We start from the raw sequence: 273,609 nt of genomic DNA on the forward strand, positions 1-273,609 counted from the left end.
CCTTCGACGAACAGTCATGTCAGTTGGGGAGTACATAGGAGCAGATGGCAAAATAGACTGCTTTGTGCGCCTGCCATTGAGGAGCTGAAAGAGTGAAGTACCAGTTGCAGCATGTGGAGTGGCACAGTACACCTGCAAGAAGTTAGCACAGGTTTCCACAGCTGATGTTGCTGGATGGCCATTTGGACAGTGTGTTTGAGCACATGGTTAACCTCTCTACAGCACCATTAGCTGCCAGGTAATAGAGAGAGGAACAATGGTGACGAATATTCCTTCCTTCCACACAAAAACTGAACACCGTTATCAGTAACAATCAAAGAATTCCATGCCAGCTGAAGACTGATGACAGAAACGAAACCACAGAATCCATAGTGACAGTGTGAGTAAAGGAGACCTCAGGGCATTTGCTGTAATAATCAGTTAATGTTATAGCAAACCTGCAGTTAGATGCAGCAGTGTCAACCGACTGTATCCACAGGCACTTTCTGCCATGGTCCATCTGGCAGCGGCACCAGCTGGAGAGGAGAAGGGTTGTAACCTGACAGTTTTGTCATTGAGCTGACACGCGTAGCAGAAATCATCATGAACCTGAGCATCCATCTCTGGCCACCAATAGAGATCATGAAGGTGTTTTTTGGTTCTCACCTCTCCCTGATGTCCTTTGTGCACTATGGAGAGTGAAACCAGCACAGATCGAGGAGCAGCAGGTGCAATCAGCTGTGAGCTTGGAAAATTAAATGGTCCAAAACAGACAGTTCCAGACGCACATATAACTCGAAAACAACTCCACATCCAGTCCCTCGAGTGAAGGTGTCACGGATACACCCTTGTCAGCACCAGACATCCTCACTCCGACCACTCTTTCACAATCCCCTGAGTTCTGATTGTCGGAACCTGCCTTCACCACCTGTTTGCACTCTGCACTCATCATCTCACCACTACTTATGTTCAGCACCTCCATCAGTTCACTGTCTGGTCTCGTCTATACTACACAGACTTACCCGACTCTCTACCCGCTACCTAAACCGAACTCTACCAGCCTGTCTACTTACCTGTCCTTCATCTAATCCTCATCCAGTCTCTCCGGTTCCCCGTCTCGTCTGGTCATCATCCCGTCTGGTTATCACGCTGTCTCTTCGGTCCATCATTCATTCCTGTGTTCAGATAAGAGACTCTGTCAGACTTCCCACTACATACAGTATTCAACTTATCTACAATTCTGCTATTTACCTGTCATTGTCGATCCAGTGCTCTTAAATAAACCTCTGTATATACTCTACCTGTCTGTGTCCTGCCGTTCCATGACAGAAGGAGGCCAACTATTGGAAATCTGTGTACGAAGTTTGTTTAAAGCAGGACAAGAAGCACACGCCAGAGTGGGCAGACAGAGAATTACAGGCAGCAAATAGAAAAGCAGCAGAATCATCAACAGGAGCTGGAGCAACAGGAATATCTGCAGGAGAAGCAGGTATGGGCAAACGTGACAGATAATTAGCTGGGGCATTTTGAATCGCCTGTACGTGATTCATCAGGAAGAAGGCCTTCACGCAGGCCAAGGCCGTCACGCTGAAACAGTATGACCTAAGAACAGCAGGCTGGTTTGCCGGAAAGTACACTAGTCTTTATTTAACAGCAAGCCAGCAGCTTCTAGTCGTTGTAAGACCACTTGAAGTGCTTAGTCATGCATACATGTCACGTCCGTGGACGATAATGTCATCCAGGTAATTTTCAACCTCTGATAAGCCAGTGGTCATCATCTTCTGAAATTCTGCAGTCGCTGAAGCCAATTTCTAAGCAACACGACAAACATGGAACAGTCCGTAGTGAGTAATAAAGGCTGTGAGGTCATGACTGTCCTCATGGAGTGAAACTTGGTAGTAAGCATTAGTCAGGTCAAAAAAACATAGAAAACAGTAGAACCATGTGTGGCAATGGAAAAGAGTCCACAATCACTGCTTTATTTGGCTCTCTGAGGTCAACGCACATCCTAAGACCAACTAGTGTCAACCACCAAATCCATCGCACAAGAAATAGATAGTCAGATATATATATATATATATATCAGAAATAGACATAGTCACTGTGCTTGTAATGCTTGGAGTACGAGCTAAATAACGTAAGATCAGTTGAGATCACTCTCTCACGTATACATTCTCTACAAACTGATTTGAAATCACGGATTTTAAAAAAACGAAGGTATGGTTCACAAATCTGAGCGCAGATTTTAAATTTGTGTGTACAGTTTATTAATCCGTGGTCACGATTTAAAAAAACTGAAAGACCAATTTTAGAATCTGTGACTCAGGACTGAGGTGACGAATTGCAAAACTGTTGCCACAGATTTTCGGGTCTTGGATTTTTTTTCTCCTACATGTGACTTCACAGGCTCCATAGTATGTGCCTAGCCTACCTTAAAACAGCAAGTTTAAACATTTTAGAAAACATTGCCATCTGCTGAGAAATAACTGAAGTACAAGTCCAAATCTGCAAACAGAGCAATTCCAATAGGGTCCTCACACCATCCATGCTTGGGCCCTAAATATTGGTCAGCTGAAGGAGAACACTATTATAAGATCTGTGAACACACATATCGTTAGCCACATAGCATAATTGCCTAAGTCATACTACCACTAAACACAACCCTCACAGAAAACTTCCTGCATTTTTACATTTTCAAAAAACATTATTTAGTATGATTTATAATCTGTTTTCCTAATGGGGACCACAAAAATGACATTTTTTTCCCCACAATGTAAGAACCTGAACCACACACGCACTTGGCCTTGAACAAACAACATCTACCGGTATGTCATTGTAAAAATTGTCCCTGATTTTCATTTGACCTCAAAGTCAGATCAAAGTCCATGTGGGACATAACTGAACAGGAAATATCATAGAAGTTAAGTCACCGTTATGTTGAAGACTACAAAGATTAGAAGTAGGCCTATTTCCTCTAATTAAGCATGATATTAGACTGGTTACTCACCGTTTCTTCACGAGCATGAAGGTGCACGCGGGAAAGAAAAAATGACTTCATCATTGCGCGAGCCCTCATTCCGCGTGGCGATGTGTATTTTGTCTTTTTTTTTCTTATTTTATTTTCTTATTTTTGTGTGTGTAACAATTGCGTGGGGTTCCGCTTTCGAAGATGCGCGGAGCAGAGCGAAGTTCATCAATGGAAGTTGAGCTTCACACTCGCGCGGTGAATTGTGCAAGGGCATGTATTTGAAATGCGTATTTAATTACGTTTGAGTATTTTGTCATTTGTATTTTCCTTAACAAAAATAAATGAAATGTAATTTGTAATTAAATACTTTGAGAGACTGTAATTTGTATTTAAAATAGGCTACTTAAAATACTTATTTAAATATATCATTTTATTTAGCATATATTAACTTTCATCACCAGGCTTAATAGGACCATAGACATAAAATACGAACAGGACTACCAAATTGCCTATCACAGTCTTTAGCTAGATGCAAGGGTTTTTCAGAAGTGGAAGGCGTCATAGTTGGGCAAACGTCTATAGCAGTGAATGAGAGACTTCATTAAATATATTTTTTTGTGTGTTCCCATTTGCTCAAGTGGCAAAAGAAAAGCGGCCCAACAGCGTTTTCACAACTTTCAAAAAGAGTAAAAAAAATAGAGAGAAACTGATAAAGGCAGTCGGCAGAGAGAAAGATGTCAACTTTGTCACATTAGAAACACCCTCACAGCAGCGTTAACTCATTTTAGTGTAATATAATACAAATATAGTGTAATATAATGATATTTTATTATGACAGTTTGTGGCAACATGTACGTTAAAAACGCATCTTCTGTCTGCACTAAACGATGAAATTACGATATTCTATACTCTTAGCCAACATGTATCTAAACCCACAGTTACTCTCACACTTCAAAAGACTGTAATTATTTTTTGTATTTTTGTATTTTCAAATAACAAATTACTTGTATTTTAATTAAATACTTTTTTCACAGCAGTATTTGGTATTTTATTTAAATACATTTGATGAGTAAGTATTTGTAATTTGTAATTAAATACTATTTGATGTATTTGTGCCCATCTCTGAATGTAGATAGGTGAAAGACTGCTCTGCAGAATCAGATCAACACCTAGGCCACTTCATCATATTTACAACGTTGGCGTGCATCATACAGTTAACACTGGCGTGTTAGTGAGATGAGAGTAGAGAAGTGCAATACAGGATCACTGGACTAAAAATAACATTAACTTCCAAAAGATCCTAATGTTTGGAAAGTGGTTATTTATTTTCAGCAATGTGAATGTTTCACTTGAGCATTATTTATTTGTATTCGGTACATTTCACTGTGGATCCTTTGGTAAATCAGTCACAATTTCGGCACAGGCTTTGCAAACTGACTTTTGCAACATGGACTCAACAGTAATGCGGTGGTGGTGGTGGCGCAATGGATAAGACACATGCCTTTGGTGTGAGAGACCCGGGTTCGAATCCACTGTGCGACACCAATGTGTCCCTGAGCAAGACACTTAACCCCTAGTTGCTCCAGAGGCGTGCGACCTCTGACATATATAGCAATTGTAAGTCGCTTTGGATAAAAGCGTCAGCTAAATGAATAAATGTAAATGTAAATGTAATGCGATAACATGCAAGTAGCTGTGTTAATTGTAATGCCTGATCTGTGACCAGTGATTTCTTATACGAAATGATTCATGGACAGTCAGATGTTCTTAATCTATGTGTCAGTAACCAGTGACTTAATGGTCAACTTCACTTTGTTTCTCTTAGTAGGAAGAAAATAATATGTTATTTTAAATGAGATTCAATTATATTTATGGAAAGCGATCGAAGAACTGTCCCTTTACAATGGCTGGAGGTGTCAATCACACAGCGCAAGTTTATCAGTGACTGATTTCTGGACTCCCGTTATAATCAACAGATCTCTTATTTACATTGTGTTTTCACCATGGTTTGCACTGTTAGTTATGATGAAAGCATTTGTTGGTGTGCAGAAATTGTGTTGCAATGATGAGATCACTGCATTCATGCGCTCAACATGTCTTGTTGTTGGCTAAATGGCACTGCATTGCAACCTTTCATGCCACGAGCTAAATATAATGCTATATATCTAAATGGAATGCTATAATCACTTTTCACTTTTTAACCTTGAGAGCTGTAATAGTTCAAACATGCTAAAAGTTTTCGAGCGAGTTCCATATAATACTTAGCTATTTCATATTCACAGATGTTAGCCAATCACAGCAGTGGGCATTTACACTAAAGTCTCACAGCAGACACGCCCCTTCAAACAGAGTGTTCAAATCAGAGGATGAAATAAGGGTAAGAAAAATGTCTTTTGGCTGGGTTTACAAAGTTTTTGACATAATATCTTTACTTAGGGCATTCGGGAACAAGATTTGTTTCTGATTGCTCTAAGTAAAGATATGATGTCAATTTTATAAACTTGAATTAGCCTAATAACCCAGTATTTTCCCCAGGATTGTATTCAAGTAAAGCAATTAAAAAAAATTAATCAGGTCAATTTTGATTATATATGGAGAAGTTCATTACCTACATTAAACGAGCAGAGATGACCAGAATATAAAGATGGAGGTCTAAAAGCCATTGATTTTGATTTAATAAATGGTACCCTGAAAATTAACTGGTTAAAATCTTTTCTAAACAACATTTTGGTTACATATTCCAAGAGAAATGTTTAAAACATGGGAGGAATAGACTTTTTTATATGGAATTTCACTCCCTAACGTCTCCCAAATTTTAAATGATGTATATTCATCCAGTGTATTCGTACGACAGAGATTTGGAATTGAAACTATACTATTCATTTATTTTTCCATTGTATTTACATGCTTTATGGTTTGATATTCATTACTGGCTTTACCCAAAAGTCTTCTCTCAAAAGGACATTATCTATGGACTTGTTGTGAACAGCAACAAAGATGATTTTCTGGTTAATGTCCTTATTCCTGGAATATTACACAAATCTAAATATTTGAAAGTGAAACCGAGGTTTTGTGTCTTGTGAATTGACACAGTGAATTTCTTTCTTATACAAATGCCCTTAAAATGATGAAAATTAAAAATGCAAATAAATGTTTGCTACTGTCTATGCTTTTTGCAATATAATATGATTTACTAAATGAACCATAGCCCTTTAATTTATAATATATCATATAATTAAATGACTTTTTCTTATTTTCTTGTAAATTACTTTAAATTACTCCCATTCATTTCCAATGTGGCCATTTTGACCGCGAACAATAGAAGTGTGACTATTTTTTTCAGGCTGATTTAACCTTTATACAGTTTGGACAGCATTAAAACCATTATGTCCAGGAGAGTGACCTTTACCAAGTTTCGTACCATTTCAATTTAGAAGCCTAAACAATTCTAAAAAAAAATGAAAAGTATGTTATGCTTGATATTGCACACAATCATATTATTTTAATTTCATTATCATAATCATAAACACACTGGTTTGCAGCACAAATATAGGCATGTTAGGCCTACCGTTAACTGCATTTTAGTTATTTATCTATATACCTTCTAATTAATCGGAAGTCTCCCACATTCAAAGAAAATGGGTTTATTATGCATTGCAAAATAAGGTGGATATCAGGCTCTTGCTCCATAATTCTCTTCTCCATTGGCCCAGTTGTTCAAAAGCTTATCTGAGCCAGTGCTCAAGTTAGGCCTATTTATTTTATTATAGTTAAGTGCTTATTTTAAATAGATATTTTGTTTTAAAATAAATTTGTATATCAGGGTCTGATTCCGCCTAGGGCACCAAATTGGCTAAGCCAGAACCGATACTGGCTATATCAGCTTCAGAGTTCAGAGAGCTGGATGTGCTTGTTGCTAATATAGTTCAATAATTCAAATGTGAGCTTTGTTTTCATTACACTGACTATTTTAACGCCTTTTTTAACGTCTTTTTTTCAATCTTCATGCCGCTGCATGGTGACACTAGATGGTGCTACTGTACAACAGAAGAGCTTGAATCAACCATCACAACACTGAAGCAGTGCAAGACAATGAGTTTCATCTGAAAAGGTCCTGAAAATTTTTGTTTCTGTGTGAAATATTCTGTAAGTTCTGGAAATGCGTGTACATGTTTGTGTTTTGTGTGCTATATGACCTATTATGATTTTAATCAGCTGTCATTTACATTCTACAAACAAGACATGATATTTATATATATTTATTTATTTATCCTTATATATTGAGTTCAGTTTAGTCTTTTGAGTAATAGTTTTGTAATCAGCTGCTCACTAGTGGAAAACACTTAAGGAAATGCTAAAGAATCATCAGTGTTTTCACTGCGTCATCAGGGCCAGAAGGAAAATTCAGAATCAGTCTTTAATAAATCCATGCATAGGAAACACAGGAGAAAAGGCAAACACATCCACTGACGAGACAGGACAAAGAACTGAACCAAACAGGGATGAGGAGCTAATGAGCTAATTAACGAAAAACCAGTGAACTGAATGAAACTGACACAGACTAGAAATAGGACACGCAGGCAAGCAGGTATAAACACAATGTCTAACATGTTACAATTATATTAAATTATCTTACGTCACTGTCAGATGAAAAACATGTATCTGTAAAAATTGTTCAAGAGCATAAAAACTGTTACACATGTTAGTGAGATATTCTGAATATTGTCGTATAGTTGGAAATGTTTCATTGGACAGTGGTTATATTATATTATATTATGTTATTATGTTATACTATTTTGTCATATAAAATGTTCTTTTTTAAATTTATTATATAAAATAATGACAGTCTGATCCTATTCGATTAATTATTTTATGGTTACAACTTTAGTTTTGGCTGCATTGACATTTTCACTCAGGTTTAAAAAGTTCATCTAAACTGATAGCTGTATAATATGATTAATACCCTCATAAAAAAGATTACACACCCCAACGGCTTTATCATGCTATTTGTCCAATTGAATAACTGCTAGAATTTTGTTAGAGGCAGTGTGTGGAGAAAACTCAGCAGTTTTTTTTTTTTTGCTTGCACAATCACAACGGAAATCTTCAGAGAGTTTGTGCTTTGTAAGGATGAAACTACATCCTATTAATTCTTTCAAGAGGACAATAAACACCTCTGTTCCAGAGGTCACTGTTAAACAACACATTTAAAAAATGAAAAATGAAGAAAGAAAAATTTGCTGGAAAAGATGAATGTGCACAGTTCTGAAAAAAAAAAAAAAAAAAGAAAGAAACTGTACGGTTGTTTTTCAGGCCAATTATAACAATGAATTGACCCATACTGTGATGTAAAGTATACATTACATGTGTAATACGTAATAACATTATCTTGAGGCATTGAAATAAAACCAAGTAGGAAGCAGAAAAGGTCAAAAGTAAATTTGCTCATCCTTAACAGTGAATTACATCAGTGATTCAGCTTTTAAAAGATCACATCAGTGGTTTTAATAAACTTTCACAACCCGACCGCTTCAGAATGGAGTGAATAGAGCTCTTTGTTCCCTGGTCCCGGTCTGTAATATTTTGGCTGGAAGCACCGGGTCCCGATGTGGTTCATCAGCTCGGCAGACTGCAGTGTACCTGGAAGAGTCTTTCACTGCCTCAGGAAACACTTGCACTCAATAGGAGCCACCCCAGCCCCAGCTGGCCCGTCTAATTCCCCGCCACTGGTGACACTCGTCCTCTGAACCGTGAAGATTTGGAGGGCTAGACTTCCCAAATACTTCTTTATTTTGCTGCCTCATTAGATGAACAGGGCTCCGGGGATGAACTCGCTCTCGGTAAGGAGTGAGTTTAGTGGTGGATCATTTAGTAAATGTCACTCAGGTGATGGTTTTCCCACAATGCTCTAAAGTGTTTTCTAGAAATCACTTTTCAGGAAATAAAAAGGCCAGTTTTAAACTGAAGTGACGAAGAGTGATGGTTCAACCTCAATACTTCAAATCTTAAAAGTAGATTTAAAAACTGTACTTGCAGAATGCTGATGATATAAAATTACTGAAATAAAAGGCCACTGAAGTGATTATAAGGAGTGTACATTTCCATGACAGTTTCTTAACAAACTTATGATAAGTGCACTTTAAAATAATGTCAAATTAAATCATCGTGTTTTAATAATCGAGTTTTAATAAGCACATGCAAAGTACTTGATTATAATTTTAACTGTAATGTGCAATGTGATATTACAATCAAGGTTAATTTCATTTCAATGTACTAAATTCCAACATCATTACAAATGTGTAATTACAAATATATTTAAATACATTACACAAGTTTCAATAGAAATGCCATTAACGTGTATTTTTATTTACTATAAATGTTTGTCTTTCGGCATCACACTTTAACCATATTTCAAAGACAATAGAAATAATTATATGCCATTAATTACATCAAGTCCTACCTTATTGGGTCAAAAAGTGCTTTAAAGTTCAGAAAATATAATTTGCTATAAATTAAACTACAATACATTTGAATTTAAATTGGAATTAACATTCAGTGAAGTGTCCAAAAACATTATATTCAGTTCACACTTAAGTATATTTATTTTAAGTATATTATCTGTCTCTGTTATAAGTAATCTGTTTAAAAGTATGCTAAAGTGTACTTCTTTTTCCACAAGGGTAGAGTGACAGTTATAGCACCTAAAATATTCACTTCTCATTAAATATATATATTTTTCTTATGTAAGTTTTAACATAATATCTTGATGGTGATAAAAAAAAAAACCCGTATGTGTTAACACAACCCTTATAATTTAGAATTCTCTGAATAAGAAAAACTCAATTTCCATAGAAATTGCTCCACTTGCGTATTAGGGAGGATAAAAATTCAGAGAGTGAGAGATGAGAGAGATCCGTAACACATTACCTTCACTGTGAGCTTAATATGATGGCACCAAAAAATGAGAGTGAAAAATGATAATCTGGAAATTGATTCAACTCTAAACCTTATGGTGAACACATTTTATTTACAATGCATCATTTACGAGTTAATGAGATTTCAAATAATCCAAAATGAATAGCATTTAAACCGTTATTTGGTCTGGAAGTGAACTTTGCTGGAACTGGAGATACAGGAAGGTGACAGCTATCCATTATGGCATGAAATGCCTTCAGTGGATACTGGATAGCAGGAGTTTTGGGAAAACAATCAGGAGAAATGTTGTGGTGAAGTGAACATCAGACATTTGGTCGCCAGGAGAAGAGGCTTTCATGAATTTGAAGGTTTGTGATTGGTGGTAGGGAGCGTGGCTTCAGTGGGGTTTGCTCAGTGAGACCTTAGATCTCTGACATACTGACAAACTGGGGAGACAGTGGAAATCTTGAACTGACGGTACAATTTGACAACTCTCTTAGGTGTAGGAGAGCATCAGGAATTTTAATGAGCAGCCAGCAGATTTTGATAGGACTGTCAAAGCTCAAGGGACGTTTGTCATGTCACACCAAGACCTTAGAGGTTTGCACTGCTGAAAAAACCCAAAACTTTCTAAATATCCTTGTATAGATAAGGATAAGGACTGTATAGTTTTCATCTGTTTAATTACAGCTGAAAAATGCGTTGGGTACTTTAGTACTGTGTACTAATTATTAGTCATTACCTGAAGTGCACTTACACAAAAATAAGCCATTTTAAACATCTGCTTTGTTTTGCAAGCTTATATTTTATTTCAATAGTTCACTTTATTAGGTACACCTGTTCAACTGTTCAATTGAATCACATGGCAGCAAACTCAATGCATTTAGTCATGTATACACAGCCAAGATGATCTACTGAAGTTCAAACTGAGCATCAGAATGGGGAAGAAAGGTGATTTAAGTGACTTTGAACGTGGCATGGTTGTTGGTGCCAGACAAACTGGTCTGATATTTCAAAAACTGCTGATCTACTGGGATTTTCACACACAACCATCTATGGGTTACAGGAAAGGAATGGTCCGAAAAAGAGAAAGTATCCAGTGATCTGCATAGTTCTGTGGTCAGAGGAGAATGGCCAGACCGGTTTGAGCTGATAGAAAGACAATAGTAACTCAAATAAGCACTCGTTACAACTGAGGTCTGCAGAAGAGCATCTCTGAACACACAACATGTCAAACCATGAAGCAGAAGAGCTCCAGCAGCAGAAGACACTCAAGTGATGATTCTGTCAGCTAAGAACAGGAAACTGAGGCTACAATTCACACGGGCTCACAAAAATTGGACAAAAAATCTGGCAAACCGTTGCCTGGTCTGATGAGTCTTGATTTCTGCTGCAACATTCAGATGGTAGGGTCAGAATGTGACGTAAACAACATGAAAGCATGGATCAATCCTGCCTTGTATCAACAGTTTAGGCTGGTGGTGGTGGTGGTGGTATTTTCTTGGCACACTTTGGGCCTCTTAGTACCAATTGAGCATCATTTAAATGCCCCAGCCGACCTGAGTATTGTTGCTGATCATGTCCATCCACAGTGTGACCACAGTGTATCATCTTCTGATGGATACTTCCAGCAGGATAACACACGTCACAAAGCTCAAATCATCTCAAACGGGTTTCTTGAACATGGCAATGAGTTCACTATACTGAAACTGACTCCACAGTCACCAGATCTCAATCCAATAGAGCATCTTTGGGATGTGGTGAAACGGGAGATTCAAATCTGCAGCAACTGTGTGATGCGATCATGTCAAAATGGACCAAAATCTCTGAGGAATGTTTCCAGCACCTTGTTGAATCTATGCCACAAAGTACATTTTGCCACATGTGACATTTTGTTTCAGAAGAGTCAGGTTTGACAACATTCATGTTTGACATATAAATTAGAAAAAAATGCTATTTGACAGGGAAAGTCATTATATTGTTGACTCTTGAATGGTAATTGGAACTCATAACATTGATCACAGGGAGAGCCTGTCAATTCATAATATCCCATATCCCACAAAACAGTTCTTTAGCATTTACAGACATTCTTTGTCTGTTCAAATTTAGATTTAGAAAAATGTCTATTCTAAATGCATCTGAAGGGCCAACCTTTAATCCGCTTTCCTGGAAACAGATGAAAAAATAATCCATTCGCTGAGAATGCAAGAGAATGCCTTGTTATCTGCGCTATAACAGGTCTAACGCACATGGATATTACTCTCACTCTACCCCTTGCTGTTCTTAGACCTGTTCCTTTACTCACACTGCAGGACATCTCAACACCTGCCCCGAAAACTCAGGATCTGCTAAAGTGCCACATCTCTTTTCCCAAGCTGCCCCAGTCCTATGGCAGTCCGAGGCACTCGGGTGCTGTTCTGTCAGTCCTGGTTTGGGAGAGAGATGGATCCTGGCGTCCAAAGTGAAAGCGATACTCGTGAATTCCAAGGTGCCGGCTGAAGAGGACCGTGGCTGTGACATTTTGATGTCACAGCTGCCACAGTTGTACTTCTTGAATTTCTTATTTGAGTAACACTCATAAATATTGCCAGACACTTTAACATACCAACAGCTGTTTTTCTATATCAGCCACATTCTTCCCCAAATGATTTTAAAGTTTGTATACAGACAGCTTTCATGTACAGATATTTACAGCGAAGAAGTTAAAGATTAAAAAAAAAAAAAAAACACTTTCAAAGAACATTTTAACAAAGGGATGTCCTCAGTATATTTAACATGCTTAATATATATTGTTTTAACATATTATTAACATATTGTTTATTTTCATATTTGAATTCTGAGTTTCATATGATCAAAGCACAGATTCCAAATTATTAAATCTGTCGGGTTCATATATCATTCCAATATTACAAGGACAATAAGAAAAGATATTATCTTAAATATAATTAAATCTATTTTAGGATTATTTTGCATCGTGACATAAATTCTAGATAATTAAACACCCCCTCCTCTAAATTCCCAAATGTTAAAATCTCATTACTGTAATGTGGAAAAATAATTATTCAAATATGTATTTATACAGCATGTAGTACTGCCTCTCATTTTTGCTTATAAAAATGAAAATAAAAAATCCTGGGTTACACTTTATTTTAAGGTGTCATTGTTACAGTGTAAATATATATTTAAGTGCTGAGTAATATTAAGCAACTAATTACTATATGGTTAGGGTAGATTTTGGTTGAGGGTTAACTGCATAATTATGCATAATTACTACATGTAACATATGTAACAAGGATACTGTGTTACCAAAATCCCTCTACATTATTCTTCAAATGTACATACAATATTGTATAAAATAATCATATTATTATAATATGAATGTAGTGAGATTCAACACTGAGAGAAATGGAAATAATAATAAAAAGGTTAAACATACATAAAAATGATAGTAATGGTATTAAAAAGTATTAGAACTATTATAGAAGAACGGTTTGACCGTTCAGATTAGAAAGAAAAGAAAAAGGAGTCAATGAATGGTGATATATTTCTTTGTCATATTGAATTACACTTAAGGATACTGCTTGAATTTCACACAGTGCATTTCCACAATTTATCATAAAATACATCTTAGACTAGATCCACATTATGACTATCCTGAGGGCCATAACTGCTAAACATATTTACACTGATGAGTTTAGCCTAGTTTTATGCAAAGAATTGTGCTTATATATATATAATTCTGCTAAGAGTGTATTGCTGCTATAAAATGAAAAACATATAAATATACATATAGATAAATCTAAACACAGAAGATGTTGCAGAGAAGATTAGATAGATAAAGACAGCAGTAAGGGTGAAGGTGTGTGTGTGTGTGTGTGTGGGGGGGTGTCTTTATGGTCTTACAGTGTGGGACGAATTCTTCGGGGTTGGGGAGATCTGAAGAAGTAAAGACACAAAAATAAAAGCCAGAGAAGGATGTGGAGAGCATTTGGTGTCTAATGTGAAGGCCGTGTTTTGGTCTGGTCTGATCCTGAAGTCCTGAAGAATCTGACGGACATCTTTTACGCTGACCACCCTCACTGACATCTGTTTGCCCACAGCGTCCACCCGAACATCGATCTGCCACCGGCATGTGTCCAAATATTATACAATGTTGTGTATCAAACTTGAATCATTCTAACTCAACGCAATTACTTATTTATGGCCCTATAAATTATTCTCCCTGATATGAGCCTCAGTCACGTAAAGCTAATTTAGAGTTTGTGCTGTTTGGTCTGGCAGTGCGTGGCTGCTTCGCACAAACTTCTGGCTTTTCTCCACTCTTAATGGCTAAATGCACAAGGGAATGTTTTACTGTTAATTTAGGTCACAATAGAGATGACTGCGCTCTTCATGGAGTGTGGTCACATTCAGTCTGCGTTTGTGTTTTAACTGGTTCCCATGCTTATTAGCTGTCTGAAATAGTACCAGGGCTTTGAAAATTTACTCACGCTGCCTTTTTGAGTTTATTTTAGGGTTGATTTTATTTTGGGGGTTAAGTAAACAGCTCATTGGAATAAAAATCAAAAGAAAACATATGTTTTACTTTATCTACAGTACTACTGCTTGACTCAGATGAAGGATATCTTCCCACATAGCATTAAAATAGCTGTCAAACGTGTTTAGTTACTGAAATTCATATTCATAGTCAGAAAAAAAAGCAATTTATCCAAAACTGTTTAATATGTTCTGCAATACAAGCTTATGCAATAAGCCAGCAAATTCTACCATGTGAACTGGTGGAGGTGAAGCTTGTATACCCATAATAATATTTTTTAAAACTGTACTTGCAGTTCATATAATGATAATGAAATAGAAGGACACTTATGTATTTAAAGAGAGTTCACTTGCGTGACTGTTTAACACACTCAAAGTGCACTTTGTAATAATGTGCCCATTTTCGGAGTGTCTATTTACACTAAGTGCACATAGCCCGCCTTGTTGGCAGAGGCTATTTACACTAACTCCCACTGATGTCTGGTTGGTAAAGACTCAATTATGGAAGATGCTGGCTTGTCGACAGTAAATAGCAATAGTGTGGGGGTAAGGTGTGTGGCAGGAAATTTTGACGCAAAACGATTCGTGTGCGAATCCGCCTTTTGCTCTTCTCCCTTTTTCCATCACATATCAGATCAGAAAGGTATGGAAGCTTGTCTCCATCACTGAATAAAAAAAGGATAATAATAATTGCGACTTTTTATCTACAATTCTGATTTTTTTTTTTCTCAGAATTTAAAGATATAAAGTCAGAATTGCGTGAAAAAAAGTCAGAATTGTGAGATAAAAAGTTGAAATTATTATAATTATTTTTATTATTCAGTGGCGGAAACAAGCTTCCATAGATGTTCATTAAAAATGAAGAAAATATTCTCAAAGTGGAAATAAAGTGTCTAACGTGTGTTTAATAATAAAGTGTTTGTCAGTTAGGTTTTGGGGTAGGTGTAGGGAGGGCTTTATTGTCCCAATAAGGAGGCATATATTTAATAATTGTAATAAATACAATCATTTACATTCTATGTTATTATTGGATACTGTTTAATGTACAACAACACTGAGGTGCAAATAATATCTGCCACTATTTATAAGTTTAATAAGCATGCTATTTACACTTAGTGCTAAGAAAATACTGCTCTTTTTACACAGTGTATATAGAATCTATTGCTATTTTCACTTGGTATAACAGCATATCGCAAAGAAAATGCTGCTATTTTCACTTAGTGTAAATATCATCTATCACTATTAAAACTTAAATAGTGTAAATAGCCACTGCCATTAGTTATACTTTAAAGTTAGTCACGTCAGTTCATTCAGCGGTATATCAAAGACAATAGAAGTAATTACATATAACGATGCACTCTAAGGTTCAGTAATTGCATGCAATATAATTGCATGCATTTAATTGCAAATATTTGGAAATTTACACCATTGGTTGGGGCAATGCTAGGCTAGAATGTTTTTTTCTTTTCTTTTACATTTTGAACATGGCTCATCAGAATTTAAAGCAACTCATTTTGTTTTTTAGTTTAAATAAGAGCAACAAGATCACATTATGCTTCCACCTATGTGAATGTATGTGTTTAACTGTTGACAACTAACTATCATATACTCCTGGTCTTCTTGCAAGTTTTTAATGTGTGAAATATCCTTGTGTTTATTTACTGTGACAGGAGAATGAGGAGTTACAAGTGAATAAAAGCATCCATAAAATCTTTAACATCCAGCGAGGCCTTTTAAAGCCTCTCTCATTTCTCTCAGAATGTCTCTGGGACGGCGGCTCTCCTGAACTGTGAAAACTCACTCACACACAAAGTTAAAATCCTTCCTCATTAAGATAATGATGAGAAAATCCTTGGACCTTGTTAAAAGGTTGAATTCACTCTAAAATTGCAGCATAACAAAGTTTGATATTATGGTCTTGTTTGATTTGATTTTACACTGCATTTATGCAGAACCATTATTTTTTCCATCAAGCAAAACTCACTGAAGCTGATTTCAGGCAGGTTTCTTAGTTGCAATATTTTGGAAAGCACACTGAGAAAGGTTTTAGTTTTAAATCTTTCATCACAAAGGTTGTACAACACATTTACTGCTATCCTGTGCCTTTTTTCAATCCAGTTACTGCATTACATTAAACCCTCTGACAACGCTAACCTGGAAATCCATTTCATCCGGCTTCAAATTATAATATCATCTACATTTTTGGCAGGGGGTGATAAGCAATCATCTCCCAGATAACATAGACTTTCCAAACCCTCATTGTATTAGGAAATGGCTGCACATTTCATTACAGTTTCATGCATTTCATCAGCATTAGTGATGTCATGTCAGCTTAAAATGTGAGTCTGTTTAATGTACGTATTACAGCCGACAAAATTAGTGGCGCATTTGTTTGAGATATGGCTGTTTCTTCAGCTATGGGCTCTTTTGACCCTGTGGACTTTTTAAAAATAAACTCAAAAACTTTGTCAGCTACAATGCCCAACTGTGATGTTAATTTTAATTTTTTTCTAAATGTGATAAACATTTCCACAATGATGGCATTTCCAGCACCGGCATATCTCAAATTATGTATTGTGTTTAATAGCATTCTGTGATGGAGATTTATTATTATTATTATTTTTATTATTGGAACATACTCCTTTTGTCTTGCTAGGATTGATTTCATAACTAGGATACATAACTTTACGTGTCCTAATATGAATTAATGCTGTCACTATTTTTTGCATAATTTAGCTAAATTACAGCTTGGTTACAAATTATAAACAATAATTATATTATGTTCACAGGTTTCTTTCACACGTTATATGTCTTATATATAAAAGCAGCATTTGAAAATTAGCAAAAATGAATGATGAAGGCATTGTAAAATGTTTGCAAGGCAGTCTTAAATGTGGTCTTTACAAAAAGAAAAAAAAAAAGAAAACATTCTGTTAGTGTTAATGAAAATCAACCCATTTGAAATAAAAGCATCTAAAGTGCGCTCCAAATAAACCATTTTTCATCTTGTCATTACTTTTTTAATGTGGCAAAAGAGACGAGATGGCACAATGCGGTCTGCATTACCTTATATAGATATTTTGAGCAATATAAACCGACTGGATGGGCATCAAGCAGGCTGGATTTGAATTGAGACTTTAGAAAACTATTTAAACTGTGGCTCTGAATCATGACTGAGTCATTCTCTTGTCTAATGCAGGCCCACCGGGCTGACTGGAGTGCTTTCATGTAGACTGTGATTGGGATCATGCTGGGTGACCAGTGGAATCACTCAAACAGTGAGGAAAACGCATAAGCAAACCATTTCTCAAAGCCACGACTGTCATCATAAGAAAAGGGAGAGCTGAAAGAAAACCAACATTTTCAAAATTTCCAGGCTTTACAGCTAAATGTTTGTGTTCCTGTGGATATTCTGGACTTGGTTATGACCTCATTATGTCATATGAATGATGCATGTCTCACAACAACTCTTCTATTAACAGGAGAGGAACTACGGAGATTTCATGTGGAGCCGTTTTGCGCCAATCATTTTTTTCCAGCGGTGTAAAAAGTATAACTCAGCATGCTCACTTCCTTGGTATGAGTGACTAAGCCAAACGGTGCAAACGTGGTAACAGATGCTGAACTAAATTCATGTTCTCAACAGTAACGCATTGATTACCAATAACACATCAGATCTCATAGAGAACGTGTCACATGAATCATGTATATAAATCATGTGAATTTTGATAGCTTAAAAACATATTCCTATGATGACTGTTTGATTATAAGTATTTTTCCGACGATCTGACAGTGATATATAAGGGAGGTCAAATATGACCTACAACCCGTAAAAATTTACCACCAAACTCTGTCATTTAGTCTAAATATAAAATGAATTCAATTATCATTCCATAAGCTCATTACTATAGCAGGGCTCATGGTGTGAGCAGAAAACCACATCTATGCTGAGGGTGGAAAACTCAGAGTACTAGTAAAACTAAATGGGTAAAAACATAATGCCTTTCTTCTTAAATAATATGTGGCCTGATGTTTTTTAAAGAAAGACTATATTATTTTGAGTGTCCCTTTTCACTAGAAATTACAGTTCTGATAGAAAACTACACATATTCTCAAATATTTCTGGTGTTGTGTTGTGCCAAAATGAAACCAATTTAAACTATGCGTAACATAAAAGATAAGGTTCTATAACATTCACAGAACAGTATTTCAATCATGACAACTATTGAAATAGATTTTAACAGCTTTTATTGATAAGAATGGACCGTTGGTAAGTTTAATCTTGGCAAACTAGATTTACAGGGATTTGGATGCATGCAGCTGCTGCAAGGTAATGTAGAAAAAACAACAGCAGATCTAGACAGGTGGTGCTGGGGAGGGGGAGGGCTAAGGGAAATTGTCGCATAGTACTGAGCTGGACCAGGTTGTGTAGATAGGAAAGAGAGATCGATTGGCTGCGCTGGAATCAGCTACTCTGTAGAGAGTTTCATGACAGAACTGTGCAATATTGTGAGACTTCCAAGCTAATTTCTTTGTGAGAATGGCACAAGGAAGCCATAATCTGAGTGTTTGAATGTAAATGGGTCATTGAGGAAGAAGTGCCGGTGTGTGCCACTGAAGAATTATGAATTGTGTACTTTAGACCTTCAGTCAACAGCTGAGAATGTAATGAGATGGCCTGGACCAAAGGCTGGCCCACTTTATCATGCCACAACATGAAAATGACACTGAAGGCCCATATATCACCAGTCTATCCAAATAATGCCCTCACACATAAAGTGAGGCAGTCTAATAGCAGGGGTCACGGAGGCTGGGCAAGAACTCTTTTGCAGTTTAAAATCCCATTACGGCTGTTTACAAACCCACCTTACCATATTTATCATGCTTCAGTGTAACTTGTTTACTGACAGATGGTTTGCCACACAACTCTATTCTTTCCAATACCTGTGAACCGATCACTCTCCGGCCTTGGGCAACATATTGGACATCTGAGGTCGATTCCTTTTATTTATCAGCCTGACAGTCAACATAAAGCAGAGAAATCAGCTGGATTCGAAGCTGTGCTCTAGAAATAGCAGTAAAAATGCACAGAAACAATAAAAAAGTGTGTTTGACAGGAAGCATGCATAAAGTGTCATGTTTTTGGCTTAAGGATCTTTTTGACATTTCCAAATTCTTTATTGATGGATGACCCACAAACGGGACCCATGACTTTCGAACACAATGTTTGAGCGCCTTTGTATGTCATAAATTAAGCATGGATAGATGTATTGAATGGCATGTTCCTCTCCTCATATTGCAACCAGATGTCACTGCATTTCAATTAAATTCAAAGACAGAACTACGTGTTTCATAAAAGTCGAGTTTCCCGAGCAGGTGCAGGATGATCAGAGTGTTGAACAATGCACTGGGGATATGTGATCTGTGTAGATCACTGGTGACTTCAGACACAGTCCTCTCTGACTCAACATCTCTAGTGCAGAGATACAGACATTCTCCACTTTTTGTCTCAAACTTCTCTGGCATTTGATTTATTTGTGTTTTGAATCACTGTTACTCTGTGTAACCTCATGGTATCCAATATTGGCCATCTATCCAGGGTGTTTCCCTGCCTTGGGACAAAAATGATGGGTAGGCTCCAGCATCCCGGTGACCTTACATACTGTATAGGAGAATGGATGGATCAATGTGGTCAGGCAAGGATATGAGTGGTGGTTCCAAATGCATCAGAAAGTGATTTTATTTAACAACAAAGGCAGAACGAACCTTTGCAAACGTAAAGACATATGACATGGAAGTGAGGAAAACTGAGGGCTTAAAAACACAGTATAACAAAGCAGACTAGAAACAGGTGTGCAAATAAATCAGCAATCATGGTAACAAATAAAGAGCTGGAAAGTGGGGAACAAAAGAAAACAAGGTGATACAAACTAAAAGTCCATTAAAATGAAAATTTGGTGCTGCTAATAAGTATACCTTTGTGAAAAGTGTGCTTATTTGTATTGAATATGCACTTGTAATAAATTAATAATATTTTGTTATGCTTTAAAGAAGTACACTTATATTATTTATGTGGTGACTACTGTAACATACTAAAACACAGGAAAACTTGACTAATTTTAACTGTAGTGTGATATTCGATATTACATTTGAAGTTAATATATTTTAAATATTATAAATTGCAACTTATTCATTAAAAATGTGTAATTACAAATATATTTAAATAAATGACTTACAATAAATTATATTTTAGTTTACCAAATGCTTGTCAGTATATCCAAAAGCAGTCCATATCCAAAAACAATGGTGATTATGATAGGTGATTATGAAATTACATTGAATTTAAAATAAATTTAAATGATCAATAATACATTTTCGTTTAATTGAAACAAACTTGAAAATGATTCGTTGAAATTATTTTTTTTTTTTATCGTAAGTGGTTGCATTCAATTGATTTTATCTACATTTAAACAAATGCATTAAGTTGAACAATCAATTTTAGTTCAACTTAATGCATTTGTTTAAATGTAGATAAAATCAATTGAATGCAACCACTTACAATACATTTTTTTATTAATTTCAACAAATAATTGTTTTCAGTGAACTAAGTGAAAATATTCAATTTGATGTACAATTAAGTGTATTCTTTTAAAGTATATTATTTCCATATTAGGCACTCTTTTTAAAAGTATTCTAAAGTCAACTTTTTCACAAGGGTAAGTAATTTTTTTTTTAGATGTGGACCGTTTTAAATATTTTATTTGTTTGCAGCCATGTCCAAGTTGTCAGCATCTGTGCTTCTGTCTGTCTCGCCATCAGACCTTTATCTGTAGCTTGTTAGTGACTTTGTCCCATGACCCTTTTCTTCATGACAGATCATACCTGGAATAAATCAAGTCAATGAAAATTCCATTATGCTCTCACACCAGTGCCCTATAACTCAATAAGCAAATGTGAGATGTGCCCTTGCTGTTCTGGGGGGAAGGCACGTGGGCGCAGCTTGTTGCAAGTGATGTACACTCGCACATGGACGCATACAAATGGGTAATTGCGAGAGTGCTGTAGGCAATGTCATCAAGGACTCTCGGCTGGCCACCTCCTTGCTGAAAATATTACACAAAAAATTCATAAACGAGGGGGGAAAAACAGGCAGTTATTTAAATCCCACACTCTTTCACACACGCACAAAACCTCCCACTGGTGAAGTGGATATAAAGTGCACTTGTGTAACAAAAGGAAAACACAATAAATTACTGGCATTATTTCAGAGTGAAGCTTTGACTTGCTCATACATAATAAGGGATTACCATTTCCAATCCATATATCATTCCAGTGGAATCATTCGAGGAGCAAGACCCATCCAATTATGCAGGCATCCCTGCCAAAATCGGTAGATTAAAATCTGCAACTGAGAATCCGTTCAAGAGAACTTCAGTAGAAGTGCCACTGTATATTGATTGTTTGTGCATACATGATGTCATACCAGCCCTATATTTTAGAAACACATGCAGCTGTACAAATCAAAAAACAAATTAAATTGATTGGAATTTTTATGCATTGTACATCAGCAAGTGCTTTTTCTTTTGCCACCTCACTTTGACCTCGAGCCCATTGTTGTCTTTGATCAGTGGTCTTAAAGTACTAGGCTTAGGGAAGTCTTATAAGGATGTAATTATCAGGGTTGCGTAGGAGACTTCCCTTGATCTCAAATCTCATTCACTTCCTTACATTCAAATCAGCCACACTGACAAAACATGCAATAACCAATGAAATTCGTGTGAGTTTTCTTCTTCGCCAGGTGCGAGAGCCGGGAACACCGTCCGTTCTGTTGCCTGGTCTCCAAATAATTGTTTGAGGAACTGGAAAAGATTTTTTCCCAAAGTCTCCTGTAACCACTGGTCCTGCCCAGCTCCAAGTCTCCTTCGTCATTGTTGGTCCCACCCAGCCTCCCTCTCCTGCCTCCTCTGCCTAAACTTTTCAGTCCATCGGTCTCAACTTCGCAGGCTCCCTTTAGGTCCCTCGGCTTCTCCTTTGGTGGCTCTGCTCTGCTGCTCGAAACAACCTTGTGCCTTTCAGTCTTCAGCTCTGCCTTGTTGCGTGGATCCCCTGGCTCCACCTCGGGCCACCAAGCCTGTTACTCCACCTTGGCCAATCGACCAGTTGGCTTAACTTTGGCTCCTCTCCCCCTCGGCTCCACCTGGGACTGCCGTCCTTACGCCTCCACCAGACTTCCTAATCCCTCAGGCTCTGCCTTGGTCAGCCATTGCTCTGCCTGCACCATGGACTTCCGGGCCTTCGGCTATGCCTCCTTACATCCCTTCGGCTCTGTTGGGCTCCACCCTGACACCTCCCACCATTGGTTCGGCTGTAAGCCTTTGTCCTGGTTGTGCTCTGGGTTTTCAGCTGCCTCCTTCCTCCATCACCTCCTCCCTCCATCATCTCTGCCATGATGTTTCCATCTGGCAGCTTCTCCCAGTTTCCTTCTGTCTCCAGCTTTGCACCCACCTCCAGAGCCCCCACCCTTCCTCTATTGGACTTTGTTTCTTATTATGCCATGAGGTGTTCCCAGTGTTCCCAGATGGATTCCTGTGTGTTCCCAGTTGGTTTTATGATTAAGGACTATGATTAAATATTAGAGTTTTTGTTTAATTCTCCATCATCATGAGATTACTACAGTCGCGTCATGACAAAAAAAGGCCTACTGAAAAGATTGTTTTTCAGACAATAGTTTAACTTTTCATTATTTAACAAAACAGGAAAAGTTTTGTTAAGAAAAAAACATATGAAAGAACATATGCAGTCTTTCTGTTGTCAATGGAGTGCATGAAAAACAAAAAACAAAACAAAAAGCAAAACAGAACAAAATTGATAACCACCATTTTTGAGGAAGCAAGAAGTTTTGTCAACCTCATCAAAGAAAGTGTCAGGCGAAAGCAAAGGCAGATGACCTTCTACTTAATGGATGAGTGCAATCTGTGATTAGCAGCATGAGATCAATGTTATTATGTCAGATTAATTGCGGGGGGTTATGCTGCACCCAGAACACGCATCATTCTTAGCTCTCCTCCAGCCACCTGCTCCCCACGGTTCAGCTCACACCTCATGAGTCCAGTGCAGCCATGAGTGTTCCAGCAAGGTCAGCCAGATACATCTGCCCCAAAGCTGAACGTCAAATTGCAAATAGGTAGGGTCCAGGTTGAAAAATGGAAAGTGGGAAAACAATCATTTTCTTCTCATGCAATAGGACAATGAGGTAAATGTCTGGCTTTCGAGTGTGGAAAACAAGAGCAGAATCAAACCTATTTCATTATGTTTAAGCTGTAAGGAAGATCTTTTCCATGATGAAACCTGTTAAATTGGCAAGTATTGCTGCATGCTTTAAAGGTCTCCACAGTTCTTATGATTAAAAGATCAAATGGCTCATTTAAGCTTCCAGGTTCAACATTTGGCATCATACTTATTTGTTCAAACTATTAGTTCATTTATATCTTGCAAGCAATGAAATATGATGGATATCTATGATGGATATGTTTTACATATCTGAAATAGAGAAAGAACAATGTGCACCAAGTTTTGCATAGCCATTTTGTTTATATAATATATGGTATAATATTCTGGCATACAATATATATATATATATATATATTTAATTTTTTTTTTTTTTTTTTTTTTTGTCTAATGGGGAAGAAAAATAAAATGACATTTCAAAAATAAACATTGTATAAGAAAATTAATAAAAGCATAATATTTGTAAAAATAATGGTAACAATTTACAATAAGGTTTCAGTTCTTAACATTAGTTAAGCACATAAGTTAACATGAACTAACAATAAACAATATTCTACAGCATTTAAAAAATATATATTAGTCTAGTCAAGTCAAGTCAAGTCATCTTCATTTATATAGCGCTTTTAACAATGTAGATTGTTCCAAAGCGGCTTTACAGAGATACAAGGATAGTTTAAAGTAACAGAGATTGTTTTGGCTTTATAGCAGTTCTTGAATAAAGTTAGATTGATTCACTTCCGTCGCAACGATCATTAGTTAATTTCAAGTCAAGTCAAGTCAATGTTAATTTCAACATTTAGCTACAAATAATTTTTTTAAATCAAAAGTTGTATTTGTTAACATTAGTTAAAGTCCCCGTGAACCGGAAGTTGCAAACGACTTTTCTCCAGTGTTATGACGTATTTCCAAGTGAAACGGAATATTGAACAGAGGGCAGGGTTTTACTCTAGCGCTCCTCCTCTCAATCTCTCGCTCATAGCAGACTATCGGTTTGAGGGGAGTTAAGCGTTTTCAAACCAAGCCGTCAAACCTACGTCATCAGAAAAAGACGCCATTCCAGACCGGAAGTAACTTTTCAGATTTTGATTAAAGATTACCATGGTAAATTTATATATATATATATATATATATATATATATATATATATATATATATATATATATATATATATATATATATATATATATATACTTGTACGGATTAATTGTTCACCACAAGACTAGTAATATGCGCTAACAAAGTAAATAGGGTCAATTTTGATTTCATGGGGACTTTAATGCGCTGTGAACTAATCTAAACAAACAATGAACAATTTTTACTAACATTAACAAAGATTAATAAATGCTGTAAAAATGTCTTGTTCATTATAGTTCATGTTAAAGCATTTACTAATGTGTTACCAACATGCCTTTACCAATTTTGTTTGATTTTTTTTTTTAATTAATGATTGTTATGCACACCTACATGCATTCAAGGAATAAATTAAACCAGCATGAATAAAGAGATTGCATTTCATCTCTAACTTGGCACATAACTCTGATTACATATTTTGAGATTAATTATATACGTTTAGATTAACACTGCATTTCATGTTGTGACTTTTACAATATTCCCAATGTCCCAATAATAATGTTGCAAAGCTGGGGGAAAGTCAGTGTGTTTGTCACATTGTCAGAACATCGGAGGATGTGGCAGTGCAAGGTCAGCGTCCCCTGGTATCGCATGTGCAATGAACATGCACCAGTTTCCCCATGCAGGGGCCAGAACTGGGGGCCTCCAGAGGCAGGCCTGAGCGCAGATGCTTTAGCTGATGTCACTGTTGGCCATGCATGAGTGGATGCAAGGTTAGGAGGTGGGGCTTTGCCTTTCCCATTGCTGGGAAAGAAAGATGCAGGAGAGACAAAGCTGCTGACAGTGATGGTACAGCAAATGGAGGAGTGAGCCAGGAGACAGACTGACGCTGTACTTACCAGAAAACAAAAAGAAAGCCCTACCCTGCTCATTTTAGTATGTATGTGTCCTTTTATAAAGTTTTAGGAGAGTATCTGAAGTATTGCAGATAAATGCCCAGACAAATAAATGCCCGCAAGGCTATTAGCTCAGACAATATTACCAATTGTTTGACAATCCTTTCCAATCCAATAATTTGAGGACAATTCAGTGAATAAGAAAAACATCCATTGTCAAATATGTCCTGAAAGTATTTATTTGGATTGCATTTTATTCAATCAAGTTGAAGGAGATGTTTCAAAAACAAAACACTTCTCAAACATGCAACCAAAATCCACAAGACAAAAAATTGTGAGGTCACATTTAAGTGTCTTTAACTACTATGTACTAACATTTAATTAATTATATAATTATAATTAAAACTATAATTATAGTTTTGGCCCTTCCCTTACACCTTAATCCACCCTTAAACCGAACCATCCCACCAAACCTGTCCTAACTTTACCTCAATAGCAGAAACGTGTTTGCAATACAACATGAACACCAAAACTACACTGTACCTAAGATTTTTTAAAGCACTTATATAGTTGTTAAAGACACTTAATATAAAGTGTGACCAAATGGGAAACACAGCGTCATTAATATGGAATATAATGTTGTCAGAATTAGTGTTTCTTTTAGAAAATGTGTTTAGGATTTAAAATGGATTTAAATAAGATTCCTGAGAATGCTGAAAACTCTAAAAGAGAATGTGCAGTCACTGCTGTTTTACAACAGCTTGTAAGGGGGCTCTTCCAAACAGAACAATGAACTATCTGTTTTATACAAAACACTGTAATGTGGGTTAAGGTGGTAAAACTGACCAAATATAACTCAATAAATATAACTGATAAAACAGTTTGTTCAAGCCCCCTTGCAGAGAATATCTGTGCTGACACTCCCTGTTGATGAAAAAAAAAAAAAACACATTTGCATGATTAATCTTTATTTTCATTTCTTGTATTTTAGAGCTCTATAGGAGACCAAATGGACACAAAGTTTCTGCACTTGGCCAATAGAGGGTGGTCTAATAGCATGAGAGTAACCGAAGAGGTTGGATCTGTCATTCAGAACGGTCACATCAAAATAAAAAAGCAGATCAAGAGTGAGAGCAGCTATTAAGCTTGATTGAGTTTTATTCATTTTAGATCAGACATAAACTATGGTATAGTAAATGTTTTCATTGAATTCACATTTACAATCTTTAGACATTGCTATTAGAACCTTCATGGCAGCTGGTTTAATGTTTTCCGTTTTGTGTGAAGGAAAATTGTTTTTGAAATTCCATGGTAATTACTACCTTGACATCGTATCTCATTTATGCCCTCATTCTGTACTCTTGAATTGGGCCATATTTTTTTGCTGAAAGGTCTGCATGTGAAATTAATAGTCTTGGGCAAGAGAGAATAAGAATGATATGCGTTTTTTTTCAATGAAATCGCCTTGAGCCTTGAGCTCACACCATATCTATTCATTACTGCATCAAAGAGACCTCTCCTCCACCAGCAAAGGTAAATAGTTGACTGTCTCGCCCCTTTGAAAAGAAGAATTGAATAATTTCTCCACTCATCTCTTTGATTTTATTTTTCTCTTTTGCCAGCACTAGAACCTCTTACCCTGGTTTTCTCTACCAGTAATAGTGTCATTTTGCTTTTCTGAAATAGAATTCAGCAGGGGTCATATGTCTAGACTGGATTTTGATGAGGAAATTAATAAGACTCAGGGAATGCATTTGGTGGTCACCGACCGTTCTGATTTTGTCAAATAGCCCCTCATTTTCTTTATGGAGATATAATTTTAGATTACCACTTTGAGTGAGGCTACATTAACAGGCCTGAATTATTCGAATCCACTGGATAAAATATAGGTTGGATACTTTTGTTACAGGAAATACATCGCCGTCTGTAACTTAACTTATTGTGTGAACCCACCTGAATTCATGCTTTGGACAGATATCCATTCTCATGAATGCTTTCATATTTTAGAATGGCTCACTTTATTTTTCTTTTCTTTATTTTTATTTTTTTTTTAAAGTTTGAGCACAGAGTACCTGTCAAAATAGGCTAATTTTATTTTTTTGTACAGTGATATTTAATCATATACATTTTTCATTCCCAAACACTAAAACTAGAGTAGCACTAGTCAATGACTATTTTTTTGCAAAAATGTGCAAATGTTGTGCTTTTATAAGCAATGATATTGCATGAACAGTAAGGTCAACATGCATATGAGGCCGAAAAAAGGGAACATGTTGTTTGAACTCTGTAACTGTTGTCTGACTGTTAACTAGGTCATCACTGGCTGAGTATATAGAAACTCTCTGGGACGAGAGGATACCTTACCAAAACTGTTTATCTCTCTGTGCACAACAGACAAAATGAGCTGAAGTCAGCTGATCACAGTGCTGTCTGCAACCAATCCATCCATCCATCCATCCATCCATCCATCCATCCATCCATCCATCCATCCATTCATCCTCTGATATATGAAAAAACTGAGTTTAAGTACATTTAAGTATCAAATTGGTCTCAGATATCCATAAGAAAAATAGAATGGCCACAATTGAGATACTTGATGAGAATATACACCACTGTTCAAAAGTTTGGGGTCAGTAAATTTTCCATTTTTAAAAGTTTCTTTCCCCAGCAATTAAAAGTAACAATAATATAAAAACAAACGAAAATACATTTCTATTTCAAATAAAGACTGTTCATCTGAACATTCTATTCATCAAAGAATCCTGAGAAAATGTATTACGGTTTCCCCAAAAATAAAGCAGCACAACTGTTTTCAACATTGATAATACAAATAAAATGAGCATGAAATCATCATATTAGAATGATTTATGAAGGATCATGTGGAAGACTGGAGTAATGATGCTGAAAATTCAGCTTTGCATCACAGGAATTACAGTACATTATTCCTGTGATGTGATTTACATTTTAAAATATATTTAAAAAGAAAACAATTGTTTTACATTTAAATAATATTTTACAATATTACTGTTTTACTGTATTTTTAATCAAATCAATGCCACCTTAATTGGAGAGCAAAAGGTTTCTTTCAGAAAAACATTAAATAATTTAAAATTGTACTGTCCCCAAAATTTTTAATGCTATTGTATGGTTATAAAATTAATGTGCATGGTATAGCCTAGCTAATTTTGCTTCAGAAGAATGTGATACATTTAACTTAATGAAATCTTGGCAAATCTGAGAATGGTTGGGATGGCGACTTGCTCTTCTGAAACTTTAGAGTAGACGTGTTTAACAAAAGTCTCCATTGGATTGCCACTGAATCACATAACTGTCAAGGAGAAGAAAAAAATGTAAGATTTCTCTAAGGGTCAGTGTACATAAATTTGCTATACTGGTTCTATTTGTAGTGTCTAAAATAATCAAACACGTTTAAAGAGAAAAAACATGAAAAAGAAGAAAAAGAAGAAGAAATAAATGACACGTTTGATCCGTGAATTGTAAGAAAATGTGAGTCACAATAAAAATCGTTATCTGTGGAATTACAGCAAGCTTTATTATCAATGTACTGTGTGCAACCGTTGTCCTTTATCACATTGTGATAACTACAAACAGCAGTGTGTCATTCATGTGGGATTTACAGCTCAGGTATCTCATATTTAAAGTGTAGCCCGAACTCTCTGAAGGGGAATAGCTGTGACTTGTCTTGTACAATCTTAAGAAAGGTAAGCCTGCGTGACTTCCATTACTGGCCCCCGATTAAAACTCTGCTCACATCGGATGGAAGATTAGCCCTCAATCTGGATCCTGTGTGATGTCAAATAATAGACGAATGCGAATGTCAGGATTAAGCTGAATCAGAGGTGAGGAAAAAAGAAGAGAAAGGAAAAGAAAGTGGGAGGAAGAAACACTGTGCATCTGTTCCTCAGGTACTGTGTTTTCATGAGTGTAGAGAAGAGCCTTGCAAAACCAAGAGAACCACGAGTTCTGGGTCCAAAAGTATCAATGGCACAAACAAAGATCTATTTTAAATTCAAAGTATTGAGGGTGCAATAAACATAAGGGCAATAACCTGTTCAGTAGACCTTTTATTATAAAAGTGTCAATACTGAAATGTTCAATTCCACCCTCTAAAATCTCATGAAATGTTGCTCTTATTGGACCCACCTGACTGTCATTGTAGTTGCCTATATAGTGAGTGTAACATATGGCAACTATTCAATCTGTTAAGTTTCTTCTTATTCTTCCATTTCCTCTGGCTTGATGTATAATGCCTAGAGGCACAGGGAAAATATTTTAACTCAAATTTAGTACTCCAGTCCGTCTCCATCCCTCTAGTGCCACCAACGGATCAAATTTGCACTAGTGTTTCTGTGTTTTCTTTTATAACTTTTGAATTGATTTCTAACATTTAAAAAAAAAGAAAAAAAAAAAGTAACTCGTCAGTTTTGATTATCAAATTATTTTCTTGAAGTGTATTAACAAATTTGATGGCTAAGAGGCCTAACAGGAAATGAGACTTTGGCATATTGAAATGATACTTAATGTTATTGTCACCAAACCCTGAGGAGTCGGACAGATGGGTGTTTGGGGGTAGTGCCACCTACAGATGAAAAAAAAAAAATGCTTCTAACATTTTCAAACTGAACCTTCCCAGACAGCAACATAGTGTCGGCTCAGATCCGGGTCACATCTGATACATGTGGATTCCACGTGTACCAGATGTTTGCCGGATCTGGGCGACACAATGTTGCTGTCTGGGTTGGGACTATATGTCATGTTGTTCAAATAATGTTTACATACTGCATGCTTATATTTTCAGCAGATTATCCTGAAATCTAATGTCTGATTCTTTAGATTGTGCTCAGGTTAAAACATGTCTGCTGTTGGTGCAGCAATACCAATGTGAAAAAGAAGTGTGCTTAATTGTACTGAATGTGCATTTGTAGTGTACAGTACTTAATTTAAACTAATACATATTAGAATGAAAACTTAAATATTTTTTAAAATAATGAATTGAATAGCTTCTTAAGTATATTTGGTACACTTTTATGACTGTTTGGTTACACTTTATTTAAAGGTGTCATTGTTACTGTCACAGGTCTGGTTGCAGCAGAGATTAAACAGGATCTTTGTTCACACATGAACCGAATCGAAACACATGAACATGTGACAGTTACAGTGTAATTATATATTTAAGTGCTGAGTAATATTAATTAACAACATGTACTTACTGTATGGTTAGGGTAGGATTAGGGTTTGGTTGAGGGTTAGTTGCAAGTAATTATGCATAAATTACTGTTATTACTATGGCAATTATATCTAACGTGTAACAAGGATACTGTAAAATAAAGTGTTGCTTAACATACACTTTAATTTTTTTTTAAATCATTATGTTTTAATCTTTTGTCATGCTTTAATGTGTCAGCTAGGTGTAGGCAGACAATGAAGAAGCAGAAGATGATGATTCAAAACACAGAGCTTAATAAAAATCCAAATAGAAACCAACAGACGGCTTTGAACATACACAACTAAAACATAAACGTAGACCGGACAAACACTAAGTGAAGGTGAGGAACTAATACACACATGGTAATTAACATGCAATTAAGTGTCCAATTATGTTCAGTTCACTTAAGTATATTCTTTTGATGCATATTATATTTTTGTAATAAATCCTCTTTTTAAAAATAAGCTGAAGTGTTCTTCTTTTTCCACAAGGGTTTGCCTTTTTCTTTAAGCAAAAACAAGAATAATGTCATTAGCAAGGTGTTGTAACCAAATAAGTCTGACCATGATTCCAGTAAATTACCCCAGCACTGTGGTATTTCTCTCACAAATGCTCTCTTCACCTCTTGTATTGTTTCCTGCAGCTGAGAGAGGAACATCTCTATGCCAAGCGTGATTATATCCCCTCGCAGCTGCCTGTGTTCACAACAAATTTAATGGCCTCCTTCCCTGACTAATGAGCATAGCTGTCTTATGAGCATGGACATTAAGATGTTGTAATTTTGGAGATAATTAGTTTGCTTGTCAGTTTTATGTCCTGTACTTCTGTGGCATCTGAACATGGCCTCAGAGGTGTTCTTTGTTGTTAAGCACGGGGGAATTTAGACTTTAATTTAATTAACAAAATCCATTCTTTTAGTGTGACCAGTACTCAGTCTGTGAGCGTTAATTCTTTGGCAAATTCTTTCCAAGTTAAGTTCGATACAGAAGGAAAAAAGTTATTTACGTTCTAAGTTAGACATGACCATAATTCATGTTTACTGGCTATACAGCAACCATTACCAAGTGCAGCAAAAGTCCTTCGGACATATTTGATCGAAAATAAAAGTGAGCAAAAACTAACAAAAAGATTAATTTATGTTATATATCAGGAATATTAAAAATACTGCACTGCATAGAATACCATGCTTACTGTCATAGCATGTGATCTGTAAATGTTTTTTTCCCCACAAAATTCACACATTATGGTCTGTATATTCATTTATTTTTTAATAAATAGTGACAAATTGACTTTTTAAGAGAAGAACAGAAAATGCTCTGAAAAATACCTGGATGTTTGTGCTTTTGAAAACAGAGCAGCTTACAACTTAAAGGTATAGTGGAGGATCTTTCCGAATTTTAGATAAGACCCGCCCTCTCCACTTTTTGAAAAGTTTGGTTGATTCACCAGAATGATTGACAATTAGGAGGACCAATAGTATAGGTGATCCACCCGGAAGTAAAAAATCCTCCGCTATACCTTTAAAGATACATTAATAAATTCTATACTGATCATTTACTAATGGTTCGTTCATAATTTGTTCATGGTTAACCATTGTTTATTGAGATTATGATACTAAAACTAATTTGGCATAAATACTTCAATTATTTATAAATGTAAAGAAATGTATCAACTAATAACTTATCAACCATCTACCAATGATCTGTTAAATTTATTTCATGATTTACAATGTTTTAAGATAACTTACAACACATTTGTAAATCGTTAGCATACCACTTTATTAAACATTTATGAACATATAGTCATGTTTTGTAAATGATTAGACCATCATTAACTAATAATTTATAAATGACTTTATTGAACGTTAAGTGAACGTTATTATAAAGTGTTACCGTAAATTCCTATTGGGAATTCCTCGACTACTCCAATAGGACTTCACAGTGCATATACCAGTCATAGCATAAGAGACACATGGATTGTCACGGGGACTGCATAATCTAACCCAACATGTCTCTTGCTGTGTTCCCTACCACAGCCATCTGTCACAGTGGCATGCAGTCTGCAAGTTTTAGTTTGCTTAGGTCTTGCTGGTTAAAATATGGTAAGCATTGTGAGAAAGAGTGCTGTTCCTTAACAAATATCAGAACTTCCAATATTATAAAATAGTTCAATAAACAAGAAGTTAATATTATCTGATGAACAGTTTAGATAAAATATTGTATGTTTTTGCTCTATTTCGGTAACAAAAACAAAACCACAGCAGAACCATCGCTCCAGGCAACACACAGTTTGGTTCCTGAATGAAACTGTGTTTTGAACGAATCGGTTAAACAAATGATTCAGTGACCCATTCATGAAGTCAGTCACTTGCTTTGGTCCTGAATGGATGTGGTTATCAAATTAGTTTAATGAATTAATCTCATAACATTTATTCAATTGTAACTTCAACTGTCATTAGAAGTTCTGGTAGCTATAGAGGGTATGCGCGTGACGTCACCGTCGACTGAGTGGCAAAAAGGCTGAGCGGCAGCATTGGTTTTCAGAGTGAATGACACGAAACACATCTAAAACTGGAATGAGCTTTGCGATTGACTGTATTAAAAGATTTGACAAGAAATCAGAGGTATATTTTTACAGACTGACAAAAGCTATAGAACAGATAAGCAGATGGATCGCAGCAATTCATAGAAACAACTGGACCCAAGCAGCGAAAGGTGGATTTGCAGTTATCGTTTTGTCAATATGCTGAATTGTGGGGTAAAATCATACCATATATATTGTATTGACAACTCATCAATTAAATATTTACCATTGTATATTCTGCATAATTGGATGTTTTAAAAAAAGACACCGACAAAAACAACTAACAAATTTTAGGGCTGGACGATATGACGATACATATAACACTGAAATAAGTGATCACCCGGATTTAGTGTATTTATATAAAGCGTTCACAGGCAAATTTGCTTTATGTTTTTCCCCGGCGTCGAAATCAGGCACGTATAAATGTCAGGAAACATGATTCCTGGCTGCATGTCAATATCCATGAATCACTGGATCTTTGGTAAGTTGTAAGGAACACTACTATATCGAGTCCAACCTTTAGTTTAAAATAAACTTTTGTTTTACTCACGTATTTGCAGTTTCCCCTATTAAATTCAGCCACAGTCCGGCTGAGTTCTGGCGGGAAAGTGACGTAAATGCATTCCCTCTATAGAAACAGTTATATACAGCTCTTAACAGACTTTTTAAACGCTATTTGTGCATAAAGCCCATTTTATACTTCTGCATCATCTCACACTGTAGCTACGTCGTAGGCTGTGTATAGCACGCGTACCCTTCGGCGTACCCTGACGGGCACCTCTCCAAAAATTTAACAACGCGTCAGTTCTATGCGGACCGCAAGCGCTGTGATTGGTCTGCTAGAACCCCTGCCTCGGGTTTCACATGCTCCCTCTGCGTGTGTAATTGCGCATCAATGCGAACAATGACACAGAAGTATAAATGAAAACCAACGCGTAGCCTACAGCGTAGGTCCGACGCAGAAGTATAAATCAGCCTTAAGAAACAACATTTATGAGACAGTTGTTGTCAGATTTTACTTGTGATTTCAAATATAAAATGTAGCCTAATCGTAAGCTTTGTGAAAAGCTTTGGAGAATTAGATTTTTCCCCATTCAAACAGATAGGAGCTGTACTTCCAAGACTGAAATAGCTGCCTGAGAGGCATTTCAAAGATGGCCGCTGAGTGAAATGACTTGCCTTGAAGGGACTTTGCTTTAGATGCAGCCTCTCTGCAACCTCAGTATTGTAAAGATGAACTTTCTGTTACTGTAATGCAGGCATGTTTGCATTATTACCTGATGTGCATAATTTATTTAGTGCATTAGGTGCTAAAACAACAGAGAAAGCGCATGCAAGTAAATGACAACACTGTCATTAAGAGCAATTCATTCTTATTAATTCTCCTACTGAGTTTTCTCTCTGTGAGAAAAAAACATCAACAGTTAATCTATTATTCCTCAATGCCAGTGTGGCCTGTGAATTTCTTAAACACTGTTTACTGGCACTAATCCATTAACAAGTTAAAGCTGCTGTTATTCATTATGTTATAAAAGAAAACAAAGCTAATTGAATTAGCCTTGATATGCACAGAGGAATTAAAAAGGATAGAAATTGAGGTCTAACCAGAACATTGATCCACTCTCATTTCAAAACCTAAATGCAGTCCAAACAGAGGATGCATTCCTGTTTATTTAAACTGCATGCTAGATGATGAAAACCCCCTCCTTTTTTTAAAAGAGCAAGTAATACATTAAAATTGAATGCAACTTCAAAATTCAAAAAAATTAAGTTAAATACAATTAAGCATACTTATTTTCACAAGGTGTGATCCAGACTTGTGTTTTGACTGCAAAGTACTTGTTCATTTGCAGTAGAAAAGGATAGATTTGCTTGTCGAGGAGCAGTGTATTAGCACACAAATCAACATTTCAAATCTCTTCTCTCCAAAAGGAAAGGCTCGCTGTTGTAAGCAGGAAAAAAGCTGTAAGAAAATACTGAAATGTCAAAATTAAATTTTGTGAATCCTTTATTTGACCTTAATGACTGGTCAGGAGAGTAAATGTCGAAGATCTATTGGGGATCTTGAAAATGGAGATCTATTAGTGTTTAATGTTCTGTTGGGATTTTAAGGGTTTCTGTCTTGTCTGTTTTGTGGATCACCATTGTGCTGAAGAGTAGAGCCTGTGCTTCAGTCCAGGATGAGCTGAGAAACACTGAAGTTATTCTGCATTTTGCTTTATTTAAAGGCAGTAACTGTGTAGTTGCTGATGCAGTGATGATCTTTTTGTTAAATTTTTCAATTCATGCATATGTGCTATTGTTAACTAGCAATTATCTGCTAGAGGAGTGAGTGAAATTGATGTTTAGTTAACTCTTTTAAGTTAATTTGATTTCAAGAAGCATTCTTTTTTAGTGGACTCAAATTAAATGAAATCACATATAAATATGAAATGGCAATTGATTAATTTAAGATTTTTTCTCAAATGAATAGAAAGAAATTTTAATTTCCTCAAATGAAATTAGTTACTGTAAAGATTACTGTAAATAACTGTAAATTCACAGCTGCTGTTGTTTTGCTGCTTTTACAAGTGTGCTGTTTTTTCTTTTAATTACAGTATAATTGTAAAACCAACATTTTTTTTTTTTTTTTTTTTTACAGTGTATGTTTTTACGGAGATGCTCTGCCCTTTGCTAGCATTTCCAGCAAATTGCCAAAAATAGTTTTCTTGGTCATTTTTCAACATAATGTATAGCTTCTGGGGTATATATAAATCATTTTAATTCACAGTTCATATGAACCTATAGGAAACAAGTACAGTAAATACATGTTTTTTTAACATAAATAATAATAATAAATATTTTACATAAAGGATAGATAGATAGATAGATAGATAGATAGATAGATAGATAGATAGATAGATAGATAGATAGATAGATAGATAGATAGATAGATAGATAGATAGATGTGACAATAAAACAAAATGAAACCATTTGAGTTGGTATGGTGTAAAGTTAAACAATGGTTGCTTATGTTAACTTTCACCGCACTGAACCAACTACTGTACCCACAAACTGAGCCCAAGGGGTTTCTTTGTCCCAACCAGCCAAGGTCTCACTGACCTGTTTTGAGCCAAGGAAACCACACTGATTATGGTGCTCACCTTTCTGCAAACCCTCTGTCCTTTACAACATATGGCAAACCTTGGAGTTCAAGGACATCCCAGTTTCACAGATAATGGCTGATTCATTACCAGCACTGACATCAATCTCTCAACATCACCCGTCATCACCCCCACCAGAGGCAGAGGGGACCTCCTCTCCTTGATAATCCACTCTTGCATTTTACTACCTGTGTGGAAAGTGTTTCAGTATGCTGAACGATGGTGCTCCAATTATTCCTACAAATGTAGTCAGTTTTTTTTTTTTCTTGCAGGGAGCTTTAAACATACAGATGTGTATTTTAACTGGCTTAAGATATTTAAGATAATTTTTTGAAAGGATGTCTGGGATATGGTAAAAATGTTTTGCTTTAAGAACAGTCCTCCCTCCCTCTTTATCTTTTTTAACTGTCCTGTTTCCAGACCACCCCAGTAGACCAAGCGAGACAAAGATACAGTTAGTAAGTGCGAATGATAAGTATGACATCCATTTATCTAGCAACTGCGGTAGTGTTTTATTACAACATCTCTAACTGTGATAAACCTGCTACAAATTCTTTCTTTGAACTTTTCAAAATTTCTTTCTAAATCTACTAATGCTACCTAATGTGTATGAGTGTAAAATACAAAGAGGTTGATCGTAACACGGCATCAGTTTGCAGTCGAGTTCATGATTTTATCCTCACTGTTAAAAAATATTTTTCAAAGTTGGAAATAACATTATTGGATTATTGGAATACATTTTATAAGAAAATACTTTCAGTCTTGTGGACTTTTGTTTTTTTAACTTTCCCTTTCATTGTAACTAATTGTGAAATTTACTATTGATGTCTGAGTGAAAACTGTTTCTACACCAAATTCTTTTCAGTGTGATAATCAAAATGTATTAAGCCTGTGTGGCTGATTCAAACTATATTTAAAATGATTGTAAATTTAATCTGATTTTATAATCATATAATTTGTAAAATCCTAAAATCCCAATCCTTAAATTTGATTGGACAAACACAAATAAGACTGATGTTAGGTTCAAAAGCAAAAGGACTTGTTTCTATCTGTATACCTCTGATTGTATGTGTTTGCATATTTCCAGTCAGTGCATTGGATAAGATTTTTCCATGACTTGTTCTGCAGGTTGCATAATTACGGTAGTAGTTAGATAACATATGTCAATCTTTTATAAGTCAATGGATAATTCACTCAACCAGTTTGTTAAAATGCACTGATTTAATTTAGGAATGCTGTATAACTTCACTATGTTTGAAGATGCTCATTCTGCTTTGTTTTCGAGAGCAAAATGGATTTCTTTTTATATAATTTATTATATTTACAGAGTTATGCAACTTCTGTCACCTCAGGAGAGTGGTGGTCGTGATTAAATCTCTGCAGCTCGTTTCTACATATAATTGATTAAACTGATGTCATTAAGGCCAATTCACACAGCACCGACAGATGCTGACCAATACGATCAATCACCAGATTACAGTATTTCACTTTTCAGACATTCCACGACCTGTCAAAACATGATCAATTAGCAAAATCAAGTGCTAACCAATGCCAACAGTTGCCAACAGGGCTAGCATAAGAAGTGTCTGTTGCCGTGTGATTGGCCTTTAGAATTTATTCTGTTACTCCAACATACATCTGGAGTAAGACAGAAACCGCATAAGGGCTGGTTGCTTCGGGATTTGGGTCACTGCATTCTAGTGCTGATTATGAACTGCTACTGAGAGGGCTTCAAATTTACGGGTTCTTTTTAGACATTATGATATTCTATACTCATGCTTTCCCAAAAACGACCTTCTCCCTTGAGAAACATAATTAACCTATGTCTATTTGTTTGCCTCAAGACATAACAGACATGCAGCGAGGGAGATGGTGGTGATTTGGGGGAGGGGGGGGGGATCTACACCATAATACCAAACTCCGGAGGAATTTGCTTATTTTGAAAACAGTCTGTTCGCTCCAGGCAGCTAACACAACCTTAATAAGAGTGGTCAACCGATGGAGGTCATCAAACAATCAGCTGAGAGCCTTTCTTTCTTGTCCCACACACTATGAGGTGAATGAAACATTTAACCTCATCAAATTTCATGCTATTTATGTAATATCACTCTATAATGCAGTGATTGTGATGGTTATGGGATGTTGTTAAATGGTCCTGTAGGTTTTTACTGAATGTGGCCGGATAAGTGATTTGGCCTGCCGATTGGCCCTTGTTGAGTGGGGCTTTGGTACTCCAATAAGGGGAAAGCGGTCGTAGTATTTAAGGACCCTTATTTTGACGGGTTTACAGGTCCTCGTAGGTCTGGGTTTTTCACTTCCTGGCATTCTGTTTCGGTTCTCGGTCCCCTTAAGGTATGTTTACACTCTCTTTCGGCAGTGCAAATACACGGATTACTTTAGTAATGTGCTTCATTTATAGTTTATTAATAGCGGGGCTGGTGGCGATGGCATTGTAATCGGTTTCTGGCGGAGTTGCTTTCAGGTACGTTGATATATACATCTCGAGCTCTATCGCTGTGTTTGGGATAATTATTATGTCATATGTAGCAGTAAGGACGCGTTGGCAGACGCGGGTGAACGCTGGCCAGTAAACAGCTGCACCTCCGGTTGTGAGTAACCTTACAACGCTGCGTCGTTTGTGATTCTGCCTAAACTGTAAGTAACCTCTCCCTTGTTTACATTCGGGGTTCGGGACATTTAGGTTGATTTGTCTCATTGTTGAAGGTGAATGGAGAATGGATCATTACGGTCTCTAATCCATGTGGAGAACGCTGCACGCGACGCCGCTGCTGTTTTGCTTCCCTGCAACGTTTTCTCAGTTTAATTCGTTACAGTGTATGCACTGTTGGACTAACGCCTGGTGATTACATGGCCGATATGGTGGAAGGCTAATTCTCTAGCCTACCTAACTGCCTACCAGGGTTATTTAGTTTTGTTTAGTTTATTTAGTTTTTTTTTTGTTTGTTTGTTTGTTTCGCCAGGTTGTTTTCTACATTTGTTTATTTTGAATTTTGGTTTTGTCTAACAGTGTGTTTACTTTGTGGTAAAGTCCGTTTGGTGTGATTACTTGTGGACATTTCCCCTGTTTATTATAATATAAGTTTGTGTTTGTTTTTCTTTCATCCCCTGTCCTGTTATTTTTGGGCCACTAACCGCCGGTTTTCAGCTGGAGCGGCGGAAGGCACCGTTAGTGGGCTGGAGTGTCATATCTGCCATATTTGGTGGCTTTCTTTTATTTCCTCTTCATTATTTGGTGTATTTTATTTTTGATTGTTACTACGAGTCCTTTTTTCTCTCTCCAGGAGCCAGCGAGGATTCGGCGTGGAACGGGGGAGGCTAGCCGCTTCATTCGAGTGGTGTGCTACACCGTGTGCTACCCCGGGTGCTGTGTGTGCTGACATAACGTCCTTAGGGTGTGAGTGTGTTGGGTTGATTTGCGGTGATGTGAGGTGGGTTTGGACAACCTCTTGGATTGCAGCCGGCCTGCCCTGTTCCCGCCAAGCTTGGCTCGGAGGAAGTATTTGTTATGTGTAATTGTTTATGTCCTGAGAGCGAGTTGTTATTGGTGCTGATCATTTTATAATAAAGTATTTTTGTATTGTCCCTCACGTCTCCTGTCCTCTGCCTGTCCAAATGGTAACACTTACCTGTGTGTCCTTCTTTGGAGTTATTTCCCTGGTGCCCCCAGGGTGGCGTAGTCGGATTAAAATTAGAGGTTAATTGTTCCTTCAACTTGAGTGTTCGTCACATCTTGGCGTAGTCGGCAGGGTTTACCGGGTCCGGCAGAGATTTAAGTGAGACGAGAGGGTAATTTGGTGTTTAATGTGATCTTGGTTGTTGTGTTTTTCTTTTTTTTTTCTTTTCAGAAGCAAAGCAGCAGCGTGTGTCCCGACCCTTTGGGCAAGAGGTATTTCTTTATCGGTGGCCCCGTTTCTATCTTTGGAGTGAGTGTAGCTATGACCAGTATGGAGGATGAGATGCAGGAGTTGCGAGAAATAGTGGCACAGTTGAGAGCAGATAATGACCGTTTGCGTCGTGAGAGGGAGCAGGGGCTAGGTGAGTTACCTGGTCCTAGTACCGTTCCCGTGGTTGCCCCTGCAGTAGGGCCTGACCCTCCTCTGCCAGTCGAAACTAATTTTGTCGTGCCGGACCGGTTTGTTTGTGTGCCCAGGGACAGACGATGCCCGAAATTTAGTGGCAAATCTGGCACCGGTGTTGACGAGTGGGTGGAGGAGGCTGAGGCATGCATGCGGATTCGTTATTTGTCTAAAACAGATAAAGCGTTTTTTCTCTTTGACCACTTGGAGGGTGAAGCACGGGAGGAGATTAGGCATCGTCCCAGTGAAGAACGGGGAGACCCGGATAGGGTTATTACGATTTTGCGTGAGTTGTATGGTTGCTCCCAATCCTATGTAGCACTTCAAGAAGCCTTTTTCTCCAGGAGGCAGCAAGACGGAGAATCTCTGTTAGAGTTCTCCCTGGGCTTGATGACTCTCCTGGAGAGGGTTAAACAACAATCACCCAATGCCATCCCTAACGCTGAAATTGTGTTGCGCGATCAGTTTGTAGAGTACGTTGCCGATAGCGCCCTCCGCCGGGAACTGAAGCAGTTTGTTCGCCGCCAGCCCGACTCCAGCCTTTTGGTAGTGCGTGGGGAAGCAATTAGGTGGGAGCGGGAGGGAATGCCAGGAGGTGCAAGGGGTAGGAGTCAGTCTGTTCCAATGGCCTACGGTATCCAGTATGGAGTACAAGGGCACTCTCAATCGGAGTTGAGTGAGCTGCGGGAGATGTTAAAATCACAGCAGAAACAGTTAGATCAACTCACTCAGAGTGTTGCAGGCATGAGGGTTCCCCCGAGTGTTCGTCGACCTTCCCGGACCGAGGCGTTGCTCTGTCGTCGGTGTCAACAACCAGGCCATTTTGCCCGCGAATGTGATGGAGAACGTGTTCCCCCTCCTCCTTTAGCTCGGCGAGAGTCGCCTCCTAGGACGAGGGCTGGTCAGACTTTTTCCCGACCGACGGAAAACTAGGTCCCGCCGAACTGCAGAGTCACAGTTCGGTAGGGAAAGATCAAGACTCCATGACCTTGGGCCCCCTTCCTCGTTTAATGGCGTCGTGTCCGCATCTCGTTGTTCGTATAGGGGGGGTGCGGGTGCCCTGTTTGATTGATACTGGCTCCATGGTGTCTACTATTACGGAAAGTTGTTTTCTAGAGCAGTTTGCACCATGGGGCCAGGATCATCTCAGGGCATGTCAGTGGTTGCAGCTCCAAGCGGCCAATGGGTCGTTGATACCGTATGTAGGTTATCTTGAGTTGGACGTGGAGCTGTGTGGTCAGGTAATTCCAGGGTGTGGCGTGCTAGTTGTCAGAGATCCTCCTGGTGGCACCGGGGCCCAAGTCCCTGGTATTTTGGGGATGAATGTGTTGAGCCGGTGCTATCAGGAACTGTTTGGACAACACGGCCCGGCCCTTTTTGATGCACCATCAGTGTCTGAGGCCTCCAGGCCAGTGTTTCAAGCATTGCAATACTGTCGCCAGGTGAGGGCTACCCCGCAAGATGGCCAGATAGGTAAGGTCCGTTTGCGGGGTCGTAGGGCATGTCGTATTCCGGGTGGCACCATGAAAGTCGTGGCCGCCACTTGTTCCGGACACTTTGCTGGGGACTCAGTGCTTTTTGAACCTCCAGAAATGGGTTTGCCTGCGGGTCTTTTGGCGTCATCTGCATTAATGCGGGTAACCCGAGGCACGGTGTATGTACCAGTCGTCAATGTAGGTAAAACTGATATAATGCTTTTTCGTAACTCCGTGTTGGGCACTTTGCACCGAGTATTTATTGTGAGCCTGCCCCAGGGTGTCTCGGAAGTTAAATCTGTTTCGGCGTCAGTGAATCTTCAGATTCCCACAGTTCTTACTTCAGTGCAGGAACAAATCAAGCATTTTGATTTGTCTGTGTTGACAGTGACTGAACAAGAACAGGTGAGGTCTCTGCTGTTAAAGTTTCATACGGTTTTCTCTGCGTACGACGGCGAGTTGGGATGTACCCAACTCCTCTCTCATGACATCCCCTTGACCGATTCGGTTCCGGTCCGACAACGGTACCGGCGGATACCTCCGTCGGAGTACGATGTGGTAAAAACGCATATAAACCAGTTGCTGGATACAAGCATTATTAGAGAGAGTTGCAGTCCTTACGCCTCCCCCATTGTGTTGGCCAAAAAGAAGGATGGTACGTTACGTATGTGCGTAGACTATCGCCAGCTGAACACAAAAACCCGAAAAGATGCTTTTCCTCTGCCGCGAATAGAGGAAGCCTTGGACTCACTGACGGGGGCCCGGTGGTTTTCCACTATGGACCTCACCAGTGGGTATAACCAGGTTCCGGTCACAGAGGGTGATAAACACAAGACCGCCTTTTGTACCCCTTTCGGTCTTTTCGAATGGAACCGTATGCCATTCGGGCTCTGCAACGCCCCAAGCACCTTCCAGAGGTTGATGGAAAGGTTGTTTGGGGACCAGCAGTGTCAGTCCCTTCTTTTGTACTTGGACGATATAGTGGTGTTTTCATCCTCGGTGGAACAACATCTAGAGCGGTTAGAGTTGGTTTTGAGTCGGTTAGAGCGAGAGGGGTTGAAGGCTAAATTATCTAAATGTACGTTCTTCCAACAGGAGGTAAGTTATCTGGGACACGTAATTTCGGCCAAAGGAGTATCGACAGACCCAAGCAAGATAGAGGCAGTGAAGCAATGGCCGTGCCCTAAAGGGGTGTCCGAGCTCCGTTCGTTCCTGGGTTTCGCCAGTTATTATAGGCGGTTTGTGGACGGTTTCGCCAAGTTGGCGGCTCCTCTACACCGGCTGGTAGCGGAGTTTGCTGGTCGTAAGCCCAGGGCCCGAGCGGAGTTAAGTTTTGGTGCGGCATGGATAGAGCAGTGTCAGGTGAGCTTTGAGGAATTGAAGAGTAGGCTCACCTCTGCCCCGGTATTGGCCTATGCTGACTTCTCCCTTCCCTTTATCTTGGAAGTAGATGCTAGCCATGGAGGTTTGGGAGCGGTGCTGTCCCAGGAACAGGGAGGGAAGGTGCGGCCCATAGCTTATGCTAGCCGCAGTCTTAGGCCCACGGAGAGAAATATGTCAAACTACAGCTCCATGAAGTTGGAATTTTTGGCACTTAAGTGGGCCATGACTGAGAAGTTCAGAGAATACCTGCTGGGGCAGAGGTGTGTCGTATTCACTGATAACAACCCCCTCAGCCACCTGACTACCGCCAAGCTCGGGGCCACGGAGCAGCGGTGGGCTGCGCAATTAGCGGCCTTTGATTTCGAACTAAGGTATCGCTCTGGAAGGAGCAACCGGAACGCGGATGCTCTCTCCCGGCAGGGTCCCTCCCTTCAGAGTGAATTGGAGGGGTTACTTCCCGGTACAGCTCTTCCAGCCATCGTAAGGCAGGCGGAGAAGACCGAGGTTGGTTCTCAAGCAGCCGTTACGGCTCTTCCCGGTTTGGCCGTGGACATGCAGTCATTGCAGGAGGAGGACCCCATTATAAGTGAGGTAGTGAGGTTTTGGAGGCGTGGGGTTCCTCCGAGTGCAGAGGAGCGTCAACGGCTGCCTAAAGCTGTGGTGAACCTGTTGCGCCAGTGGAGTCGGTTGTGTGAGCAGGACGGAGTACTGCATCGCCGAATTTTCCGCTCTGATGGGGGAGAAGAGTCCCTGCAGGTGGTGTTACCAGCCCTATTGCATCACGAAGTGCTGATGCTGTTACATCAGGAGCATGGGCACCAGGGGAGGGAACGCACCACTGAGCTGGTGCGGCAGCGCTGCTATTGGCCGGGCCTGGCAGCTGATGTAGCACAATGGTGTCAAGAGTGTGAACGGTGCCAGGCCGCTAAAGACACTCAACTCCATCCTAGTAGCTTCATGGGCCATCTTTTGGCTTTTAGACCTAATGAAATAGTGGCCATAGACTTCACTGTGTTAGAGCCGTCTCGGTCAGGGCTGGAGAACGTGTTGGTTATGACAGACGTCTTCACGAAGTACACCTGGGCTGTCCCTACACGAGATCAACGGGCGGAAACAGTGGCCCAAGTCCTGGTGGCGGAATGGTTTTATCGATTCGGTGTCCCCAGTCGAATACACTCGGACCAGGGCCGAAATTTTGAGTCCTCCCTAGTACAGCAGCTGTGCGTATTATATGGGGTGGAAAAGTCCCGTACTACCCCTTATCACCCGGCGGGGAATGGGCAGTGCGAGCGCTTTAATAGGACCTTGCACAATCTTCTCCGTGCTCTGCCTTTGTCCAGGAAAACTGACTGGGCTTTATGCCTCCCACAAGTGCTGTTCTGTTACAACACTACCCCTCATCAGGCGACGGGTGAATCCCCATACCTTTTAATGTTTGGGCAAGAACCAAGGCTCCCCGTGGACTTCCTCTTGGGTAGAGTACAGGAGGTTGGGGTGGGTAGCGTGCACGAGTGGATGAGGGAACATCAGGTTAGGCTTCAGGTGGCTTTTGAGGGGGCACGGGGAAGACTGGAAGCTGCCGCTGGTCGCCGTAAGGCGCGACATGATGCCCATGTCCGTGATGCACCCCTGGGGGAGGGCCAGTTAGTATACCTGCGTGAGTATGGCGCTAGAGGTCGTCATAAAATTCAGGACCTGTGGAGCCCGGTGGTGTATCAGGTCGTGAGGGCACCTACGAAGGGTGGGGCGGTATATACTATTGCACCAGCGGGAGACTTGGGTAAGGTTAAATGCGTTCATCGCTCAGCCTTGAAGGCCCGGATCCGGAGGGATGGTCCGGTCCCAGTTTCCCTAGATCCCCCAGTGATGGAGGAAGAGGAGCTTCCCCTAGAGGGGTCCTCTGAAGATGTTGATCTGGTGATGTGGGTGTCAGAGACTCCTCCGGTAAGTCAGGGCCTGGTGCCTCAGGTTTTGGCGTCACTGGCGCCCTCTACATCACAGGGTAGACCAGTAGATGCTGAGGAAGGGGCACCGGTGTTGGGGGGCTCTGGGGCTCCTAATTTGGCGTTCGGGGTAATACCAGTACCTGATAGTCCGCTGGAGAGTCTTCCGTGCACCGAGAATGTCACATTGCGGAGAACTGGTCGTGCTACTGCAGGTCACCACTCAAACCCGCACCGTTTACCACGTGCCATCGAGGAGGGGGGTTTGAGTGCTGCTGCAATACCAGCTCTTACGTCTAATAGGATCTCTGTTTTGTTTAGGCCGTGGGACATGGACCAAGAATAGGGTATTAGTATGCCACGGCAGAGGTGGGGGTCTTTGGGTCTTCGTCGGGGCGCCGAAAAAAAGAAAATGGGGGTAGAATGTGGCCGGATAAGTGATTTGGCCTGCCGATTGGCCCTTGTTGAGTGGGGCTTTGGTACTCCAATAAGGGGAAAGCGGTCGTAGTATTTAAGGACCCTTATTTTGACGGGTTTACAGGTCCTCGTAGGTCTGGGTTTTTCACTTCCTGGCATTCTGTTTCGGTTCTCGGTCCCCTTAAGGTATGTTTACACTCTCTTTCGGCAGTGCAAATACACGGATTACTTTAGTAATGTGCTTCATTTATAGTTTATTAATAGCGGGGCTGGTGGCGATGGCATTGTAATCGGTTTCTGGCGGAGTTGCTTTCAGGTACGTTGATATATACATCTCGAGCTCTATCGCTGTGTTTGGGATAATTATTATGTCATATGTAGCAGTAAGGACGCGTTGGCAGACGCGGGTGAACGCTGGCCAGTAAACAGCTGCACCTCCGGTTGTGAGTAACCTTACAACGCTGCGTCGTTTGTGATTCTGCCTAAACTGTAAGTAACCTCTCCCTTGTTTACATTCGGGGTTCGGGACATTTAGGTTGATTTGTCTCATTGTTGAAGGTGAATGGAGAATGGATCATTACGGTCTCTAATCCATGTGGAGAACGCTGCACGCGACGCCGCTGCTGTTTTGCTTCCCTGCAACGTTTTCTCAGTTTAATTCGTTACAGTGTATGCACTGTTGGACTAACGCCTGGTGATTACATGGCCGATATGGTGGAAGGCTAATTCTCTAGCCTACCTAACTGCCTACCAGGGTTATTTAGTTTTGTTTAGTTTATTTAGTTTTTTTTTTGTTTGTTTGTTTGTTTCGCCAGGTTGTTTTCTACATTTGTTTATTTTGAATTTTGGTTTTGTCTAACAGTGTGTTTACTTTGTGGTAAAGTCCGTTTGGTGTGATTACTTGTGGACATTTCCCCTGTTTATTATAATATAAGTTTGTGTTTGTTTTTCTTTCATCCCCTGTCCTGTTATTTTTGGGCCACTAACCGCCGGTTTTCAGCTGGAGCGGCGGAAGGCACCGTTAGTGGGCTGGAGTGTCATATCTGCCATATTTGGTGGCTTTCTTTTATTTCCTCTTCATTATTTGGTGTATTTTATTTTTGATTGTTACTACGAGTCCTTTTTTCTCTCTCCAGGAGCCAGCGAGGATTCGGCGTGGAACGGGGGAGGCTAGCCGCTTCATTCGAGTGGTGTGCTACACCGTGTGCTACCCCGGGTGCTGTGTGTGCTGACATAACGTCCTTAGGGTGTGAGTGTGTTGGGTTGATTTGCGGTGATGTGAGGTGGGTTTGGACAACCTCTTGGATTGCAGCCGGCCTGCCCTGTTCCCGCCAAGCTTGGCTCGGAGGAAGTATTTGTTATGTGTAATTGTTTATGTCCTGAGAGCGAGTTGTTATTGGTGCTGATCATTTTATAATAAAGTATTTTTGTATTGTCCCTCACGTCTCCTGTCCTCTGCCTGTCCAAATGGTAACACTTACCTGTGTGTCCTTCTTTGGAGTTATTTCCCTGGTGCCCCCAGGGTGGCGTAGTCGGATTAAAATTAGAGGTTAATTGTTCCTTCAACTTGAGTGTTCGTCACATCTATCTTAGTCAAACAAATTAGTGCGCTGGGACGTAGAAGCCTTTTTGTATTCCGTTATTTGTCAAAGGACACTGTGTCCCCAGTCTAGGATGTTTGTAGAAGAAGATACTCTCACCTTATCAGCATGTCATTTACATGAAGGATCATGTGAACTGGCGGACTATCTGTTTAGTAGAATAATACATTCAAAGTAATGTCAACAATGGGCCTATGAGTGATGAGCTGTACATGGATGGCTGAAAGGTGAATGGGATGTCACATTCTTATTTTTTTCTTACTTTCTCTCTCTCTCTCTCTCTCTCTCTCTCTCTCTCTCTCTCTCTCTCTCTCTCTCTCTCTCTCTCTCTCTCTCTCTCTCTCTCTCTCTCTCTCTCTCTCTCTCTCTCTCTCTCTCTCTCTCTCTCTCTCAGCTCTGTCTTTGTCTTCTTCACACTCTGTCTGCTCACTCAAGGTGAAAATAAACTACAGCCTGCTCTGTCAGGATACTTGTACCACCAAGGCCGCTACCTCCAATATAAAACAGAAAAAAAACAGTAGAATGAATTAATGGAGTGTTTAATCATGACAAACAAAAGAGAAAAAAATAATAATTTCTATAATCTGAAATTATGCTATTATGCAATAGTTTAGTAGTTAATTATTAATATACAGTGGCCACCCAAATGTTTTTGGACTGTCACACTTAAAAATCTATGAATTTCATTGTATTAGAATATTAAAACAATTGTGGAATCTGCAAACAAATGAATTGAGACATTTTCTTAGAACTAACTTAATTTGTTTGGCATTATATACATTTGTAACTAAGTGTCAATACATTTGTTTTATTAGTGTATGAGTCATTGTCCTATTGGCCTTTTCTTTTGAATTTGGCAGAGATGTGACCAATGAACCAGAGAAAAGCATGAAGAATCTCGTATTTTCTCCAAAACACACAAATATTCACACGCACACACAGAGTAGGACAGGCATCCTCCCGCAGAGGTGTAAATAGGCTGTATGTGTTGTTTCTCAGATGGATGATGAGAAAATGGCTTATTTTGTCTTGGGGGCACCATCTGTTTTTTTCTTTTTTAATTTTTATCTAAACACAATGGGCTAGACACAACAAGCTCAAACAAGTGCAAGTGACAATTTGGTGGTAAAAAAATGTAAAAGACGCATAAGACTCTTTGAGACCCATCTAAGCAAGCACCTGGGTCCGGTTGCATAAACATAGCCATTATGTTAAGACAGTGTCTTAAGGTCTAGTGTGACCCACTAGCAGTTAGTCAGGAGCAGTCAGCCTTACTTTACGGCAGGGTTCACCAATCTCGGTCCTGGAGGGCCGGTGTCCTGCAGAGTTTAGCTCCAACCCCAATTAAACACACCTGAACCAGCTAATCAAGGTCTCACTAGGCATACTAGAAACTTTCAAACAGGTGTGTTGGAGCTGGTTGGAGCTAAACTCTGCAGGACAGCGGCCCTCCAGGACCGAGATTGGTGAACCCTGCTTTACGGTATCAAATAAGGCAAATTTACATTTTTATGAAACTGATTTAAAAAACCTATGAACAGTCTTAAAGAAAAAAAAATTGATGTCTAACTTGAAAGTCTAGTCTTAGGGCCTGTTTACACCTGGTCACTTCATGCGTTTTTACTGATCAGATAGCTTTCTGATTTATCAAAACGATTCCATTTACACCTGGTAACATAAATGTGCTACAAAAATCCGATCTTCCCGCGCTATATGCAGATTTAATGGAGTTCACGTCACCGGAAGCAACAGATATGAGCTGCATTTTATTGATCATCAGCTAATTTCAAAATCAAAGACCGTAATAGGAGAGAGCAGCAACAGCCCTGGTAAGATCATTTTGTTTCTTTACTTTTAATGAAGATGATTTGGTGTTAAGCGTCTGCGACTTACTTTCACTGTTTTGCAATAGTTTGCAAGTTGGCTTGATGAATAGATCGCTCAGCTGTGGTGATGCATGCTGTAGTAGCGCCGTCATATCTGGCTATAACATGACATCTAGCCTAAAACACGCTCTCACACGTTTATTTTTTAGCATTGCTGGGAGGAGTACAATTTGCATATGGGGTTTCAACAACCAGATGCATTTAGACTTGTCCAGTTTTGTCTGGAATGCGGCCCAGAACACCTCCTGAAGTGGTTTGAGTGATCGGATTTAAATCCATCACGAAAACGTCTCAGAGGGAATTTACAACTGGTCTTTTCACGATCGGATAGCTTTCCGATCACAGAAAACGCATGAATTGGCCAAGTGTAAACAGCCCCTTAGTTTATTCAACCGGCCTATCCATATGCACTGACTTACATCTCATACTGTTTTATCTGGTTTGCTCTTTGCCATTTTCTGCAGAAATTTCTGTGATTATTGAACAGGAGACTGGATACAAAGACTTACATTGCAAATCGAGCCAAAATTTATAGTAAAAATAAATAAATGAATAGCAGCTCCAGTTCCAGAAATAACAATAACAAAAGATAATCAAATTTAATTTGATTTCTAGGAACATCCCTTTTGCTGTTTTCAATACAAATTAGTTTTTTTGCAATCCAATTACCAATGGGTGAGCAGTTGAGGCCAGGTAACCTTGTAATCAGCCTTTTAGGCAAATCCACACCGCACAGACAAACAAGTTGGCCGATGGATTTAGAATTTTATGAAAAACAACTGTCATGCCCACACTGCCCCAACAGACACCGATAATCATTGATTGAACGTTTAGTCGGGTGAAAACAAACCCCGACCAATGCCAACAGACGCATCCGACAAAATCCAACAAATGTGTTTGTTGCCGTTTGTCTGTGCGGTGTGAACTGGCCTTTCAATGGGGTGGTCAGAGGGGCACAGTAAAAATCATAGGGTGGCACACTAATACATACACTGGAAAAAGGTAGTAACCTGCGATTAGAAATACTGTAGATCTTTGAAATTACACTTTTTCTAGCCCACAAAAATGACTTCTGCTGAGATAATTTGACAGGTTGATTTAGTCAGATTAAATTAAATTGACTTGCATGAAACCAGTTAATTTAGATGTCACATTAAGCACATTTAGGTTAACAAAAAAAAAAAAAAAAAGTTTTGCTATAAAAACTGTAGGCACGCATGAAGAGATAAATCATATTTGTAGCCAATGTCAGTGACGTCACACTGACAAGCATCTACATATTTGTGACATCACATAAAGAGGAATTCACTCTTGAGCCCAGAGATGACAACCCACGATGGAGTCGAAGGAGGGAGGAGCCAAGGTGGCGTGGAGCCTGACGTCAACTGGGAGACGACCGACGGAGGAGAAGCTGATGGATCCCAGGGCGCAGATGAGCGATATCGCTGGCACAGGAGGCCTAGGCATTGTTGCGGCGAGGACCGTCTGAGGTGGAGCCAGATTACCTGAGGACTGTGGCGACGCCAGTGTGATGGAGGACCCAGGCGTACCCGAAGGGAAGGAGGAGCCCACTGCAGCTGTAGGGGATGGAGGAACAGAGATCCGCAAGTCCGTGGCGGAGGTGGTGTGATGACTGACCAAGGGGGAGCTGGTGGGATGAGGGAACCCGGTGGAGTCAAAAGGCCGAGGGTGTCTGGTGGAGCTGAAGGAGGAAGGAGCCAAGGTGGAGCCAACAGGTCGACAGGCTGAGACGGTGCGAGGTGATCAGAGGCCGGAGGCAGAGCCACTGGATCTGTCCCCTTAGGCACTGATGGTGGTTGTAGGACCTGAGGCTTGACGTGAGTGCTGGAGGACTCGATGAGAAGGGCAGTGATGGAGGTAGATGGAGATTTTAAAGGGTCGAAGGTAACAATCCACTGTTCATGCAGGTGTCTGTGCTGTCTAGAAACAGAGATGAAGATTCCGATAAAACAGATAAACAGTCCATAGTGCCGTCCAGAAACAACAAGGAAAAACCAAAAATGCAATGGTATAGGGTGGGAAATGATACCACAACGCAGAAGTCAATCAGCCAGTCTCAAAATCCACCAAAATACCCTCAGCCACTGATGTCATGGGCTCACACCCCTGGTCATACTCACTGGGGGGCTTCTCTTCTTGGGTGAGGGTCCGCACTGGCCTCTTATCCTTGGGCGCTGACTGACGCATCGCAGCGGGTGGCAGCTCTCCATCTGCGGGGGACTAACACGATTCCTCCGTGGTCGCATGTGGTGAAATAGGCTCTGGGTCCAGCTGTGTTGTGGACCAGGGGTAGACACTCTCCAGACACCGGATGACGGCGTCCCTCCAGTCTAATCCAGAGGTGTCTGGGAGGTCTATGGGATGGTGGTAGTTCACCCTGATCCAGAACAAAGACTTCTGGGTCTCAACGGCGAAGGGGCTGGTGACAGCAAGACGACAGAATTGTTCAGTGAACATAAAAAAAACGTGGCTCTCCTGAGCCACAGCAATAACCATTAGTGATGTGACATTTGAACTGAGGCGTCAGAGCTCGTGTCGAGCATAAATGTTTGTCTGTGCGGTGTGACAAATGTTTTTTTTCTTGCAGTTTTACTGCCAGATGAAGCTGCGATTCAAGGCTTGTGTTGTTAAAGTAGAAATCACATGACCATTGACAAACAAAGCCTCGCTTGCGTGGTGGTGGCAGCTTCGCCTGAGGAAGATTCTTTCACAGGGTTTTGGCTGCTTTATTTTTTGCCAAACAGCGCATGAATCTGTTTTCAACACTCTCGAAGCTTTAAATCTATTCCTGAAACAATGAGGGGAAAGCCTCAGTGAGACTTAATTTGCCCATCCTTAGTAATGGCTGCATATTCCATTATTGGTCGGTTGTTCTGTCTCAAGGATGAAGATAAAGTCAAAGGAGAGTTCAAAAAGGTTTCTGTAAACAAACTGGTTCTTTAATGAAAACAAACTCAGGTAAGCCACAAAGACAAAGCGAAAGTAACAGCATGTGTAACATGCACAAACAACAACCAACAAACACAGACTGAAGGTGAGGAACTTAAATACACAGTGATAATGAGGAGATGATGAACAGGTGTGATGATCTAAGTGTCCATGACAACTGATGAGTGGCAGGAAAATCAAACAAAGGAACACGTGATGAATGAAAACAAACTGAAAGTCCATGAAAGTGAAACTAAAGATGAATAAGTCCAGATAACTGTGACAATAAGACACTTTTTACAGAAAATAGTTTATTGTTATGGCCTGTAACAACTTGTGATCCATGACAGTAAGCAACAAATTATTAAAATAAGTAAAAATATAACCATTAAAAATAATAGTAATAATAATGACTTTGGACACCAAATGTACCTGCAATTATAGAATAACCTATATGGTTTTTGAGCGCACACATCTGACGCTTAAACTGTCACAGGTTATATCAAAAGCACACAAAATTCACATAAACACAGTCATTTATGTCTGTGAATGTAAACAACAAGTAAAGACATCGCATGTGTATATTAGATATGTGTATTAAAGTGAAATCAGCGTCATATACAGTACCTTTTGCTGTATATACCGTTAATATGAATCAAACAACAAAAGAAAAACAAAAAATCACTCACTGCTCTTGATTAAATAACTTTAGTAGCTTTAATACGAATACATTTCATGAATTGAAATGTACATGACATGAATTTTGCTATTAAAACCCTCATCCTCATTTTGACCCAAAACTCATTTACATTTTTTTTTTTTTTTTAAATCAAGTGTTCATAGGAGTGGTCCAAGACCGTAGGAATTTTAGAATACACACACACACACAAAATTGACTGGATTCATATGACTTTGTGTGGTTGTAATGACAATAGTAACAAGAAGAGATGATGAAGCTGTCCCCTTTTGTATGGTAATGAAATTAAAAGACTAACACTTGTGTAGGTGTTCAGCTACTTCTAATTGCTTTGATAGTGTTTGATTTTTTAGATTCAGAATATATTTCAATATGGTACTACTGAGTTTTGAAATAAATTACCTAAGCAATTACACTGAACTCAGATGGCTTCTCTACTAAGTCAACCCATATCAACAAGCTCCCCATGCAGAGAAAACATGGGATAGATATTAGAAGTGTCTGACAGATGTTCCCTGAGAGAAACAATCAGTATTACAATCCATTACTGTCAACCATCTATAGAAGTTTATTATCGCTGTGCAGTCATTGTAGACATGAACAACATTCAGGCAACATGATAGGTGTTTTTGAAGAGACTCTACAAATGTTTTCAAAGTTCTACTCTGTTGTGGACACACATACACACACACACATACACACACACACACACACACACACATACACACACACACACACACACACACACACACACTGATTGTAAAAATCAAGGTTGTATTTGTCAGAGCCCACACAGTTAAGTGTTTTATTAGTCACTGCATGCCTGGTAAAATGTCACTGAAATGTTTGCCTGGAATACACATAAATGTACTGCTCAATGTGGAGTAAACAGGCTATCTTGGCAGTCTATCCATCAAGTCAATAAAAAAAGTTCAAATTCTGATATTACCTGTTAATATTAATTCTGTTATTCTGTTAATTTATTACACTGGAAATACAGGGTCAGATCAAGTGCATTGCACTGTGGGATACAGTACTCGGTGTACCATTCCTTGTGAACAAGATGCTTAATTGTATTGAATGCACATTTGTTATGTACTTCAAATCTTATAAGTATATTAAAAAAAAAGTTCTTCATGTCCCTCAGTCTTTGTAATAATGTAAAATTAAAAGTTTTAAGTTTTACGTTAAAGGTAGGGTAGGTAGGAATTGTCTAAAAAACTTATTTTCCAAATTTGTTTAAACTTTATTTATATATCAATACATAATTAAAATGTAAGTACTCTGAAAAAGAAAGTATAAAAATCGAGTGTCTGTAGACCTCTCACGACTGTTTTAAAGACAGCTCATTATTTCCATTCACTCCACCCCCTCCCTTCTGGGCTCCTTCCAAAGCCACGGCCCCAAAACACATGAACGCGCGACTCCGACCGCTGAGCTGGAGGACGCATTATTTACCTGAGACGAGTGGAGAGGAAGGAGCACAGTGCATGTAGTGACATCAGTCAGAATCACATGTAATAAAAAAATCTAACTTTATCATTATGAATATAAACAAATAAGATGTATTTTAGTACTCACTATCAAGCTAGCATATTGATAGTGGTAAAGTTTAAAAAAAATTTTTTTTGATTCGCTAACGAGCTAGTTATAGGCCTATCTATACGGCAAAGCTAAAAACAGGTTGCATTGATACACGTTTTTCCATTACCATCAGTTACACTGTGATGAAGATGAATTTCGTGTAAGATTCATAACATATATGGTGTTCTGCATGTAACAGTTTCCATGATGAAAACATTGTTGACTCTGATGAGGACTACACTCCAGAGACAAGTACCGCTTCGTCAGCTCGAGGACAAGGTCCGGGGTCGAGGGCGAAGCAGAGGAAGTCGTGCAAGAGGCCGTGCAACTTGGGTCTGAGGATATTGACACGCGTTTTATTTCTTTGTTTATCCAAAGACTTTTTGTTCATTACCTTTTCTAGTACTGTCTTCCTTTTTTGCCTTGTTTGCCTTCGCTAACTGCATATGCCGGTAATGTGAATTTTGATTGCTCTTTCTCTGCCATTGTTTTGCTATTCCTAGGTTCCGTGCCTGTTGAATTCGTCAAATCAAACGGGTTCGCGCAAGTGGGCAGATCCTGTGTGGCAAAAGGGTGGTTGCCATGGTTGCGAGAGAGTGACAGTCGCCTAAGCCAATCCTTTGTTTCGTCCCGAATGGAAATAATGAGCTGTGTTTAATGTCTAGAGTCACTCGATTTTTATACTTTTTTTTTCAGAGTACTTACATTTTAATTATGTATTGATATGCATAGAAAGTTTAAACAAATTTGGAAAAAAGTTTTTTTATAAAATTCCTACCTACCCTACCTTTAAATCATTATGTTGTAATAATATTTTGTGGTGATTTAAAAAAGTATACTTATTTTGACTAAAATACCAAAGCACATAAGTACTTTATTATAATTTTAACTATTGTATTCAAAGTATGGTATTTCTGTAATAAGTGCTCTAATTCTCAGCCTTCCGTAAGTACGACATATTGCAGTGTTAGTATGAATATCATGGTAGTATGCTCTTCTAAATATAGCTTTTATTAGCTTAGCTTCACATTTCAAATCAGCCCATGTTGCTAACGAGCAACACAAGTCCGAGCAGGACACATTAGCAATCAATGTTGTTCAAACAGCACTGTAACTCTGTCCTTGTGCTCTTCTGAGGAGAATAACCCTACTCAGTAGCCTTTCACATGCAATTAAGCTGTTTGTTTTACATGCATTTGTGGGTCCTGGAGGTCTGACAGACACAGGGCAGACCCTGCTCCCTATTGAGAACCATCTGCCGTACAGCCAATTAATATTCAGTAGGCCTTCTGGTAGAGCTTATATTCACATAACCTGCTCTGAGAGCAGCTGATGAAGGGGAGATGCCTCTGAGAATCACAGGTTTATTGTGTGGACAGACTGTGACAATGTCAGTGCATCTTACATGTGAGATGTGTCAAACTGCAAAAGAGCAAACAGGTTTTTTTCTTGCAGGTTCATGCGGTTCCAATTTTAGCCTGGTGGATTGTCTTTGATATTTACTTAGCTGTTCACATGAGTTAAGCAATAATGTTATGATCACCAACGGTTGCTGGAAATACAAGGAAGATGAAGATCAGGTATAATCTCTTTAATAATCCACTCAGAAGGTAATACAAAAGAAGACAAGCAAACAAAACCAACTGCTATGCAGGAACATGTCCGGACAATGGGTGATACAAACACAGCAAATTAAAAAGCAGGGTAATTAATGACACACAGCTGAGCAGAAAACTTATCATATCTGTTACCATGACAACTGAAGAGTGGCGGGAAAACTGGACAAAGGAGAACATGTGACTGAGAAAAACAAACTAAAAGTCCATGAAAATGAAACCAACTGAACAGAACTGTCTGTGACAGTAATGGCAACATACAGTAGTTTAGTAAAACCATGGGGTCAAGGTTGGGCTGGTTAGCATGGTCCAGTTAGCCTCTGCTAGAAGAGACTGTAACTACCATTTTCATCCAAAAACCATCTTCTCCATTGACGACCAATTAAAAGTTACAAGCAACATATATAGGACTATTGCTGTTTAAAATTTGGGGGTCATTAAGACATTTTTGGAAAGAAATTAATACATTTATTCAGTATAAGAACACTTAAAATTGATCAAAAGTGACAGTGAAGACATTTTTAAAGTCTTATGTTTTTATTCATCATGAAAAAAGGTATCACAGTTTCCACAAAAATATTACAGTAAGCACCATAAAAATGTCAACATTGATAATTGTGCATTGAACAGTAAATCAGCATATTAGAATAATTTCTGAAGGATCATTTGACATAAAGGCTGGAGTAATGGCTGCTGAAAATTCAGCTTTGACATAAATATTAAAATAGAAAACAGTTAAAAAAATGATAATATTTGACTGTATTTTATCAAATAAATGCAGCCTAGAGAGCGCAAAACTGTAAGAGGCCTCTTTCAAAAACATTCAAATCTTACTGCCCTTACTGATGTTTTAACGGTAGAAAAAATGAATTACAATCAATGTTTTTGCCAGTGCCTGTTTTTTAGAAGGGCCCTTAAATGCATGAAATGGACCATTCTTGCTGCTTTAGACGTTTCCATGAGCATGGCAGATCTCCTTGTGGAAATATATAGATCTCCTTGTGGAAAACAGGCTTTCAAATACATTCAAATGAATAATCTGTTATCTCATATTAAATAGATATGAATGCCAGGAATTATACACAGACCGTGATTCATTCCAAAACTATTATGAAGAAATTAATTTATGACATGCTCCCTCTGTTTTTATCAATCCTACTTTATTTCTATAATATCTAACATTAAACACTTGGTATTAAGCAAATTAAAGTATAACATATTTAATCAATCATTTTAAGTATCCAATATGTCTTAATAATCCATGCCTTTTCAAGTAGATATAGATACTGTAATGAAAAATAGGAGCCATATTCTTTGTGCTTTGAAAAGAGCGAGTTAAAATACAAAAAGACAAGCATTACACAGGCCCCTAAGCTTCTTCTCGCTTGACCGACCTTGAATGAAGCCTCTGATGAGAAGAAAAGCTATTTTCACTTACCTCACCATGCAGACGTGGTCCTGGAGGCCTGTGATCTTCACAGCTCAGCTGGCCTGTTTTCACCTGCCTCTATTTTCCTGTGGATCTGTAACCAGGAAACACCGTTCAATTAATACAGTCCCTTCACATTCACACCCAGGGCTTGTGTTGTATTAGAGAACATATTATAGCAGGCATGGTAGTACTTAGCAGCAACGGTGTGAGAAAAAAAAAAGGTGTATGAATGGAGCATTTACTGTAGCAATGGAGTTGGATTTTCACAATGCAGTGACGCTCAGGTCTGCTGATGTTGAAATTGTGAACTGGTCATTATTGCAAAATGCAGACTTGATGCAAAGTGGAGAAATTTGGTATAACCTTGAAGGGGTTTATTTTGGGTAACACTTTACAATAATAGTACATGAATAATCATGTACTAATACCTGAATTAATAATTACTTTACTATGAACTAATGATGAGTTAAGACATGTATTAATGAGGTACTAACCTTAATTACGACATGAGTATCATGAATTCCTACATGAATATACCATCTTAACTACGCGTTAGTACATGCTTGTTAATTAATGTATTAATTAACATTTCGAGGTAAAGTAAATCAAACATGCTCTAGATCAGAAGAAAGATGTACTAAAAGGGCACAATGTTAAATTGTTCATAAATTTAACACCATCAATTGTCACATACATCAGTGAATGACACAAGATGTCTTGAAATATTTATATTAAACCTACTCATTGAACACACATTCCGTTTTAAGTGATTCCACTGCTGCCTTCAAGTGTAAAATACCTACTACACTAGCATATTCATTAAACAGATGCAATTTTCAAAATTAAAATCAGTGTTAGCACAGATGATGGTTATTTCCTGGATTTGTTTACTGTCTTTATATCATAATGCAGTCGGATGTTAGTCTTGTTTGCTGGCTCTTCTTTGGGGCCACTATTGCCCCTTCAAAATTTGTCCACTTTTTTCCTACCGTTCAGTTCCTTCTCCATCTAAATTCAGGCACAGCACCTCTGCTCTTCCACTTCTTTACAAACCACCGACAAGCACCAAATGATATCTGATTTAGAAGAGCTGAATATGTATAAAACATGTGTAATTGATACATTTTTGAAGATTTACTCTTGGAGGGCCAAGACAAGAAATTACATGATACATTAACAAATCATGAATTCATGTTACTTTCCAAGTAATTAATGATGAGTTAGTAATGATGTGCCCCCCCAAGTAAAGTCATGACATTATGATACATTAACAAGTCATGAATTCATGTTACTTTTACTTCATGGCGGGGCACATTATTACTAACTCATCATTAATTACTTGGAAAGTAACATGAATTCATGACTTGTTAATGTATCATAATGTCATGACTTTACTTGGGGGGGCACATCATTACTAACTCATCATTAATTACTTGGAAAATCCAAGAGTAAATCTTCAAAAATGTATCAATTACACATGTTTTATACATATTCAGCTCTTCTAAATCAGATATCATTTGGTGCTTGTCGGTGGTTTGTAAAGAAGTGGAAGAGCAGAGGTGCTGTGCCTGAATTTAGATGGAGAAGGAACTGAACGGTAGGAAAAAAGTGGACAAATTTTGAAGGGGCAATAGTGGCCCCAAAGAAGAGCCAGCAAACAAGACTAACATCCGACTGCATTATGATATAAAGACAGTAAACAAATCCAGAAAATAACCATCATCTGTGCTAACACTGATTTTAATTTTGAAAATTGCATCTGTTTAATGAATATGCTAGTGTAGTAGGTATTTTACACTTGAAGGCAGCAGTGGAATCACTTAAAACGGAATGTGTGTTCAATGAGTAGGTTTAATATAAATATTTCAAGACATCTTGTGTCATTCACTGATGTATGTGACAATTGATGGTGTTAAATTTATGAACAATTTAACATTGTGCCCTTTTAGTACATCTTTCTTCTGATCTAGAGCATGTTTGATTTACTTTACCTCGAAATGTTAATTAATACATTAATTAACAAGCATGTACTAACGCGTAGTTAAGATGGTATATTCATGTAGGAATTCATGATACTCATGTCGTAATTAAGGTTAGTACCTCATTAATACATGTCTTAACTCATCATTAGTTCATAGTAAAGTAATTATTAATTCAGGAATTAGTACATGATTATTCATGTACTATTATTGTAAAGTGTTACCTTATTTTGTGATAATGACTGGCTGACTACACATATTTTCTGGATTATTACACGGCTAGCTGCAAAATACATGGATGGCAAATATTGATTTAATGACAGAGACTGATAAAGTGACACAAGCAAAATTAAACTAATACAGCCAAAGGCAACATCTATGTGTTTTGCTGGCATTTCCAACAGAAATGAACACTAATGACATGAGGGTGTAAAACACCAACAACTTGTATTCCTTTTCACACAAATTGTGATTAGGGGCAGATTATTGATTAATAAAGACTTAATATATTTTCGTACTTCCAATTCCTTGCACAATACTATTATTATGTTATGACCTCAAAACACTTTTACCACAATTAATGAATTGTAAATTAATACATTTTGACATTTGCATCACCTAACCAGCTCCACATGTATGCCTTTTCTGATGTATTAAAGTCACAATGAAATCAAAATTGACAATTCTTATTTTTTTTATGGAATATTTCAGTATATGTTTTTTATTCATGTGCACTCATAATATTTAAAGGGGTGGTATAATACCCTTTTCACAAGATGTAAAATAAGTCTTTGATGTCCCCAGAGTGTGTATGTGAAGTTTTAGCTTAAAATACCCCACAGATATGTTTATGTTCAAATTGTCACTTTTTGAGGATGAGCAAAAAAAGCACCGTTTTTGTGTCTGGCTCTTTAAATGCAAATGAGCTGCTGCTCCCAGCACAGGGGGTGGAGCTTCAACAGCCTGTGTCCTTTTTCCTCACACAGACATGCACTGAGAATGTTTATGTTCAATCCGGAGTCAGACAATAATGGGGAGACTGAAGAAGTTACAACATGTAGAATGCAACAGGACATTTAGTTGATGAATGTATGTATCTGATGTGTAGTTATCTTCTAGTCATTGATTAGCATATTCTGTCTTGATAATCTATAAATCGTGTTCAGGGGGCGGGTTTATGTAAATTCTAGGGTTGGTGATGTCACTAACCCTGGAGGAATGTTATGTAGTCCCTACCAGCTATTTGTTGTAGTCCTTAAAAAGCGATTTCTTTAAAAGCAAATATCTCCCTTTGCTTTGAACTTTGAGCTTCGTAACTTTGCAGATGTTGTTTATGCTCAAACAGCAACATTACACACTAACTAAAGTTAAAAAAGTTAAATCATAATCAACCACCCCTTTAATCAAAATAACTTCCCCTCCCTCTTGCAGCAACATCTTTTCTCTTCTAATGACATGTTTTTCGGTGAAGGTCAGGACAAATGAGACTACAGCAAAAGCAAACAACAATTATCCTGATGGACAAAATCAAGTCCTGCCCTTTCCTTGTTCAAGAAGCCGTTTCACTCGGATATATGTCACACCAGGGAAGAAAAGACAATTGCAACATCCGTTTCATTCTGACTTAAAACTCTCTCGGTACAAGTCCCGTGAAACACAAGTCACAATAAAAGATGAAAGACTAAAATGTGTTTGCTTTTGTTAACATTATCGGTTAGTTTTAGGGTTTAGGGTTTAGTGGCATTCCCAGGATATTTCATTTCCAAACTGCCACTATACATGCAACAACAAACATAATAAAACATTGGCAGATTCACATTCATCTGTTTCAGAGAAACTAGAGAAACTTTCAACAAGCAACATATCATTATTTTGCAGACATGTCGCTATAGGCGCATTTTTCCACTGAGCCTGTTTTCAGAAAATGTCTGGGATAACAGTCAATTATACAGTTTTGCATCATTAAACAACAATATTTTATTGTAGAAAGCTTCAACTGATCTCATAATTTCTAAAAAAACTGAACATGCATTCACTGTGTACACATTAGCTGCTGTAACATTTTGTATTACAATTTTTTTTTTCCCTAATGTTCTAATAGACTTTTCAATCTAAAAAAAAAACATTGCCAAGGAAATCAAACACAGATGATTTGACTTGCATCTGTTTTCAAAAATAAGAATGACTATCAGATATAGACTTTTCCATTGATGAGAAAAAGGTGAAGCATAAACATCTTTTTGGGTAAGCTTGACTTGTCTCTTGCAAATATGTTTAAAATGTGTAGACTCACAGCTATAAAATGGACTGTGAAGAGAGAAAGTTGTAAAACAGCGCAATGGGTCGTGTTTCAGAGAGGATGTTGATGTACAAAGTATACCTCCCAGTCCTCCGGCTATTTACAACCTTGCGGCCAGATCTATCACATCATTTGTGCAGAATCTCGGGGCCTTCATCCCTGCAGGCCCAACCTTTGAACCTCTGGGTCCCTCCTTCCCTTTTCCGACCGCCCCATTGTTGGTGTCTTGGAAAACCATCAGCTGACAGATTTACTGGTGTGAGCATTAGCTGAACTCAGGAGAGGGTACAACCTCATAGAGTTACGCTCCAAGATGGCTCACCTCCTCTTTGGAGGCTCAATAATTTACTGTACGGGCATCTCTGTGAACGCAGCAGTAAATGTACTGTTACTGTTAAAGGAGATATGAATCGGACAGCTGCTCTGAGCAGATTCATTGCAGCACAGTGACCTTAATGACTCTGTTTGATGATATATGACAAAGACAGATTGAACTGCTGTTTTTAAAGACATCCTGAGAACTTGATTTTCTCTCTTGCCCTAATCATGATGTGTCTGTGAAAACCATCTTGTTCTATATCTCTGTTTTCTTTGATTTCCAGACATTGTATTTTATACATTGACTAGGAATGCAGGATTAGATTTATCTAATATTTCTGGAGTAAGATTGTCACAGTCCACTAATACAGTAATAGGTTGAGCCTCATATTAATGTTCTGGGCATTTAAATGATCTGTCAGTAATTTACTGTTTTATCGTCTAAATCTTTGCTCGGCTTTTTTTTATTATTTTTTTTTTATTAGATTTGCCATCCACCATTAAATTGAGGCTGAATTAAAATACTGATCAAAGGTTTGGGGTCAGTGAGATTTTGTAAAATAAATTATTACTTTTATTCAGCAAGAAAGCATTAAACTGATCAAAAAAGATTTAAAATGTTATAAAAGATTTTATAAAAGCTTTCAATATATTAAAGAATCCTTAAAATTGTTTCTGTCGCCATCATGTTCAGTTTTATTCAGTTCAAGGACTTTTAGTTTGTCAATTCCTGCCTTCCTTTGTTTGATTTCCCGCCACTCTTTAGTGACCATGTTCATGTCATTATTAGTTCATTTGTTTCAACTGTGTTCTATTAATTAACCTGTTTAGTTCACTATATAGTTGAACCCCTGTCTTCATTCTTTGTCTGGCCCTAAAGTCATTTTTCTGGATCGTTGCAAACTATTATCATCCAGTCAAAAACGACTAAAACACTGTATTCTGCTGCCAGGCCATTAAATGGTGATGAAACACTATAGATTGAACATGTATGTGCATGACGTCATCATCTTCAAAGATTCATGTTTTTGTTGTTTACATGGAGACTGATTTAAAAAATGTGCACTTTGAATCCTGTTTTCAAAAGTTTGCGTTTTCAGGGACCCAAAACGTCGTTGTCGTGTTAATGAACGGCCAAAATGCATAAAAAGTTTTACGTTTTTAGTTAAAACTGGTGTCGTGTAAACAGCTCCTTAGTTTGCATTTCTTCAATTCATGCCTTCATTTGTTTGGTTTCCCGCCACTCTTTAGTTACCATGGTCATGTCATTATTAGTTCATTTGTTCCAGCTGTGTTCTATTACCTTGTTTAGTTCACTATATAGTTGTACCCGTCTTCACTCTTTGTCTGGTCATGTTCACATTTAGTTGTCTTTGCTTCGCCTGTTTTTGAGTATAGTGCTAGCACGCAAGTGCTGAATTACTGATCATACAGGTCACTTTATCTGACAAATAAAAAATTGTGGGGTAACGCAGCGCTGTTTTACTTGGTCAAAACAATCATACTAAAAATAAATCTAATTGTGTTGAAAGTTATGTTACTCTGTATATATATACTCTGTGCCTTAGATCAGTGGCTGGTATGATGCACATTGGAGTAAGCTAGATCGATGTTAGAATATCATATTAATAAAATCTGGAGGACTTGTGTTGCAAAATGGCATGCAGTTACTTTAAATATATATTGTATGGTGGAGAAAATGCTTTATTACTGTTACTACAAATAAAGCTCTTTCTGATTATGCTATATTAGCCACTTGACAAAAGGGTAGTGCGGATATGACTTAAATGACAGGATACACAATGACACGGGCCGTTACACTGGTTAAAATAGCTGATTTCTCTGGATTTAAACATTGTTGGAAACATATGGGATAATGTAAGTACACAAGTCAACAAAATATACAACATTGTTTTAGTGGTTTCTGGATATCTTAATTCAAAAATCTTACATATTGTGCCTTTAAGCCTCTAAAAAAAATGTTTTCATTCAGTCAGCATTACGCAAAGGCCTGGATTACAGCATTGAGAGCTTTGATTAAAATTCATAGGAGTTTGATTTGCCAATTCAGTCTTTGAGAGAATAATGGAAAATTAATGTTTAATCCTATTAAGATAAGGATGCGTTCTTGGACGTGTCTCTTTCTGCATCTCCACAGCGACCATCCACCATAAATTGAATTCCTTCTATGACTGCAGAAGTCTCTGGCTTCCCTCAAGTCATTACCAAACCCATGACCAGCTCAAAACATACAATATTGTTATGATAGTGTGCTTATCTGATTTTCAAATGGAAATCATGTGTGAACTGTCTGAATAACAGCTCTTATGGTATTAAAGGGATTTTGCCTGACACTGATAAGTAAAAGCAGAAATATGATCAGATGACATGACTGCCCTTGTGATATCATCAACATTACATCAAAACAGCTTCTATAATTCTGAAAAGGGATTTTTGTTCACTTAAGTTTGTATGTGGTTGAACTGAGAGAAGTTGTTTTGTCAGTCCTTTGGCCTCAGAAGTTGAAAAACAGTCAACAAAAATGTAGAACTGAATTCTGAAGAGCGTTAAACACGTTAAAACACATTCCATTCAAATGACGTTAAATAAATATGGCAGATTTACATGGGTTAGCTGTGTGGATGGAAAAGTTATGGAAAAGTAGTTATGTCACATTTCTGAGCTTGATCTCAATATTAAATCATAGTAGGGTTTACTAGTACCCGATTTTCTGGTGGTTCCCAACACATTTAGTCGCATGGCATTTACGGGTTAAGTGATGTGCTCAAAAAACAAATGTGTATAGAACTGAGCATCCATGAGTAAAGACAGCAAAATTTAAATTACGTATAGTACATCCAGCTGAGCAACTGTCATTGAGATGAATAACAACAACACATATAACATACCTATGAAGAAAATGCATAAAAATTTCACTTCACTGCCAATGGCACATTTCTGCATGTGTTTTGTGACAGCGATATGCAATGGCAGCAATCAATGGACAGAAAACCATCATCATTCCATAGAGGCTTTTATCTCTTCTCACACTGCTTCCAACTCTCATTGTTTAACCTTTAGCCTAATCCATCAAGCTCATGGCTTGGATCCGCTCTCTCTATCTGAAAACTTCTGCAATACGGTCCATAAAACTCAACAACAGTTATTACCATCTCACAATAGCATGGCTGAAGATGTGGGATCTATAATTAAATAGTGAACTGGGACATTTTTTAGCCCCTTTAGACACAGTAGCTTACATACATAATGAAGCATATCCCAAAACTTAAGTAAAGGACTATCTGGAATGTTGAGAATTATGAAAAATGTGCTGTAACTGTGGAATAATAGGGTGATTAATTAACTGCAGTAGATGTAATGCATTCTCATAGACAAACTAGGACATGTACTTGTAAGTTATCCTGTTTATATAAAAATTATTTGCACATACAGTGTGCATGTAATGCATGTAAGAAAGAAGTATGTTGGTGAGTCTTGATTACGGAATGGACAGGTATCTTATAAATAGATAGCACATTGTCTGTATTGTCTTTTGTAGTGTAAATGAAGTGGCCTTATTTGCATGTTACACAACTCATGCTATACAACTGCAGTGGATGATTACAAAGCCTGAATAATAACCCCCTTTAAAGGATTGGCTAAAAACATCCATATCTAAGAAACCTAGTACACAAAATACCTTTTTTGAGACCTTAACTTTAGAAGAATCACTAAGAACCAAAAAGGTGATAGCTATGAAAGCTTGTTTCCACCACAGAATAAAAAATAAAAAAGGTAATTGCGACTTTTATCTCACAGTTCTGACTTTATTTTTCTCACAATTGCGAGTTTACATCTTCAGAATTGCATGAAATAAAGTCACAATTGCATGTTATAATTCTGCAATTCTGACTTAATGACACGCAATTGGGAGATATAAAGTCAGAATTGCATGATACAAAGTCACAATTGCATGCTATTAAGTCAGAATGGTGAGATATAAACTCGCAATTCTGAGGAAAAAAGTTGGTCTTTTTTCCTTAGAATTGCACTTTATAACTCGAAATTCTTTAATATATTAATAAAAGTGCAATGTTTTATTCAAGCTTTTAACATGTGTCATGTCCATAACATCAGTAAACTGTAAACAGTTACATGTCAAAAGCAAATCAACTTAGAAGAGTAGGCCCATACAGTATAGAAAACGCTACATCACACTTTAGTACCTTAAAAAAAATGTTTACTTGACATTTTCGTGACCTACTGGTAAGTTCCTTACTGTACGCTGAATTATTATTAAAAATAGAACTGAAGTGCATATCAAAATATTTTCTGTGGTAATTGACAGCATATCACAGATGATGTCAAAAGAGCAAATCTTGTATTGAACCCAGAACATTCCTTGATCATTTTCACACACTACACCAGCTCTCCTCCTGTTTCAACACTTCCTATGGCCCAGACTGAAGGTCAGTCTTCTTGAACTATCTCACCTGTCACACTTTGTCACCAAATAAATTTGAGCATAGCAAGGGAAGGAACTAACCTCACTATATGGAATACATTAACAACTAGAACGACTCTGCTAAATGCCACTGGGGCCAAAAATCCACATCGGCTTGGCGTGACTTATTGAAACGTAGTCCAGCATGAAATACCACCCACCATGCATTTCCCTTCAGTGTGGGCCATGTTCGTAGCTACTGTAACTGTGATGGCCAGTGGCCTATGACTGCTCTCTGAAGTCATTTAGACCAACACAAAATGGAGAAGAATGCACAATCATAGGCACAATAAAAAGTCCCATCATGTGTGTTTCATTTATATGCTTGATTAGCTTATTGTTTACACTTTTCATCCCAGAGTTTTGCCACATACTCATGAATTAAGTACATCCCATTGTGTTGAATGTGCATTTGTAGTGTAATTTAAATCTTAAAATATATTTCTCAAAAACTGCACTTGCGGATGATATAATATTACACTTGCTTGGCTGTTTGCGCTTTTATTTTACTGTACATGCACTTTTGATGTACTTACAGTGTAAAACCCCCAGAACTGATTAGTGTAAGGTAACTACATGGGTTAAATTAAGGTTTAGGGGTAGGTTCAGGGTTAGTACTGTACCTATTTAGTGTCATTACTACAACAAATAGTGTTTTTTTTTTTTTTAAAGTATGCTAAAGTGTACTTGCAGTTGCAACTAAATAAATAATGTTATTTCTGAATGGGATATGCAAACATATGAGTATCTATAACAGAAGTGATAGACGCTGAGTTAATGCAGAGATGCAGAAGATTTGGATTTCTGTCAGGATGAATAGGTTAAGGAATCCATCAGATGACATGCAGCTTTTCAGGTCTTGCTATATGTGGGGGAAAGTGTCAGAACCCAGTTGACCTCCCCAGTGGTAGTCCCCTCTTTTGTTTACCCACAACATCCCACCCTCCACAAACCCACAAACCCACAATCCCGCAGTGCTGAGCTGACCCTCTACCACCACTTGACTTCTACCCAATTAAACCAATTTGTGTCAGGGAACCGGGGTGATCTGTCAACATCCTGAATCAAAGTGTTGTGTGAGAACGCCATCCAGAAGAGAGTGCCCTGGAGCGTGTGAATGCCTTGGGATCATGCCGTATGAATGTTAGTGTTCGGACTAACTGAAGTGGTTACAGTGGCCTCAGAGCAACAGTCCATACGGAACATTCCCATAATACACGGCACACTGTCAGAACCCTGTGACTGATTTTGGAGTCGTTTTACAGAATGGATTTCTGATTTGCTATGAAATAATAACAAACTATTCTTTTATTGAGTCAACCAATTCCAGGTAGTCATCCAGAGGAATGCCTGTTTTTCATTATTTTTTTCTTCTTTCTTCTTTTGAGAACACATTTAATTAGTTAGTTTTTAGGGTGCGGCTTCATCTGAGCCAAACAACACAGTAACATGAATTATCCTGTCATCTTCATTGGGGTGTTCCCTATTTGCTGTCATCACTTACGTAAAATCTCAGCATTCTACCTTAAAAACTGACATATCAATCCCATCATTCCAGTGTGTTGCTGACCCACCGTGAACTGTTGAGTTGAACCGTGAGGCCAATTCCAGAGCCTTTTATTATGCAGCCAGTTGTTTGTGGAAAACATCCATGAAAAGCACTGCATAATCCCTAGTAGTTTTTATCTTAAGGGAAACAATCATTTACAGTAGTACAGCAGTGCTTTGTCTTTGTGATGAATCACTCAGGCGCTGTGTAAATGCCGGGCTTTAAAATGGCCCCTGCTGACTGATGAGAGGGCCCACAACTGTATTTTAAAAGGCTGGGACTGATCCTTGGCCACTAATGGAGGGAATACTTAGTCATCTCAGCGGATGTGTTGCTCAGGTTGGTGCGTTGTGAATGGGTATCATGGCTGCATACTGCCAGGTGAAAAAGAGAGTGTAGCATAGTCATTTTTCATTAAGAGTTGTGGCTTAAAATTAAGAAACAGGCTAGATTACAGTGAAAAATGAATGGGCCAGGCTCGATCTGTATCTAAAGAGTGGAATTCAACCTTGTCCTGAATCCTTCAGATGATTCCAAATGAAAATAATACTTAATGTGTTTGGATCGTGTCCTTTGAAATGAATGGTTTCCAAAAATCTGGAATATTTTCAAAGCGAAATTTAGGAGTTGTAACTTTGCATTTCCTCTACAGGTGCAGTTAAAACTAGTTTTTATAAGACTGATAACTCTAACTATAAACTTTGTTTGGATTACCTGAGTTCAAGGGCATACAATGCTGATAAATGCACACCTGTGACCGTACAGTCTATATTAATGAGCCCAGTTGCAAGGTTACTTGGCAGCTGCAAACAGTCAGTTATTATTGGAATATATTGGACTTAAATGACTTGAATAAGAATTTCTTATTCAGAAAATTATACTTCATTTAATTTTAAAAAGATGTTGCAGTATAGTTCACATATACCCCTGGTTACACAGACAAGACTTAAGCCCATAGCCCAGACTAAGATGCATGTTTAAGCTGTTTTAACTGAAAGCAACTTACATTGGCATATCTTAAAATATGCCAGTGCCATTGTTTTGTCTCAAGATGCACACCAGTAATGTTTTTTTTTTTTTTTTAGGCATGTTTAATAAAGCTACTTAAATGTCCCAATTGAACTATGGCCTAATCCTGGCTTAATCTAAGCTCTGTCTGTGGCCAGTTGCATAAACTTAGCCACTAAGTTAAGACTGTCTTAAAAACTAGTCTGAACAACTAACAGTTAGTTAGGGATAATCAGTCTTACTTTTCAGATTCAAATTAGACAAATCTACTTTTTTTTTATGTAACTGACTTAAGTTATGACCAAACCTGAAGAAAAAAAAAATAGATTACTAAATTGTAAGACTAGTGTTAGCATTTTATGCAACCAGCCACTGGTCTTAGTCTTTTATCGTATTGCCATTGCCACAGTTTTATAAAAGCAAAAAGTCTGGTGGAGCATTACTTCTGGTGAAGACTCACCACAGCTCTTGGGAAAATTGAGTTTGAGTCCTAGTGTCAGCATACAGAAGGAGACAACACAGGGAACTCTGGTAACAGTAGTTTATCACAGGTAGCAGAGAGCAAGTGAGTGAGTGTTCAGCATATAGATCGTTTGGTAGACTTAACTTGAATGATAACAGTCTGTGTGTTTCTTGCAGGTGCTGTGGATCTGGTGACAAGGAAAACGAAGGATGATGAAGAGAAGGGATCATAGCAGGTCATACGGTTGGTAACAACAAGACCAGACAATTAGTGGAGTGAAAGGTGACTGCTTAAATATGTTGGGCCCTATTTTAACGATCTGAAATGCAAGTATCAAACGCGAAACGCAAGTAACTTTGTGGGAGGATCTCGCCCATCTAAAATGGGTTGGTCTGAAGTAGCTACATTAATCATAGGTGTGGTTTGGGCGTAACGTGCAATTGTTTTCTGGAACTGGAAAATAGCACCAGGGAACATTTGCGCCGGAACATGCCTCCTCTTTTCGCTGAACCGCCCCCGAGAGCGCAAGTTCATTTCCTAATTTACCGACGTGCGTCTGCCGAGGGAAAAGTCTGCTGTGCGTCGGGTGCAAAATAGGCTAGGAATGAAACAACAATGAACGGGTGTACAAAGTCAATTGCGCTAGGTGCAAGATAGGGCTCTGTGTGTGTGCAGGTGCGCTGGATTAATACTCTAGTGAAGCTGATCGAGTGTGTGGAGCTGAAGGGTCTTGTGTTGATGAGGGTGTTGCATCCGTGACACCTAGCTTGAGGTCCTTTCCTGGTTCTGTTCCAATCTGCTCATATCCTGTCTATAAGACCAAAAAAGGCCCAAAAAAATGCAACATAAAAAAGCCTCTCTAAGATGTGCATTATAATGATTTTAAAGGGTGTACCATATGGCGTATACAGTAAGAACATCCCTTACCTGTGGTAAAATTATTGCCTCTTTGTGTTTATTCTTTTATACTCTGGTGAAAAAAAAGTTGAATTGCTTAATTGCATTGAATGTGCTCATTTGTATTTATTTGTATTGAATGTGCACTTGTAGTGAACTTTAAATCTTAAAACTGTTTTTACAAAAATTGCAGATAACATTTATTTCCTTAAGGAAATAAAATGGCACTTCACTTTGCAAGAGAGTGCACTTTCATGACTGTTTCTTGACACACTAAAATACACTTTTGAGAAGTGCACATATCAATTGTCAAATTAAAGGTTTTACTTTAAATCACATTTTAAAGCATTATGTTGTAATTATCTTTTGTCATGCTTTAAAGAAGTACTCTTATTCTGATGTACTGTCGAACATACAAAGCCCATGTAAAGTACTTACAGTTTTTCTCAATTGTTTACACACAAATACTGGTACTTGAGACACAATGACCACAACATGTAACTCATTCACCAACCCCCTGAACCAATTCTGCTAAACTACAAGCACAATTCCTGCTTTACACTCAAATTGCAGTTCTAAAACACTTTTTTCAAAACACTACACACAATTCTCTGCTTTTGGCACAATTTTCATGCAGAAAATCTCTTGTTTTCACAAGGAACACACTGCCATTCAAATATGCACACTGACTCATCACATGGGCAAACACCCGTCACACAGTTTTACAATTAGCAATCAGAGCTTTAGCATAAAAGGGCAACAGGTGAGCTCTTCAATGGAGCAATGGGTGCCAACATTGGATTTTTTTTACAGTATATTTTTTTATACAGTAAATTCTTCTTGACTGGGAACGAGTGTTGCGTAAGTTTAGCTTACTCTACGGGAAAACTCCTTTTCTCGAGAATACTGAAGCAAGAAAATTATCCTTAATTTTCCAGAATGTAAAACGCATTTGTTGCAGCAGGCAGACATAGGCGACGCAGCTCGCGCGCCTATTGGCTGCTCTACAGCAACTGCTACAACCTATCAGTGCGTCTTGGCATGACTCCAGCGCCAATGGGAAGCCTTCCCGCGCTACGTCATGACCCATCAAAATGGGTGTGGCCTTGAGCCCATAAATACCCAGCGCGCGGGTTGCACAATGATTTCAGTCGACTGTAAGCGAAACCATGATGCAGCACAAGCACGGCAGCGTACGCAACACTCGTTCCCTCTCTAGAGAGAACCGAGGTTACGTTAGTAACTGAGTGTCGTTCTCTTATGAGAGTACTCTCATGTTGCGTAAGTTTAGCTTACACTACGGGAACCCCATGTAAAACGCCGTGCGTGCGGAATTTTCAACACTAATGTCCCAAGGGCAGTGTGCCCGGGGCTCATATCAGTGGAATACACACAGAGTGGTAGACGGGGAGGGACGACTCGGTAAAGTGAGATAGGTGCGCGCACATATATACAGTCAAGGCAGTACTTCAACCTTGAAGTGCATAAGCCCACAGGACGTTGCAGCATATCAACAGTCTAATCTAACTGAGGTAGACAGTGTTAATATGGTATAATCAGACTGAGAACAGCCTGGACTGTAAGGCAGGCACTTCTAGGTTATAAAACCTTATAAATGTAGACAGCAAGGCCCAGCCTGCTGCCATACAAATATCATGAACTGATACCCCACTTGTCCATGCCCACGACGAGGCCATACCTCTAGTCGAGTGGGCCCTAACCCCCAAGGGACAATCCAGGCCCTTGGAAGCATAGGCTGACGCGATAGCATCCACTATCCATCTGGACGGGGTCTGTTTCGAGATGGCCAGCCCTTTGACGCGGCCACCAAACAAAACGAAGAGCTGCTCTGTTTGCCTATAGGCAGCAGAGCGCTGCACATAAATCCTTAAAGCCCTCACTGGGCAAAGGAGATTAACCCCAGCCTCCCTGTCGGACACAGGGACTGCCGAAAGGGAAATAACTTGCGCTCTGAACGGAGTCGCAAGCACCTTCGGGACGTAACCATGCCTTGGTTTGAGGAAAACTTTAGAGTCATTAGGCCCAAATTTCAAGCATGTAGCGCTTACTGAGAGCGCGTGCAGGTCACCCACCCGCTTTACTGAGGCTAATGCCAGCAGAAAAGCGGTTTTGAAGGACAGGTACTTTAGTTCCACCGCATGTAATGGTTCAAATGGTCTACCTTTTATGACCTCAAGGACCGTGGAAAGGTCCCACGCTGGAACAGAGGGTGGTCGAGGAGGGTTCAGTCTCCTAGCACCCCTGAGGAAACGGATTATGAGGTCGTTCTTTCCCAGTGACTGGCCATTCGTGGGCTTCGCGAAAGCCGTTATAGCCGCCACATACACCTTGAGCGTGGATGGGGTTCTCCCGCTGTCCAGCAGCTCTTGCAGGAAAGAAAGCACCACCGTTACCTCACCACTTAGCGGGTTAAAGTCATGAGCTGAACACCATTCAGCAAACACTGACCATTTAGACGCATAGAGCCGTCTAGTAGATTGAGCTCTAGCCTGTGTGATCGTGTTCAGCACTCCCTCTGGGAGGTGAAATGGTGATGGTTGATCGCCCACACATGTAGGGCCCACAGCTCGGGGTACGGGTGCCAAATTGCACCCTGGGCCTGGGACAGCAGGTCCTTCCTCAGCGGAATTGGCCATGGAGCTGTGTTCCCCAGTTCCATTAGTTCTGGGAACCACACTTGATTCTCCCATAAGGGGGTTATCAGGAGTATCGAGCATTTGGTCTCCCTGACTCGCTTGATTACCTGTGGTAACAAGGCGACTAGGGGAAACGCATAGAGAGGGTGCATGGGCCAGTTTTGGGCCAGCCCTTTCTTTTGAAAAGAATGTTGGGCAGTGAGCATTGGTCTGCCCTTCTTACGGCGCGGCCCAACAGAAGGCATGGGAGAAGCGGACTTAACGTGAAACAAGGCCTGTCGAGCCCGCAGGGTCGAAAGAGGCAGAGATTCGCATTCCTGGCAGCCGCCATCAGTGAGCGTGTGGTCCGCGTGATCCTTTCCCAGGCAGGAAGCGCACAGCACGTGGTGGTCCCCGTCGCTGAGAACGGCTCTGCACGAGCCGCAGGACATGGTTGGCATTTAAAAATGCCTTTGCTCTTTTAGGAAAACGCGTGTGTCGCAGCGGCAAACACACACGGAGCAGTGAAAGGATATGGGCGGCAATCCGGCCGACGTCCTCGAATCTCAAGCTCGTCCCGCTGAAGGCTTTTCGACAGCGCAGCTTTCCCGTAGTGTAAGCTAAACTTACGCAACACGAGAGTACTCTCGTAAGAGAACACATTTTGCACTGTGATGCACTTAGGTTTCAAAATGCTAAACACAGGCAGACAAAAGTTAAACACAACTACAACACAGTTGTCATCGTTTACACACAACGACTCAAAATTGTTCACACTTATTTCTAATGATGTGACCAAACCAACTGTACACAATACAAGTCAGTTCAGAGTCCCAAATTTACTCAAAATGTTGCACTGAATGTTGATACCAACAATGGATGGAAACAATATAAGAGGAGGAAGAGTATGAGGAAGAGGAGGTGAACAAGCAGGAAGAGGAGGAGGATGAGAAAGAGCAAGGTGTGGAGAATGCTGTCAAGGCTGGATCTGGCTTTAGGGTTTTTCCCTTTGCCTGCACAGATGACATTTTCTGTGATGTGGACAAAGTCCTCCGGCCATACCCAACATGAAGACATGATCCTGAAGCAGAATAAAATCTCTCTCACTGACCTTGATTTTGAAGTTGCACAACTCTTCTGAGTGACTGTAACATACTTTTCATTTAGAGTTTTTTACTGTAACCTTTTTGGCTTTTCTAGTTGGGTCACTGTATTTTCACAGTAAGCAAGTGGTGAATATACAGACATTCGGTAGGCCTACTATACAGTATTCAGTACAGTATTATACAGTACTTGCAGTGCATACAGTATATAATTTATTCACCAGAAAAACTGTAATGCAGTAAATTCAACGTCAGACATAAATGTGCAATAATTTACTTGTATTTCATTGTTTTGTCTAACAGTTTTTTCCAACTGCTTACACAAAATCTTTTCATGTCACACGATTTTTGAAACCTCTCACTCAAAGTGCAAAACTACACACCAAATCTCCAAAACCATAAGCTATTTCTCAGCCTTTGACTCAGTTTTCAATTGCATAAAACACTTTTTTCAAAACACTACACACAATTCTTTACCTAAAACACAAAAATCTAACAGGAAGTGACTTGCTTTCCTTTTCCAAACACAACCAATCAAAATGCTACACTTATTCACCAGGGGCACGTTCAAGTTCAAAACGGTGCGCAACGTTTTGCTACGGTTTCCGGGTTGAACGTCATGTTTCCTGGAAACGGCGTGCACCGGTGTGCAACGGGGTTTGAGATACGCTTTCTCTTGTTTGGTGGGTGTGTCAGAACTGCAGTCCAATCAGCAGCAACATGTATATAAAGCACGCGGTATTAAAGTGAACTCGCACAATGGGTTCAAGGAAAGTAATTTACAAATGTGTTCAATGCAGCTCAGTATACGCAACAACTGAGGATATTAGAAGACATGATTGTTGTAAGTTTTATTGTAAAAATATAGGATATCAACATAATGATGTAGTTGTTTATACTTTTAGCTTCATTGCAAGTGTATGACATTTGGTATAGAAATAAACAATGGTAATTACAGTTTTTTACAATTGCTTTGACAGTTTTTTCAATACATTTAACAAGTTTCCTAAACTCTTAACGCACCAACACACCTAAAACACACAATTAGCAAAACGGTTAATTTCATGCTCAAAATCACACATTGTAAATTAAACTCCAAAACTAATTTTCAAAATACAATAATACACTAACACAATACACTATGTCTACCAAAACACTGCAAACATATTTCAAAATCAAATAATTATTCAAAACACTAACACATGTTCTCTTCCAACAGGAACATTTAGTCAATCATAACACAATGACAAAAAAAACACTATCATCAGCTGAAATTACAGAAACTGCATTATTTTATATGTGTCAGGTCTGCCCTTATACAATAGACATTATATTGTATTGATCATAGATTGTGTTTTGCACTGCATTTTTTTTTTTTTTTTGAAGTCTCTCTACATTTTTGTTTTGTTTGTAATGTAAATGCATGCTTTTTTTTTTTTTTTTTTTTTTTTTTGCAGCAGCAGCAGCAGAAGTTCAATACAACTAAATAAATGACCCTTCTTAGCTTTATAGAATGTATGGTTTATGAAAAAAAGAAGACAGAGACAGACTTGCTGCAGTAACGGCTATATTTGCAACAGGACATTTCTGCAAGATAACAAAAATATGCATATAGCTGCCATTTACAGTATTACTGTATGTGAAAATACAAAATATACAAACAGAAAAAGCCATCTTCTAATCTGCCCGGTCTTCTGCATTTGTCCACGTTCTCATCCACATCACACCTGATATCTTCCCTGGCAAGGCATCTTGGGAAGAATCTTTTGGCTTGCCTTACTGTATCCTGGCAGTGTTCAGCTGTGATGTCTTGGTATGCAGCATCTTTTGCATACAGGAGGGACATTTGGTCCTGTGGACTATGGTCAAAAACCTTTCATCTCCAGGATGAGAATACTCCTCAATGGGGTTGAGGAAAGGGAAGTAAGGGGCAAGGAAAATGGACATCATCCTCTGATGGGCATCAAACCAGGCTGTGACTGCACAGGAATGGTGGAATGCCACACTGTCCCATATTTGCATAACTTCAATCAGCTGTTTCTCACTAGCAATGGAATAATGTGAAAATACAAAATATACAAACAGAAAAAGCACCAGAAGAATAAAAAAAGAAATTAAAAAAAAGAGTCATCTTCTAATTATTTGCATAATTCAATCAGCTGTTTCTCAGTAAGAATAAAATAAAATACAGGGGATATATTTGTGTTTCAGTTCACAATATAAGCAGCTGTTTACCTTGACTTTAGCCTGTAAGGTTAGGTTTAGAACATGGTGTTATCTGTTCTGACATACAGTGTTAAAGCATTGGTAAATTTGGCAGTAAAAATCCATTGTTTTGGTCTTGTTTGAGCTTGTGTGTAAAAGAAGTTCAAGCATTTTAAATTTGTGTTAATTGTATGCATTTTGTGTTAAAGCAACAAGAAATGTGTTAATAGTATAGCTTACACAGACGGATGTAGTGCTAACTGTGTTAAGAGTTTTGGAAAATTGTTAAATGTATTGAAAAATCTGTCATAGCAATCGTAAAAAACTGTAAGTGTTTTTCCTAAAAATGAGAAAGAAAATACAGGGTATTAAAACAGTATGAACTACAAATAAAGTCAATATGTGAGGCTAAATAGATGTGTTTTAGTCTGAATTAGGTAAGATGTGTGCTTCCATTTCAGTTTCCACAAATCCCTTCACTCGATTGGGATTTTCTCTTTTGTTCTGGGCGGCAAGTGCAGTAACTGTAACATCGGGCATATTTTGTAGTATTAAACACATATTTATACCGACTTCATCAGGCTCAGAAAATTCTTCACAAAGAACACAAAGAATGGCCTTCTCAGCTGCCATAGTTGCAACTCTTGCATCATCAGAACAGTGTGTTCATCGCATCACCGTTTCTGTTTAAAAAACGTTGTGCAACGTTTTGTTGGGGCTGAACGCAGCCCTGGACACACACACACTCCTCACATGTGCAAACACTAATTGCTTAACTGATCACTAACCAATCACTGCTTTACTGTAGTATAGGCCTATACATATGCCAAAGGTCAGATTACCTGTTTTGAACAATGGATGCCAACAATGGACAGAGAGCAAGAGGAGTAGGAGGGAGAGGCAGGGGACAACAACAAGGACAAATTCAAAGACAAAGAGTTGGAAGAGGAAGAGGAAGAGGAAGAAGAGGACGAGGGCAAAGAAGAGAAGGAAGGAGAGCCATCTCTGATGAGATAGGGCAACACTTGTTGATCATGTGATCAACCACGGTTTGACCATGTGAGAGGCTGGACAGAGAGTCCAGCCCAACTTGAGTCGATTTACAGTGGTGTCCATAATTCGAACCTTCAGAAATGAGAACAGGTATGCAACTATCTAATGACTATTTTAGCATTACAGTAATGTACTGTAAAATACATATGACTGCATAGTAGTTCGTAAACATTTGTAACTCTAAGCCATCCATTTACTCCACTGCATTGAATGAATGAGGTTGGTCATCATGCTGTACTACATTTCTTTGTAAATGGTTTACAGTTCCTATGATGAACACATACTATGTTTGAATTCTATACAGAGTGGAAAGGCAAAGACATCATGGAGGATGAAGACGCTTGTTTGCAGATGTACAAGAGACTGCAATTCTAAATATGGTTTTAGCCAACAATGCAATTAGGATTTGAGAGATAAGAGAGCATATCTTGAATAATGACACGATATTTAACAACATCCGTAAGCCTGTCGACCATACAACGCATCCTCCAACGGCACCAAGTGACGACGAAACAACTTTACAAGGTGCCATTTGAGAGAAACTCAAGTCAAGAATCTGCGACATGACTTTGTAGAGGTATGTATTCAACACTACTTCCAGTACTTCAGACATACCATATTTACTAATCTGTGTATCTTTTTGTCTGTTACAAAGAATATTGGAGATGGATGCCCATGTAATTCGCTATGAATTTATTTATGTGGATGAGGTTTGCTTCAACCTCACCAAAAGCAGGCGCCGCGGAAGAAATGTAATAGGACAGAGGGCAATTACCAATGTCCCTGGACAGCGTGGGGGTAATATAACTATGTGTGCTGCCATCACTCAAAACGGGGTCCTCCATCACAATGCCACACTGGGTCCGTACAACACCGGCCATATGCTCACTTTTCTGGATGCAATTTACACAATGCTTGTCCCTGATCCAGATCAGGAGCCTGCTAGATTTGTGGTAATATGGGACAATGTTTGTTTTCACCGGGCTGTTCTGGTCCAAAACTGGTTTGCCACCCATCCACAATTTGTGTACCTACCCCCATATTCACCTTTTCTAAATCCCATAGAGGAATTCCCCACACACAATTCTGTTCTTTACTGTATTCTAAAGAATATACTTTTGGTTTACATATGGTTTTGTTGTATGCTACTGTATACAACCGTAATGTTTGGCCTAATAAATGTTTTCTGTTACTACATTGCATTGGTGTTTACAGTGTACTTGTTACTCCTCTCAGCAGATTACTTTCACTGTAGAACATTGTATTTTAAATGTAGATATAAGCCTATGAAAGACCAAAAGAGCTTTAGATTTAGAACAACAGTGTTTACATGGTATATCCAAAAATGTACCATTATGAAAAGTGTTTGCCATTTGATGCAAATGCTTCATTCTGACACGCATTTATGGCATTTTGACTGCAGTGTTACATTTTGAAGGAGATGTGAGTCATTTTGCATTTTGCATTTTGTGTGTGCAGTTTTGTGAATTGTGTGTAGAGTTTTGAAAAAAGGTGACCGTTTTGAAAACGTGTGAAAGCAGTTGGAAAAAACTGTAATCAACACTTCAAACAAATATGTGCAATAGTTTTCTTGGCACTGTTTTATAGGGTCTTATATAATATATATATATATTTAAATAAAGCTGCTTTTATAAAATTTTTACTTTTGGGTTAAATTTGTTTGACATGTATATAGTATGTGTTTTTCATTTTTTTTTACAAGGTTTATATTATAGTCTGTTCCTGTTTTTATTGTTATATTTGCAAACTGAGTATACTGTCTTCTTGTATTGCTGCTACCCCAGTTCAATTTCCCACATGGGATCAATAAAGTACCTACCAATCTACCTACCTATAGACAGAAACTCATTCAGAAGAAAGATGTAGTAAGCCGCTGCTGGCGACAGTCCAGCAATGCTGTTCTTGTTTAACTGGCTGAATTACATTATTTTGCTGTCATATTGCTGCTCAACTAAATCCACTGATGTTATTAGCTAAATGACGGTGGCTAATACTGGTTGTCTTATGAGGAACAGATTGCAGGGATGCAGTGCATCACTCTAATATAAACCATTGATACTTCTTTTGATGTCAGTACTCTTTCTAAAGCCATTAGATTGGGCAGCGGATTTGTCTGTTCATGAAAGTGTTCATCCACAAACAAAGCCAATCCATCTCAGTGTAACAGAAACACCTGTTCCTATTGATGTTGGTGAATGAAAGCTCTGTTCAAGATCTCTCATGAGTTCAGGTGCAGCTCCGCTCCATTGTTCTGAATGACATGAAGGTCAATCCAACACAAGTAGCAGCTGGATAAGAGTTCACTCTGTTTTTAAGGGAGGAAGATATCAAAGTCATATTGCATGCATTAGGGTTGACCAGTGAGTGTTGAAACATATTTTGCCTGTAACTGTTTTTTTGGAGCAAGTCAAATTTACTTTTTTACTTCTAATGTTCCTTCGTGTGTGGTGGTCATACTGTATAACTCTTGTGAAAAAGAAATACACTTTACCATACTTTTAAAAAGAACACTTATTATGTAAATAATGGACTTTAGAAGAATATACAGTACCTGTGCAAACTGAATGTAATATTTGCATTTTAATTGCAAATAAATGAAAATGTAGTATAGTTTAAATGTATAGTAAATGCAGTTAGCTGAACTTTAGAGTGCTTTATTGACTCACTGATGTACATCTGTATATGTAATTACATTGTAATTTCATAATTACTTATATTGTCTTTGAAATAAGGTAAAAAAAACTGCTGAATGTACTGACAAGCATTCATCTTAAACTAACATACTTTAATGTAATTTCTATTGAAACAATGCATTTGTAATGATGAAGTTGCAACTTAAAATGTTATGAGCTGTAATGACTCTCCCAGCCACTAGGGGGCCCCAGCTTCCGAAAAATTCATTGTTGCCACTCATTAGTATTTGACTTCTCCCACCTGTGGGGTTCATTAGCTTGTTTGTGTTGGCCTATTTAAGCATGCCTCTTTCTTTCAGTTTTGTTCAGTCTTGAGTCTATATGCTTGTATTTTCGTTGCCAAGAAAGCTAAGTCTGTTGTATTTTTGGATTTGCCTTTTGTTTCTTGGATTTTTTCTCTGGAAGCTCGGCTTCCTTTTTGTTGTACTTTTAAACTTGGACTCTTCAGTAAAAACACCTTTTGTTCAATCGTCTAAGTCTGCAAGTTATTCTTCTGCCCTTGGGTCCATCTTCTGTTTGTCATCCACAGTAGCTCAGTGGCAAAGAAGCTGTTCAGTTGACTTGAAGATCAGAGATCAATCCCAGCCTCAGACACCCATCACACATATACTCCCTTTAAGTACATTTAAGTTGCTTTTTTTACATTAATATTATATTATCTGCAATTAAAGTTAAATATACTTTTAGGATCTGAAGTGCACTACAAGTGCTCATTCAATACAATTAAGCACACTTCTTTTTCAAGGGTGAAATATAGTGATTTCACTCCTGTAGCTCAATGACTTGGTTCTCCTCTACACCGCTACATAATGCTTTTTTTCTGAAAGAAAATGCTTCTAACAGATGCATAAAGATTTGTGGACATCTGATGAATGACCAAAAACACAAATCTTAGTGAAAAATTTAGTGGCAAACATTCTAAAGCATTTGAAGTGAGGCATAACCTTGTAGGCGCATAATGTTTCTTTTCGCTTTCAGCAAGGCAATCATTCCGCACACATGTTGCCCTTTGCGCGTGGCATTATGGTTACAGTCTGCAATCCCCCAAGATTCAGTCCTGTACTTTATTCCACTAATTTATCTCTGATCGTAAGCCATACCCACCCACATGACAGATATTGTTTACACAAGCCTTTCGCCTTTATTTCTGCAATCTTTCCATATCCTGTAGAATTGGGGCTAATTATTGTCATTCCGGCTTACATGTGATTTTCATTCCAGAGCACACATGCTCAAAGAAACAGGAACAGATTTATCATTTGTCCAAATGTATTTTGATGTCACTGACATTTAAAGTTTGATAAATTATCATTTTGGATATTACTGCTCTAAATTGAAGTGTAAGTTGGTTGTTAGACAATCTCAAGGGACGTCTGTTTTCAAACTTGGTAGGAAAACATAATTTAAGGAGAGAGTTGGAACTGTTCTGTTTCCTTAGGTGTGACCAAAGAAAACAGACCTCGGCCTAATTTGTAGAAAATATTTTCCCAGGTTACAAATAAGCCTCATGCATTATTTCAGTGTCTTTGATTAATTTTATGCAAGTTCACGTCCTGAAGCATTCTATGAACCATTTAGAAACATATGCACCAATGAAAGCCTTCATTGACTTGACCAGAGTTTCTTTTTCCAAGCAAAGTGACTTACCACTCTGCAATCAGTCTTTCAGCTGAACGTAAACTGCAAGTTCCGAAGGTAAAACTGTGCCCTACATCAAAGTCAGCTCAGTCTAGATTGAAAAGGCATATGCAGGCTGATGGCTTAAAAATAGAAAACATCTGCATAGGGAACAGAACCAAACTTGCATTATATGTTCAGCAATTTAGCTATAAGCCCATATCTAAAAGTGATTAGAGAATATAATGATGATGATTGTTTTAAACTGATTATTTGAAAGTAGGCTGTGGGCCACATTATGACACTTTATTCTGAAGTGCAGTAATTCTTTGAAGAATCTCTCTGTTGATTTGGTTGGGAGCTTGGGAGCAGCCAGATATCTTTTCTCATCTCTCATCCTACACTCTGAAATAAATTAGCGCTTCAGGCTCTCAGGTGCATGAGATTGGCATTTACATTTGTGAGTGCCTTCCGTCACTGGCCTTCTGTCACAAGTGTGATCCACAACACTTCTTACACTAAGTGGTGTGACTACACCTCCGGTAAGATTGCAGACCCTCATTCAATGCAACAGATGGGTTCAGGAAGTAACAACTCCATTCATTTTCTCCATAAGGAAATTGATTTTGAACGATAACTTATAAACCTTTAAATATATAAACCAACTGTGAGCTACAATGTTGTTAATCCATGGTATTTGCTTCTGCCGAATAATCATGTTTGACAGTGGAATTGCTGGTGAAAAACTACATTATACCCATGATACTGTACAGAAAATTACACCAATCAGAGTAAAAAAAAAAAAAGCAACATGCTCTAAAATAGCTCTTTTGCCCTGCCCCCTGCCAGAAGAACTGTGAATGGTAATCAAGTCGATCTTCCTACACTCTCGTAATACTGACATGTTTATATATATATTCCCATATTTGCAACAAACTTAAAATATATTGTTTTTATAGACATAATCAATGTTTGTTAAAGATAAGTTTTATATTTCTACATCTTTTTAATTCGATTATGCTGTTCGCAATGCTTCATGGGATTGAAGTTATTTCACAGTCTTAGACCTTTGGCTTTGTGACCGATTTTAAAAAACTTTTTTACTTCAAATCAAAGTTTGTAGTCTTGTGAAACACATCATAGCTGATTCACTTGGTCCATGGGTTATACAAAGTCTTCAACAAAGACTATATTTTAAAACCACAAGGGGAAACATTTATAAAAAGAACATACCGGAACCAATCTTGCTGAAAAAGGGGGCGGGCACTAATAGAAGAAATGAAAGCTGCTGCTCTCCGTATATTTTTTCATCGTCTCCGGTCACGTTCATATGTAAAATGCACAAGCTTATTTTATCCATTAGGTGGAAAGATCTGAAAACACCCATACAATTACCAGCCCATAGATCCTCCCCTCGATGAAATCAGGACAGAAGTGGTCTTAAGTGGACTAAAGAGACGGATTAAAACACCAGGCGTAAACGGGAATGTGTCTCCCTCGTCTGCTTGTGATCAAAATGCAAAATGCATCTCAATACCTGGTGTAAACAGGGCCTCTGAGTCCAGACCTTAAATTCATTGAAAGTCTTTGGGATGTGCTGCAGACTTTACAGAGTGCTGGACTCTTGCATTGTCAATACTAGATCTTGACCAACAATGGATTCATTTCCTGATGGAAATAAATGTTGCGATATTATTTCCATCAAGAGGTGCATACATTTTTGTTTCAGTTCGCACTCAAGTTGATCCTTTTAGGGTAATATTCTTGTCCATGATATGCATGTAGGCCTAGTCTTTTTAAAAGTATGCTAAAGTGGAGGCTATTTCTTTTCACAAGGGCACTACTTGATCTCTAATAAGACCAAGCACAATTAAAAGACTATCCAGACATTATTACAGGGTAACACTATTTCAAACATATTGGACCAATCTAAACATCCCATCATATTAAGCTAAGCTTCCCGACATGTGCAGAATGCTTTTCAAACCACTGTAAACAAAAGGATTCCGTAGAGTACTTTCAACTGTTATAGCAAGTTTTCCGATTGGTTGCATTCTAATCGGAACTGACAAACCAAGGCTATGATTATGGTGTCAATACCTGCTGTGCAGACCATTTGACTTGTTTACATCTTGCATGAGTGAGGCCTCAAAAACGCTGGTTGCACTGCAGACTTCAATAAGGATTCAGTATTATCAGCTAGCTCAGATGTATTTGAACCACACATTGGACTCATAATATTTTGCAAATGAAAGCCACTTCCAGATGAGATTGGATAATAACAAACCAGCTTGCTTTTTGTCCAAATACAACTTCTATGATGAGGAACATGTACAAACTTTGACTAATAGGAGAATTAAGTAGAATTCTACTTCATATCTTGAGTTCAAATACTCAAATATCTTCATATGTTCCAGCTAGAGATTTTTTTCTGATAATTATAATGCTGTTTGAAGGCATTATTATTATTAAAATGTTGCACTGAATGTTGATACCAACAATGGATGGAAACAATATAAGAGGGAGAGGAGGGAAAGTATGAGTAAGAGGAGGTGGACAAGGAGGAAGAGGAGGAGGACGAGAAAGAGCAAGGTGTGGAGAATGCTGTCAAGGCTGGATCTGGCTTTAGGGTTTTTCCCTTTGCCTGCACAGATGATATTGTCTGTGATGTGGACAAAGTTATCCGCCTGGACCCAACATGAAGACATGATCCTGAAGCAGAATAAAATCTCTCTCACTGACCTTGATTTTGAAGTTGCACAACTCTTCTGAGTGACTGTAACATACTTTTCATTTAGAGTTTTTTACTGTAACCTTTTTGGCTTTTCTAGTTGGGTCACTGTATTTTCACAGTATGCAAGTGGTGAATATACAGACATTTAATAGGCCTACTATACAATATTCATTACAATGCTGTACTTGCAGTGCATACAGTATATACTTTATTTACCTTACTACTGTAAGTTGTCATTACTATACTTTTTTACAGCAAAATTTGTTTACTTTGTTACAATATACTTTTTTTTCTGTAACTGCATGCTTTGGATTCTGTGTTCTCCATTTTTTGATGTAGTGTCTAATGAATGATCTGTAGTGTTTATAATATTGACTCTTGTGTGTGTGATCTGAAAGCATTGTTTGATTTTGAGCACAGATTAAATGGTTTTAAGGCAATTGTTTGATTTTGCCAGAAGAGAGGTTCTCTGAATGTGGTTTGAAAATTTGGTTTTGTGTTTAAGGTTTTGAGAAAGTGAGTGATGGTTTCAAGAAATGTGTTTTAGCAATTCATAAAAACTGTAATAATCATGCTAAATGATGTAACGACAGGAACTTGATTGAAAATTACTATGAATTATTTTATTTGTTAATCTTAAAAAAAAATGTAGCAATGATTTTATAATGTATTTTGAAAGATTGAAAGTCTGAGGTTAAACAATTAATTATATGCATTTGACTGCAAAAACAGCAGAAATTAATTGATGAAGATATATTAAAATTATTCTAGTTTTTAGTTTTTATATAACAAAAAAAAGTTTTAATAAAAATCAACCCCTTAGACTTAAAAGTGATTGTAGTTGAAGAAACTCAGTACCTATGCCATTATGAAATTATAAAGAAAAAAAATGCCATTTTGAAAGTCATACAAGATGCTAGGATAAATATGGACGCTTGTATCTGCCACATAATTGAATAATAAAAAGGTACTTTTCGAATTGTGACTTTTTATCTCACAATTCTGACTTTATTCCTCACGATTATGAGTTATATTTCACAATTCAGATTTTCTTTTCCTCAGAATTGCAATAAATCAACTCAGAAGTGTGAGATATAAACTCAGAATCGTGAGATATAAACTCAGAATTGTGAGAAGCTAAGATAAAGATAAAAAGATGTTAAGATAAAAAGTCGCAAGTATCTTTTTTATTTTTTATTCTGTGGTGGAAAAGTCAAGTCAAGTCACATTTGTTTATAGCGCTTTTTACAATACAGATTGTTTCAAAGCAGCTTTACAGAGATAACAGGAAAATAATGCAACAAAGTTTGTTTCCAGAAGAAAATAGCGTCACAAGTCCAGCTTAAGTAAGTAGTAATTTGTAAAAAATGTTTAGTTCATTTATATATATATAGCAGCTCTGGAGGAAACCGTGATGTCATCGTCCAGCTCAGTTCAGTTCTCATATAATGGTGTCAATGCAGGCAGATCAATATTATTAAATTAAATGTCTCCAACTAAGCAAAAAATAAAAAATAATAATAATCCAAGATGTAAACTCAGAATTCTCAGGGGGGAAAAAGTCAAAATTGTGAGATGTAAACTGGCAGTTGCAAATTATAACGCAACTGTGAGATACAAAGTCTCAATTACCTATTTTGTTTTTTTGTTCAACAGTATCAACAGTATGGTATAAAAACTAAACATGATAAAATTATTATTATTTATATATATATAAAAAATAGAAGATGCGTTTACACAATGTGGACCATCTATTGTAAATGGTAAAGCTGCATAAAATGTCATTTCTACAACTGAAAGACAAAAATTGAATATTTTAGCTGACTGGATAGGTTATCTCCTCAGTTAACGTTTGCAAAAGTGTTAGTGGACCATCACATAATTACAACTGTAAGAGTCATACCTCCTTTCAAAGGGTAGCATGGCATGTTTGTTTGAAAGGGCCTGCCACAAGAAATCCATCTGAAACTGAGATCGAAGTGAGACATCTCACTTCAGATGAGACAGGTTAATCTAATTGCTGCAGTTTCTGACCCCAAAAAACAAATCCTGTTTCCATTCACCACTCTCGTCTTTCCCATGCAACTCATCTTTTCCCTTCCCGTTTGTGGTTGCCTCTGAAGAGCTGAGAGCCTGGTAAAGATATCTGTATTTACAACGGGTTCATCATTGCAACATCTATATTTTAGTAAGCCAATTAAATAATCCAAGCAGTGGTCTGCTTATGACATTAATAGAAAATTGAGAAGCTTTGGCAACATGTCACAACATGCTTGTAAAGGTTTCTAGTCTGTGCACACTGTCCCCATAAAGCCCTCTGTGATCTAAGCCCTCCTAACAGTGTTTGACAATCCAAAGCACTAGTGAAAGAGTCACAGCCAGAATCCAAATGGTCAGTAATTGTAAATGTCAGGCATAATTAAGGGGGGAATAAATAGCTTTACCTTTGTGCTGGGGATCAACAATGCAGAATCCATGAAAAACACGCTCTCTCTTCTCGACGGGAGGCTTTTGTCTGGCAGTGCACTCCGAGTGAACAAACCCTGTTGTGACAGCGCCTAATTGGAGAAACATGTTACACTTAATGAACAATAGCATAATAAGTGGTTTGTGATTCATGAAAGAGTTTGTTATCGCCACAACATCTGTTTCATCCAAGAAGCAAACATGAAATCATTTTTCACTTTCCCATGAGATAAATAAAGCAACCGTGTCTCAACACTTTGCACAACATGTTTATCAACAAAATTCGCTAAATATTATCATGGGCAAAAGCAGTTTTTTAATGGTTATTGTAAAAAGTGACTTAAAAAAAGTGAGGAAACCCATTGCCTTAAAATTATGAAGTAAATAAACTTCATGCGGAATTGTCAAGTTCACATAACTTAATTTTTTCAATTACAGGTGAAGTTTGCTTACTTAATCATTTTAAGGCAACGGGTTAAAGTTAAGTCAACTGATCACTTTTTACAGTGTTCATAAAATACTTGTAATTACCTTGACCTCCTGCTGACCAACATTTTATGAAAGTAACATACCTCAATTTTGAACAACCATTTATCGAGAGAGCCATTTATTTTTTTGTTAATGGAAAGTGCTAAAAAAAAAAAAAAAAGAAAAAAAAAGAAGAAAACAAATAAATAAATGATCATATACATTTAATAATCTCATCTCGGAAGGACACTGTCTTGACCAGATATGAAAAGCCTGATTTGAAATCAGTCCAGCAGTGAGATTAGGGTTTCAAAATTCCCAAGGAATTGCTATGTTTAAGGCTGGACCGGATTTCATGGTGGAAGGCGGAAAGGATTGGTCATGAAGAGCATGGAAACACACTGCACATGCAGGGAGAGGCAAGACAATCTAATGAAAGGAATTGAATTAAAACACAAAAACAACTGCATTCCTCAAGATGAGTGGATTTGGAAGCCTCAAAGCAAACATTATAACAGTACTTCGGTGAATGTAGGGCTTCGTGAACCTCAATCCCGGGAACCCTTAGGTCAAAACAGTCACAGCTCTGTGTTGTTTTACACGTGAGTTATGTCCTGCATACAGCCGATTCCCCCTGCTCTTCTCAGGCTGGTTAATGGCTCTGCTCTTGTGGGCTCTCCTCCCAGCATGCATTTCCAGGCATCTCTGTAGTGTCTTTGTTTGCTGGACGCTGCTCTCCGCGGGGAGCCTCGTTCACCCCGTCCCCCTGGTGTCCAGATGTTGCCTGGTCAACTGGCCCTCAGTACCGCAGCCTGACCTGCTCAGCACAGTTTACCTCACTGAAATACAACCCAACATACTGTAGCATTTTCTGAAATAGAAACAAACATCTATTTCAGTTCAAATTCCTTTAGATAATTGTGCAGTTCAAGATCATGTCAAAACTGTCTAGGTTGATTAGTCTTAAAAGTGAAGTGTGCAATGTCTGTGTCATTAGCACAATCAAATGCAATCTAAAATACAATGTAAAATACAATATCAAAGCAGCTATATATTTTAAAAATCGTTTAAACTGTGTGAGGAAAAATAATGTGATCAATAAATGTACAAGTTTATTGTAATTGATTGAAATATAAAAAATTATAAATTTTATGAAAATATTAATACATATTATTATTAATAATAAAATAGGTATTAATATTTTATATTTATTCATCCCTTTTCAAAATATTTATTTGTTTGTTTATTTATTTATTTAATTTTTTTTTTTTTTATATATATATATATATATATATTATTACTATTATTTTATTATTCATTTATTTATGCTGCTGGTGTAAATTTTTTTTATAATATTTTACTTAAAAAAAAAAAATCACAACTGAAATTTATGGTGACTATCCTTATATAAATGTAGTAAATTCACTATTCACTATATATAGTATATACATATGTTGATCCAATCTTCAAACCGCTCACTCTCTGTAGGGTTGCAGGGACTTAAAACCTATTAACTTAATTCTTCCCACATGAAGCCACATGAATTTTTACAACTACTGTGTATCTGAGTCTGCGTTTTAAGCAGAGATTGGAGAAAGTGTTTTAACACACCCTTTTAAAATAATAGAATTATAAAGTGATAGGATTAGCAAGCTGCAACAAAGATCAACCACCAACCAAAAAGTCTGAACTCAAAAGTCTAGACTCTTGAATAGTCCAGATAATTAATATCACGCTTATTAAAGGAATAGCTGGTAATAAGCGGCAAACAGTCAAGAGCTATGTGGATCACTGCAGTCGCACCTCTAAGTGTCACACTCAGGGTCAGCGGGGAAGTTTTGAAGGATCAGTCAGCAAAAGGGCACTCTCTCACCAGCCTCTAGTCCATACCATAAAAGTCAAAGGGGAAAGATGATGATTGTTAGAAGCCTGTAAATCTTCTATAGGGTTCAGTTAACTGCTTTTGATCTGTGGCAGCACTGTATGAAATATATCTCCAATATGAGATCAGAGAGTGGGAGCTTTGGACGGGTGGCCAATTGTAAAGCCTGAACTGCAGTAGCTTCTGCGGCGCCAATGAAATGTCATAATCAGGAATATCTTGCCCAGAGACGAATTCGAGCTGTGGTACGGGCTTGGCTATTGTGTGATGGGCAGCCTCTTCAAATCACTCATCCTTTATCTGAAATCAATTATCATTGTGAAGATGGAGGCTGTGCTTTTGCGATAGACATCACAGACCCAGCTGTTGCCCTCTGTATTTATTAGCCTCACTCTGAAGACAACCATAGTATTAATCTGCAAACTCAGGACAAATGTAATTACACATTCATTCAATAGCTGTCACACTTAAAACCCTCGCGATGATGTATTGTTGTGGGATGTACAGATTAGGGTTTCATAATTAGTTCATGTCGACATGCATATTGCAAAACAGCAGTGATGTAATGGACCCAAGCTAATTCTCCAAAATGGGAAAGGATGCCGGCTCTGGACCATGGAAATGAAGACGTCTGTTCTTCATCTCTGTGGCAAATGTTTGGAAATGAGTAAGTGTGCTTGAGTGGTTTTCAGTTTGCCCACTTCAGACGATTCAACACAATCAATCACAGGATCATCTGGTAAATTTTTCAGATACGAATTGAAAAATAAATAAATAAATAAGAATAAAAACATCTGCTTAAACCATTTTCATTTATCTCCTGCCAGAGGCACACAACCTGTTTGCTGCTATCTTTGCTCATGGGCACTTTGGAAACAAAGAACATGACAACTTAATAGAGACTACATTGAGCTTTGATATGAAAAGTATCAGACAAAGAAAAATATGTCAATTTGATTAACCCTCATAATGCATTCAAAATATGCATCCAATCTTTTCATTTCCCGGGTCTGTTCGGACAGCTTAAAGCATATTGCATCTGATGAATAAACTCCCATTAATGAGTGAATGCTCAAAAAAAGTTTTCATGTCTATAGTTACTAGGTTATTACCATGTTATTATCATGTTATTACTACATTTACTCCTTTTCATTAATTAAAAAAGTTTTTTTTTTTATTTAAAATGTAAAATTTTACATGAACATCAGAAAAAAACTTCCAATATTCATGAGAAACTGTATTTGAATATACAATTCATTGAATATACTGTATCATTATATGGAATTTATAAGAACAAAATTCGAGAATAATCCATTAACTCAATGGATTAAATTCAATTCAAAGGAATTTTTCAAAGAAATGTTGATTCCTCTGTCAGAAACAAGTGTGCATATCCCTGTTTATCAACAAAATTCAGTCCTGAAAGTATCTGTGAGATATGAGAAAGGACTAAATAGCATATGACAATAAAGCCTCCATTGATACAGGTGTTGCTTAAATGGTTAAGCATCTTAAAAAGGTTCTTGTACTAAAAACAATGCATGTTTTAGAAACTGTATACGTCTCTTCTGGTTCAAAATGGACCTGAATGCATTATAAGGGTTAAGGGCCTTCTAAAAAAAGTAAAAAATAAATCTATAAATCAGGTGCTAATTTAGCAATTTATATATTGCTTCTAAAAAAATATTAAGTCAGAATAGACTGCTCATTTCAAGTAGTCATTATATAGAGTAGTCATAAATGATGATGCAGTTACTGCTTCTTCCAACAGGGACAAAAAGGGCCATGCTAACCAGCCAAACAAAATATATGAGTTTCACACAAGTGATCATTTGATTACATCAAGGATTCACTTTTTTTTTGTGGTGCAAGAAAAAAAAAAAAAAAAGCCATCAAGAGTGATAAACATGCTTCCCAAAAATGTAATATTAATTGTGCAGTAGAATGTCACAGGGTAATATTCATTACCTAGATATTTGTATGAAATAGAGATGGAGAGAAAAGATTCTTTCCTCGGCAGTAAGTGGAAAAACCTCATTGTGGAGCATTTGTGATGATAATTTCCCTTGCGCTTCCGACAGATCATTTGTTAAGCAGACAAGAACAGAGAAGCGTGTTTAATCCCCCGACCTGTTTCCTACTTGGAGTGACATTGACTTTTCCCTTGGTTCCGGAGATTGACGAGCCAGTCCAGCCACAGCACTATAGAGACTCCCTCCTCAATGTATGTCTCAGACATCATCCCTTCTGGCACACACAGCGCACATCTTCTCCAGCACATGCAGTGTGTGTGATGAAACACTGTTAGGGCAGCGCTCTGGCCCCGGGGCCCTGCTTTCACTCATTCTCGACACCAACCGACAGATTTAATTGTCTTTTTAGCTGTCTTTGCTTTCGTTTGCATGTTGCTGATTCATTTTTGAACACACGTTCTCCGAATCAGCATGACTACAGTTAAAATATCCTTAAAACAAGATCGGTTTCATCCAAGAAGCAAGAGATGTGTATTTAGTGAATATTGTGAATTCAGTTAAGATTGTTTTTCTGATTCCATTTGCAATTTTTTTTTCCGTTTAAACATAAATACAATGCTTAAAACAAGAACAAAACTATTTGCAAATGAGGTTAGACAAGTAAACTCAGATACAGTATATATTCAGGGACAAGTCTTAAGGCCCGTTCCCAATGAACGATAACTATAATGATACTGTCACTATATTAAAGTTTACACCAATGCACAATAACGTTCTGTTTATAAAAATCACATGCTGCAGTTCTGTCATCTGCCACTTTAAATGCTCTTTAAACTCTTTAAAGCAGAATTGGCTGTCAATGATTTTATCGTTCATCAGCTGAAAAAAAAGTTGTGAAAGTGGCATGCCAATGATATTATTCATTTGTACTGTTATCATTAGTTGTGGTGTGGATGTCCCTACTCATAAATTTAGAACTATTTTTAAAACTATATCTTATTGTTATCGGTATTAACATGCCTTTATCCTACACAGTTATTATTTATTATTTAATTATTATCCATTTGGTTCTCAAGTAAATGTAATTTGTTATCAGAATGTTTAAATATTTTACTAAAAAAAAAAACTTTTTCAGCACAACGCACAAGCATCTACTGAAGCAGTTGCATTGCATTTTTCTTCTTGAATCCCAGTGTCTTTGAGGACAGAAAAACAAGAGTAAATGATAAACACATGACATGCCAACTTTATCACTGACCCAAGACCCTTTCCAGGAAGTGACCTGTGTGGACGACGCTCGATCAGGCCCGGGACTGCCAAAAGAAAGGCTGCTTATGGCTTTGCAAGGTGCTGTTCTGCTTTGTGCTACAGCTGCAAACAGCTGGAGGCTTTTGAAAGAGCTTGAGTTTTTTTTCAAGAAAACTCAGCTGTCTTGTTTGTCATTCTCGTCATCTGATCCGTTGCACATGAGTGGAAGTTTAGAGGTTGTTTGACTTCAAAGTCTTGCCACCTACTTTGTCTCGGTGGAGCGCCCCTAATCCCCCTACTTGTAACCACACTGTTGAGGACAGTGGACTCTTTTGCAATTTGTTTTGAAATTCATGACAAAGACTACCAAAACCTTCTAAAATTTCACCACTTTGAAGTGTAACTTTCCATAGCATGGGATTATTATGACCTACTCTCACAACCCTGCTGGAATGAAGCCAGCTATGAAATCAGACTGTAATCATTACAGCTGAACTCTATGACATGTACTGTGCAGTCCATTATTACATTCAGTATGGGGTAAGATACTCTAAAAAGTAATTAATTACTAGTTACTAATTACATCTTCAACAGAGAAATATGATTACTGTACTAATTGCTCTCTCTAAAGAGTATTGAATTACGTATTACTTACTTTCTAAATCCCATATCAACCTCAACCAGTTGAAAAATACAAGAAGAAACTGCTCTTTTAATTGTTTCAAATAAACAAAATTGCATAAATTATTCTTGAGCTGACCAAAGTATTTAAAGGGAGAAAGTTACATTAAAAACATAAATTCTATCATTAGATCGTTTTGTTTTTTACATGTTAAATCCACTATTGTTTTAGATTGTTCAATTGTTCTATACACTGTAAAAAAAAAAAAAAAAAAATCCTGTAAAAAGTCTACCTACAGAGTTAAGTTCAATTACAGATTATTCTGTAAAAATATCTATCTATCTATCTATCTATCTATCTATCTATCTATCTATCTATCTATCTATCTATCTATCTATCTATCTATCTATCTATCTATCTATCTATCTGTCTGTCTGTCTGTCTATATGTATCAATTCAGTCACACACTAGTTTATTTAAGCAGAAAAACAGTTTTGTTAAAATATTTATTTGATAGCTAAATTACAATGTCAGGTTTATGTTCTGTTTTCATGGACATTTTCACACTGGCTGCATCTGAAATCGTATACTTCCCTATAGGCGAAAAACTGTAACAAAAGCAGTATGTCCGAATTCACAGTACTCATTACCCGGAAAATTACCCGGATGACGGGAGAGGATTTGTGAATGGCAGAGTGAAGCGATGCAAGAGACGCTGGCAGGTCACATGATAATGACAACATGGCGAACGTACTTACGACACACATTCATACTAGAACACACTTTTGGTTCCCCTGTCTTGGATATTGAGTGTTTTTGTTTTAAGAATAAAAGTTTTTAACTGTTCCTATTGAAACCAACAATTCATTACTTCAATGAGCTCATTGTTTCTGCCTTAAATTATTACATTGTTTAATTTGATTTGTATATGTACATTTCTGAAATAGATAACTCATACAGTTACCGCTGATAACAGATCACTCTAAACTGTAACGTGGACTTTCTGATTTTCTGTAAAGCTGCTTTGAAACGATGCGTATTGTGAAAAGAGCTATACAAATAAATGTGAATTTAACTGAATTTCGTCCTTTCCTTCATGTCTTTAGTATTCAGATCTGTATTCAGATCATCATATGAATTGCTAATAATGTATGATCTGGACAAAAACGAGTGTCATGTCATTAACTTGCATAACAAATGCAAGAAACATTTCAATTCCAACTCTTTTAAACCAATCTGTAATAAATATTTTATTAAAATAAAAAATAAAATTTGTATTAAATAAAAAAAGCAAAGAAGTAGTATTTTCACTAGAGGTTTCTGCCTTTTGAACCTGACTTAGCTCAAATCACTGCACAAGGTGTTTTGCTAACAGTCCTCATAGGAATCACAGCTCTGTATCCGAGGACCACATAAAAGAGCAATCTCACATGACTAATGCAGTTCTCCTACACTGTCTGACCATATTATCACACACAGCACTCCTGTGGCCTCGTTATACTAATGTGGGAAAGATACAGCGAGTCAAAGGCATTGACTCGATGCTTATACCTGCTCGTCTGCTTTACATTTCATTTCATTATCCTCAACCCACACGAGTCCTTCTGGAGCAGAGCGGCAGTAGATCACCTGCTGAACAAATTGAGCAGCATCCCACATACTGAATTCATTCCCTCTGTACCAACGGCCCACTCTTCCTGTGCCTGCGAACATCAGGCACATCTGCATCAGCACATCTGCTCCTTCTCAAGCTCTCTAGGTAGAGCAGAGCCTGCATCATTCATCCTGGGAACGGCCATTTTCGACTGCCTTGGAATTCTAAAGATAGGTTGCATTAAAAACACACAATAAATTACCCGCCTAACAATATCTGTAAGGGTATGAAATGTTTTATCGACAGAGGGTTGTAACATGGCCTTCTTAGACTATCCATAATGTTCTGAGAACAGAAGCCTACAAACTAGTGGAGCTGCTAACCATATGTGCAATCCTAAAACTACATAAACCTTCTTTGTGTGTCACCTTAGAAAGCCTTTGCTTTGCCAAAAAAGTGTTGTCACTTTTCCCAAACACTCTTCTTCATTGTCAGATTTACTGCAGGGATATTTTTTTTTTTCGTATGTTGCGGCAATACGTTCCAAAAATGTCACTTTTTAAATACTGAAGTCTATTCCAAATAAGGTCGTCTTGGTTAAAATAGGCCTCCGTTCCAACAAACAAGCCAATGAGTGGAAGACTAATGGAAAGAGAAGGAAAAAGCTTTTTTTTTAATTGCACTGAAACTACAGGAGTCATAGACTTACTGCTGACGGAGGGCAAAAATTACATCCTCTAATTAAATCCTTTCTTCATGGCTGTCAATGGGTACAGTGTTTGCCAAATATCTTGGTGATTTGCAAGTTATTTTAGTTTGTCTGGAATGGAACAGTGGTAAGACAGAAAACTTACAGAGCAGTTAAATCACACTAATTAGATAGTGCCTCTGATTGTTGACTGTTAATAATAATCTGATGCACAGGAAAAGATTTATTTCAAAAAGAAAGGAAAGAAATTACAGCTACAGTATGTCATGGATATGGGTCAATGGGGAAATCTTTACAACATCTATTTTAAAATGAGTTTTGCGATAGTTAATTAAATCTTTGTATTCATGTTGGTTTCATATACTGTTAATAAACTAAGTTTAGCAATTGTTAATTAAATCTTTATATTCATGGTGGTTTCATACTATAAAATGTTTGGGGTTTGGTGTCAGTTTAAAAAAAATGTTTTTGAAAGAAGTCTTTTATGCTCAACAAGACTCCATTTATTTAATAAAAAATACAGTAGCAAAGAGTAAAAAAAAATGTTTGTAGAAAAATGTTTTCTATTTGTATAGAATTTAAGATGTATTTTATTTCTGCATCATTACTCAGTTTTCCGTGTCACATGATAATTCAAAATTCATTCTAATATGGTGACTTGATGCTCAGGAAACATTTATTAGTATCAATGTTAAAACAGTTGAACTGCTTATTTTTTTTGTGGAAACAATTTATTTTGTATTATTTACTTTGATAAATAGAATGTTCCAAAGAACAGCATTTGTTTTTTTTGGATCAGCGTTAACAGCTTTACTGCCACTTTTGATCAATTTATTGCTTCCTTACTGAATAAAAATATTAATTTATATAAACACAATCTTTTTGAATTTTAAACAAATGATTTTAGACTAATCGTAAAGTAAAAAGTAATAAAATACTTTCCTAGACTTTCTTTTAACTAGAATGTACGCCCAACATATTATTTTTTTAAATAATTTTCAAATGTAATATATATATATATATTAGAGGTGGGCATAGATTAATTTTTTTAATCTAGATAAATCTAGATTAATTTTTAAATTAATCTAGATTAATCTAGATTAAAATGGCTCATTTGAATTTTGACGAAGGCATTCAGAATATGTGTGCTACCCAAATAATGACTATAAAAGTAAGTCTTTGAGAACGGGTTTCTAAAGCCAGGTGGCGCATTAGACCAGGGGCTCATCTCCTGTTTCCAAAATGCATCACAAACTGCTTGAGAAAGCTGTTCTACTCATAGACTGTAAAAGGTTACTACTGTACTGTTACCATCCGTAGGCAACATTACAGATGTGGCCTTTAAAAATGCGCGTCTCAGAGAAAAGAATGCCACAAGCACTTCCGAAATTCTGCGGGATCGTGCAGAAGGGGGATTAGGTGTTGGACGCAGGAAATACTAAAACCTGTAGATGGCAGTAGTGTTTCATGTGGCCATACTGAGTTGACGAAGTATGACGAATACAATGTTTTCTTTTGCCAGTTACATAAACAGTCACATATTCTTCATAAAAATCCGACTCAAACGCGCATCATTTGTCTTATTTTTTTTTTCCTGTGTACTTACAGTAGAAGAGACGTGATGTAGGCTATGATAACTGAGTCTTATAACACAATAATTTGCGAAGACCTTTAAAGAGACCGAGATCATTTGCGCAATATCATTATCTAATTTTACATTTAGTTCATTTTTGCATCTTAACGTTTTAAATAGTTTTAACATGGTTGTAATGCGCTTTTCTGCATTACACACAGTACTTTTTATACTATCATGTTTCCCTTATAGGCGTCGATTTCGGTGGGGACGGTGGGTACGCACCCACCAGATTTCGTCATGAGTCATTTTGTACCCACCACTTTTAACTTCAGTCCATATTAATTTGACTTTTGGTTCGATTTTTTTTTTTACCGTTTTCAGTGGTTATGAGGAGCTTAATTAATTTAACCTGAGATGTGCGTTATATCGCTTTTTGATCATTCTTTGTGTTGTCGAATTTTGACACAGTTTCATTATTTGTTCATAATAATTTGATTCATAATTATGTCATTTTTTTCTAAAAGTAAAAAAAACAAAGTTTTTTCTAAAAGCAATATTCTAAAGAGATACAAAGACATTGTACGTGTACCCACCAGATTTCGTCATGAGTCATTTTGTACCCACCACTTTTAACTTCCGTTGACCGTTTTCAGTGGTTATGAGGAGCAATATGAGAGAAAAATTTTGTAATCATTGTCTGACACAACAAAAAAATATATAATATTCATTTTATTTTAATTTTCGTGTTCGCATTTATGAGGGAAAAAACAACGTGTCAGTTTACGGTTATGGACGTGAGCGCTCTAAAAGCGGCAATAAAAGTCTGCTTTAAAACTTTCACAGAGACCTCAAACAGAACAGCTGCCTTTCTTTAAATTGAATTTCGTTTTGTATTAATTATATCTTAATTTTAATCAATGTTTCGTGAACCAATTGCCTGGATTTAAGAAGTAAATATAGCAGACAATCACGACATTGGAGGCGCCGGGCGATATCTCATAAATGAACCGAAACTCAGCGTGTAATGCACATTCACATTTACAGTGTATTTAGACACATTTAGACGCATTCATAATCATTACTTTTACCGGTTCTTTGTGGCAAGCTTTATGCGTGCGGTCGTGCGCTTGAGTGCGGCTATATTACGTAAACGCTCATGATCCATAAGTAGGCTAATTAAATTAATATAAAGGGGCGATTTGTCCACGAATTACTTAAATGAACAACTAGCCTAGTATACTAGTCGACTACAAAAAAAAAAAAACTTTTAGTCGAAAGCAGCCCGTATTCCACATATTTTCGAACCAGGCAACAGGACATCTGTGTTGAGCGAGGCCGTGGACCCTGAGCGGAATGAACGAGCGGAGCGGAATATTCAGAAATGCGCTCTCCACTCACGAGCTCTGATCGGAACAAACCCGAACCTCACTGTCTGCTGAACTTGCAGAATCATCAAAATATAATATTTTCTAAAGAAGAATTTTAAAACTTTATTGGTGGTAGTTGAGAAGAATTCCTCTTTCCATATCTAAATCATTTCGAGTGCAATATAAATGTATCATATTGTTATTCTTATTATATAAGAATAATACGTATTTTTTACAACATTTTTAACATATAGAGAATACAAGTTTAGCGTGTTGTGTGTATTTCCTAATTATAAGCTTTTGGTGAAATTGCAACAAAACTAAAAGAGTAAAAGTGCATAAAAACATAAAAACATGGCGTCGTCTCAAGAAATATCTGCGTACACACTAAACCACTGAAACCGACTCAAAACGATGTAGCCTAGTATACATACCAGACCAGGCACTGCAATTCTGCCACAGACATACACTAAAAACGGAGAAGACTTAAAGCATGCGCATAAACCTTGCGCGCTATACAACAATAATATTAGGCACAGTAGCTTCTTTTTTTTCTTTTCTTTTTTTATCAAGAACTTTGTTGAACAATATGAACAACCATAAATGGTCTGGTACAAAATATGAGTCACGATATTCGATAGTTAACGGATGCATAAAGCTTGCCACAAAGAACTGACAAAAGTAATCATGTGTCAAATATAGCAAGGAGACATTTTAATTGTTTACTAATCAACTAGTGTTTTATGTGTCAGTCAAAGATGTTGACAATGCTGACTCGTCATCTTCGCAGATATTGTGAACGTGCCTATAGAGAGAAATGCACACTTACAAAAGAGAGTTGTCTGTTTCTTTTCGTTTTGAATTGTTTTGTTTAAAAGTGGACATTTCAAGCTTTCTAGATACATTTCTGAGTTTCGGTTCATTTATGAGACGAGCTCAGTTCACGAGCAATGCAAGTTATATCGCGCCGGTGCCTCCATTTCCTGATTAAATCGTCTTAAATGCGTCTCCGTGTGGACAGAAACCAATGTAATCTTCCTGATTTAATCACGTAAAACACAAGTCTAAACACAAGCACCACTCTTCTGAATGATGGTAACCACAAACCTCCAAGAGTTTGTAAACCAATTGTTTGTAAAACATATTTAATATTTACAAATTCAAAAAAAAAAAAAAAAAAAAATGTTTTACAGTGTATAAATAAAACGACATGAAGAAAGTTATTTCCAAAATGTAATTAATTGCACAGTCTTTGTTTTAGCTGCTTGTTTTAGCTGCTACCAATTGCACAGAGTCAAGAAATTACAACCACCCACCCCCCAGGTCTGCCGATTCAACCCCCAATGCTAATCGATCTCCTCTCAGGGAATCAAAAGAAAACCGGTTTTTCCAGTTTTCACCAGCGTGTGGGCGGGGTTTTAATCCCTTGCAGTTCCTTTGTTTAAATGCTATTTAAGCAAATATACTATACATACGCTTTAAGTTATTTCAAATTAATGTTTATAGCTTAATTTGTTGATATCGCGTAACTTAATTTGACATATGTTGATATAACCAACTGACATTGTAGATTCCATTGCATGCCAGGAAGAGGCTTATGCTTTGTTTTAAGTAATGAGCATTTACTATAATATAGCCGCACTCAAGCGCACGACCGCACGCATAAAGCTTGCCACAAAGAACCGGTAAAAGTAATGATTATGAATGCGTCTAAATGTGTCTAAATACACTGTAAATGTGAATGTGCATTACACGCTGAGTTTCGGTTCATTTATGAGATATCGCCGGCGCCGGTGTCGTGATTGTCTGCTATATTTACTTCTTAAATCCAGGCAATTGGTTCACGAAACATTGATTAAAATTAAGACATAATTAATACAAAACGAAATTCGATTTAAAGAAAGGCAGCTGTTCTGTTTAAGGTCTCTGTGAAAGTTTTAAAGCAGACTTTTATTGCCGCTTTTAGAGCGCTCACGTCCATAACCGTAAACTGACACGTTGTTTTTTCCCTCATAAATGCGAACACGAAAATTAAAATAAAATGAATATTATAATTTTTTTTTGTTGTGTCAGACAATGATTACAAAAATTTTCTCTCATATTGCTCCTCATAACCACTGAAAACGGTCAACGGAAGTTAAAAGTGGTGGGTACAAAATGACTCATGGCGAAATCTGGTGGGTACACGTACACTGTCTTTGTATCTCTTTAGAATATTGCTTTTAGAAAAACTTTTAGTTTTTTTACTTTTAGAAAAAAACGACATAATTATGAATCAAATTATTATGAACAAGTAATGAAACTGTGTCAAAATTCGACAACACAAATAATGATCAAAAAGCGATATAACGCACATCTCAGATTAAATTAATTATATAAAAAACAGGGAACATTTTGTAAAAGCAAAACTGAACAAAATGCATACTTAAAATAATTGTATTAGGCTATGTGTTACCGAATATTTAATACCACTTCCCCATAATGTTGTAATTATTTTTTTAAAACAACATCTGTCAAACTGTCAATCAGATACCTCTTATCTGGTCATTTTTATTTTATTTTAGAAGTCATAACTGTTGATCACCCTTTGTATGGAATTTGTGAATATGAATATTTAGAAGATTTACAAACTGTCGGCAAGACCTCAAACCAACCCCGGACATTCTGAGACTAACGTGGAAAAATCTTTATGCTTAATGCATTAAGACAGTTCAATTAAAATATTTATTAATAATGTAATGGCAAATCAGATGCGCCCAAAATATAAATGCTACGCGTTGAGCTGCAACATTACCTCACAAGAAATATCTGCACAAGAACAATCACACAAGAAATATTTTCACGAATTAAGAATCTGGGTAAGTCGCATTATTTAATTGCATTATGTTAGGATGATTTTGTGTATATATATAAAAAATACTGCTGGGTTTTTACAGGCAGAGTCACGTGTATTATGCTCACACTAAATTCTCTGTTGCACTTATATAAATGCGCATTGCATGCACAATCATCTTAATAGTTGTACAAAAAAGTTATGCGCTACTGGCAAGAACGTCACTTTGCTGTTTTAATAAAAGCAATGTTAAATATTCTGCATGCACTCATCTCCTGGAAACCACAGCAATGACAAAGCATATAAAAATTCGTAAACGTTGTCCAATACCCCTTCTTGTCTTAATGAACCTTTTGCATTTACAAATATTTTCAAATGTCTGTATAATACAGTAGCCTACTGTAAATATTTGTGTCTATTACTATTTATAATTTATATTTTATTGTGGATGTTTTCTCACAATCGTGACGTAATGAAGTAAAAGAAAAAATCTAACGTAAAGTTGTTTTTTATGCGCCACCTGGTGGATATTCTGTGAAGCGAAACACATTGAGGGAATTTGTAAGTAGCGCCCCCCGAAAGCACTTGCAGAATTCTGCGAGACTCTACGAGACGAATTGCCGAATGCCGCGGGAGAAAACGCGCGTTTTTAAAGGCCAGATCTGTAGGTAGGCCTATGTTATTATCAACTATTATAGGCTATCAATTAGGGATGGGCGATATGGCCTAAAATCCATATTGTGATATACATTGCAGCCTCTTGCGATAACGATATATATTATAATAAAACCATTTCAGAACAGGTTACACAGACCCTGCTAAACAACTGCTAAATGTTTTTTTTTTTTTTTTTTTAAAGGGTGTATGTAGTTTTGAGAACATATATTGTGCAAAACTGTAAGTATACAACATAATTTTGCAGATAAATAAAATTGAAGTACACTAGCTGCAGAGACTTAAGTAGGTCTATGTTTATTATGGCTTGGAGCTTATGAAACCCCAAATTTAAAATTAGAATATTGTCTAACTGATGTCTTTTCAGTTAAAAAGAAACACAACAACGATTCTTAAAATCGGGCGCAGACAGCGATTATGTGCTACACCACTAAGATATATTGGGAATAATACGCGCGCGCTGGTATTCAGTGATATCATGTTTCGTTTTGAATTTGAGGTGGTAGAACGGATTAGTCGTGTGTTAACTTACCGAACTGTTACCCCACACACTCTGTCTATAGTTTGCTGCTGCTCGTCGGACGGCTTAAATCCGAACCAAGTCCAAATAATGGATGTTGCACCTATCTTTTTCACCAGCTTTCACTTTCAGCCGTGTTTACTTAAGATGACGACTAATATGATGTGTTGCAGCCGGGTGTACCTCGCGGCCGCGGGTAGATTGCGTCATCATAGCTTGTGTAGTATAGAGCAGCTCCCAAGTTGGGAGTCCCAACCCAACTTTGAGAATATATTAACGGCGATATTTTTTTTTATCGCGCGATAAGAGTCTCGCGTTAACGCAGCACGTTAACGCCGATAACGGCCCACCACTAATATATATATATATATATATATATTATATATATATATCGGACTCTTCAACTGGCTTTAACTAACCTTCATGTCGCATCGTAAAATGGCTGCAATTTTCAATGTCATGCTGATATTTAAGTATCTGCTAGACAGCCACTGACCACTCTAGCACAATATAGATGTTATATTATGTTAAAAAAATAAAATAAATAAATGATGTACACCTAATACAATACTAAGATTTTGCAAACGTTGACGGAATAAAGCAAACTAGTTGATGTTAACGTAAATTAATGTTAATGTTACAATGAAATGGCCGCCGCATATTCAATGTCACAGGGTCATACGGTCAAGTTAACGTTTCATAGGATAACTACATTACGAATAATAAAATGAGTATAGAGATGGGAAACGTTAATCACTAAAAAATAAAGCCAAAGATCAATGTATCTGTAGTGAGTTGGAGTACCTGTCTAACTATGTGAACAGTTAACAAGTTAGTACTACAACGAATGAAAGGAGTTGTGTTTGCAACTTCTAGGTAAAATAAGCTAACATTAGCAGCTAACTGTTAACGTTAACGTTACGTTACCCCATTTACGGTAAACTATAGAGTAAGTACTCTATAGTTTACCGTAAATGGGGTAACTTAACGTTAAAGTTAACAGTTAGCTGCTAATGACGTTAGCTTATTTTACTTAGATAAGTGATTTTACTTAGAATGAACTCCGTTCATTCGTTGTAGTACTAACTTGTTAACTGTTCACATAAGTTTACCCCGGATAGTACCTTGCAGGATACATAACTATAAGGTGTCTGAACATGCCTTTAAGACACATACATGAACTTCACGTTACAACTTACCAGCAAATTCAGATGGGTTGTACTCTTCAGCAGCTTTGCAGTGAATGTAGTAGCCATAGACTGTAAAAAGTAGCCTAGTCTGCCAGTCGATCTTGTAACGTTACAGATAGTTGAGGCTGCTTGGCTGAAGAGGCGGGTCCACCGGCCGGCTCAGTCTCACACAAAGCCCGCCCTTTTACCCATATATGGATTGGCCAGAAGGTGGGCGGGGTTAGGATTTCCCAAGATTTTCCAAGATGGCGCCGCCCATACCCCCCATAAACGGCCTCAAAACCGTTCTTCAGAAAGTCTATGGGTGACGTCACAGACGCTTTGTCCATATTTTGTACAGTCTATGATATATATATATATATATATATATATATATATATATATGCGTATGCTGATAGTATATTCATTTTCAATCATTCAGCCAAATTAATTTTAATTCATACATTTTAAACATTATTCTTGAGGGTTATTTAATGAATGCCCTGTATGAATTGAATTTGACTTACAAGATATAGAAGTAGAGAACAGAGATAGAGACCAAACACATAGACCTATATACAATGTCCTTTCATTGTTAAGCCCAATTTTTTCAACGTAAATACATAAATTTGTGCACGCTCTTCATCAACACCTTAACAGTGTGAATATCTGCTCTATATCCTGCTATGTTTTGGGGCGATGCATGTGAATCCTCTCAGCAGGTGTTAAGGTGACACTGGCAGGCAGTCTGATCTGGGTCACAGATTCTGCTAGGCTCAGATAAGACTGAAACACACTCTTATGTCTAGGCCTCAGGGAGCCCCACATGGCTGCTCTTTAGATGCTGTGCACTCAGATGGCTGGACACATGCACCGTACAGTGGGGGGCTAATAGATTTATTAAGGTCATCTCTGTGGTGCACAGAGCGTAAATGAACACCTGCTGATGCACCACCCACCTTGGACAAACAACTATTATAGGGTCAATGATAAATAAGGATGCCTGAGGTTATGAATAAGAAAAATATGTATAAAATCCATATTATATAAAAAATCTAGTTTAAAATGTGTGAACGTCTGAGAAATGTAATCTTCATATTTATGTTGTTTTCACACATAGATACAAATATATGTAAGAAAGTAAATACCGGTCAAAAGTTTGGAATAATTAAAAAAATTTATGTTTTTGAAAAACGTTTTTTATGCTCACTATGAAAACGTCTCGGTTACGCCTCCCTGAGGAGGGAACGGAGACGTTACGTCAGTGACTGATGAATGGAGGTTTCGCTTAGAAGCCTATCACCTTCGAGTTCTTACAAAACGAGCCAATGGCAAAACAATGCCATGGGTCTGCGGAATTTGCATAGTGCAACTTCGCCCCACCGCGTTGGTATAAAAGGAGCAGCACGGCAATCTTGCATTATGTTATGCTGAGGAGCCGAGACTGAACTCCCGGCTGTTCCAGCGGTACAGCGGTTGTGGCAGGGGGACGTAACATCTCCGTTCCCTTCTCAGGGAACGAGGGTTACATATGTAACCGAGACGTTCCCTTTCGTTCAGTCACTCCGAGTTACATCAGTGACTGACAAATGGGGGTCCCAATTCAATCACGCCACAGCGGTTGTCTTCCAGTGCCCTGCGCAAGTCTGAGACTAGCACGGACGAAGGGCTAGGCTTAACGCAAGAATACCAAGGTACACTGGGTGGCATATCCCAGATGGAATATGTAACACAGCACCTACCCGTAGGGGGGACTTAGAATACACTTTATGACCCGAGAGCGGGATGCATATGGAAAACTTGTATCCAAAAGAAGTATCCAGCCCGCGGGGTGGAATGTTTCAACCTCGAGATGGCAAGAGGTCTTGCCGAGGGAAAACCCGTGCTCGGTGGAGGACTTGACCTGACTTGACTTACCGTGAAAATACACATGTGGGGGTTGCCCAAGCGGGGAACCATGCACATGGAAGCACCTAATCACGAGGGCTGACCGACCGGGCATGCACTCTGGCGACGGCATTGACAGTGCAGGAGGAACTCAGGGTCTAAGAGAACTCATCTGAGTGAAATAGTGCACGTATCCAGTCCGTGGACTGGAATGGCGCAGCAAGCGATGACACCGAGCAGGTCCTACTTACTGGCTAGTGGAAACGAGTACATGAGAGAACACTGGCTCTACCCGGAGATTATAGAATCTCGTGAAAGTGTTGGGTGTTGGGTCGCCCACACTGTAAAAAATTGCTGTAAAAAAACGGCCAAATTTTACAGTAACATGCTGTTTTTCCATTAAAACAGCAATATACTGTAGAAAAAAATGCATTCTGGGTGATATTTGTCGTTTTCGAGAAAGTAGCCTACAGGAATATACTGTGAATTAACAGCGTTCAAAGTCGACTCTCAGAGGCCGTGTTCCAAATCAGACCCTATACCCTCATTCACTATTCCCTACATTAGTTCACTAATATAGTCCACCTGACTGAGTAAATCAGTTAGTTAATTCAGTTAATTTTCAAGACGTTAATTGAGACACTGAGGAATCAGAATCAATGAAGGAAAGAGGAACAAGAAGAACAGAAACAAAGATGAAATCAAGATAAAAGACATTAAATCTTCGCAAAAGTTCTAAGCAGAGGAGGATTAAACAACTCCACAAACAGCATTACCAGCTTCACTAATTACTAACCAGATTTACTTTATTTCTACAGAAGTTCTTATTAAAAGGTGACAGAGGTTTAGATGTCATTTTATTTCCATTTGATGTTACCATGATGGTGATCAGTGTTTGCGTTAGTTGGGCTCTTGACCCTTGACTTTTGAACATTAGTTTTTCTTTGGCTGCTATAGCTGTGTTTTTATTTGGATGATGTTTTGTTATTTTTGATTATTGTATCACTGTGATTTGACATCCAGAAAATATGAAGGATTTTAAAAAGTTTATTCTCAGAACATTTTGGACTTTTAGATCAACCAGACACACAGACATCAAGAATCGGTGTATGAATCTCAACAGTGGTGACAATCAAAAGTTTCATGCTGTTGGGTATGCTGTTCATTTCATGTTGGGTACCAGCATAGTACAAAACAATCGTCCATGACTCCCAGCATGCATTGCAGCATGAATAAATTATGCAGATGAATTGTCTGGTTATTTTCTTTAATTTTTACCTTTCGCTTTTATTTTTGCTATTGGTTTTGTTTAGACTTTTAGTAGCGTGTTTTGTGATGTTCAGATTTGATGTTATCTTTGTTGTTGATTGTCACCATTGTTGAGATTTATTGGCTGATTCTTGATGTCTGTGTGTGTCTAACTGAAGTTATAGTTCAAATATTTTTAGAGAATGATGAGTTTTAAAAAAAATCCTTCATAACTGATTGCACAGCACTGCTTGATCTTTTTGCTGTAGTTTCACAGTGTTGTAATATAAAATTAAGCTCTATCAAAACAACATGTTTTTGATAAGGGATTAGACACGGGATGAGATTGGTGATCCAAACATTATGTGATGAGATCATAATCAGCAACACCCGATCTCATTTTTGTTGACTTTGTTTCTGCCACAACAAATGTGTCTCAAAAACACACAGTTATAGCAACCAAAGAAAAACAAATGTTAAAGTCAAGGGTCAAGACCACTAAAGCAAACACTGATCTCCATAATGGTAACGTCAAATGAAACAAAACAACATCTAAACCTCTGTTAATTCTCAATAGGAATTTCTGTAGAAGTATGAAAAAATAAATAAAGTCAATCTGGTTAGTAATAAGGGAAGCTGGTAATGCTATTATTTGCAGTTGTTTGATCCTTCTCTGCTGAGATCTTGAGAGATTTAATGTATTTTGTGGCTGAAGTCAGTTGTAGTTCTTGTGTTTAGCTTTTTTATCTTCTTGTTGTTCCTCTGTCCTTCAGTGATTCTGCTTGTTAACATCAGGTGTTCATCCCTAATGCTCAATCATCAGTTAATTAATCACTGAATTAATATCATTAACTTCAACACTGCTTCAGTGTTACTCCAACACTCTGTAGTGTGGACACACAAGTGTTCATTTAAAACTGAAGATTTTGCAGTGGTGTTAACAGTAATCAACTGTAAAATTGATACGGCATAAAACTTAATACGGCATAAAACTGTAGAAAAACAGCAATTTACTGGCAACCCAGCTGCCAGTAGATTACCGTAAAATCAAGGAAAAACAGTAATCTACTGTAAAATGCAGCAGTCAGATTTATTAAACGAAAGAAGGTAATTTCACTGAAATATTAGTAAAAGTTCATAGAAAAAAGTTATGTGAAGTCAATAACTGATAAGGAGAGTAAATATTACACTGAAGTGTTTTATGTGTTTTGCACAAGATGATATAAGAGAGATCTGTTAGTTTAATTAATGAGTTTTGTGGGTCACCATTGTGCTGGAGAGTAGAGCCTGTGCTTCAGTCAAAGATGAGCAGAGAAACACTGCTGTTATGCTGTCAGTTGCTTTATTTAAAAGCAGTAACTGAGTAGTTGCTGATGCAGTGACAATCTCCTTGCTAAGTACTTTAGCACATACATGTGTGCTATTGTTCGCTAAATACGAACTGCAAAGATTTTAGTTAAAGTCATGTTTTTAATGAATTCACTATTACACATTAGGGGCCCTATCTTGCACCCAGCGCAATTGACTTTGTACACCGACGCATGTATCATTCCTATTTTGCACCCGCGCAAAGCGGACTTTTCCCTCCACAGACGCACGTCGGTTAACTAAGAAATACACTTGCGCTCCCCGGGGCGGTTCAGCGCAAAGAGGAGGCGTGTTCCAGCGCAAACGTTCCCTCACGCTATTTTACAGGTTTAGAAAACAATTCCGCCACTGACCGAAAAAAAAAACAGTTTAAAGTCAGTGGCGCGTTGCGCATGTTATTCATATGCTATTTTAAGGGCGCATGCTTGGCCTTAATCAATGTAGCGTGTGCACAACGCGCATACACTTTGATTCTCTCATCTACACACAGACGCAGCAGTTATCATTTTTGCAAATCATACATTATTACGATAGATAGATAGATAGATAGATAGATAGATAGATAGATAGATAGATAGATAGATAGTTTATTATAAAAGCATACATCTAGCTTACACATTTACCCAAATTATCATACGCCTGTTTAACCGAAGTTAATTTGGGTGTGTTTCTCCATCCCCAACGTCCCTGACGAGAACGTCGGTCTCCTCGGCTGTGAACCGCTCCTCGCGTGCGCCTGGCAAATCCGCCATTATAATAGGAATCCGCTTTAGAACAAGCGCGCCTGCTCTTAAAGGGAATGTGAGATGAAGCTCTGATTAGTTTATTTCACATTACGCCCAAACCACACCTATGAATAATGAAGCTACTTCAGACCAACCCCTTTTAGATTTGCGCCGGGCGCAAGAGTAATTTATTCCGCCGGGAAAATAGCAACAGCGCCCAAGACCCACCCACAAAGTTACTTGCGCTTTGCGCTTGACACTTGCGTTTCAGATCGTTAAAATAGGGCCCTAGGTGTTTACAATTTTATATTAAGAGATATTCATTTTCAGTGGACTCAAATGAAATAAGTTCACAGTACTATCATTATAAATACTAGTTTTTGAACTCAAACTGTTTGAAGCAATCGGTTTCCCAAATGATATGAGTTACCTTCCATGGTATTTTTACAGTAACATACTGTAAAAAAGGAGAGCTGTACATTAACTGTAAAGGGCTGTAAATTAATAGTACATTGCTGGCAACCACAGCTGCCAGTAGATTACTGTTATTTTACAGCGCAATTTTTTACCTGTGCAAGAAGGCTCACTGGGGGAAACGTATACTTGCGGAGGCCCCGCAGCCAGCTGTGCGCTAGCATCCGAGCCGAGGGTCCCCTCGGTCAGGGAATAAAACCAGCGGCAGTGGGAAGTGTCTAGGGAGGAAAACAGATCTACCTGTGCATCGCTGAACTGTTCCCAAATCAGCTGAACCGTTTGGGGATGGAGTCTCCATTCAGCTCTCCTGGAATGTAAATGACCTCAGATGCTTCTGACTCCATAAGAGTAGATGGTGGGCGAGTTGTGACATACGGCGGGAGAACAGACCACCTTGTCGGTTGATGTACGCTACTGTCGCCGTGCTGTCTGAACGGACTAGTACGTGTTGGTCCTTGAGCAACGTTCGAAAATGTTGCAGAGCCAAATGTACTGCCAGCAACTCGAGGCAATTGACAGGGAAGGACGAGACGAGACGTGGATGAAAGTGGCGAAGCGGAGCTTCGCACACTGCCATCCGCGGCCTCTGGGGGCTCAGAGATGGGAATGTCAGTTCTTTCTTTAAGGGAGAACAAAAGATTCTCCCCCGGCCCTCCACCAGGGAAAGGAGTGGCCCGCAACCACCTCCTGTGAAGAACTGCAACCCATCTCTGAGCTGCCCGTATCAAGAGCGCCGCTTTGCCTGCCGTTTGGCAGGCTGCGGAGCTGGTACGGGCTGGGGCGCCTTCCTCCTCCGGAGGAGCCGCAGGAGGGCACCCTCGGTGGCGAGCGGACAGAGGCGTCTGAGCCGGCGGGTGGGTGGAGGCAGCAGCTGGCCGCCGGGGCAGAATATGTTTAATAGCCTCAATCTGCTCCTGGGCGGCCGAGAACTGTTGGGCAAAGTCCTTGACCACGCTGCCGAAGAGGCCAGCCTGGGATATGAGGGAGTTGAGGAACGGGGTTCGCTCAGCCTCTCGCATATCAGCCAGGTTAAGCCAGAGGTGTCTTTCCTGGACTACGCATGTGGATATCACCTGACCCAGGGAGTGTGCGGTCACCTTCATTGCTCATAGAGCGAGGTCGGTGGCGGCACACAGCTCTTCCATGAGCCCTGGATCAGCCCTACCCTCGTGCATGTCTCTGAGCACCCTGGCCTGGTAGACCTGGAGGATGGCCATAGCATGCAGTGAGGAGGCAGCCTGCCCTGCAGCTATATAGGTCTTCGCCACCAGAGTAGACAGAAACCTACAGGCTTTGGAGGGGTGCTTAGGGTCGCCACGCCAGGTGGAGGCGCTCTGGGGACACAGTTGCATCGCCACAAAACGCTCCATCAGGGGGGCCCCAGTGTACCCTTCAGCCACGGCCTCATCGAGGGAAGAGAAGGCGGAAGAGGCCGCTGAGCAGTTGCGAAAAGCCAAAGGAGACTTCCACGATCTCATGACCTCTTCATGCACTTCCGGGAAGAAAGGAAAGCCTTGAGCGCTCGGGACATGGCGGAGGGTTCCACACAAGCCCGATGTTCACGGCTGCCCGGGAAAGCATGGCAGTCAGTTCTGGATCAGACTCGGGGCAATGTTGGCACCCCTGAAGGAGTCAGCTCAGCCGTGTCTTCATCTCCCGATGACTCATGCGGCGATAGACAAGACGTCATCTGCCGGGGCGCCGAATGAAACGCTGGGCCCGCCACAAGACTGGCCAGCGACCTCATCCGGAAACCTCACTGGCTGCAATGTAGAAGAGTGGGGTGTGGCCTGAGGAGCATTCTCAGGTATCCCCTCTCGTGGAAAGAATAGATTGGGGTGTGGCAGAGGGGTCTCTACCTCTAAGGAGGTCATTGAGTCTCGATTGCAACATTGCAATGTTCATGTTCCCGCAATGAGAACATGATGCATCCACGAATGCTGCCTGAGCGTGATTTAAGCCAAAACACGCCAGGCAGCATTCGTGCCCATCATCAGAATTAATTTGTCTACCGCACCCAGAAATACACGGGCAAAACATCTTTAAAAAGACGTGCCGTGTGCAGCTCTTTTAGAGAGGATAAAACTCAACAGCAGTGCTGAAGCGCCCAGGGAGAAAACACACACTGTTGGCAGATCACTGCACAGACCAGCAGCAGGAATGAGATCTTGCTGGAACACGCCGTCACACCAACACAGCTGAAGAGTCACTCGTCTCGTATCTAGAACTCGTAGACAGCTTTCAGTGGAGAGAAGTGAAGAAATGCTCGGCTCCGAAGCAAAAACGTAATGCGAGATTGCCACGCTGCTCCTTTTATACCCACGCAGTGGGGCGGAGTTGCGCTATGCAAATTCTGCAAACCCATGGCATTGTTTTGCCATTGGCTCGTTTTGTAAGAACTTGAAGGTGATAGGCTTCTAAGCGAAACCCCCATTCGTCAGTCACTGACGTAACTCGGAGTGACTGAACGAAAGGGAACAATATTTTCAGCATCATTACTACAGTCTTCAGTGTCACATGATTCTTCAGAAATCATTCTAATATGATGATTTGCTGCTCAGGACACATTTCTTATTATTATCAATGTTGAAAAAGTTGTGCTGCTTAACTTTTTTGTCGAAACCATGGCCATTCAAAAGTTTGAGGTACGATTTTTTAAAGACAGAAATTAATACTTTTATTCAGCAAGCAAGGATACATTAAATTAATCAAAAGTGACAGTAAAGACATTTATAATGTCACAAAAGATTTCTATTTTAAATAAATGCTGTTTTTTTTAACTTTCTATTCATGAAGCTATCCTGAAAATAAATCATGTTTTTTAGACATTTCAACATTGATAATAATAAGAACTATTATTAATAACTGAGTACTAATAATTGATAACAACTGAGGAGCAAATCATCATATATTGAGATTTTCGAAGGATCATGTGACACTGAAGACTGGAGCAATAGCTGCTGAAAATTCAGATTTACCATCACAGGAATAAAGGACATTTTAAAATATATTCAAATAGAAAACAGTTATTTTAAGTTGTAATAATATTTCATATTAATATTTTTTGTGTGTGTATTTTTGATCAAATAAATGTAGTCTTGGCGAGCATAAGAGACTTTAACTACACCTCTTGACATTTTTGTCTTAACAGACATTTACATTTAAAAAAAAAAATCAAAATTATTTTAAATTGAACATTTTCTGTGCTTCATTTTCATGCTGCCATATCTTTCAATGAACATTACCTACGTCCTCATATTTCAACTGTCTTAAAAAACATACTAAATAGTGTTTTATCAAAAATGTAAAAATGCATAAAGTTTCCTGTGATGGGTAGGTTTAGGGGTAGGGTTAGTGTAGGGGGATAGAAAATACAGTTTGCCCAGTATAAAAACCATTACGCCTATGGAATGTCCTCACAAGTATAGCAAAACAAACCTGTGTGTGTGTGTGTGTGTGTGTGTGTGTGTGTGTGTGTGTGTGTGTGTGTGTGTGTGTACAAAACAAGCACCAAAGTGAGACACTTTTTTTTTTTTGCTTAGCATTCATTCTTTAGAAAATATCTTGAGAATGTTTATTATAAAAATATAAATGTTTCCACTACAAATCATTTTACATTAGTAGACAAGGCCATCTACACACTCACACACATACACACACACACACACATCAATCTAAAGAAGGGGAACAGGACGCAAAACAGTATTGCTCTTCAAAACATCTTCAACAAATAAAACATAAGGTACACTGATAAGGTTGCAACATAAATATGTCATTACTTACTGAATGCTTACTGAAATAAGAACATCAGCACTGTGTATGGTGGATTGTTGTTAAGAAATAAATAATAAGTCATTATAATTGTTTTTATGTAAAAACAAATACAATACAAAATAACAAAATATAATACAATGGAATTCCGTAAAGGTTGTACAGATATCTTGTTCATTCTTTTATACATACATACAGACATTTGTACAGGGATGGCCAGGTAAATGATAGTACCTCTAGAGTCACCATTGCTATCATCACAGGTCTGGTTCACATGCTAACAGCAGGGGTAAAGCAACATTTACAGGCAGAATCAAAGGGGTGTAGAGGAAAAATGGATTGTTCCTTCATAAGGTAGTGCAGTACATGGTCAGACTGTCATGTGCACCACAGATTTTACGATGAGGATGTCTTAAGAAAATATTCAGGTGATGATTTGCAAATGTTGAGCCACTTAGAAGTGTATTAAGCCTAATGGCAATATCCAGTCTCAAATTAATAAATGATCAGGAACCTATTTTGAAGATGAGAGTTGTGAATCCTGAGTGTTCATCATCAGATAGCCGCTGTCCTTTCAGAATAGCAATAGCAATTTGAGAAATGATCATAAGTTTAAATGTAGGACAGTTTCTACGCAACATTTTTTTAAATGAGGCCCCTGAACTCAAACTGAACTTCACTACTACAGAGCATGGCTATGTTCGGAATAGTACACTGCCATACTACTCTTACTATTCTCAAAGTATACAGTGTGCGTAGTGTGCACAGAAGCCATATGTTCTGTATGGTTTAGCTCCGCAGTACTTGAGCGAGCTCTTAACGCATTATAGTCCGTCACGTCTATTGCGATCTCAAAATTCTGGCCAGTTGATAATACCTAGAATATCAAAATCGACTGCTGGCGGTAGATCCTTTTCCTATTTAGCACCAAAACTCTGGAACAGTCTTCCTACCATTGTCCGGGAAGCAGACACACTCTGTCAGTTCAAAGCCAGATTAAAGACACATCTCTTTGACCTAGCTTTCACATAATACATTATAGACTTCTATAATTTAATGTTAGGCTGCATATAGTAGGTCAGCCGGAACCGGGAACACTTCCCAAAAATCCTGATGTACTCGTTACATCATGAGAAGAATGGCATCTACGCTAATTTTAGTGTCTGTGTTTATCCCGAGGTTTTCCTGCAGCCTGCTGGATCCAGGCCGTATCCAGATCTGACGAAGGACCTTCGCCTGGACCGATGACAACGCAGTGCTGAAGTGCCAACTAGTCTCTCCCTATGGAGGATCCCACTACCACTCTACAGATAAGGCGTTGTCGGGAAAATTCGTCTCGCGGTCCTACCCCAAAGCAACAAATAAAATAAAATTCCTTATCAAAATTTATAAGGAAAGACAAGTATTTTGTTTAGGCTTGGCTTGTAGGGAATTCCAAACCTGCGTATATTCAAACGCACATAACTATAGAACCCGTATAAATGCGCATGTGAACGCCATCAGCGTTTCTCACAGGTTCGCGTTTAAAGTCTGTGTAGAGGGAATGGTGTCGTCTTAGCGGCCCCTAATTTAATAACAAATGATCATTGCGACGGAAGCAAATCAATTAAAACTAACTTTAGATGGAAATAACTTAACTCTGCTGTAAAGCCGAAACAATCTCTGTTACCTTAAATTATACGCTTATCTCTGTAAAGCTGCTTTGAGACAATCTACATTGTTAAAAGCGCTATATAAATGAAGATGACTTGACTTGACTATGCATGGAATATCCAGATGATATACTAATGTATTGTAACAGAGTACACTGCACACAATGCTATATCCAATGCAACACGCTTGATTTAATCTTCCATTTCCAGTGTGACACATTGCTGGAAGTAGCTGTGATATTTGTTCTATTCTTTTCCCCAAACCAGTTCAAACTCCGCCCCTCAGATTTCATTGGTCATGACAGGTGACTGATAGAGCTGACCAGTGAAAGAGGCTGTGGGGTGGAGTTTGCGTTTAAAGGAGTAGTTCCAAAAAAATTGAATTTTTTGGTGCTCATTGACTTAAATATTCTCAATATATCTTATTTTATGTACCACAGAAGAATCATACAGTCATACAGGTTTGGAACAACATGAGGTTGAATAAATGATGACAGAATATTATTTTTGAATGAACTATCCCTTTAAGTGGTTTGAAAAAACAAAATGACATGTGACATTTAATTTCTTTCTTGACTCATTATTTGATTGGCTGCCAAATGTTAAACTCAATGTGAAGCACAATTCACAACTCATTCTACTTCCATAATTGGACTTCCAGGATATTCAACAAGAAAAAAAAAATGAGGACTGGGACTTTGTTTACTCAATTGGAAGCTGATTGGATTGTAAAAAGTTGGTGTTGCCAGAATGTAGTCCAGTGATTGGAATGAAGGGGCTGAAACTGAAAAATCTGAGTGATTTGTGGCCACAACCAAAGAGTAGTAGTTTCTGAGGTGGAGTCATACTGATATCAAGTCAGCGTGATTTCAAATCAAATTTGACACATATTTGGATTACAAATTCTCTAAATGATAACTGGTTGTTGTTGAATTAAGCGAGCAGATTGATGAGGTTATGTCACAATATTACTTTAATCTTCTTGCAAAACCCTTTTGTTTCACCAATTAAACAGGCAGTATGTAAGCTAGTATTTTATTTCGAACATATAGCCCATGTCCCTCATATACATCATATCTGAGACTTCTGAGATCAACACACTGCTGGTATTGCGTCTGGTTTTCTCATGTGATGCAACCATAAAAATGCTTGGGTACATTATGATTTACTGACTGTTACTGATTCTAGTAAACAGTTTTCATTTTATTTGATAATTAATTCATGTATCATCTGAACACAATGGTACAAACAAACATATGTCATGGGCTACATTAACAAATAAACCTTTTAAATGGCAAGTTTACCCAACGCCTCTACTCTACTCCATCCCTGATTCTCGAGAATGGCTCTCTGCACTTGCAGATAAATGGTTTATTATCAAATATATAGCCAAATGTGTCAGATCCTAACAAGCATTACCAGATTGCTCTAACAGTAACCAGCTGTATTTCTCCTGCTTTTCTTCAGAAGAATTAAAGGGGGCTTTTTTCACAAGTGGTCCAAAACCACCCAAAACTATTGCCTCTCTGAAGTGCTACAGTACCTTCCAAAAGGAAGATGGATGCTTTTGCAAAGTTTTTTCCTGAAGGCTTTTTAATGCTCCCCTGCCACATGTGAAGAGCTTTTCACTAAATCCATTCAGAGCAGACCGGCTTGCATCCTCTAGGAGTCTTTTGTCTATAAGAGCCATGTTGCATGACCATAGACTCCTAAACACGAGGCCCGCGCTCATCCCGTCTCGCCGATAACACAACATGTTAATCGCTGGGAGATTCGCTCCTCGTCTCTGCACCTCGTGCCCGGGAAGACGTGATCATTCTCCAGGAAGGTTGTTCTGCTTTGCACATGTATTCAAGAATTGTAGTTCCACTTCCTCTTTTCATTCAAATGTCTATTTCCGGTCTGTTAAAGCCAAAGCAGCATCAATCTCATATAAGTATCTTTCTTTTCCGTCACTCGTTTTTAATTTTACACAGGAACTGGACCGTTCTTTGAGTGTGTTTCAAGTGTTGTTAGGCTGCTCACGATCTTCTTCTGAGGTCCAACGATCGTCACACCGACTTTCTTGAAGTCCCTGTGTGTCAAAGCGGAGAGAGAGACAGTGAGTGTGGGTAATATAGCTCTCACGGTTTGACATATGTTGACATTAAGGACAAGCCCGCAGCGTCGCTCTGCCTCAGACTGCATGTGTCAGCCATGCAGGACAAAGTATTCCAGGCGGACACCATGCTGCCATATGCACAAAATAAGTCGAGGAGCTGCTCTCTGGATTCGTGACAGACTTTGTGTTATAACTTAAGAAAGGGCTGATTTACAGCTTCCAGTGATGAGAAATTGGAGAAGCTGCTACATTTTCTGAGTTGGTTATTTCTACTGTAATTTGAAAGGAACAGCACTGTCAGGGTTACCCCAGAGGGAAAAAGAACGACATTTCTCATTTAATGAGATCCATGCAACAGCTGACAGAAGCTTGCATTATTTACAATCGTGAATAGACTCTCCAGACTTACCATATGGATGAGTTCATCCCTTGCACAAATATCCTACCTGGTCTCGTAGGGAAAACGTGAATCTAAATGAGGTTTTAAACAATGTAAATTGTGGTTGTTCACAGGTGAAATGTCCAGAAGTGGCAATAAAATAACGGTTTACTCTCACTGAGGTACCATAACACAGGTTATAAGGTTATACGGGAATAATGAATTACATTTTTGCTCTGTTCTACAAATATTATATGGCTTTTGTAACATACAGTATATATTACAAGCCTACCTTGCCATTCAAAAACAATAACTGTTCGAAAGTTTGGGGTCGGTAAAATATTTTATCATTTTTGAAAGATGTCTCTTATGCTCACCAAGACTGCATTTACAGTATTTGATCAATATACAGTAAAAACAGTAATATTGAATACAAATATTATTGTAGTTAATTCTTTGGTGAATAAAGTTCAAAAGAACCGCATTTATTTGAAATAGACATTTTTGTAACATTATAAATGTATTTTACAGTCACTTTCAATTTAATTTACCATTGCTAAAAATAAAAGTATTCATTTCTTTGAATGGTAGAGTAGTTCAGGACTCAACAAGGATGGCCTGATGTCTTGCAAACTTAAAAAATCGGTTCCCTTTCGAGGGAACTCGCGTTGCTACACTTTGGGGAATGCCCTCAGCGTGTGAGTGTCTGAAGCGCGTGTAACAGTAGTCCAATCTTAATTGGCTCTGCGTCATGACGTAGGATGTGACTTAGCACGCACCGGTTTTCCTTTTTTTTTTTTCGCCGAGTTCATGGGTTTGATTCTCAGGAAATGGACAAAAATGGACAGAATGTCCTGTGTGCGTTATTACTAGTTTAAATGTATTAGAAAATGCAGTGGTCTATTCTCAGGTTGAATTTTGGGTATATAATTACATTTAATTAAAACATTTATTCCTGTAGGATTAAAGTCACTAGAACATATTTGGTGAAATGCTTGTTAACGTTAACAATAACACCTACATAAAATATAATTCCACTCAATGGACATTTCACCTTGAAACTGCAGCTATTTGTAGTGCGTATTTCAGGTTTTACAAAAACCTATGTCAAGTCACGTTTTCCCATTAGATCAGATTGCACTGCAAAAATGTGACAAATCAATCACTTTCATGAGCTCAAGTACAGGAGCTTTTGCAAAAGAACAAACAGTAACACTTTCTATGAAGACCAATGCTTATAATGAATTATAGCTCCATTTATACGTATTTATAAGTAAGTATTACTATTTTATAAATATATTTATAAAGACTCATCAAGACTGCATTATAAGAACAGTTATAGTTACATTTATATAAATTTTTATTATTACTTGTAAGTCATGCATTTGCTTTTTCAATGCTCATGTTCATAATCCATTATACACTGATTTATAAGAATTAATTAGTCAGTCGTATTGTTCCATGAATGTATTTATAAAGATGCACCCTGCATTGCTATAATGTTATATTATAGTTACTATGACTTTTTAGTAATTCAGATTTATTCCTGTCAAATAAGTGAATATATTGTTATTATTGCCATGTTGTGTTCTTATAAATACTTATTGATAATACCGTTACTAACCTCTATAAATGCCTCATTGATGGCTTTAAGTAAAGTGAAAACAGAATGCAATTTATCTAAAGCAAATGTTAAGAAATCATGAAGATGTGCTCATTATACATTTTAAGTTGTTTACTTGTAAATGTAACTAATGAACAATAATTCATGTAATAAAATAATGGAGAAAAAAACAGAAATCATTAATACAAATTTATTTATTTTTAAATCTTTTTTAATGTTACATACTAGCAAAATACTGCAACAATATTTTTCAACAATATTCCAAACTGCTATAACCAATACCATGCTGAGGAGATTTAAACGAACCAAATGATCATTCATGACCTCTAATGCAAACATTAGCCATTAAATGCATAATTGATAACTAATTGGTACAGCAAACAAGTGTCTCTGGAACTATTTTATATTTGATCATTTATAAATCAGTGTATAATGAATTATGAGCATGCAACATTGAAAATGCAAATGCATGACTTATAAGTAATTATACAAATTATATAAATGTAACTATAACTGTTCTTATAAAGCAGTATATGTCTTAATGAATCTTTAAAAACATATTTATAGAATAGTAATACTTATAAATAAGTATAAATGAGGCTATAATTCATTATAAGCATGGACTTCATAGAAAGTGTTACCGAACAAACATTAAATTCTTAGTATTGTCAGATCAGGGGATGCAAAAGCTGTGCAGTAAACATCATTGCAGCATATTAGTGCAAGCAAGTTTATGTCACGACCTACGTTAGGCTATGCACACCTCAGGTATGAGTTCTGTTAGATACACTTCTACAAAGTGCAGCAGCGATTTAGTCCCGAAGTGAACATTAGTGCAAACAAAAGCTTGAGGGAGCAGCCAGCAATAGAAAAGCTATGACCGAAACCCACCATCCAGTCTATAAGCTTTAAAGTGTTGTAATTCCCATGGACGGCTCCCACTCAGGGCACGTGGCTGCTGGTCTGACTTCAGTCAGACAGATTCTATGGGCAAAATAAAGTTTTAGATAGACTGACACATGGCTGTTTATCGTCACTGAACTGCTAATGCACTGACATCAGCCAAACACATGCTCTCAATGCCAGTCAAGACAGGCCTGCAACATTTCTGTGAGACAAAACTTTAACTAATTCAGTGATTCTTTGGGCAGGCATGTCATCTGTAGAGCAAATGAAAAATCAAGGAAGAAAAAAAAAAACCCAGCTGAAACCAAAGAGTTTCTGCTACACCATTATAACAGCTGTAAAACATCTTTCCTGCTGAAGGAATCAAACATGCATACCCAGGTTGATCAAATCATTCTGGTTTTAAAGGATCCCTTACAAAAAAGAAGTATACTGTAAGTAAAGTAAACTTAGAGTATAATTTTTTCAAGTATAGTTTATGTAGTAAATACACTAAAATCAATGCACCTGTAGTACATTTGTAAGTGTACAGTACTATTTCAATACTTATTGGGACAAAATTTCTCCACTTTTTAGTTTTTTTTAAATTATACTTTTAAGTAGGGATGCACCAAAAATATTGGGCAGAGAAATCAAAAGAATATAAATCAAATTAGTTGGCTTAGCAAGTATATATTTCCTTCTGTTATGTAGTAGTTCACAGTATAGTTGCATACTCAGCACACATGCGCCATTTGAATTAAAACTAAATCGTATGTGCAAGTTACGTTTTCTTTCATGTTTTCTTGCACTTGAACGGATGAATTCACACAAAATTATATTAAAATGCCCATATAAGTATTGTAGGAGCCACTGTTACTTTCACTGTTCATATTATTGTTCATAATATCATATTATATCATTAATTTAATAGCACAGTGAATATTTAGAGCTGCTCAACCAGTCAAGAGCAGTGAGTGATTTTCTTTGTCTTTTGTTGGTGGATTAACATTGAGGACAAAGACAGCGGTAGGTTTATTTTTCACTATAAGAGCTGCACGTTTCCAACATACGAGCTTTCTTTTCAACTGTTTACGTTCACTTGTGACATAACTGACTATGTTTCACGGGAATACTTGCTTATATGGGCATTTTAATATAATTGTGTGTGAATTCATCCGTTCAAGTGCAAGAAAACATGAAAGAAACTGTAACTTGCACATACGATTTAGTTTTAATTCAAATGGTGCATGTGTGCTGAGTATGCAACTATACTGTGAACTACTACAAGTGAACTTATTTGTTGAACTTTGAAGCGTACTCTTAGTAAACTACCAGTTTAATACCAGTTTTTATGCACACCTTAGAAAAACTATCAATGTTCCTAATAGCAACTATTTACTCTAACCACCCAAAGCTGATATGTAACTATAAACTTGATCATGCAAGAATATTAGATAGTACTGTATGTAAAATATGGTGGAGTATTACCTAAAAGAAGCCAATGTGTGTGGAAAAAGTATTTTATAGACCACTCTAAGGAGTAAACACTACAAGCAAAGCATATTTAGAATACTAAATTATACCTCTCTTAAGTATATCTCGATCAAAAGATTAAGTACAAGTATAGACCAAATACAAGTATAGGCTACACTTTTTTGTGTAATTGAAAGTATATGGCAAGTTTACAAAAAATACTAATAGCACACTTTTCCTTCAGTAGAACTTTGTTTTAAATGACAATTTACAACGCATTTACTATAGCCTACAATATGAAAAAAGTGTTACCATTAACTACCATTTTTAAAAACAAAAACACAAGAAGGTATAACCATTGAATGCTGCCTGCCATATAAATTCATATTTGTCTAGTCTAATGTGACTTGAGCTAAATAAGGTAAAACTTTCAATGACAGATTACAAAAGCATAACGTTCTGTTCAATTTAACATAAAATTGCAATAAGAGGCCAAACATCTGGTAAACTAACTATGGCCTCATCAACAACAAAAACCAGAGGCGCACAACCAAGGTAACATGATAAGTGAATAAATCATCAATAATTATGTCTCTCTTGTGATTCTTCGTGTCCCTGATAGACCCTTTACACTGCAATGCTTTTAGGGCTTATTTAAGTTTGAACAATTTTTGAAGCAATTTTTTTGGGGATGAAAATGTTGATCTTTATGACCACAGATTTGTCAAAAACTCTTAAATTTGTGCACTCCTTATTCCTTCTGCTGAAAGACTATACATCCCTATGCTGGTGTAGAGTTGGTCTATGTTGACATTTTCTGTACTTGTTAATGTTGACTTTTAGCTGGTTAGTACTGATGGGTGGTGGTAAATGCTGGTGTGATTTTAATTTGTTTCTGAATTATGTTGTTGAATGCAGATTTGATGCTGGATGGTTCATGCGGTCTAATACTAATTACACTTTATTTTGATAGTCCACTTTAGACATTCTACTAGCTATAAGTAATTTTGCAACTACATATAAACTAACTCACATTAATTTGAAACCATATGTCAACAAACTCTCATTAGTGTATTAGTAAACTGTTAAATTAGGGATAGGGTTTGAAGAATAAGTTGACATATATGTTTGCAAAGTTACTTATAGTCAGTAGAATTTCAGTGGATGATATTGAATGACCAGGGAAATAAAGTGTTAGCAGATATTAATCAGACAGTCTACTAAAAAGAGTTATCTAATTTGGTGCAGCTTTTAGCCTGATTAGCAGTGGTTTATTCTGGTGTAGTTTTAGGAGTTGAACTGGTTTGTGCTGGTTAGTGATGGTTGCTGTTTATTAGCAAAACTTAGTGCAGCTGATTGATCTTCCACAGTCTCACTGATGAAGCTGATTGGTGAAGGTTAGTGCAGTTGACTCTGGTTAAACAGAATCCAAAACATATAATGGTGATCCTGGTCTTTTCAGCAGTTCAGACATACACTCACCTAAAGGATTATTAGGAACACCTGTTCAATTTCTCATTAATGCAATTATCTAATCAACCAATCACATGGCAGTTGCTTCAATGCATTTAGGGGTGTGGTCCTGGTCAAGCCAATCTCCTGAACTCCAAACTGAATGTCAGAATGGGAAAGAAAGGTGATTTAAGCAATTTTGAGCGTGGCATGGTTGTTGGTGCCAGACGGGCCGGTCTGAGTATTTCACAATCTGCTCAGTTACTGGGATTTTCACGCACAACCATTTCTAGGGTTTACAAAGAATGGTGTGAAAAGGGAAAAACATCCAGTATGCGGCAGTCCTGTGGGCGAAAATGCCTTGTTGATGCTAGAGGTCAGAGGAGAATGGGCCGACTGATTCAAGCTGATAGAAGAGCAACTTTGACTGAAATAACCACTCGTTACAACCGAGGTATGCAGCAAAGCATTTGTGAAGCCACAACACGCACAACCTTGAGGCGGATGGGCTACAAAAGCAGAAGACCCCACCGGGTACCACTCATCTCCACTACAAATAGGAAAAAGAGGCTACAATTTGCACGAGCTCACCAAAATTGGACAGTTGAAGACTGGAAAAATGTTGCCTGGTCTGATGAGTCTCGATTTCTGTTGAGACATTCAGATGGTAGAGTCAGAATTTGGCGTAAACAGAATGAGAACATGGATCCATCATGCCTTGTTACCACTGTGCAGGCTGGTGGTGGTGGTGTAATGGTGTGGGGGATGTTTTCTTGGCACACTTTAGGCCCCTTAGTGCCAATTGGGCATCGTTTAAATGCCACGGCCTACCTGAGCATTGTTTCTGACCATGTCCATCCCTTTATGACCACCATGTACCCATCCTCTGATGGCTACTTCCAGCAGGATAATGCACCATGTCACAAAGCTCGAATCATTTCAAATTGGTTTCTTGAACATGACAATGAGTTCACTGTACTAAAATGGCCCCCACAGTCACCAGATCTCAACCCAATAGAGCATCTTTGGGAGGTGGTGGAACGGGAGCTTCGTGCCCTGGATGTGCATCCCACAAATCTCCATCAACTGCAAGATGCTATCCTATCAATATGGGCCAACATTTCTAAAGAATGCTTTCAGCACCTTGTTGAATCAATGCCACGTAGAATTAAGGCAGTTCTGAAGGCGAAAGGGGGTCAAACACAGTATTAGTATGGTGTTCCTAATAATCTTTTAGGTGAGTGTATAAATTAATATATTTTACTTTAAAATTCACAAAAATTATAAACACGCACGATTCTGTGGTCAGACCAAAGAGTGGTGTTGTTCACTCACTACAGAAGGCCAAACAAACTGCATGTTAAATAACCCAATCTGGGTCATGGATGAGGGCCGCTATTTGCATGTGATTATTTATACTGACATTTGAACAAAATATAAAGACAAGCAAACAATTACAGACTGCTCAGTGTTTAGATGTTTGGTCCTGAGGGTACACCGTGTAGCGCAGCACTGCCACTGTTCCGAGACCGGGTCTTTGATCATTTTGAAGTTATGAATGTCAAATTATTTACATTGTCAAATGCCTCGTCATTTGAATTGAAATGTGGTCTCAGGAGATGCTAACCAGGCCAGGCAAGGTTCCTATTCAACATCTACAAAGCATTTCCCATAAACGCAGATCCACATCGTGGAGCACAATAGGGTCTTTATTATTAGAACTTAGTTTTGACTCAGCTGAGATTGTCCAATGCTGGGGATTATGGGAGGATAGCACTTTTATTTCTGGCAAAAGGTGTTTTACTTTTCTTCTTCTTCTTTTTTTTTTTTGTTTTTTTTTTGTAGCATATATTTGAATACAATAGAAGAAAACATTACAAAAGCACTGTCATTGGAGATTAATAACAAATGTTATGACCACCATTAAAGGATTAAAGCTAGGCTTCATTTACTGGAAACTGATCTGTAAATAAATTTGGAATCATATTCAACAACGGTTTTAGGCTATTTTACACTAATAATCTTAAATTATATCTCTTGTCTGTTGCCTTGGACTCAAAAATACAGAATGCATCGTAAAAACTCTTCAGTAATAGGAGAATGACTATAAAAGGCCAGCCATTACATTTAGCCTCTCAAACCAAACTGCTTTTAGACCCATCAAAATTGTCAACAACAAAAAATACTTTCCCTTTTTGTGTTTCACAGAGAATCATATGAGTTAAAATTAGCAAATGACATCATTTTTTATATTTGAGAGCACTGTTCCTTCAAAACTGGTGATATACACAATATAAACAAAATGTTTGTATGTTTGTTATGATTCTTTATGCAAATACAGATCACTACCAATAAAAAGTTTCTGATTGGTAAGATTTTTAATGTTTTAGTCTCTTATGCTCAGGTAAAAGCAGTAATATTGTGAAATGTTATTACAATTAAAAAATGTTCTATTTAAATATATTTTAAAACGTAATCTATTCCAGTGATGGAAAAGCTGAATTTTCAGCTGCCATTCCTCCAGTGTCACATGATCATTTACATTATTCTAATATTCGGATTTAGTGTACAAGAAACATTTCTTATTATTGTCAAAGTCAATGTTGAAAAGTTTTTGCCACTTAATATTTTTGTGGAAACCTTGATAGACTACCATTCAAAAGTTTGGGGTAAGTTTCAACATTGATAATAATAATAACTATTAATAACTGAATAATAATTAAGCACCAAATCAGCATATTAGAATGATTTCTGAAGGATCATGTAACACTGAAGACTGGAGCTTTGCCATCACAATTACATTTTATATGTAAATTTGAAAATATATCCAAATTAAAAGCAGTTGTTTATAATGGTAATAATATTTCACATTATTACTGTTTTTACTTTATTTATAATCAAATAAATGCAGCCTTAGTGAGCATAACTTCAGACTTCTTTCAAAAATCTTAATCAGTCCAAACTTTTGACTGGCAGGGCAGATTTTAGTTTTATAATACAAAAACCTGAAAGGCTCTTACTCTGCTGAGGTTTTGGCCAGTGTATCACAGGAGCTGTAGCTGACACCAGTGAACGCATCTTTACAGGGCAACGTCCTTGCACTCTCCAGCCAATCACCCATCGTGTGAAAGGAAGTGATGTCAGTGCTGGTCCTGTCCAGAAGCAGATTTACCGGTCTGGGAAGGGATGAAAAACATAGAGGAAGTACCGTTAGTTGTATAGTGAATATTTAAGATTAAAGGTCCTTGCACACTTGAGTCCGAAATTTTCATATGTGTTTTTTCGTATTCATGATTCGGTGGCTCTGAATTGTCAAAACACCATTCAAATGCTTGCTACGGATGCGAAAAACGCAGACAATTGAACCTGATCCGAATTTTTTTAATGACGGACAAAAGTTTCGGAGGCAGCGTGCAAGCGTGATTGACATAACATGAGGTCGTATCTATTTTTTAACGTGCGAAAATTTTGGACGCGAATTTCGGACTCAGTGCATCAATAAATGGTACTGGAAAGTATTTGGCTGTGCAGCCCAAATAAATGACAAACTCCACCCTTATGAAGCGCAAGTAACATTCATTTGCAGAGCTGATGCACAACAACTTTTTATTTGAACAAACCCCATGACTGTTCTTCTAACTTGCTGACTCAGAAAAAAATACAACACTGAAGTTGTGGCGTCTGCAATTCCCATCACGTTTGACAAATGTCATTTATGGAGAAAACAAGCTTATAAAAGTGCAAGCAGAGGGTAAACACAAAGGCCTTCAAATCTGATATGCACGCTTTGCCTTCAAGGTCTCCATAAGGAAATACCTGCAGAGAAGTGGGACTGATTCTCTCCATCTGTGTTATGGCAAGCATTCCCCAGGAAGAAACCAATACATTTAGGAATGTTTATTCGAATACACAGACATCTCTGTTTCTGATGACTTCCCATTGTTCACATACCAAAGCTTGTTTCAATTGTTTATTGGGTAAAAGGCCAACTCGTTAACCAAAACCTGTATAAACCTACACGAAAATATGTATTATTGCAGTATAATTAAGCTTCTCAAACAAACACAATACTTTTAACGTGTTATTAGCATATACTGTTTGCATTTTATTTGATTTTTTTATATGTAATCCTTTGATGGACAAATACTGTGTGGACATTTTATAATGTAACCAGACAACATTATGAAAACAATTCCAGATTACATTGTGAAAGTAAAGAAAAATATTTAAATAAATCATATAACATATGGTAATTGAAAAAATAACTGAATTGAATTAAATAAAAAAAATGCTCTTGTCTTTGTTAATTCAGGTGAAACTCTCAAAATGTATGTGATGTCAAAGCATCTGAAATCCACAATTCAGGGCCAAGAGCACCTGATCAGAACCAGGGGAACAGACGGAAAGGAGACCGCAATCCCTGTGGGAACTGCAGTTTATATTCACGTAAATAAACAAATTAGAATACCAGGAAGTCCACTCAGATCCACATGTTCCCAGTGTTCATTACTGTGTGATGAAAATAAAAGAATAATGTACGCTGAGTTGACTGGAAAAGAATGCTGAATGGATCCAAGTAACTTGGCAAAGGGGATCAGTAAGTGCTGACACAGCTCATTGAATAGAGCTGTCTGCAAGACTGCACTGATGTGCACAGGAGCTTTAGAAAGCATTTCCTAATGTCAGGAAAGAGAATAGAGAATCTGAGAATATCGTAATCAATATGCTTTTTTCTGTTTACACATTCATGGGTCATATCTGATCTGTGCCACATGGGAGGAAAAAAATCTGAACTTGTTCACTTGCACCATGTAATGTAAATGCAGCCTCTAAGGTACAGCAGCCACCAAAAAAAAAAGTCCACTTTAGATATTCTACTAACTATAAGTAACTTTGCAACTACATGTCAACTAACTCTCATTGGAGTTAGGTTGGTTAGGTTAGGGTTATGGTTAGTAGAATAAGTTGACATGTACTTGCAATGTTACTTATAGTCAGTTGAATGTCTGTTTGGGGAGCATCAAAATAAAAGTGTTATCAGATATTAAGCAGACAGTCTACTAATACTCTAATGACTGCTAGTTGATTGGTAGTAGCACAGTTACTTATAGTTAGTATAATGTCAAGGACAAACCAAAAAAAAAAAAAAACATCAGTTTAAAACTAAGGGTCAGAGAAAACTAAATTATGATCTAATTTATGGCACAAGTCTTAATAATAAAATAAAAAGTAAATAAAAAAGTATTGCATACTCCCCTTAATTAAAAAGGGTTCTATCTCATTTCTAAAAATATATGATATATCATTTCTAATATATCAGAACCCTCAGAGCTGACTAGAAATTAGTAAAGCCAATTATGTACATAATGTGTGGGAAAAGATGTTTTATTATTGAAATACTGCAGATCTGCATTGTGTTTCACATTTTTAGAATAAATTTGTGTTTGGGTGGTGTCACCCACACAAATGGCAGAACCTAATATTTACTGTACCAGTGGGAATACTATTGTTTTCTTTCATTAAAAAGGTACTGACACATTCACTAACATGTTAACTGCAGAAAATTATATTAAATACAATTGATATATTAAAGGATGGACAGGACTACTTAAATTATATGTACGTGTACAGCATTAAAGGATTCGTTCACTTCAGAATTTAAGTTTCCTGATAATTTACTCACCCCCACGTCATCCAAGATATTCATGTCTTTCTTTCCTCAGTCGAAAAGAAATTAAGGTTTTTGAGGAAAACATTGCAGGATTTTTCTCCATATAGTGGACTTCAACGGGGGCCAATGGTTTGAAGGTCCAAATTGCAGTTTCAGTGCAGCTTCAAAGGGCCCTACACGATCCCAGCTGAGGAATAAGGGTCTTATCTAGCCAAACAATCAGTCATTTTCTAAAAAAATTTAAATGTACATACTTTTTAACCACAAATGCTCATCTTGCACTAGCTCTGCGATGTGCCACGCATTATGCTCGTCTTGCATGTCCACGATTTCACGCATTACGTAATCACGTTGGAAAGGTCAGGTGGTAACCGGTTGAGGTGGAAAATGTAGGGTAGGGCGAAAAACTCGCGAAAAGTGTTTGACTTAGTCTTTGCACGTTCACTTTGTAAACACTAGGTCTGTACTTCCGCCTACGTCATGCGTGACCTTTCAACATGCTTACGTAATGCATGGAGCATCATAGAGCTAGTGCAAGACGAGCATTTGTGGTTAAAAAGTATATAAATGTTTTTGGGTTTTTTTTAGAAAATGACAGATCGTTTGGCTAGATAAGACGCTTATTCCTCAGCTGGGATCGTGTAGAGCCTTTGAAGCTGCACTGAAACTGCAGTTTGGACCATCAACATCTTGGTTCCCGCTGAAGTTCAGTATATGGAGAAAAATCCTGAAATGTTCTCCTCAAAAACCTTAATTTCTTTTCGACTGAAGAAAGAAAGATATACATGATTATCTTGGATGACGTGGGGGTGAGCAAATTATCAGGACATTTTAATTCTGAAGCGAGCTAATCATTTAGTATGATAAAAAAATTTGTACATCTTAATCATAATGGCCAACAAGGTGGAAAAGAGTAAAGATTTGACAATATGATCTAGAGACATTTTTTTTTTAAATCTCTGAAGCACCATATTAATAACCAAGAGATGTCCAGTCCTCTGTTGTATGTTGTTTGTTTGTGATGTGTAGCTACATTCTCACTACAAAACTCACAAAGTGAAAAAGAAACAAGCAGTTGACGAGGAGAAAAATCTTTGTTATTGGGTACAGAAGTGATAGCTTAAATTCTGGCATAAACACACTGCATTTGACCGCATCAGCTGCTGGCGTCAGAGATCTGAGCGTCACTCGACAGGAGCACAACAGGCCAGAGGGTGAGGAAGAAGAGAGGTAAACACTCGGTCTCTCTTTTCTTTTGCTTTCCTCTCTCCCCTCTGGTGTAGTGACCTCTAAATAACCGAGGATGCTTAGTATCATGTTTTTAAAGTTCTCTGGGGATAGGAAAGGGGGGAGGATGTTCCTCACAGAGAAACATCTGGGTAGCTTCGTCACGGACAAAAATGCATCTCTTGCTGTGAGGAGGCTCTGAGATTGTGCACCTACTCTTGTCCTAAGAGTGGCAACATTTTACTTCCGAGCATCTGCACACCATCTTTCCAGCTTAAAGTGGTCTGGCCTTAATGTCTAAGGTCCTTCCATGAGAATAGCAGGAGTGTCGCCCCATTAGCATGCAGGGCATGTAGATAAATGAGGTGCAAGGGCTTGGACGCAGCTGTGGCTTCAGACCGGCGGCAGAGGAACCTCAGAGTGTGTCTCGCTCAGAGAGCCATAAATCACCTTGGCCTAATGCTGATCCCCCATACGGCCATGTTAAAAGCCAATCAGGAAAATTACATGCAAACTCCCTGGGACCCATTTTCACTTTCTTAAGAAACCATTAGTCACTGTTACATACTTCATAATAATAAAGCTCCTGGTTATAGCACTTATGTCCACACTCGTGCCGGACGGACCCTCTGGTCAATTGAGTCTTATTGCAATAAAGAGAGGAAAAGAGAGGAAAACAAGAGTCTTCGACCTTTTTTAGGCCAAATACTCTTTAGTGAATAGATATTTAAAAAGGTAAAATGGATAAATAAAATGGTTATATAAAACTTGAAGTTTGGCCTATAAATACACAGATTTAATATAGTATAATATTATATAATATACTATACTTTTTATATATATAATTTTTTTTTTTTTATCTAAATCTAAACCAAGAATGACTTGTAATATATATTTTTGTGTGTGTGTGTATTTTTAGATTATAATTTTTTTTTCATTTTGATTCAAAATCAATATTTAAAAACTAATAATTTGATAACACTGTTCAAAGTAATCTTTAGCAAATCTCTAAATATTTTAATTTAACAAACTATACATTATAATGTTGTGATGCCTAGCTTTTTAAAACTATTAGTGTTAGCTTTTATTTATTTTATTTTTTTAACATTTGTTTATACAAAGTAGCATAGAATTTTAAAACAGTTACAGGCCATGAAACATGGAAATAAATTAGCAGCTTATTACGATCAATAAGAATTTAAATATCAGTGCAATATTTTAATTTCAATTCTGGACTTTGTGAAGGATAAGGAAAGTTCTTCCACACCAGAAAGTGTCAAACCATTACAAAATAGACCAGGGGTATTGTCATGCTGGAAGAGAAAAATTATCTTTCCCAAACTATTATCACAAAGACAAATCAGGGGCTCTTGACAAACCCGTTACCCAGAAGTCTACTGTATACTTTTGGCCATGTTGTGTATAATACTTTAAATAACATTAGTACTGCATTCTGGATACTGGAGAAACAGGATGTCAGCACATGTTTATCACAAACACTGCCTGTCTGAGGACTGTTTCTGCAAACTGGCTCCATAAATAAACTGATTTTGTCTAGAAAAATAATCTGTAGAAAATGTTGAGGTCTTATGTACATCTTAATCATAACTGTAAGTGACCAGCTGTAGGAGTGTGTGATTATTCTAGACCTGAGGGGAAGACACGAATTAGAGTTCAGGAGGAAGAGAAACATTTCCTCTCATTAGGGATCATGAGAAGTTGATCTGAGCGTGACAAAGCAGAAGAAAGAGCGAAAGGCAATTTGGGATCAGAACAAGCATCTAAAACTCGGTCAAAAGGCAGTCCTCCTGGGTACGAGAACAGCAACGTACCTGGACGCAGTGCTGGCCGTGATTTTAAGACTGCTGGGGTTGCGGATGAGCTTATCCAGGATGCTGACGATCTGCTCAAATTTGGGCCGGTTGTTTCGGTCCTTCTGCCAGCAGTCCAGCATCAGCTGGTAAAGGGTAGCAGGGCATTCCATGGGCGGGGGAAGACGATAGCCCTCATCCACCGCTTTTATCACCTGAGGCACATACGAAAATATCGTCAAGCTGAAGTTCTGTCATTCTGTCTAAAGGTGTAGTCACATTAGCAAAACGTTGGTGAAATTTTGTCAATGTTGAAATTCCTTGAGATTTGTCTATTGTCAAAAGTATATCAATGTATGATATACTATTGCTCACACAGAAGTCACTATCAAAACAAGCAGCTTTCTGTTGGTCAAAGCGGCAAACTCATCTGCCCCCATTGCAAAATCTTTTGCCCTCATGCGAAATTCCTGTTTTCATGAATTCCCATTAAAAATGACTGGATTTCACCCATGAAAATTTGCCGTACATTGGTAAATGTGACCGTACCTTAACATCACTCCTCTCCTATCACAAGATTGGAAAAACACATAGAGTGGGTGAGTAAATTATGTAAAAATTTCCATTTTTGGGTGAACAATTTCCTTCAAAATATGAGGTACTGTAATTTGCTGAACTATTTTCTTCAATTTCCTGTCTTTTGAGTGCCTAAGTCGGGACATATTCCTTCCTCTTCCCCAATGTCACCATGCAGTACGATAAAACAAAAATAAAGCATATCCGTCCATGCAACAACACAAAATCAGCTGCCCCAGAACTGTGACTCCCTTTTGCTTTTCATCACTTGATCATCGGAACTGCCACAATCCAGTTCAAATAAACTCTCAGGGTCTTATTTGCTCAGGGTGAAGTTACTGAACTGCAGCAATTAGGCCACTGCGCAGGGTCAGTGCTAAAGAACTAATAACATTATCAACACAACAAGATTTCATAACAAACCACTACACATTAAACACAATTCCACACATGGCTCTTGTTCTTAACTTTCTGTAAAACCTATAGCATTTCTCTCTGCCTGTGAATCGAAAAGAACATTTTCACCATTGGCTGCTTAATGTGTGTTTGGTTTTATGTCTTTGTGAAGCTGAGTTTTCCTTTTTTGTTTTTTCTTTACTTAATAAGAGCAGTTTAGAACAGCATGAATGGTCTAGCCATGCTGTTCAACAGCAAAAGTAGCTTGGTTGCTGGTTGATCAAGAAAAATCTTGCTGGTTTAATTATATTGATCACCCAGTAAGGAAAATTCTGTCATTATTTACTCACCCCCAACTCAGTCATTTCAAACTCTTAGTGGCTGTTCACACAGAGCATGTTTTTTTGCAGTCAACTTCATTGGTTTTCTGTAAACATTCCCTAGATCAGGGTTCCCAAAGGTTTTTTTTTTTTTTTTTTTTTGTCAGCCACACTTCTTAGATGTAAAATTATCGGGCCAATGGCCAGGGTTTTTTGGCACACCGAATACCTTGGTCCAAAGCAGGCCAATTGGGGCTTTAGGAGTGGTCATGAACAAAGGCGGGGTTTACCTGAAAAGGCCCACTTTGCCACCTCATACATTTATACGATTTTTAAACAAACAAAACAAACCACTTTTATGATTTATTTCCACACAAAATCTGTTACTCCATTTTAATGTTCAATAAAAACATAAATTCTTTCTTCAATCATACATTATGGGAGTAGTGAAAAGCAAATGCTTCTTAGGGTATGCCTTTTGCCCCGTTGTACCAGTATTTTTTCAGTGGAACACAAAATGCACATTTTTGTAAGACTCTTTAAATCAAATCAAACATTGAACATATGCCACACTGATCTACTTTGGCATGGAAGACATCGGATTGCTTTGCTGACAGCTGCTCTACTCACGTCCTGATTGGACATCTCCCAGTAAGGTCTTTCTCCGTAAGACATGACCTCCCATAGGACAATCCCATAGCTCCATACGTCACTGGCCGAGGTAAACTTACGATAGGCGATGGCCTCTGGTGCGGTCCATCGGATTGGAATCTTGCCACCCTATAAACAGACAAAATCCATCTGTCAAGGAAACATATTGCCATCTGTGACAATATCCAAACAAATATTTTGGAATAACAAGCATGCACTCTAACTTTCATATGCCAAATCATGTAATCTGTATGTATCAGTGTTTAAAACAGCCCATATGTAAAGTGTCAGAGCTGGTAGAACGGGGATTTTTGAGAGTTCCATGCATCTAATTAATGAACATTTGAAATAAGCTCTGAGGTACTATTAAGATTTGATCGTGTTTGAAACGGGATTGACTATACAACAAGCGTAGCCGTTCAAAGTATACTCCATTTGAAAGCGCTACATGAACGCAGGAGGTTGACACATGTGCTCTAGAAAGTTTCATCTTTGTCTAGTGTCTGCGCTATTTTTCTCCAGAAGTTATGACCGATACAAATAGCTTTGTATTCTCATAACCCCCCTCACAAAAGCACTTGTCAATGCAGGCGTCAGTTGTTGTTGCGGTCTCTGGTATTTTGTTGTTGTTCCGTCTCTTTAGTTTAGTTTTTCTACTGTGAAACAATGGCCCGGACCAGTTGCCACCAACTGATTAGAGCAAAACAAATTCAATGCGCATGTGCAAAGTACACAAGGTTAAAAAAATTGGGCAACGCGCTTACTAATCTGGTGGCGAAATTTTTGTATGCATGTAAATATAGTATAGTAATATAGTGTATATACTCTAAACGACTTCACATATGACAATGCATGTATTGTGTTTGACTGCAATAGTGTGGATGAATGAAACTGAAGCTACACAGAGTGAAAAAAAAATCTCTTTCACATCTTAAATGTTTCTGCTAGACATAAATGAGGTTACATTAACATCAAGACGAGGCTTTTGCTCAAGTCTCCTGCTTCACACACTTTTTTTCTTGAGACAGAAAATTCTAACCCTCTCACAATGGTCTCCTAATTTTGGAAGAGATCTCATCATCATCATCACATACTAGCTGGAGACTCTGGATCGCTCACATTTGTCTGCACACTTACATATAATTAAATAGAGTAAAGGATATGCGTATTTGGCGTGCTGTCCGAGGGGAGGGCTCCGAGCTCGGAATTTGGCCAGAACCCAGAGTACTCCCGCATCCCAGGTTTGGGATAGGAGTAGTAAGTGAGGAGATGGGGTGGTGGAGGGATGCTGGAAAACTGTCATAGAACAGCGGTAAAAACTGCTGTACATATATCTCCTGATGTTAATTGAGTTGACTGGATCAGCTCCTCCCATGATAATTAGGTTACTTATCTGAATGTGCTCCTTCCGAACTTTATTAATAAAACATCATATCCGGAAAGATCTCAACAACATCACACACTGTGCTCATATTTTTCTCCTTAGCTAGAGACACTGGATCGCTCACATTTGTTTCCTTTAAAGTTTCAAAAGAGATCTCAACAAGATCATCCGACATCTCTGTGCACATAACCCATATCCGACAGTTACTTGCTGTTTCTTTGTGATTGTGAAAATTGTTTCTACACCTTTTTTTTCAGTGAACTATTCTATCTTTGCTCATGGTTTGTGGTAGACCACCACCTTCATCGATCCTGTCCTCAGCTCTGAAAGCTGGCTGGGCTTGTTTCATGTGCTCAGGTCCACTTTCTCTGAGGACCTGCTTTGTATTTACCCAGCTCGGCTGCTGGGGTAACTCTACACTCAACCTTCATGAAGGAGGTAGACTGAGAGAGAACAGGGTAGAGCCAAAGCCAACCAGCAACCTGGCCAAGTCACACAATTCCTACCCCACATTCTCCAAACACAAGTCCTTTAAAAAATAAACTCACTTGTGCACAGGCCTCCCCATTGAGTGCGTACAAACAGTCCCTGCAAGATCACTGCTAATGAATGTAAAATGTGACACAATGTATCCTTTTGGTTTAATAGAAGTAGAAAGTGAAAGTTGCCAGCATTCTTGTGGGTTTGAGGTTCTTATAGCCGCACAATGATGCAGTGGGGGGTCTAGTTGTAACGGTGAAAACATACATTTACATTGGCTGTCTGACTAACACAAGTACAACCCAAGCAATTTGGGTTTATCTAACTAATAACATGTTGGACTTCCCCTCCCCAGCATATGCTATATATCAGTGTAACACTTATGTTAGGTGACACTTGTATTGGTAATTTAAGCAGCAATACCTCTTCAAGCCTCACATGCTGTAGATTTATGCCCGACTCTAAGTGTATATATGCATTAGTTATCTCTTCTGATAATGAATGCTGCTCTTAAGGATGAGACTGACAAATATGGTTATTAATCCCAGGGAATAACGTTCAGACATGCTGGCTGAGAGGAGACAGTGAGCTACATTGGTCAACCATGGCCTGGCCCACACAGAATGTGCTCTGCAGATTTCTGGAGAATTGGGAAGCCCATCATTTACAAAGTTCTACACATGCCTTGTTCCTTCTGTGTCTTGGTAATGCTTTCAGCTACAAAAAGAGTGAATTTCTCTCAACACTGTTTAACAAATTTCACCTTATTTAAAATCCTTCCACAAATTGAGTTTAGATTCTGTCTGGCTGTAATCACGGCTGAGAGAACATTCGGTTAAGGCTTGCTAATAAAGCACTAAAACACACTCCTTTCCCAAATCTAACAAACAAACAAACAAACAAACAAACAAACAAACATACATACATACATCCATACATACATATCCATCCATCCATCCTCTATCTATCTTTAAACTTTTGAATGGCAGTGTACAGTTTAGAGCATCTCTCAATCGTCTCAGACCAATTTGAAATCACTGAGATAAATGTTAAACATATAATAATTGATGAAGGGCTATTGAATTAGCCTATTTGAAAATAACGCACACCCGAGATGGTAGTGCGGCCACACCACAAAGTGAAATGATGTTCAGATGTTTTATTTCAAGACATTTGTTTCAGAAAACCTGGGTTATGACAGTAACCTATTGTTCTCTTTCATCATCTCGTGTTCAAGATCCACCTATGGGAGGGACATGGACAGCTTCCCGATTGCCCAATACACTCACAGTAAGGTTCTGTAAGCCAGAGAAAGACGGTCACCCAAAGGGGTGGTGCCTGAAACGTCCCATAATCATGAACCCGCCATACAGATGCACACACATAACTGCTGTGTACAGGCAGGACATGAAACGTGTGTGGCACACACAAGAGAAGGAAGGATTAAGATGACCCAAATGTGCTACCGAGGTTCTGGTGACATCCAGTAGTAAAGCACTTGGTAGTTGACGACGGTAGTTGTCGTCACATAGTTGCTGCATCAATGCGACGACGTGGCCAAACGGGGAGCCCGCGATGCGCCTCTTCTCACTGTCAGGGAGGCCCGACAGGTTCAGCCAAAGTGCGCGCTCTCCCACCACAGAAAGCGCCATGGAGCGCCCACAGGTTTGGATGGCCTGACAAGTGTTACGGAGGACAAGGTCATTAACAGTAAGCCTGGTAAGCGGAGAGGAGGGAGGAGACATTCAGGGCCCTGACAGCCAAGGCTGAGGATCTATAAGCGGCCTGGTGCACAGAGGCAGAAAAAGGGTCCGTCTTGTTAGGCAAGACTAGCTTCCGGGGAGTGAGCAGCCCACCCTGGACTGGGTTGAGGTGCTTGGCGATCGATGGCTCGATAGTGGGGGATCACCCATGCCGAGAGCCGCCATATCCTTCACCTCTAGACCCACAAGACCGTGTTTGAGATCGAGCGGGTCGATCCAGTTGTGCCTCATGTGCTTCTCACACGCTGGGAGGATGGGGAAGACCAGGACCGGGAGGGGGTCCCAGCACTTTCCCGTCATAAATGTCCCTTCCCTGGTCGGTGGCGCTCTGTGGAGCCGGCCACTCAATGTTGAGGCGAGCGGCCACTCACTCATACACTTCCAGGAGGATGGACTGAGGCAAGGCCATGGGGGCATTGGCCTGGGGAACGCGAGAGGGCAGGATGGCCTCCTCGTCCTCTAGGACCCCGAGAAGGTCCGCGTCGTCATCATCACCAGAACCGGACGGTTCGTCGATGAGTGGGAGGTTGCCCGCAAAGATATCCTCTTCGGGGAATGCAGGATTGGGTTGGTCAGCCCAGATGAGAGATGTCGCGCCCCGGGAGGGCCCCGGTAGCGTGTCTTCGTCACCACCATGTCCCCCATCCGAGTCAGAAAAGCCGAGCTCGACACACTGGGTCGCGGCAAATTTAAGGCGGCGTCGCAGGATTTTTTTCGGCAGCATCAGGCAATGACTGCAGTTCTCCGGGTTCTCCAAAGCCTCTTCCGCATGCTTGAGGCACAAGCAGACCACGCAGAACGGGTGAAGGTCCTTTGCGGCAATCAGTGCACCACACGCAGCCGGGCAGGCATGTGTACATGTGTACAGCATGTACATTAAACGTAATTTTGTGGCAAAAAAATATAAACATGGAAATAAGTTGTCGTTTTTATCCTATTGTTTACTATAGTTATTTGATTGGTCAGTGTCATTATTGGTTTTAGTTTTTGCTGTTGTAGGCTGTAAGGAACTTTGAAATAACTAAAATCATTTGGCGAAGTAATATGGACGTGTAATGCGGTCAAAACCTGCCTGTAACTACTTTAGCTGTGTGTTTCCAAGAAAATAATAGCACATATTAGAATGTCCGACAACCAATCAGATTCATGCATTCAACAACTCTGTAGTATTAGGTGAAAATAAGTTCATATTGACATCGTTTGAACGTAGTCAAAAAGGCAACTGGAGTATATTTCAACTTCCAAAAAATGTCAAGTTGAAATATTATGGGACATGACATTTAAATAGATAAAACATGTAAATCCATCTCATTTGTTATTGCTTATTGTTTAAGCTTATTGATTTGACTGCTGAACTGACAACAAAAGTGAGTGTGACTTACTCTTGTAGTGTAGGCAGCTTCTGGGTCGTCCTCCAGAACTCTGGACAAGCCGAAGTCTGACACTTTACACACTAGGTTGCTGTTGACCAGGATGTTGCGAGCGGCCAAGTCTCTGTGCACATAACCCATATCCGACAGATACTTCATACCAGATGCGATGCCACGTAGCATGCCCACCAGCTGAATCACTGTGAACTGGGCGTCGTGTTTCTGACAGAGACGGGAAGAAGGGAAAAGTCAAATAAGGTGTTTTATATCTACTGTATAAACAGAAGTCATGCTATGGGTTATAAAACACAATGGAAAATTGGTGACTCATATCTCAAAACACTGCCTGACTTTTCCAAAGACATCTGTCATGAGCTAACTCCATCTCACGACTCATGAAATGGTTTTGCTGAGAGTAGCAGATCCTTGACTTAATAAATATGAGCGTTTGACTGTCTTTGCTGGTTTTATCCACAGTGTGCTGCAACTTGTTGAAGAATATAAATAGGATGTACACAAGAACACATCGCTGACTGCATATCTGAACTGAAGCCCACTGGCAGGCTCACAGTGTTTACACTGCTGCGTGTGAATAGGCCTTTTATACGAAGAATGATATGCTCAGGACTTGGAGATAAACACCATGGGAGGAAGCGCTTCAGTAGGAGAGGGAGAGACTGGCCGGATGAGTGAGATAGCATTGATTTGTCAGGGAGCTCTGGAGAAATGGCTTTCTATACCAAAGAGAGGCAAACTGCAGTTTTAAAGCAATAGTTCCAAAAAGTTTTTCACTCATCTACATGTAATGTCCAAACCGGTATGACTTTATTTCTTCCGTACGACATAAAAGGCACAATTTTAAAGAATGTTCTGGTAAATATTTTACTAGCAGTTACAATAAATACGAATCAGTGAAATTTTACTATCATTAATATACTACTATATTTTTTTGTTAATATTTTGAATTAGATTTTTTTGTATTTTAATTTTAATTAAAGTTTTAGTCATTTTGTTGTGTTTTTATCATTTTTATTTGTTCGTTTGTATGTTTAAATTTAAAACAATTGTCTGTATAGTTAATATTAATGTTAGTTTTCAGTTTTAGTTTATTTAGTTTTAACTATTTTAGTACTCCAATATATATATATATATATATTCTTCTCACACAAAGCTAAAGCTTATTATTTCAAAAGATTTGATCTATACTGCATAGGTCACATGAACAACTTTTATGATTTTGAAGCTCAAGTCAGTTTTGAATCTCCAGTCCCCATTCAGTTTTCACTTTTGTGTTCCACAGAACAAAGAAAATCATACAGGTCTGGAACGACATGAGGAGTAAACAATGTCAAATCCTGTATTGTTGTTTGATCTATTTCTCTTGTTTCTCATTGTGAGTTTTGCTCTTTCTTCCTTTCATTCCTTGTCTCTGTCCACTCTGTTTTCACTTGCTTTCTATGTGAGTGTTTATGTACTGCATACAAACTAAGTTTGGATTAAAATAAATCCTGGACCACCTGGAAGAGAAAGGAGCTCAGAGAGGTTCAAAGGCTTGCTAATAATAGTGACGAGCAGTGGCGAGGAAGCGTGTTGGAGGGAGGATGACAGATCTCTTTGATAGAGTGCAGGCCAGGCTGCAGTGCGCAGGAAATTGCTGCAGAACACTGCAACTTTTCTCTCATTTAGGAGTGGGATCCTGTGCAGACACACGTGGAACGAGTTCATATAGGTCTGGCTAATTCCATGTCTTGTTTGCTCAGGTTGTTTTAATAATCTGCCTTTGCATACTCATTTCAGTAGAGTGTATCAGTTAGTGTCCACTTTTTCGATGCTCTTGATTTCTGGAAGTTTTTTGCTAGTTCATCCCCTGCCCAAGACCCCCAAATTAATCAAGTGACAGTAAAATAATTTATAATGTTACAAAACATTTCTATTTCAAACAAATTCTGTTCTTTTGAACTTTTTATTCATCAAAGATGCCTGAAAGAAAAAAGTATCAAATCAGTATATTAGAATTATTTCTGAAGGATCATGTGAATCATTCTGTGATCATGTGAAAACTGAGTAAGGGCTGCTGAAAAGACAACTTTTCCATTATAGAAATAAATTGCATTAGAAAATATAGTAAACAGTTATTTTAAATTTTAATAATATTTCACAACATAAATGTTTTTACTGTATTTTTGATCAAATAAATGCAGCCTTGGTGATCATATAAGAGATTTATAAGAGAAAAATAAGTTTTGAGACTTATACGTTTTCGACTTCTCTGATTGGTGGATCTCTCTTCAAGATTATGGGTAGCGTAGTTTTCCACTAGGCTCTTTTTAACACAATTTTTTAAAGATGAAGTTTAAAACACACCGACTTGTGGCTTCTATATCACACTGGAGTTCATGGTAAATAGATATAAATCTCTCAATGGAGAAAATTATTAGGATTTTTACTTACATAGCCCAAATGTTTCACTCCACGATCACACTGTATATTTATTATTCATTGTAGTGCCCACGTCTAAACCACTGGACATTTACAAACTCTGCATCGAACCTCTAAATAAATGGTTACACTCCTGGATAAAAATTAATTTGTTCCAAATTTTCTGTTATTTTTATGAGGGCAAGCTCCATCCAATGCATCAAATTCTGCTGTGTTCATTTTGTTCTACAAATAGCAGATTGTCTGGCATGCCCTGATGGTGGTAAACTGTTGAAAAATGACACAAAGCTGATAAATTCATATGTCAGGTGTATAGGAGCCAAGGCAGGATGGTCACAGCCAAAGGTTAAGCTGACCCATTTAATGATCTCATTAGCGCATTTATCAGCACTTTTCAGATGGGCCATCCTACAGCCTGTTGTTTGCTTGTTTATTTTCGCAGTGTGAGCGATGGGCTAAGAGGAAGTCATCTGAAGGACAGAGCATGCCCAGTCTGTTTAACTGGCACGGAAGGGTTGGCAGGCGGCGAGCCAGTCTCTCCAGTGCCGTTTCAGTCTGATCGCAAGCAAATCCACGTTCTCTATGAGCGTTTCTTCTGAGCACAAGCCTGGTCTGTTCTGTGTGAGAGAATGAGGCCATTGTGCACATAGGCTCAAGTGAAATTCAGACACTACAAAGCACTTGAAACACAGGTAGTGTCAGTGTCTATTTAAAGAGGCCTGTGCCTAGGCTACGAATACCAATGTGATGAATTTGGGTGATGTTGAACACAAAGGCACCGTCGAAAAAAAAACAATATTTCCGCAGCAAATAGAGACATAGGTGAGGCAGTGGAGAGCAATTTGTGTCTATTTGTACAAATGAGAATAAAATGTTGAGAGAGCTTGGGAGAATTGAAGGCATGCTGTGATAAGCAGGTACTGTGAGAATGCAGGAGAGGCTAAGACGCAGATGGGTTTTTAAATGATTTTAGGATGAGCCCTCTGTGCTTTTCTTCTGTTCATACATAATGGAGTCTCATTAAATGTGCTCAGTGTGTCACACTCACTCGCAGGAAGCCATCCAAGGAACCGTTCTCCATGTACTCGGTCACTATCATCACGGGTTTACCTGAGGAGAGAGAGAATTCAGACATGACTTAGTCTAATCGAGAAAAGATGTGCCAAAATTGAGCTGTGCTTTTTTGTAATGCTGTCATTTCTTTTGGAAGGTTAAATTACCCAATTTGCAAACTAATGAGCTTATGTTGGACAAAAGAAAACATCTTCAAAGACAGACATTTTCAAGAAAAAAAAATAAATAATTCAAAGGCATGGATAAGTTTGACCGAACGTTTAGATATATATGCTTAGCATAACTACTTTCAAAGTTATTTCAATGATGACACTGAAGAGATTTATGAGCGAACTGGTCATGAAACCTGCCAAGAACATTTTTTTTTCATCACGATAATTATGCAAATTACTCTACAAAAATACACTACTGTTCAAAAGTTTGGGGTCGGTAAGTTTTTCTGAAAGAAGTCTCTTATGTTCACCGAGGCTACAGTTATTTGATCAACAATACAGTAAAAACAGAGCTGTTGTGAAATATTATCATAATTTAAAATAACTCCATCTTATAATTTAAAATAACTTCATTCTACATATATTTTAAAATGTAATTTATTCCTGTGGCGCAAAGCTGAATGTTCAGCATCATTACTGCAGTCTTCAGTGTCACATGATCATTCAGAAATGATTTTACAGTATTTTTTAATTACAGTAATGAAAAATCGGCATTGATAATAATGGGAATTGCACAAAAAAACTGAAAACAAAAAACAATAAAACGAAGGGAAATAATTGCCATGAAATTGCAGAAAATCTTAGTAGGCTTTAATACATTATATTTAAAAACATTTAATTTTTATTTTATTTTGGGCTGAAATGTGACCTGGACGAGTTCCTGACAGGTTTCCTGAGATTCACTGAGATGTGGGTGTTATAAAAGGCTCTGGGTTAAGCAGCTAAATCTTTCTTATAGAGTTTAAGAGGGTGAACACAGATCAGGTTGTTGGCTACACACCAGGTTTTCAACACATTTTTGTCTGAAGCCCATAACAAGAGCAGGGGTGTCGGAGTAGAGGTGCACCTCTTCACATGACACCTCTGACACCACAAGGTCACCGATCATAACCATGACTTACTGGGACTTCAGGTAAATGAGAGTTTCCTGCAGGATGAAAAGAGTCTTGGACTGAACTTGAACGGACCACAAGGTCAACTGTCACTGTCTGACAGCTTTATTTTCTCTGTCCTGCTGCTCGTAAATCACCGGTTTTATCATCTGCACTTTATCTGTGCCTTATTTCAAAGCCTGTACATAAAAAACGACTTTATATCAATAATAGCCTTATGACCAGCCTGTGTTGTCACGATATGTACGTGCAGAAGTCATAATTTAGTCTTTTTTCTCCTCCCAGTGTCCCGACAGCTGACAGCAGAGCACTGTGATGAATGGAATTTATGAAATGTGTGTGATTAGAATGAGTGGAGAAGAGCAACACTGCACAACTCATGAATATAACAGTCTTGCTCACATCAAGTTGATGAACAGTGCAAAAGTATTTGCGTCTTAAAAATTAGATTAATTTACTTGGGAACTCGGGTATCACAATAGGAAAGAAAAGACTATTGCGAGAAAAAAAGGCAGAATTGCGAATTTATTTCTCGCAATTGTGAATTTATATCTCGCAATTTTGAGTTTATATCTCGCAATTCTGACTTTCTAACATGCAATTGCGACTTTATATATCACGCAATTCTGACTTTATATCTCGCAATTCTGAGAAATTGCGAGAACTGCGAGATGTAAACTCGGAATTGTAAGATAAAAAGTCACAATTATCTTTTACAATGTTTTATTCTGTGGTGGACACAAGCTTCCATAACTTTCAGTGTTTTACTGCGCACATTTAAAACATTACACAAACTGTAATGGACCAGTCTTAAGATTTCAGTTAAGTTGTTTTATGGTTTCTGATAGCAAAAAAATCCATCCTCCTGAAACCACACATCTATCCTGTAAACTTTTGATCCTGAAATCCCGCTCGTAATCAGTATCCCGGCCCCGCCGTCTCTGTGAAGCAGCAATTGCCGCTCCACAAATATTTAGCCTTACGCAGGGCCAAAATCAGCAGGTTAAATGGGGTGTGAAAGTCTCTGGATTATTAAGAATTAACAGGGCAGAGTTAATAAATCACATCACGTCAGAGGCTGAAGACACTTGCCAACCTCCTCTGGCCCCACGCCCCTTACCCGGCACCCCAGACTTACTTTCAAACACACGCAATGTGCACCACCTCCCTAAATACACACACACACACACACGCACGCACACACACACACACACTACAAAGCCTCGTTCCTTCCCAGCAACAGCCACATTTGACAGTCATTTACAATGAAGTTTCCCATTATTTACAGTCAAAAACTCTGAAGCCTGAGCACAGTAAGATTTACTCAACCAACATAATCCTCATTTTATGAGGAATTATGGACATGAAAGGAAACCGTGGCATTCCTTTCAGAATACTACTTAAAATAGAATGAAACAAAACTTGTTCGGGAACAGAATGTTTTTCACTACTGAGTAAAACATTTGAGGATTTTTTTTAAGTTTGCCTGAATGAAAACAAAATAAAGACTAAAATAAAACATCTTATTTTAATATACTTTTTATATTTAAAATGTAACATATGTATAATTATTTAAAAAAAAAAAAAAAAAAAAAAACTTTACTTGTACTTCAACAAATAAAAAACTTCAAAACTTTTCAAAAACTTCAACATATGCTTTTGAACAATATATACTGCGAAATGCCCTATTTAAATTAACTGAAACATCAATTGTTTTTATGGTGTTTTTTATGGTGTTGTTTTTTTCATTGTTTTTATTTGTATAGGGTAAAATACTTTCATCCATCGTTTTAATATGCAAAGACTATTAGTACATTTGTAGGTTGATGTGGCCAAAATGTCCCAGAAAAATCAGGCTGCACACAATCAGGCTACGCACATCATAGTTTTTTTTTTTTTTTTTTTTGTGAGCATGTGCAAGTGACTGAATGCTCAAATATCAAATATATTGAAGACGCCAAATATATAATGAAGATGTCATCTGTGCTCTCCGTCAATGGAATACACTTCGAGGCTTGCACACTCAAGCAGTCTGTTTGAAGTTAGATAAGGTAAAGTGCGAACAATTTTTTTTTCTTCCTATTTTCGCCTATGAGTCCCTGAAGAGGATTGTGGGATGGATTAGAGAATTTCGCTTTGATCATGCTACATAATAAAGACTGATCTAGGGAGATTTACAACCACAGGTGATTTACAACCCTGTGTGAATTGTCTCTCGTGCTGGACATTGGCCCAACGTTACAAGAAAGAGGTCAATAAAAAAGTGGCTTTCTGTGCAATGGATTTGCCAACTTAATGACATTCACTAATATTCCATAACTGGAAACAGCTAATGTTTAATATGAGATACTCCCAAAAGGACGAGCTCTGAACTAACATCTCAAAAAAAAATCTAAACATGATAAATGATACAGAACAGATTCAAATCCGAACAGATTCAACTCACTGTAGAGCACAGGAGAATTATCACATGCTTTTCATATAGATGCAGCAAAAAACAAAACAAAACAAAAAAACACCTAAATCATTCATCTTTCTCCTTTTAACATGGAATATTAGAAGTATTAGAACTAAAGTATTAGAAATAAATTGTAAACAGGTGGGCGCACTGAATGTGTTTAGTCAGTGAGTGGAATGTTACTTACTTCGTGTGACCACACCCTCCAACCTGATGATGTTGGGGTGGTCAAACTGCCCCATGATGCTCGCTTCACTGAGGAAGTCCCGTCTCTGTTTCTCTGTGTATCCGGCTTTCAGAGTCTTGATGGCCACACAGATCTCCTTCTTAGACGGGAGCTTCAGTCGGCCACTGCACACCTCTCCAAACTCCCCTGGTGAGAGACGCTTATTTTAGAGATAATTAAAGCTGACAGGAGAAGCACTGATTTCTCTTCTAATTAAACTGTATTCATGCTTATTACCTCTCCTGACTGCAGTTGATAGATTTAAGAATTACATCTAAGCTTTGACTGTCTAAGAAACAAAGCATTATCTGTGGGAAAATAGGAAAAAACGTGGTACAATGTTTTGGTACAATGTGCACATAAAGAGTGTTTTTTATGTGGGTTGGAAAGAAATATATAACATTGTTTTCTGCCATTTTTTATTTTAGATTATTAAATGCAGCACTGTGTTTTACATAATTTGTGTATATTTTCTGTAAAAATATGTTTTAAATCTATAAAAACATACAGATCCTTCATAGGTTTATACTACCATTCAAATATTTGTGAAGGATCTTGTGACACTAAAGAGTAATAATGGTGAAAATTTTGCCTTGCCATCACATAAATAAAGTACACTTTATAATATATTAAAATATAAGAGTCATTTTAAATTATAATAATATTTCACAATATTACTGTTTTCACTGTATATCAGCCTTTGTGTTTAGGACACATATGACTAGTCAGTATTTTTTTTATTTTTTTTTTAAGGTTGGGGCACAATGATGATCCTAGCCTTAAAGGCATAGTTCACCAAATAATGAAAATTTGATGATTATTTACTCACCCTCATGTCGTTCCAAACCCTTTAGACCTTCATTCATCTTCAGAACACAAATAAAGATCTTTTTGATGAGATCTGAGAGCTTTCTGTTTCTACATTGACAGCTACGCAACTACCACTTTGACGCTTCAAAAAGTTCATAAAGAGATCGTAAAACTAATCCATATTAATTGAGCAGTTTAGTCCAAATTTTCTGAAGAGACTCGATCGCTGTGTATGATAAACAGATTTAATTTATGATTTTATTCACATATAAACATTGTTCAGTGAGCAGAAAAAGAAGTTCAACCAAAACTGCTTGACTCGCGAAAACAAACATCATTGGTTCTTGCTGAAGCTCAAACGTGCTGCGTAACATTAGAATGAACCTCATTGGTTCTCGCACGTCAAGTGAACATGCTTGAGCTTCCGTTTACCACAACTGATATGTGAGCTGATGAATGTTTTTATGTGAATAAAAGCCTAAATTCAATCTTTTCATTTTGGACTAAACTGCTCAATTTATATGGATTAGTTTTACGATCTCTTTATGAACTTTTTGAGGCATCAAAAGTGGTAGATGCGTAGCTGTCAATGGAGGGAAAGACAGCTCTCAGATTTCCTCAAAAAGATCTATCATTTGTGTTCCAAAGATGAACAAAAGTCTTATAGGTTTGGAACGAGATGAGGGTGAGTAATTAATGGCAGAATTTTCATTGTTGGGTGAACTAAACCTTTAAATTGATTAGTAGGGCACATGCGCAGGTGTAAGGCAAACTTCAAAGCCCTCAGCAGGGGTTCAGATCTCCACAATGGACAATGTTGACAGAGACTTGGATGGACATTTGGGTAAAGATGATGTCACCACCTAGACATCCAGGCCAGGGCCATGTCCTGTTTGCAGAATTCGATGTGCAATTACTTTATTTCCCATGCAAGTTTAAAGAGATGGGTGAAATCCAGGATTGATGTCTGGAAAAAGTTAGCCGGAATAATTGCAAGCTGTCTAAACAACCGCCACGCTGGACTTGGCCAGCGCTCAGATGATGCTGACCATCTTAAATATCAACCTGGCTTAATCCTCAGCAGTGATCGCTCTGATAAGCTTTGCAGATAAATGAAGATCTACCAAAACCATGCTAATAGATCATTTTCCAAGTCACCTTTTTGCACCTTTGTATCACTTGCCAAAGTGTATGAAAGTTGCAAAATGCAGAAGTGACATTTGAACCAGGGAACGTGCTTATTTGTAGTGCGTAAGCCCTGATGTTTGTATGCCGACAGTACGGTGGTGCATCAAAAGTGAACGGTTCCTTTATTTGCTAGGCTCTGCTGCATTGTCTATAGAGCCATGAATCACAAGGCATTATCTTGATATGTGCTTCGCTGTTAAAGACATCAGGGATGCGGGGAGAGAGAGAGAGAGCTGTGGGGGGTGAAATATAATATCCCAGCCGGAGGTGTGCTCTGCTTACCCATGCTCCTCTGCTCCAGCAGCAGGCAGTCTATTAAAGGCATTGAGGCAGTGAGGATGAGCACTGGGAGGGACCCTTTCCCCATCTCAAAGCCACACACCTTCAGCTGTGGTGCTAAATGATTCTCATTTACACCACCTGCCATGTTTGTTACAAGTTTAACAACTTTGTTTCATTGCACCAAAGAGTGAGTGATGACGCCGCATACCTGCCCCAACGACTTTGTCTATGGCGATACAAGACGCTTCCAGTTCCTTGGCGAATTCGTGCACGGCTTGACTCGGGTCTTCATAAGTGTGTGGGTCCACATAGGTCTTGATTCCAGGCAGTCTCACTGAAAAGAAAAGAAAATAATGCCAGAGTTTATGAGGCAGGGGGTTACTGTTCCGGTTTCGTGTAGCTTTGCTGTTGTTGTGACATTTTTTGCTTCTTTCTTCTGCCAACTGCATGTGAGTATCAACAAACAACTTGAAACCATTTTTGCAGTGTAAAGGCAACTATTTGGATGAATAGGTATAAGAAATAAATGACCAGTAATAGTTTGGCATGCAAATAGCTGTAGAAAAGAAAAACAATCATAATTCAGTATTAAGTGAACATTCTATTAATGTAATGGGAGATTTTCCAATTTTCTTATAAAATAATTATAAAGCTCACAAGACCAAAAAAAAAAAAAAAAAAAATTCAGACAGCACACCTACAGGTATGGTCACTTTTACCTTTGCTCAGCGAAATTTCGCAGGTGAAAAAATGCAGGACCAGATGTAACAAAATACGGTGAATGATGCAGAAATAATAACAACAAAACCAACTCTAAATAACTGCTTTCTAAAAGCCTCTGACCATTTTATAATTACATAAGTGTAGTGTTGTACAAAACTGACAGAGATACCACCAGAATGAGTCTCTCTCTTCAGTTTTGCTTTATTTCTAAGTTACGAATCTCTGCCCATACAGCAGTCACTGCTGAATCAATAGGCTTGCTATTGGTTGGCACAGCGAATTTGTGTCTCACCAAATTTGAACCAGATACAAAATATGCATAAACAAATTTCTTTGCCACCAGATGTCCATCAGCCGAAATTCTTCATCGTTCCGATTCCTATTCAAATGACTGGATTTTGCTCGTGAAATTTCGCAGAGCAACGATAAAATGCGACCACACCTTAAAGTTGACATGAAACGGAAATTGTGATCGTCTTTTCTTCTGTATTGTGACAAATTTGAGTGAAACAGCTTCTTGGATGAGAAAAAGGTAGGGCAATTTTTTTTTTTTTGCTTTCGTTCATCAGGATTTAATTGGGTTATTGTCATTTTGGTGCACACATGATCTGAAAAGAGATGACCAACAAAAACCTGGTCTAAAGTCAATGGTGCAATATATTTTTTGTTATTTAAAGAGCATGTTAGTAATGTGCGCCTATAGGCAGGTCCACAACGCACGTCACACTTTGTCCCGTATGTGGTCTGCTTGCGCGCTTTAACCTTCTGCACGAACAGATCAGTTTCCTCGCTAGAGAAGCGTTCAGTTTTTCCGCTTGCAAATTCCACCATGTAAATAGCGAATCCGCCATGGCACGAGCACAACTGACTTTTAAAGGAATGGGAGATGAGACTCTGATTGGTTTATTGCACGTTTTGCCCAAAACACACCCATTACTCATTAAGAGAATAGAGACAACCCTTTTAGACTATACGCCGACCATTTTTCCCATCGTTAAACTAGCAAAAGTGGATTCAGACTTAAGTGCACTTGCGTCGTGCGCTTTAGACCATGCGCTTAGATCGTTGAAATAGGGCCCTATGAGATTATGGTGACTTTAAGACTGCAACTATCTTCAACATTTTGTTTGTATTTTGGGTTAGGATGTTAGAAAAAACCCTAACTTTGCACTGTAAAAATACTGATGCTTGTGCTTGGGAGGTCCAGTGGAAAAAATATCATATTCCGTTACAGAGGTTGTTGATTTGAATCTAAAGGATAGGAAGCTAAGGTTGTCAAGAAACGTAATTTGCTGGGTTTCAAGATGGATAGGTCTATTATGGATGACCTAATCAGTTACCTAAGCTATAGTCCTACAGGGCAGCTCATGCAGGTTAATCTAAGAGAAATAGTGTGGGCCTCCATTAAATTTCCTTCCTGATACCTCTGCCAGTGTGAAAAATGGTAGCATATGGACAATTGGCTTGCTGTAACTCGGGAGCAAAGGATATTACTTAGTCGTTACTGGGTTTTTGTGGGCTGTCTGACATTTAAAAATAAATACCACAGCAAAACTTTGTTTTTATTTTTACTATATTTTTAAGGAATGGGTATTAAATGCCTGGAAAGATCCTGTATACTTGCAAGACTGAAGAATAGATATAGTCTATAAGATATATATATACTCACAGTGGCCGTTGCCAAAGGGCAGCCTCTTTTCATCTGGATGTTTGGACTTGCTGTATCTACACAACCTGTCAATTAAAGTGATGAAAAGCGTTAATTATTCTTAACAGCTTTAATTGGAACATTTTTCTTCTCTAAACGATGTACAAAGAAACTAAAACCTGAACAGACAAAAGTCAGAGCCAGGAACAACTTGACTGTTTTGCTTTGCTATGAGGCATGACAGTGTTCTGGGGTCTTATAATAAGCCATAGATTCAGTGCAGTGCAGTCTGCCAAAATCAGCCCCTCATGACATGACACTTGACTCTCAGGGTGCCCGTTACATTCGGCAAAGCAGGGGCAGGGGAAAAAAAAAACAAAGCTTCTGCCAAGTGAATCGTCAACTATTTATAGGCAGCAGAAATGAAGGGGCATACATTTTCATACTTCATATCTGAAGGGGGGGGGGGGGGGGATCAAGGGTCCTGGGGAGAGACTTGAGACAGCAAAGTGACAGCTTCAAGATGGGCACACTTAAAGCCCTGCGTGACTGTGGTTTGAGTGACAGACAGACCTGCTAATCACAATGTAGAGCACTACAGTGAGGAGGATGATGGCCACAGCGGAGGAGATAGCGATCAGCACTACCTGACTGTTCTCACTGGAGATGGAAAAGGCTGGGGGAGAAAGAGAGAGAGAGAAAGGAAGATTTTTATGTACACATTAGACAGATTATGTAGCTTTTCAAGGGCTTTCTTTGCTGCTCAAGGTCAATTAACACAAATGTAACATTTAATTAGATTGTTTTTCTTTATTTGATCAAAATAATGACATTATCTGCCACTAACCCCTTAAACCCCCTGTCCTCAGATCATAATTGAATACTTCATACTGAAATATAACAAGAATCAAAAAGATAGTCTATATACGCTTGTGGGAACATAAGTGAGCTTAATTGTATAGAATGTGCACTTGTACGGTATTTCAAATCTTAAAAGTATATTTTTTAAAAACTGCACATGCAGATAATACAATCTTAATGAAATAAAAGGCCACTTAAGTGTATACTTAAAGAGAGTATACTTTCATGTTTTTTTGTAACAATTTGTAACAATTATGTACACTTTTTTTACACTTATTCTAAATAAAAGATATAAATTGTACTGAATGTCAGCTTGCTTATTTTGCTCAAGATAAGGATTTATTGTTTCCACATGTCATGCAAATAAGAAACTCTGCTTCTAACCACAGGTCAAGAGCTGTCGTTCCAACCACACAACTTTGCGATGCTGTTTGTGAATGTTCGTTAGAACTATGTTTTCTGGAAACACTTACTCGTTGAACGATGCTGATAATGACAGAACTAACAATGCTTTTGGGAAACACACACCAGAACATTCAGCAATACACTTTAACCATATTTCAACAACAATAAAAGTAATTATGAAATTACATATAAAGATGTACTAAATTTTAACTAGCATATTAAACTTTTTTCATTTAATTGTCATTAACAAGCAATTAAGTGTCCAAAACCATTTCATTCAGTACGTACTTAAGTATGTTTTTTTTTTTAAGTATATTATTTCTGTATTTACTCTTTTTAAAAGTTTAACAGGGTCACACAGGCTCTGGTGATTTTTTTTAGTGAATTTAAATTTTAAGCAATTGTGTGCATATTTTTGTGTGCAATTTTTAGGTAATTTTCCACATTTGAAGTAGATGTAGCTACAGTAAAACAACAGAAAAACAAAACTGTGTCTGCATTTAAATACATGTGTCATGTGAAAAATACAGTTATTTGGTCAGCTCCATAAACACCGTCTGTTTTCCTTCAGGAGATGACAGTAAGTTTGAAACAATCCTGTATTCTGAATCCATCCTTAAACAAAGTTGAATGCAAGATTTTAAAAATTTATCATAAAAGTGACATGAGAGCACAGATTTTTTTTTTTTTTTTTTTTTTTGGATGGTGTTGATACCTATTGAGTGATGACAAAGAAAAAATCATTTTGTGAGAGAATGGAAGCAGCAGGAGGTTGCATGCTGATGTAAATCAATACCTCTGAACATACTGAACAAATTAATCCAAAATTGGTCCTAGGGAAAGGAACCTTGTTCCTTTTTAGATCTGTAGCTTTTTTCCCCAGTACTCAATAATTGAGTTATCAGATTAATTAATAAATCAATGTTGAGAAATAAACTTCTACCAATCATTTAACATTTATGATGCTACCCCTTTTCAGCTAATGAATATTTAACACAAAATATACACATTTATCTCTTTCATTATGGAATATCTAGTGACTGAGACACATAATTCCACATTCAGACCTTTTCTGCATGAGTTATGATCTCAGTTGTGCCACGGTGTATATTTCGCACCAGCTATATGTGTAGAGGCGCCTATAGATCTCTGATCATGCCCAGAAACCTGTGGAGAGCCACTCACAGTATCATTTCATTACATGAGTGTGCATTGATTTCCTATAAATGTTTCATTAGATAAAAAGGCCTTCAGCAATGCTGCTCTACAATATAGGGTTTACAAGTGTTTAATAGTGTTTCAGACAACAGCTGCCAGCCATCACGGGACAAAAGATGCAGCATGTGTTGTTTTAACCAAGTGGTTTACTGTGTGAATGACTTGCTAGACAGTGTGTGAGATGAGAAACCAAGAGAATTGTGACTATTGTCTATATTGTTCTTGCACAGCTGTGAATGGATTGAATAGATCCGGCGGTGGTGACTGGGGGAATGTGACAGTAAATAGAGAACAGTATGATAGGAAGTAAGTAAATGCTTACAGTCTGGGCTGGTCTCAAACTCAAACTTGCGACTGGTCCCGCCGTAACCGGCAGCGGTGCGCGCTCTAATCTGCAGCAGGTACGTGGTGTCGGGTTTTAGGCCGTTCAGTGTGACATTTGTGCCCTTTGACCTCAGGATGGTGTAACTGGTTTCTTGTTCCTGCTGTAGGAAATAAACCAAGAGGAAAACAGGAAGGAGATATATTAGTTTCAGCATAGCATAAACATCTGAGCATCTTTTGCCTTCAATAACAATGCTAGATGAATGAGGTTAATGGTGACTCAAATGTACCTTTTATGATATTCTTGGTTATTACAATGTATAATATCAACTTGAAGTGCTTAATCCCATATACACCACTGGTCAGATGTTTGAGGTCGGTAAGGGTTTTTAATGTTTTTGATAGAAGCCTCTATGCTCACCAAGGCTGTATTTGTTTGATCAAAAATACACTGTAAAAACATTTTTTTGTTTGTTTGTTTTTTGAAATTGTAAATTAAATGAAAAAGGAAAAAAAAAAAAAAAGATTATTGAGTATATTTAGCAAGAAAACAATACTATTTCAGTCATTCTACTTAAAAATCCAATGTGTTACTTGCCGTTGCTTTCTGAAAATTACTACCAATTTCTGAGTGAACAATTTGAAGAGATCATAACTCAATTGTCTTTAGTTTACAGTAAAAATAGTAATATTGTGAAATATAATTGCAATTTAAAATAACTGTTTTCGATTTTAATATCTTTTAAAATGTAATATATAAAGCTGAAATTTCAGCAACAATTACTCCAGTCAGTCACATGCTCATTCAAAATATATTCTAAAATGTTGATTTAGACATTTATTTTATTTTTAATGTTGTGCTGCTTAATATTTTGTTTGTGAAAACCATGATACATTCTTTTTAGGATTATTTCATGAACAGAAAGTTTAAAAGAACAGCATTCATTTTAAATAGAAAACTTTTATAACTTTATCAATGTCTTGCTGAATAAAAGTATTTCATAAAAAAAATATTTAATAAGAAAATGTGGGCCGGGACTAGTTTTTATCCAACGGGATTTGAATTGATTAAGTGGGCATAATTTAATTTTGAGTGAAGCTTAAAGTGTAAGTTGCAGGTAAAAATTTTCACGAAGAAAATGCAATAAACATAAAGATAAGAACCGCCCACCACTGTTTTGTATGTTTTTCATACCAAAATGCTGAATATAATATGAAAAGTTGGTACTTTTTAGTGGTTTTAAGCACTCCCTCTCCCTTCCACTAGGCTGGGCGTGACGTCATAAGAGGAACTCCAAGCCTAGAGTTACTGTAGTCTAATGGCAAGTAGGCTAGCAGTTATATTGAAATAACTCAATTGTAAACATAATTGTGTGTGCTGGCTTCAAGAGGACCGTGATCCTGCCTGAAATGAGAGTAAGCTATTCGCAAAACAAACAGGTTCAGGCAGCATGCACGCAAAGTTAAACCGAACTTTTATTTTGACGGGTTGCCGCGAAGACCTTTGAGTTTCTGTGTGTGTAGCTATGATATGACGATAGTTTTTCTCAAATGAAACGGTAAAATGACTAAAAGTGGTTCTGGAGATGAATTTCATCATGTCATCATATCGTGAGTGGCAGCAGCTAGACTGAAAACAGCGCGCGCATCACTCGTGCTTCAGTGTGTGTGTGTGTGAGTGTGAGGTAAATGACACCGCGCGTCTGCGCCATTCATTCACACAGAGACAAACAGAACATGCAATGTTAATATTTAAATAGTATTTCTGTAGTTTAATATACACAGACACTCGTGGTGTATATATCGGCTACAGTGCTCATAGTACTAAAAGTTAGTCTGGAGCCCCGTGCTTAGATAAACATGGAAGCGACTGAACGCAGCTATTACTGGTTACCGAATATACCCGGTGCTACAGAAATGCTGGTAACGTCACATTTTCAGTATAGTACCGGTATTTTGACAACACTAGTTTCCCACCTCCTCAGTCTCCCAGTCGTTCTCCATAATCAAGCCACAAACACAACAGTTGGAGTCTAGCAGAGTATGGCTGCAACTTCCTTCTATGACGTCATCACCCAGTTGCTGTAAAAACGCGCTACCTTTGAAAAAACCCTAATAAATGTTATTTTAACGCATTTTAAGATAGAAATGTTTACATATATACATATTGAGCACTTAATTTACACATTAATTGGTTGTGGTGGTTAACCTGCAACTTACACTTTAAGAATTTTTTATATAAAAATATTTTCCTATTCTAGTAGATGCATGTTTACCACCTACACTGAAAACAGCTGCCTGGGACTGTTACTTATATGGATTGACTTGCCTTAAAGGGACTTAAGAGCAACTCAAGGCCACTTACGCAGAGCCTTGTCTTAAACAGTAATAATGAGCATTTGAAGTAAATCATATCTCATTAGAGACATACCAAAGACCATCTGACCATACGAGCGGACAGGAAAGGGACGTTTCTGGACGAGAAAATGCATGCCCATCGGGAGCATCTAAGGCTAACTGGGACAGTGCCAGCTCATCTTAATATACTGCCACCTTCGGTTCACATTTTTATGGCTTTCCTAAAGATTTCTGTGGTACGTTGATCCTCTCTACAAGCAAAAAAACCCAACTGATTTATGGGGCGTCTTTGCTTTCAAACCATTGTTTCCAGATGTTTCTCTGACTGGAAAAAGAGGCAGGAGTGGAATGAGAAAGAGCGGAGGTTTCAGTTGTTTATTGTAGGAGTCCAGAAAAAGGGGGAAAACATCCCACAAACAGAAAGATCACTCATTTGCCGGCATTATCCAGCACATTCATCCATGTAACTTAACAGTCTTCAGCCATAGCTAGTGTTGTGGCAAAACTTCAAAAGTTCATTTGTGTTTTGCTCTATCGTTGACCTCTAAGAATAGCTCACTTGTCCACACTGTAGATATTGAATTTCCCCACGCTGAAGTAATTAATGGCAAATGAGATTTGAGAGCATCTTTTCGAGGGTCGGTAAACATGTAACAGATCAAGCTCTATTGGGTTTCATGTCTAGACTACACATGCTAATAGGATTCTTGATGCGCCAAGGTATGGACCATAATTGTCAGACGTCACTATAGATGAGAGATGTAGTGTACAGTTACATACACTGGATTTCTTTGAATATCCTCTGCTTATCCACTAATCAGAAACCAATAAAACAGCAATAATAGCCACATTTATAACTATGTGAGCAAATAGACAAGAAACAAGGCTTTTAAAATGCTAAAACAGATGTAAAATGGATTACACTACCAATTGATCAAAAGTGACATTAAAGATTTTTGCATCGTTATAAAAGATAAAAAAAAAATATTAAGCAGCCCAAATATTTTGAACACTGATAATAATAAGAAATGTTTCTGGAGCAGGTATATTAGAATGATTCCCGAAGGATCATGTGAGATAAATGATGCATCTAAATTTACATTTTAATAAAAGTATATTACAACAGAAAACATCTGTTTTAAATTCTAATATTATTTCACAATATTATAATATATAATAACTATTTTGATCAAATAAATGCAGCCTTGGTGAAAATAAGAGACAACAACCCATAGAAATTAAGTGTTTTGATATTGAGAAATTATGATTAATGTTAATAGAATGTTGTCAAATAAATAATTTTATAATAAATAAACTATATAATAAATATACAATGTAAAATTATATGTAGATTATTACATAGTAATAATATAGTATTATTAAAAAAATAACAACAGACCAAGTCACTCAAATAATTTGGCTAAAATGTTGAAATCATGACCTCAAATGTATTTAACATTTCTAAATATAATAAGCAAAAAATAAAAGAAACAAATATGCACGCACAATATGCATCCTAACGGCTTAAATACACATTTCACCACATAAGTAATAATATTTGACGTTGACCAGACTTATACAAATCAAAACCAGACCGCTGGTTTAGTTTGAACATGCTACTTAGAACATTCAAAACAAATGAAAAGCCATATTTTATCAGGATTGCATGGTTTTCATGCACTTGTCTTTTCACAAAGAGCCAGTACATGCAGTGATGGTGGAGTTAGATCATAGATGGTCTTATACTTGGACTTTACATCTGTCAGTGCGGCTGAGCTTTGGAAGTTTTGCGATGTGATAATGTTGATATTACAGAAACATCTGTTTAGCAACCATGGCAATTTCAGGATAGAAATAGAACTTTTAAAATCTTAAGTCAAGAATTAAGATAGAAAGTTTGTATAATACAGCCACAGAAGCAATATTTCGCGGTATTTCGGCTCCTCTCACAGCTCTTTTTGAATGAAGAACTAATCCAAAACAGCTCTTTTCTGGGGTCCCCGAAGAGCCTGTAAGTGTCACCAGAGGACATTTGTTTGTAAAAAGTGATTTCATCTGTATATCTAGCAGTTTTATAAATGCGGTAGGACGTCTACTGACACAACCCATGATGGAAAGAAACATCCATATGATGTAGAGGGACTCTAGTGGAAACCCAGTGACTAATGCAAACATCACATTTGATCTGGATCTGACGACAATCATTCCCACTTCTTTCCCGAACGCAGCACAGAAACCATTTCAAATCTTTGGACTTTGAATGCAAAGCCACAAATGGAGCGCATCAGGTTTTATGGTTTGAGGAGGCCTCGAATATAAATTCACTCTGCCACGGAAGACGAAACCAATACCTTGTGTCATATTGTATGCGTCTCTGTTCGAGTCATAAATCTTTTCACAGGGTGTCACCGTTCACTGCTCACGACATCATGTGATCAGCTGGAAATCATATACAGGTGTGTCTAAATTTTCGCTGCAAAAAATATATTCTTACCATATGTCCTAGGTCCGCATCAGCCACCTCCCAGCTCTGGGGTTTGACAAGGCGTGCAATTGTTACTTTTCGGCAAGTGCGCTATTGGTGGAATTTAATATGCTTGTCATGTTCTACTTTGACAGTCTAAATATTGCAATCTGGGCTTACAGCCTTGCTCTCCTCTAAAGAAGAAATTCTGTAAATATGAAATGGCTTTTCCAAAGCACTCCTTCCATCTAAGTTTGACGAGAAATAAACATTCTCAAATACACTGTGAGATCAATACGATAAACGGACAAAAAAAAAAAAAAAAAATTCATAAATGTTTCACTTGCATTGAAGAACATTGAAAACGCAGATTCGTGAGTGTTGCCAAAAAGACGAGAGCGACCGGGATGCTGTAACGTCAGGGAAACATGAGCCAGAGCGCTCAAGTATTTAGAGATGCTTGAATTGTAAGGCTCTTTCCTCTTTCATAGCTTTGTTAGTTTGATATATACACACAGAGCAGAGTATTTCCCCTCTGGCATATAATCAAAAAGAGATTTATTTTAAGTGAAGCAACATGGACCTCTTGGACCTCCGGATTGGACCTCTTGCTTTCTCACAGGAGCTGCATCACTCCGGTTACCATGCATCCCGATGCCTTTTTGAGAATCCATTAAGCGCAGTTTGTTTGATTTTGTGCTATACAACATTATGCAGTGTAAACATCATGGTGTTTTTGAACTCTGCCCGTTGATGCCACATTTTTCTTTGAAAAGTCACTTAGCGAATCTGGCTCTCTTTTATGAGGTTTATATGTTCAAGTCTGCGGCCAGTGCGTCAGTGAATCCGGTAAGAAGATTTGGGGCCCCCTTTCCTTCTCAGTGTGTGTTTTGTGAGGGTGAAGGTGGCTTGTTATCCTCTGCCAGCCTAGATCAAGGGGCACCAAGGGTCTTACAGAGGGTGTCCCTGGCTTTTCCACATGGCAGCACCAGTTGTGTAGGATTTGGGCGACTCCAGCTATGCCTGATGAAGCAATGCCTCACAAGGTTGTGTAATTAACAGGAATCAATGGAGAGAAGGACTAGATTTTATTGTGAACGGGGAACACTGTGCCACCCAGGGTCAAATGAGACATGGAGGATTTCAGGAGCCCCCGAGTATACCTGTGCCAGACGGGGAAAATAGCCCACGATGAGCTGCCTTTTGCTTGCAAATAAGGGGATTAGGGCCAAGCGAACGCATTTCCACAGCCAGATTTGGGCCTCACTGATCTCACAGAAAGACACATCACAAAGGTCCTCACAAGGAAGCAAGGTCCAATGTATCTAACAAACACTCCTTTTTCACCAGCAGATGGAAAACCAATATCAGCATATTTGGATTTAATGTAAATGATGAACACATTCTGAGTGTGTAACTCGGCTCAAGAGAGTTGAGCTGCTATCCTCAAAAGGTCAACTCATAAAGTTTCCACTTGAAACATGCAGGCCTAACTTTCTTGAAACAATTCAAACTGTTTCTATGGCTAACTTATTAGCTCATTCTGCAGAAGCTTAGGTTACATAACGCTTGTATTTTCTTCAGTGCTTATGTTCATTCGATAAATCTAAGGCCGCAATAATATTCCCTGTTTGGAAATAAATCCACAGTTAACTCTGAGAGCCCTGTCAAAATATCTTAACAGATAATGCTTACTGTAAGATATTCTTTCATTATGACTGGGGGATATGTTGAATATTCACAATATAGTATCGTTCAAAAGTTTAAGTCAGTGAGATTAAAAAAAGTAAGGACACATTAAATCAGAAGTAACAGTAAATATTTTTATATTGTAATAAAAACTATTTTATTTCAAATTAATGCTGATCATTTGAATGTTGATCACGGTTTCCACAAAAAAATAAATAAAATAATAATAATAATAACAACAAGAAATGTTTCAGCATATTAGAATGACTTCTGAAGGATCATGTGACAATGGTTAGTAATTGCTGCTGAAAAATCAGCTTTTTGCCTTCACAGGAATACATTTTTTAAATATATTAAAATAGAAAACAGCTTATTATAAATTGTGACAATATTACTGTTTTTCCTGTATTTTTTATTTAATATAAGCAGCCTTGGTGAGCATAAGAGACTTTTAAAAACATTTAAAAATCTTACCATCCCCAAACTTTTGAAGAGTAGTCCTCATTTTGCCAGAATATAAAATGAAGCAACTATTATATACATTTTTAAGTTTCATTTAAGGGTCATTGAGTTTAACAAAAAGCATGTGTTTGCATGAATCAGTTTAAACTGTATCTATTCAATAAACTTGTGTCAACACATAACATTTAAAATAAATAATTAAACATTCAATCTTAAAAATGCATCTTTTCAAAATTTATTTTAACTGTGTTATAATTTGGCCACAGTGACTGTTGGGTTGAAAACATATATTGAAATTCATCTGAAATCAGCCACCTCAAAGTAAATACATAAATCTCAAAAGATGTATTATAAATTGTCAGAAGGTTGATAAATATCTAGATATAATTTCTCTTTTTGCTATATCACTCAGCCCAAGTATTTGGAGAGTGGAAAGCACAGACTGAAATGAGCTGAATGCTTGTCTACAGTATTGGCATGAGCTTTCAATTTTGAACTTGTTAGACCTTTTTGTCATGATGAAGATGAACCATGTCTTGGAGACCACCAAATCCTGTCTACAATTTCACTATGTGCGTCTCTGTGTGGTCATACAGTCAAGCCATTTATCCACAAAGCTAACGGAATGTTTTTTCTGCGGGAGGAATTCTGGATGGTTGCCATTGGAGACTGTTCTAGGGCTTTCTTTCACACCCTCAGATCCCCTGCCAGTTCGGGATAGGAGTCTCCCACAAAGTCAGGGCCCAGTTAAGTTCCAAACCCAGAGTCGCGCTTTCTTTATAGCGAAGGAGACGTTACCCACTTCACCTAGGAGCAGAAGACATCACAAGATCTGACAGCATGAAAGAGTCCTCTGAAAACTGACCCTAAAAGAGCAGCGCTACAACAAAACTAACCCTCAATCAAGACTACGGCTCATTAATCATATGGCATCTGTAGGAAACCAGCGGAAGGGCCGACCGGAGTGGGTTGTGACAGGAGAGGAGAGGTTGTGTTAAGGCTTTTTTTTTTTTTTTTAAGATGGGCAAGCAGGGGCTTGTAGCCCACAAGGGCTTTAATGGGCAGGTGGTGTTTAGATCAGTGTCTCCAGTGTTACAAGACCAAAGCCGAGATCATCTGGCCCTTTCACAGATTGTTAAGCAGGCTTAAAATGAACTGACCTGGTCAGTGAGTACTAAGCAATGCTTCCTCTAAAACTGCCTGTGCACTTCCCACACAGACTGAAAGAAAATTGGTGCAGAAGGCAGACTCAGATAGGATATAGAGTTCTCGAAACAAAACTAAGTAGATAAATAACAAATTAAAAAATAAATAAAAATAATGATCCATTTTGAATGTTGAGGCTTAGCACAATGCTGATTAATTGCACAATGCTGATTAATGCTGATTCATTGTAAGCTCACAGATGCCAAGCGTTATTATTATGATTTATATAATTAGAATAATTTGTCTACTGTTTAAATAATAAAATTTGTAGACTGCATGATTCAAGTTGACTGGCTCTAGACTTGTTTTATTATTATTATTATTATTATTATTTTGCATATTTTTATATATGTATATTTAATGTTATTATTATTATTAACAACAACCATAATAATATTAATTATTATTATTATTGATATAATTAAAACAGCTATATTGTAAATAATTTAATTTCTGTGTTTTAGTTTTGGTATAACAATTTGTAAGTATTTTTGTGATATTTTAATACAGAATATATATTAGTCTATTCAAACTTACCTGTGGCAACATTTTTGCCAAACGCTAAAAGCGTGTTTAGTTTTTTTCTGGAACAGATGAACGTGAATATGGCAATGTTTTATTACGTTGGAGTTTGTACATATCACCACAGTTGAAATGAGTGGCGCTAAAAGATTAATGCTCCATTTTAGAATAACATACACCTTACACTAAACCCTAAACCTACCCGATAGTGTTAACAAAAGCAAATGTGACATAAAAACGTAATCGTAACCATGGCATTTTAGCTTGTTTTTAAACTCTTGTCTTTGAACTCTTTTGCTGAACTCATCTTTCATGGGATTCATACCCGAGCTCTTCGCATCACAAGTACAATTCTGTACCAGCTGAGTTACTGAGAAAGCTTAGTTCATCAGTAAAACCGAACATATGGAGCTGGTTAAGTGATGAAAACTCCAGAATATATTTGTTTACAAATCATGCACTATGGTAAAAAGTGTTTTGAGGATGTAATTTAATCGTGTGAGGAGCCGTGTGAAAACAAGTCTTTATTAATCCATAATCTGCCCCTGTAATCATAATTGTGTGTGAAAACAATTAAAAGTGCTTGATGTTTTACTGCTTCTAGTGTTAATTTCTGTTGGAAACTGCAGTGATATGTCCGTATTGGTACGTATTTTGCGTTTTGCAAAAATGTTGCCACATGTACGTTTTTTTTCCAATGAGCCTGTGTTGAATATTATACATTATGTTTATATAGCAGCGGCGAGGCTACATAAAGGCCAGGGTGGCACTGGATCCACTCAAATTTACAGATGGTCCACCAAATCAAATGAGACACAAAAAAAAAAAAAAAAAAAACACGCGCACATGACAATAATAATCGCTTAAATACATGAATTTATCGGATGTCACTTCCGAAACTTTGGAGCCTGTATGTGGCCGCTGGTCAAGCATGAAAAACAATGTACATGTCTGTGATTGGCTAAATTGCAAAACATGCTGTAAATAGAAACATTCGACGCTTTTCAGAATGCAAACACAGAAATGCAGGGGATCGCTTGCGAAATCACCAATATGCTATTATTAAAGGGGTACTTCACCTCTGGAAAGATGAATGTGTATTTAAAATAAGTCATTTATGTATAAGAAATGTGAAATTATTTTTGAATTTGGAGCTTTCTAGACTGAGAAAATCCAGAAAATGTATTTTTGGCTTATGTGGATGAAAGACAACAACTCCCAGAATGCACTTGCTTCGCTGCCCTACGAGGCCACTCCCAAGCCACGCCTACCGGTAAGAGAGCGCAGTTGAAAACAACAAGGCTAGGCTACTAGTGAGACTCCGTGACGAGTTTGCCCGGGATTTCGAGATCGCCCAAAATGTCCGGGATTCGGCTTTTGCATTCTACAGTTGCCATTCATCATGTTTACTGTGGCGAGCAGGACGAGGCTGACGGCCGCGGGAGAACGGCGCGAGGCTGGTGGCGTCATTTCTGAGACGCTCCGGTCTCGTATCTCTCACGGAGGAGCGGGAATTTTCTTAGCAATGTTAAAACGCACATCAACCGATCACTTTTTTAGCGTTCATGTAAACACTACATTCTGATTCACCAATCGGAATGAATTCAGTTAGATTGAAACAAAAGGTGTGCATGTAAACAATGAATGGCGACTGCAGAAAGCAAAAGCCGAATCCCGGACATTTTGGACGATCTCGACGGCCGGACATGTCCGGGAAAAAGAGGATGGTAACCCCTACTACTCAGCTTTCTCCACAGAACAAGAGCCTGCTAGCTTAGCTTCCAAAGAAAGACGGCTGTGTACATTCTGTGAGTGAGATCCCACCTCCTATGGGCGGGTTGAAAACATGCGGGACAGCCCCTACTACTGGCTGTAGTCTTTAGCCTCTGGCCAAAAAATCCTCCGATGACGCAAAATGACGATTTTTCCAGGCAAAAAATACATAAATCTCTTGTCTCAGGGGGATATGAGGGTGGAAAGCACGGTAATTCGAAAATACTACAGGTTTTCTACTAATACAAAGCTTAATGCTAAATCCTGAAGTATCCCTTTAAAGAGAAAACTGATCCTAGACCAGAAGTTATGGCCAGCTTTTCCCTCTAAAAGCCATCAGAAGCAGCAGAAGGCAGTGGTTTGAGTAATACAATTCCACGCTAGTCTCAAGTCCTGCCCAGCCTTTCATACGCTCCACCATAATCATTTATCTTTGTTTACTGTTCTTATTCGGTTCATTGGTCATTTTATTTATGAATTGATATTGTTGTTTTCATGAAACTGTTGGTTGACAATAAATCAGATTCAACTAATCTTAATTGTCAAATTACTTTTATCCAATGTATTGTAAAATTCTGTAATTCGAGAGGTCCACCCTATTTCATTGAGGCCCACTCACCACTGGTTTATAGAGTTCTAATAGAGTTTCATAGTGAATAGTGAACAGGTGGGTGATTCTGTTCAGGTGGCTGAAGGGTCTGTCCAACAGACATATATTTTGAGAACATTAGTACCTGGTTAAAAAAATAATTTCAGGCAAACGTCTCTCAGCAGAGCAGACAGAATCTATTTCACCTCAAACAATCAAATTAAACCACATTCACTAATGACTTGAAATGCTCCCAGGTATATGGATGTGCACTCTTGACCAAGTTTCCTAATGAGGCCAAATAAAGGAACTTGATGACTTCAAATTAAAACGTTAATGCAGTGAGTGCCCACAGCGAGTCAAAATTAAACGGCCCCCACCTTCTCATAGTATTTGACCTCATAGTCCAAAATGATCCCATTGGGTCTCTCTGGCTCCATCCAAGAAAGTGAGATGCTGTTTCTTGATGTTCGGTCCTTCCTGATGACAGTCACTGCAGATGGAGCTGCGGATAGAGAGGGAGAGGAACACACAAAATCGAAAAAAGCAGATTAGCTGTTTCCACTCTGTATTACAAGCACATAAAGCCATAAGGTCACAGGAAGTTCAGCTGACATTTTCATTCAACAATTTGCATCCTGTGAACTGGTTCCTGTGGACCTAATCGAGTTTGCTCTCCACTGGGGGCCGGTTTCAAAGTTGGGGAAGTTGGAGGACTGAAAGACAAATTGATGCAATCGGGCAACGGCTGGTCCCTGCAAACAACGGCCACAGTTATGTCAAGTGAATACCTCAAAGTTTGAGGCATGGCTCATTACTTCAGTTTGTTTTTTTTGTTTTGTTTCGTTTTTTGATGCCAAGGACCCCCAAATGTGATGTGATACAAGTTTGGGAGTTTTCTATTTTTTTTTTTTTAAGAAGTCTCTTAGCAAGGCTAAAGTTATTTGATCAAAATACATCAGTAACAATGTGGAATATTATCAAAATGTCTTTTGATCAATTTAATGTGTCCTTGTTAAATAACAGTATTAGAGCCAGATTTACTAACAGCTTGAGTCAAACCCTCTTTTGGCATAAAAAAAAAACAAAAAAAACACTTCTGTCAGGATTAACTAAAGACACAGTGAAAAATCTGCGCTGAAAAGCCGTGGACACACAGTTGGCTGACCTTATTGCATATGCATTTGTAGGAGTTTCCCTTGTAGATGAAAAATGTATGGGCTATCACGCTTATTTGCCCTGTTTAGTAAATCTGGCCCTATATTTCTTTCAAAAAGAAGAAAAACCTCAAACTTTTGAGTGGTTTATTTATTTATGTATTTCTTTTTACAGTCTGTAACACAACTGAAAGTGGTTGAATATTTTAATGCTACCGATCCCAATCTAAATTCTGACTTGGGATGCAGCTTGAATCATAATGACACTGTGTTCGTTCATTGGCCAGAGGAGAACTGGTCCCAGACAGAGCCTGGTTTCTCCCAAAGTTTTTTTTTTTTTTTTTCTCAATTCTGTCACCTGATAGAGTTTGGGTTCCTTGTCACTGTCGCCTCTGGCTTGCACTGACCCTATTGGATGAGAACTGAACTGAGCTGGACAATGACATCAATGTTTTTGTGCAGAACTGCTTTATAGATGAATAAGTGATGATCTTTACAAGCTGAACTGGATCAACTCTGAACTGACACTAGCTGAACAATGACACTGTTTACTTTTAGAGCTGCTGTACAGCCAATATTAACTCTGTTTGCATCATTGCATCACTTATTGAATCATTACTGTTATCACTGCAAAGCTGCTTTGAAACAATCTGTGTTAAAGCGCTATTTAAATAAAGGTGACTTGACTACTTTTTTTATACTATTTTCCATGGACCTACTAGCACCCCCTTTTCATCTCATTGAGGGCCCACAGATTCCATTTTAAAGAGACTGGTTAAGTTTGTTTAAAATCATCAGGTTTAATTCATCCCCACAGTTTTTGATGGTTCCACAATGAGCGTTGCATTTTCAAGAGGCTGTATGATGTTTTAGCTTGTACAAACGTGTCTCAAAACTCACTGTTTTCTCACAGAAACACCCCTTTTAAGAATTTAATCAGGGTAAACCAGCATAATTATTCAGGGTATCCTTGAGGCAGATTAGTCATCTACTGTAGTAATTCGTGTTACCCATCATTTAGTCTTTTTTTTTAATTATTATTATATTTTGCAGATCTATAATTGTGCTACAGGCATCTGTCTCAAAAGTCTCCCTCCACTCTGGCACTTCACATGGTCACAATCTGTGATCATAATTCAAGTCAGAGTTTGGCCCTGCTTTCCTCCAGCCTGGCACTCGTGTTCTTTTTCAAGTTTACGGCTCTGTAATTGCGAGGCAGCAATGAGGCCATGGAGGCATCTGACTTGCCTGTGTTTTAATTTTATTAGACCACAGGAAAAAACATGTTGTTCTTTCAAATGTTCAAGCTTTCCTTGATTGTGATTATACAGTCTTGAAATGCTTCTTTTCCCTTGGAACTCATTTCCCCCCATCTATTTCTCTTTGTTAATGAATCCAGATGGGCACAGTCTGTTTCAGTTTGCAGCCCCCCTACACAACCCTCTTCCCAACTGCACTCTGATAGGGGAGGTATTATTGACGTTTTAGTGGCCACAGTTTATGGAAGCTATGATTTATAATGTCTGGACAGCAGGCTCATTTGACACTGTGAATCTTTCTCAGCGTTCACAGTGTGAACAGACTGACTTTGTCTTAAAATCAAAGAAAAACCATTGGTTCCTCCAACTGAAAGCGACAGTAAAGAGCTAATTATGGTTATATTGGTTTATATATATATATATATATATATATATATATATATATATATATATATATATATATATATATATATATAGGGCTGCACGATTAATCGCAATTTCCATGTATTCCATCACACTTAAATTGATTTGGCTTATTGCGATTTTGAGATCGCAGAGGCTGCGATTGTTTTTTTTTTTAATGCGCAGCTTGTCATTGATGTAGGCTCTGTAAACGCTGCTCCATCTGAAAGCACTGTGAGTTTGAGTCAATTATAACATGCATTTGAAAAAGCAACAGCGTCAAACATCTTTCCAAACATGAGAAGCATTTATGAACCTCTTCTCCAACAAAAGACATGTTTTTACTCCAAACTCACTTCATAACGACAGTTGAGCATCCTTCTGTGAGATGATGTGGCTTCTTACAGAGAATAAGGCGGTCATGTGTTTATTAGTCATGTTTAATCAATCAACACATTTCAATCTTCTGTTTATTAGTATGATGCCCAATAGTGTTATCGTACTTCTGCGGGGCATATTTGGCCCTCTGGTGTTCAGATGGAGCAGCATTTACTACCGATCAGTCGCTGCACTGACAAGCTGCGCATAAACCTTTGCCAAATCGCGTGCGGTTTAACTGCAGTTAATTGTGCAGCCCTAATATATATATATATATATATATATATATATATATATATATATATATATATATATATATACAATTTTAGTTAATTTAGTTTTATTTTAATAGTTTTAATAATTTTTATCCAAAATCACCCCCAATACCATTATATGGAGCACTATTACAGAGGACAGCCATTTGGAGTGGTATCTGGAACCATAGTGGACATTATGAAGTGCACTCATTCATCCATTCATAATGCACCTCAATAAGAACATACATGTAAAATGTACTCTCAACGGATAGAGAATACCCATGTGAGCGTTGAATCCCATGTCCTGCAAGAAGATGGTGTCCGCAGCATTTCTGACGCACACAGTGTCTGAATTCGATCAGTGTTTTTTATTCAATCATTCTATACAGTTTATTTTTGGAGTGATGTAAGAATAGTTAATGATGGCATGGGGACAACAATCCCATATAAGCCTCGATGTGAAGGCTCCAAAAGATTATCAACATGATTAGTCTGAGGTCGAATATACTGTACCTTCTTTTGACCAGAATTAGCTAAAATTTGCAAAAAGAAAAAATCTAAAATGGTGGACAAAGTGATATAAATGTTTATTATAATTATTATAATTTATTAAATAGCGGTACTGTAAGTATTGATAAAATAGTTGAAGAAATGTGACTTTGTTTTATCCAATTCTGTTTTTAATGACCCCCCCCCCCCCATTTTGAGTTGTTAGCTTAGCCTCATGCTAATGCCAAACTCTATTGAAAACAATTGTGAGTTGAGTCTGTTATGCGCTTCATGTGAGAAGTGCTAATTTTGCGGCAGTAGATCTTTCAACAGGATGTTTACTAGGTTTTGGAACTGTGTATATTTCTTGGCTTTCTCCTTTTGAACAGATCACCTCCAACTTAAAGCTAAAGGAAATCATCAGTTCCCACAAACTTCTTCTTAGAAGAAAGCGACAGCAAAAAGAACCACACGATTATGTACTGTATGTGGAACACTGCAAGAATATTCAGTTACGAAAATTGCAGAAGGGAGGGACCTTGCTGTTCTGCTACATTCTGCTTGAACCCACAACCTCATAAGTGGACTGCATTCAGATCTCTGCATTTTCAGGTGCGGCTGACGATAATTCTCCAGCACTTATGCTTTTGTCAACAATCCTTGTGAAGTTCTGTTGAGACCATGACATGCTGCAGAACACGGTCTCAAAATGTCCTCCACATGGCTCTGCGGATGTGGGACAGAGGCATGGCATTAATGTGGGTGCCCATGTCTGAGCCAGACCTTCCTTTTCTTTCTCCATGCCCTTCACTCCCCCCCAAAAAAATCCACAAGCCAAATAGAAGACGCAACCGCAACAACATATTTCAAGAATGCATGAATGAATCATGGAAAACCTTCTGTAATGCCATGATCCAGCTGAACACTTACACGCAGATCAGGGTCCAAAATTAGCACTTGACAAGTGTCAAACACAAGTAAAAATTGGCTTCTGCTGTTAACATCATCAAAAACGGAATTGTAAACATACTTTTTTCTTCTGTAAAGTTGGGCATATTCCCATGGGGGTCTATGGGATTGACTCTCTTTTGCAGCCTGTCTCTAGTGGCCAGTCGATGAATTGCAGTTTAAGTCACTTCCGTGTCGATTTCAAGAGAGAGACCGGAAGGTGTCCGCTTGGGTACAATATCTCATTATAATTTTGTGATTGGTTAAGTTTCACTGTGAGATGAAGAGAGGCCCCTACGGTATGATCTTGTGAGTTAAATAATAATTTTTAATAAAATAATTATAATAAAAAGTGCAAAATACTGTTTTATATCTTGTAAAAAAATATATAAATATATGTAAGTCTATTTTTTTTCTCCAGTTTACTCATCATACTACTGTACAAGGGAGTCCAAAATGAACTTTTTGGCACTGTATAAACTTGGCATTATCAAAAGTTAGGTTGCACAAGCTTGTGGCTTTGCTGAAAATCTCTGCTCTGCCCTGGCACGATTGAGAGGTCGGGTGAAGCAGCCTGTTAAGAAACCAGAACTGTCAGGTCTCAACACAAATGTTTTACAGCTCTGATGAGGTTGAGAGCCAAGCAGAGAGCACCGTCCTGACATGGAGGGCAGCTTACGTGTTCTGTCTCCCTTGGGCTGCGGAGCACAAGCTGGCTCCATTTAGATGGATTGGGCTGCGCTGACAACCCTCTGAGCCCCTCGTAAATGTGTTCTCTGCAGGCCCGATTGGCCGTTCACACATCCACCTCCTTGTTCTGGCTGTGTTTTATAGGACAGTAAAGTAAGCTGGATTACTTGTCTAAGAGCAAGAAGAACAGAGAGGGGTCACAGTCTTCCTGGGTTAGGTTTCTGAAACAGCCTGAACTAAAAAAGTGAGGTGAAAAAACAGAAAGTGAGGGTGTAGTGCAGTCTCTTTGCTCGGAAATGAATACAATTAAACTAAAGCGCCTAAGTGCCTAAACTATGCTTCTTTGTACTGTGTCCGACGAAAGCAAGTGAGAATTGTGAGTGGGAGTGTGTATGTCTGATGAGATTAATAAATTGTTAGAGAGTAGGGGTCTAACGATACCCTCATGTCACGATTCGATACATATTTAATAATACAATATTATTGCGATACTCCAAGGCATATGGTAAGAGGTTAACAAAAATTGTACTGTTGATTAAAATGCTAAATTTGATGTTACATTGTGGGTGTAAATGAATAGGCTTGGACTTGGTGCAGGTAACCCATGAACAGGACAATAGTGACACCAAATAATGGACAATGTGAATAATGCACAGTGACACCAAAATAAAAAAATATTCATGATTCTGAAGCTGAAAATACAGAATTGTTTTAGAGGAATATGCTTGCACTCTGTCACTGACTAGATATATTTAAAATAATGTAGGCCACTTTTCACTGGTAACATAAAACATTTGGCATTATCAGGACCCACAAATATTCCCCCATTGAATTATTATACATTATATTCAACATTGTATATAGTAGTTTAATGTAGTACTGACACTGAAACTCTGTAAACTCGAATTTTTTCTCATCCAAAATGTAACTATAAATACATATTGTCACTATCCACGATATATATTAATGCCTTTTTGCACTGCGATATATTGTGGCACGGTATTGTTATACCCAAATAGAGAGTAATAAGGCCATAGAAAGCAACAGACAATGACTAACAGCAAATGACAAAAACATGAAAAGAATGCAATTTAAAGTTTTTGAAAATGTTTCTCCGAGACATCATTGAAGGACTAGGAGAGAGAAGTGCTAAGTCCATATTTACTGCCCATCAATCTGTCACCTGAAATCCTCGTCTTAAAAAGAAAAACCTTAAATGGAGCTGTGACCTAGCAACACACACACACACACACAACACACACACACACAGAGTCTGGTTCGCACACAGTCTCATATTTTTTTTCAGGTGCTATGCAATTAATCCTAAAAGGAAATGTTAATTAATATAAATAATGTATTAATATTAGTAATATAATTATTTCAATATGTATTGCTTAGTTTTTCCCCTTCTCTAATTGAAATGTTTCATTTCAATAAATCGTACAATAAATCATTAAATCATTTGTTATCCAAAATCCTATAAATGTTTTAAAAAAAAGGACAGAAAATGAGTAATGGCTACTAAAGTTTTGCAAGAGGTCAGTAATATTGTGAAATATCATTACAATTTAAAATATCTGTTTTTTGTTTGAATATATTTTAAAATGTAATTTATTCCTGTGATTATATTATATATCTTTTGCAAAATCATAAATGTCTTTACTGTCTCATTTGGTCAATTTAATGTCTCTTTGCTGAATAAAAGTATGCATTTTTTAGTTAGTCATTCCTCATTTTCTTTAATCATTAACATTTAATAGATTTTAATGATTTACTGTGGTTAAAGTCTGAATGTCTGGAATACTCTTTTATACAAATAATTTAAATTATAACACAGGCTTATATTCATTCTCAAAAGTAACAGAATTGTAAAGGCACTGCATATCAGGAATAACCCACAAATAGTTAAAATATTGAGGAAAACATGAATGCTCAATGACTTGAAGGTTGATGACGGTGTTGATAGTCAATACATTTGGGCCTGTAGTGCTGTATCATTCTGAAAGAAGATGCCTTTCTTCACAGATAAATCAGCATCTGCTCTATGACAGAAGATGAAAGATCTACTGAGTGAAATTGCAGTCCTCTCACAATGACAGTAAGGATTTTATGAGGTCTCTGGCAAAGTCAACTGCTCCCACTGGTAAAAGGGTGCAAAACTATCAATCCCTAGCCTTTGAACCTCTAGTAGTCCAAGTAGTCTTCTGCCTACTATTTCATGACACCAGAGCCCAAAGCCTGTAAGCTGTGGACCAAAGCCTACTCTAAATCATCCGGCAGAACCTGTACCTATCACTCCACAGACAGCACTGAACTGACAGTGGCCTGAGCCCCACAGGGCTAGAGAACAGAAACACTAGTCTTCACAAAGGAAGCTTGCGTGGAATGAGAGGCAGATGGCCTGTCGTTCAGCATCCCTCTGCTTTAGTAACCTGAGGAGTCGTGACCTTCAGTCAGCTATAATAGAGGCCAGCACCTGCAGAATGATATGCAGCTGTGATAGCGCGCGATGAGCAATTGACTTGCAGAGGCATTAACTGGTCCTTTTCTTCCTTACGAATGGAATTTTGAGCTTTGTTGCACATCGCCGAGAGGAAATTGAATTGTCTTGTGCACACGTCTCAATCGATCTTACGGGACCATTAAAACATTTCGCTCAATCAATGGAAATCTTTGAAGATTTTTTTCTTTTAAGACATGGCTTTGAATGAAGTGAATTTTCTTGAGAATATTATGTTAATAATATTCCATTAGAAGACATGGGAGAATAGACTAGGTGCACGTGGCCGCCATTTTGGATTTCGGATCAGCGAGTGTGTGGTTAGACACTTCCGGTTTTGCATTACGCACAGTGCAGGGAGCCAGAGAAAGCCGAAATGTATCTTTTATAGTTGTTTATAGAATCAATTATCACTTAAAATACTACTAAGATCCATATTACTATCACACGAGCCAATGGCAATTAAATTAACGGATGCATAGTCAGATTATGAAATACAACTGTTCACGAACAGATTGTATTTGACTCATATACGCATACGCAATGACAGTTATGCCTACTGTAAATACAGAGTTACAACTACGATTAGAGTTGTTTGCATAAAATGCGCCGTGAACATTCACATGTTTGCCCTGTGATAGGCTACAATTTATATCCATAAATACTATTTTCTCAATTCTGCATGCATTTTTACTTATTTACACCAATTGCTCGATCAATATTATCATCACATACTTTACATTTAAATTTTTTTACTGTAGGTACCACAAACAATTTAATATAGGTAAGTTTGTGAATATTTTACACATAGTACTGTATGTGTTGCTTATAAACACCAGACAGATTATTATTATTTATGAAACAGATCTTTACATCTCACTTGCACAAAATGAATGCAGTAATAGAAAGCATATAAACGCACAGGTGAAATACACTGAAAATTATATGCATTTAAAAATTTGGTCGGGTTGAAGTTATCCCTCCGGATCTTGCATCCTCTCAGCCCGTACCGCAGCGTCAACGGGGAATGCATGAAAGCTGACTTCTCTGTTGTAACGTGACAAAATGGTACAAAACGGCACACAACGATTAAGTGCTGAGGCTGTCACCGTCTGAAAGGCAAGTCACCTCTCTTGAATACTCATTGTGAAAAAAAATATCTCTGTGGTAATGGAACTCGGTCGCTGTTGTCTCTCGCTCTCGCTGTCAGATCACCGTTAGTTTTCACTGGAAGTACTGGCCCACACACTCAAGTTCGAACAACGGTCGCCGTGCACGGAGAGAATTGTAGCCTATCACAGGGCAAACGTGTGAATGTTCACGATGCATTTTATGCAAACAACTCTAATCGTAGTTGTAACTCTATATTTACAGTAAGTTAGGCATAATTGTCATTGCGTATGCATATGCAGCATGAGTCAAATACAATCTTCTGTTCGTGAACAGTTGTATTTCATTCATTAATCTGACTATGCATCCGTGCATTTAATTGCCATTGGCTCGTGTGATATTAATATGGATCTTAGTAGTATTTTAAGTGATAATTGATTCTATAAACAACTATAAAATATACATTTCGGCTTTCTCCGGCTCCCTGCACCGGGCGTAATGCGAAACCGGAAGTGTCTAACCGCACACTCGCTGATCCGAAATACAAAATGGCGGCCACGTGCAACTAGCCTATTAAACGGATAGTTCACACATTCATTTGCATGTTGTTCTGAAGCTCTATGATGTTCTTTTTTCCATGGAACACAAAAGGTGAATATTTGAAGAAAATCCTGGCTGATCTATAACAATTAATGGGGACTGCAGGGGCTGTATAAATGTTTATGTTTTTAATGATCATACATTTTAAATATTTGTGTGCTATATTCCTATATATATACACTGTACCACCTAGGCTCAATGGAAAAACGTGCCAGTGGCGACATTTCTGCAAAAAGATATTACATTGATTCTTGCATGTTTCGCAACACTTTTAAAGTGTCCATGGAGTGGCGCTAACAGCGCGTTCAGTTTTATCCATTAGAGATTCATGTAAATCTAACAGTTTTTTATTATGTTGGTTGTATTATCGCGGCAGTTCGGAAATGGAAATGTCCAGTGAGTTAGAAAGTTAATGCTCTATCATGTTTGAAAATAACTTAACTAAACCCTACACTCAAACTAACCGATAGTGTTAACAAAAGCAAACATGACATAAAAACACATTTTCTGAAGCAACCATGCCATTTTAGATAGCTTCTACAAGTCTTTTAGTTCTTTTATCATGACTCGTTCCTGAGCGCTTCTCATCACAAGTGCAGAGCTGTACCAGGTAAGATACTGAGTAAGTTTACTATGTAAAGTAAAAGCCATACTCATGGAGCTGGTTATGTGATGCAAACATTGAAATGTATTACTTAAAGGGATACTTCAGGATTTAGCATTAAGCTTTGTATTAGTAGAAAACCTGTAGTATTTTCGAATTACCGTGCTTTCCACCCTCATATCCCCCTGAGACGAGAGATTTATGTATTTTTTGTCTGGAAAAAATCCTCCGATGACGCAAAAATCGTCATTTTGTGCGATCTCAAAAACCCAGGCAAACTCGTCACGGAGTCTCACTAGCAGCCTAGCCGTGTTGTTGTTTAACTGCGCGCTCTCTTACCGGTAGGCGTGGCTTGGGAGTGGCCTCGTAGGGCAGCGAAGTAAGTGCATTCTGGGAGTTGTTGTCTTTCATCCACATAAGCCAAAAATACATTTTCTGGATTTTCTCAGTCTAGAAAGCTCCAAATTCAAAAATAATTTCACATTTCTCCTACATAAATGACCTATTTTAAATGCACATTCATCTTTCCAGAGGTGAAGTACCCCTTTAAGAAATCATGAGCTGTGGTAAAAGTGTTTTGAGGTCATAATATAGCATTGTGTACGGAACCGTGTGAAAAGAAGTCTTTATTAATCAATAATCTGCCCTTGTAATCATAATTTGGGTGAAAAAGAATACAAGTTGTTTTACTGCCACTAGTGTTCATTTCAGCTGGAAACTGAAGTGGATTGTATGTATAGGTACATTTTTGGAGTTTTGAAATAACGTAGGTATAGGTACATTTTTCAAAAATTTTCTCTGCAGTGAATTGGCAATATATCAGGGGTGTCCAATTCTGCTCCTGGAAGGCCACTGTCCTGCAGAGTTCAGCTCCAAACCCAATTAAACACACCTGAACCAGCTATAATCAAGCGCTACGTCCCAAATTGAATACTCCCCTACTATATAGTATGCGAAAAACAGTATCGCCAACAGAGTAGTATGTCTGAATTCATGGTATTCCAAAAACAGTAGGCCGAAAAAGTACCTGGATGACCTACTATTTCTGCCGAAATTTGGAAGTGCGCATTCGATGGACACTTCACTATCCCACGAGGCCACGAGGGAGGATTTATGAATGGCAGTTAAGTGACGCAACTGACGCTAGCTGACATGACAGTAACAACATGGCAAATGTAGTATGTCTGAAATGTCATTAATACTAAATTGACTAGTTCAAACCTTAGTAAATCACTGTGCATGATTCATTTAAATACTCTCCTCCCATAAATTTTTAGTCTGAAATGGAAACTCCTACAAATGCATGTGTCCACACCTTTTCAGGGTTAATTTTTCACTACGTGTCTTTAGTAAATCCTGACAGTAGTTTTTTAACACCAAAAGAAGGTTTGCGCTGGCGAAAGCTGTTAGTAAATCTGGACCTTGGTGTACAGCGCTTGAATCATATGGACCTAATACGTATGGACTTTTATAATACATTTATAGTGTTTTTTGTCATTTTGAAGCTTGACAGTTCCAGTCCAAGTTCATTACATGGAAAACAATCAGGATATTCTTCATAAATAAATTGTTTGTGTTTCAGAGCTGAGTGAACCTCATTCATAGGGGTTCAGAAAAACATGAGTGTGAATAGTTAACAGACTTATTTGTGACGTGAACTATTCCTTTAACAATAGGATCAGCTAGGATGACAGACTCACCTGCTTGGTTGGTAGTGATGGTGACCGCAGCATAATGCCGGATCGTGGGGGCCTGGGAGGACACTGCGTTTTGGGCCTCAATCTCAAAGGTGTAATTGGTGTGTGCCAGAAGGTCTGCTACGGTTACTGTCGTGTTAGTGAGGCCGAAGGCACGGGGCAGGAAGCGCACAGCCCCTCTGCAGGGTTCACACTGTCTGGGACCTGGCCAACATCGCTTGCAGACTACGTTAAATATCACATCCTTCCTGCCTCCGCTGTCAGCCGGCCAGATCCAGTCCAGAATCACTGACGTCTCATTAATGGCAGAGATCACATTGCGTGGAGCAGATGGAGGTCCTGTGAAAAGAACATATATGATATAATATTTTCTCTCTTTTTTTCTTTTTTTTTTTTAAATCAAGCTATAAAAAGTATAGTACAACACAATTCAAATCTATTTGTGCTCTACCGAATTGCATATCCAACACTGACACTATGAAACAATAAAGTCAATATGAAATCAAAACGGACAATTCTTCATTTTTATGGAATTGTGTGGTGTTTATTATAAATTATTTGTCCATGCAAACAGTCATTTTTTAATGCATGTGCCCATGTAATCTTTCATCAAAATAACTTCCCCTCGCTCTTGCAGCGCCATCTCTTTTCTTCTCTGACAAGGGCGGGGCAAACTGTCACTCAACTAACATGAACAAACAATGAATGACTGTATTTTTATTAACTAACGTTAACAAAGATTAACAAATACAGTAACACGTGTATTGCTCATTGTTAGTTCATTTTTGTTAATACATTAACTAATGTTACCGCAATGGTAAATGACGATGATCCACAACAATCCAATCAATTTCCAATTGACAAAATAAAGCCCCGCCCTATATTTTTTCCTGTTCGAGCAGCCGCTTTACTAGGATATACGTCACAATAGGGAAGCAAAAACAATTGCAGCTTCATGACGACTTTAAATGGAGAGGAAATGGAGACACCACTTTTACAATCAAAATTGTATTGGTCTCAATATGAACTCAAACATTTTTCATTGAATTCTTTCAAGATTTACATTTATTGAATTATTTATTGAATTTTTTTTAATGTAAAAAATAGCCTAAGTTTCTTTTTTGCTAAGGAATGACAGGAGAAAGATCTGGGACAAAGTTTATACTTAAATGAAACACAACTGAGAACTCGATTAAATCTCGTGAGCTATGAAAGAGCAATAAAACGGCCCTCTGGGGAAGTATGTTTACTTTAAAAAGTGTGGGTTTAATCGTTAAAGTCATCAGTTATGGATGGATACGGAATTTAGGCAGGCATGTCCTTCCCCTTGTTAAAATGTTGGCAACGCCTCTAGAATTACTCCGGAGTTCAGAAGTGTCCTCGATGGATTGTTATATTAACTTTAAAGATTGTCTCGATAAAAAAATTGGGTATGAAGTGCAGCCAGCGGGCTCTATACTGATTGAAATAGCAGGCCTAGACATCAAGCTGTTATTTTAATAAGTGACGACTTCTATGTATATGTGTATGAGAGTGAAATCTCAGATACAAGTGAGGAGATGGACACCAGTTCAAAGACAGATTGTAATAAATAATCATTTTAAAATGTTTCAATAATGTAATATCTGACCTCTGGGTATAATTACATGCAATTCCTCCTAGATCTGCCTTAAAGATGGAGGTAAGTGAAGAAATGAAGAGCGTAATGTTTGTGTTTGGTTGGTTGGTTTGATCTGACATGAATTCACACACTGAAGCCCTGGAGCTCAGAGAAGGTTTCCTGCCTCTTAAACCTGAGAATCATTTTGACAGACATTTTATCTGAGAAGGAAAGTGGGGGAGAGGTAGGATTTGATACTACATTAAGAAACAGAACATTACACAAAGGAATCTCTCCCACAAATTCACTGCCGGAACATTCCAGAACACTCCCTGTTGCTTTCGCTTGATTCTGACATGACAATAAATCAGACATTTAGCTTCAAGGTCAAATACAGGATTCACCACACTGGCCTTTTTAAAAGCACTTTTAGAAAGAAGAGCAAAAAATCCTTAAGGAATAATTCACTCAAAATGTAATTTTATAAATTATAATCATATTTTCCAGCTCTTGCGGAGGGAAAGACTTGAACTGAATGTCTTAACTATCAGTCTGGTCCTTTTTTTCTTTTTCTCTAAAGACAGAGAATATAGCACATAATTCTTAAATACTAGTGGTTCTCAACCTTTTTGATTTGAAAGCCCCTTATTGTCCGACACAATATTTAAAGGCCCCCATATAAGCTAAGCTATTTCTTCCACTATTTCTGATGTGTTCATGACAAAGAATGCTGATTAAATCCTTTGTTGAAAACTACTTTAGTTTGTTGAAAAATAGACTTTTTTTTTTCATGTAAAAGATTACCGTGATTTTAATGGTAAAATGCTACGGTGAAAAACTGTAAATTGGTCAAAAGAAAGTTTCCGTACTATATACGGTGAATAACTGTGATAGATCTAACCGTACATTTTACAGTAAAATACCGTTATATAGGTATATAGTTTTTGGACGTGAAAAAAAGAAAGAAGAAAGTCTTCTTATACAAATCATTGTATTATTTACAGTGAAAAAACGTAAATTGACATTTCCACAATTCCCTGCGTGACACTTCGCATTTGATGTATTTTTGTTGAAATAACTATGTTTCTTCATAGTTTTTCTTAGTTTTTTTTTAATCAGTTATGTACATTAGGATTTTATGTTACATTTAATGTTGTTAAATTAATGTTTATTGCATTTTTTAAATTTCATGTATGTTACCATGATGGTGTTTAGTGTTTGTGTGAATCACACTGTGCAGCTTCTATATATATATTAGAATTAACTTTCTCAGGTTGTGGAAAAGCTACTTGAGAAGAGCTGTGATTCATCATGTGATTCTGCTCACCACTGTGATTGGTGGTTGTCAGTGTATTACAGTGGTACAAAACAGATATTAGTTCTTCAATATGTCAGTAAATTAACATTATATCAGATAATGAAATATAATTTTTTTTTTTTTTTACTGTAAATTTAAGTTAAGTCTGTAAAACCTAAGATGTTGCTACCGTATTTTTTACTGTACATTTCTGGCAACTACAGCTGCTGTTTTTTTACCGTAAATTTAACAGAATTTTTTATTACAGTGAGCTTTAACTTGAAAAAGAACAGCAACATGTTTATTAACTAAAACTATTAAAAATAATGTACGGCAATAGCAATATAACTTAAATAAAATACAATCTAAATAATGGGTGAGTAAATGATGAGATAATTTTCATATTTGGCTGAGCAATCCCTCTTCCTATTTTAAAGTATAGTGGACTTTCTATTCTACAACTCATCCCTGATCTTTCCTTTCTATAAAAAAATTTGTTTCATAAAAAAGGAGGGTTTCTGTGCCAGTACAGATATAAAAAAAAATTGCCTTACATAAAACAAAGTCTCTTTTTATAGGACGGAGGGAAAAGTAGTTATATGTCACTAGGTAACATCTTTGCCAGAGCAAGGCGTCCTTTGATCCTGACATTTAATAGAAATCACAGTGAGCAGGTAATGTTAACAGACTGGCTCTCCTGTTAGCGGTGCCAGGGTAAGCCATCCATAACACAGACAGTTCAGTCTGACATAAGTGTGACTACAGCCTTCATATTAAAGTGGACCTCAACAATCACCACCATAACATGACAGACCCATGACATTCTCTGTGATGTTTGCATCAGTTTTGATAAGTGGTACAATTATATAACATGTCCGGTGTTGACATTTTCCTCACGTCAAGGATTTATGCTGCAGAATATCGCCTTTATGAGGTCATAAAAAAGGAGACCGACAGAAATAAACAAGTCCATTTATACGTACTAAAAACAGGCATAAATATATATGCCTTTGAAACGTTCAACAGTGATTAAATGCCGACCTTCACTGACACGGCGTAGAATGCAACATAAACTGCAAATTTTACAAACCAATAATTCAAGGAACAACTAGCTGTGCATATAATGCAGCCATGACCTGAATAATTCACGCAAAACAGTGAGAAAAAAACATCTCTGAAGAACTCAAAATGACCTTCCGCAATTATTGCAGATAATATCGTGCGTCGTCTTCTTTTAATTGCAGTTCCGCTCTCAGAGCTGCACTTAAAGCGTATCTGTTCCACTGCCTGCATCCGAGCAGATTCTATCAAGATAAATGTATAAACTCGAGGGCTATGACAATATGAAGTGGAGGAATTAAAGTCGTACACTCTTTTCAAGCGTTTTTCCCCCCTCACTGTACCCATCAAAGTCTTAAACTAACATTGGCAATGAGTGCTTAGTGGAAATAAAGACTCGGTATTGCTTCTGACAGCCTAAATAAAATGCGACTCACATGAGCGTGGCATGATCCGACGTGCTGACTACTTCGGATGTCACGTAAGATACACCCGATTAAACTTGGCCGCAGAATTCAATAAGGCTCTTGGTGGTTTTATGTGATATGAATCAGCACTGATAGCAATGCAATGATTTATGGATAATGTGTTTTGGAATGCTTGGCAGTCGCTGTATGCATCTGTCTACCATCTGCGTGCTACTCCATAAAAGAGAATGGGTTAGCTTGCTCCAGTGAGCAAACCCAAGGAGGCCTGTCGGCTGAAATGGTTAAAAATAAGCAAACACGGACTATTCTCGGTGGGATAGCTTGAAGGCCGCAGAGGGGGTATCGGAAGCTTTGTCAGAATGAGCAAACACAAATTCATCAATCCTTGAACAAACACCATCCTTCAAAAAGCTCCAGCGCTTCTGAGGGCTCTGTGGCGAACAGGAACATAAATAGTTATCTGTACAATAACGTAACTTGTAAATGCTTGTGGATGTATTTGCCGTTTTATATCTAAAGGGATTGTCTGCCAAAACATGAAAATGCTGTCATTTTCTCTCTTCTGCTGAACACAAAACATTAATCAAGATAGTTTGAAGAATGTTGGTAGGTACCTAAACCGTTTCAGTTCCCATAAGAAAAAATCAATGAGAACTGAAAGTTTATCAACATTCTTCTTTTCAAATGACAGAAGATATTTTGAAGAATGTTGATAACCAAACAGTTTTGGTTCACATAGTGTGCCCTATTTTAACGATCTAAGCGCATGGTCTAAAGCGCAGGGCACAAGTGCACTTAGGGCCTGTGTAAATCCACTTTTGCTAGTTTAACGACGGGGAAAATGGTCGGTGCACCCGGCGCATTGTCTAAAAGGGTTGTCCGTATTCTCTTAATGAGTAATGGGTGTGTTTTGGGTGTAACAATCAATAAACCAATCAGAGTCTCATCTCCCATTCCCTTTAAAAGCCATTTGCGCTCGCGCCATGGCGGTTTGCTATTTACATGACGGAATTTGCAAGCGAAAAGACTGAATGCTAGCGAGGAAACGGATCTGCTCGTGCGCAAGGTTAAAGCGCGTAAGGAGATCATCTACGGGACAAAGTGTATGCGAGTTGTGGACCCGCCTATAGGGGCACATTACTAACGCGCTCTTTAAATAACAAAAAAATATATTGCACCATTGACTTTAGACCAGGTTTTTGTTGGTCAATAGCAGAGTCTATTTCAGTTGCCTCAAAATAGCAACGCACAAACGAATAGTGAACACACCTCGTTTTCAGACCAGCACGCTAATGGGTGCACAAATGCATTTGCAATTTAAACAACGTGGCGCAGGACGTGAAAATGATAACTGCGTTTCAGGCTGAAACTAGCAAAAAGCACTTGCATAGCGCCTGGTGCAGCATTGGGCCAGGTGTATGGTAGGGTCCAATATCTTTTTTTTTATGTTCCACAGAAGAAAGTACCACAGATTTGGAATGACATGAGAGTGAGTGAATGATGACAGAAATTCCTTTTTTGGGGTGAACTCTCTCTTTAAATGCGAAGTGAAACCTATGGAATGTGGAGCAAATGTACTTCAGTAGGTTAGCAACACGTACGGGAGCAGGCCATAGAGGCGGGATCCTCTTCTGCACGGAAGTAGTTTTTCTCGCATCCACAGTGGACGGAGCCCTCCTGGTGTGTGTAGCTGTGTGGAGGACACTTGGAGCACTTGACGTTCCCGGAGGAGGCCTTATAAAAGCCGGGCCGGCAGGCTGTGGAGACAACAACAGGAGGGAAGACAAATTAGGATGCTGGGAGACTCTAGCCAACAGGACCATTCATTACCCCATTACTTTGCTGCCACTTTTAATGGAGCGAATCATTTCACATGACCATATGCATCGGCGGACACAATGGAAAGACATTTAATCATCTGCGTGGACTTAAACAAACTAATAGCTGTACCAACAGCGCTGAGATGTGCGTACGGTCGGCCACACGCATATGCGAGCGAAAGTTATGACCTCATAGGAAAGAAATATTGTTTCTAGACGGCAACAAGATTAAATGAAGAGCAAATGGAGACGGCTTCTTAGTTCTTACAAGTGTCTCCTCAAGAGATTTAGAAGAATATAGAGATTTCCCAAGATATCAACGTCTGAAGTCTCAATATGAACTCAAGTGTTTCTCATCAAATTTCATGACAAATTTTGAAAGCTGCGCCATACATATTCACTGTATTGCTCCTTATGAAAAGTTTATGAAATGCATTCAGAAATGCATTACATGGAATTTATACAGAAAATGACTTGAATACACAATTATGATGAACTTTTTATTGTTGTTATTATTATTGTTTAGGTTTTCAATGAAGTTTCAGGGTGATATAATTGCCCTGATGTCATAATGAAGAATAAGCCAATACATTCTTAGAAAAGGCCAAACAGAAACCGGAAATGATATCAAGAGTGAATGTAAAATACTGTTGTTGTTTTTTTTTTTTTTAAATGTTTTTAAAATAAGTCTATTATGCTTACAAAAGCTGCATTTATTTGATCAAAATGATGGTAAAGACAGTAATAGTGTGAAACAATCATTTTCTATGTTAATATCACAGCCTAATTACTCCAGTGTTCAGTGTCATATGATCCTTCAGAAATCATTATAATACTAATTTCAAGAAACATTTCTTATTATTTATTACTTATTATACCATGAAAGCATTTTTTAATGATTTTACATCTAAGCGTCATACTTAAAAACCTTGACTTACAACTTAAAAAAAGAGAGAGAGAAAAAAAAAAAAAGAGATTTTGATCATGTTTGGAGGTTCTTATGTTATACTGCTGAGAAAACCCCAGAACAAGTGATGCAATTTATTGATTTATTCATACTTGGCATGATGACTATTAGAAAGTATACATGACAGGTCATAAAATAAAGTTTGGGCTTGTTCACAATCATGCATTTGGGCCAAATTTTGTGTTGATATCTCAAAGCAATCAAAAGTTATGGCATTTGGAACAAAGCTGGCATCCTTTTTATCAAAAGTCCAAAAGAACTCTCCAAACAAGTGTTTTACTGAACATAAAGACTGCTTACATGTGTAAATGTCACAATAAAACATCATCATATTTATAATGACATGGTTGATGAATGATGATTTTCCAGCGCTCTTTCTATGGTGCACAGTAAATCAAGACCTGTCAATCTGAGAGATCGATCCAATCCAAGCGTGCTGTAAAACAGTGTATATGAATATGGAATACATTTTTCAAAACAACATGACTATAAAGAGTAGTCCTATTCATGGAGGAACATTTGTATGTTTAAAGTTTAAGGTTTATCTTTGACTGAAATATAATTGGAAAACCATTTTTCCTCAGGGAGGAGAACATCTGAAAGGCTAAAGTCATAGATATGTGATAAAGTATGTTTAAAAATACTTTAAAAGTCTCCTTTAATGTCACATTCAGTGGCTGTTTCATGAATTATGCAAATACACCTCTTATAATGGAAAAAAAATATCTCTGCTATTAAAGTGTATCTCATCAGCTCATCCATCCCTATTCATGAGAATCCCATTCCATTACCCATAATGAAGAGGGGAAATCATGATGAGCTGGCTAATTACTAGAGCTCACACACATCTGTATTCCACTCCTCTGTTGTTGCAGGTTCAATACCTGATACAGTTACTGAACCAAAGCTTCAAGTCAGCACCGTCTACCTAGAATCAATTGAGTTCTACTTCAGGGCAAGAAAAACAAAGGGGTTTTATTATTATAGAAGCAGCAAGGCCAGGTTCTTCCCTGGGAATACAGCAGAAGATCATCACACCATTTAATAAAGGCTTTCTTGGGTGGGATGCATGCATCCACTTCCAACATATAAGTGATGTTTATTATGTTTATTATCTCACAGTCAACATTCCCACGCATCTACATGCCTGTAGATTCTCATGAGAGGTTTTCTTATGCACAGTGTGAGCAGAAGACGGCATGGAGAGTACCTGTGATGCATGAGAATGCAGGTTTACATTAACCTGTTTCTCCTCTGAGGCCCTCCATTAGGGACTGTACAAAATAAGTCTGGTGAAGAAAAAAAATCAGGTGCTCTTAATAGCATTTGTTACAGGAAATCTAATCCGACATACATTTACTTCTGCAAATCAGAAAACACATAGTCCCAAAAGTGATTAAAACACACCTGTGTGGTCAGAAGAGATCTGAAGACCACAGAGGAATTTTCTTTTTTTAAAACACAATTTAATTAATTTCATTCAAAGTCATTATCACACAATTGGATTAGGTCAAATTAATGTAGATTTAAATTTAAATGATCTAAACTAAATCTTCTCATGTCATTCCAACTTAATTTAATTCATTTACTAAGGTAAATTTAATCTGTTTCATTTTGTTGGTGCTACTTCATTTTGTATAGTTTTATTAATTAACTAAGGTTTAATCAGTTTTCTTATGTTGGTTTAATTTCAACTACTTTAAGAACTAACTGTAATGGAATTATGACATTTTTAATAATTATATGTTTATACATGGTATAGTTAACTTGTTTCATAGTATTTTAAATTTATCCCAATTTTATTTCAATTGTTTTATTTTCTTCACATCTTATTTTTTTTTTCTTTTTTTTGTTTTGAGTCTACCTGAGAAGGGTTGTCATTCTCAACTAAAACTAAAGCTAAAACTATTACAAATTGTTATATACTATAATAGTACCAAAATAGCACTCGTGAGAATTATAATAGACCTAAATGAGAGAAGTGTTGACATACAGAAAGAAAATGTACCTTATGGATAGTATGTCTCACATAATTTGGTCCTGGAGGACACTGATGAGAGTTCATGTTCAGAATTTTGATTGCAGATTGTTCAGATCTCATCTGTTAGATTACTGTTTTTTTTTTTTTTTTTTTTTTTTTTTTTAAGGAAAATATGTAATAAGGAAAACATTTCCATTTGTTCTCTAGGAGAAAGACTTAAGATCTCATAGTTGTGATTTTCTTTTCTATGTGGTTGGTCAGACAAGAAAAAAAAGAAAAGAAAAAAAAAACGTACTTTCTTCCAATCAGCCTTGATTTTGCAATGCCCTTGACAAGCAATGAGCGTTACTTATAAATAGAAATAAATTACACAGGCCAAAAATAAACAAAGGAGATGCAAGACAAAGAGTCTCTTGGGTCAGCGAAGCAGGTGATGATGGAGAGAAAGGTGCCCCACTTTCCATCACGAGAGCTCTTATACCTGACAGCTCTTTAATAGAAGCCAGGGAAGCCAATGGCTCTCGACGACACCATCCTCTCATCTCTCCGAACTCTCATACTGCAGTGAAAGGCTATGAATGACATTACCCAAAAGCTGTGCCTGCACTTCCTCCATGTAATCCAAACGCCTCAGATGTACAGGGGAGCGCTGAGTGTGGGATGATATATACGTTTGTGTGTCTAACACGACGTGCTGAGGTGGAAGCGCTTTGTGTGTGTGAGCTCGGGGGCTGTTATTGATTACACGTGTGGTGCGAGGAGACGTTGGGGCTCACTCCCGGGCTAACAGGCTCGAGAAGGGAGTGAGATCGCTACAGAGGTGATTTCTCATCCAGGCCTCCCAGCACACGCTCCCATTCGCACTTGCTCTTAACAAGAACACACACATGCTCTCCCAAGAGCGACTCTTAATAAGGATATGAGAGATGATCTTATTACTTTGTCGATCTTTTCTTCGCTATCATGATGATGTTTGATGGTGGGGCGGTCGAGTCAAATCAAAGAACTGTGAAAGAAACCTTAGCATGGGATAGATAAATCAATAGCTTTAGCAATTAAATGAAGCGCAAATGGGCCAACATTTTCTGAAGAAAGTTTACACTGTCAGGCAGTGGGCGGGCAGTTTAAAGGGATTTAAACCCCCAAATTAAAATTCTTTCATCATTTACTCACGCTCAAGTTGTTCCAAAGAGTTTCTTTCTTCTGCTGAACACACAAGAATACATTTTTAAGAATATGGGTAACCAAACAGTTGACAGCACCCCTTGACTTCCATAGTATGGGAAGAAAATTACTTTGGAAGTCAATGGGGCCCATTAACTCTTTGGCTACTGATATTCTTCAAAATATCATATTTTGTGTTCAGCAGAAGAAAGAAATTTATACAGGTTTGGAACAATTTGGGAGTGAGTAAATGATGACAGACTTTTCATTTTTGGGAGAACTATCCCTTTAACCGTTCCATTCCGTGAAGATCTGGCCCAGCCGTTACGGATATGGTTTCATTTTCCACTGCGGGGCTGATAACAGAGCTCTTCTGAATGCATTACAAATGCGTCAATCCTGCAGTCGTTGCAAGAGTTTAAAGCAAGCTTGACCAGCTACAGAAGCTTACTCAAATATATAATGATACAAATGTAAAAAAAAAAAAAAAAAAAAAAACATTATCAACTGTCTGAAAACAACCTGTCTAAATATGTTCACCGTGGTCTATTTATGTATAAAGTGGTTCAGATGTTGACATATCTTACTAAAATGCAAATTTATACTCTTTATAATGTGCATAAATAGACCAAGGTGAACATATTTAGACAGGTTGTTTTCAGACAGCTGATTATAGTTTTCAAAAAAGTCCACTGCAAACTATACTGCCAACGGCAGCTGTCAGAGGTACTAGGCGACAAGATCAATCCTCTGTAGGCAAGACCGTCCCATTTAACAATGCTCGGTCCAAACTTCGTGGCCTTCGAAGGATGCAGCCTCTGAATTGGGACACAGCTAGAGAAACTTGCAGCCAGGCAACCGACAAGTGACCAGTCCTAAGTTGCGACATCACTACATGCATTCAACCAGTGGTTCAGTGAGCCAACAGTGCTGAGAATTCCGGGCCGGAAATGGTTTGTAATCGTGCCCAACCAAGCTCAAGTGGAAATATAACTGGAACTAACTTTCAGAAAATAAGACTTAATAATTTAATTTAGCTTCTTAAGTAAATGTAACTTGATTTAAGAATGAAAATCTTTGTGTTAAGTAAGAAATATATATATATATATATTATTTTTTTTTTTATTTTTTTTTGTTTGTTTGTTTGTAGTCTGCCAATGTGTGTCAATTTTAAAATGTCCTTTTCATTCAATGTAGAAACATCAGAGACTAAGGTGATGCTTAAGTGAAACAAAATTGATATCTCCATTTAATGACTTGAACAATGAAAGAACCTCAGAGAAATACAATTTTCCTATGGGAAGGGGTAGCTATGTGATAAAATACAATTAAAAAATAAAATGTTCCTCTGAGCTGAAAAGACCATGTCATGGGTAACTGGTGATATGATATAAGGAAAGACCTCCTTGTGACTAAACAGGATCCTATCAATCAATAGAAGCATAATGTGATGACATGACGGTAAGTGCTGGCTAGATTCACTTACGGTAGTGTCTTTATACAGTAGCTGGCAGTGAGGGAGAGGATACGAGGAACAAATGCATTCATTCAGCACCCCCTGTTCAAACTAATTGCCTGTGAAACTGTATCTGACTCGCTGGCTCTCAAAAGAAAAGCCCACAGTAGATGTCCTTCCTCTGGGGAGACGAGAACAGAGTCCTCAAAGGTCAAAATTCCATTCCAGTTATCACTTACAACATTTCTGATGTAAAAGTCTAAAATTAACACTATAAAAAGGGGGGAATCTTTTAAATTTAGTTAGCAACATGTAACAAAATACCTTTCTTACAGATTAAATAAAAATAATCAGAGTTGGGGGTTATGCATTACAAGTAATGCAAGTTACTTTAGTTACATATCTTTTAGGGAGTGACACAATATTGTAATGCATACGTTTTAAAAGTAACGTTCCCTGGTAGTAATAATAATAATAATAGTTAAAATCAGAATTTTCAACATTTTCAAACATATTTTTCAGGTAAAAATAATAATCATGAATATCATAAAGTTATTCTATACGCCATTCGACAACCTACTGACCTTTACAAACAATTGTCTTCAGATTTCCTCTTTGTGATATAACTTCCTGCTTTTGGTGTCACATGACAACAACATAGCTTCCTGGTTTTTGAGTGGAATGTTTTTCAAATATTCAAAGTATAAAAAAAATACTGCATAACTGCTGAAATAATTATAACATATAATTATAATATATATACTATATTTATATAGTAATTATATAGTAATTTTTTAATTTTTTTTAATCATCTATATATAATATATATATAATACTAATAATAATTTATTAAAATGTCAATGTTTTTTCCCTCAAGTTACACGATCACGAGCCTTATTATATAACTGTAACAAATTAATTTACTGTACATTAGATTTAAATGTAAAAACTTACATCAAATAGATTTATTTATGTAATCAATTATGAATCAATTTGCAAGTAGTGCATCCTTAACTTTGAATATTTATGCAACGGCACAAATATAATCATGTTTAATTAAAGTGCAATCCAGTTGTCTCATCACAGATCTGAAGATGTTTTTGTCCCTTTCTAATTGGAAAGCAGAGCTTCATTCATTTACAGAAGAGTTTCATGGATAAAGTTTAAAATGAAGGTTATTAGTAGATGCTGAGTTGAGAACCACTAAGCGAGCATCATGGGAAAAGCCCCAAACCCAATTAAAGTGCATGCATGGGTTTCACTTCCACTGCTAATTCAATCACTGCCAACACTGACACCTCTAGAGCTCTCCATTCAAATGACCTTTGACCTTGATCAATGCGTGCCTGGCACTCCTGCACAGCCAGAGGTCTAACAGTGCCTCTCTAAGCATATTCACATCGCATGACAAATCCAGTTTGCGGTCCGAAAGTTTGAAGCCACAACGGACTAAATAAAGTTTCAAAGTTTATACGTCTTCTAAACGCGCTAACAAGTTACATGTGATCATGTGTTGAGGATAAACACACAGAGGAATACACAAACAAATTCCTCAGCACAAATGCACAATTAAACACACATTCATAAATCACAGATTCACATATGAGTCTGAATTGTGTTCGCATAAGCAAGCTCTCTTCACTCAGTGGTCCATTTGTAACCGCGGGCACTTAGGAGAGCTCAGCTGTAGCACTCAGAGAGGCCTGAAATGTGATCAGCGCTCCTCTGTTTGTCCTGGAACCTCTACAATGGCGCTCTCAGAGGAGAATGAGGCCACCTCTCCTTGAATCAATACTGCCTTGTAAACAACACCAATGACACCACCCCATTTTATGGGCCTTTTTATATTAAAAAATGACTCAAGAACACATATGAGGCCAAGGACATCAATGTCACATCATCATCTGCATGCTTTTTGTTCAGCTTTTGCATTCGACAACAGTCGTTCTAAACTGATTTAGTTTCATGACCCAGATTTTACACACAAACAGGCACATTTCAGCCCAAAATCTTTTTATTTATTATTATTTTTTTGCATAAAGATAGCTAAACCTATTTTTTTGGTAATTGAAATAAAGCTGAAATAAAGTAGTAATAAATATTAGAAAATTAGAAATGCTGCCTTGGCATCTAACTGAAATAAATACGTTTAAGAAATATTTGATATGTAATATAAAAAATGTAATAACATTTAATAATAATTTAATATTTCATATTAACATTTTAATAATATTTAAAAAATATTACTTATTACTAAATATTTATTTATTGAAATATATTAAAAAACAATATTTAAAAAAACGGTAAAAGCATATAATAATATCACTAAATCAAAAACACAATTCTAAACATATAAAAACAAAAGCTAATTCAAAACATTGATAATAAATACTGTACTAGTATAAAAAAAAAAAAAAAAAAAAAAAAAACTGATCTTGACAGTTTTCACGACATTCATTGACAGGGAACAGATTAGGCTGACTGTTAAGCATAATATATTGCAGAACCAACAAATAGAACCAAATTTTTCATAATTTTACTGTTTACCAAAAAGACAAACAAACAAAACAAAACAAAACAAAAATCCCAAATCTCTGTTTTGGGAACGTTCTGAGAACCCAACCCTAACATTCCCAGAACATTCTGGGAACCAATAATTGGAAAAACTCTACGGTTCACAAAGTGGATAAATGTGTTGTGGAGAGGGAGCCAGGCTCTCCATCAGCTCTCTCAGAGTGAAAGGAAAGGTCAGTGAAGGTTTCGCTCCACTTCGATGGTGCCAGTGGTAAACAGAGCGAGTAGTTGAGAGTGTTGACTAAACAAATGATTTCCTGGTTCCATAGACTCGCTCCCACCCCTTCCATTCCACAAGGTCAGAGGGACTCTCGCCCCCCCCCCCCCCCTCCTCCTCCTCCTACTCTCCTCTTCGCGTCTCCTCTCACTCTCCCACCCCAGCTCCGGGTAAAATTAGATTTGATCAGGCATCCTGTGGGACAGCTATTCTTCTGCCTTAGGAATGGCAGAGGCGCAGCCCCCACTGGAGCCCATCGCACTGAAGATGGATATTAGCATTGTAATGCGTGCCGCGCTACTGGGACTGTTTACAGTTCCAAACATGTGTTTCCGCCCTGCTTTTGCAGCACGGCTATAATGCCTCCAGTGTGCCCGCACCTTCCCGATCCGCTCATCAGCGGGGCTTTCTCATTCAAATCAGCTTGAGATCACACCGCTTAATTAGCCCGCACATTTCCCAAAGTGAAGCTCCAATGTGAGGAGCCTCTTTAAGAGCCTTTTGAAATGAATGAGCCTCCACTCCAGAAACATTACCTTGTAGTTACCAGCACAAACACCAACAGAGGCCTGAGAAAGCTGATATGAATTAGTGTCGTAGAATGCGCCAGCTTGGCAGCTCCCACATGCATCCACTGGCAAGCTAACAGTGTGAATTCGTAATTTGTTTTTCGGGGATTCGTTTTGATTAGGCTGCATAGATTAGGTCAGCCGGAACCAGGAACACTTCCTATAACACCCGATGCACTCGTTACATCATAAGAAGAATGGCATCTACGCTAATGTTAGTCTTTCTGTTTATTTCGAGGTTTACTGAAGTCAGCCGGATCCGGGCCGCATCCAGATCAGATGGAGGACCTGCGCCTGGACCCATCCACAACACATCCCTGAAGTGCCAGCCTCATCAGCCCTGTGAAGGCCTCATGGACACGACAGCCAACGACACTGATCTTCAACAAACTCGTCTCCATACCGGCGTGATGACTCCGACTAAATAACTGGATGAATATTCTGAATGTTCTGATCCAATCTGACTTCTGACCTGTAATGCTGCCTGGATCATAATCATACACTGTTCGTTCGTTGGCCTGAGGAGAACTGGCCCCCGACTGAGCCTGGGTTCTCCCAAGGTTTTTTTCTTCATTCTGTCACTGATGGAGTTTTGGTTCCTTGCCACTGTTGCCTTGGCTTTTGGCTTGCTTAGTTGGGGACATTTAATATTCAACAATATTATTGATCTGCCTTACTTAAGGTGGACGATGACGCAATTTTCTTCTAGAAACAAACTTTGTTGTATTATTTTCATGTTATCACTGTGAAGCTGCTTTGATTCAATCTGTATTGTAAAAAGCGCAATATAAAAACAAGTGACTTGACTTGACTTGATTAGTTCTGGTTGCGATGAACACACTGCATCAAGGGTAACAATAAACATTTTGCTCTGACATTACTGTATCTTAGTGATGCTCGCAAGTTCCTTGGTGTTGGGTTCCAAACACCATTGACGCACTGTGATATGTTACAAATGTACTCGGCGAGGCTAATGAATAGCTTTGCAGGCGCTCTGCTAGGAATGAGAAACAGCGACGCCATTTTAATACAATTATCACACAGCAAATGACCACATTGGGTAATGCATTTGCCTTTAAAGATCCTTATAAATGAATTACAGACCTCTGTGGTTGATTCATCTTTGTAAATCTGTCAAAGAGAATCATAATATTGTGCTTGCGCTAAAAGCGCTCTAATTATGATTCAGTAATGACTCAGAGCAGAGCAGGTCACTCATTGTGAGAGCCCTGTACAATCTAACAGGCATGCTTCATAATTAGAGAGCCAGCAAACGAAGGATTTCGAAGCATCTCGTCTGTGAAGTGGGATAGAGATGCAGCTTCATCTCATTAAAAAAGCATTTCATTCCTGTTCAATGGCATAATCCTGTCGCTACGGACGACAACGTTGTGTCTCACTGCTCTATTAAAGGAGAAATAGCTGCATACTTTCCTGGAGTGTCTCACTCTCTCCTTCTTGTGACATCTTTGTTAGGCAACAATTCCTATTTACACACTGTCACGGCAGCCCTGCCGCAGGATGGACACACAAGCGCACGCAAACACACATGCTCATCTGCATTAATGTACCATCTCATGCCAGCCCTTTAGGCTCGATCCCTCGTCTTGCCTTTCATTGTGAGGCTGAAAGCACCTCTGAAAAAAGGAATCCAAATCCAACTAATAAGAATATATGCAGAGTGAGAAAAGTAAAACTCAGAAGTGAAAGAAAAGTCTGGCACTACTACTTGTACAACATGTGTATGCATGTACTAATTTGGTAACACTTTACAGTAAGGTCTAATTTGTTAGCATTTGGTGATGCATTAACTAATGTTAATAATGAGCAATATATTTTACAGCACTTTTAAAAAATATGTTATTATTATTTTCAGTGCTGATATTTTTTCAATGATGACAGAGAAGTTTGTTGAGAGAATGCCCGCAGTGCAAGTCTTACTGTACGTTCACACCGCCGCCGGCGAGAGCGGCAAAATTCGCTCTCGCCGCCCTGCCACCGACGCCGTAGAAAGATTCGGGGACGCTCTGACGCTCTGACGTAGATTAGAATGTGTGATTTTTTTCCTGCCAGGCAGAGGACTTCTACATTCCGATTGGTTGCCGCTGGTTGCCGCCGAACCGCGTCATAGCTTATTACCATAAAGTTGACTTGTTTTCAACTCCTCTCGCCGCTCTCGCCGTCCAAGACGCGCCGCGCCGCCCTCGCCGGAGCTCGCCGCCGGCTCTCATTGAAAATGAATGGCTTCCGGCCACTTTGACGCTCTCGCCGCCGGCGGTGTGAACGCACAGTTAGGGTTGCAAAATTGAGTAAGAAAAACTTGATTATATTTTTTTACATAATTAGCATACGTTTATTTGTGCCATTTCCTAGATTTAATGACTTTACAATAGTTTTAAAAGAAATTAAAAAAATATTATTTTGAAATTTTCTGTTTTGAATAACAACAACAACAACAACAACAATATAATAATAGTAATTATTATTATTATTATTAGTGGCAACACTTTACAATAAGGATTGATTTGTTAACATTAATAATCAATAATCATACCGTAGTTTTGATTGACTGTTCATGTGAACTAACAATGAACAGTACTTTTACAGTATTTATTAATATTAGATATGTTAAATCTCAACGTATTTACTATTTAATTTTTAAGATCAAAAGTTGTATCTGTTAACATGAATGCAGTGTAAACTACCATGAACATGAACATTTTTATTAACTAATGTATTACCTTTAATTGACTAACATTAACAATGTTACTTAAAACAAATATAATGTTCATGTTAGTCATTAAATCTATATGAAATAACAAAAATAAACATATGAGAATTTTTAAAGGATAAACAGACCAAAGCTTATATATATATATATATAACCCTTCAACTTGTTGGACATTCTCTCAAACTTTTCTGAGCGCTGAAAAAAATGAAGAAAGAAAAAGGTCCATAGATTCGATCAGGGCTTCTTTATGTGAGACCGTTTTGGTGCACTGCTCGGGCAGTATATGTTATAGAGATGCTATAGGACCACAGAATTATTGAACTCTTGGTGATGGACCACCTTTGCAAGGCCTGTAGTTTCCAAGGCTTAACTCTACATCAGTGTTCTTGTCAGCAGTTAAGGTCAGTGTGTGCTGTGTGTTTGAAGGAAAGCTTAGCTCTATGTTCACAGCTGGACGCATGTGTACAGACTATAAACTAACGCAGGGAACAGCTGGGAGCCTCAACAGCAACTGTGGATAGCAACATGCATGAGTATGTTGGGGCCGTTAAACATTTCCTGATATCTGCAAGCATAAACAAATACACAGTGAACACAGTCATACAGAAACACGCTAGTAAAATAAGGACAGTTTCTGTAACGTGATCCTATCCTCTCGTAGAATCCTATATCCCTCTTCCACAATGCCTGATCAAAAACATAGCATGTTTTCGTGGTATTTTTTTTCTAATCAAAGGTGCTTTACTATACTTAATCACTAATCTTAGCGCTATGCTAAGTTAGCAGACTAAGCTTTTAGCTTGCAAATAGATGGTTAACTGAAAACACAAAGAATTAGATACGTTTAATTTAATCAATTTAAGCTTTGGTATGCAATTACATGCAACTTTACAATTTCATGATCAAGACTAAATACATGGTAATTTTTTTTGTTTATCATTTCTAATCAGGCACCACATAGACTACCCATAAACAAGTTGTCTCAGCAATCGAATGCCTTTGGAGCTCTAAAATCTGTACTGAATTGAAACGTCAATAAGTCAGACATTCACATAACAAATAAAATGTATATTCAATGGAAGATAAATATTTAATTGTTATTATATTACAATTCTTGTGATAAGTAATAATTGAAATATTTATTTGTCTTTTATAGCCATTTCTGAATTTGCATTTAACAACTCATGGTAACTATTTATTGCACATTGATGTCTTTTATTATATTGCTGTTTCTGCGGTTTTATTTTAAAAAGTAAGCCACAAGATATTATTGTGTTAATATATTACATGAATTTTGCTCTAATACAGTACAAAGCATGCAAAACATATGCAATAATGTTCCTGCATCTTTCTTGCTAAGGCGCTAGATGTGACTGGGTCAGCCAGTAATTTTAGGACATAATTTCGCCGAAATCCCCTGACACGTCTCAATAAGCCACCATGATGCCTTTAGCAAATTGAGAGCAGTAGAAGAAGAAAGAGGGAAGAAAAAGAGAGAAAGTAGCTTTGAAACAACTAAGCCTATTAGCATAATTTTCAAAGCCTCTCAGAATGCGAGTCCTCCAGTCGGAGCCATCCCTCTTCCTTGGTGCCATTGTACTGAATGTACTGCTCTGCTACAGAAGCCAGCACAATGGGAGCCCTGCATCGGCCACCACCTAATCCCCTATTGTGGCAGGTTTATGGCCGCCTCTTTTTCGGGGGGCCCTTAGGACCCTCCATTCCTCTGGAGCTGCAGGACCACACGGAATCGGCTGCCACTGATAAATCTCCACCGCAGACAAAGAGATGGCAGGTCAGCCAAGGGTTCAGGGATTGTGCTGGCCACTTTTAATGTACGCTGACTGTCAGCCACAGGCATGACTGATAACAGAGGTATTATTTTCACAGAGGAGCAGTGCCCAACACCAGCCATAAAACCTCCTATTCTAATCCAAATGACCTCCCTCTGGCTATTGTGGAGAGGACGCGCTTCCGTGCAGAGCTCAAGTGCGATAACCGTGGCCAACACAGGGATCCGTCCGCAGAAGAATTACTGTCTATCTCTCCATTGTGTCCCTGTGTGGGAGGACTAGCTGCCAACAGACGACAACAAGGAGGTGTTCCATATGCCCACCTCCGTGACGCTGACAGAACATAAAAATTCAGGTGGCAGATTTGCTATCTGCTCAGCGTAGGTCCCTTTCTTCCCCATCGCGCTTCCCCATCTCTGGTGATAAAAAAAAGAGTGAAACGCCTAGGAATCTAATGGGCCGAAGAAAATATTCAAATGCTTATGCTATTACTCCACCCACATCATCAATGAATACATGCATATGGGATCCGTGTGAGAGTGCATACGCTTTTTGGCTTCATTCCCATACTTCTACTATCTATGTCGACATTTGTCTTTTTAAGGCAGAATCCTAACTTCCTAAGTGACTAATTTGGAACCCTCTATGGAAGTCTACCCACACTTTATGGAAAATGCAACTCATTCCAATAGTCTGATGTTAAAGGCCCCCTGAAATCAAAATGTATGTTTTTTAGCTTTTAGTATGAATATGTTAGCCTTAAGGTTATGAATAAGCTGGTGTGCTCCAAAACAATTCGCATTGGAGATATAAGCATTCAAAACTTACAGTCTCTCACTTCCACTAAAATGGATCACGGATGTTTATGACCTCACCGCGGACTTCAGCTTCTCATCACATCTTCTGTCCAATCAAATGCTCTCTAGAATCTAACGTATCACCAGCACCTGGATTCGCTTCCATGGTGCTGTCAAGTACGACTTGTAGTCTGTGAGGTAAACTAAATGCTATTGGCATTGAAAAGGGGGAGGAGCCATTCAATATGTCTCGCCTTAGCTTCCTGTTTCAGAGGAAATGACGTCAACACATCATACAAAGCTGAGCGTTCCAAGGCACTTCAGTGGGCCTTTAACATGTTGCTTAGCTAGCAATGCAAGCGTACAATAAGCATAGAAATACACCATACAAACAAATGTGAATGAAATATTGGTAAACATAATCAAAACATTTCCTGCGCCCTCCACCATATTGGAATTTGTATTTATTTTTTTTTATTTTTTTTCACAGAGCTGGATGGGACAATATCAATGTCACAATGCTTTAACGGATTGCCTTCTTCACAAAGAATGCATGTAAGGATGCCTTAGATTTGGCTAAAATTAGCTATTTTAGGAGGCAGTGTAATTAATGTTATTATCATAATTACCTTTCGGAACAGTCTTCGCAATGGAGACCATACCTAGGCATTCACTAGGTTTTTGGAGCAGAACGTTTGAGTGTTTTCTTGTGTGCTAGGTAATGGAGGAGAGAGCACTCTAAACTAAAGCCTGCACGAATGACCAGCATGTGTGAGGAATAAGTGTCCTCCTTTCAAGAGTGCTAAAATAGGTCATCTCCAACACTTCATAAAACAGCACTGGGCTCCAAGTGAGGACAGCTCACTTCCTCTTTCACCAACTCCTGACCAAAAATATATTAGCATTCCATGAACAGGAAACAAAATATCAGGATTCTCAGACCTAAGATCATTATTAAAGGCACAGTTGTCTCAAAAATAAAAATTCTATCATCATTTACTCACCCTCATGTTTCAAACTAGGGTCACTTTCTGTGAAACACAAAAAGTATATATATATATATATATATATATATATATATATATGTTCTTTTTCATATAATGAAAGTCAACGGGGACTGTTGAATGCTGTCAAGCTCTGAAGGACATGAGGCTGAGTAAATGATGACAGTATAGCCAAAAATGTGTAAATGTGATCTCACAAATCCCAGTTTTATACATCATAGCCTTGATTAATACCCGTTCTTACAAAGAGTGACATGTAATTTTATTTTCGCAATTTATTTACACAGCTGAAGTCTTGCTTGGCCAGTGTGTGTTCAGTAACTTTATCAAGGGAACTAAAGTAATGCTCGGCAAGAGGATGTCAACCACTGCGCTAGAATCTGTTGAATTTCTAGAAAGTCCTTGCCAAACCACAGCTTTTCATTGTAACCATATGGCCAGTCCTCTTGGTCACCTTCCCGCTTACTTCACACCTGCTGTTCCAGCCCAAACATGAAGCTATTCAAATAGCAGATGAGTGATCACTCATTTACTGGAGATCATTATCAAGAACCCATTTAGTTTCCAAATGACCTGGGGACCCTGGTAACCCACACCCAATGTTCTGACCAAATCATTAATAAAACTACATTCGCCTTTCCTTAAGGAAATACCAATGCTTGCAAGGCAGAAAAAGGGATAGTGTTAAAGTTTTAGGTTTTAGGTGTGGTCCTGTGTGAATAAAATGCTGCATCAGAGCCACTTTGTCATGGTAAGACATGGTAAGTATGACAATGAGCCTGTATTTCATTTTAAAGTTCAATACTTAATATGTAGGAAAAACTGTTACCTAATAGTTGGATAGTTGCTGGAACTGTATGAGCCTCAAGTCTTACAGAATTTCATATTTCTACAGCAGGGTGTCCAATCCTCTTCCTGGAGGCCCAACGTCAGGCAGAGTTCAGCAGCAATCTACCCCACAAATACTTGGCTGAAAGTTTCTAGTCGCCCTGAAGACCTTGATTAGCTTCAGGTGTGTTCAATTGAGGATGGAACTAAACTCTGCAGGACGATGGATTGGACACCCCTGTTCTACAGAGGCTATGTTTACATGCAACCAAATAATCCATTAGTAATCGGATTGACGGCTCAATCGGACTGAAAAGCCTTCATGTAAACACCTTAATCGATCTGATTGAGCTCAATCTGAATTAAATTTCGATCGGATTGAAAGGGGTGGTTTATTCTTTTTCTAATACGATCGAGAGAACATGTAAACACTGGATTGGATTGAAAACCAAAACTGAAAGGACTGCGCATGTGCAATGATGTTGAAATAGCGTAATGACGCATGATGCGCGGAACGAGCTGATCTTCCTGTTGAATAAAGTGTCATATAAATGAGTGTCCAGTCATTCTAAAATTCTCCTTTCACTCTGCGTCTGTGAAGTGGAGCAGGACAATGTCCCATCAGTCCTTGTTTTGGATTCTCATCCACAGACGACTGGTTTTGGGTGCAGATAAATATAAGCAGCACGGCACAATGGTTCATATGCTCATTTACTCCAAATTATGACCAGAAATGGATAAATATTAAGTCTGCTGTTTAAAACAAATAAAGAACCAATGTAGGAAAAAAGTTAGTATGTGCATACTCTGTATATTCGTGCAGTGTGCGCGTGTCAAAAAATCTATTCCGATTTGAAGCTTGTGACATATAAACGCGCACATCACCCAATCACGTTTATCATTCATGTAAACACTACGTTTGGATTCATCAATCAGAATGAATTCAGTCCGATTGAAACAAATGTTGTGCATGTAAACGTAGCCAGTGATACAGATTCTTGCAATGACGATTTGTCACTTGCTCATAATGAAGTTGTAAGCATGAATGCCCCTTAGGAGGCCTTGGCTGCCTGAATATAAAATATCCGGAGAAAAGATCAGGTTCTTCAGCGATCAGCAGCTCCTGCGAGGGTCAGGAAGGGGTCTGACGCCCATGCCGTTACGGGCAGCTAACAGAGCGAGAATGCTATTTAGATTTCTCCGGCAGGTGCCCCGTTCCAGCCTGGGCAGAGGGGCCCACAAATCAATCTTCTGTGTCGAGCCACTCCGCAGGGTGTCCACACATTTGTTAAGACTTGCCTGCCAGCCAGTCCCCATTCGTCTCTCTGAGGGGGCCACTCTAGGGGAAAGGCTGTCTCACCAGGGGCTGCGCCGTGCAGGCTGGGTACAGGGTGCAGTGTAACCATAAATCAGAGGACCTCTGCAAGGAGCTACGCTGTGAGGCTGTCAGGGTCGGAGTAGACGCGCCACCGCAGGTGATCCACAGACACCATGGCAGGACGGCACCGAAACATCAAGGGTCTCTTCTTACCTACCCTCAGACAGCTGTTGAGAATGCCCCTCTCTTTCTTCATATATACCCATGCTCGCACTGACAGGCGCTCACGCTACGCTCTTCTGTTTGTTAACAGTGTGTTACATAAAATGTCCTCCTGCGGCTCGGTTCCTGAGCCACGGATATTTTCTGATGACACAGCAGAGCAGTAGAATTTATGAGACTAGAATAAACCTTTTTCTGAAAAGCACAAGTGCTTGCAAACAACCTCAGGCTTTGTCAGAGATTAAATGTGAATGTGGCGGGTTGCTTGATGCCTGCGCTTTGACAGTGAGAGAAGAGGAGGGGAAATGCAGAGGTTTTGAAATGAGCCAAACACCAAGGGACCGTCTCTGAGACGAGCGAGCTCCTCTGGGTCCTCCTTAGATATCTTGAGCGCACCAAGAAAGGGAATGCTTGAGGAGGGCTGACATTTTACACAAAACCCCATCTTTGTACAAGGAGAGGGGCAATTATCAGACTGTTTGCACCAGTCAGGGGGGCAATTACCTGAGAGAAAGGTCAGAAAGAGTGTTCTGCTCCGGGTCCTCCTCCACAGGATTGATTGCTCACCTGGGTTCATCACTGGTGCTGATACGCATGGTCTCAGCGCATGCGATTTTGTCTCCTTGAAGTCACTGAGATATCCTGACACAGTTCTCTGGCAGATCTGTGTTTCCACCAACTGAGGTCTTTACATGAAGAGTCAGCTGGATGAGTTGAACTTTGCAATGTGGTCAGAGAGGGTCCCTTGGTGTTTGGCTCATTTCAAAACCCCTGATTTTCAAAGTTAAAAGGTATTGGAATTAGTTTTCTGAGCAAACTATGTCTGCCTTTAAAAATAGCCATTGCACACACTGTAATTTTACTGTTGTAATTGGGGGAAGAGATTTGAAGTGTTTACACTTTTGAATTCAAAATATGTTAGCAAAACCTTTTAGAATAACGTTAGAATTATTGTGCTCCCATTATAATCAGCTCTGTCTATTTGACAGGCATGCTTGTGCCGGCACTCGCTCATTGAAGCCTGCAAAGTTAAACATAGACTCTTGCTGTCAGGATAATCCAATATACAAAATCTTAATACTTGCGTACATTTTTTATATTTTCAAGTAGACTAAGTATACAACTGTAATATGTAACTTGTGCGAGTCACACTTTAGATTAGGGTCCAATTCTCAATATTAACTAACTATTAACTACAACTTTTGCCTCAATAAACTCTCAATTGCTAATTAATAGTTAGTAAGGTAGTTGTTACATTTAGGTATTGGGTAGGAATTGGGTAGGGTTATGGATGTAGAATAAGATCATGCAGAATAAGGCATTAACATATGCTTTATAAGTACTAATAAACAGCCAATATCCTAGTAATATAAATGCTACTAGTTAATAGTGAGAATTGGACGCTAAACTAAGTGTTACCATTGAGCGCTAAGGAAAAGCGTCTCAAATGCATAAACAGCTCACGTATATGACAGTAGGACAAGCCATGTAGGCGTATGAATTCATTTGAAAAGAAAACTTCAGAATAGTTTATTCATGAAGTTATGTGAAAAACACACGGAATCTGTTAATGTCCGAGCAGATACGCACTTTAGTTAGAGCGGTAATAATGCGATTAAGGGGTTTAAGGTGCGATTACAATTGCCATTCACCACATAGTTTAATGTGAATATGGTTACTACGATTATGAGCTTAATCGCATTAGTTTGATCGAAGTATTGCTTGTTTACATGAGGTAAAGTTAAATCAAAATGTTGCCAAAATCCCATTATAATTGCATTATGAGGGTGCATGTAAACACACTTGAAACACTTGAGTCTTGAAAAAGAAGCAAGAAAACCAATGAAGACAAAACTTTAGACTCTAGTTCTTGCTAAATTTGATCTGGATTTTTAATATAAAGGGGGACATGAGGCTATGCCTCTTATGTGTTCCCCAGTGTTCAGATTGTTTCTGCTCACCCTTCAATCTAACCACCTTGTAGTGCAGAGAGAATACATCACACCTCAAGACAGTCCTCGCTAAATTACTGTTATAAACTCACACATCTCCCAGATTCAATCTCACAACCTACCTAGACTCTAAATTCCTCTTTCTGTCTCTCACACTCTCTTCCCGTATCCTCAGGGTTCCTGCAACTCGAAGAAACGCTCATACAGCAGAACACAAACTTTAGATAAAGAATCATTTTGTGGTAAGTTTTGAGATGTCGGCATAAACTTGGATTGAGTGGGAAACAATGGCTTAATCTTCACTGCTACAATACATCATGGCTCTTTCTGTAAAACAGAACAAACACACTGACACTTTTCAGTTCTTCTCAGTGCACTGTGCACTGACATTAATCAAGACGTTAATGAAAACCATGTTTAATTGGCATTGACCAGTCTGCCAAGAAACAATTTTGTGGTTACAAATGAACGGGGTTTGTAAGTGCTTTTGCGGAATAAATAATCACCGGCATGAAACCTTTGAAAGATATTCAGGGTAATGTATAGTGTACTGTATCTAGTCTACACATATCTCTACTAATTTCTGGAAAGTTTTTTGTACATCAGACCTACATTGTTTGAATTACAATTTTGTTCTGCCCATGTCTATTATTGTGGTATATTTTGTTATATAATGTTAATACATTTTTAGATGTGGCTTAAAGGGATAGTTGACCCAAAAATAAAAATTCTGTCATTTACTCACCCTCATGTTGCTCCAAAACTGTATTAATTTCTTTCTTCTGCTGAACAGAAAAGAAGATATGTTGAAGAATATGGGTAACCAAACAGTTGACGGACCCCATTGACTTCCATAGTAGGAAAATATATATATATATATACTATGGAAGTCAATGGGGTCAATCAACTATACGGACAAATGCGGAACAATTAGTTAATGCGTTCATGACCTCAAGGCTAGATTATTGTAATGCTCTACTGGGTGGTTGCCCTGCACGTTTAATAAACAAACTACAGCTAGTTCAAAACGCAGCAGCTCAAGTTCTTACCAGAACCAGGAAGTATGACCATATTAGCCCAGTTCTGTCAAAACTGCATTGGCTCCCTATTAAACATTGCATCAATTTTAAAATATTGCTGATTACTTACAAAGCACTAAATGGTTTAGCTCCGTAGTACTTGAGCGAGCTCTTAACGCATTAAAGTCCTTCACGTCTATTGCGATCTCAAAATTCCGGCCAGTTGATAATACCTTGAATATCAAAATCGACTGCTGGCGGTAGATCCTTTTCCTATTTAACACCAAAACTTTGGAACAGTCTTCCTACCATTGTCCGGGAAGCAGACACACTCTGTCAGTTCAAAGCTAGATTAAAGACACATCTCTTTGACCTAGCATTCACATAATACATTATAGACTTCTATAATTCAATGTTAGGCTGCATAGATTAGGTCAGCTGGAACCGGGAACACTTCCCATAAATCCTGATGTACTCGTTACATCATGAGAAGAATGGTATATACGCTAATTTTAGTGTCTTTGTTTATCCCGAGGTTTTCCCGCAAGCTATTACGCTATTTGGTTTGTAGGGAATTCCAAACCTGCGCACATATATTCAAACGCACATAACTATAGAACCAATTCTTAATGTGCATGTGAACGCCATCAGCGTTTCTCACAGGTTCGCGTTTAAAGTCTGTGCAGAGAGGATGGTGTCGTCTTAGCGGCCCCTAATTTAATAACAAATGATCGTTGCGACGGAAGCGAATCAATCAAAACTAACTTTAGCTGGAAAATAACTTTATTAAAGAACCGCTATAAAGATAAAACAATCTTACCTTAAATTATACGTTTATCTCTGTAAAGCTGCTTTGAAACAATCTACATTGTTAAAAGCGCTACAGTGCTATGCATAAGTTTAGACACCCATGCTAAAGTTGACTAAAAAGAGGAATAAAAAATCATCTTTTGGAAATTAAACTTAATGTCTTAATTAAAAAAATTAGGAAAAATCCAACCTTTAAGGACACCAATTTTCTTTGTGAATGAATAATGTATCGTACATAAATAAATGTTCTTCCTTAAAATACAGGGTGCATAAGTTTGGACACCCCTATGTTAAATTCCCATAGAGGCAGGCAGATTTTTATTTTTAAAGGCCAGTTACTTAATGGATCCAGGATACTATGCATCCTGATAAAGTTCCCTTGGCCTTTGGAATTAAAATAGCCCCACATCATCACATAGCCTTCACCATACCTAGAGATTGGCATGGTTTTATTTCAGTTAGCCTAATAGCTGGTTTGATTTGCATTGAGAGATGATCTTATGGAAAGTACTCCATGCCAATCTCTAGGTATGGTGAAGGCTATGTGATGATGTGGGGCTATTTTAATTCCAAAGGCCAAGGGAACTTTATCAGGATGCATAGTATCCTGGATCCATGAAGTAACTGGCCTTTAAAAATAAAAATCTGCCTGCCTCTATGGGAATTTAACATAGGGGTGTCCAAACTTATGCACCCTGTATTTTAAGGAAGAACATTTATTTATTTACGATACATTATTCATTCACAAAGAAAATTGGTGTCCTTAAAGGTTGGATTTTTCCTAATTTTTTAAATTAAGGCATTAAGTTTAATTTCCAAAAGATGATTTTTTATTCCTCTTTTTAGTCAACTTTAGCATGGGTGTCTAAACTTATGCATAGCACTGTATATAAATGAAGATGACTTGACTTGACTACGGTTACCGACACTCTTCAAAATATCTTCTTTTGTTTTCAGCAGAAGAATGAAATTCATAAGGTTTGGAACAACATGAAGGTGTGCAAATGATTAAAAAAAACAAACATTTTTGGGTCAACTATCCCTTTAAGTGTCTAAATAATTACATATATGCACTCAAATATGTTTACACTACAAGTTTTTTTCAAAATCGTTATACTTTATATTTACACTTTGAAAGAAATTCATATCCTGCAAGGAGTCATTACATTAAAAAGTAACTAAAGACATTTAAAATTATACAAAAAATATATATTACAAATAAATGCTTAAACATTTCTCTTTATCAAATAATCATTACAAAAATACCACAGTTTCACACTTCATTTGTATCACAAACATTTTCAACTATCACTATAGTAAGAAAGGTTTAAAGGGATACTCCACCGTTTTTTCATATTAAATTATGTTATTCCCTTAACTAAGACGAGTTGATACATACCTCTCTCGTCTCAGTGCGTGCACTTAATCGCTCTAGCGCGCGGTGACACTTTGAAAGCACTTAGCTTACCCCAGTATATTCAATGGTATCTAGCAGCAATGAATTAAGAAGTGAACAAACACATCGACGTTTTCCCTATTTAAAAACAGTTACACGAGTAGTTATATGACCAAGTATGGTGACACAAAATAAAATGTGGCGCTTTTCTAAGCGGGTTAAAAAAAATAACTATAATGTATGGCGGAATAGCACTTTTGGAAGTACTTCGACTCGGCGCAGTAAAAAGTCATGCCTGATCCTCTTCCTAGTGGGTTCCTAGTGGGAAGAAGATCAGGCGTGACTTTTTACTGTGCCAAGTCGAAGTACTTCCAAAAGTGCTATTCCGCCATACATTATAGTTATCCTTTTTAACCCGCTTAGAAAAGCACCACGTTTTATTTTGTGTCACCATACTTGGTCATATAACTACTCGTGTAACTGTCTTTAAATAGGGAGAACGTCGATGTGTTTGGTCACTTCTAAATTCATTGCTGCTAGATACCATTGAATATACTGGGGTAAGCTAAGTGCTTTCAAAGTGTCACCGCGCCCTAGAGCGATTAAGTGCACGCACTGAGACGAGAGAGGTATGTATCAACTCGTCTTAGTTAAGGGAATAACATAGTTTAATATGAAAAAACGGTGGAGTATCCCTTTAACCAAATCAGCATATTTGAATACAGTAATCTTATTTATCTTTGCCAGATTAGATGACCAGATTTTTACTTTTAAGTCAAAATAATTTATGCAATAATTGAGATCATGCCACAAATGCAATCAAATAGAGCTTGAACAGAGCCCGAAACATTCCTTCAACTCATCTGACAACCAACCATTTGGTGGGAGAGTGTGAGGTTTGTAAAGTCGAGAAGCGAGGGAGATTTTATAGATGGAGGCCTATCAAGGGAGCAGCCTTGGTCTCTGGCCTTTAGCAGCTCACTATTAGTTACACTGATAGATCTCTTAAGACATCAGAGGGGAGATTAGAACACACTTTACTGTGAAAAACAATCCCTTCGGCGGGCCCCTCTACCACAGCCTGATCGATGCACACTCAAACAGGCCTTGTCAGGACTGGGCCGCTTGGATTGGCTGGCGCTGGGGAACAGACAGCAGACAAGCTGACAGCGACCCTCCCCATAAGCCTCCCATCGATCTTCTGAAGGCTCTGCTGCCGCACACACAGAGATGCTGTCGGACCCCACTGTGGTGAGCACACAGCGTGACACATACATGCCAACATACACACATGCACACACGCTGTCTTTCCCACATGTGTGTTGAGGGAAGAAAGCAAATTAAATGCTGAATAAATGGGCATTAGGCTGTCTGAAAGGCATTCTATTTTCTTCCTTCTATTTTCACACAGCTGATGATTGCAGACTAAGATATTATTTTCTTAGTGTGTTATAAACTGACATTACAGAAAAGTATTCAAACTAAATGTATTATGTATATGGTATATTTAAAGTTACATACTGTATATTATATTAGTAAGCCTTGCAAAACTATTCAGTCCATAAACTACCATTGCTTCAACTCATTTTACTGAATTACAAATAGTACCCTGTTTCTAGTGAAATATATTCCATTTGCATAAGTACACACTTAAAGTTTACACAGATGAGAAACTAACAAGGGAGCAATTGCCTTCTTATTTGTCAAAGCTTTCAAAGTTATACACATCCAACATAATGTCATGGTAGTTTGTAACTATGTTACACACTGCCAAACTGGTAGCTAATTCATATTAATGGTTTAGGGCAGGGTTCACCAATCTCGGTCCTGGAGGGCCGCTGTCCTGCAGAGTTTAGCTCCAACCAGCTCCAACACACCTGTTTGAAAGTTTATAGTATGCCTAGTGAGACCTTGATTAGCTGGTTCAGGTGTGTTTAATTGGGGTTGGAGCTAAACTCTGCAGGACAGCGGCCCTCCAGGACCGAGATTGGTGAACCCTGGTTTAGGGGGTCCTTCATGCTTTCTTTTTTTTTTTTTTTAAATCACACATTTTCGTACAATTCACAGTGAATTCATACGAAATTGCCACCTTGTAAAATAGTTGCATTTTCCTGTGAGACCGGGTAGACAGATCTTATGTAATTTGTGTGTTCGTAAGTTAGTGTTTTTTATTTAAGATTATGAGAGCACATGAAAAAAAAAAAAAAAAAAAAAGAGCATGAATAATGTGCATGAATAAATAATTTATAATAAATTCTGCAATATTCCATGAACAAAAACTGTACTACTGCACTACTTACTGTAATTAACTTTATATGGCTATTAAACAAGCATCTCTTGCTCGTCTGCAAATGGTAACTGGTTACAAGAGCACATTACCGCCGGTTTTACTTTGTTTGCACTGGCTTCCAATTTGTTACAGAATTTATTTAAATGTGTTGTTACTGGTTTTTATTGGTATTTTAATAATCCATTCTGCATTATTCTCCTGTTCCCTGTAGTTTCCATCTGGCCCTGCATAACAGTCATTCCAGAGGTGTTATGTGGAGAGGAATTGTTGATACAGAGATGGACCCAAACATTTCTGTTCTTTCACAATGTAACATGGGTGGTGGAGTCGACATGCTTCTGATTAGGGGGTTTGTTAGGGGGCTAAGGCCCAGAACAATGTGATTACAGTGGGGCTTCCAGAGGACGAATGTGATGAGGAAATCATAGGATTGGAGGAATGTCCCCCTACTGGGCACACACATGGTATTTCGCTCTGTTCCACCTCTCCACGCTCACCGCTGTGGCTTGGACAATGAGCCCTGCAAAGCCCATGACCACTCTCGCTGGTGCAGGATTGCAAAAAACATGTCAGAGAGCCAGTGGGCCCCATAACTCTGCCTGGAGAGCCTTTATGCCATGCAGATATTTGGCGTCCACACATTCCTTCCAGCAGGACAAAACAATATAGGCTCAATCTGGATGTTTTTTCGGCCAACCGATGCTTATTTGTAATATGCATAATTAACATGCATGTAAATGGCTTTCATGAAGTCATAAATAGAGCCTGACGCAGATTCACTGACCCTTCGGCTCAACTGGTATAAGAGTGGGCCATGATGATAAATGGCTTCTATTTATTGGCATGGATCTCACTTGGCAAAAATATTGGCTTTGGATGAACTTCCCTCCACTCTGTTAATGCATTTCGAGACCTCCTCTGGCATTGATTTATCCTAAATACAGCAGCAATCATAATTAGCCCAATTAAAGTGATGAGTAATAACCATGCCGATTATTCATACACCTGGAGACAATTTTCTGATGCTCTACACTATGGTGCATTAATTACCATTGATCCACAGCATGCAATTTCCATTTGCACATTGTTCTATAAATCTCAGCTGTAATTTACACTGAGCAAACAATTATACAAGATTAGTATTCCTTTAGTGACGGTTGCACAGAGCTGGTGTGTGTCAAAAAAGTATACTTGCAATGCCACTGTGGTAGACAACAGGAAACGCATCATATGTGTCATACTAAACAAGTTAAAGTTTGTATAAAGATATTAAAATATCTGAAAACCTGCATGTTTTATGTATGATACTGTGATTAACACCTAACGTTCAACAATCATATGCAGTGTGATCAGATATCACTATGAGATTCTCATTTGCATGCTAACTACATGCAAATGACACTTAACAAGCAGTCATATCTATTTAAATGTAAATCAATGCATTCATAGGTCTGTCCTCATTAAACATGGCAGGCTGTTAATGCTGACGTCAATACCCAGATGAAAGAAAAATCACAAATGTGATTTCATTAATATCTCAATGGTTTCTCCAAGACAGAAGTAAGATTAAAAAGACTGCAAATGGACAATGCAGGTCTCCTGATTTGCAGAGGGGGGTTCTCCAGAGAGACAAGTCACAGTGTGTTGTGTGTGTGTGTGTGTGTGTGGGCGCCTGTGTATGTATATTCAACAGAACAGCATTTCTATTTTCTATTTTGAAATAGAATTAATGTCTTTACTGTCACTTTTGAACAATTAAGTGCATCCGTACTGAATATATATGTACTTATTTTTTTTTCTATTGCATTTTATTGAAAGTTGATTCTTAAATGAAACATAACTGACAACTTCAGTAAGTCTCCTGAGTTCTGAAAGGAAACTTTGAGCAATATAATTTTGTTCTGGCTCGGTCTGCCATCACAAAATCATATTACTTTCTAAATTGTGAAGAAAAAAAAAAAAAAAAAAAAAACTAGTGTCTGAAAATTGTTAATAGTGCTCTGTTTCAGACATACACAACCTCATAATCTGTTTTCCATTTCTTGTTAGAGTCATTGTACTACGCTGTTGCGGTCTCCAGTCATTCATCTGACTGTTCTGTTAAATCTTAATGTATGGTGAGTGTCAAAGCACCGATATAATGCGCAATTAAACATGACTATTACTTGTTTAATAGATACAATATAACACACCTCGGATTCAGCTGTGTAAATGCTGCAAGTCTTTTTACTGGGAAATGAAGAGGTTCTGATGTCATGGTTTTATTGCTCTGCTCTGGGAGTGAGTCTTTTCTTTGGCTTTATAATCTCTGAGGAGCACAATAAATGAGCACAGTCTTTATGGTTTAATTGTGTAACACTGTCTCGGTGAGTGGCCTTTGGCAACGGGGCTGGCATTCCACTGGCAAGCCCAGATAATCAAGGAAAGTTAAAGACGGATAAAATATGCATCTCATCAGTTCAACAGATTTCAGTGGTGAAAATCGAATGAATAAGCATCTTTGAATGACTCGATTGAATCAATAAGTCAATGACTCACTCATGAAGACAGTCACTTGTTTGTTTTTTTCCTGAATGAATCTGTGTTTAGAAATAATCATTTAAATCAATGAATCAGTTATTCTCTTATAAAGACAATCACTTGATTTGCTCCTGACTGAATCAGCGTTTCTGAATGAATTTGTTGAATAAATAACATAATGACTTGGTTATAACAACAGTCACTTGTTTTGTTTCTGAATGAATAAGCATTTTTGAACAAATTGGTTGAGTGAATAATTCAAATGACTCAATCATAAAGACATTCACTTGTTTAGTTCCTGAATCAGTCAGCATTTATCAATGAATCTGTTTAATAAATTATGCAATGACTCATTCATAAAGACAGTCACTTATTTAGTTACTGAATGAATCAGTGTTTTTGAATAAATCAGTTGAGTGAATGAGTCAAATTACTCACAAAGACAGTCACTTGCTTTATAACAGAATTAATCAGCTTTTATGAACAAAACAGTTTAGTATCATAATAAATCATTCATTAAAACAGTCAATTGTTTTGTTTCTAAATGAATCATCGTTTTTTTTTTTAAACAAATCGGTTGAGTGAATAATGTCAGCAACATAAAGACAACTATTGCCGTAACAATGTAACCCAGAGAAAGAGTGACTAAAAACTCCCAACCACTAATACACAAGCTGAAAATATGTCTAGACAAGCAAACAAGTTGAGTGATACAAAGAGTGAAAAGTCCAAATGCTGTTGGACTTTTATTTCAACATCTATGGAATGATGACAAATCAGATTTGAGGACTGAAACTAACAATTGTACAAATATATACAAGCAGAATATGTATCTATTTTTTGTTGTCATTGAATAAACCTTGCCCTAAATGGCATGCAAAACAATACAAACCAAGATTGGTCGTTGTTCATGTCGGATTGACTTGGACAGATTTTTTCTGCCAAAGTGGGAGGTTCTTGGTCAAAATAAGATGCATTGTGGACCAGACTTTATGCTGTTAGTCAAAGGTCTGGCTACATGAGATAACGAAAACTCTACCAAGATGGCTCAGGAATTCATACCATTTGACAAATACCTCAACAGTGGAATCTTAGCGGAAAAACGTCTGGAGATTAAAAGGAAAGCAAGCCTGGAAATGTCTGCCGGTCAATTTTCCATGATGGGTATATTAATCTTAGTGGAGTGCTCTCTGTGGCATTTGGAGTCACTCTCCACAGTCCCAAGCACCGGCCGTATGTGTTTAAAGACACGGCTCACAGACAGTGGCTTCCTGAAAGGTCAATGCACATCTCAAAGGCATCCCACAACCTTTAAAGGTCTTCTCTTTTGTCCCCTCTTTAAGTGGCAGAGGCATCAAAGAGCGGTCCGTGCTGTTTGGAGCTTTCCGCAACAGATGGATTACAAGTTCAGATGTGCTGGATAAATTAAAGAGCAAAATGACGCCTCGGGGCTGTACTTTACAGCTTTAGCTCCTGATAGCATCTCTACTGAACATCTTAAATAAAAAAAAAGTCTCTCTGTTGAGTCTCGGCTCAGATTCAAGCTCCCGGCTTTCATCATTCTAAGCCTAAGAGCGCAACGTTTTTTCCGGGTGGCTATTGTAGCCTCCACGCACTGCTGCTCTGGAATATCCAGTGTTATGCTTGGCATTCAAGGTAGAGAGCAGACTCAAAGGTTGGAGAGTAGTACAAGTGCACTGGAGCTTGAAATGCTTTAATAAGCTGAGGGTGCAGAAATTGTGGTCTCTCTGGAATGATGCATGGACTCACCAGACTGATCCACACTACGGTGTAAAAGAAAGTGTGTGTGTGTTTGTCTCTCTGATGTCGACCTCTCTGCTTCTCCAGCTGGTGGGGGCGACGCAAAACCATCCTGTGTGAACTTTGGACCTGGTTTCCTCCTGCATTTCTCATCTTTGCCGTGTTTGACCTGAAACGTATGCTTATCAGGGCTGGTGGAGGGCATATTGGACAGCTTCACCTCGTTGGACAAACTTGTGTCCTTATGCGTTAGAGGTACAGTAACTGTAATCAGCATACTGTAGATTCAACTGTTATGCCCTTTAGGCAAGTTCAGAGATATGTGTGAATGCCATCTGTGTGCATTTCATTGGGTCACAGGGATTTGAAAAAGCTCCAAATTTCCTGATAATTTACCCACCCCACGTCACCCAAGATATGCATGTCTTTCTTTCTTCATTCGAAAAGAAATTAAGGTTTTTGAGGAAAACATTCCAGAATTATTCTCCATATAATGGACTTCAATGGGGTCCAATGGTTTGAAGGTCCAAATTGCAGTTTCATTACAGCTTCAAAGGGCTCTACACGCTGGTTCCCCTTGAAGTCTACTGGAGAGAAATCCTGGAATGTTTTCCTTCAAAACCTTAATTTCTTTTCAACTGAAAAGGAAATTTTAATTCTGAAGTGAACTACTCCTTTAAAATAAAGGAGAGTCATATTTAGGGATTCTACACTGACCCGATGCAACATAGTGTGGTGCAGGACAAGATTTGATGTTACTTGCAACATGTATTAATCATATGTAATGTTAATTTCTACATTTACTAATACAATATTAAAATGTAGTACACTATTGTATCTGTTAACATTAGTTAATGCACTGTACAACTGTAACATGAACAAAAAAATGAACAGCTGTATGTTTAACAAACATTTACAAAGGTTAATAGATGCTGTAAAAATATATTACTCACTGTTAGTTCATGTTAACTAATGCATTAGCTAATGTTAACAAATGAGACCTTATTGTACCAAAAACTTTTACAATCCCAAATGTCTGAACGATAGTGTAAGAACCCGGAACATCCTAGAAATCGAGTAACAATGTGCCATAGCACCTTAGAAACCGCATGGCAAAACCCTGGTACAATGGCAGCAACGTTTGCACATGGTGAGTCAAGTTTTGCACAAAATTGTGCATTTCCCTTAGAAGGTCTTTGGAAATACAGCTTTATTGAGGAGGAAGTATTTTGGGAAACTCTGGTTGTTGGATGCCTGCCTCTTCCCTGCAGGAGAGGGGTGGAGCACAACTTGCCCACTTCATCACATGGACACCCGAGGCTATCCCAGGAGGCAATGGTGTAGCAACCAATATAATTGGGAGGGGACATGTCCTCCTTACTATTTGGGAGATAATTATTATAATTTAAAAGTTTCATTTTGCTTGGCCATTGTTCAAAGAAAAAATAATGCAACCATTAAATCTGCTTTGTACAAAAATGTTACAATTATGCAGAAATCTGTGAACTTTACACGAAGGCTTATACTTTTCAATACTACTGGGTGAACATCACATATCTAATATTCATGTGCAAAGCAGATATGTTTTATATTGTGCCCCTCCACTATTCAGACAATACCAATGCCCTTGCCAAGATGCCAAAAAAAAAAAAAAAAGCATGTGGAGACACATGGGATTCTGCTGCATGCGCTCATTTACAAAAGCAACAAACATGTGCAGGACAATGCAGGTGTAGTATTAAGCACTTTTAGTACCTAAAGCATAAACAATGTATATAAAGTGATTACGGTGCAGGATAATTGCCAGAAACAGTTCCGCTGAAAGAAACAGTCTGGGTCAGGAGGATATAAAGAGTGTAATAGTACTATAAATGTCTGCGGTGTAAATGGAAGTGCACTTTAAGGCCTAATGAGAGACAAAGGTTACACTGTCATGTGCGTTACATCTGCCCTCTTCTCTCTGGTTAACTATAATGATCTGACCGAATCGACAACGCTGCTGAGGCGCCACACAAATGAATCCCCGGCAGACACGCTGAGGTCTCATTGCCCAGCGCTGTGATTAAAACGAAGCACTCGAACACAAACAAAGCAAACCCACATCTAACTTCAAAGAGCACTGTCAAGGACTTTGGCGCGCTCATCCGAGTGCTCCGCTATGGGAGCTCAGTGACATGAATGACCGAGCGAACACAAGGTCTGACTTGGAAATAGCAGTGTAGCCTCGGATTGTTTTAAAATAAACTTCTCTCCAGAAGAAGTGTCAGAGGATGTGACAGCATGAGAATTCAGAGAATGGCCCACTTGTATTTGCCCTCGCTATATGGCTAGCCAGGTTCCTCGCAATCTGATTGGACGGATCGCTTGAGCCACTGACATTCAATATATAGCCTATATATATATACACACACACACACACACACACACACACACACACACAATACAATATTTTTCAGTTTCAAAATGAAAAATAAATACGTTTTACAAGAAAAAAACTATTTTAGTCTTCTACTTAAAAAATGCCATGTTTAATTCAACGTAACTTGCTATTTCGTTTTAATTAACTATAACATTTTCTAGCAATTTCTGAGTGAAAATGTAAAAATTTATACTGTTTATAAATGCATATATACAAACGGACTGTAAAACAAAGACAGTTATAATAGTATCAATATTAAACGATTTATATTAATACTTATTTTCTGAGAATATTTCCAAATTAAGTTTATTTTTTAATACATTTTAATACATTTATGTATTTAGTAAGTCTTATTATTGTAATTTTGCTTCTTAAGTAAACGTGTTTTATTTAGGATAGTTTGGATACCGTTCAAAAATTTGGGGTCTGTTAATTTTTTATTTTATTTTTTTGAAACAACAGTAATATTGTGACATAATATTTATTATGTATATTAAAATGTAATGTATACCTGTGATGGCAAAGCTAAATTTTCAGCATCTTTACTCCAGTCTCCAAATCATTATAATATGCTTATTTGCTGCTCAAAAAAACAACTATTATTGCATAATATTTATTATTATTATTATCAATGCTTAATATTTGTAATTATTTTTCAGGATTCTATGATGAATAGGAAGTTCAAAATAACATGATTTATTTTGAAATCATAATCTTTTGTAATATTATAAATGTTTTTACATTAACTTTTGGAAGATCAATTTCTTTAAAAAAAACAACTATTTCTGACCTCAAACTTTTGAAGTGTTTTTTTTTTTTTTTTTTTTTTCAGGAAAACAGGACAAAAACACCAAGAAACATGTGGGTGCTTTCCTGAAACATGTGAGAGCAATAAAGGAGCATAGCCTTCGTCAGGAACTCATTAATAACAGTGCTGTCAAAATCCAAGTATGATTTCAGAAAAACAGACACGCAGCACTCAGAGAGGCTTCCATTGTGTTTGTCCTTGTGAATGGTGAGCTTCCCCCTGTGTGGGAAGAGAGAGAGCGAGAGAGGGGGCTGCTCAGTCCGAAGCAGGCCTGGAACAGTGGTTGTCAGAAAGGCCTTGTCCTGCTGTCAGGCCAGCACCACGCTCATCGATCACAGTCACACCCCCTTCCAGTCCGTGTCCCATCCACCATCGGGGGTCCATGCCGCATAAACAGCCCTATCTGCCGCCTGGGGCCTGCATTCCAGGGCCTGCAGAAACCATCTTTGAAGTGAAAAGCACTGGGTCTGCTTTAGAAAGAGTCCTCTTACCCTTCCGACTGCCTCTTACTCCGGCGCTTTGGGAAGGTGAGGCCATAAAGGAACAGTTGGAAAAGCAAACAAGCTCTGACGCCCTGAAAAGACTCGAGACACAGCCCTGGCACTGTAGAGCTCGTCTTGGGCATTGTGATTTGTGGCTTTCTTCATTTTAATTAATTCTTGGGTCAGGACTTCAGAATGGTGTCTTCAATACAACTGCATCATCTGTAAACCCACACAGGTTATTTAGACGGCTGCTTTCCCACAAGATTCCTGCTCTGCTGACGTTTGGTGGAAACAGTATTATTGCTACAGGGGTTTCTGAGATTTAATTAGTTTTTGTTATGGAGAGTGGAATGATGGGATTTTCAAAAGTCAAATATCTCCTTGGGTGTTTACTCGGATGCATCAGGAAAAATGCAGCTGGAAGACTACACAAATAACTCACTGCTGAATTAATTTGTTTGCAGGATTAATTGACTTTTTGCACTGTAACAGCATATTTTTGGTTTCAGAATTGGATTACACGGACAGCACTATTGACCTGGAATAATAAATAGCATTTATGCTAGGACTGGGCCATATGACGATATATTGTGGTGACTATACAAAGTGTCTATCGTTAGAGATTTTGCTATATCATTTAAATCATGGTATGCAGAATTGGGGGTAATGCATACAAGTAATGCAAATTATGTAATCAGATAAAAAAAAAATCAAGTAACTAGTAAAGTAACGCATTACCTTTAAATTTACAACAAAATTGTATAAAAAAAGTAACACAGACGGTTATGTCTCAAGTGAACGTAAATGGGTAAATATCATCAGCATATTAGACCTGTGCATTAGGTCTTAAAGTGACAGCAGCCTAATATACCTTCTGCCATCTGTGTCATTATTGTTAATCAAACAAAATGACAAACTGAAAATCATTCACTGCTCTTTACTAACTTTTGTATATTTAATAAGAATCAATTTCTATGTAATTCATACAGTGAATACTATGCATTTGATTATTCAAATTCTGTAGTATATCTTATTACATTTTAAAACTGACAACTAAAACTGAAAAACTTTACCTCATTTGTATCTGTGTTCTAATATATTTTGTCCTATTGTTTGTAATTTACTTTCTTCTCATTATTAATAAAAAATAAAACAAACCAACTAAATTGTGATATATACCGTTATCAATAAATATTTTTTTAATAATTTCTTATATTGTGAAATAAGATTTTGTTCATATTGCCCAACCCTAATTTATACCATGTTTCACTACCATCTGCTGTCAGCTGAACTGCTTTTTTTTTCCATGTCTTGACCATTTGGATAAGTAACCTCTCATGGTTTATATGTTGCAAGCACATCCCGAAGTAATCTCACATCGTTTGGCCATGGAAAATGTCAAGACTGAGACTTTATGGTGGAAAATGCTTTGGGGTCACATATTCGTTGGAAAAACAGCTAGAAAAATACTCAGGGAGTGAGTGTCCCCTCGCTTGAAATTGATAGAAAAACCAAATGCAATGAGTCAGAGGTACAATAATAGCTTCCATCTGGGACCTGACCCTAGTTTACACAGGATAATTCCAGCATGAAAGGCCCGCAGCAAACCTGAAAATGACAGCGCTCTTAAGAGTAAGGCTTCGGTCATGTGTGCGAAAAGCCAGTCTTTCCTGCAAAGGTGTTAAACGATTACCAGACCAGGTGAAACCACAAAAAAAACCCAAGGACAAGTCTTATTATGTTTCTTATTTTAAAGGATAAAACAAATCTATTTTCCGCTACTGCTACATAGATTAGATTAGTTACTTTTAGTTCTCAGACTAACTTGGATCATTGGGCTTCGCTCACCAAACAGATATACATGCTTCTGAGTCAGCTACTTTTTCCTCAACTATGCTTATTTAGTGGGTCTGACACTCTGTCATAGTGAATTATAGCACAAACCACTGCCCTCCTGTTTCTAAAGGAGACAATATCAAGGGCACAATCCCATGAGTTGAGTCCTAAGAAAATACCCAGGTTACTTAATGAACACTACACACACATTCAAATTACATAAAGTGTTTTAAATGAACATGTAGCGCATAAGGAGAAACTGTGTTATTTCAACTAACAAAGCTTCCAATCAGATGCACTAAAACCCTTCTCTCTTCTCTTCTTCCCAAAAAAATGGGCTGTAACTAAGCACACATTAGCGCATGACCTGGGGACATTTAATATTCAACAATATTCAACAATAATATTGATCTGTCTGCATTGACACCATTATATGAGAACCGAACTGAGCTGGACGATGACATCACAGTTTTCTCCAGAGTGGCTATATATATACATTAACTAAATTAATAACTTTTTTACAACAAAAATGAACGGTCACTGAACTTACTTAAGCTGGACTGTGACGCTATTTTCTTCTAGAAACAAACTTTGTTGCATTATTTTCCGGTTATCACTGTAATGCTGCTTTGAAACAATCTGTATTGTAAAAAGCACTATATATATAAAGTTGACTTGACTTGACCAATATGAGATTTCTGGGGCTTTATTTTGTCAGAGCCCCAATGATTATGTGCAGTGTGCAGTGCATTTTCTGATGCTTGAGCAAATCCAGGTTCTGTCTGAAGCCCCATTTTGCCCACTCATTACTGCCAATGGCTCCAACAAAGACCCAAAAGAAATGAGCCAAAAAGCAGCACATTAGGAACACGTTTTCTCATTGCAAGTAGGGGAGATTTGGTCAGTGCAACCTACAATAGCCATTATTTCAGGAGAACTGGTGTGGATGGCAGGGTGGTGACTGGGGATCTCAAAATCTCATTCAGAGAAAGATTAAAGAGTGATGTAAAACACCTGGTATAGGATCGCTGGACAGAGACGCAAATACAGCCTTTGATCCACAAGCCAGGACAATCATCCACCAAGACGACGGAACACTATTTCAACCCACTTACGGTGAATCGGTCAGAATCCAGAGGTGGAAAAAACAACACTCTGGACTCCCTGTACTACTGTTACTCATACAGCTTACAATTAGTGTGTACTAATTGTCCCACGAAATGAAAAATCTGCACAGATGAAGATCTATTAAAGTCCCATCATCTGCTTGAGTGAGAGAGCACGACCCTTGAAGGAGGCCTCACTGCTGTATTAAGCTTTTTCAGGAGTGTTTTTAATTGTCCATCGAGGTGAGCACAAACTATCCTAACTGACTGAATGCTCTTTAGGGACTTTCAGTCTTAGCAATCAGTGCATAAAATTAATGAGCTGTCCTGCTGCTGTGATTTGAAACAAAGCCGGGCAAGCGAACACGTTCCCCATCTGAGCCTCATGTTTTGGGTATTGCAAAACTCAGCCTCATTATCACCACTACCGACTCAAAAGGAAACTCACCACTCAGAACACACGAACAACACAACCGCAGTGAGAGCGGTTGATTTTTGAAATACTAGGCAAGCAGTCTATAAATTCATTCCCTTTAAAGCATCCGCCGCTACAGTCATCAATGCGCCTTTGTAACAAATCCACCGTCTTCTACAGTGCATTTCAAGATGTTTTTGTTGTATTTCAATTTTATTTTTTTAGTATGTGAAAATAAATAAAATAAAATAAAATAAAATAAAATAAAATAATAAAATGAAATGAAATGAAATGAAATGAAATGAAATTAATTGAAATAAATACAATGTCATTCAAGAGTTTGGTCATTGTGATTTTGCCAAGGCATGTTCTTTGATCAATATATTTTGTTGATCCTGGAACAATGTTCCTGTCCATAAATTTACTCGTAACCCTCTCCCTACCCCTAAACCTAAACCTTTCCATAATCATCCATAAAATGATAGGTGAATAAAATTGTAGAATGTAGAAGCACCTAACGCTGGTTGTAAGCCTAAACTTGACATAAACTGTAAACTTGTCCCTCAAATCTAATTGGTTGATTGGAATGTTGTTCCATGATCAACAAAGATGTTGATCCAGGACCATGTTGTATAGGTTAAATCACATTTTTAGCTTTAAATCACGAGTTTGGTCTATTTTTAATTTTTTTTTTAGAAATGACATGTTAATTGACCAAAAGTTACAATGAACCCATTTATAATGTTACAAAGGATTTCTATTTCAAATAAATGCTGTTAAATTAAATAAATTCCTCTTTTTAACTTTTTATTCATCATATAATCCTAAAAACAAATGTATCATTTTTTTTTTTTTTTACGTTGATAATAATAAGAAATGTCTTGAGCAGCAAAACAGCGTATTTGAATGATTTCCGAAGGATCATGTGACATTGAAGACTGCAGTAATGATGCTGAAAATTTAGTTTAGATAGAAAACAGTTATTTTAAACTGTAATAATATGTCACAATATTACAGTTTTTACTGTATTTTTGATCAAATAAATGCAGCCTTGGTGAACATAAGAGACTTCAAGACATGTGGCCGATATTCCATTTGGTGTCAATGTCAATTTAAATGGTCAAATCCTAATGTGACTGTACTTAAGGATTGACTAGGTATGAAAAATGATAAACAAATAGTAAATTTGTACATTGCTAAACTGGTGGGATTTGGGGTTTGTAGCATAAGTAATTATTTTCAAAAGTGAGGGACACCAGTAGAACTACATCAGGACAGAAGTACAGCTGCTTTGAGGTGGTGCATCACTAAACCAGATCAGTCCCCAAATCTGCCTGAAAACCAAGAATAGACTCCGTTAGGCTGTATTAAATCCAGCTTTTGGCTCAGAGGTTTCCATCCAGCTTTAAGGGCTTGTTAAAATAACCCATTGCACTTTCTGCCGCCGCATTAATAAGATCTGATAACTAATCAGGGATCGCGAGCACAGGGATTGTATATCTTGGTAAATCCAGCCGGAATGTAAACCATTGGCACTCTCAAAGGAGCCCCGTGGCAGCTGCGAACATGGGAAGCTTCACAAAACAGACAGACATCCGGCTCAAATACTCCTTTTATTTGCTGTTTTAAGATCAAATTATGGTTAGAAGAATTTCACACAGATTTTAGATCATTGACTCGCTCCATTTCATTATCATAATGAGTTGTAATTTCCAGTCCTGGTCCTGGACTAATTTAACTAAACAGTGCAATGCAGCAGCCATACGGCAAAACTTGGATGAAGAATGTGTGAATAACAGCGCAAATAAAATATGGTGCAATATTTCTACACTCTTAGTGCTGACACCGTTACAGTGGAGTCTTTCTGTTGGCGATAATGAACATGTGAAAATCCACTTAAGAATCACCCCTAGGTCTACGGCTCTACCGATGCTGATAATTAAAGTAACCTTCATTTCATCTGTTGGAAATATATCACTTCTCTCCACAAGTTCACACATATTAACGCACAAAATCACACTCATTCACACAAAAGCTCACACCCACACGTGCACATGCATATATGCGTTTGTGTTTGATTTAGAGAAACGGTTCATTTGCATTCAGAAAGCAAATCCCTTTAAACATATTGCAGGCATATTAAATGTTCTCACTTCCCTTTACAGCTAGGCAAAATATAGTGGTAAAAACTTCTTAATATTTTTAAGCCTTCACAATCCAATTCCTAAATCTCATTAGCCAACCATGTACTTGAAATTAAGGGTATAATTAGTTTTAATCAAAGGAACCATAGAAAAAGTAATCTAAACGTAATCTAACCATGTTTTCCAATAAATTAACATAAGAGATAATGATTTTGAATCATTTTCGTTCATATGAACCAAAATAACAGTACACAGCAATACACAGCAATGCTTACTCACAAATAGTTTTACTAAAATATTTTAATAAATAAAAATAAATAAAAAAATGGCTACTTCTGAATTTTCAGCCTATTGGTGGAAGATGACCCACTTTGTTCCTGACACTCCTTTTATAATGTAGCATTATCAAATGATGAAATATGAATGAATAAATGAATGAATGAATGAATGAATGAATTTATTTATTCTAAAATCTAATTGCAAAATGGCTATAATAAATGAACACAGTGCTATGCTTTACTCTGAAACACAGCACATATATTATTTAATTAAATCCCAGATTATCGATTTGATAATGACACTAAGCATTTTTTTTCCTAAGATAAATTGTGTGCTACGAGTTATTCACTTCCAGTTCAGATACTGTAATTCATCACTCAAAATGTTAACTCTTTTGCATCTCAAGTAAAACTTCTCAATCCAAACATTTAAGAAGTCATTTCCCAGGAAACTGCATGCAGCGTTTGTACTCCACAAAGACAAAAAGCTATTAATTATTTAAGAGGGACTCCCTCAACAAAGCATCAAAACCCGCTATATGACTCATCCACACTTGTTGTGTTGAAATGGAAGTCCGCACACCTCAAAATATCTCTGTCAGAGTCACACTCGGGCTCCCTGCCGTAATCAATCCGTTAGCACAGCGGGCCTGCCAAAAGATTTGTGACTTAGACCCTTCCTTGCACATGAGTGTACGACGCAGCAGCTGTCACACTCTGGTAATATAAGCCCTTATTAGTGTCCATTAGGCTGCACTGAAACTAATAAGAGATTGTCAAATACATCCAAACATTCACACAACTCTTCAGAAAACAGAAGGGCATGGTGAATCATGCTCTTAATGCAAAGCTTGTCGACATGATGACTTCCATTAAAGGGTGATCAGGAGGAGGAACAGTAGAGATTTATTGACGAGATAAAAATGAAAAAATAAAATCTACTTGTTAAGTGCACAAAAATGATGCTGAGATTAATTCAATGACATCACATTAATTTGATCACTCACTCACTCACTCACTCATTCACACACACACACTCACTCACTCCCTTGCCCATTTATTCACTCAATCATTCAATCGCTCACTGATCAACCAACCAACCAATCATGTATTATATTATTTATTTACTTTAATACTTTTAGATTTAGTTAATAAAAACTTTCCTGTAGCTCAAACAGTAGAGCGTTGGTGCTTACAATGCCAAGGTCATGGGTTCGATTTCCCAGGGAAAGCAATAACTGATAAGAATGTAAATGTGTAGCTTGAAATGCAATGTAAGCCACTTTGGATAAAAGCGTCTGCCAAATGCATAAATGTAAATGTTAAAACAACCCTGGCTCACTCATTCTTTCAATCACTCATTCATCTAATTTACTCTTTCATTACATCACTTGTTTATTCATCCACTCATTCACTAGGTCATTCACTTATGTGCTTATCAAAGCCCTCCCATTGCCCTGTCATTATCATTTATATCCTAGAGACACACTGAATCACTTGACAGGCGTCTGGTTCTACACACCACAAATGGGTGTTTGGATTGATAAATTGTATGGAGCAGTCACCTTCAGAGGCATCAGTCCTGCATTTCTCCTGCCAAACCACAGGCTAGAAAACTAGCCAGCAAAAAATGCATGACCATGCACAACTATTTGAAATGTACGGTCAGGCCTCAGACATCAGCATTTGTATTCAGTTTCATCGTGTTTTGGCTGATCCCACGTTTCATTCCAGTCATGGGGTAAAACGAGAAACGCCAAAATCACACATGTTTCAAATAAATCACTTTGATGAGTAAGGAATTAGGAGAGAAATATTGTCTGCTTATGCATATTAATGAGGAACTTTCTAAAAAGTTAGATTCTCAAATCTAGTCATCAGTTGTCATTGCTAAATAAATATTTATTTATATATTTGTGATTTAAACTGACTGACAATCAAAATAAACACATTGGAATGATGTTAATTTATCTGCAGTTTAATTAGCCATTTAACAAATTTAAAGTATAATTATTACAAGCTGAGTGTGATGATAATGAGTGATGAAATTTCTTTGATCATCAAAGGGAAGGATGTCATCCCTAAACTTAAAGCACCAGGTCAGAGGTCACAGATCCTTAATGATTTAACCACTTTCCTCCGACTACACGGGACAGTAACAATACTAGAACAAGAGGTCAAGTTTAGCCTATCATTGCTATGCTTAATAAAATCTCAGGAACAACAGCATACTCTTTTTTTTTTAGAGCAGGGAAAACTGTAGTGTGGTCTTGTTTTCCTCATCACTTCGCCTATGGCATGCAAGTCTCAGATGCATCTTGATGTAAACACCCTCATGACCCATTTTGCAGCTGTTCCACATATAGTATTCCATAACAGACACATAAATACACACAAACACAGACGTCTAACTGAACACAAGCTGACAATCAGGGATACTCTCACATCAAGAGTACATTTGGACAGAGAACATGGTGAAAATCTCAAACATCTCTGAGTAGTTCTGGAGTACAGAGGATAGACGCAGAGCATTTTATGAAGAGCAAAAGTGATTTCTCCAGGGAGACGGCGTAACTCAAATAAAACCATAGGCAGGACTGCAGTGCTCAAACCAGCTGCCAGCCAATCTATTATCAGCTCCCTGAACCACAGCAAAACTCACAAGTGTGTACACACCAGACCAAATGTTTTTAGGGCACTTTCAAACTAAACCTTTTAGGTGTGAAAACAGATTTACAAACTTGGGTGTCCATTTGAAAAGGTGGTCTATGAAGTAAGTACAACAGAGTTCATAATTGGTATAAAATGCAATAACAGCATAACTTTTGGAACTGAATCACTATTGATCGCATTCCCATTCCTGAGCATGTTCCTGACTATTTCTCATGACTGCTTCTCTCTGTATAAATTGTGTTTGAGAGCAGCTCTGCATTCTTTCAATGCATCTGCTTCAGACAAACGCAAATGTGGTTTTGTGCGTATTAAGTTTAGGTGGAAAATTCAAAGGGGCATTAATAATGTTAATGATGCAAATAGTGTAATTGACCAGCCATAGTGGTTCAGAAAAGGCAAACTGCCTTATGCACCATTCTGGACATGTTTTTGGGTTCAAATAGTGCAAACGTAGGGGTCATTGTTTTTAAATCGAACTTCTTTTAAAGTTAACTTGATGTAAAACACAGTGTCCACAGTGTTAGAAAAATGTCCAAAATCTGTACCATTAGGGGTACAACAGCTTGTCACTGGGGAAGTACCCTTAAAAGGACAACTTTGTACCTTGTCTACCCCTAAAGGAGCATATTAGTCCCTTAAAATAGTCATTTGTATCTTTAAGGTACTACTTTGAACCTTTTAATGATAAATAAGGAACCCCTAAGTAAGGATACTGCCCCTGTGACAAGATGTTGTACCGCTAAAGGTAAAATTTTTGCACAAACGCCATTTACATCTAAACCCAAACTCTAGCATTACAACTCAATCTGATCCTCTATCTAATGCGAGACAAAGAATGATTGCCAAGATATTCTCTTTTCATCAGTTTATAATGTTTAAATATGAGTATATGAAGAGAATTTGTGTCTTTAGACAATAAAAAGTCACATGAAGTCTCACATGCTTTACATCAAACACACACACACGCTTATCCATCTTCAATGACTAACGTCCATCTATTTGTGTGTCTGATGAGGTGATGCAGAGAAGTGTTTCACAAGCTTAACTGCTTCAAGATGCCTTTTAAGGGGGTCTGCACCACAGATCTTCTCTGTCCTCGGTTACACAGAACTCTCATATTCCTCTCTCCAGAGCATGTCTGACAGATCAGAGGTGTGTCCATATCTGGGAAAAATCCATTTGCACTCAGAGTGCGGGACAGATACTCAACTCACCATGGAGTTTAGAAACATTTCCATCGTGAGCCAAATGCTTCGCCATTACAGACAATGAGCAGCATAAACAAATGAATGGTATTCCAGGGAAACACTCAGTTGTCCTATTTAGAGCTGCTGTCTACAGAGCTGGTGCTAGTACATTACACTGATGAAAGGAAGAAAATGGGCCGTGAAATGAAAAAGGCACTGTAAAGGAGAAAAGTGTGCATGTGAGAGAAAAACTCTACCTTGGCATGCGACTCCCCGCTCCTCGTAACCTATGTTGCACAGGCATTTCCCAATAGGCACCAGCCACTCTCCCTCAGTGCTGCAGTACATTTTTGGTGGATCCTCCTCCCTGGAATTGTTGACGCAGGAGCCCCTAACCTCCACCAGCGACTGAGAGTCCGTGGGTACCGTGTCAGGAAACATAGCCAGGTTCCTCACTGTAAACGGGCATTTTTTAAAGTACACCCGCACCGAAACCAGGGCCACGCATGCTCCCACGTCCTGGAAAGCCAGGTAAAAGCCCTTCTTAGTCATGGGCCCCACCTCACGCACCTCAGTGTTTAACTTCAGGATGCGGTCGCCTAGGTCCATCTGAGTAAAGCTCTCATCGGCGGCGATGGTGTCTATTTTGGAGAACTGGTGCTCACGGAACTTACTTCCCTGGTCTTCATCTGTCTCCAGGTAGTGTAAGTTGAACGTCTCTTTGCAGGTCAGGACCATGGGAATACTGTTGCAGTCTCTCAGGGTAAACTTCAGCTCCACATAGATCTTCTGCGCGGAATTACGAGGAATCCAGTTGGTCCTCAACCAGTTGTTCTGGCTGTACTCCATCACGTTGCACACCTGGAAGGTCCGGATGGGTGTGTAGTGCTCATCCACACCGCTAATTTCCTCCCACTGCAAAAAACGAGAAAGAAGTTAATCAAATCTATTCCGAGGAAAGCGAACGGCTACTGTACTCCTACATTTCAGCGGAAGCGAGACAAATGTAAAACACCTGAACAGCGGGCTTATTTATTTCTCAAACACATTTGGAATAATGAATTGTTTCAAGTTAACATCTCCCCTGTTCATATAATTAATGTGGTGCGTAATTAACGAGGCCTTCCACTCTGAGCACTCTCCCTTGTAAGGCGAGCCTGACAAATCATTTTGTTTTGTTACTTGGGGTGTCCGAAGTCACAATGCGGCCAGAAGTCTTGAGGTTTAACGTACACAAAGCAGAATAAATGATGAACTGAGAGGCAGTGTTTTCTATTACAATAATGGAGCAGTATATGGCTCTCTGTCAAGCTGAAGTTTATAAAAGCCCTTGGCTGAGTGAGACAAGGCCTCTGGAGTGGCTGCGAGCTGTTCATTACCCGGCAGAACAAGTGTGCCCTGAGACTGAAGAATTGCCTATTTGTGTTTCAACTGTGAGGGTGCTTAATGAAACACCCAAAAAAGTTCCTTTTCAGACCTCAAGAATTTTATGCATTGTTTTGCATCACATTGTAAGATAAACAGCCTTTATTTTGGAAGAAAAGTAAACTGACTGAATTCATTGACAGCTGGAATTCCAACCACATATTTGAATGCATATTGTGGGATATTTCATAATTAATGCTATGTGGAAAACCAATTTCTGAAATGCACCTACAGTATATATATATATATATATATATATATATACTGCCGTTCAAAAGTTTTGGATCGGTAAGATTTTTAATGTTTTTAAAAGAAGTCTCTTCTGCTCACCAAGGCTGCATTTGATTAAAAATACAACAACAACAACAACAACAAACAGTAATATTGTTAAATATTATGACAATTAAAAAAAAAAATTTAAAAAAAAAAAAAAAATCGATTTTAATATATTTTCAAATGTATTTTATTCCAGTGATCAAAGCTGAATTTATTTGCGTCATTGCTTCTGTCTTCAGTGTCACATGATCCTTCAGAAATCATTCTAATATGCGGATTTGATGCTCAAAAAACATTCATTATTATTATAAATATTGAAAACAATTTGTTTTTCAGGACTATTTGATGAATAGAAAGCATTTCTTTTTATTTGAAATTGAATCATACATGTCTTTATTGTAACTTTTGATCAATTTAATTTATCCTTGATGAATAAAAGTATTGATTTATTTTATTTATTTCCCCCAAAAAATGTGAAATAAATTCTTACTGATCCCAAACTTTTGAACAGTAGTGTTTTATGTTACAAAAGCTTTCTATTTCAGATCAATTCTGTTCTTTTGAACTTTCTATTCATCAAAGAATCCTGAAATAAAACTGTTTTCAGCAATGATAATAATGAGAAATGTTTCTTGAGCATCAAATCATCACATTAGAATGATTTCTGAAGAATCATGCGACACTGAAGACTGGAGGAATGATGCTGAAAATTCAGCTTTGATCACAGGAGTAAATTACACTTCACTATATATTCACATAGAAACACATAACAAAGTTTCACTGAAAGATCGAGATGACAAAATTGAATGGAGTATTACTTGAATGAATGAATAATAGGCATCCCGATTCTGAAATTTGCGGGCCTGGCTTTAAGGCAGGATCTAAATGAGGCGTTATGATGATAAAACAATGGAATCTACTTCTGATATTGTGTTTATGAAGTTGTGAAGTGAACAAATATGATGCAAACTGACATAAATCAATGGAAATTTCAGCTGGTCATTTGTCTCAGGGTTATTTACTGAGCCAATCGGTGTTCACCAGCATAGCTGATGCTCCAAATGAAGTCCAGGTGCCTGGGCTGTGTCGCATTATCAAACTGTAAAGAATGACTGTACTGAAACCATGGCTGCCAAAATAAATGAAACATCATATACGATGTGTAAATCACACACACTTGAGAATATAGTGTGGACTGTCTGCTGCCATGAATGACATCATTACCAGCACAAGCCAATCTCCTTCAAATAACTTCTACTTTATAATGCATAACACCCGCTTATAGAGAGGGGAAAACTGTAAAAGCCTTGCCTGGATATCTCTTTTACGGACAGCAGCTTCTAAAGGCTGCATTGATTTCTCGGAGAGCACCAGGTTACGATTGGACACCAATCTTTATTTCCTTCGCCACAGCGGGAGACGTCAGCCCTGCGCTTTGCAACTTAACACTCGACGGGCAGACTGAAGATGACTTTGGGTTTCTCCGAATATCACTTTACAATATAATCCCCCTCCAGCAAGGAAAGCAGCAGAGAAACGAGGAAATCAGCAGTTGGTACATTTGACAGGGCTGCGGCCCAACTTCCCCCTGTGTACACTCAGTGTGTACACAGGCCAACTGGTACTTTAAACTAATAGATTCCCTGGCACTTGTGGACAAAGTGGAGCAGAGCTTATGTTTCAGACAGATATTTAATAAAATTATAATCCTCCTCGCTCATATTACAATGGAATTGCATTAGTTAGCGAAGACTGAGATATACTGCAGGCTTTTGCTGGTATCACATGCACATTTTCTGAATAGGTGCGCACAGTTTCTCTAGATCAAATCCCGCTCTCTTCATTATAATGGACAAAACTGGAGCGGATTCTGTTTGTGAGGACTCCATGAGTCTGAACGCTGGGATGCCGGTGAGGCCATAGAGGTAGGATATGCTTATGGGTACACAGGAGATGTACAGTAGTAAAGGAAATTGCTTGCTGTAAAAATACACATTTGTACTAATCGACACAACTTGTGCAGTGAGTGCTTGATATCCGCTAAGAAAACACATCATTCCAAGCTGCAGTGGCATTAAATTGTAAGTGACATGATTTAGCTGAAGATAAGCTAATGCTAGCTTTTGTTATTTATTTTTAACACACTTTTTTTCTCAATTGGAAACCATTTAAATTAATTTAACATTGATTTTCTTTCTTCAATAGCAATGTTGGGGAGCCACTTACAGTTTTCAGTAGCTTAACAGTAACTTAGCTACAGTACATTCAAAAGTGCAGTTTTTCCAGTAACAAGCTAATTTTCCCCCCAACAAGTATCGATAAAGAATGACAAAAAAAAAAAAAAAAAAAAAAAACTAGATCACTGTTTTTTGTTAGTGTATTGCAAAATGATTTAATAATCAAATACACAATATTGTTTCCCTTACACATACATAAATAAAAAAGAAGATTCTATGCAGAAACATTGTATGTATAAAAATCATTTTGCATCTTTTTATATCAAAATGGGTTGCACTTTATTTTACAACACATGCACTTACGTGTACTTACAGTGTACTTGCCTTAGAAAGTACTGGGTAATATATACATGGGTTAAGGAGGTTAGGTTTAGGGTAGGTTCAGTATTAGTATCTAGTTATTATCCAGTTATTGTAATCACTATAATAGTATGACATGTGGAACAGGACTATAAAATAAAATGCTACCGTAAACTGTTATCTGGCAAATACTGCTTTATTACAAGTGAAAAAGAAGTACACTTCAGCATACTTTTAAAAAGAGTGCGTAATACTGAAATAATATTATTTAAAAGAATATACAAGTGCAAACTGAATGTAATGTTTCTGAACACTTAATTGCATGCAATTATATGAAAATATATTATTGTTTAAATTCATTTTAAAAGCTATTGGTTAGACTTTGAGTGATTTTTTTTTTTTGACCCACTTAGGTACGACTTGAATAAATCTTTGTATGTCATTTCATAATTACTTCTATTGTCTTTAAAATATGGTTAAAGTACACTGCCATATTTAATGATAAGCATTTATGGTAAATACAAAAATACTTTAAAATATATTACACTATAAAATACATTGTAACTTTAAATGCAATACTGAATAACACAGTACAGTTAAAACTATAAGTGCTTTACATGTGCTTAGTATGTTAGTCAACTCATCAAATGTGTACTTCTTTAAAGCACAACAAAAGATTAAAACAATGATTTAATGTGTACAATCTTTAATTTGGCATTATTACTAAGCACACTTTTATAAATGTCAACTTAAGTGCGTTAAGAAACATGAAAGTGTTGAATGTGTACTCTCTTTAAGTATCTAAAGTGGCCTTTTAGTAATATTATATATGAAAATACAGTTTAAAAACTAATTTAAGATTTGAAGTACACTACAAGTGTACATTACATTCAGTATAATTAAGCAAACATATTATAGACACACAGAAAGAAAGAAAGAAAGAAAGAAAGAAAGAAAGAAAGAAAGAAAGAAAGAAAGAAAGAAAGAAAGAAAGAAAGAAAGAAAGAAAGAAAGAAAGAAAGAACACTGAATGTACTGTACACTACAAGCACACTATCTTCAGTGTAATTAGCTTCTTTTGAAGATTGCTAGTTGCGTAGCTAACTACTAGCTTACTAAATTACCTTAATTTATGTGTAGCTAGTATCTTAAGAATCTACAGTTTCAAAGCAGTTTACCCAATGCTGTTCAAGAAGCATAAACTCATACATTTTATATTGCAAACACCTAACTAAATTTAAGACACAAATCACTCCAAAAAGAAAACTAAAAAAGACTTTTGTTTATCCGTGAGGCCAAGTGCTTCACCATCTAGGATTTCCTGCACTAGGTCACAGCAACAACTGTACCCGATCAGTCAATACCTTTTCATCACAGCTTTTACCATAACACATTGTGTGCTGCCCGCTCACCCGCTCACCCGCTGTGGCCATATGACGTGCTAATCCACCTTTATAGAGGGGGTTTTCTTTGCACTTTGTACAGCTGGAGACCTTTCACGGTTTCTTTTCAGGGGGGGAACTAAATGAGTTTCAGCATCATGTTGGAAATATTGTCTTTCGCTGCGGGCACTGGCAGAGTGTGACTTACAATGCATAATGAAAAGTGTGTGTTTGCTGCCTATTTTGTCTCAGTTGATTATGCTAAGATGCTTGAGATCTTGAGCTTCTACTGCAGATTTGAAGAGACCAAAATAAGACGAGGAAGTATGTTATGAAGGGATGTTGATGTGCACAATGTGTAGTTTGATGCAAAAAAGAATATGAATAATGGTATAAATATTTTTTTCTTTTGCATCAAATTCTAAATAAAATAGAAAAATAAAATGTAATTCACTGTATTATAATAATAATGTGTGTGTGTGTGTGTGTGTGTGTGTGTGTGTGTGTGTGTGTGTGTGTGTGTGTGTTTATCATAATATATTAATTTGGACAAATCAATCAAATCATATATACATTGCTGGGTAGTAACTGATAATATGTAATCTGGATAATGTAATCAGATCTAAAAAAATATATACTTGTAATTAGATTATATTACATTTTAAAATACTCATAATCACACTACAGTAACATTTTTATTGATTACATGATTAATTTTCACAAAATGGCAGTAAATGATTCCTCTCATTCATTTTTTACTATTGCATGTAAAATGTATGTTCTGAAAGTCAGAGGCCACACAGCACAACAAATTAAAAAAAATACTTTTTGTGTTTTGTTTTTATTAATTTTTTTCTTGTTGCATTTTTATGGTTTCATTTATTATCCTTTTCATCAACTTAAAAAACCCTGCAGTTTTTTTTTTACAAACCCCAGTTTAATGTTCAATGCACTTCATTTTGTTGATGACAAATTTTCAACATAATAACATACTTGTTTTGTTCTCTTCGCATTTTTATATACTTGATTATCATATTCAAATCTGTGATAAACAACTACAGTTTTCATCATGTATTTGGACTACAATTAGTTAGTAATATGTTTGTTTTTCTTCTAAAAAAAAAAGTACATTAGAATTTCAAAAACTAATTCTGCTACACTAACCGATGAAAAACATTCAGCCAATCTATATTTGCGGCTCTAAATATTTACATTTCTGGCCAACTATCCAGTACAGCCACCGATACTCCCTCAGCGAGAGATGATTCATTCAAAATCTTAAATGGAATTAAAAACAATGCCAATGCCAAGCCAAGGCGGTGTTCAAGAGACATTTGCACTTTTTTCTGTTCCTGAGGAGAAACGAGGCATTCCAAACCCCAAAACTACAACCACCAATCATGCTCTAATCGGTGTCTCCACAGACGCCACAGCAAAGATGCTTTTAACAACTCCAAAAACAATTGTGTAGGGTCCTCAAAGCAACGCAACAGTTCGCAGCAGTTTCATACGGGCAGACAGAGTAATCCGACTGCCGTGGGTAATGAATCCCAGGCTGAGGCCTGATGCAATTTGGAAAGGCCATAATAAACATGTTTAAAGAGCTCTGTGCAGGGCCCATTTATATTTACTGGCCTTATCTGAGCGTCCGATGGGCTTAGTTCTTAATTTGCTTTAACCGGGCCGATATGTGCTTACACTGGCAGAAGGTGGGCGGCCCATCCGTCAGTGTCAGCACTGCAGTGCCACATTATTTCAAATCATTTTTAAGGGCATAGCTTTCAGGGGCAAAATGCTTATCGCTCCAAACTAGGGACAAGTCCTGAGTAATTAGAGTTAATTCACCTTGAGAGCCTGATCTTCGCTGTAGTCGTGACAATGGCTTACACGTCGACTTAATAAATCCCAGAGCATTCGGCACATATCTGCGAGGGATTTATTTTTTCATCCTAAATCACCTTTATGGCTATTGTAAAGATTAATGATGCTTTCTCTGTTGAACTTATGAACGTTTCGAAATTAATCTAGCAAATTAGTGCAATTACTCAATTTTCCATAAATGCTCTCTACATTAAAAAGCACTTAATTTAAAATGCAAAATACTTTTTTTCTTTTTTTGCTTCGTGTTTTTCTTTTTCTTTACTTTCGCTTTTCTTCTCCCTTGCGTCTAAGGAAGGAAAGCTTCACATTTTACTGTGCCAACAGTAAAAAAGAACGAGGGGAAACTAGGTTTGGCAGCTATATGGAACAAATTACTGGATTACCTTTAGCAACTGCCAACAAGTCATTTTAACACATAATAAAGTTGAAAGAATGATTTGGTCTGAGTAGCCCTTGAGACCAATACCTGTACAACTCGACAAATAAACAGGGTTATTATCGGAAGTTGTGACCTTGAGGTTTTGACAACAAAAATAAAGTACCAAGAGTTGTTCTACACTGACAGGAAAAACATACCTTTGGCCTTATATGTTTATGATATATGTTAATCTGTACCGTATTGCCGGTCAATATTTTGTCACACTGAAATCGTTCGAATATGCTAATGCTACATTATAATTATTATTTGTGCTCAGTTTTTAAAAATGGTTTATTATCCTGATGATATATTTCTTTTCAAGATATTTTGATGAATAGAAAGTTCATTATTTCTTTTCTTTTTTTATCTTACTTAATCTAAACTACTAATCTAAACTTTTGAATGGTTGTGTACCACGGTTTCCGAAACATATTCATCGGCAAAAACTCAACATTTATAATAATAAGAAATGTTTCTTGAACAGAACCTCAGCATATTAGAATGATTGGTAAGACTTTACAATAAAGTTCATTAGTTAACTACCTTAGTTAACATGAACTTAAGAATGAACAATACTTCTACAGCATTTATTATTCTTAGTTAATATTAATTTCAACATTTACTAATGCATTATTAAAATCAAAGGTTGTATTTGTTAACATTTGTTGACACTGTGAACTAGCACGAAAAAGCAATGAACAGCTATATTTTATTAACCAACGTTAACAATGATTAACTAATACAGTAACAAATATATTACTCATTGTTAGTTCATGTTAGTTAATACATGAACTATGTTAACTAATGGACCTTACTGTAAAGTGTTACAGAATGATTTATATAAATAGAATTCTAATTGCATCTGTTAAAATCTAATTCATTTTAGTGAAAGCCTAAATAGTTTCCACATCTTTAAAAAAAAACTTTGCGCATTGTTTTGGCTCCCCAACAACATCCTCAAAGCATGCAATCTCTGTTCTCTTCTTTTCCACTAAGAAATATGGATTATGTCTGCAACACTCACCCCATGGGATGGGGATGATATCCACCCCAGCTCCCCTTGGCTTGCTTTGGAGTCCAACAGGTTAACTGTAGAGAAGGAGAGAGAAGGGGAGAGAAACAAATGAGCAGTTATCCCTTTTTAGATCCAGTTTCACTCCCCCCACTCGGAGCGGGATACAGCTCTCAGTGTGCAGCGTCCCGATCAACACAGTATTTACTCAGCTGTGCTGCTCTTGTGCCACAATCCAATTAAACAAACAATGGAGTCAACGCACTCATCCTTCAAACCAACATTTTTCAGTACGCCGTGCTAGCTTTAACTGGACGGAGAAAAGTTAGCCTTGTTAGCCTGTGCACGGGGTCTTTAATGTCTGACCAAACGTTGATCTTGTGTGTGTCAGAGTGATAGGTATCTCTAAGGAAAACAAATCAAAAATAGTTTCTTTCATCTGACAAGCTGAATGGCTTTCGATATGCTGATAAGAGATTGTTGCTCTCCACGGTTTGCTAGTGCATGATTTTTTTTTTTTTTTTTTTTACTATCACTTATTTATAAATAAAAAGGACATATCCTTTATTTTCCATTCATATTTGACTTATTACTGTTTTTCTCATTCATGCAAACTAAAAATTCATACGTTATTGTTTTATTAGGTTCATACAATGTTTAATCTGTATCTGTCTTTGTGTTCAATATTTATTTCTGTTTTTATAGCCATTTTCATTTTTTATTAAACACATTATCAAACCCTTGTCAAATCCAATTCATTTAAAATTAAATAAACAGCAAGAAAAGCCAAGAAAAGAAAAAAACTAGTGCTGGGCAACGATTAATCGCGATTAATCGCATCCAAAATAAAAGCTTGCGTTTACATAATATGTCTGTGTTTAATGTGTATAATTATTTTGTATATATAAATATACGCACATGCATGTATATATTTAAGAAAAATTTGTTATTTATATATAAAATATTGATATTTATATATAATATAAATTATATATAAATATATATACAGTATATAAATGCACATATTTCTTAAATATATACATGCATATTGTGTGTATTTATATATACAAAATAATTATACACATTACACACACTTTTATTTTGATTGAGATTAATCGTTGCCCAGCACTAAAAAACACAAAAGAGAAGGGAAAATAAAACACTGGGAGACAACAGAGAGGAAATATTACTGCATTATTTAAAACGTCTGGCTGCCGGCGTGGTGTGCTAAAGCGGAGAAGGTCGTGACAAGCTCTTGACATCTCAGTGTCTCCTGCTCTCGTAACAACGACTCCTGTTTGATTGAGCAAGGCTTCTACGGGCACAAAGGGAAAGAACAAAAGCCTCGGTCGGAGTACAGTAAACGCATAATCCCAGATGACATGTGGGCACTCAGCATGGCGTCTATGGCCTCAACTAATAGCGGTGTCACTCATTCTCCTTACAGCGATGGCAAGGAGACATCCAGCCAAATCACAAATGGACATATGGGATATGGATGACATAAACATTTATTTTAAGTGTACTTCAATGCCAATATTTATCTCAAAATTATCACAAAGCTTGACATGACGTCTCAGTCAGAGACAGTACACTGTAACCGGTTTGTTCCTGGTACCAGTCAAAAAAAAATTTCATTCTTTAATATTTATTATTATTTACTCATTTATTGTTTTCCACATTTCAGAAGAATGGTTAAGTCATCAAAATTTAAATAACACAAATTTTACTTTTTTATCTCTTTTTTTTTGTTTTTGTTTTTTTTGTCTAGATTTCAGCTCTGAACACTCTGCATTCACTCAACCAACTTCATGAATGAGATGCCTTTAAAAAATGTTAAAGTTCACATTTATGATAGAGAATTTTCATTATTTATCTGGTCCAACCAGGGGTGCGTTTTTCTGTACAATGACGTAACTCGCTGCTTAACTACTATAGTATGATACATCGTTGGAGAAATCAACTAGCTAGTCACGACTATTTCAAATTTGTCATTTAACCACATTGGTTGATGATGTCATACAGTTCATAGAGTAATAACTTATTTTAAGTAATCTGTTCTTGATTAAATTAAAATATTTAATTAAATTAAATAAATAAAAATAATTTAATTAAATTAAAATCCATTAAATTAAGATCAATTTAATCAATTAATTTAACATTTTAGTTTCATAAAAAGAAAATACACTGGGACAATTTATATTTTCCTGTGTATCTACAAAACTAATGTAACTATATACATTTTTTTTATATATATATATTTTTTTTAGATCACAAAAAAAAAAAAAAAATATATATATATATATATATATATATATATATATATTCACTCAGGTGCATCTATAATTCTGACAGATAGTGTATATATCAGGGGCTCTGAGGAGAGTCTGTTGGAGACCCCATTATCAAATTCCAGCACAAAACGGCACCGCACCTGAGTGCTGGCCAAACAGCTGGCTGTTCTCAAACTGTAGATGATCCCTATTAAGTATAATAAAGCTATCTGCTTATGTCAGATAATGGCAGATCGCATCCAGCTCCGTTGGTTCCAATTTAAATTTCTCAATGAGCCGAGCCGGCATCTCAAATTGAGCCGACCAGGGAAATTTGAGACCATAAAATTAGATAGCTACATGGGTGAGGCAAATTCTGCAGCTGTAAGAGAAGGAAATCACAGCCAACGTCATTCCCAACCTCTCCACAAGAAGCGTAGCGTCAAGCAACGCGTCTAAGCACAAAACAAAGGGCTAATTATGAACAGCTGATTCAACGGCCATTTTATCCAACCAACCACACCAGACAAAATAGGTAAATCAATAAAGGAGTGAGACAATAATCTAGGATTCCAACCACAGGCCGCCAAGGGGTATCTCTCTAATGTATCATCCCAGCACTACTAGCTATTGTTTTCCTTTCATCAGCACATGGCACACTGATCGAATACATTCACAGTGCTGACAATGGAGACAATGGTAATGTTTCATTCACAAACTATCAAGAACAGCTCAATGTGAAATATATATTTACATTGAGATCATAATACAGAATAAAGAAGACAAGGAATCAGTATTAAAACTGCCCCATTACTTTTACCCATCAATCTACAGATTAAATAGATAAAAACGTTTTAGGTAGATGACATAAATACTATAGGTAAGTTGAAATGTCCTGTTGTGAAAATCCACACTGTAAAAAAATATTGTTGGTTTAACTTAAAAAAGTAAGTTGCCTGGTTGCCTTAAAATATTGAGGTCAATGAAATTAAAATGTTTAGTTAATACAATGAAGGAAGTTGGTTTACTCAACAGAAACACACAATATTATGTTATCTGAACCACATTAATTATCTAAGTTAGTTTGACAAAGGAAAAAAAGTGTGATAGCAAATCATGAAAATATATATTTTTACAGTGCATTTACAACTAGTTCAAGCAAAAGTCTAAAATATTTTTTTTAAATACTATGCAAGCAGCTTTAAAGACATTGTATTAAAAACTACACTGAATATTTGTACTTTTAAAAATGAATTTGTCACATGGCAGGACCATTTAAATTTAAATAAACTAAACTAAAATTCAATAAAATTAACATTTATACACTCACACACACCTAAACACACACATACACGCACACACACACACACACACATATATATGTCAAAAAAGAAAACTAGATGTAATTGCTTTGACATCTTGTTTGTGAACATTTTAGTATGGTACAAACCGCCCTTTCACAATTGCCTTGTCACATTCTTCAGATTTGACTGTGTTTAAGCAATAGGGATAAAGAGATCACCGAATATTGCCACTGACCTTAAACATAGCAGTGAACATGTTGTCGATTACGATCTGAAGGAGGTTTGCATGAGTATAAGAGAACCATATGGCCTGTAAATGGCACACTGCCTTCTCTTCTCTGCGTCCTCTTCACCTCTCAGGTAGTTCATTAAATCTGTTATTGAATTAAGATGAGAGTCAGGTGTCTGAACACCTCGGAGAGCAGAGGACTCCATGCCTGGCTTTATTAAAATCTGACTGTGGGTGTATAAGACACATGGTCGGGCGGATTATTTTTAAAGGATTTTCGAGTAACCACGACAGGCTTCAATATGTGTGTCCAAAATACCCACTGCTGCTCCAATGATCCCTTTTCTCACCCACACTAGATCCTCGCGTGCAGCTGGTGTACCTCCACAGACACCCCAAGGGTCACGGCGAACCCCACACGTACATCGCAAATAACTCTCCGAGAGGTCAATACTTGTAAGGGATGTTATCACAATCATATACGGCTTCCTTTTAAAGCCGAACCACATTTCGGGTTTTAGATTCAAAAACATTTGGCACTCCTGATTTCCCTAACTTAACAATGAAAAATAAACAAAACAGAAAACAAAAGCATATTACAGGGCTTGAGCTTAATCGCAGGTTCCGCCCAAGGTTGCAAGATGGCAATGAAGTATTAACCTCTGCACTATGAATAATTCAGTCGAGTCTCAGGGTGTCTGCCTCAGCCCCTCTGAATCATCACAGCTTATTTTGCACACCATCTTTGTCCAAAACCCATCAGCATGACCACGCACATAACTGTTATATTGATGATACTGTATGCGTATTGATGCGTTCAAATGTGTAAGCAAGTTTTCCACACATCCGAAAAGTAACGTCACTCACAAAACATTAGACGTCCCAGCTGGAAACTAGTGCACCATGACATCACACCACACCATGTCGTGATGCTGCCATCACATAGTCTGAGCGAGCGGAGCGTACTGCGCCATTTTAGCCACAAGTTAGAAAATGGAAACCCTAGTAACGTAATTGTGTTGTATGATTCGTTTACATCTATATTTATGTTTTTGGCAGATGCTTTATTCTGGAGCTGATCAGCTTTGTGAAGATTTCCTGAGATATTTCAATGAGACTTTTGTTATTTTCGTTGAAATCGTCCTAAGGATGTGGTCAACTGTTAGCTATAATCCCACATGCTCGGAAAACTGTCTGCCGTAAGTGTACTGACAGTAGAATAGGCGATATGCATTACAGTAGACTGTAAGTTTACCCACCACAAGCTTGACTCACAAAGGCCAAGCTAAATAGCAGAAAAATTAATTTGCTTCTTTACACAGATGTATGTTTCACTAGGCAGTGTGCCCAGATCCCCCCCAAAAAACAAATTCCATGTTTTTTTTCTTAAAATATATATATATATAAAATACTAAGCTGGCATTAAACTCAATGATACTAATTAATAAAATTGCCACTATTTATTAAATAAACTTTAAACCAATCAAGTTGAATGTATATATTTTAACTATGAAACAAAATATTTTATTTACTCTTAATAATCGGAAATTAACATAATTTGAGTTTGAAAAATGAGACAATAAATAAATAAATAAATAAATAAATAAATAAAATAAATGGATTTTTTTTTTCCCTTTTAAATAGAAACACTGTGTCCTGAGCAACAAAAAAAGAGCTAAATGTGATATTGCATGACATGTGCATAGACAGGACAGTGTAAGTAGGCCTCAAGTGGATACTTTGTTGTTTTCAAACATAGCCTATAGAAGTAAAACAAAACAAAAAAATAGTCCAGAATATTTTTAGACTATTACTGTGATAATCAACATATTCCTTTATAAATACCTAGTATACCAGAAATTATCTTACATTAAATAAATTACAGAGGTCATTTGGTCAGTCAACTTCTTTTAAAGTATTATTATTATTGTTAATATTATTATTATTATTATTATTATTATTAATATTATTATACATGGGTGTTGTTTTATAGTTGTTGTCGTTTTTAGTAGGCTAGTCTGCTGTAGTTTTCTGTTAAATTGTCCCACTACTTTCCAATCGTTAATAAAAACCATTAGCTATGGCTTTTAAAAATTATGTTAATGCTTAATTCTGCTCAGTTAAAAGAAAATGACATAGTAATGTGTTTCACGATTACGTTTATTTTATCTTCCTATAACGACAAATGCTAATAACACACTGGACCCGACACAAATGAGGTCGCGATGCGGTGCATTATACAATGTTTTGGTTATTAAAATTAATTTAATGTATTAAAGACTTTACTTTAAAGTTTCTATTAGCCCATTATAAGTATTCCTATTTTACGACCTGATGTTTAGGGTGAAAGTGCACGGTCCATGTAGTAAATCGGCCCATTTCAGCTCGAGAAGAAGAAAAAATGAATAGGTGTCAGGTCAACCGTTAGGCTATGGGATTTGTTAACCAAGGAAAGTTAGCCTGTGATTAAATAATATTAAAATTGAATAAAAAGTGGCAAAAGTGTCCCATTTTACCTAAATTAAAAAAAAAAAGAAAAAAAAAAAGATGAACACGTTTCAAACTTTAGTTTAGGCTATTTCCTGGGGAAAATAAATGGAAATAAGTTACTTTAGTCTCGCTTCGCATCGATATAACTTTTGAATCACATATAACCTCTGAAAGGATTTATGAGTCTCTTTTTTTCCTCTTTTTTCTTTTTTTTTTTTTTTTGCTCGATGTGTAATGAATGCGTCAATACATTCAATTCGGGATGTGAACCGCGATTACGCTATAGGTCATCATGGCCTTGACGTTTAACACTTTATAACACTTTATATATATATATATATATATATATATATATATATATATATATATATATATATATATAGGTAGGCATATATGTTCATAATAAAAAAAAAAACCTTTTTTGATTATTAAATTCATATTAAGAGATTATAAACATTACACTTGAGCTGATTAGGCGACTTCAAAGCTGTAAAAAAGCACTTTGCTCCAATGATATCAATGGCTGCGGCTCTATACTGACACTCTCTGGTGAAAAACACGTCCCATTACATACTATTTGAGCAAAAGGTAATTCACAGCCCATAAATCACAATAAAAGAGAAAAGCCGCTCTGTTACACAGAACAGACAGCTAAACCTGAAACATCAGGAAGATCACCTTGAGTTGACAGCATTTATGTTCTCATCTTTTCTACACAGATCAGAGTCTAAACTCCAGCCTACACAAATATGAATTCTAAACTAAATAATAGCAAATGGGCCTTTTTTAATTTTTTAATTTAATCTCAAACATGAAAAGACATATCACCAAACGAATATCTCAATATCTCCATCATATCGCGTCACAATAGAACACGATTAGCAAAAATTTCTTTTTTTCTAATTAGGCCAAAAGAACACCTGAAGCTTTGGAAATGCAAATATGTAGGCAATATATATATAGGCCTATATATATATATATATATATATATATATATATAGGGCTATAATGAATATGCGACAACACTGACGGAAACTTTTGTAATTGGTAGAGGGGCTTTACACGAAGGTTTAGTGCCTCACTATTTTTAAGCCTTTTTTTTTCGAACGACTTTAAAAACTTGAACGGGACAAAACTGTAATCACTGTGTGAACTGAACAGTTAGGGATAAGCAGGAGATAGGCTACATGCAAACAGGATGCAAATGCATTTCAAGTAAATAGTCCTAATAAAATTACATGAAACATATTCGTTGCTTAGGCATATTAGTATATTTCGACTCCGCCGCTTCTTCAGTTGTTTCATAAAGGAAGTTAAGATGTCAAAATACAAACACATTGTCCTAGAAAAATAATAGGCCTAAGTGTTGTTAAAAATGAGAGTGCTAATACTGTCCCTAACTTTGCTGGCTCCAAATATTAATAGGCTGTAGATTTTAAGTTATTTACTACTTTGCAGAAGGCCCAGACCACTGTTTTGATTGTTCACTTTATTTGAAATATCCTTAGATTGTCGGCCTAAAGTGTAGATTATCCAATACGCCATATGTGATTGAAAATGAAAATTAAATATGGCAGTATATGTGTCAATATAGTTAATAACTAGCCTACTCATGTGATTAACTTTAGACAATTGGCATGACTGAGGTTTTAAACAAGGTCGATAATAAACTCAGATGTATATTTTTTGAGGAATAGACTATTCATAAAACCACCCTCCACTGTAAGCAGCTTTACTTCAAAATATGCTTTCAGTAGCATCAACGTGTGCTTTATGTCAATACATAAATAAATAAATAAAACGGAGAACATCCTAAGCTAAATATGTGACAAATACCTGCTTACGACGTAAATCTCTGCTTGTCCAAAGGGTGCATTTGCAGCAAATTGTGGCTTTTCAGTAAATTGAAGTATTGCATGTAGGCTATTACAACAAAAGCGCAAGTTTGCATGTAGGCTATTACAACAAAAGCGCAAGTGTAACTGAAATAAACTCGGCGCACAAACTTGCAGCGCATGGTCTATAGCTAGACTATCATTTACTCGGCAAAAATACAAAATATTTAAAGCAATTTATTAATTATCAAGAAAGTGCAAATACATAAACTGCACAAAGAGTCTTTAAACATAGGCAACAGCCCATATTAAGATTATGCTGAATGCTCGGCAGATTTTCGGACTGAATTTCGCGCTCAGCCGGTGCGCGTTCTCGCTTTCCCAACCGATCGATCGTTTAAAAATATGTTCATATCTTGTAGCCAGCTGTGACCCTTACAAACAATAATAAACAAAACACAAAGTTTGATTTGCAGCGATTCCTTTGTAGCTATTTCTCGCGAAATCAAGTCAATGCGTCTCGCGCACAACTGCGATATTATTGATTCCCAGAACAAATCGGTTCATTTGAAGCAGCTGGTCTGACAAAGTGAATAAGCGAGCGATTAGCCAATATGATCAAATTCGCGGCGGCTTATTGGATGAGCATCGGAGGTAAAGCAGGTAACTATTTCACTTCCTTTCGATTTCATTTCCTCTGTCAACGCTACGCAGATTAAACAACCCTGAATGGACGAGCTCAAGTCAACTGACAATACTGTTAGGACAGTCACGCTACAGTATAAGCAGAGATGAGTGTATAATATGTCTCTCACTCCAGACGTTATCTTACCTTCATTGGACGGATGAATAATGAATTCTGCTCTGGAAATAAACGTGAAGAGAAAAAGGAAAAGTATTAATGTTTTGAAATCCATGATAGCAGTTCAAGGGGCAAAACAAGGTACATAACTCCGTGAAGCATGCCACTCATGTGAGGGCTTCTGTTCCGACACAAGTTACCATTCTCGGCTCAGAGGCTGATGTCAAGTTTGACACTGGAGACGAGGAGGAGTCTCTCTCTCTCTCTCTCTCTCTCTCTCTCTCTCTCTCTCTCTCTCTCTCTCTCTCTCTCTCTCTCTCTCTCTCTCTCTCTCTCTCTCTCTCTCTCTTTCCAGTTCTCACCGGGAGCTTCCCTTTTTCGCTGGGTCCTATACACGCCAGACAGAGCCGTTTTATTAGACCGACAGGTTCAACAGAGGTCATGTCATCTCTCGGAAATTGAACAGAAGACGAAAACACATCAGGCAGCTCATCAAATTCCAGTTACTGTATGTCACACTGTGGAATTTATGCACTTCATTTGCCTAAAAACAGTACTAAGCTCTATACATTTGTCACATCACCTCAAAGTCTGAGCAATAACAACTCGAAGTATAAACACTTTGTTTGGGCAAATGAAAGTTATGGTCACACTTACACTGCTCAATGTAGGCCTACTACATAAGAACTGAATATACAAATAAAAACATATACTGTATTGAACAATACATGTAAGTTAGTAGGCTATTTTGTTAGCATTACACATAACAAAATCTATACTAACATTGACAATGCAAGTCATCATGAAATCATTTTTTTTTTTTTTTTTTTTTTATGAAATATTGCAAATTATAAACGACCTATCCGTGTACTTTATCATTTTTATTCTTTAATTAATGTGCCCTCATAATTTTTTAATCAAAAAATATATCTCTTCTCTGATGACATGTTGACGGGCACGAGGGCGAGAAAACACTCCACTCACATGAGATCGCAGCAACTGCAACCCGCAATGATCCAACCATCCAATCCGTCCCTCCCTACATCTTTTCTTGTTCAAGAAGCCTGGCTGAAACTGTAAATACTGTAAATACATCATATTGAGTGTTTTTATAAAAAGTTAAATTGATGGACACGAATGTTATACCACAATGATGAAAATATGTATTGTAAGATTTAACATGGACCGTAACCATTAACGTTTATTCTGCACTGATAAACATTTTAGTGTGAAATTACAGTTAATTACAGGTTAATAATTGCATTACTTTCACAGTAATTTCATAGTAGGAATTTTCTTGTATCTTAACTGCACTAAAAAAAAAAGTGTTTTTACTGTGGGTTTACAGTATTGGAAAACACAATTTACTGTAAACAAACAACATCATACTGTATTTCTACAGTGTACTAGGTACCCAGCATGCAATGCGGTTTATTGATTCTTGTTGGTTTTATCTGTGCTGCTGAACTTATTTTTGCTTCACTTTTAGCAGTTTTTTGTTGTTTTATTTTGATGTCTGTATGTCATTTGGGTTATGTTTACAAGATGATGTCACATATTTCAAAGATGAATCTCAGCAGTTCAGATCTTTCAGATTCAAATAAGTTATTAGTAAATCTTCATGCTTAAGAAATACTAAAACAAAATTTTAATTTTCATGCAACTATACTATTTCATGTTCTAGCTTGTCATAATTTTAACATGTAGCCTATTTGTCACATTTTTGACTTGGCTAGATCAGAAATTTGAGTATGAATACAGAAGGTCCAAGATCCCAAGCTAATGGAACACTGATTTAAAACAATTAACAATTACAGTGGTAAAGAATACATTTATTACAGTGGCATGGTTAAAGACAACATTGTAATGTGAACAGTAAATTACTGTGATGTCAGCATCATTCTGCTTTTGATTCACAGTAATTTGTAAGTACTGACCCAGCATGCATTTATTTCACAGTAAATTTCTGACCACGGTAATTTATTGTAAAATAATACTCTTTAATCCTGTAAATTCCTGGGCCCGTATTCATAAAGAATCTTAATGCAAAGAGTAGCTCCTAGTGACAAAATTCTAAGAAAATTCTTAGAAATGCGGGCGTTTACTCTTAAATTTAAAGAAAAAAATCCTAGTAAAGAAAAAAGTAATTCAGAAAGCATCTTAACCCTTAAAAGAGGTCTTAAGGTCAAAATTGTTAGGAGCACGGACGAGGACTTTTAAGAGGCTTAAGAGTTTCTTTAGCAGAGGAGAAAATGGCAGAAAGACGAAGAAGGAGAAGAAATGTGTTGCAGACAATGGATGACAGTGAGTTAATAAGACGCTTTAAATTAGATCATGCAGGGATCATGTTTGTGACAGATCTTTTTAGAGACACGCTAATATCTCCAACACAGCGCAGAATGCCATAGCGCCCGAAATGAAAGTAATCACTACATTACGATATTTGGCAACTCGGAAAATTCCAAGTTTGATACATTAAAACCAACATTCAAACCACCATTTAAATAGACATGCCAACAATCAGTGTAATTAGAAAGAGTGGAACAATTTTTATCATTCTAAGCCAAGCAAATACCTTATGAAATCAACAGCATGGTTAATAAAATAAGGATTTATATATATAATGTGTGTGTGTGAGAACGGTCAAATAGGAAAAATTACGCATGTAATTTTTACACATGTAAAAAAGTGAAGGCTTAGAATAGACCCTATACTTAAAATCACTTTTTTTCCCTTCTTGGACAACCAACCAATCACAGTCTTCAAAAGATTGTGTCATACATAGCAACGGGGTCAACCCCGCCTTCTTACTAAGATAAAAGTTTTTGTCTTTTCCTTACTCAGAGTTGCTCTCAGATCAGTCCCGAATTACTCTTAAGCTAAGACTCCTACGTAAAAGTTTTTAAGCTAAATTAAGAGTTTTCTGAGAGGATTCTTAGAATCTTTATGAATACGGGCCCTGGCATTTACAGTGTGTTATTTGTTGAATTCCCAGATTATTATTGTATTTTTCTCTCTCTCTCTCTCTCTCTCTCTCTCTCTCTCTCTCTCTCTCTCTCTCTCTCTCTCTCTCTCTCTCTCTCTCTCTCTCTCTCTCTCTCTCTCTCTCTCTCTCTCTCTCTCTCTCTCTCTCTCTCTCTCTCTCTCTCTCTCTCTCTCTCTCTCTCTCTCTCTCTCTCTCTCTCTCTCTCTCTCTCAATTTCAATTTCAATTTCATGTTGCTTTATTGGCATGACAAAAAAAATGCATCTGTGTTGCCAAAGCATAAGAACAAATATAAACAACAACAAGGAGTTAATACATCTGATATAGTACAAGTAAACAGGATAATTATGATGTAGATGCAGATACTAAACACATTCTGTGCATGTCCCTCAAAGGGTACATTGAAACAATAATATATATATATATATATACACACATACACATACACATACATATATATATATATATATACACAAACATACATACATACATATACACATATATATATATATGTACTTTAAAAAATGAAGAGAATACAGACAAACAAGATAATAACAAAAAAATATATATATATAAATATACATATATATAATACATAACTTGTATAAATTCTCTCTCTCTCTCTCTCTCTCTCTCTCTCTCTCTCTCTCTCTCTCTCTCTCTCTCTCTCTCTCTCTCTCTCTATGTATGCTGTGTGCTGTTAAATCAGGCCTTTAAAACCAGTGTAAGCAGCTGTTGGGTGGAGAGCCGGCCTGTAGAGGCTGATCGAGCCTGGGACAGGCATCATACATAAAACCGACTGGAACAACTTTCAAGAGACACTTAGAAAGGAAGTAAACATCACTTGAGTTTCAATAAAAACACTCACAGGAGGTGACTAGTGGACTGGGGAGATTTTTCAATTGTAATATGGGGACATACTTGTTGCAGTATGTTTCTTGATACTGGATGTTAATAAATTCATTTAAAACCAAAATGTTTGCAATTAGGTATAATATTTTATTCTTAATGAATATTATGAATTTATTTATTAATGAAAGTTTTATTTTAATACTAATAAGTTCATTTTAGTAAACTTTTAATTTTACTGTTCTGCAGTAAAATAATGGGAATATAATTAAATAAAATAGCTTTCTTTTTAAAAACAACTAAATTAAAAAAAATCTAATAAATGATTATGTAAAGGTAGAAGTTTGCAGAACAGCTCTACAGTTGCTTAGTCTCGCTGTTTTTAAAATAGTAATAGTCAGCTTTAAATAAAAAGCCTTACATTCCACTGCACATTATTAAGAATGCACTGTAAAACATGAATATGTAGGGAAATAATAACTCTTAAAGACTCTTAATGGCAGTGTAATAGATTTCAGCATATTGTTTTGTTTGTCTTCATTGACAAACTGGGTCTAAAAGTTCAATCTAATTTAACATCATGATCAATGGATGCTTAATGTCTGAATGTTTTTACAAGCAAAAAAAAGCCCTATTATATTAAATCTGTTTTTCCATAGCTCTTCCATTCAGGCTCAGAAATATGTAATACTTGCCTGCTCGTACTTGTGGTGAAAAATGACTTTATTACATTTATTTTTCAGAGCAATTTAATACTTTAAAATGAATAAAATCAGATTAGAAAATGGAATATATATATATATATAAACACAAGAACTGTGATTTCAATTGCTGACAATTATAATACTTTATCCTGTTGTTAACTTGTATTTCATTAATTGTTTTTCCCACTGGTCCCTTTTCCACACTGGATATGATATAAGCTGTCAGACTTATGTAAACGCTTTTATAGTGCAGGCATTTTTTTGGTTCCTTAGCTGCACTTTTGGATCTTTTTTGGAAAACTCCCTGTCACCGCAATCAAGTCTGAGTATTGATTTAATGTTCCAATGCGACTTAAATACGTTGAGAGGAAGAACAGCATTCTTCACTTTTACAAAAACAGAGAAAGCAGATGGTAATATATATATATATATATCCCTGCAGCTAGAGAAAAACTTTGCAAAATACAAATACATACAATCATGTTTAATGGCAGTCCGGGAAACCCTTTCCTGTCTGCTGAGGATACACTTTTCATTTTGTTTCTCACAGCGTTGGGCTCTACTCAGTCAAATAATTTGGCAGGATAAAAACACATTATTTAAAGCCATTGTCTCATTGACTCTCTGTCTTGAGTACGAAGTTTCAGCTCAACATCAAACCTGAGTTAAATCCCAGGCAGTCTAAATGGATATGTTTCTACAGCTGAAGCATTTGTCAATTCAATCCCATTCCCACTCCAAAAGTGCAAACATGATGAAGCAAATCCCAGATTTAACAGTATGTTTAACAAGTAAATACATCTGGAGCGTGATTTAGTGAAGAGAATGGCAAAACAAAGAGACAAATCAACTGAAGTAGCGATTAAAAACAGGGAAACAACATTTGGTTTCCCCAGTACCATTGAGGTTTTGTCTGAGGCATGCGCTGCCTCGATGTGTGGCCCTTATTATAGCGTGTGAAAGTTAAACACAATAATTTTTGCTGATCTCAGCACAGTAAAAAAAAAAAAAAACTTAAACAGGAAAACCCAACACCACTTCATAAGATAATACTGCCTCTAATTTTCTCATCAAATTAATTCACACAAATACACACAGTTAATTTCATATTCTTGTTTTTAATGTAACATTATATTTTTGTATAATATTAAAAACATTCCGTAATCAATTGCAATTCTGCCAATGTGTAACAATAAAGCAGCCCAGCATGAGTCTGAGTTGTAGAGTTTTCCAGAGCTCCGTAAAGCCTCTCTTTTGTCTTGCACTTTAACAACTTTGCTGTTTTTGTCGAAGAGCCATGTTGTGTTCTGGCTGCCAGTTTTGGATGCCATCCCTCCACCATCTGCTCCTGGATCATGCCAATCAGAGTTTGGAATGGCACCTCTGTCTCGCCAGCCAACATAACAGTTGCATCGCAATTGGTCGGCTGTAGATTTTCCCTCAGGCCACACCTATCTCTCATTTCACAGAGGATGAGTTTCCTATTTGGTCAGTTTGCTATTGCATATCATGAATCATCTGTGCTGCACACTTGTTAGATACACCACTGAATTTAATGAGTAGGACAATGAATCTAAAATGCAAATGTGCGGCCAGTATATATTACCACCACATATGTGTTTATGATAGCTTTATATACATGCGAATGAGGATTATTTATACAATTTGTGTTGAAATTGATTTATCATTCATGCATTATGATACCCAGAGTAGTAATGCTTTGTTTAGCATTCTTTCCACAAATGCTATTGGCAAGTCGCAGCGAGCTATTGCTACAGCCTGCAAATAGCTGAGTACACATTATTCATCAACATTGAACTGCAGGGATTTGGGTCATTGCATTGCTTCAGATGAATGCACAAATAGTTCAAAAAGTACACATGAAATGGGTCATCACTTATGAAGCACGCAGTTTCTTCAGCTTTATAATAGGACACTTGAGTTTTAAGTGCAAAACCATTGTTGTTTTTTTCATACATTCATTTTGGGCTATTTGGCTTTTCATAATGTGTTGTTTCAGACAAGTTGAAAGAAAACGTCCAAAATTTTATTGCACCATATATATTTGTGTATGTAGATTTCAATTACCATACCTTTTAAGGCCGTTTTCTCAAAATTAATATTTTTCTTATCCAGTAGCACTTACATACACCAAACTGGAATTTGTTCATATATAACTTGCCTGATTCAATACAACATTTTATTCCTAAAAACATGTTTTGTTTTTGTTTTTTTGGGGGTTTTTTTTTGGCTGTTGACAGAAGGAAGGAAGGAAGGAAGGAAGGAAGGAAGGAATTATGTTTATTGATTCACTTATTTATTTACTCATTCATTCATTCATTCATTCATTCATTCTCTCACTCACTCATATTTAATAAATGTATTGCATATTTCATCCAAAAAACTAAAGATTCTGTCATTATTTACTCACCCTCATGTCGTTCCAAACCTGGATGACTTTATGTCTTTCATGGAATACGGATGAAGATATTTTGAAGAATGTTCGTAAGAAAAAACATTTGGTGACCACTGACTTCCAATGTAAACTGTAGGGAAAAAAAGAAAGAAAAAAAGACTTCTCAAAATATCTTCTTTTATGTTCCATAAACCATAATAAACTTTATAAAGCCACAGTAAATGACCAATAATAATGTAGTATTATTTTTTTCAACAGTTCATTAACTTTTAAAAGCCTGGAAATATGCATGTCATACATCTTAGGAACTGACAAATTACCAATCGAGGACTAATGCAAGCACAACATTGGGAATTATAATGCTGTATTGTGTTTGAAAAATGGCCTAAAATAAAACACGCTCTAGATTAATCACAGTGGGGTATATGATATAGCACAGGCCTCATGTGTGCAAAAGATGTATATGAGCACTTTGTCTAATAGCACGTTATTGGTCTCTGGCTTATTAGGGCTCTGTTCAGTGAACACATTTGTGTAGTCTAGACTGTAAAGCAGGGGGGCCCTACCACAGACCTAGTGTTACGGTACTGGATCAAGACAAGCATGCATCACACACGCCACACTCACAATCTGCCTCTGCTCAAAGTCAGAGAATTTGCTCTCGTGAGTTCATTACTCATGGCCTTTAATTGCAGCTGAATGAATCGCAGCCATGCAGCTGCAATGGCATAAAAAAAGAGATGGGAAAAACTGATACAAGGCAGTCTTTGCAGATGACAGGCTTCAGTTATACTCTATAGCATTACAGTGATTACTCTTCTGACAATTGCGTTATTAGCAACAATCCAAACCCGCAGAGTCTGCCGAGCAAATTTTGCGCTGGTGCCAATTCAAAAGAAAAGTCAGTACTCATTGAGTCTGTAATATGTATTTTCATTGCAAATAAAATAGGCTAATGCCAGACCACTTTGGAGGTACATTATTAGGAAAACAGAGACCTCTCGGAAGCAATTAGTTGTGTCAATACTTCACATTTAGAGCTAAGTGTAATTGCTCCCTTAATTAGGCTTACGGCCATGACACAAAGTCTAATCTGGCATGATTCTGACTGGAGGTTACAAGACTTTCACAACCCAAATGGCAGGGATTTGCATTTAATGCTGTAGAGAAAGAGCAAAACAAGACAAACAAGCACAGGCATGCGTGCACAGGCTCACATTATTGAGCGCACATTAACAAACACACTGCTGCTATTGCTTTAGATAATGGATGGATTAGTAATAATACACGCACACAAATATAAATCAGAAGTGATCTTATATGGCCTATAAATAATGTGTAGGTTTTTTTTTTTTTTTTTTTTTTTTTTAAATAATACATATCATTTGTTAACAATAATTCATATAAAATATTAAAAATAACAAAATATAATTATGGACAACAATTAAAGGGTTAGTTCACCCAAAAATAAAAATTCTGTCAGTAATTACGCACCCTCATGTTGTTCCAACCCTGTAAGACTTTCGTTCAACTTTCGAACACAAATTAAGATATTTTTTGATGAAATCTGAGAGCTGTCTCACTCCTTCATAGGCTGCTTGGTAATTGCATCTGTCGGCCCAGAAAAGTTAGTAAAGACATCATTAAAATAGTCCAAGTAACTACAGTGGCTCAACCTCAAGTTTATCAAGCAATGAGAATACTTTTTGTGCGCATTCAATGTATTCAACTATTAATTTGTATTCAACTATTAATTTTCTTCTGTGTGGGCCTCTGACTTGAGTTCAGAGAATGCGCGAGATACTGAGAAGATGACGCTCACGATCATTTGATGGGAAAGTGTGAAAGATAAGCATTTCATTTCACTACATCGAGACGTATCTGCATCATCTTCTCAGTTCTCACGCATGCGTCGTGGCGCTCTTGTGAACTCACTCACAGAAGAAAATGAATAGTTGAATAAAGTCGTTATTTTTTGTGGGTTTTTTTTGCACACAAAACGTATTCTCGTTGCTTGATAAACTTGAGGTAGAACCACTGTAGTGACTTTGACTATTTTAACGATGTCTTTACTAACTTTTCTGGGCTGGCAGAATGAAATTGCCAAGCACCCTATGAAGGAGTGAGTCAGCTCTCAGATTTCATCAAAAATATCTTAATTTGTGTTCCGAAAGTCTTACAGGGTTGGAACAACATGAGGGTGAGTAATTACTGACAGAATTTTCATTTTTGGGTGAACTAACCCTTTAAGCAACACTAATTTATTTTGTAGTTACAAAATAATATCAAAACAAGTTTCTCAAAATGTATTTTAATGAAAGATACACAAACACACTTTACAAGTAAAGAATTTAACAACAATAAATGTGTTTAAAGTATTGTGACACTTTGTGGTTGTCAAATGTAGAACATTAATAGTTATTATTTTCATTTCTATAGTTTTATCATTTCATTTTATCATTAAATGCATTTTAGCATTAAATAATTTTTTTTACATATTATGCACATATCATGTATGTTCTTATGTATATGTACTTATGTTATTTATTTTTTACTCGTATTTATTTATAATTTTATATTTTTATATCTAATTTCATTTTATTGAATGGAATTACATTCAGATCAGAGTGACTCAAGTGTCAGGGTTCTAAGTACTTTTTAGGATGACTATAATCTAAACAAATCTCTCTCACTGAAAAAAATGGTATATTATGAAAACACTGAACTAAATATACCTGCATTTTTACACACACACACACACACACAAAAAAAGCTTTTTCTCCCACTCACGCCAAACCATTTTTCCAAGCAAATGATAATTTGTGCTCATTTGAAAGTAATCGTATCAACCAATAATGAGTGGCTGTCAGGTGTATGATTATAGGTTGCCCATTTAAAGCCATTTGCATTTATCAAACTAGACGAGTGGGTGAGTGCGCCAGTGCACTGAAACAACACGGATTCACAAAACACCTTAAACTTGCGCTGATGACAGCAAAGCTCAGCGATTTATTTATTTATTTATTTTCAGCGAGAAGACTTCGAGTTCTCTCTAAATATAGCAGGATATACTCCGCTCGATCAAAGGCCAAGGAAAGAGAAGCCCTTGAAAACCTACAAAGCAGAGTTAATTACAACAGAGCGGCATCTGCATATTCAAGGAGACCTCTGCTAAAGATGTGGGTTTCAGGGGGTAATTAACTGAATACAGCGTAATTACAGCTGTCTTGCACTGCTCTTTTGGCTGGGCTTGACTGCATGGGGGGTGTCTTACAGTGGCAGCCCCTTCTCCAAACCCCAACACCAGTGACAGAGCACTTTAATGAGGCCAGCCATGCTAAATGTGGGGTTCCTGTCTGAGAAAGCCACTAAAGACATCACCCGCTAACAGAAGGAACATCCCATAGACCCAAGCATTCCATCTGCCTCTTTTTTTTTATGTTGGAAAACAAGCATGCATACATAAAATATGTGGCATTTAACAGGCCACAAAAATGTTTAGCTGTAATATCCAAGGTCATCTCATTTGTGATTGTATTTTAAAGTCTAGGCTATAGATAGACAAGGAAATGAACAATTTCAACTTATTGACAACCTATAAAACAAATTCTTTGCATGCAGTATGTACACTTTTACAGACATTCACATCTTTACAAATACTGAACTTGAACTGAGATTGACAGGACCTTTGAGGGTACCACTGCAAGTGGAAAATATCCAACACAGGCTCGTTGGAAAAACGTAAACGTGCACACACACAATTATGATTACAGGGGCAAATTATGGATTAATAAAGACTTCTTGTCACGTGGCTCCTTGCATGTTATGACTTCAAAACAATTTTTACCATAGTGCATGATTTGTAAATTAATATATTTTGGAGTTTTCATCACTTAACCAGCTCCATATGTAAGCTTGTTTGGTAGCTCAGCTGGTACAGAATTGTACTTGTGATGCGGAGAGCACAAGGTTTAAATCCCATGAAAGACGAGTCGCATTAAAAGAGCTAAAATTACATGGTTACGATTGCGTTTTTATGTCGGATTTGCTTTTGTTAACACTATCAGGTAGGTTTAGGGTTTATTGTAGGTGTACGTTATTTTAAAATGTAGCATTGAGCATTTAGCACCACTCACCGGACATTTAACGTAATAAAACGTAGCCATATTCACGTTCATCTGTTCCAGGAAAAAACTAAACACACTTTTAGCGCCACTCACTAGACATTTCACATTGAAACTGTCGCGAAACGTGCACAACGCAACGTATTTTGCGTTTTGCAAAAAAAAAAAAAAAATGCCACAGGTATGTTTTTCTAATGAGCCAAGGCTGAAAATATCAGTACACAGTCTGTAACATATAATCCACTGAAGGCGATTTGAGATAAGAACCCAAGTGCAGTTTTATTGAACAATGATGAAAAGCAAACAGAATCAGATAATGACTTGATTTGAACCAGCAAAATCCCCAGTGTTAAATTAACACTGCTCAGTGTTCATGTGTCCACACTACAGAATGTTAAAATAACACTGAAGCAGTGTAACAGTTAATTAGATAACTAAGTGATTCATCGAGTGATGATTGAGCAGTAGTGATCAACACCTGCTGCAAGCAGAATCACTGAGAAAAAGGAAAATAACAAAACAGAAAAAAGAGAAGACACCAACAGAAGCACAACTGCTGCGTCCTAATTCAAAGGATGCATCCTTCTAAGACCGCATTCGAAGGCCAATTGAGTCACCGCTGCGTGACAAAGGCTGTCCCAATTCGAAGGCTCCTTCAAACAAGTCCTTCATTTCCTGTGAAATGAAGGATACAAAAGATGGATCCTTCGCAGCCTTGTCTACCCCAGAATTCATTGTGCGCCAGTGACGACGAAATTTGTTTGAGAGAAACTGCAGAATTATACTTTTAAATGCAAGTATTGGGTTTCAACTTATTCAAATATGTAATGAGACAAATGTGTAAAAAAAAAACTTTAAAGCGGTTCAAATGTTGACATATCTTACTAAGTTTATACTTAAGATTATACTTTATACTTAAGTTCATACTCTTTATTATATAAAGAAATGGACCATGGTGAACATATATAGACTGTTTGTGATCCGTTTAGTTTTCAGACAATTTAATGTAACTTTCAAAACAGTACAAACATTACAGTCACTCATCAACACCAACTGTCACATTTGCTAAGTGTCAAGAACGTTCCTTGGTAGGCTAGACCGTCCCATTTAACAACGCTCAGTCGGAACTTTGCGGCCTTCGAAGGTGTGGCCTTTGAATTGGGACACAGTCAGAAACTAAAACTGACTTCCAACCATTACACACTATAACACTTATTATTAACCAGTTTGAATTGATTTCTGTCATATACAGTATCTACAAAAGTTCTTATTGAGAATTACTGAGGTTTAGGTGATGATGTTTTATTGAATATTTCGTTTGAAAATCACCATTATGGTGATCAGTTTGCTTTAGTAGGGCTCTTATCCCTAACTTACTTTTTAAATAACTTTTTAACATAAGGTTTAACTTTGTGTTTATAAAGGGCATGAGGGGAAGAGGGAGTCACATGACACTAGACAGGAACCATGATTTGGACAATATACAAAAATAAAAGACATGACAACTGAGAAAAAAAAAAACTTGTACATACGTGACTATCCCACACTGAAGAAAAATGGAAAAAAGGTTTTATATGGAGACCAAGTATAATTTTGTGCTAAACAGTTCCTATATCTTCATGAGTTTGAGAACCGCAGCTGATATGCTGAGCCATTCTGCTAATAACCAGACATCATTTCGTGTTTGTATATGTGTGGTATATCAGGGTCTCCAGGCATTATGGATTTGCTTCCCTGCAGAAGGCTGTTGAGCAAACATTAAAGCACCCTGGCCAGTCAACAGCAATGCATTTCGACAGGGAGGAGATTACTAGTATTTATCTTCACTAGCACATTAGAATACTGCCCCTCGCCTCCGCTCGTGGGAGGCTGAAGTAATTGCCCGCATGGCCTGAAAATACAACACAACAGAGAACCAGGAAGTTCTGAAGTCCTAGGGCTTCACCTTGACATTTCCTCTCTTGGATCGGCGAAGTATTGACATGACTAAAGGTCAGCAACAAGACTTAGAACTAATTCGTTTTTCAAGACCTGCTAGGATGGTTTCCTGCTAGAATGTTTGTCATAAATTATTGTCATAAATACACAAGCATTTGATATTTTAAATAAGAGCCAAGACCTAACTATTCATATAAACATTTATTGTTAATAAGAATTTGAATACATATTCAAAAGTAATGGAATTTATATGAATGCATAAGTGTATATCATTTATAAGTAGTTCCGTAACTGGTCACCATTTTGTTCATGGTTTTCACAATTTAATATCACCTTTTTTTGTCTTCACTGGTTCATTTTAAATAGTCCTAGGGTGTGACAAATTTGTTTTTAAAAATATTCCATGGAGTCTGGAGTCTTATTCACGAATATACTGTAATTTTAGGAAGTCTCATAAATGCTATATAAACTATGATGTAAAACTAATAATATGAAGACATAAACGTAATCATAATAAAATTTGCAAAATGAAAACATTTTAGAGCCAATCACCTGAGCTATATATTATAATATAATGTAATGTAATGTAATGTAATGTAATGTAATATAATAATTTTGACTACCCGTCAATGGAGAAAATGGTGCTAAATGAAGGGGGAAATAAACAAATAATATCTCAAACCCTGTTCCCGAGTTTGTTTTCCCTGACCTGAGGTTACATGTCAGGGTGTGTTATTTCAAGGTGTGTCTGACCAAGCTTAAATAGCAGTCTTATCCTGGCTTAGTAAATATGATGGTTTGAAATGGGACGGTTTAATGATCCAACTCAGCTCTTTCATTCAGACTGCACGCATTCAGAAAAGACTTGAGCAATTGCACGCAAGCTCTCAAGCACGCACCTCAGGCACTGTCAAACTCTTGCACTGTTTTCCTCATGCTCCCTACCTCCATCAAGACATTTCACCACCAAATAAAGCCCTACACAGAGTGCTTGCCAATGACACATAATTAAAAGTCGCCACGGTGCAGGAGACCTTGCAGCAGGATTTGTTCTCTTGTCTTTCTATTCTCTTGTCCTGGGGCCGTATGGGATGCGCTGGGGGCAAATGATGCGTGCATAATGCTAGCTGGCTAGTCAGAATGGATGAAGTGAGAACCTGGGTGTGCCGCCAATGGCAGAAGCTCTCATCCTGCCAAACCACTTTGCCCAGAATCTGCCATACAGCTCACGCAAGAATCCAGTTTATATTAGAGAATATACCTCACCAAGTTCAAAGCAACACCAGCCATCATGTCCCGTTTCAGCCCTCACACAATTTTTCCTTAGTCTATTTCAGGACACCTCAGATGCCAGTGACAAGTCTGGCGGCAACAGTCGCCAAGAGAGTTCGGAAATGAAATTACAGTGTAAATCATGCACTTAGCTCTCTGGTGAATTCAAGGTCCAAAATGGTTTCGGTGAACGCCATTTCACTGATAATGTAAAAGTTTTGAGTGACTTTAAATTTTAATACAGTATGAAAGAACTAGAACCCAGAAATTAATATTTCAGAAATACACTTTAGTATATTCTTTATTATTAGCCTGTATTATAATATTGGACTATGATCAAATTTATCATAGTATATATAAATGTGAATCAAACAACAACAAATGTTATGTAAAATTAGTATGCATTGTTAGATGAATTGCTGTTGTTTTTATTTTATTTTTATCACTTTTATATTACTGCTGATTCTGGCTGATAACTGCAAAGCTTGCCTGTGATCTCATTCATGTATTTGTTGTTCCCTGTTCTGTTGATTATCATTTCTTGTGTATTTAAGCCCTCAGTTTTCCTCAGTACAATGTCTTGCTCTTTGTGTTCATTAAACATTGGTATTTCTTTATAAATTCTGTCACATATCTCTTCATTGGATATACTACACAGCAACCCATGACAATAATAGGTGAACGTGATTTCACCAAGCATGTTCCTGGATCACCATCTTTGTTGATCAAGGAACAACATTCCAATCAACCAAACAGATTTGAAGGACAAGTTTACATTTTATGTCAAGGTTAGGCTTAAAACAAGGGTGCTTTGTTATTCACCAATCATTTCTCTCTGATTTTAGGGATAAGTTATGGGAATGTTTTAGGTTTAGGGCCTAGGGGTAGGTATAGGTTTCGGACATTTTTGGACAGGAATATTGTTACAAGATCAACAGAATATGTTGATCCAGAAATGTCTTACTTTGCAAAATCACAGTGACCGACAAGAATATACAGTGCTATGCATAAGTTTAGACACCCATGCTAAAGTTGACTAAAAAGAGGAATAAAAAATCATCTTTTGGAAATTGAACTTAATGCCTTAATTAAAAATATTAGGAAAAATCCAACCTTTAAGGACACCAATTTTCTTTGTGAATGAATAATGTATCGTAAATAAATAAATGTTCTTCCTTAAAATACAGGGTGCATAAGTTTGGACACCCCTATGTTAAATTCCCATAGAGGCAGGCAGATTTTTATTTTTAAAGGCCAGTTACTTCATGGATCCAGGATAATATGCATCCTGATAAAGTTCCCTTGGCCTTTGGAGTTAAAATAGCCCCACATCATCACATAGCCTTCACCATACCTAGAGATTGGCATGGTTTTATTTCAGTTAGCCTAATAGCTGGTTTGATTTGCATTGAGAGATGATCTTATGGAAAGTACTCCATGGTGAAGGCGATGTGATGATGTGGGGCTATTTTAATTCCAAAGGCCAAGGGAACTTTATCAGGATGCATAGTATCCTGGATCCATGAAGTAACTGGCCTTTAAAAATAAAAATCTGTCTGCCTCTATGGGAATTTAACATAGGGGTGCCCAGACTTATGCACCCTGTATTTTAAGGAAGAACATTTATTTATTTACGATACATTATTCATTCACAAAGAAAATTGGTGTCCTTAAAGGTTGGATTTTTCCTATTTTTTTTAATTAAGGCATTAAGTTCAATTTCCAAAAGATGATTTTTTATTCCTCTTTTTAGTCAACTTTAGCATGGGTGTCTAAACTTATGCATAGCACTGTATTACCAAATAAAGCTATAATCAGCAAGGGGTTATGACAGTATTTTTTTTTTTATTAGCATTATTTTAATGTTTCTTGAGGTTCACTTATTATGTTAATACATTTTTTTTGCAAAAATGTATACAGTATATACTCTTTTTTTGTTGTTGCAAAAAAACATATTAACATTACAAGTGAACCTCAAGAAACATTTAAATAATGCTAATAATAATAATAATAATAATAATAATAATAATAATATATGCGATCCAGGCCGCCAATAAAATAAACCAAAAGTTCTGTGTACCGATTATGTCAGAAACTGATTGCGTATCAGTATATTGTATCCAGTGTAGACAGCATCTGTGGTTATAATGGGTTCTCTTAGCTTTTGACATGACTCACATCCAGTGTCTAGGCAAATGTCAGCCGTTAAGCCAATTAATGCCGGTGGGCGGGGCCTATGGTGTGATGATGTCAATGTCTTGCCTGGAGGCAGGCATATGTAATTGCATTTACTCATGTGACATCACAGATCACAGAAAATCAAAACAAGCCATTTTTGGAGCTTGATTAAATAAATGCGTTGTTTATAATGAGGAGGAAATTTTAAGCTATGACATTTCTAGAGTGTTTTAATGGTACAAAAGACCTCTTATAAGTCAAAAGTTCAAGGCAAATTTGATTTCTCGTCATGACCCCTTTAATCATAATGCTCATTTTACCCTTGTGGAAAAGAAGTGTGCTTAACTACATAGAATGTACATTTCTGGTGCACTTAAATCTTAAAAGTATACTTAAAAAACTGTTCTTGCAGATATTATTTTAATGAATAAAAGGCCACTTAAGAGTTTCTTAAGTACACTTGTCAGGATTCCATCTCCACCACGTTCATCATCACCTCCTCCCACTCAATCTCTTTCTCCGCCCACTCATTCTTTCTCCCGTTCATTATCCCTGGATTACTGATCACCGTCACCTGTGTTCCATCACCAGCACTCCCTTTATAATGTGCACTCTCCCTGCAGTCACTTGTCTGGTCTCGTCTACACATGACATACAGACTCCCTGAACACTTACCTGGTTACTTACCTGAGAGACGATCGCCTTCCATCAGTCTGCCAACCATCTTCATCGATCTTCAATCTTCATCATCTGCAAGAAAGAAAGAGAGAGACTGTTACATTTCAGCTAAGCCTATTCTGATTCTCTGTGTTGTGATTACTCACCTGTTGATTCCCACTCTGATTCATTCTGCAATTAAAGCATTGAACTTACCATCTTGTCTGTTTCATCTGTGAACCCTGACAGAAGACCAGACCACTATGCAGAATGCGGAGTCTTCAGAGAATCTCTCATCGGCTAATCCTCCGGCCGCCGCTGCATCCATTCCTCAACGTTCACTTCCGCTATCTCCCGCTGCTTCGTTCACTGCCTCTGCGAGTCCCATGGCCCTGCCAGCGACATACTCTGGTGAGGCGGAGAACTGCAGTGGGTTTCTTCTCCAAGTATCCTTGTACCTCGCAATGAATGAACATCAATTCCGTAGTGATTCCGCCCGAGTGGCTTTCATGATATCACTGTTATCCGGTCAAGCGCTTCAGTGGGCACAGTCATTGTGGAATTCAGATTCTCCGGTGGTCAAATCCATATCAGATTTCATTCAACATTTCAAAGAGGTTTTTGGGCAAACTGTCTCCAATCTATCCGTTCATGATCAAATTTATAATCTTCGTCAAGGAAATTCCTCAGTGAGTTCATATGCCCTCAAGTTCCGTACTCTAGCCGCATCTAGCGGTTGGAATGAAACCGCTCTGATCACAGCTTTTCGACATGGACTGAATCCCAACATCCGCCACCTGTTGGTCGTGTATGAAGACAGCATGGGGTTAGAGAATCTGATCCAGAAGACAATCCGCATTTCCCAGCGCCTCACCGCTTGTGATCAGTTTGTACCCACTGTAAGTTCTCCGCCTCCGGCTCCATCAGTCACTCCTCCAGCACCAATTCCCATGCAAATAGACTCCACCCATCTTTCCACCTCTGAACGCCAGCGCAGAATTCAACATCATCTCTGCTTATACTGTGCTTCTGATAAACATCTTCTCAGCACCTGCCCAGTTCGACCTCCGCGCCAGGCGGTAAGTTCCATTCAACTATCTCCCAGAATTGAGACTCTAACTCGTACCAGTGTACATAGCTTGACCTCTTGTGTGTGTCTCCCAGCGCAAGCCCTCATCGACTCCGGGTCTGCGGGGAACTTCTTATCCACCCAATGTCTCCAAAAGCTGAATATCCGTCGACGCCGTTTTTCCCGAGATCTCCCCATACAAACCATACAAGGCAAGCCACTGGGACGAGGTCGAATTCGTCATTACACACCCACTCTGACTCTTCGCATCGGTTGTCTACACTCTGAGGAAATCTCTCTTATGGTGCTGGAGGAGTCCACCACGGATATCATCCTGGGACACCCCTGGTTAGTACAGCATCAGCCAATACTTCACTGGAAAACTGGGGAGATTCTCCGTTGGGGTGAAGATTGCCATGTATCCTGCCTTAGTTCTATCCAGAAGACTCATTCTCCAGTTCGCTCCAAGTCATCTACGGGTGAATCCAGAGTTCCAGTCTGCTCTACTTCGGTGGAGAGCCCTGAAGTCCAAGTTCAATTCGAAATCCCAGTGGAGTATCGGGCGTTCCAGGATGTATTCAGTAAGGTACTGGCAAATAAATTACCACCACACCGGCCATGGGACTGCGCCATCGACTTGCTACCCGGAGCCACCCTTCCTAAAGGTCGCATTTATCCATTGTCCATCCCGGAACAGAAGGCCATGGAGGAGTATGTGGAAGAAGCTTTACATCAGCAGTTTATTCGACCATCTACCTCCCCTGCCGCTTCGAGCTTCTTTTTTGTAGCCAAAAAGGACGGAGGCTTGCGGCCGTGTATCGACTACCGTCATCTTAATTCACAGACTATTAAATTCAGCTATCCCCTTCCTCTGGTCCCTGCCGCCTTGGAACAGCTACGAGGAGCACGCATATTCTCCAAACTGGACCTCAGAAGTGCGTACAACTTGATTCGAATCCGGCACGGTGACGCTCTATCTCGACTTCATCATGCCTCTGTTGAAGATCTTCATCCGGAGCCTATCCTCCCTCCAGCCATAATCCTCAGTCCAATCATCTGGGAACTCGACCAACAGATCACCCAGGAACTGGCACGCCAACACGCTCCGCCGGGAGGTCCAGAAGGGCGAATCTTCGTACCTCCACATCTCCGTACTCCCCTTCTGGACTCAGCTCATACAGTTCCGGGCTCTGGACATCCGGGTAGCAAGCGTACCCTCTCGCTCCTCAGTCAACGGTACTGGTGGCCGTCCATCTCCGAGGATGTTTCCAGGTTCGTCCGCGGATGCTCAGTCTGTGCCATAACTAACACCCCGAGGAGGCTCCCTGAAGGAAAGCTCGTGCCATTACCTCTTCCCCGACGACCGTGGTCACATTTAGGGATCGATTTCATGACAGATCTACCCAAATCAGGAGGCTTTACCTGCGTATTCGTCGTTGTGGACAGGTTCTCCAAGGGCTGCAAGCTGATTCCCTTACCTGGTCTTCCCACAGCTTTTGAAGCAGCAGAAGCTCTCTTCCAAAACGTCTTCAGGAATTTCGGTATCCCAGAGGACATCGTTTTGGATAGGGGACCTCAGTTCATCTCCCGGGTATGGCACGCCTTTTTCAAGCTCCTCGGGGTCACCGTCAGCCTCTCCTCTGGTTACCATCCCCAGACGAATGGTCAGACTGAGCGGAAGATCCAGGAGATAGGACGTTACCTGCGAACATACTGCCATCAGTACCAGGACAGCTGGAGCCACTACCTCCCTTGGGCAGAGTATGCTCAGAACTCCCTTCGGCAGAACACCACCGGGCTCACCCCCTTCCAGTGTATCCTAGGATATCAACCTCCACTCTTTCCTTGGTCGGGTGAGCCCTCGGAGGTTCCAGCTGTCGACTTCTGGTTCCATCAGAGCGAGGGGGTATGGGACTCAGCTCATGTGCATCTCCAACAGGCAGTACGGAGGCACAAGGAACTTGCGGACCGTCGTCGACTTGATCCACCTCAGTATCGGCCAGGACAAAAGGTGTGGCTATCGATTCGGGATATCCGCCTCCGTCTGCCTTGCCGTAAGCTGAGTCCTCGATTCATCGGACCATTCACCATCCAGAGGCAGTTGAACGAAGTGACCTACAGGCTCAACCTTCCCCCTCAGTACAGGATTTCTCCATCATTTCACGTGTCTTTACTCAAACCTTTCACTGACCCTGTCACTCCTGTTCCCTCAGATGACACTTCCACGGATGTACCTCCTCCTCCCGTTCCTGTAGAAGAGGAACAGATCTATCGCGTCCGTACCATCCTGGATTCCCGGCGGCGAGATCCCCGTCTGGAATACCTTGTAGATTGGGAAGACTTACGGGCCAGAAGAACGCTCCTGGGTCCTACGTGATGACATCTTAGATCCTACTCTACTCTCCCAGTTCAAAGAGAACCATCCGGACCGTCCTGCTCTCGGGTTGGGGTCGACCTCGCCGCCGGCAGCACCCTTCTCAGTCGTCGAGAGCCGCCTCGGGAGGGGGGGGGGTACTGTCAGGATTCCATCTCCACCACGTTCATCATCACCTCCTCCCACTCATTCTCTTTCTCCGCCCACTCATTCTTTCTCCCATTCATTATCCCCGGATTACTGATCACCGTCACCTGTGTTCCATCACCAGCATTCCCTTTATAATGTGCACTCTCCCTGCAGTCACTTGTCTGGTCTCGTCTACACATGACATACAGACTCCCTGAACACTTACCTGGTTACTTACCTGAGAGACGATCGCCTTCCATCAGTCTGCCAACCATCTTCATCGATCTTCAATCATCATCTGCAAGAAAGAAAGAGAGAGACTGTGACATTTCAGCTAAGCCTATTCTGATTCTCTGTGTTGTGATTACTCGCCTGTTGATTCCCACTCCGATTCATTCTGCAATTAAAGCATTGAACTTACCATCTTGTCTGTTTCATCTGTGAACCCTGACAACACTTTTTAGTATGTCTTTTTTTTTTAAAGCAACAACAACAACATATGTTTTAATATTATTTTGTCATGCTTTACAGAAATACACTTATTTTTATGTTCTGACAAATATACTAAAGCACATGAAAAGTACTTTATTTTAATTTTAACTGAAGGGTGTTATTTGATATTACATTTCAATTAATATTAAGTGTTTTATTAAGTTTCTCATTAATTGAATTAAGTTAATCAGTTTTAAATTAACTACATTGCAGCTTCATCATTACAAATACAAATGACAATTTTATATATATTTTTATTTATTTTTTTTCTTGTCAGTACAGTATATAATTATTAGTACCATCAGCAGTACACTTGATCTATATTTCAAAGACAATAAATTACGAATTTACTTAAAAAAATAAAATGACTTAACTGGGCCAAAAAACAAAGTATTTGAAAGTGCACTTTCTCCATGTAACACAACGTAAGCAATTGTCTATAATGCCGCACAGCAATGTATGTTTAGAACTTCCCTAGAAAAAGAAAAACATTAGTGTACAAAGTAAACAAATCATATTTGCCTGTTTCTATTTATACATGCTGCCGAGAGAATATTGCTAAGCCTGATGACACGCATGCTCTTTCCATTAGCGTCTGTCTATGATGGCACTCATCCACCGCTCTCTTCAACACCATTAATGAGAAGCACACCCGGCCTGTGCCAAAGCCAGACACTCCACACCTCTCACACAGCTGAAGATGAACAGGAAATCACCAAATCAAAACCCAGATTCCTCTACAGAACCCAAGGTCATAGTTTATCTCTATCCCTTCAGTTCGTTTTGGTTCACTTACAATCAGCAGCCTGAGTTAGCCTGGTAATACCAGACTCTGCTATTTCGCTTTGCTGAAATTGAGTGGAAGTACGAAGTCTGACGTAGTCAGCCTAAGCCTGAGTGACTCCTGCCGCATGAAAAGAGCCATAGAAAGGTACGGTCAGGGTTTATCGTGGAACAAACACAGACCCTTGGCATTATTCAAAATTGGCAACTCAATACAAAGCGTTTCTCATATACATATGGAATATGTTAAACAATACAACATATGTATTTACATTTCAAGCATGTTTAGTTGTGTGTAGTGTTGCTCATTCTGAGTGCAGTTATGGATGTAAATCAAACACATCACCTAAACCAAGTGATTGAATGCAAAGCTACATTTAGTCAGAGACAGTGACGATCGATTGTTTGTTTTATCGTCTCTTTTTGTGATAAAACAAGCCGGATAATATTTTATTGCATGTGTAATGAACTATTGCCTATAACCAGTGATGATAGTTGTGCACTGGCATTGCGTTGTGCATTGTGCATAGTCATTTAGCACACAGTTCATTCACTGGCTGGCTGATGCATATTGCCAATCTGAAAATTGGCAGTTCCATTCAGATTGGCTGGTTTCTACTCAACCTTCAGTAGTCTCAGTATACCAATCCACCTGGAAACAAATAGGCTTTTAATTCCACTTAACGGTGTCTTTTAAAATTTAAACCCCGGGTAAAGCAACATTTCATATATTATTGTTCAAATAATGAACAATTTTCATTAAAAGTTTTATGGTATGTTTTGTGAAGCAGTTTTGTATAACAACATTAGTTTTATCATATTTTACCTCTTTGGCTGATAGAGGACTGTTAATAAATTGTTGGGTCCCAGACAAGACTGGCTGTTAACTGGTTTTGGGTCTCAGACCCGCAGATCTGGTAAAGAGACTGGATACAATATTTCTGGCATCTAACATGCTCAATAAACATTTCAGTAACACTTTACAATAAGGTTCCTAGTTAACATTAGTTAACAACATTAGTTAGCATGAACTAATAATGAACTGCACTTTTACACCATTTATTATTATTTTTTAATTTCAACATTTACTAACACTTTATTGAAATCTTGTTAACATTAGTTTATGCACTGTGAACTAACATGAACAAACAATGAACATATTTATTTGTATTAACTAACATTAACAACAATTATTAATAAATACAGTAACAAATGTATTGCTCATGGTTAGATAATGTTAGATAATACATTAACTAATGTTAACTAATGGACCTTATTGTAAAGTGTTATCAACATTTCTTTGTATTATTATCAGTGTTGAAAACGGTTGTGCTGCTTAATATTTTTGTTAAATATGTGATATTTGATGAATAGAAATTTCAAAAGAACAGTTTTTATATATAATAGAAATATTTTGTAAACATTAGAACAAAAGTCTTTGCTGTCACTTTTGATAAATTTTAATGTATCATTGTTGAATAAAAGTATTAATTTCTTTCAAACAAAAGCAAAAGGAAAGAACAACCTACTGACCCCACATTTTGGAACCGTATAAACATGTCAAAACCCGAAGAAAATAATCTGAAGAATAAAAGAGCCTCATACAGTCACAGACATTTTCATGTGCTATTTCATTTGGACAGATAAGGAAAAATCTAAAGAAATCATAAAGTGACTACTTTGTATTTCTGCTTATTCTAATGCTGCCCATTATTGTAGTGTCAACTAATAAACACCACAAAATGGAACACAAAAACTAAACCAAAGTTGGTTGGTCTCTTTATATGTCATTCAGACAGTCTCTTCCAGTCAAAGTAGGCGGTTCTTGTTCAGAATAACCAGTGGAGCAGATTTCAACTGTGCTGCATCGGCCCCCGTCATGAATAGAGCGGAGAGGCTCGGTTATGCGTTTCAGAATGTAATAACCCTTTTATTGCACTCTAAGCTTAAAGGTTTCACAGGGGAGGAATGACTGTGGAGAGGCCAGAGAAAAGCTTCTTTTTCAAAGGGCTGTACCAAGAGACAAGTGGAGGTGCCGAGGGCATTTTATCACAAACCTCCCATTATAAGGCTTTGATGTCCTGCAGCGCAAATCTCCGTAATAACTCAAAGCAGAGCTGTGTGAGCATGCTCCGGACATCTGTGACAGATGCATATAGGGCCTGGTGTGACTGTCACAAAACCATGCAGCTCTAACAACATCTCTGTGGCCTTGTTAGTCGCTCGAAAATCCAGTCGCCAAACCACGGCTGTTTACTTTATTACAAGGCTCAGAGGAAATGAAGTCCCTCACTCTGTATGTGCATGCATTTCTGTGACAGATTTTGTAAACTATTTTAATATATTTTAAAATATAGCTTATTCCTGTGATGGCAAAGCTGAATTTGCAGCATCATTCCTCCAGTCTTCAGTGTCACATGATCCTTCAGAAATCATTCTACTATGCTGATTTGGTGCTCAAGAAACATTTGTATTATTATTATTATTATCAATCTGAAAACAGTTCTGCTTAATATTTTTGTGGAAAATGTGATACACTAATGTTCAAAAGTTTAGTTACATTTTAAAAACAGAAAAGAAATAGAAATGAATACTTTTATAAGGATGTATTAAATCGATCAAAAGTGACAGCAAATACATTTATAATGTTTCTATTCACCAAAGAATCCTCCCAAAAAAAAAGTAGCACTGTTTCCACAAAATATTACAAAATCAACATTGATAATAATAAGAAATGTGTGTTGAGCACAGTGGCAGCACTACACAACATTTTGAGGTGACAATGGGAGGAGGACGATTTAATGTTTATAAAATTCCCAGTTATTCATTTATTTTTATCACTGTAACGTGTAACACCATCAAATATTACTGAAGTCGGAACCACCATTGCTCTTTTCTGAACATGCTGAATCCACCATGTGCTGAGGAGAGTCTGAGGGGATAGAGAAGGGGAAGCAAAATCCCTAACCGGAGACTTTTGCCTCTGTTGGTAAAAAAAAAAAAAAAAAAATTAGCCAATCACCATCAAGTATTCCACTTTCAGCAGTTAGAGTGCTGAGAAAAAATACATCACAGAGGGGGCTAGTCTCCTATGGTATGTCAACCAATCATCGTAGAGATGTGAATTATGTGAAATTAGTTTGAGCTGCTACCACTGATAATGTACTAACTACCTTAATTCTGGAGAGTAGAGATATTGAATATTTGATCGTCAACAAATTTACCAAACAACCATTTGAACAGCAGCCACAAATTAAAAATGAAGGAAGACTCCATGCCTAGAGTTAGATATAGGCTGCAGCAATAGCTTCACTAAACGGCCAAGCGTGCTTATTTAACTCGGCCATTTAAATGACAGAAGGATGGCTTTTTGCTTCAAGTAATAGACTAGGTGAGTGAAATTATATTTATATTACCTTGCTGTATGTGTCATTTGCCTTCTGTCTAAAAGTGACCAGAAAGGCCATTTAAAAAAATCTTCAGGAGGGGTTACCCGCTACAATTTAGTGTGCCTCCTCTACTTTAAAACACACCAGCTGCCACTGCTTGAGCACCAAATCAGCATATTAGAATGATTTCTGAAGGATCATGTGACACTGAGTTTAGATGCTGAAAATACAGCTTTGCCATCACAGGAGTAAATTGCGTTTTAAAATATATTCAAATAGAAAAGTTATTTTACAGTGTAATGATATTTCACAATTACGGTTTCTACTGTATTTTTTTGATCAAATAAATACAGCCTTTGGTGACAATAATAAATCTTAATGATTCCAAACTTGTGTATGTTACAGTATATGAGGTAGCTCAGAAAACCTTGCGTTGGAAAGAGTACAGGACAAATTATAGTTCAAGTAGATATTCTCATGCAAGGTAAGTGTGGGGAAAAAAAACTATTTTGATTGATTACACTCCTGGATTACGTCTAATAAATCTGGATTCTCATCATGCAAATAACATAATAGCTAGCACATGCCAGAGTTAATTAACTGAGCACCAAACCAACATATCTGCATGTTATACCACATCATACGGGCCAAATACTCTGTGCACCTCAATCCATTTGAAAAACGCATTGCATCATTACGAGAATCATTACTTATCTTCTACATTGTATGAAACCGCAACCACTTTCCAATTAGCCATCAACATCTTAATACCTTAGTGTTAAGGCCAAAAGTGCAGGCCAAAGTGTCAGTCATATTGAACTGGTTATAAAGTAAATTGCAGCTGAGGTAAGAGTTGGGGTTGGGGGTTAGAGCTGCTAAGCTCGATCGTTAGCCTCCGTAGTTACTGGGTCAGTCTACATGTTTGCATTTGGCAGTGAACTGCAGGAGTTCAACTGCCGCCAATTTACTTGCCAGTGTTGGGAAAACATTGAGCAGATAATTAGTTCAGTCTCTCAGTCCATGCGATTAACTGTGGTCGAAGAGACTTGCAAATGACTAGGCGACCAATACAGCAATTAGTCCAATGTGTGCAGTGACTGGGTGATGTCTTTAAGGTAATCTTAGGCCACACCAGTGCACTCAGTAGCCACAGGCAGACTAACAGCTTTCTCCATTAAACCTGCTGTCAAGACCACTTAATGGGTGTTAGAAACGGGATATTCTTAAGTTAATTCAGATTTCGTGAAGTGGGGATAGAGGGAGGAGGAGCCTGTACAGACACAAAGGCCAATTTAAAAGTTAAGCAATGTAAATGTTCCTCTCTCCAGGAATTGCTGCACGTAGCTGTGTGGTTTTGCGATACAGTTGAGTGCGAAGTACATCGCAAATATACTGAAATGTTTGCTTTCGCACCCTAAAGTTGCAGAAGAACCATTCATTTTCTGTAAAGAACACGCATTTTTCCCACCACAGCTGGCAACGTTCTCGGATACGTTTCTCTGTACCATTTCCATTACGGAATCTATCTACATTATTAGTACTTGCAGCCTCTTCATCCTCCTCAATTTGCGAGATTTGTAAAATGGCCCCCGACTGAAAACTGTTTTTAAAAGAAAACCCACAACTTCAGGTCGACTTTGCACCGGAGCAATCCTTTTTTTTTTTTTTTTGAGGTCCGAGATAAAACTGATTATTCATTTCTTTGTCTTCATGCACGTGTGTGTGTGTGTGTGTGTGTGTGTGTGTGTGTGTGTGTGTGTGTGTGTGTGTGTGTGTGTGTGTGTGTGTGTGCGTGCGTGCGTGCGTGCGTGCGTGCGTGCGTGCGTGCGTGCGTGCGTGCGTGCGTGCGTGCGTGCGTGCGTGCGTGCGTGCGTGCGTGCGTGTGTGTGTGTGTTCATGTTTTTCTATCCCGGTGGAGACTTCAACCTGAATGCACACAGACTCATGGGGACTCGTGTCACAGTGGGGACCTAAATTGAGGTCCCCATGAGTAAACAAATTCTAAATCATACAGAATGAGTTTTTTTTGGAAATGTAAAAATGCAGAAAGTTTTCTGTGATAGGTAGGTTTAGGGGTAGGGTTAGTGTAAGGAGATAGAATATACAGTTTGTAAAGTATAAAAACCATTAAGTCTATGGAGAGTCCCCACAAAGATAGTAAACCAGATGTGTGTGTGTGTGTGTGTGTGTGTGTGTGTGTGTGTGTGTGTGTGTGTGTGTGTGTGTGTGTGTGTGTGTGTGTGTGTGTGTGTGTGTGTGTGTGTGTGTGTGTATATATACTGCAGATGGAGGCGGTGATCAGTTTTGGGTCAGTTCTTCACACAAAGCAATTGCTTGGCCTTGGAAAACATGGAATATTTGTAAGTTTTGAATAAAATATTGTGACTAATTATATCCAACCAAGCCTGTCATATCCTGTGTTTTAGTTGTTTTATTTTTAGAAATGGTTATGTTTAACAGTAGGAGTCAGATTGGGTGCTCAAAATGTCAAAATAGTGTAATTTGTAATTATTGTGGCTTTTTAAAATCATACCCCGATATATATGTCACAATGACAAAATTATATCCCAATATATCATTTTATGGCGATAAAATTCACATTTGACCATTGATGCCAACGCTTTCCAATTAAAAGGTTGGAGTTTCTAGTTCAATGTTATTGCAACAGGAAGAGGTACCTTTAGTGTCTTAATAGTGGGCACTTGACCATGTTTCAGAATTTGAGAATTGAAAGTTGTTAGTACATAGCAATCACGTAAATTGTTATGTGTTTGTGGAATAGAAGAGTAATTCCTTAAGCTTTACATGGCGATACTTATGCTGTCTTGCAGCTGTAAACAAGACATACATTTTACCCTATTTGGTGTTGCATTTATTTTGACTAAAGTAATATAGCAACCAGAGGCATATCATCTGGCAATTTTTAGTAAACCGCCATCAACACTGGCACTGTGTTGTTGATGCTCATTAGAGGCTGTTCACACAGGATGCATTTTGTGTAATTGCTAGTTTATGCAAACATGCACTAAAAGGATGTCTTTGGCTGTACAGGATGTGTTTAAGCTTGTGAAAACGGTACCTATAGCTGCAGTGTATTGGTGACCATTACATTATTCTGACTCTGTGCATCAGATTAAATTCACATTTCCCATATCTCTGTAAGATGTTTACAAAATGAATATGTAGATGTCCATATGATTCTGGTCACACTAGTCCCAGGTTTTCTTATTTTGGGATTGTTATCCATTATTCATGTAACTTGCCTGAAGATAATTGACTTCAGCGTTTCGGCAAAGGACACGTTGCCCCTGACACTGCAGAAACTTCACCCTGCTCTCAGGGGAACTATGTTTGCTCACTCTATCCATATAGGAGCAAATGGACATTTGTTTCTCATTAGAGTTAAAATGTGCATTTAGAACTACCATGCCATCATTTCAATACAATTTCAATGAATCAAGTTCAGACGTGCATAATGCACGGAACCACATAATAGCTTCAAGCAGACTTGACTATTGTTTGTGGAGACTATGACTTGTGCTACATGGTCTTGTGCACTTTAATGCGATCCATGAGGACTTTAAGGTTATCCTGCAGAACTCATTGGAGTGTGGAAATATGCAGGATTTTTTGCAATTCTGGCATGTTGATGTCTTAAAGTAGATCCTTCATGTCATTTGCATTTTCTTCTGTACTTACCCTTGTTAGAGAAGAGGGTGCTAAAGCTTAGGCTGATGAGATTAGTGAAAATGTATTTTTTTTTATCCAGTTGAATGACAAATACTGTAAATTATGCAATCTGCAAAAAACTTAGAAAAATAAATCCATCAAACAATTGTTGAATAACTTATAAATCATGTTATATCATATCAATATTAGCTGAGAAAAACATGCACATGAAGAGAATTAAAGCATAAGAGTGAATCACTCAATACACAAAGTGTATTTAAGTTAAAAAAAATGTATACAAAAAAAAAAAGACCTTTCAACCAACAAGCTACATTGAGTCAGAGGAACTTAATACTTTGTAGAATAAACAAAAAAAGTTGATTACTCCAAAAATTAAGTCGCTTTAACTACCAGAGTTGTAGCCCTGGAACCAATTCATCTTATCTATTTCAGTTCAAATCAACTGCTATCATAGCACATGCAAACATAACTTATTTGATATGTATATTTAATGAACAAGTAAGATATTACTTGTTACTGGCATTAGCTCAGTCATTGCTTAGAGAATCAATGTAATGTTTACCTTCATATACTTTTCAGCACAATGGTAACCACAAAAACTTCAACATTACAGAAACTCTTTTAAATGTCAAACATAACAGCATTAAACACTAACAGTGTATTTTCCTTCATTAAAAACAAATAAATTAACACTTAATTTCAACATTCATTCTCCTTCTCCAGTCCTATGCAAAACATGCTGGGAACTAGAAATCAACTGCCTAATTTCCGAAGTTATCAAGACAATTTCATTAAGTTACTGCAACCTTATAAATAAATTAAAAGCCAATTAACGCAGAAATTTGAGTTTAAATTACAGATTATATTAGGTTGATGTAATGATCAACATTATTATGGTCATCAGAACTCTACAAAAAATGTTTGCAACTTAAAAGGTTTAATTAAAACAATAAATTAGAATTTTTAACTTGTAACCATGCATGTATTTACTGTAAGTTCACTGTTAGAAAAATCTGTAGAAATTACAGTATTACTGGCAGCTACTTGCCAGTAACTTACTGTAGATTTAAATTGATGTTATTTACTGGCAATAATTTGTTTAAAATTAAATGAACATTAAACATTAACAAGTCTTTATCTTTACAGAATAAAACTAAAATAACATCCTCATGCAAAGCATTCTGGGAACCAAAATCTGAAGGAAAAAAACAGAAAAAGGTTGATGAAGATTTCTGGTTCCCAGAATGCTTTGCATTAGATTGTTATTTTATAATTTTATTCTTTAAAGACAAAGACTTG

At 37.7% G+C, this 273,609-nt stretch overlaps 2 protein-coding genes across 2 annotated transcripts in view; both read right to left on the reverse strand.

Annotated features, from left to right (window-relative positions):
* cln5 (CLN5 lysosomal BMP synthase) overlaps nucleotides 1–802 on the reverse strand; it is a 56,366-nt gene extending 55,564 nt beyond the window's left edge. The window contains exon 1 of the mRNA XM_079880738.1: nucleotides 1–802. This exon is cut by the window's left edge and continues 591 nt beyond it. The gene's annotated coding sequence lies outside the window, so the exon portion shown is untranslated.
* Nucleotides 803–113,105: 112,303 nt separating this feature from the next.
* Nucleotides 113,106–243,577, reverse strand: epha3 (eph receptor A3). The gene is made up of 18 exons (XM_079881675.1): nucleotides 243,292–243,577; nucleotides 234,341–234,405; nucleotides 225,655–226,312; nucleotides 182,459–182,614; nucleotides 176,477–176,812; nucleotides 164,763–164,887; nucleotides 153,318–153,480; nucleotides 151,085–151,187; nucleotides 150,533–150,597; nucleotides 148,349–148,474; nucleotides 145,822–146,007; nucleotides 142,046–142,107; nucleotides 138,571–138,780; nucleotides 133,541–133,690; nucleotides 131,640–131,833; nucleotides 125,930–126,085; nucleotides 115,094–117,066; nucleotides 113,106–114,120 (listed from the first exon to the last, which is right to left on the reverse strand). Exons 1-17 carry the CDS (start codon nucleotides 243,374–243,376, stop codon nucleotides 116,961–116,963), a joined length of 2,946 nt encoding a protein of 981 aa, XP_079737801.1. The 5' UTR covers nucleotides 243,377–243,577; the 3' UTR covers nucleotides 113,106–114,120; nucleotides 115,094–116,960.
* Nucleotides 243,578–273,609: the final 30,032 nt, after the last annotated feature.

Source organism: Squalius cephalus, assembly GCF_949319135.1.
Source record: "Squalius cephalus genome assembly, chromosome: 9".
Classification (NCBI taxonomy): Eukaryota; Metazoa; Chordata; class Actinopteri; order Cypriniformes; family Leuciscidae; genus Squalius; species Squalius cephalus.

What these genes read in the sequence shown, in the direction of transcription:
- epha3 (XM_079881675.1), bottom strand. Translation starts at nt 243,376, where the DNA reads ATGGATTTCAAAACATTAATACTTTTCCTTTTTCTCTTCACGTTTATT. An exon ending in CATCACTACCAACCAAGCAG is followed by an intron (nt 164,888 to 176,476) that starts GTGAGTCTGTCA and finishes CTCTATCCGCAG; the next exon opens with CTCCATCTGCAGTGACTGTC. An exon ending in GGAGGGTGTGGTCACACGAA is followed by an intron (nt 142,108 to 145,821) that starts GTAAGTAACATT and finishes CTCTCTCCTCAG; the next exon opens with GTAAACCCGTGATGATAGTG.